Below are 288,358 nucleotides of genomic sequence, written 5' to 3' on the forward strand. Positions count from 1 at the left end.
GATCACAATTTAATGTCAGTAGTTAAATGTTGCCAGCTGCTTTTGTGTCTGTGCTAGAGTCACATTTTAAGGACAATATAACTATTTAAAACATAAATTACAATTATGCCTCTTTAGTCATCAAGAGTCAAAAGTGCCACAATTCAGTACATCAATAAGTTGCACAATAACTTTATATAATAAATCATTTAAATAAAACAAAAGAAATCACATGAATTAATTAAATATCAAAACAATTTAGAAACAAAGGTAGTTTAAAGTTTGTATACATTTTATGTCAAAAGCATGTATAATGGAAGTATTTATTTTATTCCATTGTACTATGAGGCAGCATATAGAAATTATATTTATCCGTTACCTTAACAACACTGCTGTCCAAGATTTTACTCATACGCCTCCATTGGAGCTATTTAAAGTGAACTGGAGTGGGGTCCAAATCAGATTCCGCATTGGGCCGGCTCTGTTTAGAGTAAACATTTTGCGCGCACACACTCAAGTGCCTGCAAGTTGATCCGTACAGCTCGAAGCTTTGCCTAGCAGGCTGAGCATTTCCGGTACTGAACCAACACACAGATCGCTTGTGCAGCACATTTGGCCTAATTTCCAGCAGGGTGTCTCTGAATCCTATCTGAGCAGAGGACACCACCAGTAGTTAATTAGATTGAGGGTATCGGATGCGAGAGCAAATGGGGGCATTGTCTCACGTGAAAGTTATTTGCCCCTCTCCCCATCTCACCCTTGCACACCTCTTTTAATAACCGTAAACGATTCGGTGTATGATAGTTAATAAAATGGAAATAGCTTTATGGTCCTGCATACATAATTCACCCTGAAGGGGAAGCAGTCTTCTGACATAGCTGCTCTCCTCACTTTGCTTTTCCACATTTTTGCTTTGGCCACACATGTTAGGTGTTGATAAAGATCTGAGTTGGCCCTGATGAATTGGAGGGATCTGTGGAGGAGTTCACATCTTATGATTCAGTTTAAAACGATAATTACTCAGTGGGTGGGTGGAAGAAGTCTTCAATAAACTCTTGGTCCTGCATGCTCTCAGCACAGCTTGCTAAAGTGAGTGGCTACCATTAGTACCTTTACTTGCTGTTTTGATTTGACTTGAAATATATCCTAATGCGGTTTCAGTTAATTGTGTACAGATGAAACTTACGGCTTCATAAAACATAAAATTTTATGCGCAGTGTTTCAGATCCTTTTTTTTTTTTTAACTGACTGCACATCTTGCTGGAGGTGCAAATGCCATAATCACAGACGGTGTAACAACGACCATTATTGGGAGCAAAGTCCAGTCAAGGACTTCAGTACTGATCAAACACCTAGATGGAAAACCTGATCCGATTCTTGGGATAGGATCCAGACATCCCCAGTCAGGACCTTCACTCTGACACTGTCAAGTTATGTGAAGTAATGAAATTCTTTGGATGATCTGAAAGCATTAACTTTAACTTATGAGTTGTCAAAAAAACTGTCAAAAAATACTCAGGTATTGTAACAGAATGCAAAAAAACAACAAAAAAAAAAAACAGCATTTGTTTTGATCACTCAGTTGTTTCAGAGCCATGATCTACACACCCTTGTGTGCCTTTTCATTTACTCTTCTGCCTCTTTTCACAGCATGTTTTTATACATTTTGGGCCGTACGCAGCTAAGATTTTTATAATCGCATTCAACCATGCCTTTTTTCTGTCTGCTTCAGCTAAACTATGCAGTTTCCGGGGGATAAACGTAATTTTATATATGGAGTTTTAAGGGTTCGTGAATGAGGTCCAACGGGAAAGGCAGGTGAAGTTAGGTTTTAATGAAGAAGGACTGTGAAAGTTTGGTCATGCATTTGGAACAGTTTTGTAAGCACAGAATCAGAACATATGCACACAAACACACTCTTTAGAGAAACGTGTAAAGACTATGATGCGGTGCAGTCTTTACATGTTCATGCAGACGCGGACGGCTGCGGAGGCGAACTCCGCGCCATCACTCCGGCCGTCACGGTAACGGCTGAACCAGGTTGAGTCTGTTGGGTCTCTGCTTGGGTTTGACTTTAATTTGTTGTCGCTTTTGATCAGAACAGGTAAAGTTGGACAAAATACAAAATAAAATAAAAAAAAAAGAACATTGATAATGATTTTTTTTTTTTTATGTTGACCTGTGTTCTTTATTTTAGAGTTTGTCATTTATTTTATCTGTTGAAGCACTGGAATCTCTATTATTGTTTAGACTTTGTAAAAAAAAAAATTATTTCAGATGTCGTATACCACTATGCCACTTAAATGTATTGTATTTTTATTTGTTGTTTTAGTTCTATTTCAATTTTATTCCAAGTACAGTTTGGGAAACTACATCATCAAGTGTTCCACAACAAACAAACAAACAAAAAAAAAGTAAACGGTTTATATACTTCTGAATTTCAAATAATTTTAAAAATGATAACATTATTTACATTTGGGACATGATTTTTTTTTTATATGATTCAAATTATTTGTTTTGGTCTGCTTTAACTTTTACTTTTGGCAGATGGATATTAAACATGATTCCATGATTTGACTGAAATCTAATGACTTATTTAATGAATGTAAAGTTTTGGGTGGTTCTGGTTGAGCTAAAAACAAAAAAAAAAAAACATCTGTGACTCCATGAAATCCCAGAGCCCAGTATCTTTGTGTCTCTATGGTTCTTTATCACTGATTCTGCAGCCACTGTTGTCCAGAAAAAGATTTTTTTTTATTCTTCACTTATGTTGCACAGTCGCCCAGACCACACTCCAAAGAGCTCATTTGTTATTTGATTTAAATTGCTCTGCAGAGCAACCCAACAGAGTAATGTGGTTCTACTAAAAATATAAAATGTTTTTCCAGAACCAATCCTCCGAGTTGTGATTTGTTTGTTGTTGTTGTTTTTCAACTTGTAAGACCTCCTGTAATTCAAAAGACACAAGATTGAAAACCTGGAGTGTCTTCAGTCCAACATCTGTTAGTCCTTGTCCTTTTTTGGGTGTGATTAAAAGTAATCACACCCATCAAATTAAAAAAGGGGGGGGAAAAAATCAAAGACCAACCAGTGTATTTCATTGGGAATTTATGAGATAAGCACAAAGTAGTATATTAAATTTGAAAAATGATACATGGTTTTTAATTTTTTATAACCGATTATGTAAAAAGTGCATATGTGCCTCCCAGAATCAACAATTTGCTGCAACTACAGCAGAAAATGTTTTGCATCTACAACATTAAATTTTTTGCCCACACTTCTTTGCTAAACAGCTCCATCTCATGTTCTGATCCGTCAATATTATTTTTCCACACATTCCCACTCTCAGTTGTATATGACTCATTCTAGCTCAGACTACATGGATGAATTATTCCACTGCAGCTGCAAAGTAATCTTGTGCTTTGAAATCTTCATTTAAAACCTTTGCCTTTTTCTACGAGAGAAATGAGGGGGTGGAGTAAATATAAATGTTGTAAGTTATATACTGACGAAAAAGTGTGAGTCATAAAATAAAATGACAAACATCTTTTTAAAAAAATAATAATAATAATATAAGAATGCAAATCAACAAAAACTCCCATAAATGAGAACATTTCTTCAAATTTTGTGGTGAAATACTTTAAAAAGCCTTAGCTTCACATTACCCATTGTAATCTTTAACCAATAAAGTGAACTACAGGTTTCACATATAAATCCCAGCATTTGTGCCCATTATATTTTCTGCTAGAGATCTTAAGTTTCTCTTCATCTGATGCTACATGGTTTGTCCAGCAGAGGGCATCAGAGCTTTACAATAAGGAACACCAACCAGTTTCCTCCTCGTGTTTTCTGACAGCTACTTCCGCAGCAGTCACAGGAAAAGGCCTGAGTCGATGTGTAATTAACCTCTTTTTTTAATGTAACACTCAATTGACTAATCAGATTCCTGCATATTCTCAATGGAACGAAGGGCACGAATCGGAGGAGTCGTATTTAAATTTAGCTGTTTTAAATCAAACACCACGACACCACCAGTCCAATCCAAACAAGAAGGCGCCAAGGGTTTTGACAAAATGCGTTGTGCTCGTATCGGGTCAAGTTTAAATGCGAGCTATCTTCTGTAGTTCGCCCACTATAACCTCTCCTGCAGCTCGTTCCATCATCTCCTGATGCATTAGTCCGCCGCTGCTTTGGGATGATCCATATACCGTCTAACTGCCTTTCTTAAGTTAAATCAGGGTAATCTTTTCTCACACTCACTTGCTCACGCACACACACACACACACGCTCCCTGATAGTGAGGAGCACGCTGGAGTGCAGTGATGGTGTCTGCAGCCCATCCACAGTCCTATTCTCCAGGGTCTTTATGATGCTAATGTACTTCCCGCTCTAATAAATCCCTGTAGAACTGCAAAGAGTAGATCTTATGGCTCACTCTGATCGCCACCTTTTCGCCCATCTTCCCTCCTCCAAAGACACACACACACACACACACACACACGCGTCGCTACAGAAATGCCTGCCTTGCACTTCTACTAACACTCGGTTGGCTGTTTAGCAGGAGGGAAAGAGGGGAAGGGTTGAGACAAATCAAACATGAAGGGGCAATTTAAGAAAAGTTGGCTCAGGAAAGCAGGCTCCGGCTTTGGCTGAGAGCGCCGGGATCCGAGAAAGAGAGGAGACTCTTTGAAGGAGGAGTAGTTACTCATGGCTTCCTTTTTCTATAAGGAAGGAGCCTCTTCTGAAGTGAAGCACCTCACCGCCCTAGAAAGGCACGAGGAAGAGGGAAACGATGAAATAAAGTTCAACAAGGAGTGAACAAGGTGCTTCATTCACAGCCCAAACCTCTAATGCAGGGAGGCAGAATGAAACTTTATCCTCCACTCTGACCAATACCTTCCTTTTCATCCTTCTTCTTCCTTCACCAACATGTCGCTCTCCAGCAGCCCCCTCCCTGCATTGCTGCTGGGCTTGGTGTGTGTGTGTGTGTGTGTGTGTGAGTCCTCTCTATATCTCCTGGGAGCAGTGTGTCACTCAGCTCGAAGCCCACGGAAGAGAGGTGAAAGAGGGCTGATTGAGCTAATTTAGCCCCTGGATGGGAGAGCAGGAAAGGCCTCACCCTCTGCTAATAGACAGACATCAAAATGGAGATGAGCAGGAAGAGAAAGGGGAGGGAGAGAGGGGCTATAAAACGGAGAAGACTTTTTGATGGATTTATATCTTTTTTTTTTTTTTTTTTTCTGTCCAAGGCGGCTTGAGGAGAAAACTTTTATGAACACAGAGTGACATTGTGAAGTTGGTAAAGGTTTATGCGAGGTGCCAGGAATTAAAACATGCTCATAATACTCATTGATCCGTCCCCCTCCATTAAGATGCCCTCAATCACGTTCTTTGGGTGTAATTCCTCCTGACTGGGGCCGGTGAACGTATATCCTCGGAGTGACACTCCGACTGCAGCGCGCGCCATAAATTGGACACACTTTTTGTAGCTTCCGTGAGACTTCACGGCCTTCGATCAAAAAGTGTTTAATTAAGATTGCGTCGCAGCTCTCAGCGGTTCACCTCAGAGATCCATAATTCAGTGACTCCACTGTTCGTCCTTAAGTTCAGGGAAATCTGTGAAAGTTGGCCACGCGTTTTATAGTTTTACGCAAAAGTATTCATGTCCTTTGAGGCTTGTTCTCACTTGGCCATTCACAAATTCCTGCGTATCGTATTGTGAGTTTATCTGATAGACAAGCATAAAACAGTAACTATTTGTGAAGTGAAGTTTTTCTAATGTTTTTTTTTTTTTTAAAGAATGTTCAAACTCTCTAAATCAACAAAGCCTCTGTCCCCGTAGTCACATCACCGAGTCTTTAGAGTTTGATCCAGTTTTGCTCTTTCCAAGACACCTGGCATTTGGATAGTTTTGATGGAGAGGGTTTTTCAAGTTTTGCCACATATTTACATATTTCCACTTGGATTAAGATTTAGATTTTACATAGACCAGCCTAAACTATAATTCTGTGATGCCTGAAGCAAAAAAGAAGTTCAGTTTTAATTCTGATTAGACCAAATCACTTTCTTCCATATGGACGGATTTGCAGAATGCCTGACAAACAACAGTCATCTACAGATTCTCCTACCTGAGCTGCAAGTCCCTGTTGCTCCTCCAGAGGTACCACAGGTTTCAAAGCTACCCTCTCTTGTGAACGCAATCATTGCCAGGCCATGAAGGGGGGCGCGAATACAGCATCTAAAACGTCCAAAGTGGTATTAATACTTTTTCCACCTTAAGTTTCCTCTCTTTTTACAGTCTTGGAGGGGGGGGGGGAGGTCACAAAACATACCGTAACACCTCCATCCATTTACACACATATGTTCCCTCTGACTTGGACTGAATAATGTGTCCACACGCCTCCTGTCCTTCTTCATTCCCACTTCCCCAGCCCCTCTTTATTCTGCCGCTCCTTTTTTGTCCATCTTCCTCTACATTTTTAATACTCTCCGCTGACTCCTCTCAACCCTTCGCGCCTCTGTTCCTGAAAGGGCGGGAAGGGGGGGGGGGGGGGGAGAGAGCCCAAATTGGCTGGAGAGATGAATAATGTCCCCACCATTAGCGCGGTGGCATGGACGGACCTGTCCGTTCATGTGTGCGGAGGAGAAGATGAGCTGCAGGAGAGGTTGGGTCCGGGGGGGGGGGGGCGAGGGTATTCATCATTCTTTCTAACTTTTGCAGAGGACGCGCGACAAAGAACACGAGGATGGGACTTTGCTGCATAGACTGGCTGTGTGTTAGTTAATTGAAGTAGTTTCAGTTTAAAAATGAAAGAGAAATTTTGTGAAAGCCACACAGAGAATTCATTAAAGCTTCACTTCTTTATTAAAGAAATCTAATTTCTTACCAAAATGAAACTTAGGTACGCTGGTCTTTTATTCTTCCCTGGATGCTTCTTCTTCTTCTTCTTCTTCTTCTTCTTCTTCTTCTTCTTCTTCTTCTTCTTCTTCTTCTTCTACATCACCAGTAGGGGGTGCTAGTGATCCACACACAGCTCAACACACGTCTTGGCGAGGAGACAAACGGGGCCTAGTAGCTGACACTTTCCCAGCGTTGAGAAATGAATATGTTGTTTGGTAATGCAGCGAATGTCATCGTCTGACAGAGAGAACATCTGTTGCAACCTTTGTGAAATTAAGACGTGGTGTCGTTCCTTAAATTCCAGCAGACGGCTGCCCGGGAACGTAATAGGCCAGCTTTTTGTTCTGCTCTCTGGATGATCAAAGACTGAACAAACATGTTTTCATTTAACACCTCTCGGAGTTGGTGCCTTGATTGAAGAGCTGGTAAATTAGGCTTATCATTATTAAGATAAATAATGCGTCTGACGCAGAAATTTGACACGTTTTGAAGGTTAACCACTCCATCGTTCTCCTCGGCAGCTCATGGTGGGAGGGGATCGGATGGGGTGGTGGGGGGCACTATGAAAGCGATGAATCCTGCTTTATGTCTTGATCACAGGTTGTTTCAGATTTTTATCTTGTGCATGATCTCACATCTCGTCCTTGATGTCCAAAGCGCCGTAAAGATTGTTAACTAGCTAATGGTCCGTCGCACAGGATTCATTCGGCTCTAAGCTGCTGCTGGGGGGGTTTATTTGTTCTTCCGCCGTGTTTGTTTCTCTGTTTTTCAACCCATCCAGCCATGCACTCATCCATTCATCCATCCATCTTGCAAATCCTCCCCTCGTTTAATTTGGTGTTGATGCGAGCTGAACTTCCCCTGTCTGGAGGTTGCAAAGATTTGACTTATTTCTACATTCTCTTCCTAAACGCAGCACAGATTATGCAGCCTACAGCTTTTTTTTTTTTATCACATGTCCCCCCCCCCCCTCTTCGAGCTCCTTTTCATGCTCATCCTCCCGTCTCCTGACTTTCAGAGACCTGAAGATAACGGCACGCCACATGACGCCATTGTCCTCTCTCCCTCGTTCTCGTAGGTGGAGATTTAAAGTTCTGTTTTAAAACTCCCACTGTTCCAATCCTACTTAACCCTCCCCCTCCGCCTCCAGCTCCTCTTGTCTCCCCCCTTCCTCCTGAGTATACCACCTAACCCCTCTGAACTTCAGTCAGAGTTACTGAAGACCCGGGGTACACTGGGGAGTCAGCTACACCACTGAGAGAGACACAGAGATAGACAGAGACTTAGCTGCCTGCTATTCTACCACTGCAGTAATAAGAAAAGTTTCTGTTCTTCCCTGTGTTACAGCGGGGAGATATAACCAGGGATCACTCACACTCTCACACGGGCACTTTTAAACACTCTCACGCAGAAAACTCAGTGGTGGGAAGACACAAAATGGAGGCACAACATGGACAAAGTTACAAAAAGACGCCTTTTGCACAAATTCACAAAGACAGAGGGAGCTAAAAGGCGACGGAGGAGAAGAAGAAACAAGTTTAGTCTGCAAATGGCTCTAGAAGCTGATTCGAATTAGAGGGCGATTTCCACAAAAGGTCAATGTATTCAGCTGATACCCTGAGAGGGAGGAAATTTAATACCCCCTTTTTGGTTGAATTAATTAATTATAATATTAGGCTAGCTCTGGGGGCCTTTTTCTTCAGTGATTAAGTGAGCACATATCTTTAAAAGACTGTGCTGGTCTCTGGGGCCCTGGGCTTCTGAACCTTTGGGGTGAAACAGTGGGAGATGTTTTAAACATGAGAAGGACAAAGAAACACAGACCAACCTGCTTCTCTCCGTGCCAAGACACGGCACGATCCTCGCGTACACCTTCGCTTGCACCTGTCTTTCTGTGGGGAGGAACTTTTCTGTCGTTCTTATGCCATCTCTCTCTCTCTCTCTCTCTCTCTCTCTCTCTCTCCCCTTGATGTTTGTTACTCTGGTCATCCCTAACCTGCACCCAGAGAAAGACTGGGACCAAAAAAACGGCCCTGGCATTTTTGGCCATCGCGGCCCACCATCATTGTTTATGTGATGTTTGAAGGTACGCCGCATACCAGAGGATATGTGTGCGCGTTGACTTGTAAAATTGTAAAAATTGATACGCTCACAGTGTCATAATTCCCAGCTTGGAGTGAAAGTGGGTGTAAAAGAAACACTATTAGAGATGTGACCATTTTGGCAAAACAACGTTTCACCAATATTATATGATGATAATCGATGTTACGTTTTAACACTTCTCTCTTTCACACACACACACACACGCACGATTGTTTTGCTATCTTTGTGGGGACTTTCCATTGACTTCCATTCATTTCTACTCATTTCTACAGCCTAAACCTTACCTTTACCCTTTTCCTAACCCTAACCATCACATACCTAACCCTAACCCTAACCAAAACTCAATTCATACCTTAGCCCTAACTCTGACCCCTGACCCAAAAACAGGGTTTCCCCTTGTGGGGACCAGGCTCAGGTCCCCACGAGGAGCGACTGGTCCCCACAACGTAGCATATGTCAGGAAAATCGTCCCCACAAGGTATTACAAACAAACGCACACGCACGCACGCACGCACGCACACACGCACACACACACACGTATAGCAAAAACACAATAGTTCTGTACTCAAATCACATTGAGCCTAGAGTTCAGTATTATGTCCCCAGATATTTAGTGAAGATGTGATTCATTATTTTTGATTTAATTGGTTTGATTCTTAACTGTTTGAACTGTTTTCTGACTTCCATGTTTATTATTTTACCGCTATTGGTAAATAATCTGAAGCCAGTTATAGACTTAAATTGTGGCTCCAACACAGAAACCTTTCAACAACCCTTATGGCCGTTCAGAACTTGAACCAAGTTGATATAATAATCAAATTCAAGCAATTTAGACATAACAACCCCACAATTCTTTGCAGGAAAGTGCACACATGATGAATTACGGCTAACTCAAAACAAAATCCTAATTTAATTTCTGTTTATGTTTGAAAAGTTATTTTTTTTATTTTTTTTTTTACCAGAAATACTGCATTTACTCTGGTTACATGTTTTACATTACACTTGATTTAAATATAAATACTTTTAAAAATATTACTTGCAACATTATTTTTCATGGTGTGTGCTTCCGTTGTGGCAGGCGGGTTTCAAAACAGACAGACACAACACTGAAAACTAAAATATACCAAGAAAAAAACCCCACACATTTCCTAAACACAAACAAACTCCCTAAAAGCATGGGCACATTAACAGTTAAATATATTTGTCTATCAGGAGAGCAAGTGCTCATTATGCAGAACGATTCCCCCTTTCAAGTGTTTAATTATTGATGTGCCCTACCTGTAGGCAGCATTTATACAGCACAGGTCACCAAGGTGAAGCAAAACTTGTACACACAGAAGCTAGTGATTATCTGCAATGCAATTATGATATATATGTATTATTTTTTTTCCTTTGGTGATCATTTTTGTGCTTTACATTATGTTGAAAGCTTTGCCTTTCATCTATACATTATATAGATGCTGAAAAGCACGGAAGGTGAAAAATGTCAACACGAGGACATATTTTGAAGTCCAAATGTGGTTCAGAAGATTTTTTTTTTCCAACCATGACTAAGCTTAACCATTGACCTTGTTCAAAGTTGGACATGTGGGCTCAAGCAAATCCAGTTTTCAAAGCTCTGTGATCAATAACGACAATGACCTGACATAAAAATACAGCCATAAATACCATTTTTATGGGCTAGACTTTTGTTTCATCAGTCTTATCAACGCATTGGTAACGTTAATTCAACATATTGTAACTTTGTGAAATTAAAGGAAAACCAACATATAAATAAGGTTTATTCATTGATTATCTGATGGCATCCTTCATGAGGATGTCATAAGAGGATGTGTAGCAATTTTATTTGTTTTGTATTGCATTAGTTCAGTTTAACCCTCACCAAATGTTGATAGTTCCGTAACACAGAGCCAACTCAAAGCTCTTTGCCACAGCTGCAGCTGCTTTAAGTGTTTTAATTGTTACTCTGACTGTAGATGTGGGAACGTTTGGATGAGTTGTCTTGTCTTTCCCACTTTGAAGAGTGGCTAAAAAGAAACTGGCCTTTGAATCGCGTTATACTCCGGGGAACCAGAAAGTCATTGCTATTTAAGTATTCTTTAAAACACACTGACCAATTTGAAGATGTCGATTTATTTCAGGGAAACTGCAGAAATATGGAAAATTAAATTAAATTAAATAAATAAATAAAAAAATGTACAATTTTCCGGTAGTGAAGGAGATTTCTCATGGACTAAATTAGATTTTTCAAATAAAACTTCAGTACGAGTTTCTGCCACTGCAATAAAATAGTAATTTATTTGAAGACTTACACATCTTTGTTGCAAATAGGATCTTATTATGTTTAGTAACTTATTCATATTTTCTTTTTTGCATGTAAAATAACTAACCGCACATCCTTGGTGGAAAAAAAAACAAAAAAAACAGCAATCTGAAATGAAGAATAAGTACTGACCACCATAACGACGAGGTCACCTGCTGTTAATCATGTCGCTTCTTCAGGGTGAGTGGCACATCTTTGACATCAAGTCTCAATCATGGTTACTCAACGACTCTTCCACTAATAATAATGGAGACAGAATGATAGTCAGTGACAGCATGAAGGTGATGACAGGGTGCAGGAGAGCATCGTGGGATGGTGCCGGTGGAGTAAATCGGGGTGTGTGTTTTGCAGAATAAACAGACAGATGTGGAATAAAGTGAGCGGCAGCATCCACCACTTTCTAATTGCACTGTGATCTAAAGCCGGCAAATGCTTGTGACAAACAGTATCCCTTTCTCAGCTTGCACATGTGCCGCTGTGCAAAACATACATGCACAAATTTATGCACATGCAACCACACACGCACCCACGCACACACACACACACACACGCACACACACACGCACACACGCACACGCACGCACACATCCGCAGGCATCCTGCCCCCACTGCCTGACCCCACTAAACATTCAGGTACAATTAATTATTCCTCCCTGATCTAACGAACGCTACTCACTGATTGGACACCCTCGGGGTGCAAGGGCACTATTTTAAAAACACTTTCTGGTCATGAATTTTAATCACTTCAAATGTATTGATAAATTATTAATTAAGTGACTTTAAGTGATGCCAGGTGGGCATAATTTCAGAAGGAGTAATAAAATGCTTTCGGGATTGGAAGTGCTGTGATGTGAAAGCAAGAGCTTGTTTTTTTTTTTTCCTCTAAAAGCAGCTGTTTGATTTAAAAAGGATACTCTCACAAAGTGTTCAACCGTTTACGTCACTTATTTGGTCAGGAAGAAAGGATGCATCATTTTGGAATAAAAGAAATAATAATGGGACTATTTTTTCATTCTTTAACTGCAGCTGCAGGGCCCCACGCATTCTGGTAATCTTCATCGAGAAACATTTTTAAAATGTCACCGAGAGCAATGAGTTGGGTTAGACTTAGAAATGCACCAATGTCTATCTTTTGTAAGTCTTTGGTTTGACATCATTTTTTATTTATCCTACAATGTAGGAAAAAAAAGTACTCCTTTCAAATTTTTTTTTTTTTTTTTTTTTTTCAAGCAGTGATTAATTGTTTATAAATGCAGAGCCAACGTGAAAATGTTTGTGAGAGCAGGCAGGGCGAAACTTAGCCTCAGTAATACTTTAACGCAATGACGTAAAAAATACTCTTGTATTTGATTTCTTTTAATAAAAATAGTCTAATTAGCAGAGCTAGTATTACTAAAACAGCATCTTCATCTGGATTCCCTAGAAAATGTAGACCTTCACCTTAATTCTGACATTTCCAAAACACTGCTAAAATGTCAGAATTAAGGTATGCTCCATGGTGAAGTCTTGCTCTCTCTTGCTCTCTCTCAGCCTGAATCTACAGCAGTCACCTCGACATGTCAGAGAAAGCCTTTTTCTTCATCGCTTTTTGCATCTCTTTACATTGTCTGAATCCATAATCAATAATCATGTCTAACAGATTACTATTTATGGTTCACTCACTGGTTGGATTTTTCTTTTTCAGTCACAGATCAGTTGGTCACTCACTGGACCAAACACGTTAAAAATGGCTAAATTTCAGTAATCAGACAATTTCTTTTTAGTAATTTTTTAATTAGAAAAACCTTCGTGTTGAAGTGATTTTGGGAAATATTTGCAATTTTTGCTCCTTTGTGATGTTTGAGGAGATTCGAGTCAAGTCTGTTTTATTATTATTATTTTTTTTAGCCTTAGTCATTTTTTTTTCAGCCATTATGTACAATAGCGACACATTTTTAAAAGGATATATATATATATATATATATATATATATATATATATATATATATATATATATATATATATATATATATATATATATTTTTTTTTTTTTTTTTAAATCAGTGAAGAATACAGCATGTTAAAGTGTGAGTTGTGGTGTGCCTACAGTGCTGCTGTCTGTTCTCCATGTTCTATAGGTTAACCTGCCGAACAAGACCCGAGCGAGAACAGCGCAAATTACAAATTACCTCCCTTATTAGGCCTGACCCCAAATTTCCTTTCATGAATATTCATCAGATTGGCCGCGCGGCACGCCAAGAAATGAATTTGCCCTCTTCTCAGAGTGGACTGTGAATAAAGAATGATTAATGGAATTCTGTGTGGTATGAATCCATCATTCCTGGGATAGAGGCTGGCTCAGTAATAAGGATCCAATTAGAGCCACAGTGGGTGGGACACTGCAGGAAGCGTGGCAAAGACAGAGCCAGTGACACCTTTTACTCTTATGCACATTCAAAACCCACTAACACACTTTCTCTTTGGGTTTTTCTTTTTTTTTTTTTTTTTTGTCTTTGAATATTTCATTACCGGAAAAATATAAAAAGTTTAAATTTCCTGCTCGCAAAGCTTACTTTGAAAGATTCTTCCTGTATTTGCAGAGGCCCCAGATGGTTTTGGAGCACATGCCTCTTCACCTTTTACATCGAGTGCGCCTCTCCTCTCCTCTCGGCGGGGTGGTTCACCTTTCCTGACTAATTTCATGTTTCGGTGCGTTCTCAGGCAGCTCATCCTGCTGCCAAATATTTGTGTTGGGAGAGCAGCTTAATCTGGAGCGAGGCCCACGGTTCTATATATACATGCTCCTGACATGGGGAAAAAAAAAAGAGAAAGAGCTTTCAGTAAACAACAGGGGCTTTTTAGTGAACTTGCGTATAAAACCTTGCAACAGTGTTCATGTCTCTTGAACTTTTCCACATTGTCTAACATTACAGCCACAATCCCCGACATGTTTGTTGGAATTTTCTTTGACACAGTTCATATAGCTGTGCAGTGAAAAGGATAATCTAAAAATGTGCTATGTATTTTCCTAATGTCCACTCAAGTTTTTAAGTTTTCTCATTGTCCATTTGATTTAAATCTGGACTTTAACTAGCAATTTGGGGTTAAATGCCTTGCCCAAGGGCACATCAACATGTGGCAGCTGGAACCAAACCTACAACCTTGCGATTGCAAGACGACTACTCTACCCACAGAGCCACACACCCGAGATGGCTAGACGGCTCATGGGGAAAAAAAGTAAGCAGGCCTCACAAATGGCAATATTCTATGCACTTCTGGAAATACAAAGAATATTTTACTTAGAATAGAAAAGTAGAGGAAGCAGTCATTGTCTTATCAACAGATTCACCCACTTGAGCCGTGGTTTGTTGCAGCTCCTCCAGGGCTACCGTGGGCCTCTTGCTTATTTGTCTGATTAATGTTCTCTGTGAGAGGCACAAGCGTACCGTCGTGTCTTGGTAAAGTGGAGTGTGATACTTTTCCAGAATCTCTTCCTTGTCTTTCTTGCATTTCATGTTTGTTCACCAATGTTGTCCAACAAACCTCTGAGGCTTTCATAGGAAAGCTGGATTTGACCATTTTTGTAGATGTTTAAAAGTATCCAGGTCTCCATATTTACTTTTGAAGGTGTAGCTGATGAGTGGAGAGACTCTTGGTTTATTCAGTCTTTTAAGAAATTACACCTGTAACCTCTCCTTAGTTTGGACCGTGAGCGAAGCATATAGTTCTGATAAGTCCATGCTAATTGAAAGGAGTGCATGTTTCACCCCTGCCCAATGAAAATCCCACATTCTGGCACATCTTTATTCCCCATTCATCTTTTACGCCCCTTTCCTCTCTTCTCTCCACATCTTTAATAAGCCGTTCCGTCCCTGTTCCTCGTCAACCAAAACTTTTTCGGATGAACTGCATCTCCCCGAGATTCTTCTCTGGCTGAGATGATTACATTTGATCCACGTCGCACCTTCCCTGGGAACAAATAGTTCACGTTTGCCATGTTTGGGAGGCGAGGAACGTTCCGCCGAAGGTAGACGGACACGGAGGTGTGCCAGCGTGGCCCCGGCTCAGCCTGTTCTTCGACTATGTTCTCGATAACACTTTCAGCTAATTACCGGCTGCTGCCTCTGAATGCGGCTTGAGTGCAGAGAGAGGCAATGAACCTGCCTGGTAGCTCAATGGAGAGCCAGCGAGAAGAAAGAGTGGGGACGTGGCTGTTGAAAGAAAGACAGATTAACATTTGTTCTTTTACATGCCTCCCTCTGCCACACATACAATAACTTTGCTTATACTAATTAACAATTAGCAAAGACTGGTTGGCTAATTGTGTTATTGCTCCTAATCAAGAGGCTAATTACCAGAATGTCAATTTAGATTTAATTACTAAGTGCTTTGTTAATTCCCACTGAGCATAAGTTACTCTCTCCCTCCGTCTCTCTGTGTCTCTTCTTCCTTTTTTTTTTTCCTCCTTCCCTTTCTCTCCTTGTTCCAGCTTGAACCCTGGGTTTATTCTGAGGTCCTCTGTTTTAGTGCTGGAAGGGGGTAAGTGGGTAAATACAAAGATAAATGAGGCAAGGTGTTTGAGCAGGGGGAACAAGAGGCAGGAGCATTAATGAGCCCTTTTTTTTTTTTTTTTTTTTTTTTTTTTTTTTACTTTTTTTTAACCACTGGGCCTCCAATTAGCCAAGTCTCTCCCACCAACATCACAGAAAGGAGAAATCCAGTTGGATCCATACAGCCAGAACCTTCAAGCCCGTTGCCCGAACACACAGCTGATATTGCACATTCAAAATGTGGAAAGAAAAGAAGGTGAATTGAAATGATAAAAAAATCAAAAACACTGTTCATGAAAAAAAAATAAATAAAATAAATCAATTGAGGTAGATTTTTTTTAGTTGAGTTACATGATTTCATGATGTCTTTTCAGATACTGTGAAATATGTCATATATTCCTACAGATGAAAGAATAATTCAAAAAGTGACTTTTATTATGTTTAATACTTTTAGCCACAGCGTAGCTAAAGGCAATCACACATTTTCCTTTGAAAAGACTTCATGAATCTGTGTTAGCAACTTTCAAAAGGTTCTTTTAAACGCCCACTGCACTGCGATGTCAACTTTAAATGACTGTGAATTAGCAGGCGCACTATTAATATATATTTTTTTATATAACATTTTGTTCATAACCAATTTAAAACATGAATAAAACAAGTCTTGGAAAAAAAAATCATTCTCCTTTTCTCTTTCCTGATAGGTCAGCATCACTTCAGTTGTAGTTATGCATTATTTTACTTTGCTTGTAGCATCCCCCAAGGACGAGGTTTAGGACATAAACTCCAAGACCTTAAAATATTTAAAACTTCTCGTCTTTATGCTGATGACACAAGTACCTTTTGCTCTAGTGAAGATTTGATGAATTTATTTTTATATCTGTTTTCTTTACTTGAAGTGAATAAACAAAGGATGTGGTCCACAAGAAATAGAATACACAAGATATTGAAGAAAATGTATTCTTAAAAAAGCCGATATAGATAGGATATTGAGATTTTCTAAAATTTCAAGCAGCACGATTGCTCTTCACAATAAAAATCTGGTAGTAATAAATTGTCTTTGTAGGATTTTCCCTTACTTTGTAAAGAAGAGAAATTCTAGTTTAAAATTTGCTTTTGCAGTTTTAAAAGCACTAATGTGCAGACTGCTACAATGGTTTACATTTTTCTGACTGTGAAGTTAAACTGTGATTATTGTAAATATGGAGCTGAAGTACGTCCAAACCTGAAGCGGTTCAAAAAGAGTTTGAAATAAAATATCTTCATAAAACACAAGTAAGTGGAATATGCTTAGAAGCCTGAATGTTTCTTACAGTAGTTGTCATTTTATGTTTACTCAGATTTAGTATCCTAGGAATCCATGCATAACATGGAGTCTAATAATTAATGGAGGTATGGTTTTGCACTTCACTTTTCTGAACTAAATCAATAAACTTGATGCAAACTTGTTCAAAAATTTTGTTGCATTTGTTTGGCTTCATTTTGTATTTTCCCTCTTCTTTTTTTTTAGAACTTTGATTACAAATATGAATTGCTTACATGTCTGAAATAAAGTAAATAATTAATAAAATCACAAAATTAATAAATCAATAATAAACACCTCCTCCTCTTTTCCACCCTAATGGCAAATATTCATTCTAATAATGTAATAATTACCTGGCTGTTGATGCAAAAATGTTTTTCTGCCATTAATGGAAACATCATAATTATAATAAAAGTCCATTTCTTGTACTAAACCTCTGCAGTTGTAAATATAATACTCTGTGCAACGGCTTGAAACTGGAAATGGCAACAAGACACACACACACACACACACACACACACACACACACACACACACACACACACAAAAAAAAAAACCATTCCAATGTTCACATATTTTTCAGCTCTTCCTTGAATGTTGCTGCCTCAAAACCAGCTCAATCGTTTTTGTTACAAAGAAGAGACAAATCAACATCATGTACAAGAAAGCACTCCATCATGCCCCCAACGTGACACTTCATTCATCCAGTCAAAATCGGTGTGATTGTTTTCCTCTCTCGGTCTCGGACAGTTTCAGTCGCTCAAGGAGAATAAAAACGTCTAAAGAGAAACTTTCGCTGCCATGTTGGCGGCTTGTCTCTTTATTTGTGCAGCTGTGTTGTTCAGCCACTGTTTGGTGCTGTTGTCTAGCTATTATTGCTCTCATAACCTGACCGATGCCTAGGATGGGGGTGAACACATCCGTGCGCGCGCGCACACCAGTACGCACGTGCACATCCCTGTCTCGGCAAAGAGCAAGCGCTTTCACTCTCCTTTCTAACTGCCTGGCTCCTCATACTCCTGCCAAAATACCATAAGACAGGGTATAATATATATAATTATCCCCACTTACATTAGCCATTATGCCAGTGGAGCATTGCCTGCAGAATGACACACGACCTGTCAAGACTTCATTCACGCCATTAATAAGCGTCATTAGTGTCTGCTTTGAATACCCCTCTTGCACACTGCAGTCATTTCAACATGTCATAGATTTTAATTTGAGGGTAAAAATAGCTGTGAGGATATTATGCACTCTCGCAGCCAGTCTTTGTGGTCTTCTGATGGGGAGGAAGTTCACAGTGTGACCTTGGATTTTCTCTTTATTGGAATTAGAACCATTACTGTTCTTTAGTGCTGCAGGGCAGCCACAAGCACAAGAGGCTGCAAAGCGTCGCGTTTTCCTCCTTTTGTGATGCCCATCAACAGCGTTTTAATAAAATCAGAATTTGAAACTATTATTTTGTCACAAATGTCATCAGGGGAATTGACCGGCATCTTGTGCAGGCTTGCACAAAGTGGGTTAACTGCCCCTCCCCCCCCACCCCAAATTATTCCTACAACAAAATGCATCACTGAGAAATGTTAGGCGCCTGTCGACTTTTTCGAAATTGCATGAGTCTGATAAAGGATGAGGATGTGATCTAACATTGAGCTTCAACCTCTCTTAATTGTATCCATCAATTTTATTTATTTATTTATTTATTTATTTTCAGAAAACGCAGAATGTTCTTTTAATTGTTGCAACACAGGGTTTCACATATCACACCCGCGCGCTGTTTATTACATCAGACACATAAAATTATTCAAACTACGTGGCAGTGTTCAGGTTTTGTCACAACAAAATCACAGGCTGTAATGCACTCTGTTGTTGTTTCATATGATAAACCAACACATGGAAAATAATTGAAGTGGAGGGAAACTCTAATCATATTCCAGGGGAACCAGTTGCCTTCAGACGTCACCAAATTTGGGACAAATAAAGTTCAACCTGTGATACTTTTGTTTTGCTATGAAGACATGTGTTCTGTGAAGGCCTCCTTGGTTTCAGCAAGCAAACAGCATCTTGAAAACCAAGGAACACTGCAGACAAATCAGGCATAGTCGTCAAAAAGCAAAAACCAGGGATATAAAAAAAAAAAAAAAAAAAAAAAAACATATATATATATATATATATATATATATATATATATATATATATATATATATATATATATATATATATATATATATATATATGTATATATATATATATATATATATATATATATTTCACACTCTGAGCAACTCACGGACCACTGTTCAGTTCAACATCCAAAGTGGAAAAAAAGTGTCATCAGCCAACCTACTAAGACATACTCATTCACCGATTTTAACCGGCTGAGTAAAATCACTACTGGCGCAAGAAAACTAAACCCATTTTAAGTAGAAAAGAAACTGATTACAGATACAGGACCTGTGTAGTAAATAAATGTTGTGGCATTTTACCAGAAACAGGAATGCAAAATGGCGTAATTAAATCCAGTTATGTCTGAAAAAAGTCTCAAGCGTCCTTAATAATTTGTATTTCCTACATTACGCTAATGCCGTCGCTTTTTCCTTATGCTAACTCTGCCGACGTCCGTAGATTCCTCGGGAGACTTAATTTTCAATGACTGTTTAACGCTGAACCATCTGCACTTAATTGAGAGTTGTCGAGTGCTTCATATAACATCTGAGCATGAATAACATTAGCAAAATGAAGGCCGGTTTTTAGTTCATGTTCTGTGTTAGATATGAGTAGGATCTGAAGAGCTGTTTAAATAGTGTCTGCACTCCACTCACTTGGCACTCTGCCACACTGATGTGATGGTCCAGGCACTTACTCTAACGAAACCTTGAGATGGGAAATCTCATGGCATCCACACTCAGTCTGACTTTTAACACTGTATTTCAGTTATTGACCAATTAGCAATTTTTTTTTTTGTTTTTAATCGATCCAACTCCTGCCAGCAGTCGCCGCAGGAGTTGGATCCCACTCACAGCGCCCCCCTCAGGTGCTTCAGCTCTCTCGAGCGAACATGCAACCCTTTAAGCTGTTGATAGCTCCTGGAAATGAGTAGGATTACATGGAGTTTAAAGTGATAGACATCACTCTTTTCATCCTGTTGCTTTAATCTCCCGGGGCAACCGTTCAGCTGTACAAAATGCCTGGGTGGACCAAGCACCACCTTTGAGGCGCAGCGCCTCCTTGGAGCTGCAGTTTTCAAGCCTTCGAGCTTTCGCCTCAAAGAGCAGCCCTCTCACGCGACTCCTCAAACCCCCACTCGGTTCCTTCTGACTAGCCAGCAGCAATTAGTAAACATCTGGTGGAACTGCGCATCTGGTCAGCTTATTATCAGCGAAACACTGGTAAAAACATTAAACACTGAAGAGATGTTGCCATGACACCCTGAAGGCAAAGTTTCAGAAAGAGCAGTTTTTCAAGAGACATGCAGATTTTCAATGGCATTACTAAAATTTCTTTTAAGACATATTTGATACATACAGCATTTTTATAACAACTAAAGGTGACATCGTTGCACTACGCCTGGAAAATACATAATACAACCTCTGCATGTATGTACACCTCCATTTTCTTGGTGGAGAACCATCTTAATTTTATCTTTAAGCTTAGTGCTGACCATTTTTATTATATAACGGATTGAGCGATGCAACACATCGGTCAAGTCAGCATCTGCATCCTAAGTCAATTGACATAGATGTATTTGTGGTCTAAGACGTCTCACGCGCACCTTTGCAACATTTCTTTTAAGAAACTACATTCTCTTGAGGAGACAATGTCAGATAGCAGAAAGCTTCGTCTCTTCCCCATGGCCTCTTTTCAGTACTGATTAGGTGAAAGCCACTCTGACTGTGTGCATGCGTGTGTGCGTGTGTGTGTGTGTGCGTGCGTGTGTGTGTGTGCACCCAAATTTGCAGTAATCTCAGTGTCTCAGGGTGTGTGTGCATTCTTTTGAAATGCGTCCCCGTGTGAACATACGGCACTTCAGCTCAGGAATAAGAGCCACGGGGGGAATCTCCCACAGGTACCGAACTTGACGAGTGAGCTTGTGCCTGTGTTTGCGTGAGACAGAGAGGGAAAGGCTGTCCCACAGGTACAGCCTGAGTGTGTGACTGTCCCACAGGTGCAGAGAGCGTTTGAGCCTCCTGACAGGCTCCGTCTTTGATCGTTTGGTGAGTCACTCCTTGTTTGCCTTCCCCGCATGCAGCTGCTGTAGGGGCTAATTAACCAATGAAAGGACTTAATCACTAGAGCCTGCTGTCAACTGTACACCTTAGCTCTCTTTCAGGGATCTTTGAAAGAGAAAGTTGGAGCGAGGGGGTTGAGGTAGATTTGTGGAAACTTAAAAGACATGTTTATTTCATTTATTTATTTATTTATTTATTTATTTATTTATTTATTTATTTATTTATTTTTGTTTTAAATTGGGTTCCATCTGTAATTTCAATGATCAGTGCTGCAATTAGCCACACTGTTTCTTTGATTCCCTTTGACAGCGAGAGTGAAGAAGGGGGATCAGACTGGTCATTAATACTGATCAGTGACCCATCACAGCTTTCTGCTGAAGAGGAAAGAGGACGAGCGAGGAAAGGGAGAGGGGAGAAGGGAGTTCAAGGATGGACGATTGACACTACCGCAACCTCTCCTCCATGTAAAGAGCCAATTAACGCCAAAAGAAGTCTCTCCTCATGTCTCAGGCGGCTCCGACACGGTGACCTCCCTCTGCTCCAGCCCGCCCCTCTGTTCTCTCACCCACCATCCCCAAACTGCCTCGCACAATTATTAAGGTCCCGTTCACGCTTTGTCATGTTGTAACAAGTTTCAATGTATTCCACTGGGATGTTGTGTTGCAGACCAAAACAATGTAATTCTGAAGTGGAGGTAAATTATTAACAGTTTGCCAAGATCTGAAACAATGTGGCATGCATTCCCCCCCCCTCCCAGCTTCTTTCAACAGAAAGAAAGGCCTAGGACAGCTGGACGTAGTCCATGGGAAGATAGATGTAGACATAGGTGAATCCTTTTATGTCCCTGATCTAGCATCTAATTCAAATAACTGAATATTTCCTCAACCCAAACTCTGCAGGAACCTTCTAGTGATGCAGTCATTTCAAATAGACGTGTCCAGAAACATCTAAAACATACAGGACACTGGATGTGTTAGAAAAGCTTCGGTCTACATGCCATTCAGAATTTCTGGCGAATGTTTGGAAGTGTTTTTGGGCGCTATCCATTCTGTCCTACTTAGTTTGAGCTGATTTTCTCAGAAGAAAGTTTCAATTAAGAATCTATATGTGCAAATACTTTGTGTTGAGCGATTTCATTTTCTATCACATGAATCTGAATAAAATGTTGTCATTGCAAAATGACAATGCGGAAAGCTTGGGTGGATAATGTAACAAGTATTATAAGTATAAAATGTATTTTCATAAAGACTCAATGTTTTCACATAAGGTTTTGTCAGTGGATTTCAATTACATATCGATTTGATGAAGGTAAACTTAACAGACACACTTATTTTTGTAAAAATAAGTTTGCTCTCAAACTCACAATTCTGCAGAACTTTGTGTTGCTGTATCACATAAAATCCCAATAAAATATTTTGAAGTGCGCCAGATCCAGAACACTTTTTAAACCCACTGCTTGGGGTTACAACTTCCCTATAGTTTTTCTTTTGCTTTGAAGCTTCATGGAGTTAGAGGGGGAAAAAAAGTCAACCTCACTACAGAAAACTTTCAATCTTTTTCACCCTGCTATTTCCTGATATTTATTATTTTGTCTTTCGTTAATAATTAAGGCAAATCGTACAACTGTTTCTCTGAATTCACTGCTCTGACTCCTGTCACGGAGACATTTGCCTTTCTCCATCAGTTGTTAACCACAGATGTTTTATATAAAAGTATGAAGGACAGCTATGGGATGCACTTCACTGCGTTACTCAAAATGTATTGAATGCATTTTTATCTAATAACACGCAATTTAACATCTTTAATGAAGTTTAACAAAATAAATACAACTAAATCCATCCATTGAAGCACCATGGTGGCTTTGGGAATTAAAGTCAATACACAGGACCTCATGACCTGGCCATGAAAATGAATGACAAATAAACGATGAAAGCCTCCAGCCCAAATAAAATTATGTGTAGATGTAGAGCTCTATTTTTTTCCATCTTTTTTTTTTTTTTTTTTAATCTTCATCCGTTTTTCAGTAAGATCAGGGACAAAAATGACAATGAATGATTCAAGCCAACTATATGTTGCAAAGAAAAAATATGTACATACTTGAAAGAAAATAGTAATTTCAATAGTTATTTAGGACCCAAACAAAAAAAAACCCATCACTATTAAGAGGACAAAAGGCTCACTAAAAAAAATAAACCTTGAAAATTTGCAGGCTGTACAGAGTCAAGCCATTGAAAACAGGTAGACAAAGACTGAGAGCCCACAAGCGTCTGAAAAGAGGCTTTGAATATAATCTGTTTCATGGAGACAGACTTCACGGCCTTGCAGAAAGCATAAATTATGCAGACTGCAGAGTTTAGGAAGACCGGGTGTCAGGCTGTGTCGGGGTCCGCTCAGTGATAAAATAAAATGAAATGAATTAAAATGACATAAAAATGGAGTGAAAAAAGTCACGCATTACGTGAAAATAAATTGTGAATTCTTCTTTTTCCTTGTACTGTAAAGGTTTCTTGTACACCAGCTATCAGTGATTCTTGAGAATAGGGACAAAACAGGTCCTATGGATAAAGCATGAAATTTGAATAAAATATACACAAAATATATTTTTTTCAAATATCTAACTAAACTAACCTGGGTCATGTGAGCACAACAATGTATATTTTTCTTTTTTTTGCTGAATATTTTTTTATTTTAAACATTGTAGTCGGTGGATGATGCCTGTAAAAGCCCTTGTCCAGGAGCAGAACTCAATACATTCTTATAGTTTAAAACAATTAAAGAAATACTAAAATTATATATTATGACAATTAAGTATAAGTAGTCATATAAATAATTATAAAAGTATCGATAAATTGAATTAAAAATAATTTTTAGATATTTTCCAACTCCGTTGAAATTTGTCCTTAGTTTTTGTCAACACCGTCAGAAATGAAAAGAATGTAAAAAAAATCAGGCATTATGGGCTCTTTGCACCTCAGCTTCCGCGTTCGGGGTAAAGCGGCTCGATTGTTTCCGATCCAATACAAATATCATTTACATTAGGTGCTTGCAGTGCTTGGCCAAGGTTTGTACATCGATCCGAAGCCCCAACAAGTCAGCTGGAGAAAGGTTTTAAGATGTTCGCCTCGTTATACATTCACTGACACGAAGGTGAGTTTTACTTAAACTTTGTGGCTAACATTAACGTTAGCTTATGCTAGTAGGCAATATTCTCGGACATTGTTCTTGTAAAATGTGCTATTTAAGTATCTAAACATTCTAATGGACAATGTATTTATCTTATTTTCAAGTATATTATGTGTGTTTATTGTCGTTAGTGTCACAGACTAACGGGGAGGTTACGGTTCGGACTTTTAGTTTCCGAAGCCTGACGAAGCACAACAAGCCTCATAGCTTGACAGTAGCGCAGCTCTGGTGTCAGAGATCTGGTTCAGCTGTTCAGGTTCAAAGTTGCTGCTTTTAGAAAAATATGACCGTGTTGCTTCATGTCTCCGTGTTATTTCGTTTTATTACCTTTGCATGTTTCTTGTGAAGAGCTCAGATAGGACGGTGTTTACAGCAGGATGTACAGGCGGATCAGTTGCTCGGCTGTCTGGCTCTGGTCTGCTCTCTCGTTCCCATAAACTCTTTCAGGCTGAATACAGAAGTGATTCCATGGAAATAACTCAGGGAGGCTCCTTTATTTACCATCCGTATCCCTGGTAGTTTTAGGCTGATCCGGAGTGAAGTGAAGGTTGCAAACTATGCTGTGCGGAGTTAGCTGGTAGCAACAAATATTTACAAGCCAACTTCTTAATTCAGGATCGCTTGGAAATTAACGAAAACTTAAAAGCCCATTATATTAGGAAGACAACAATGTTAATAGTATTGTTTTTTTGCATCTGAAATACGACATAGTCTTTTCTACCAGTCATGGTAACTCAAAGCGGAAAAAAGTGAGCCGCATTAGCTCCTGGAGATGTGACGTCAACGTCTTAGGTGCAAAGAGCCCATTGGGGGGCACCAGAACTTCTGAGGACCCCATGACGTTGTCTTTTCTCTTCCTTTGCTAGGAGGGCTAGTTAGCTCCGGTTAGCTTAAGTTATTCTTTAGTTTTTTCTTCTGTTTTATTCCTAAGTTGTTTGTCACAACCATGATTTGTCAACTCCATAACTAACAATTTACAAAACTTTGATGAAATTTTGCGAAATAAAAGCTTAATTTTGGTATAATGTAAAGATTTCATGGACCTGACGAGCTACAATATGGCCTCCTTCAGAATAACATCATATAAATTGAGGTAGTTTGGCATTTCGTCAACTCCGTCAGAGTTTTTCTGACTCTTTCAGTGAAATTGTTGTCAAATCTCACTTAATTGTGCAACTAATTCATTTTAATGTATTTTACATGAATTGCATTACTTCACATGTACCAAGTTTTTCATTTTACTCTCTAGTTTATCACCACCTTCAGTTCTGTGTCAACTCCGTCATGCACTGTCAACTCCATCAGATGGACTTTTTCTTGCTTTTTGTTTTAAATAATATTTATTTTATTTCTTGAGAAGCATTTGTCTGTAAATTGAGTAAAATATCACTAATGGGGTATTTTAAAAATCATTTTAGATTTATTTTTGTCAGATGGTGATGACAAAGTTTTGGGTCAGGTCGATTAAAAATGTAATTTTTTTTTAAAAATTCGCAACTGGGAGCCTGCACCTTAGCATCTTCATATTTTCTAAACATTATTTGTCATATTTGCATACATAAGGTTGAGAAATAATAAAAAAAAAATATGGGAAAATTAAAACCCATTTTGTCCCTATCTCAAGAATCACTGTGTGTTTGTAGTTAAATTGCCGCATTTGTCAACTTTAAAGGGGATGGAGATATGTTCCACTCAACAAAAAATAAATAAATAAAATTCTACAAAGTACAGACAAATTTGCTTCATAGTGTACCGTTACACTAATCAAACTGCAATTAAAAATTGATTCAAAACTTGGATTGTAATGCCATGCAATGGACAAAGGCGTCACCTTCACTCTCGACTGAATGTTTGGATTGGAAAGTGAATTGTCAGTAATATAAATGTTCACTTCGAAAGGTGGTTGAAAGGTCGTTCTGTCAGCTAAAACTGACTAAAGCCTGCTTTTCAGCGTCTTTGTTGAGATAAATTATCATCCATTGGACAGAAAAATAAAGACAAGGACCAACCTAAGATATCCATAAAAATAATGTTTGTTTTACACACATGAAAATTAACCCAAGTGATGCGTGTGAAGGTTACATGGGTTTTTCTTTGCTTTGGTAACTTTCAAAAAAGTGATTTCTGTCACTTTAATCCCATTTTTGGTTGAAAACTAACCACTAAAGCTCATTACATTGAATGGACGTAGGAATAGATGTAACAATTGTTGATTCAATACTTTGTTAGCAAAGCAGCTCTTATTGGTTCATGTTAACCATCACAAAGGGTGTCTGACATGCACCTTTGTGTCAAACCCAGGAAATGCGGAATCAGTTTTTTGATTCTTACACATTCAAGCCCATCGTCTTCCACCGCCGCCGTGTCGACCACACGGTCACCCAGCTCACTGCGAAGCTCAAACGTAAAGGGGAAGAGGAAATGGGTGGACCGAATTTGAGCAGAAAAGTACTGAGCCCATTTAGGAAGGCAGACAGATAAGAAGGAATAGAAGAGAGGACTAAGTGGGGTGCTAATAGACGGTGTGGGAAAGTGATGAGAAATGAGTTGCAGCCTAAATACCAGCCCCCCGTGTCCCCATCCAGCCCACCCTCTCCTATCGTTCTCTCCTTCAGGTCTCCTCTGAATATGAGTGACTGACAGCGATGTTAAACGCCATTTGACACCAAAGACAGAGGTGACCGTGTGAAGGTAGCCATCAGGCTCTCGAGGCCTCCGAGTGTACGTGCGCGCACGCGCCGCGTGCGTCGGGATGAGGATGTTTAATGAATTAGAGACATAGGTCCGATTAAAACGACTGGTAATTTCTCCGGGGAGATGAGAGCCCGGAGCAAAAATGAATCAAACGACTGCCGTGATGACTCATCAAGCGCCGCTCTGCCTCACCCTCGGGAAGAGACGAGGGAGCGCGGAGGAAGTGGACAGTGCTGGGCGCGGGAAGGGGGAGCCTCTGTGAGAAAAAAAAAAAAAAAAAAAACGAGGAAAGAGAGATTGAAAGAGTGCTATTAGCACTCATGAGGAAATATAGAAGGATACAGGTGACAAGATGATGGGGTGAGTGAGGTTGGGAAGGGGGGAGGGGGGGGAGGAGTGAAAGGAAAGGTCTCAAGCATCACTAGTTTCAATCTGTTCTCGCCATTCCCACCCGGATCTCTGGTCTCATTGCAGGTGACAGCAGCTTGCCTAAATTACCTCCCGCTGGCACACAAATTAAACAGGGCATATAGTGAGAGCGAGCGACAGAGAGGAAGAAAGGAGCAAAGAGAGAGAGAGAGAGAGAGGAGGCTTTATGAAAAGAGTGTCCGTGGTCACATTAATGCAATTCCTCTCTCGATCCCTCCGTTCCCTCAGCCCAGGCCTGGATAATGAGCTGGTGAACACTCTTCAGGCCGCCCCCTCCCCACTAGGCCCGTACCTGCTATGCACAATGGGCTCTGAATGCTATTTTTGGAGCCCCTCTTCTCATTTATTTCCTTGATTTGGTGATGATGATAATCATTGTGGCTTGAGGTGCCATATTCAAATTAACTGCCATTCCTCCAGTGCTATCAGTCCAGCTATCACCACGCCTGCAAAAGTGTCGCCCATTCCTCCCCCTGCCTCCCTCCTGCCTCTCCTGGAGGCAATAGAAAAACCAACCAAGCAGCGCTGGCTGATATGTTTCCTTGTTGAGCTTATTCAAATCAGGTGTTTGAAAACTAACCTTGTTTGCATTGTAATGCCGCACAGGCAGAGCATCCGCAATTGACAATTTCCTGATAGGGGCCTGTAAGAGGGGCCGGGTGATGCGGTGGGTGGGAGCGAGGGGGTCTGTGAATGTGAAATGAATTGGATTCCTGCCTGTAGTTATTCAGATCAGAGTGTAACACGATCGTTTACATGAGTGCCTCTGAATGGAGGTCTAACTAAATAAATTTAATTTGGAAGTGGTGTGTTTGGCAGATTGTGCCACTCACCGGGTTCTGCCGCAGATAAAGCAAGCAAGCAGTTTATTGCGCATAATAGGATGCAAGAGTCTTTACATAGACATGAATTCTATTTGGCCACAGGAGGAAGGCACAAAAGAAGGCAGCACTGAGAGAGAGAGAGAGCGAGAGAGATAGCTCCCATCCATCAGGCTGATAAAGAGATCTGTATGGGTGATTTTGTCTCCATGTCTGCGTGTGTTGTTGTGTGTGTTCAATGAAAAAGAAAAAAAAAAAAAAATTGTGCTGTCACTGTCACTTTGCACTTTTTTCCAGGAACAAAGAAACTAAAATGTTTCTGTGAGAGAAGACACCTCAGGGATGCCTGTCACTGCAGGAATTCTCCTCAGCTCAAAAACAGACATATAAAAGTGTGTGTGTGCGTGGGTGTGTGTGTGTGTGTGTGTGTGTGTGTGTGTGTGTGTGTGGGTGTGTGTGTGTGTGTGTGTAAGAGAGAGAGAGAGTGTGTATGTGTGCTGCTTCCTGTGTGTCTAACCTAGAGGTGGTTGAATCCTCGAGTAACTTAAAACTCTTTTTTTTTTTTCAGTATATCTTATGGTTTGTCAAAATATTTGTGTGAGCCATTTAATGTTTCAAGCAGGAAAAGTTTTAGAGAAGTAGAGCAGGAGTGATGCGGTGCTGCTGAGAAGTTCACATGATAATCAGTAATTATTTTTTGGGCTTTAAAGACACATTTGAATTGTTCATTTTTCAGGTTGGAAGCAGGATGTTAAAAAAAATAAAAATAACTTGACCGTTTCTTAAAATAAAGATTAGATGTAGAAGTTTGAATTTATTATGGATTTTCTCTCAACTAAACGGGTATAAAATTATGCAGGAGGGCTGAGATATTAGCACGGATATGAGCTTATATTTGAATAAAGGTCTATTAGCAAGTTGCAGAGAAAACTTCATGTGCAGGAGCAAGTGAAATGTTAACAAATGGAGCCCTGCAGGTCCACACAGGGGTAAAAACTACAAAAACATAAAAATAAGATTAGGAAACTGTACAGAGCAAAGGGCAAATTTACTATTTTTCTACAACATGAGAAAAATAGTACTGCATGGTTATTAAAATAACATACTCCAATTGAAAGAAATGTCCAGCCACGTAATGCAATTTAAAGAAAAATGTGCAAAATTCAGCATGTGGGTTTAAGAGACAACAACTGCACATTTACAAGAAATGAAAAAAGCTGTTCAAATAGCAGCTGGGATGGAAACACTTGTTGTGTTTGGGTTTTTCGTTAGCAGTAATGGCTATAAAGTCGGAACAGCCGCAGGAAGGATATTCGATAACACACTTTTGTGCACTTTGGATGCAGCAGTCTGTCACTGAAGGAGCTCTCTAGTTCTGCAACAGCTTCATGCATGGAGAGGAAGACAATGTCCATCGGTGATGTTGTTTTAGCCAGAGTGTGTTTATATCTCTTGCCACGTGAACTGGGTCAAGGCATCATCTTAGGACAGAGCTGGCTTTCCTATAGCTAAGCTGCTGCTCCAACAAGGAACACCGTAGAAGATGGCTGATGCAACCAAAGGGTCACAAAGGTCTTGATGTCAAAAGGCAACATCTCTGGATGTTCGACGGCTTCGGGGTGACGGGTCTGCGCCTGCGGATATCCAATATATTTAAATTACTGAAACCATTGCTAATTTAAAAAAACAAAAACAATATATATATATATATATATATATATAAGCTATGTTGTATGATGATTCTACGCTAGAATAAGAACAGCTTAAACAAGCTCTAAAACAACAGGACATTTGTGCCAGTGATGAGTGTACGTGAGCTTCTCACCAGCACTGTGTATTCAGGCTGTGACGCCTCAAATGTGACCATCTGTCTGCTTCGGTTGTGCAGCTGTGGATGATCTGGGCTGGTCTGAGCTAATGGCCGATGTGCTTTCTGGTCTGGCTGAGCTCTTAATTACACGATTGAACTTGTTAGAGCCTAATTAAAATGGTCAAACACAGAGCGGAGAGAAACAGAGAGAGCGGGCAGACTCAGGGTGGGGGAGATGGCACCACTCAATCCTGTCTGCCTCCCTCCTTTTTAAACTGTGTATTAAACTGTCAGGGCAAAAGGTCACTATCCCTAGGCTGTTTACTTGACCCTGGCTATTTAAATCAGGCCGTGAACTTTACTGTAATCAGCAGGCCTCCGTTTCAGGAACTCATTTAGTCTCTTAACTTCCAGTTGTACACATCAAGGTGATGGAGTGTGTCTCACTGGAGGAAATTCAGGGAGAGTTTGTGTTGATGAGGGATTTGAACACAAAACAAGACTACCAAAGAGCTAATGCAAGAACCTGAGGACAGAAAAATAAGTTTGTATCAGAAACTGAGGCACAAGAGGGTTGAGAACCATGGGGGGGGTGGGGGGGGTGCAGCAAGAGTCGAAGGACGAACAATGTTTTTGTTGTTCAGATAATAATCGCATACTTTTGGGTCAATTAACAATAAAGATCAATTGAAATCTCTCTTTTCTGTGATTTTTTAGCCTGCAGTAATGAGATAAATATTTATGAAGGCTGAAAGTCCCTCGCCTCTCTTACTTGTGTCAAATGCTTGGTGTGATCAAAGGCTCAGCCTAAAAAAGAAAGACACACACGACACACTTGAAAGCATCAAGGATTTCTTAGTATTGTTTTTCTGCTGTCCTACTGCTCAACGCAAAAAAAAAAATTAAATAAAATAAAAAAAAAATAAAAATACCCCCCACCTACACCACCACCTCCCGCTTCTCCACACCACCCTGGTTCTTTCCATGAGACTGGGAAAAAAAAAAAAATAAATAAAAAATCTCCAAGATAGGTTTGGGACCAGAACACTGTCGCTTTAAGATAACATATTCTATCTTCTACATCATAATTATCTCCTTAAGGTAGAAATATTAGCATATCCACCAATCTTATTATCTGAGAAATTGGCTCATTAAGTTGCCTGGCTCCCCTTGCGCCCACCTTGTTCTCCACTGTCCATACTCCATCGGCGAGGGAGGACGCTGCTTTGGGGCATGTTGACTGACAGGAGCCGCACGCCACTCGGAGCGGGGCTCTGCGGGGGACTGGCCTGGCCGGCACAAACTGATGGGGAGGCTCTTTAAAGTCCTGTGAGGGTGAAGAAGAAGAAGAAGAAGAAGGTAGAAGAAAGCATTGTCACTGCTGCTGAAGTCAGATGTTTTAACAAACTCTCCCACAAGACAAACAGGGTGCTAGAGAGAGAGAGAGAGAGAGAGATGTGCTAATTTAAAATGACCTGGTGTTGCCGTGATAATGGGATCTGATTGCAGACTTTTAGTAACTCTCCACGTGTTAGTTTACAGAAAACCAATCAACAGGGCAAGAAGAAAGTTGCTGAACATGGCTTGACCCTCTCGCTGCAACGTAGGATGCCTTTCTGGATCCGTTCGGGGATGGGCCTGAACTCTGGACAGAGACCGTGTTCAAAGACAAGTTCATGACGTTAAAGAGTAAAGCAGGCATTTGCTCCGTAATCAAAACGACTGGCTTTCTAAATTACATTTCTTGTGCCATTAGATATTAATGACATGCTGGAGAATCCCCCCTCGTCTCTAATCTGCAGGATTTAATCCTTAAAATGAAACCTGACATCCACGGAGGCTAATGAAATCATCCTTTTAAATCCAGGGAAATTTCCCCCCATAAGCCAGCGGCTTAAGAAAGCCACAGGCAGCATGGCAGACTGTGCGACGGACAACACAGCGCAGGATGAGTTCCAGCAGAGGACGAGGAGTGAGAGGAAGGATGGAGATAAAGCAACTTGTAAAAGACTTTTTCAAATGTTTGTCACATTGTAATCCCATTCTTCTGCATATACTGTTATGAATTACTAAGCGATACGTCAGTAAACATGGGGCATCGAAGGAAAATAAAACTTTGTTTTCCAAACGTTTTACAGGTTTTTACTGACTTTGTGTGTCCTCTGAAGCTTTTGGCCATACCTCTTGGCAGAAAAACTCAAGGTCTGTTATTTCTCTGAGAAGAAGTTATTGAGGAGAACTGCATGAGTTCTCTCAGTGCTCCAGCTTCGAAGGGAGAGCCTCAGTCAGTTAATGCATAGACGCTATATGCAACAGATAGTGTCAAGAAAAACTACAATGATTGGTTATAAAAAAAAATAGAAGGTGGGAGGAATCTATGATTTAGACTTGAACCACCCTTTGTGGAGAATCGAGCCTCACTCTGTCTCTGTTTCTGCCTCAGATCATTTTGTTATTATTTAAGAGTTTCCCGAGGAATCTTCTACATCCCATAATGTTTCTGTGTCAGATAATCGCATCAATAAAATTCCTGAAAATATAATCTATTTTCACCCTGACAGGTGTCAGAGTCCAAGACACTAAATACAAACACCAAAGGTTCTGCGTTCTTTTCCAACACTTTATAACTTTGTTAGTTTGTGCTGGTCTGTATGAAAAAACAAACAAAAAAGTTACACTGAAGTTTGTGATTCTAATGTGAACAATGAAAAACTCCAAAGACGTATGAATATTTTATTAAAAAAAAAAAAAGAAAAAAAGAAAGTAATTCTTCAGGTGCAGAAATATTAAAGAAATTGAAAGAACCAGAAAGGAAATGAGTGAGTTATGTGATTAAAGATGAAGCAATCTCTGCGACACCTCGCCAGAACAACAGGAGAGGGAAGAAGAAGAGGAAGAGGGGATCCCGCTCCCTTCCTCCCTCTCCCCCCTTGTCAGTCTCACTCTGTGAGGCTGTGTGGGATTGAGTTGTTAATTAGAATCGTGGCCGGGCCAAATGAATTCAGAACCTCTTCCTTCTGTAATGGTGCTGCAGACCCCAAGCTGTGGGCTTTAATTCTCCTCTCATCAGCCTGATGGAAAAATCACCTCACTGCCATTCAACTCAGCCACCCATTAACCAAGCCAAGAAAAGGTGACCGGCACAATGGGCAATTTTATTGTGTTTTTTCCCCTTTTATTTTATTTCTACCTTTTCTTTCTTTTTTTTTTTTGGATCCAGCACATATGCATATAAAATCATCCTGTTAAAAATATGCATGATTTAAAGGGGAAGGAAACGCAGATTTCTGAAAATGATTTGAGGCAAAAAGAGCAGGTTTAATGCCAAATAAAAACAACCAAGGCCTCCGTCCGCCTTACGATGCACATAGGCACCTCCTGTATGTGAGGCTAAGTGCCTAAATACCTATGAGAGTGCAGCTGCTTCGCTTAGTGTGTATTAACGGGCCACGTGTGAGGCTCCGGGGTCGAGTTGTGATATGCTTAACAGCCAATTTACAAAGGTCAGGTGAGTGGGATCAAATGGGTGGGAAGATCACACCTCACACTCCTAAATGAGAAACAATCCTCCCTCCAAAGGTCAGCCAGACACAACCAAGGATTAGAATAATAGAGCGGGCCTTCTGCTTCTCCTTTTTCACCTCACCTTCGGCTCCTCATCTCCCTCCTCACCACGGGGAGTCTTCAGAAAAAGACAATGAGACAGGTCGCCACATTTTTTTATATTTCCTCATTTCCTCCTTGATTTAATTCTCTTCCTGGTGAAACATGCTAACCCTGATTTGTCAGGTAAAAAAAAAAAAAAAGAACATTTCATAACAAAATAAAGTTCCCATGAATCAAAATCCCACCCTAATGTCAGCACAGAACTGAAAAAAGTGTCAAAATATTTTTTTTTATTTCTTAAATATTTGTAAATTACTTACAGAAATAAAATAATGCACATCCTTCTTATTAGAGACATATGTGAAATTGTATAATGATAATAATTATACAATGATATACTACTACTACTACTATTAATAATAGTTATTATTATTATTATTATTATTATTATTATTATTATTATTATTATTATTATTATTATTATTATTATTATTATTATTATCTTTTTAGCATTTCCCAGCATTGCCAGCTGAACTGTCTCACCGTGACGCAACAACAACAACAGGGGGCAGTGTTGGGTCATACTAAACACCCAGATCTGAGTCCACCTCTCTCGCTCTCTCTCTTTTCTCTCTCTCTCTCTCTCTGGCCAAAGTCCAGTCTCGCCACCTTTCAGGATTAATTACACTTTTTCAATTAATGTTCTAATGAGAGCTGCTGGTGCAGAAGTCTGATAAGGCAGTTAGGGAGTGAATGAGACACACACACACACACATGCACACGCACGCAGAAACCCACAGAAACACACCCCACACACAGTGAAAAAAGAGAGAAATATACAAACTACAATGATTTATAGGACATAACAGTGGCTGATGGAGTTGATACCGAGTGATTTGCGTTGATCAGGATGACGATTATGTCCTATACAAAATTTTACATGCAAACAAAATAAGACAAGACAAGAGAGAAAGAAGGTTCATTTTTATAAAAGTTGCAACCATAATTAAACACATCATTCTAGCTGTCAATAAACACTGAAAATATGTTTAATTTAAAGCTTTGAAATGTTTGAACAATAAATACATTTCAGGCACAGAAGAAACTCTTCAATAAAGCGTGAAGGATGAACCCATGTGCTTCTCACATGTACTTAGGACCTTGAATCTATCATAAAAGGCATCATTTATCTGGCCGTAACACCAATGGGCCTCACAAAAGAGATACAGAGACTGATGTACCTCTGCAGATACAGCAGATATCTGTACCTGTCTGCACAGTGAATAGAAACATCCACAAACAAGAGATTCAACAAAAATAAAGAAACTGCGCTCGGAAGTGCAACAAAACACCATGAGATCCAAACAAAAGTTGCAGATGCTATCTGTAACTTTTACAGATGGTGAAAGTCACAGATGGAAAACTCAAACTACACTATAATATCATGTGTTTCATGTTTCATAAAGCGAACACATCCTAAGAAAATCTCTGAATCATGTGTTCAACATCAACAGATGCAGTTGGAAAAAACCTCCAGACTTATTGGTGCTGTATTTGTAAAATGAACACATCTCTTGTTTCTAAGCATGATTTGTAAGACACATTTCACACGAAAGTAAGAAACAATCCTTTTTGCAAAATAAAATATCTTCACAAAAGAAATAATAATTCACCTTGTAATGCATCGTCATTTGTGACTGTACTCACCTGTATAGCTGTTCAAGATACTGTGTTTCTGTTTGACAGTGGCCTATATTTCGTTATATCGTGCTTCTGGTCATTCTTGTCTGCTCTGACATGAATTTGATTATGTTGTAATTCAGAAGGTGGGAAGTTTTGCTTTGCTAAAATGTCCTAATCTATCTAATAGCACATCAGTGGCTGAAGAAACAAAAACTCTTCACCAATCATTTCACAGGGACGTTTGCAAAGGTGCCAGGATAATTGTTTTAATGATATTTTGTGACATTGTCTTCGCTGTTTTAATTGTGTAATCAAGTATGAAAAAAATTTACAGAAGGAGCATTTCTCAGACCTTATACCCTAAGCAAACACGCACTAGATAAAATAATAAAAAAACAAATAAACAAGCACTACGCATCAAGTGTCTCACTTATCACTGGTAAAAGAGGTTGTGATTTTCAAGCCAAATCCACTGAGCCATTCTTTTCGCTGTGTTTCACAGAAATGCACATAGAGTCTGATGTGCCTGCTGGTGACTCAAAAAATTTCCATGAAAAAAAAAGAGAAAATGTATCAGTATCTAAATGAACTTTTCAGATGACAGTGGATGCTTTAATGAATGCAGATGTAAGATAATAATATTAAGTCTGTCAGATGCAATTAAAATGAACATTTCAGGAAAACTGAACCCAGAGATACACTTGTAATGGGGCTGGCGACTTGTCCAGGGCGTACCCCGCTTCTCGCCTGATGACCTCCAGCGCGCCCAGCAACCCTACAAGGACAAGCAGTTACAGACAAAGGATTTGACCTTTTCTGTGGACCAGGTCCAGATCGACAAGTTTGATCCAGATCCAGACCAAACAATGGGTACAAACTTTGCATTACCCCGTATGTGCTTCGTCCGAGTTTGTACATGCCAAACGTGTCAGTTTGGCTCACGCTTTGTCTGGTCAAAGCTCGGACTGTAAATTCTTCTTCTGGACATGCGTTGCCTAAAACACTAAATGAATAAAAAGCACAGCGTGTGTTGGGATGAGGATGCTCACTGAAATGACATGACCCCTCACAACTGGGTTTCCATAGCAATAAGCTCAACTGGTGCAGGAGGAGATCTGACACACACACACACACACACACACACACACACACACACACACACACACACACACACACACATATATATATAAATATATATATACACATGTGAACTTTGCCGGCACGCACCAGGGGACCTGTCAAGTATAAATTAGTGCGGTTGATGTGTCACAAGTTCCCCCCGAAGGTCATTAATTGGTCAGCGATTGGAGGTTGGCATGTCATTTATATGAAGATAATTTGCATGAGGCCGTCGACTTCTTTACCCTCAAAAAAAAAAAAAAAATCATTTACAGATTCTGTATGTCCAAACCCAGTACTAACTAGACCTCTTCCTTCTTGTTTTTCCAGACAGGAAGAGCAGCTCGAAAGGACACTCTTATGTTAATCAAGTGGTCAAAGTGTGATTAAGTCATTTTTTTTCAGCATCCCATACTTCAAGGTTAAATAGCTAAATCTTATTCAAAAATAATTAATTAGCTTGGAAATATTTTCATCAAAACCTAGACATGTGCAGAGTTTGGAAAGGCTTTATTTCCCTTCGCTGCTTCGTGGGACAATGCGATTTTTGAATTTGCATACACAATACACTTTATCTCTTTAAATTAAGCCACAGAGAGAGAGAGAGAGAGAGAGAGAGAGAGAGAGAGAGAGAGAGAGAGAGAGAGAGAGAGAGAGAGAGAGAGAGACGGAATAAGTACAATTTGAACGGGGCCAGAAATGAAAATCAATGGCGATCTAATGAATCTTAAAGGGGGGTCCATTGTTGAAGAGGCTGAACCATGTTGAAGGTTAAAGGGATGGAAGAAAAAGGAAAATCCCTGACTTTTTCGATGACATCCTTTTGAGGCTGTGGAGGCTGACAGTTCTGGAAGGACAAAGGAAAAAGATAATGCATGTGAGTGCGTTTCAGAAGGGGAGAAAAAAGAAAAGAGAGAGTAAATGAGGACACAGTGTGTGGAAATATAGTTTTAATGTGGAAAAACACTCTTACTAATCAGGGCAAACCATTCTACATTTTCAAAGATTATACAAATTAACAGTGTCTTGTCTGTGTATGCATTAGTCCTTATATGCATTCGTTAAGAGATTGCTAAATTAGAATACCATTCCCTCTCATGTACTTACACAGTCTCTACCAAAGGGAAATATGAAAGTACGAGTGCGAGATATTACTCCTCTCTGTACCGCTGCAACTTCACTCTCTCTCTCTCTCTCTCTCTCTCTCTCTCTCTGTCTCTCTCTCACACACACTCATTCACTCACTTTCTCTGTTTCATTTTCCCCCTCTCCTCTTCTTTGCTCTCTTCCCCCCTCTCCTCCGTCTCATTGCCCCATAACCGCAGAGAGATGAGTTCAAGCCACCATTAAAGCGTTAAAAATTTAAATATATATATAAAAAAATCCTAACGCTCTTTTTAATTAAAAAGGATCCTAATAATCCACATCATATTATACGTCGCAGATTCATCGGTCAATTTAATAACAGTGAGGCTTTTGGATCTTAATATCTCTGCTACCAGGTTTCCTTCATAACTGAGAGCCCGTGTTAATTACAGCAGAGCCTAATGGTGGGGAATATTCAGGGCCTCTCCATGTTTTGATAAATGGCTTTCCACTAAGATTTATTCCTAATTATCTCATTTGTCTTTCTCCATTACTTTTTATAGCTTAAATTTATGAAGTCATTAAGACGTTAGTGGGCCTGATAATGATTAGGAGAAGGAATTGTATGAAAGTGAATTATATGAAAATGATTATGGCTAAAGGAGTGTTTAAAATGAGGGCTGCGGAAGCCCAGACGTGTGCGAGAGAGAGTGTGTAAATGTGAGTGAATGCAAGCTACATGTCTTTGTTTGAAGGTGCCGCATGCCAAACCCATTCCACTCAATCTCAGAAAGCCCCCCTCTGCCCCCAACGCTCTCCCACCCACCCTGCCCAGGTGATGGCACCACCTTCCACCAGTGGAAATAAGCATGATAAAAACCTCTTTTGTCACTTTCCTCATCTTTCTGTGTCTCACCTGCCGTTTGCTGGCCCGCTTCATCTCATATCCCTGATCAATCTCCCAGCGCAGCGAGGCTGTGGGAAGGTAGCATAATGTTTTCTCCGAGTTGTGAGAGATGATGCTTCTGCACGCACAAAAGAAGTTTTTCTTCCACTGTCAGTTTAATTTCATTTGCCTCAGAAGATAATAAAACAGATAAATCCTGCAGCCCATGTCTAAGTTTGGAGTAGGATTATACCAAACATCAAAATCTCTCGCCGTCTGACGCTTCACTTTGCCCAAAACGCACGTGGCATGCGTGACGGATGCACGATGCTTTGCAAAAGTATTCACGTCCTTTCGACTTTTGCACAATTACCCCCGCTGCGACCACACACTGGAGTGTATTTTTAAATGAAATGTTTGATTCCGCTTGATTCTCATCTCCCTTCAGTGCTCTGTCTGGGCTTTCTGTCATTTAGCTCAATTTCTAAGGGTGGACATTTCGATCTGTGAACAGAAAGAGAAGCTTTGAACACTGACATCAATTTTAACGTAGCTTCCTTCACAGTTGAGCTGGTGTGTTACGTACGTCACAGCCAAACGTTTGTGATGGGGTAAAATTTAAAACCCCAACAGAATCAATGTCTGCAGCAAACAATCGTTTCTCAATAACTGAGGGTCCAGAGTCTACGTGCAAAGAGAAGAAGGGTGTTTTTTATTTACCACACTACACGTATATCATACTATGAAGTTTATGGTTGTAACATTACTCAATATGAAAAGGTCATAGGGTGGAGAATATGTTTTGCAACGCTTTCTAAGTCTGATCCTGAAACCTTTTCCAAACCAATATGGTGGCTTCTTCTGTTGTCACTCTGGCCTTTTCCTCATTTTTCAGCAGTCTGCTCTCACCACCCTGCGCAGCCTTTTTTTTTTTTTTTTCTTTCCAACCAGTCAGGCTGTGTGCCAGAGATCATAAGAGGCAGAGCAGGCCCCGGCTTAATGAATTAATTATTTGATTATTTAATCATCCAGATGAAGAGCGTCTTTAACACCGGTGTTAATTAGCCAACATCTGGGCCAGTCAGCGGGCCAGCCTCACAGAACTGGGGAGGCAGGCCAGCAAGCACACACTCCTATTTTCTGAGAGCCATCTACTATTATTTTAATAAGCTTTTAACAATGATGTTTATTTTTTCTTTAAACGGGTATAAAAATTCTTCATGACTGTTGAAGACCTAACTAACATTTCGTAGCTTTTTACCTTTTTTTTTTTTCTCATCACAAACACACAATTCTATGTATTTTACAAGTAGTTGATGTGGTAGACTCACATAAAGTCTTCTTACACATAAAACTCTGTGAAGTTTGTTGTTTCTTTGTACTCAACCTACTTTACTTTTGTACTGATAAATATAACTCAGAGCAGAAGCGTGTGGGCCATTCTCAAGCATTCTCAAAGCATCGTACGCGGGACTGTACGTTTGGTGTCGTAGTCCTTCTCAAAGGGGAACTTCTGCAAGTCTCAAGTCTTTCGAAGCGCCCAAAACGGTTTGAGAAGAATCGCTTCATTCATCTTCCTGTCAATTCTGGGCCAGCTTTCTTATATCTGTTTCCATGTCACCTTAGTTTTATAGAGGGCTAGCAGAGACACGCAGGTTCAACACATGTGTAGGACAATTTTCAGAGTTATTTTTGTAAATAAATAATACTACTGTACTCGTTTCACAATTACAGTACACATGGATTTCCATTGAAATAGGCAAAGTACCAGAGTAATTTGCAATAAAATATTCTAACATGATATCTTTTCTGTCCAAGAGATCAGATAAGCAAAAAAAAAAAAAAAAATTAAACATATATACATAAACACACAAAACACAAAATTAAAATTCTATTTACTGAAAATGTAAGAAAAGTAAAGACATGGTTCTTTTCAGAACCATGTCTTTACTCTTTAATAATATGACAAGATTAGGATAATTAATGTAAGTTCATAAGGAACCAATGTTTGAAAATCAGTTTTGCCAAATGCTGTGCATGATCTAGGAACTAGATAAAACCTTTTCTGAAGACTAGATGTAACCTCCTAGAATTGCATTTGAGCCAAGTGCATGTACTGTGGCAGCATGTCCATCAGTGCTTATTAATACAGATAAATAGGGAGAAGTGAAAATGATGTCCAACTGACTTACTCTTACAATTTCCAGTAGTGAGAGCCCAGGTTTTTTTTTATTTTATTTTTTTTTTACTTGAAACAAAGCATAGAACAGTACATTTTCTCAAGACAAGATGAATAAATTCATGTAAATTATATGATCATAGTTAGAAAAAAAGTCTTCTGGACTAATATGGTCTTGGCAACAAAAGAACAACATTGTTCTAACTGAAAATAAAATATCAACTTTGGTTTTAGCTTTTATTAATGCTGACATCAAAGTTGAAGTCATCACTAGGCCAGATGTGTTTCATTTCATCTTTTAGCATTAAGCAGAAGTGAAGGACAGCTGGATGTAGACTTTATGCCAAGATTATCTTTTAATACTAAAAAGAATAAGCTTCAAAATTCATAATACTTCCCGTAAACCGCCCTCATTACTGGCACGTATTCATTATATTTGCTTGCTTGCATCAATAACCAACCATTGTTATGCAAAACTCAGTCTTTCTGTGCATCCACTTCTTCTGCTGCTTGGACCGGCAGTGCCGATTCTCGCCATCGGGTGGAGCAGTGACTTTTCTTTTTCCTCTCACATTGCAGCAGCTTTGATTTCACTTGTTAACAAAGCTGCCTCACAGCTGTTCACAATAAAATCACAGATAATGCATGAAGGCGGTGTGCAATCGGGCAAATCTGAACAAAAACCGTAAAAGCTCCCTCATCACAACATGCCACTGACAATGCTCTTTATGGAAACGTGTCAAGTGTGCATTACTTTTCCCTCCTTTTTTTTTGAGCGAGTTGATCAAGTCTGGCTTGAGGTGGAAAGGTGCTGTGCACGCTGGAAAAAAAAAATCAAATGCAAAAGCAGGAATTGGGGGTGGGGGGAGGAAGATATTTGTGACTCTCAGCACTGATTAAGACCACTTCAGTGTGGCTGGTGCCACTTTACACCAGCGGGCAGGAGCCTTCTGTGAATGAAGCCGGGGCTCGAGAGGTGAGGGTGAGTACGGGGAGACTGGTGGAGGGGGAGTGGATGAGGGAGTCCCTTTAATTGCAATCATTTCGGCAACACTGCAGGGATCTACATGCCATGCATACAATTAGAGGGGAGCCGAGACAGCATGCTACTCGTGGATTATTCTCCTGCTTCCTTGTCACGACTAAAACTTCCAGACGAGCACAAAATATACACCGAAGAACCCATCAAATGGCTTTTTAATGCGCCGCTGTTTGCAAAAGGCGATCCGAATGGCTCCGCTGTGCGAGCTTATTGCTGGCAGCAGCGTCTTGATTTCTGTGTACATGTTTGCATGTATCCTTCCTGTGTTGCTGCTGAGGTTAATTGAGACACACAGCTCATCTCTGCCCTGATGGGGGTCAGAGCACAGAGGCAGATCTGCATCCCATTAATCTAACCCCAATTTATGCTTCCACACACTGTCAGCCACAGCTCTGTAGCCCCCTGAGCACTCCCACTCCCCCCCACCCCCGTTCCCCCCTCTGTTTCATGCACGCACAGTTGAAACCATTAATTTAGCCCCAATTTGTGTTCACCTCTGCAGCTGTGATGCATGGCAAACACTCGTGGACACACAACGCAACAATCCTCCAAACGCTTTCTAGTTTCTCACAACATTGGCGGCTCACGCAGAGCCGACAATCCTTAACGATCAGCACTTCTGCGTGTGGTTGCGGCGGCGAAGGAGGCAAAAAAAATCCTATCCATGTTCCCAGCAATAGTTTCTCACATCCATGTGGCCTCTATTATTCCTCACAAAACGCCACCCTGACAACCCCGAAGCAACTCGGAGAAGGAAAGGCAAATTAAGCAGCTTCACTCTAACACTGAGGGACCATTAAAGTCGAAACGCCTGATCTCCCTGGCTGGCTTTTCCTCTCCCTCGTTCCTCTCTCGTTTCTTCACTCTCCAGTTGGAAAGGTTAACCGTGAGAGGCTCTCAGAGACACTCCAGCAGACACACAAGTGATCTTCCCTTTAATTGGCTTTTCCACTCCCCTTCTTCTCTTCTGTTCTTCCTCGCAGGTCAGCGCCGTCCACTGCAGGGCCCGACAGGGAAAGCGCACACACACTCGTACACCAAGGTAGTCAGGCTGAACTGAGGACTTGATGTGCTAAGAAAGGCATGTGTGTGCGTGTGTATGCCTTTAAAACATCTCCATTCAGCCAGTCAATCTGTCGTTAGCGGAATAGAAGTTGAGGTGCTGTGTAATTGAGCTGTTTGGCTCTCGGGCCTCCATGATGTCCTCATCCACGAAGCAGACGACACCGTGGCTCTGCTCCTCTCTTTTCACACGGAGAGGGTGTTCAGAAAGTCCAGAGGACGGCCGCTGACAGGTGTGGAGTCATTATCAGCCACAGTCTGGTTTAGTTTTTATTTAACTGGAGATTCATGATTTCCAATTGGCTGTTTTTTTTTTTCAAAAGGTCCAGTAGCATCAGTAAGTAGAGATGTTCCCATATGAACACGTGATTTTAAATATCCGCCAGTACCAATATTTTTCAATCCAGAATGCTGTAGCTAAACATTTAGTGCTTCAGAAACTGTCAGCAAGGAGAACATAGTAGGCTTCAGAAGATATAGTAGCATTTCTACTTCAGTCAACTTATTCTTAGGTTTCTGTAAATGTTTTAGAGATGGTCTAAAAAGCCTCCACATCCATGGAAAAGCCTCCTTAAGAAGATTTCTGGATTAATAACCATTTTTGTGATTTTTTTTTTTTTTTTTTTAAGTATTAAGCAGAGTTGTCATTACTACTTGTAATAGTGATGGCAGCTTCTATGTGTAATTTATATATTGAATTATACTCATGTAAAAAAGTTTTTTGATAGTTTATTAACATTGCTTACAGTAACTGCTGCCCCTATATATGTAATTTATGGACTGATTTAAACTCTTGACAACATTAATTGATTAGCACAGATTTGTATTGGTTCAAGTATGGATTGGACCCAATCTCAGTACACACCACAGGAAAAGTTAAATTTTACTGAAAACAATTAAAATGTAAGAGATGATCGATAGCTTCTCAATGGGATCGTCTCTCAGGTCAGGCTCTGTGTTAATAAGTGACTGGCTGTGTAAACATAAGTTATGGAGCAAATAAGAAATGGTAAACTATGCAGCAGAGGTCGTTTCTACGGTGATCTTCAGGAATTTGAACCTCGACTGACTTGAATCCTCTGTAAAGTAACTGAAGTGGACAAGGGTGTTGGAAGGTGGATTGAACAACTCATTAATTTCCTTGCTTGAAAAGGCTCCCAAAATTTTTGGTTTTCATGATACCGTTTGTTCACCAATATTCTCTAACCAACCTCTGAGGCCTTCATTGTAGAGCTGGGTTTAGATTAAGGTTGAATTATACAGAGGTGACTTGAGAACATTTGGCTGAACTGAATTTATCCATGGGAATCAGAATAAAGATGTCCTTTTCAGACTTTTAAAAAAAATGTTTGACAACCATCTGCCATTTCCATCCCACTTCACTGTTATATATGTTGCGCTGGTGAATCATATAAAATCCCAACGATATAACAGTTTCCAGTTGTATTACAACAAAAAGAAAAACAATTGTTGGGTCAAAGATATGTGGCAATACACTGTATATAATTAGTTATTAGTTGACATGACTGGAATGGGTACTCCACACACCTTTTTAGTTGTTGATGCCTGTTTAGGACTTTTTCTGGGTCATTCTGACCTGCACCACTGTAACTTGGTCTCAGCCCTGCTGGGATCATATGTATCTCACTCAGTCTTCCAACGGAGACAAGGCCTGAACATCTGAACCTCTGAGTTGATGAGTCATGTGCCTCACACCATTATCAACCTAACAAAGGCCAGAATGTCACCAGCAGGCTGCAGCTATCTCAGAGTCCTATCTGTGTCTGTGGCAGGTGGGAATGAGGCTGTTCTCAGTTGCTTGGCCCTGCTCTGGTTCTCCTCAGGCTGGGCCTTTAGATAGGACGGTTTCTGCAGAGATGCGGGGGAAAAGAGGCAGCTCTGCAGACAGCTGGTAATGATGTCCTCTCACATACGGCGGCCTGCGGATAATGGCTGTGTCGAGGCCCCGGCGCACGGAGCGAGATGAAGCAGAATAGCGGGCAAAACAGAGTCCTAGGCGCTCTCTTCTGAATTGCCTTGTCTAGTCATCTTGCGCTGACTCCAGGCTGCTGGTGGGTAAGTCAGTGTAGCGTGCAGCTCATTTCACACTGTGATTCTCTTTTCTCCTATCTGGATCTGCTGGGTGCCAGACTGAGTTTAGGAGAACACAATTAAGTAATTTTTCCAGATGCGATGGGGAGTTATGGAGCTGGATAACTTTTCACTGTTCTGTGTCACGGAGCTGGAGCCATCGTCTGAAACAACAGCACTGATCCGAACACGATGCATTTTATCACCCTGAAGAGATGTCTGCGGTGACGTTTGTGAATTATACGTTCTGATGTCTCCCGTTTGGGACATTTTTTTTTTTTTACCTCAAGCATTTTTATGTTTAAAACTATAGATAGCTCTGGGACCAGAGTAGTGCTAAGAAATTGGCTGGTGGAAGGAATCGGGCAATTTTCAGCTTGATTGGAATTGATCAATGACTTATTCACTGGAAACTAAACTAAAACTAAAATCTGATCTTTTTATTACCACACCATATATAATCACTACCAGGTTTCATTAATAAAAACGTTCTCCGGTCTACTTGCTCATACATATGGAAGAAAAAGTAAAATGTGCTATTTTTGGTTTCAATGAGGTGTTTAAAAATGAAGTCAGAAGAAACAAAGAGATGTGAGAAGCTGTTCCAAAGGAAACTGTATTTTCTAAGACGTCTGTGATTTATTGAGACTGCCAGGAAACGAGAGCAAAAAACTTTTTGCAGATAACAGGAAGGCTTAATTGAGGTTTCCCTGTTCGGTCTTTTTGACCTTTCAACCTTCATTACAGAACATGTTGGATCTGAAAGTGTTGGAAGCCCTTTGCTAACCTCATTGTTAAGGTGAGATTGTTTTAGGAATACCAGCTACACTAACCCTACCGACCAAATGCATTCCAGCACACAGAGGATTTCCCTTTATACAGTCCTGCGGATGAAACAGTCCCAGGTAGAGGGATGCTGGTGCCTATCTCCAGCAAATGTGTCGGGCAAAAGGCAGGGTTCACCCTGGAGAGGTCATCAGTCTATCACTGGGCAACACAGACACACACCTAGGGAGAATTTAAAGAGGCCAATTAACCTGACAGTCATGTTTTTGGACTGTGGGAGGAAACCAGAGTACCTGGAGAGAACCCACACATGCACAGGGAGAACATGCAAACTCCATGCAGAAATGCCAGGAATTGAACCCAGAACCTTCTTACTGCAACACAACAGCTCTACCAACTGCACCACTGTGCAGCCCTAGTTGATGGACTTACAGAAATATGAACTCTGGAAACAAAGCTGTTAGGGAATGCAAATATCTTTATCTATCAGAATGGCTTTGTTAAATAGACTTAAGAGGGGTTGTACACAGTAGCACAATGTGTTTGTTTCTTTCCAAAACAATTCACCCCGAGTTGTTTTGTTCTCTTCCATAGACAACCACAATACATTGAATATTAATAAGATATAAAAATGTTCTAAAAGTACAGCTACTAATTCAAAGCATTGTGAGTATGTTACTATACCACCATAAAAAATAAAAAGGTTTGTATCTTGTATATTTCGCATTTTTCTTTTAAGCACAAATATAAATGTGTCGATGTGACGTTGTCACACTGGGATGTCGCATAACGGTCTCAATTAAAAGTGGTAGATCAAGATATTTACAACCTGCCTCGACCAAACCTTGTTTTTGGAATTCAACGGCCGTGTCCAACAGCTGCTTCTTCCAGGAAAACACTCCGACTTCCTCTGAAAAAGTCAACAGCTCCACAGTTTTTGCTCTAACGCTACTATCTGGCAAGGAACAACCGCACCTACTCAATGTGGGTGATTATCTGTCTGATAAAAAACATGTTTTATGTGGATGTTCCACATTTGCCATTCAAAGGGGAAAAAGAAAATTGTCAAGAAACGGATGAAAAAAGCAGTTTTTATAAATTATTATTTCTTTCGCATAAAGCACAGTGACCTGTGGTTCACAGAGCCTCCAATCAGGGAAATGTTGCAGTAAAAATGCACAGGTTCAATTTCATTTTACCTTTTTTTTTTTTTTTTTTTTTTTTTTTTTATGTGAATGAAACATGTGAACTCGCCTTTCAAAGAACACAGTTTGTGCTCGTTTTATGTCTCATGGAAACCTGTGATGTTCTGGGCTTTGACTGTGTTTGAAAGCTGCCCCTCTCCCTGAGGTGGACATGTGACAGCAGGTGGGCAACTGCACAGCAGCAAGAGGCGGTGAAAGGAAATGGGCTCTGAGGTTGTCATGGCAAAGAGCAAGCACCGTCACCCAAAACAGTGTCCAGAATTTTAACCCCCACCCCCTCCTGCGCTCCTCGCTTTGTCCGTACCGCCACCGCACCCACCTCCACCTTATTTTCACTACTTGTGGAGTAGCAGCTCCTGCGCTGAAGTCAGCTAGACCTGATCTTTCTGAGTTTCTAAAATCTGATCTGGCCACTTGGCTGTTTCTGAGTCGCCCCTTTTTTTTTTCTCAGCTATATAAGTTTGCAAACACAGTCCTAAGAAATGCATCTGCTGAAAAAGGAGGGGAAAATATCGTTTATTTGACAAGTCCGTCTTTTTCCTCTACGCTGACTGACAGTGAACCAACCCCCTAATCAGCGTGTGTGTTTCTGGAATTCATTTTCCTGTAAAAAAAAAAAAAAAAACACTGGACAGAAAGCTCTCATTCTCACACTGTAGTCTCCTTTTCTTTGTTTAGTCAAAAGTTAGAGTGCCAGCCCCTCCTTAAAACCCAAATAATTTTACAAACTGTGGAAAAACAAAGTTTTGTTGGCGGATTGCACCTTAATGGCTACGTTAGTTTTATTTTCTTCTTGTTTAATCTCTTTTCACCTGGCGGCCACGGCTCCTGTTCTGTGTTGACTGTTTAATATCACCGGCTGAACCCAGAGGTAGGTTAGACCTGATGTTGACTTGTTACCTTTGCAATTTCTCTGTGCGTACGTGTGTGTGTTTGATCATTTCTCACCTTGTAAGGCCATTTTTCTTTAGCAAATACTTATGTTGTGAGGACTCACTGCTCCTTAAGGGGCCCAAACCCTGCGCATGTCTAAGCGTGCGTGTGTGTGTGTGTGTTTGAGGACAAGGCTGTGGTCTGTGCTCCCTGTTTGCTTAAGGTGTCATGAGTCAGCTCAACTCCAAACCAGCAGCCTGTTTTTGTGTGGCCAGGTAAACTAGCTGACCTTTTAGCTAGCTTCTTCTCTGAAAATCACACATACGTGCACAAAGGTTAAAACTGCAGACTCATTTAGAAGCACATCAACAGTGGAGATTTCGTGAATTACTTTGCTCTACATCCAAAAAAAAAAAAAATATCAGCGTTCAACTCCCTGGTGTTTTCTTTGCTTAGATTTTGGCCAAACCTCAGTACAAACATCCTGATCCGATTCTGATCAAACGCCTTTCGGTCATCTCAGCTGTGTGCCGTCAGACAGTTACCCATCATGTGTCAATTCGCAAACGCGTAGGGATTATTTTATAGGTGCAGATGTGATAGAGGGCAAAATTACCGGAAAACAAGTTTTGATTAAATGCTAGTCTAATATTGTTGTTTTACCAAATTTACCTTGAACCTGTGGAGTCGGACAGAACCAGGGCCTCTCATTGAACCTAGAGCATACGTTCTAAACAGATTGTCTGAATGAATGTATGAAAAGTACATTCAAGACAGTGAGCTGAAAGACAATGAAATGCTGTGAAACCCCTGCGTGGTAACGTGTGTGTTTGTGTGTGTTCAGAGGTCTATATAAGATGCTGTGACCAGAGATCTGGACAAACTAAATTCTCTTTTTACTCATCTAAGCCTGTCTATTAGCATCTTCACTCCTATATAGCATGGAGGTCTATTATAAACAAACTGATCATACTTTCAAATCTTTCCAACAACACTCTGTTGAAGTGCTGGGCTAATTTTAGCACTATATGATTAGTAGAGGTTCATTCCGCTTGTAGCACATTACAGCGGATTTCCAGTTAATCATGTACAGGCAAAACATACAGAAACATTGTTGTGCTGCTTTATAAACTTAGTGCTTTGCTTTCAGTGTCATAAATCCGTGAGCCTCTCTTGGGAACTTGAAGGATGCACAATGGACCCCCAAGCGTTCGAGGGGGCCGTGACGTGAATAGCTTAAATCGACAAATCCTGACAATTACAATGGCTCAAACACTAAATATATCTCAGTGTGGATTCATGTTTACAATGGAAACCTTCTTAGCGCTGCAAAAGCTAACACTTACAGTCTTCCTTTGCTCCATTCGTGGTGTACAGTAAATTAGCATAAAGGGGGAAAAAATGCTGGTACTGGAATGGGGTTCTTTGCAAACGCCAGTCTATAGTGTGTCAAGTAGCATCGGTATATTTCATTATTTAATTTTTTTTTAGATATTGTCTCCGAAAAAAATTTTGAAAAATAATTTGACTCTGCTAATAATTTGGAGTCACATTGCGCAGAGAAGTCTGTGAATAGGTGAAATACCTAACCACAAATAAGTAGAAGTCAACTGTATGGGCGAAGTGAGCAGGGCAAGTCAAATGACGCAGAGAGACTGGGAGTCCTAGCAACTATTATAACTGAACTGAAAAATCCTTGTGATATTTGGTAAAACCCAGACTTGTTAGATCAACTAGACAATTTGCATTGTTTGTCATACAGTTCAGTGCAAAAAAATAGGCCATCATTTTTAAAGATTAGCTCACACAACCAGCATAAACCCAACAGGTATTGAAAGTTTGAACGTTTAATTCTGTCAATGACTCTGATACCAATTATCGAAAAAGCCATCGGTCAGGACATGATTAGACCAGGATATCCCAAATAATAGATTACATTTTTTTTTTTTTAATTTCTATTCATTTTTTTTTTCCTGTAGTCAAGAATTTTATTAGCCATGTGCTCAATCTCATGATCAGAAGAATGGGGGGAGGATGGGGCTGTTTGTTCAAAATCAGCTCAAGGGATTTGACTAAAAGCCAGGTGTTGCATAATCCGACCTAAACCGGTGGGGTGCCATGTCTCTCCCCCTTCCTCTCTTACATCGCCGTAGCTTTTTGGCACAGCTCATAACCCTATCTTTGTGGTAGATTTCTGTTTGCTTTTCATCTTATCTTTAATAGATTGATATTCACACAATCGGACACAGTTCTGCCGATTCTGATTATTTCGTTAAAGCACAACTGAAGTTTAATTGATCCGGTGAATACAAACCAACATCAGATTGCTCGTTTGAAAGCAAGCCCAGCGATTATCAGCAAATTCCATTTAGACACACCGAAGCAAACGGCAACCCAACTGTGCAGCGTCCTTCGTATTTGACCCATGTTGTGAATTTTCTTTTTTATAAACTTGTGCACTCACTGACGCATGTTCCCGTTTGGAACATGAGCAGGCTGCTTTTTCATAAATTGGTTTCGCTTTCCTAGAATATGTTAAGATAACTGACAGTTTGCTCCTTGTTTGTTAAATCCCACACGGCACAGATGTTTACAGTTGGTGTTCAGCCTTCCTGAAAATGAAGTTGTTTATACCTGACCATAAATGAACTTAGGTTCAGGAGTACAAGCGAGGGAGGCTAACAGTGAGATGTTGAAAGATTCACTAAACATATTTTTGCCCTCTCTTTCTGTTGGGAACAAGAAACCTGCTGGGTGTTTTTCAGACTTTATAATTGTAAAGAAGCAGCTTTTTGGTCAAGAAATGTTTGCTTTGTCTCTGTTTGTTTTTTGTTTTTTTTCTATTAAGGGTCTTGTGGTGTCTGAGAGCTGCGCTGCAGGTTAGTGGTCAGTTCTGCAGGGCACAGAGACACATAGTGTCTCAGAAAAGTATTCACACCCTTTCAGCTGTGTCACATTAATATTACATCTCAGCCACAGACCTTAAATCAGATTAGTGACCAAGTGTGAAACTGTAGCCCTAAAATAAATACAGAGGTAAATATGAAAGCAATATAAAAAAAACCCCAAAATGTTCACAGCCAGGATTGGCTCTTGAACAATGTCATGGATCCCACACATGTTTAAACTTGGATTTTGTGGCCGATTCTGTTCACAGAGATGAACGTTGGCAGCCGTATAGCACGGAAATCTAGACAAAACAAACAAGACTTCAGATGTTTTAGTAATGTAAATATGTATTTTTATAATATATATAAAAAATTGTTTCTGTTCTGGTATTGCTGCATTTTGTGCATTGTGTATATCTCTCAGTTAATTAAACACCACAGTGCTCCAAGATGGATGAAATGTTGCTAAAATTGAATTCAAATAACAAATTTAAGACGGTCTCACTCAAGCCATTTAGTTTCAAATAAAGAATGAAACTAATAAAGGCTCCCTCTTTTAAAAGTTTCTTTTTTTGGCTCAGACAACCTTTATTTTGAGAGTAGTTAGATACTAAAAAGGGTAATGAAAGAAATGCAGCTAAGGTCACCATGGCGGGAATCGAACCTACAACGTACACTTTTGAGAGTGCACTCTGGATCGTAGTTCAAGTTACGGACTTATTAATCTCACTTTATCCTCAAAAGTGTACACTTTTGGGAGTGCACTCTAAATTGGATAAACTTCATAAATTGAGTTTGAATGATCATAATATATTGAGTTCACTGTATATTGAGACATAGGATATGTTTCTTTAAGTTAAAGATTTGTAACTTTTAAGTTAATCGAACACAAAAAAGTAAGTTGTCATAACTAAAGCAAAAGAATTAAGTGAGACTAATGTAAATGAGTCACAAGATGATCTACAGCCCAAATACACTTTTTAGAGAGTTTCTGGGTGAACGTGAGAGAAAGTCGAGAAAATAATCACTTCTTATTTGTCCATTTAAAAAAATAAATAACTTAAAACGTCAGCTATGAGAGTTTTGTTGTTTTCATTAGACCAGGGGTAGATCATTAATCCAAAAACACAAGACTCACAACAGCAGCCAAACATAAGGAATACTTTGCACTAACTGAGAGCCAGAATTTATGCAGTGCTCATTGTGTTAGTGCCAGCACTGAGTATCTGGCATCTCCCACCCACACAGATGAAAGCCAACTTATAAGTGGCGATGTCTGCTCCAAGTGCACCTCCCCTGTCTGAAATAGGAGCTTTGCTCTCAGAGGGAGAGAGGAATGCCAGAGCTGTGATGGAGCTAATATGAGACTGTTTGCGCGTGTGCACGTGTGTGTGCGTGCGTGCGTGTGCGTGCGTGCGCATGGACGTCTTTGCTAACATGGCGGTCATTATGCATTCAGTTTGGACTTACTGTACATATCGCTGCCATCTTTCAATTTTCCCCTTTTTATTGTTCACTTTTTTTCCTCCGGTTCATGCTGAATTCAAAAACGGCTTGGGCAAAAAAAGCTTTTTAATCATCTGCACCTTATTTCTGCATAATGCTTTCAACTTTTCTTCAAACAGAGAGAGGATTGCTATGAAAGTCGTGATTGAAACTAAGCCGGGCCATTTTATCCGTGTGGAATTATATTTATTTATCTTGTTTACCTCCGTTCTTGAAGTTCGGCCCTTCTTTCCGCAGGTAATCTGCAACGCCGTGGTGCGGAAACAAATTTTGCGGGGATTCTATGAATTTAACTCTAAAACTACAACACAGATCCAGGGCTTTGACTAAGTTAACCTGGATATCGGAGTGTATTTTTGCTCTACGCAACTCCAGTGTGTGCCACGACTTTATGCAGAGTCTCTACTCAAAAACAGAACAGCCACAGACCATGTTGAAAGGTAAGAAAGGGAGCATAATTACAATGATTTAAAAACTTAGTTCACCTGATATTTTATATGATCTAACAATCACATGAGCTGAATGAAGACCACTTTCCCCACTGGAGGCTGTGACATATTTATAATCCAGTATTAAATGGCCTCCATCAGTTAAACAAAACAACCTAGTTTTGTTTCTCAACAACTTCAAGTTGGAAACAATTATTCAAGTACGTGGATTACAAAAGGTCTCCATTTCATTTTCACTGACCGACATTTTAGAAGGAGCACGACTTAGTTTGCTGATCTCATCTACTTGAAATTAAAATCCACCTGGAGTTGTTATGCTGTCTACTCTCAGAAAAAAAAAATATATAAAAAAACAGAACAGAATAAAACCTCTAGAGAAAGAAATACTGATATTTCAGCCGCACTTACAGGTATACATAGTCATGAAAGCAAATGACTTTACTATGTCTTGGAGCAAAATCTTTCATGTAATTCATCAGTGATTCATTATCTAAGGGATGCTCTCCCAGCAGTGGGGTCCAGCTCACTAGATTAATCAATCTGTCAAAGTCTCATAAAGAAGATGTATGGTCACCGTGCAGCAGTACAGAGATGAAGTTAGGGGGCGGGTTTGTGCCTGAACCGGATAGAGATGTTTGTACCAAGAGCATCACACCATCTGTCTGAGAAAAAAAAAAAAAATCCTCATTTAGCATCAGTCCTCCATGTGATTCACATGTTGTCGAAAGTTTTTTTTTGTTTTTTTCTTGTCCCTTCTTTCCCACTCTAACTAACGTCAAAACACAAATTAGATGGTTTGGGATCCGTTTCAAGTCACAAAGCAATGCTAACAGGAAGCTCGTCCCGACCAGAGTTCCTCCCACTCTCGCTGCTCAGGCTGAAACAGAAACGAATGTCTTTGTCCTGCCAGCTTTGTGTGTGTGTGTGTGTGTGCGCGCGTGCGCGTGTGTGTGTGTGTGTGTGTGTGTGGGGGTGTGTGTGTGTGTGTGTGTGTGTGTGTGTGTGTGTGTGTGTGTGTGTGTGTGTGAGAGCATATATATTCCATGGAAGCTGACGGACTTGCGGTTCCCTCAGTAGTTCTGTAGCGGCAGTAACTCGATACAGTACACACACATTTTTGTTGCTGATCCAAGCTTCCCTGCCTGCCACGATTTTTGGTTCGGTTCAACTTGTTAAACACCACAGAGGGCCGTTAAAGAGGAGAATGTGTAATTGGCATCTAATGAACACAGTGCGCTACGGTATTGAAGGAGACTGTTTAGATTTAAATGGTGTTGATTTCGTGCTGCGGATGTGTCTTATGTTTTAGCATTTTAATAAGCTCAGAAAATATTTCAGCTTCAGAATTAGCATTCCTCATGGGATCAGAAAAGCAGAGCAAAAAAAAAAAAAAAGTTATTTAAACCCTCTAATTACTACAATCTCCTCCGAAGTCTCTTCCCTTTGAATATTCACTCTCTCTTGATCAGCAAACCAAGACAATCACTCTGGATGAAAAAGCTGTTTTATTTTTGCCAGAACTTGTTTGAAAAAGTTTGATTAACTCACAAACTCGCCCGCTGCTGATTTACAGTCAGATGTGGCACTACAACATATTTCTGCTTTTTTCTGCTTTCCGGTCATTCATAGGAAATCTGTTGAACAAGTTAATATACAATTTCAAGCTAAAATGTTATTATATGTAGTATATTTAAAATGTAGATGTTTTATAATGTATGGCAATAAAAAGAGAATAGAATTGCATGCAGCTCCACAAAAAGTGCAACGTACAGTATATGCTTTATTTCTTACTTAAATGCAATGCAGTTTTATTGCACTGATTTAAGATTCAAGTTCAAAGAATGAGCTCGATCCTGTTCAAATCTCCACAACTCCTGTACCATGCTGAAATATATATATATATGTATTTTTTTTTTTCCCATATGCCTTTCCAGTATTGTTCATGCCTTTGTTTGGCAGTTTCGAGTGCTTCAGGTATGGGCATCTGGCTGTACTTCTTAGGTACTGATCTTTTCATTGCATCTTTTCATTGTCTTTTCCATGGTGGATATTGGGTCTCATGGTTGCTCTTATAGCCAAGCATCTCAAGGATCACTGATGCTGAGTTGTATATCAGTTCATTGGTTTCAGTTATGGTGTTGGTAGGGATTGTTCTCAATGCTGCATTCACATCTTCAATGAGACTTAAAGAACAGAGGAAAGCCATTGTGGTGGATGTAGCAATACCAAGTGACCACAACATCAGGAAAAAGGAGCATGAGAAACTGGAGAAATACCAGGGCCTCAGAGAGGAACTGGAGAAGGCCTGGAAGGTGAAGACCACAGTGGTGCCTGTGGTCATCGGGGCCCTCGGGGCAGTCACCCCCAAACTGGAGCAGTGGCTCAAACAGATCCCAGGAACAACATCAGACATCTCAGTCCAGAAATGTGCAGTTCTAGGCACAGCCAAGATACTGCGCAGAACCCTCAAGCTCCCAGGCCTCTGGTAGAGGACCCGAGCTCAGAGGATGAAAAAAGAGACCACCCACGGAGGGTGAGAAGGGAATTTGTTTTTATATATATATATATATATATATTTTACACATCTATATTTGTCTTCTGTTGCTGCACCAGTTTGCAGCAAATTCAGACAAAGTTGCATTTCTTCATTAGACCATTAGAAAGATCAGTCAACATGTCACAAGCAGGCAAAAATCGGATGTTGAAACGTTCAACCAGTCCTGTAATCATGGCAGCAATTAGAGGCACCAGTTACTTCGCTAACACAGCAGCACTAGAAAAAAGATTGTATGGTATCATATTTATCATATTATCGGTGCTGAGACAGAATTTGTATTATGAAAATAACAAACTAGGTTGTGAATTAGATGGAAATTTTAATTTCTTTTTTCCTGCTTATCTTAAAGAGCCACATGGCAAAGAAAATTGTGATCTCTGTGATATAGTTTCTCACTGGATTATTTTGTTTTATGATTATTAAGTTTTGAGCTTTGACAGAGACTCAGATCTGTGTGTCATGCCGAAAACTGCAAGTCAAGACAAGTTTACTCGTATAGCAGATTTCAACAACATGGCAGCTCAAAGCGCCTTGTTGCTAAAAAACACAATACAGACACCAGTTTTGGTCGAAACACAAAAACTCTTCATGAGGAAGAAAACTAGCCACATCGTATGTATGGAGAAACCTGATGTCGGGAGAATAATAATAATAAAAATACATTCTATTTGCATAGCGTAGTAAAATCACAAACAAAGCACTAAGTACGTCAGACAAAATCATTAAAGGAGAACACTTAAGTAGCACTTTAAAAGAATAGAATAAGCAAGCTGATTTAAGTTATGTATGTGTAAAAAGAAAAACTGAAAGGCATGTATCATTTGCCTTTCGCTTCAGATTTATGCACTGCTTTGTGCTGATTTATCACGTCACTTCCCATTGAAATACACAGGGGTTTATAATGATGAGGACACGTGTTCAAGGCTTACTTAAGAAGTTTTTATACTTATAGAAATGAACACGTTAGGTCACAAACATCTAAAAATCTTTACATTTTATTCTGTTATTGTCTTTTAGTCAAATCGATGTCAAATTAAGGCCATCCACAGCCAAACAGCCCATTACTTGCTCTTGCATTGTTCATCTGAACAACCATAGTTTTTTTTTTTTTTTTTTTTTTGCCTGTCTATTGGATTTGGGAAAGGTAGGCATTGATAGATTTCAAAGAAGAAATACAATTGCTCACTGTAAAATAGAGCCCATAACACCATCGAATAATAACCTTTACAGATGTTGCCGCACATGAAGGTTACATGGTTGTGGCTGCATACAATAATCACATCAGAAAAGTATCAGGCATATTGTATGAGTCCCCCTGTCTGTTGTGGCAATCCTTTGACCTGCTATTAATAATAAATCGAGCATTTCCTTCTTTAGGTGTCTCTCTCTGACTTCAGTGGAGGGAGGTTCAGCGGGAGCCAAGGGCGAGTGGCTTGTCATGTCAGGGGTATTAATTTATGATTTCCATCCCAGCTTCTGACCTCATCACCTCCATTAGAATGCAGTCTTTGTAATTTCATGGTTAATATTCAATAGCCACTTGTCCCCTGTGTCTGCTTTGTGCATGTGAAATGTGCAAAGGGAGGAGTGAAGCATTTTTGATTTGTTCAGCTTGTGTATGTGTTTGCATGTGTGCGTGTGTGTGTAAAAGGAAATTAGGGTTGACTGCAGAATGGATTTCTGCAAAACAGTTGCAGATGTCCAGAGATGTCCTCGGTGTCACTGCTCCCACTGAGCCGTTTTGAGTTGCCTCTCTGTCTGACCCGACTCATTTGAATCGCCTCCTGAATACACACTCGTCTCTCCTCTCTGCGCTCCCCTCACACATGTTAGGAACAGCAGTTGACCCCCCCCCTCTTATAGGCCCTCGCCTCGGGGCCAAACTCAGTGGCTCTCAGAAGTGAACTCAGCCCACGGCCTGCATGAAACAGAGGGTGGCCAGTGTCTCTCAGTCTGTGGATGACCCACAGCAGGCTTCACACACAGAACCGAGGCGGGGATTTGATGCAATGAGACGTACAGTAACTCCTCACAACAAGAGTAAAAGTCGAGGCTGAAGTGAAGAGAGGCGAGAACTAAACGACAAACATCACAGACATTGTCGCAAACACAGAGCCTGTCAAATTGTGTAGATATGACACAGATGTGTTTGTTAAAAAAAACATAATCTTTACATTTGGGTTTCCCCCCACCCCCAGGATAAATGTAATCAAAGAGAATATGCATCTGTAGTAAAACGATGAATATGTTTGAAGGCTTTGTGCTTTATGAGAGAACCATGTAAATCTTAAATGCAGTTGAAAATGTTTCAGTCCCAAGTTGAGGCCCCTCTTCTGATAATTTTTGCCAAACGGACCGGAAGACAAAAACTCGACCGCTGTGTTTTAATAAAACTTTGAGTCAGAATGGTCACCCAGAATTGACTCCTATACTTATCTTAAATTGATAAAATGTAAAAAGCCCAATCTTTAATAATTTGAGACAATTTTTTAGTGGACGAAGAAAACCCGTGTTAAGAAATAGTTTTATTTTTTTTTTCTTTGCACAAACCCTGAAGAGCCATGGCTAATGACGCCAACTATAATTTCTAAAGATACATGTAAATGGAGGTCAAAATAAATAAATAAATATATAAGAAATGAAGTAAAAGAATTGAAAGACGCATGTAGTTCACATTGTTTATTCAGATTTACACATAGATACCCTAATACAACTTCCAGGACAGTAAACAAAATGTAAACAAAATGACGTTATGATGAATTATACAGTCTAGAAAAAAAAAAAAAAAAAAAACTCAGGTGGGCGAAAAAAACAAAACAAAACAAAACAAAAACAAATGTTCAGATTCATTCAGAGCAGAAGCAGCCAGCCCTTTGAGTCCAACTTTTATTGCATAATCACATAATAAACTCACCAAAGACATTTTTAAAGAAAGCACTAATAATACTGAACATGGGCATTACAGAACTAAGCTTGTTCTATTCCAGTTTCTATTTAATAGACTTTATACAGGGAGTGTTATATATTAGGAGGAGGAATCCTTCAGGATAACCTGGATGTCTAGATTGTGTTCTCCATCACTAGACCAAGTTAAGAATTGTCTTCGTCACAAGGTTTGAATATAAAACCATACAAATCATAAGATATTGAGACAAGATATACATTTTTACCTATTGTTTTTGTTGTACTTTAATTGAAAATTGTATAATATTGCTTATTTTTACACTGTAAAACTCAGTTGTATCACTTGGCAAGTTTTATAAGGCCTTCTTAATAGGTAGTTTGTAGCACCTTATCTACACGTTGGGTGCAACTCCTGCTATACCGTCAACCTAACCAGTAATAGGACTCATAGTTTGGATATCGCTTACGTACAGTACCTTGCAAAAGTTTTCATACCTGCATTTTTTTCATATTGCCAACACAAATGTCAAGGTATTTTATTAGATTCTGTATGATAGAAAACATGAAATAGAGCAAAATTGAATTCAAATGATCATAATCCAAGGTAAGAAATTTTTTTTTGTTTACCTATTATTTTTGTTTTAATTGTGTTTATTATTTTCTTTAATACTGATATCAGGATGTTAGAATTATGCCTGCTGATATCCTCAGTGCCTAAAACTTAGGTCATCTGTTAGCTGTACATTCATTTCCATAATTGGCTCCGTTTAACTCCTTATTTCTTCTTGTTTGTTTTGTCGTTTTTGTTTTGCCTCCTGTATTTTCTTATGTTATTCACCCTAAGTTGTAACATTAATTATGGGGTTAGTTGTCTCGGGTTTCCTACTTAATTTGTATTCATACATGACTGCACACACAGCGGAAAGACTTAGCACAATGCTTCCCTGGTCTGGTGACAGAGAACAGTTCCCTATGAGAAGTACCATAATTATAATTTGCTCTTGGAATGGTTTGTAAATATATCTAACATGGCTAACACTTCTGTACATTTCATCTTTTGTAATGATTTGATCTACACAAATCATCCTAAAAAAAAATCCCGCTGTTTCCAGGTCACTCCAGGCTATTAAAATGAGTTTCAGGGGACACACATCCAGTTTGATTTATCATTTCAAGCATTACTTAAACTCCTCGGATTATATAAAAATAAAGCAGCAAATGCATTGCTGCTGTGATGCAATCAAGTCGAATACAACAATAGAGTATCTTTTATCAGTGTGAGATTTCAGCCCATAAAATAGGGCCTTATCAAACACATTAGTGTCGCACATTAGCCCTTCTATGTACAAGTAATTAAAAACCTGCAGAATAAAGTCCCAAAGGAGCAAAGGCAAAGGATTTCTCAAACAGTATTAAACCAGAGGGGAAAAAAAAAAAAGATTTCTATCAAGTCTCTTTAAAATGCACAACTGATCTAAGTGCAATCTTAAGAGGTATTGGTTTGAAAAGAAGGTAGGCGCTGCAGCACATGACTGTGCACGGCTTTTATCAAGACTGTACCATTCATGCTGTAAGCGTATGGATCTAACTTAGCATAATTTCATAGGATTTTCAGTGGAGGAATTAAATTAGACGCAGAGCTAAGTCTGCTTTACAGAGAGCCCAGCTAAAAACCGATAACGCAGAAATGTGATTTCCCCCCGCCCCTTTTTACATTAGATGAAAAAATGTAAATATCTTAACTAAAAATCTACCAAACAAGGATTAATTTGGATTTTGGTAAAGGCAAGGAACCTACTTGGGAATTCAGGCTTTAAGCTGATCCAGACCATTTAAGGCCATCACTTTCACATGGAAGAAATGATAAAAAAATTAAATGTATTAGAAAGCAGATGAGCTGGCATCCATTGAAAAAAAAAAAAGAAAAAAAAGTCCTTCGATAAGAAATGTAAAAGTAAACAAAGTTTGAAATGTTAAGTGGGGAGAGATCTTTGCATAAGAATGCTCTCCGTTCACAAAAGAATAGACAAACATGTTCATTGCTGATCATATCAACAATTTTTTTTCATTGATGTCCATTTATGAAGATTCCCATTTAGTTCCTATATTTAGCCTGATATAGGATGCATCCCCTGTAATTAAGCCAGGTAAGGAAAGCAGCACATTACCATCAGAGATTTGTGTGTCATATTGCAACAAGTAAAGATTTCAGCGTCCAGTTCAACGAGAACAAAAAAAAAAAAAAAAAAAACCTCAGAGGATGTGACATCTCCCTTTTAACAGGGTTTTCCAGAAAGGCCACAGTAACCAATCAAGACTTTACCCTTGCCAAGGACAGGAGGACCGGCTATGTTTCTACCGAGATCTGAGCGACCAGTTCCCCATTATTCCATTGCTCTTATCTGCAGAAACACTAAAATCCGGTTAAATGGAGCCATTTCCTCATTTGCCTTTAGAGGTCACTTTTCATGCTTGAAGAACTCCAGTAATTCAAACGGCGCTGGGGGTTTCATTGTAATAATAGCTGGTTCAGAGAAGCTACAGAGGCTCGGCCTGCACTCACAGATCAGTGCTGAAATTGTCTCTGCCCTGCACAGCCAACTGAGTGAGAACGAATCAATAGCTCAGACAAAGCGAGGAGGCCGTGTGATCAATAAAGGAAATAATTAGGTCACATATTTTTGCTTTATAAACCCTGTAGAACAAGTAGGACAGAGCTAGTTGCGCCCGCTGATAAGATTTTCAATCCCGATGCTCAGGGAACACCGAGCGAGCGTAGCGTCTGATCTTAGTTGCTCCTGGGCCTCGCTATCTATGTCTTGCGTAGCAGACGTCTACTTTGACCCCGACCGGCAGTGGCTGGATGCCTCAGGACGAGAAGCAAAGACTGCAGCATTCCATACAGATCTCTAAACAGTCTGCAGACTCGCAGCAGGCGTCAATGATGCCACAGTCCATGTCACAGGGCAGGTCACAGTCGCCGCACTCCTCCGATGCGCAGCAGCAGCAGAAACACGAGTCGTCGCCCGCGCAGGAGCCACAGGTGGCACAGTCCAGCACAATGTTGCAGAGGGTCAGGAACTCACAGAAGAGGCAGGCCAGGATACAGTGAACACAGCAGTCTGCATAGAAAGGGACAAGATGGATGCCTTTATTGGTCTTTCTGTGTCTTACATTATGAAATCATTTCATGCTTTAGGCCTATGTGCAAAAATCCTGCTAACATAAGAAAAGTGAAAAAAAAAAAATCTCTAACCTAAATACATTTTTATATTAAAACTGATATTTGAATCCTTCCTTAGGGCCTGGTTTCTTTAATGGCTTCCCATAATGTTGCATGTAGTTCTGCAGAACCTACAGAACGAACAGATCACTTTCCCAAAGTTAGATGTTACTTTCCTGAACTTTCCATATACTTTTTAGAGATACTTCCATTTTCCATGCAAAGCGAAAGATACTTGCTGCCTTCCCAAACTTACCAAGTATTTTCCCAGAATTTAAATATTACTTTCTTAAAATTGTTATCAAACATACTGGTTAAATTGGCCAGCCAGACCTTAAGGGATTTTACCTGCATTTCAATTCCAAGAAGTTTACAAGAATGCTTAGATATCAGAATGGACAAATTCACCAAAGTTTAATACTGTGGATGTTACTACAGAGGAGAGAAGGACTGAAATAAATGATGTTAATGTAGCATGAGATCTCAGTACTCCTAAAATTAGCTCTAATGTTTGATTTTGCTGCCTGATTGATTTCTTCTCACTCTCCTCAAACTCTCATTAGCAGCGATCTGCTTCTTAATCTGTTTCTCACCATCCTGTGCGTCTGTGGGAATCTGGGAGCTGTTACTCTTTGAACTGCTCTTGCTCCTCTTACTGCCCTGGGATGTGATGGAGGGGTTCGAGTGCAGTTTCTTGGTGTGTTTGGGTCCTGCAGAAGATGACGATGAGGTGGAGGAGCCTCCTCTCGGCAGCGAGCCCAGCTTGGGATGCCTGTGAGAGCCACCATTCCTGACGGGGTTGGACTGAAGGCCGGGCAGGTGTGCTGTGTGCGTGTGATGTGGACAGTGCGTCGTGTGTTCATGGCTCTTGACTCCGTTGCGTAGCAGGCCGCCGGGCTGCGACCGGCAAGGCTGGGTGTGATGGATGGGCGTGGATCTTGCTGCTGGTTGAGCTGTGGATCAACAAAAACACAGACATTTAGACCAAGAGAGATAATTAAACACTAGTTTGTGTTAGCGGCGTAGTCTTACAACTTTATTTACTCAAAATTCTATAAGTATAAACATATGTAAAAAAAATAAAAGATCCCCACATTGTGTAATTTTGCAGCTTTCTGCAAGGCAGGGACAACTTTAGAATCCCAGATTAATTTAGCACCACCAAGGTGGCAAACATCTCTCAGCAAAAACTAAATCAGCTGTGCTCATGGAAATGATACCTATAGGTTAGTCTTCTGCAGATACCTGCAGATACCGACGTTAATGTCAGTATATTGTGTATAATTACCAAATATACCGACAAAAAAGTACCTGATATGAATCTAAGCATGTCAATCTTTGCTCAATGCACTGTTCATTCTACCTCCCTGCACCACAGAGTGCTGCTTTTTAAAGGAGCCACGCAGAAAAGAGAGAAAATAAAGAACATTTGATAATCACTTGGAGACAGTTAACTCACGCAGGCATGCTTTGATTGGCTGCTGGTTGTGGTCATACAACAATCTAGTGTTATTTAAGATTCTTTCATTCAGCGTTTTCTAACTTTGCTCCAGATGTCTGGCACGCTGTAGGGCCTGTGTGTGTGTGTGTGTGTGTGTGTGCGTGCGTGTGTGTGCGTGTGTGTGTGCGTGTGTGTGTGTGTGTGTGCAGTTGGAAAGCTAGAAGAAGCAACCATTCTTCTCTCTCCAAAGTGTGTCAAAAGTCAGTACCTGGTGCTCTCTAATGCTATGTCTATTTTTGCTCTTTTCTTCTCAGTTATATATTCTTCCTCCTATGTGTGTTCATCTTCCCACCTTTTCTCTTCCTCCTCAGTCTTTTGCACAGTCGTCAAGCATTCCCAGCTCGCCAAGACACAAATTGCTAAACAATGAGAGATGCTGTGAGCATTTTTATTATATTCTTCTTTGTTGTGAAGTATTTCCAGTGGAATTTTGAGCTGTTGAGAAACTCATATTTCATGTTTCTGAGCTTGTGATGTTTGAAATGGTATCTGTATGCGCGTGGAGTATAAGGCAGGCAGGCAAGCAGACAGACAGACAGACAGACAGACAGACAGACAGACAGACAGACAGACAGACAGACAGACGCCGAGTCCGGATTGTCTCCAAACAGAGATTGAGGTTAAACCCACTCACATACAAATATATGCATGCAAGAACACGTGTGAACACACACTGCACATGAACACGCTGAAAGGAAGGGAGGAAAAAAAAAACACAAGGTCCCTTTGTTTGCAAGAGAGAAAATGAAGAAGAAAGATGGCTCCAGAAAAAGGGAGAAAAACTTGAAGGCTGTTGCTGCTTGTGCATTTTTGGGATCAGGATGATTCATGGGTGTGACTCACAAACACAATGATTCAGCAATGCGAGCCAGTTAAAAATAACAGCAAATAAAAAGCCAAGTGACTGTGGCATTAACATGATGAGGTCGGGCAACTGCAATGTGTTTCTGATAGCTGAGCGTTTGGCATGAACACGGTGATAAGAGTCAATGAGGGTCTTGCGACTTTCAGGACAACAGCTTTACGCACATGTCTGCAGATATTTTGAGCTACGAAGCGAGTGTGAGTGAGTCACTGTGTTTTAAAGGCAACACTGCCATCTTCACACTCTCCATCTCCAGCTGCTTTTCCTGTTTCTCCGATACCCTGTACTTACACACTTCCCTCCCCGGATCAGAGAATAGCTCTTTCTCTCCTTAGCTGAAATGAGTCATGACTGTCTCTGTCTGTCTTTATCTAATTGTCTCTTCCACAGTTTGTCTGCGTTGGCAGGAGAGCCTAACTGCAGACATGAGCTCTAAACCATGACAATTAGACAGAAAAAAAAGTGTTTTCTGCCAGCTATCAATTCTGAACAGATTTTGAATGCCAAGTATAATACTATGTTGTTTTCTCACAATTGTTTCTTAATACGGAAAAATATGTAGACGCAAGATCTTGACAGAATTTGCCTCACAGAAACAAGTTTCCCAACATTTGTGCAACATTTCAAACCCATTTCAAATGTTTCTAAAGTGCCTGTAATTTGTCCCAGATTTCTTACTACTGGATTTTATTGAGCTTCTGTTACAGAGTTTAACTGTTTCACCCAGCACTGATAAGCTCTGGAACAGAGTTAATAGGGCTGAGCTTTAACTTAGTATTGCTTTGAAAAAACAATTTCTCACACCTTTTGCTGTTATCCAGTGACTTAAGAACTTAAGGACAGTGTACATTAGACTTATTTTGTTTTGCCTTACTAATAAGAACAGTATTCAGTTTGAGTCAAAATCCAAAGGAGAGGATACACCTGTAAGTAGCAGATCTGCAGAGACTTTTCAGTCCAAGAAACATGAAAACTGTACAGCTTTGCTGTTAATATTTTTGTCACAACCTTTTTAGAAATGGGACAGATTGTAAATCTCTGACAGATGAAGAGTAGGCCTGTCATATTAATCAATAAATCAATTAATTGCATGATAAATTAAAACAAACTCAACTATTTCCATTGGCATAATTTATTGTTTATCTTTTTTTTTTTCTCTTCCTACCAAAAACTGGAACACAAAAGTCTTCAGTTTGGTGCTTTTGTCTCAGCCCTTTTTTTTGAAGGAAAATTTTGTTTACAAAGACTTCAAAATTTATTTTATTTGTTGTTTTGTTTATTTATTTTTCGATATATTTAAAATGTCTTCCAGTTCCTGTGTTAAATGTTCATTAAAATTTAAAGTTTACTAATCTTTTAGAATGTGCTCTTTCACTATTATTTTGTCATTACCATTATATAATTTAAAAGTGGTCTCAAAACAACAATATTATCAATTATTGGAATAACATCTCTCTAAAAAATTATCGTCCAGCAAAATTTGTCATCGTGATAAACCTAATGAAGGGTGAACAACAGGCTTATACTCTCTTTAGCAATCTGTTACCTAGCAACAGATGGAATTTATTAAATTATAGTGAATGCACCATATTAAGCACTAACATCGACACTCTTGATACAACTATTATATTTTAGTCATTCTGTCTTGAATAAATGTAATTTAACTCTACTGACAACATAGTCACTTTTGTCGTCTTAGCAACTAAGTCTGATATGTAATAATGTAAATATAATAACAGAAATAATAATATATAAAACATAATTAGGTATGCTCCTCCACAAAAAAAAAAGACAGCTGGCTTTTCTACTGTTGACATGTCTGGTAAAAACACAGCTGTGTACTGAACATCTGTCTCGTTTCATCTGACAGACATAGTTCAGCATTTTTGCGCTTGACACAATAATGTGGTATGTGACATAGAAAACAATCTGAAACAAATCAGGTTTTTCTTTTGTGGTTTTCACTTGGGGAAAAAAAAACATCAAAATTAGTCACAGAATAAATATGTGGCTTCATTCACTTTTTGTTTTATTTGACTCATTTGTTTTAGCTGAGCTTGATAAATGAAGGGGAACTCTGTGCAAATCCCGAAAGAAAAGGCCTTAAATTTGAATGAAAACATATGAAGGAGCAACTTAATGCCCAGGAGCTCTAATGACTAATCAACCAACCACTTCTTCCAAGCATGGCCCTGTAGACATTACTGCCTAAAAAGGTAGACTTTCCAGCATGAGTCTGTGTCTTGTTGCTTGGCAGACAACGTGAAAGGAGTTTAAACATGACAAATGGCAAATTCAGAAGAAGAAAGCCAGAGAAAAAGGAGGTGAACTAGTCAGCTTTGCAGAAACGGAAAACGGTGGACAAAAAGTCTCTGTGCTTGATTATAATCAAAAGCAACGTCACAGTCCTGCTAGACATCCTCAAAACAGCAGCTAGCAGAGCGCTCCGCTTTGATGACGAAGATAATAACAAACAGCTCCTCTCAGCGTGTGCCCTGATTTCCGGAAGAATCAAGATACCATAATTTAAGTTCTCACGCTCTGAAAATATGCTGTAAAAAAAAAAAAAACTAAAAAAAAACTCAAACTAAAAATATTTCACCATAAATGCTACTGTAATCCTGTCAGTAATTAATTACATGTGTCTCACTGTTTCCAGTCACGGTTGTGAGCAGTTAAGACATCTGTGAACACGAGTATCCTGCTGCGTCGGTGACGTCAAAGACAACACCGTGCTCATGACATCACCTGGCCAAAACGTTTTACTGTGTGTTCAACCCATATGTTAGTAAACCTCTCTGCACATTGTTCTCAGGCAGCTTGCCACGCACTCGGAGCCAGACACACGCCATCATCACTAGTTCTGCGCATCCACGGTTTGCATACACCCCCACCAACCCACACACAGGCTTTTGCAGATGTCAGCAGGCCGTGATCTCACAGCAAAGCCTGAGTCACAGTTTTTTATTGTTTTTTTTTTTTTTTATAACATTCACACACTCATTGCAAAGCCAAAATATTGTACAAACATTATTGATTTATTGCTTGAAAATGACACAGTCCACATTTAACATGCTCTCGTAGAACACACAAGTCACAGTGCACAGACAAAACAAAGCAAAAATAACAGGGATGTCGAGGAGATAGATGTGCACTTTTGCTGTCTGTGGAAGTGCACAGCTGGTGGCGACAAACTTGAAAGTGGAACTGGAATTGCTGTGAAGACACGTAGGTGGGCTAAATACAAGTCACGCTTGCATAACTTACCTTCCACTTCAAAATGATCAAGTTTCTTCCGAAAAGAGTTTAAAAGGATCAAGTCCCACCCACCAGATGAGAGAGGAAGTTTGGAAGAGCTCCTGGTTGGTGGCGTGTCTCCGAGCCTCGCTCCCGCTCCACTGATGATACTTTTTGTTTGCTAACCTCCCTCTTGTGTTGTTACGTCTGGGGATCATTGGCCAAGCCGAGGTTTTCCAGTTTTTGGTTGTAGGGTGAGTGATCCGGCGAGGCAGGGTGAGGGGAGCGGCCCGAATCCGACGGTCAACTGCTGGCTGGTTCGTGAATGCTCCCACACTTTTGTTTATTTTGCCACGATTCCCCAGTACCTCTATGTCCAGCCTCGGATTGAATAAAACCTTTTGTTTCATGTAAATTGGTCTGGACTCCTTATGTTGTGTGTCCTGTGCGGACCGTAACACGCGCATTATATGATAGTTGGATAACCTTTCCAGAAGAACACATGGAGCGGGTGGATTTCACTTATTTCACATTGGGAAACAAAATGACGCAGAGAAAAAGCATGAAAATGGGGGAAAAAAAAAAAGAAAAAAAAAAGAAAAAAATCTGGCTTTAAAGCGTTTAGCCAAGAATCTGAAGTGGAGACAAAGCGCTGATGGGACAGGTAGAGGCAGGAGAACCAGGGTAGACATTCACTCATCCACTTAATTCATAGAACGCTGTGTTCACCTACTTATCCATTTATCCACTTCCTGTCTGAAATGCTGGTTATTCAGTTAGCACAAACTAGCTATTATGATGTCACCTATAGTTGGCCTCGGTTTCAAAGAAAAGATCCCAGGCTCCAGCTCTCTAACACATACTCAGATGACAGCTTATGCAACCCCTTCCTCGCCCCTAAATTCCTCCTTTCAATCACCACTCACTCACTTAAATTATCTCTCTTCTTCTCTGTGCAAAGACGAGAAGGGAGGACGAATTCAGGCCACGGAGGAGGATTTACATTTTTTCACCGTGCTGTAGGGTTAGCGGCTAAGCATGAGAACAACTTTGTTCGATCTTTGAGGGTGTTATTATTGTGCAGTCTTGTCTTCTGAAGGGATAAATGACATAGCAGGACCAGGTTAAGAGTAAGGTTGAGAAGTCTTATTTGAAAATGAAGGCACGAAGAATAAATGCGGTGGAGTAAAGACACAACATGACGTGCGTAGCCTTTGGCTCAGGTTCAGAAATCCGACTGTGACTGCACATCAAAGCGAGGAAGACAGTTGCTGTCTCTCCACGACTGAGACAAAACCACAAGACTTGTAATTTGAGAAAGAAAAGCCAGTGATGGTGGTTGATGATATAAAGCGTTTAAAGAAAGCTTGGATTTTTGATGCCTCTCGTTAGTGAATGGAGAAAGGGAGATGAGGCTTCGTGGAGATCTGATGAAGAAGACTGAACGTATGTAAAATAAAATAATTAAATATGTTTCATTAAAAGTGGAAAATTTGGTTTGGCCAGGATAGACAGAAACTACTCTACAGAATAAAAAAGGAGAAACAAAACCTGGGATTCTTTAACAAATGCAAATAAGAAGTTATTCCAGAGCCTGCCGACATTTGGAGCAAGGTAAGAACACAGAGAGAAATGGCCAAGTACTTTTTTCTCCTTTTAGATCAAACAATGGGCAAACAGCAGGAATGTTCCCAAAGTCAATTTGCCTTGAATCAAACTTGCTCAGCAAACAGCCCCACCCTTAAAGAATATTAACCTTAAACTTTTCAACTTTTTCTGATTTTGCAAACCACTGGATCAGACTGGATGAAGAGTAAACCATTTCATTGCAGCGCTGGCTGTTGTTGTTGTTATTCTGCTGGAGGATACCTTTCAAGACACTATAATATCAACTGTATTTGCCTGTAGTGAAGAGAAGTATGTAACAAAATAAACAGGAAGCAGAGTGTTGGTTGCTTAATGAATGAGTGTGAGTCTGCTATTGTTTTTAAGAGTGCCTCCATCTTCCTGCATGCACTCCATAGCTGCAAAAAGAGTTGCAAAATATCCTGAGGCAGGAATTTTTCAGTGGCCTCTAATCCAGTTTGCTCATGAATGAATCCTGAAAAGGGCCCTGTGTAAATAAAGTTCTCAACAGAATGGGATTAATGGGAGGCAGAAGCCGGGGAAATATGCTCACTTAATTAGTCATCAGGACTTTGCTTTTTTCCCCCCCTTATTTCGTTATCTATAATCTGACTGACCAATACGTCCAGTAACCTTAAATGATTAGTAAAGTCTGGGAAATGCTGACACCCTAACTATCCATTTCCAAAAGAGAAAAGGCAGGAAGAAAGATCATTCAGAGGAAACTGGAAAAGTCAACAGTTCTGCACATAAACCTCAAAGCTCAGACCTGGGTGGAGATTTGGTCGTGTACAAAACATTAACTGTGTGTGTGTGAATACCTGACCTATTTCTTTGGGGTGTGCGACTGTATCAGTTAAAGGTCAGGATAATATGACTCATCTGAAGAGCCATCAGTAATGGAAACTGAACTGATCAGTCTCTCTCTCTCTCTGACCGTGTCTCAATGGGTGTGTGTGTGTGTGTGTGTGTGTGTGTGCGTGCGTGTGTGTGTGCGTGTGTGTGTGTGTGCGTGTGTGTGTGTGTGTGTGCTGATGAAGTTGCTCAGTTACTCACATGTAATGCTGTCGTTGGGTGTTGTGTTGCAACTACCTCCATCACCTTCGCCATCTAATAATCTTTTAGGGGTGCCATTCACCCTCAATATGAGGGGCTCAGTGTAGGTGTAGACCTCATCTGCAAAAACAAACACACAAACGGGTATATACAGTTAAGCATTTAAAATAAAAGAGGTTAATGCAGAAAATATCTATTTTAGATAGAGTGGGTTTGCATCCCTTTTTAGATTCCAAATTTTATTTCGTATTAAACATCCACAGGAAAGCTATTTCCATCATTTCCCATCTACCAGCACTTAATTAATTAGAAGAGAGTAGTTTTGCTGACTTCGACAAAGCCAGATTTTGTCTGTGTTGGAGAGTGCTCTGTCCTAAGCCTCCATCTGGAAGCAGTTAAATCCAACCCCTTGTGGCTGTTTAGGGGTCTATGTGAAAGCTTGTGAAATCTGTGTTGATCCATGTGTGTGTGTGTGTGTGTGCGTGTGTGTGTGTGTGTGTGTGTGTGTGTGTGTGTGTGTGTGTGTGTGTGCGTGTGCGTGAGTGTGTGTGTGTCTGTTTGAGTTGGGGAATAAATATATGTTCAAAATGTACACATAAGAGAACATCCACGTGATACACATTGCAGTAAATATTACAGGTTGTATGTGTTCAGAGACACCATACAGTCCACTAATGAAGACGGTTTTTTCAAACACACAGAGACAACACAGGGGCCTTCAAAGCGAGGCAGGCGCAGGCCTCTGAGAGGTGCAGACTCATTCCTGGGTAAATGGAAGCCAGCTGGGCTTGATAAATACACACAAACCGAGCCACGTCCTGTGCGTGGACTCAACACTTCCCGGCTATGTTTATTTACTCTATCCGCTCTCTCACTTCTCTATCTGTCCTCTCCTACATGTCCCCTGGCTTTTCCCCGTACTCTCAATTTCACATTCCTCTGCACATTTGAATTAATTCAATAGGCTGATAGACACTATTTTGGCAGAGCACATCATCTCTGAAGAGGCTGAGATGCACACATTTTCAAGAGGCCCTGTGAAGAACCTGAAGACTTGTGGCTATTTCACTTTTAGCCAACAGTCATTTATATTCTGGCTGTTGCCTGTCTCCAGCTGTCTATAGGCATCGTAGGAATATTGCAAGTCCATCACAGAGACGAACAGAACAAACAACCATGCACACAGTCGGACATAAGGGTAATGGAGTGAGAATCGATAAATTACCATGCATGTGTTTGGACGGTGGGGAAGAGAAAACGTATGCTGAAGGAGAACATGCAAACTCTAATGAGTTAAGGCCCCTGACTAAGATTCAAACCCAGAATTTTACTGCTGCAAGGCAACCGTGCTAACGACAACTTAAAATAGTAAAGTAATGTTGACTTTAGTCCATTTAAAACAGCCCAGTACATAAAACTGTTACAAAACCTGAAGTAAATTTCTACGTTGTGCATTTTGCCCAGTATCACTGTTGAAACTAAATATTAATGACGCCAGAGACTACCAGTGTTGCAACACAATCTGAGATCCATGTAACACAGACTGTGTTGTGAAACAGACCTGAGACGCAGTCTATTGTCAGTGTCTTGTGCAAACATGACACAGAGCAAAGGCGAGAACAAATCGTTACTTGAATGCCAATTCTTCCTATTTACACAAACAAGACAGCTGTGCTGGAATCCATGAACTTTAGCTGAGGGAAGTTTATTTTATTTTATTTTATTTTTTGCAAATTTGCAAAAGATAAGAGACCAAAAGCTAAACAAAATAAACAGACTTGCAAGGAACAACTGGCAGGTTATAGAAAGCATGTTTTTGTAATTATGTTTATACTTAAACATACTGTTAACTAACTAAAATAAGTATCGGCAAAAGAAAAATTATAACCGTATGGCTAAATATTGGTTACAAAAAATTCTAACAAAAAATGAAAAAGCTTTGACTATAATGAATATGTTCAATGCTGCATATAGTGTAAAAAACAACAAAATGCCAGATTAAAAATAAAAAAAATACTACCACATGTTGTTTTTAATTGAAATGTGGTTTTCTTAATTGCATCAGAAATTATTTTACAATACAAGAAAATTGTTTTTATAAACAATGACAACTACTTTGTTTGTTCTGAGCACTGTAATGTAATTTTTCCCACAAATTTAGCAGAAACAATAATGCGGTGAGAACAGTGCTTTTGTCTGTGAGACATTTAACAGAATTATGAGCAAATATTACTCATTTAGTAATGTTTTATTAGACTTTAAAGAGAATGCTAAGAATTGTTTTATTTTTCTAATATATGTGAACTTGATGTATTTGCTGTAACTTGCCATCATCAGCGTGTGAATGTGTCTGTGAATGGAAATGACTTATTTCATTGTAAAGCATCTTTCAGAATCCTTTGAGGATTGAAAAGTGCTATTAAAGACTGATGTAATTTCATTTCACACAAACATTTTGTCATTATGTTGCAGATCTTGTCTCTGACATGTGGACAGTGTTTTGTGATAACTAATGGATGCAAAAGAATAATTCTGATTTTTGAGCTATTAAAAACTTTTTATGTAGATTTGAAATGGAAAAAAAAATACAAGTGCTTGTTAGTTGATTTTCTTTCTTTCTTTCTTTTCAGTGCAACAGGAGGATGACAAAAAAAATTCCTAAAGTTTTTATAGCAAAGAACAACTATAAAAATGTTGGTAACACTTTATTTGAAGGGGGGTGAATAAGACTGTCATGACACTGTCATAAACATGTCATAAAACCTGTCATGAACATGAATAAGCCTTCATGAATATTTATGACTGTTGTCATAAAGCGTCATTCGGTAAATTATGACACTTTTAATACAAAGTTGACATGATTCAAAATATCTTTGTTATGACAACTTGACATTAACCAAGAAATCATTACTGATATAAATTTGTTATAAAAGAATTACTGATTGCACTTTAAAAATGAGGTATCTTTATGTTATTAAAGGTAAAGTTTAAACAGTAATGATTTCTTGGTTAATGTCAAGTTGTCATAACAAAGACATTTTGAATAATGTCAACTTTGTATTAAAACTGTCATAATTTACCGAAAGACGGTTTATGACAACAGTCATAAATATTCATGAAGACTTATTGATGTTCATGACAGGTGTTTATGACAGTGTCATGACAGTCTTATTCAACCCCCTTCAAATAAAGTGTTACCAAAATGTTCATATACAATCGTGAAAAAATTATGCCATGTATTTCTGTGCACAGCTTCTTTTTTTTTTTTTTTTTTTTTTTTTTTGTAAACATTTAAACCACAATTGTTGAGCCTGAGCACTTTACCACCAAAGCTGTGGTGCCGTTCAAGTTCCCCTTCAACCAGTTGCGTGCTGGCACCAACAACAAACCCACCAACCCACTCAACCTCTGGGCCGTTTCTGAGATCTGAAAACGATGAGACTAATCAAAATCAGACGGGAGCAATAGAGAACGGGTTGTGTGTTTATGTTTTAGGATGAACATGTGTGCTTGTTTGTGACCATGCACTGACGTCTCTTTGATGTGTAGCTGCAATACGGTGTATGTACGCGTGTCAGGAGCCTTAGAGGGGTGACTCAAAGGAACTGCAATCCTCCAAGTAAACAATTAACCATTAAAACAAAGGCATATGTATCCCACAGGGTATTGATTAGTTCAAACACACAGCATACACATTGACACTATTTAGATGAGAAGGCAAACGGTTTGACATATCCTGCAACAGCTGCAGGGGAGAAAATCCTGCTGCTTCTCAGATAAAATGGGCTTGTTTTTCAGAAAACCATTCAGACGTTTTTCTGTTTGTTTCCTTTCCCATTCCCCTTAAAACTCTTTCTACAGCTTTGAAAATTACTTTATAAAGCTTTTTTTTTTTTCCCATTCACATTTTGTTTAATAACACCCACACATGTCAATGTGTTTTGTAGGGGTTTAATGTCATAGCTCAGTAGAACCACCTTTGGCTGTGAATACATCTGCAAACGTTTTAGAGAACCTTTTAAATGAAGTCTAAAACAGTTTTGCCAATTCTTCACAAAATCTTTTTATTGTAGCATTTTGACTCAAAGTGGAAAATGCAAAATCATATCTTGAAAGCTAATATTGAAAAGAAATAAACTTGTGTTTTTAAATCTCTCTATAAATAAAAATGTTATAAGTGTGACATATATTTGTATTTAATCACCTCTAAATAAATGGTTTGAGGACCATCTGCATTTATAACTCCAAATGTTTGTGGTATTTCTGTGCTGGTGTACAGACTGACATTTTTGCCCGTTCGTCCTTTAATAGTTAAAGAATCTGTTAACATCAATTTTTTAAGTTTTGTCACAGATTAGACTGAGATCTAATATGAATTTAGGTCTGGTTTTATTACTTGGCCCTTCTAACACATGGATAAACTTTAAAACCTGCGATTCTTGTTTAAGGGTTGCTTTCCTCCTGGAAAGTGAATTTCTCCCATATCATTTAATGCTTTTCATTAAGGCCAAAAGTTCAATTTTAGTCTAATTACTACTGACTTACAGCTAATTTATTCTGAATCTGCAGCTTGCAGAGCCGAATGAACAGTGGTTCATAAAATGTTCAAAGCCTCATACATTGTTAAATAGACTAACTGATTCAATCTTTCCTGCTCACTAATGTTCTCTGACAAACTTCTGAGACTATCACAGACCAGTTGCAGTGAAACTGAAGTTAAACTAGACCCTATTTACTGATTAGGTGGCATTTTAAAAGAGCTGAAGCTGAATGCATTGTACATTTTTTTCATTTTTATTTGTAAAAAAAAAACATTTGAAAACCAAAATTGTACTGCTTTACGACGGTCTATCATGTAAAATCTCAATAAAATGCATTGAAATGTGGGGTTCTAATGTAACAAAACGTGCAAATATTCACGACACCTGAATAATCCTGGAGTGCAGGTAGAGAGAGGTGTCAACAGGAACCATATATATGGACTTTCTCAACACTTATAAAGAAGGAATTAGGCATACACAAATACACCACAGGTGGTAATTAAGTAAAAAAATTATTTTGTGGTGTGGGACTTTTCAGCTGGATTTGTTTAAACACTTTAGACCTAAACACAAAATCTTACATTGCCTGTATCAAGAGAGTGCCTCTGGGTTTTATTTGGGCCAAGTTGCACTTTATTGTATTTTTTATGCACAAGCTAACTCATTAAAAAAAATAAAAAATCTGAATATATGCACATCCACTGCTGCTAATTAGAGTTCTAATTTAGATATTTTAAGTATTTGAATAATTTATTTGAATTGAAGGTTTAGCCGCAGATCAACACGAATTATAAGATAAGATGCCACACTAACTCTGTGGCCGGCAGTAAACACTGAAACCAACTCAAACTATGTGCAACTACTAAGATCTTTATCAAGAAAAAAAATTATGAAACAAAAGGAACACCCAGCTAGAGAAGCGGTGTGGGCTCTTTCACTACCCGTCAGCAAATAATCATGCATACATAGACAAAGAAATGAAAAGAAAAAAGGGTGCAATTCTTAGGCTGCACTCTTGCCAAGAGCAAACAGAAGCATGTGCACACACACACACACACACACACACACACACACACACACACACACACACACACACACACACACACACACACACACACACACACACACACACACACACACAGAGTGCTGCATTGGAATATGTCCAGAATCAGAGATTACAGTGAGAGAAAGAAGACGTGTAAGCTCATTAAAGACAAAAAACTGTCTGCAGATGAACAGGCTTTTGGGTAATTTAACTGTGTGTCTTTGTCTCCTCTGGGCCATGAGAAAACACAGCCACTTACATGACAGCTATACACCACACAAGCACAGTAAAGAATAAGGAGCTATTTTAAGCTGTAATATTAATGTAGTGTTATAAGAAAGTGTTGGCAAAGACATTAGCAGCCAAAATAAATAAATGCAAATAAATAAATCAGATTAAACCAAAAGGAATCAATAGATTTAACTTCAAAATGGTTTCCACTTGTCATAATTTATCTTCATGTTAAAGTCTGTGCCAGATCTTACTCTCAGCAAGAACCTGGATGGTCCCTGCAGGGTCTCTGAGAGGTCTATCATTCTCCATCCTGCATAATGAGAAGTGCAAAGAGATCCCTACTGCAGCCCAGATTAGGGAAGCTGTGCACTTGTCGTTATGCAGGAAAGATTGAGAATTTCCTGAATCTCTGTGGTAAAATCATGGTGGCAGTATGTCTGAAGGAGGAACCTGGTAGCAGCAGGGGAGGCACATCCAACAGCATGCAGGCATTGCATGCATTGGTGTAATTTGCTCATCAGAGAATTTGAAGGAGGACTGGTCTCGTTCCAATCTAGCCACAACCACACTAGACTGGCACCACATCAAGTAAGTCATTGTGACGCCTCTGGCACTGAGACTGCAATTCCTATGGCATCCTAGAGTTGCTCTTGCTGCAACAAAAACTCACCATGCTTTACATATTTGCTTAAAGCATGGTGAGGGTAAAATTACTGTGTAGGATGAAATGATGAAAATACTGGTTATTCTTACTTCTCTGTGCCACAAAGCTTAAACAGGTGATTGAGGGACAGAAAATTATAAAATATTAAAAATACCTTGAGGAAAATTCTGCAGACTGTGTGGAAACCTTTAAATACAGTCATGATATCTGTAATAACAGCCATGTAGAATATCCAGAAAAGCACAACGGAGAAACCTGTGAATCGACAACTGAAAGGTCAATAGACTTACGCTTCTTTTAACTCTGAAAACAGGTCTCCAAAACTGCTGTAAAGTCGGATTGTTCTTGGAACGTCTGAAAACAATAGAACGCTCTTTAATTAGTGTGAATGGAGCCTTGCAGTCTGAGTAGTCTGTGCTTTATTTTCTTACCCTGATCAGGCAGATTTTATGTTTCGTGAATTCAGCTTGTGAAAGGTTAAACAGGGTTGCTTGCAGACTCATCCACTTTCCTGCTGTGTGCCTAAACACCTTCAAAGATCCTAAAACCTCTCATTTCCTGGTGAGATTTGTAATTCTTGAAGTAATGTCTCAATCTACCACTGGCCCTTCTACATGCTGGATATACCATCAGTAACTCCAAAGGAAGTTGAACCTCAGGCATGTAAATGAGATGCCTAATCTTGTGGCTTCTTTTCATGTGAAGAGGCAGCAGCCTAATTCTGAGCTCTCCTTCAGTTCCTATCTCACAGCCAAGCCGCCCTATTCAAACAAAGCTACTTTCAGCGATCCTCCTATACCCATATTTTTGGTCATCATCTAAGTCGTGTAACTTAAAGTGAATATTATAAGATCAACATAGTTGTTATTTTTACTTCAGATTTGTGTGAAGCTCTCAAGTTCAATCTTTCAAGAAAGAGGTTTACACATCCAGCTTTCCAAATGCAGAATTAAAATCTAACTATAAGCAAGAGGAACATTCCTACCACTACTGCAGACAATGTACTGTTGTTCAGATTTATATAAGTAAAAATAATATTTATTATTACTACTTCAAAAACCTCTAAAAGATAAAAGCTGAAATCATCTTGAAAGCCTGAAAATATATGGCAGGCCACACATGCATAGCTTTAATAATGTCAAATAATTTGATCATGTTTCTGACTAAGGGGCAGCCAATTTAATCAAGAAGATGTAGAGTCCTTTCTTGGCTGCACCACTTGGCAGATGTAAATGGGAGTGAGAAATAAAAAAATATATACTCTACATTTTTTATAAAATTTTCTTTAACCGCGTGGAATGTTAGCGTAAATGAAAAATACCAGACAGGAGATCTACAACAGGCATAAACATGAAATCTGATGTTCCAAGATAAGACATTTCTCTTATGTCTGAAAATGTTGTCTGTGCCAATCACAAAGGATAACCATCCCAGACCCCTAGATCTGTGAAAAAACATATTTGACTTTTAGCTGAGAACACAAACAGTTTTCACTTTGCTTATCGTTTTAGTCACCCAAATCTACACTACGAAAGTATCCTGACAAGCCCGGAAAGCACATGCAGACGGCTGCTGACTACAACTGTTATGTCTGTGTTGTATTTCATAACAGAGGTGTTGGATTAAAAGTGTGAAAAGTGAAAAAACAGATAATTTTCTTAGTTTATAGAGACACACTCGGAAGTGGAAGAAAACGAGACTGGACAGGCCACCAAAGCAGCTATTGCAAAAGCAAGACAAGGTTCTGAGCTCTTTTTTTTTTTGTAAGGTGGTAGAGGAAAATATAGTATGCTCATTTTTGTTGTTTAAATATGCAGTAAAAATTCCTCAAACTCTTCCTGGTTTATTTTGATCTCTGCAGGAAACCAAATTAGACACAAGGCTCAACAAACCTCAGGCATAAAAAAAGGGATGAGTGAGGAAACAGCCACATCCACACACTGAAGCAAAGAGCAGAAACATACAAGATACTGCAAATATATGCATAAATGGTTCAGTCATGTTAAGAATAAAGAGGACATATGCTTTAAAAATAATAATTTTAGCATGGTTGTCAATTTGCCCTTTGCACTAAAGAGTTTATTGAAACTAAACTGCTTTTTATGGTTACATTACAACGTAACTATAATAGAAACACTTAAATAAATACCTTCTCAACATAGGCATATTGGTTACATCAGTGGCAGGATAAATTACAAGGGTGGAGAAAGGCTGCTCCGAACCACCCACAATGCAGCTGTGTTATTTGAACATACAGTACAAGTAGTCATACTCTTACTTCATATAAACATACAAAAACCCCTTTAAATTGCTCAGGGTATGTGTTGCAGGAGAAAATCTGAAGCATGTCACAATAACATTTATATGTTATATGCATAAACATAAAGATTTTAGAGGTGATGATTTTTTTTTAACTTCAATTTTAGGGAATAAAAGCTCAAAAAAGTCAATAATACTTCCTCTCCTCCCCTCCACCTCCTTTAAATTTCTTGCATTTTTATTTATTTATTTATTTATTTATTTATTTATTTATTTATTTATTTATTACCAAAAACACTTAAAACACTTTTTAAATGCATGCTAAAGGAAATTATAATGAAGACTTTGTGAGAAATTGATACATCTGAATGAAATTCTGAAAGTTATCAGGGGCAGAGTATGTTAGATTGTGCATATAAGACTTTTTGTGGAAGAAGTATTTTATTGAAGTACATATAACTTGGATTCTTAGCTTTCCAATAATCTATAATATGCACATTAACCTAAAAAAGGTTTCACAAAAAAAAACCGTAACGTTGTTAAGTCCCTCCCACAAATGCAAGAAACACCATGGAAAATCAACCACATGCCACTGACATTGCTTTGCTTCAGTTAAACATCCCACAATCCTTTGCTATATCATTATCACTGCTCAAATAAATACCACAAGGCCAACCTCCTCCCCCAGTAAGATCACATACACAAAGAGCATCCAGATGTAAATAAACTATTGATTAATAATATCAGCTCTGTTTTACTTATGAGACAGATACTGATATATTTAAAAAAAAAAAGAGTAATGTCAACCGATACCATTGTTAATGTCAATATATTGTGCATTCCTACTCACAATTAAATAAAATCAGGTATTCTCAACGCCACCTATTTCTGCTCTGTTGTTGAATGAGTGCAGAGTTGATCATATTTGATTGCTACGTCCCAAAGTTATGACTTATGGATGTTTCAGAGTTTATCATGACAGGAGATGAAGTGCAGCTGATTCACAACGCGTCTCTGTCATGTGGGAGGTCGCCTAGTGGAAGTCCAAACTTTCTGACAACAATACAAATATCTTATCGTTGATCCAGTGCCAACTTTGTTACATCGGTTTTAAAGAGTGACAAAACAGTGATCCGAAGGGGTCTCTCTTTCTTTGTTTGACCTCTAACATCTTCAACCCGTGATAATGACCCTAATTAAGTCATAACTCTTATACTGGGAGCTCAAAGCTGTATTCATTAAAATTGTCATTTTTTATATAAATGACATTGTTTGATGAGTAAAACAGACATAAAAGAAAAGCCATTTAGAAAGAAAAGTTGAGACAGAAAGGGAAATAGAGAGAGAATGGTGGGATAATTATTGTTCATAAAAGAGACCAGAGGAGCTTAGCATGTGGTGAAAGGCTCCTGTTAAACACACATACTGCCTCGTTGTATCTTCCTGTTTAAGTGACAGCAACTCTCTCAACAAGCAAGAGCAGCACAAATCTATCAACACAGACACAACAAAATGTTGGTTCTGTACTAATGAAGAAGGAATTTCTTCTGTCTGGAAAATACTCCTATCTGGGAACCAGGAGGTATGCAACTTGCAAAGCATATTATAAACGCCTGCTTTATGCTAATGCTACTACCTCTGTGTCATAGCTCAAACTCATAGCAGAGACAAATTAACAATGGGTGTGAACATAAACAGTCACAGACAGATCACCTGCAAAAAGTGGATCTCAAATAAAGGCATAACAAATATTTGTGAAAAAAATGTCCCCAACCCTGTGTGTCAGAATGGCGTCAATTTGTTGCAACAAAAGCATCTGCTTTTTGATTTGTCTATTTCTTGGACTAACAATATGCCAAGCCTAAATATGAAGCCGTGAAATGAATCACGGATTTCCATAACATAATATCAAATTTTTGGATATTTTTATTCTAAGGAACACAACTCAACTGAAGAAAAACTTAACAAAGTTCAAACAGAGACAGAATTGACCTCGAGTCAGACTCTGACAGTCCCCAAAAAAGCAGACCTACAAAATATATAATTGGACTGATTTAATTATACATGCCTGTATATAAATCTGATTTATTTGTTTTGCAAAGTGCCTTAAGATGGCATCTGTTGTAAACTGGTACTACATAAAAGCCTGAATAGAATTTTATTGAGTCTAGACAGACGTTAATATATAACATAGTCAAAAATAGAATGACTAATTAAAGACTATTTATACTAATAAAACATAAAGTTAATAACTCTACACTAAAAATCATAATCTAATTAACTAGTCAAATCTGGAATGTAATATACAAAACTTTAATATATATATTCCTAAATATATCTTGTTCTTGTGAAACTACTATTGCTTATAGCCTAACATACACATCCCTTTTATACCCCTTTTTTATGTTGTAAGAAGGATTGCTTGAAATGTCAGATATGTTTGTGGCCTTGCTCACAGTTTGGTTTGGCTTCATCAATCTTTCCTTCACCTTGATTCACCTACTAACTGTGATCTACACACACATTGTGGAGGTAAAAGAATCTACACTTAACTCTGTCTTTGCTCGCTGAGGAGCACCCCCAGGTAAAAATAGCACAGAAAAGACAGCATGTTTGGGCACAATCCACATGTTTAATTACTGTAAAGGTCCTGAGGAATCATCATTGACTTTGATACCATACTTATGCTCATAGCGGTTAACCACAGTGCTGTGAAACAGAGATGTCAATGTGATGCGAAAATATTCTCTGCCCTAATCATGGCCGGCTGAGTCGTATGGTGCCTTTAAAAGGCAAACAAAAACAAATATGAAACACTATAAAATACATGCAGCAGCTATGAAAGATTTTTGCGGCAGGTTCCCGTGACAACAGGCCACTTAAATCTCTGCACACTACCCTGTCTGTAAACCACACCTATACTAATTACCTCATAAGACCTGCACCCTGATACACACTTAGTGCAGTTGTTTTCTCTGCAAAACTTGATTGAACTTGAACCATAATTGGCCAATCCTGGGTGAGTCATTCAGACACATAACAGCCCTGAGCTGAGTCCACATCGTCCTGTTCCCACCCCACCGTGTCAGTCATCCCTTAGCATGACAAAACTCACAAAGAGGGAAGGGTCACGGGTTCATTCTCTAACTCCCACGGGCCCCATTGTGGCATTTCAGTGTTCCACTGGGCTGAATTGGTCCTGACCCCACAGATCATCCAAGGCGGTATGTCACCTGAATACACAACTGTTGTGCCTGTCAGTGGTAATGCCTTGGACCTAATGAATCACCATTACTTCTAGGAAAAACACTGAATGTTTTTTTTTTTTTTTTGGTAGAAGCTACCAAAGTGTAGGATTTGTTTTTGGTTTTTTTTGTTTTGTTTTTTTTACATACAGAAGAAAACAAACTTCCACCTGTATACCCTTTCATAGAGGTGGATAAAAAGATTAACTTTAAATTATGTGGCTGGCTTGTAAAGAAAGCATTATACAAAACACACGGCTGCTTCGTGTATCCAACCATACAGAGATAAACTTCCTACCTCCACAGGCAGCAGCGTCATTGTGAGTCACATACACAAATACAAGACGACTAAAGAAGGACCTGCCCAATAAAGCGTCATGTTTCACCACTTGGTGTTGTTTTTTTTTCCAAAAATGTTGCTAAGCATGTTCACATCATGTCTATTGTCTTCAGAGGAATAAGAGGCATGAGCTGTGTCTGTGTACAAAAAGCTGATATGTGATTATTTTTATTCTTGAAATAAACTTAATGTTGTTTTCATTATTTTTGCATTCTATTTTATTTTGCTGACACTACAACAAATTAGAGAAGTTTTTTTTCCTTATGTGTTTCTGCTTGTTCTCTTTTTTTTTTTTTTTTAAAAAAGCCTAGTCTCTGCTTTCTGTTCCTTTTTAAGCATTCATATTAATGAATGAATGCTTATGAAGGCTTGATCAAACATGCAAGCGCACCTCAGTGCAGATTGACAAGAAAATTATCATTCAAATTCCTGTAAAAAATATTTAACCCATAGCATAAATAGATTCCTTTGACACAGAGTGAAGTATTTCAAGTATTTATGTCAGTTAATCTTCAATATTATGGCTCAGAGCTAATAAAATTAATCTTTGTGAAGATAGGATAATACATGCGACCAGTTAAAATTTTATGTATATGACAGAAATAGTATATTATGACAATTGTATGGCATAAAATCATGGGGAGGATTGTAAAACACAAAAGGTCAAGAAGCTTCTTGTCCACAGAGGAAAGTAGAGAGGAAAAAAAGTTGCACAAGTAATATGAATAACCACAGCGATGAGAGGATGTTTCCAGGACATGGGCAGCAACTCATAAGACACATCAGTGTCTTGTCTGGTTTGCCTGGACTGCTGGGCCAAAATCCTCTTTTTGAGATGAAAGTCTGGTTTTTATTTCAGGCAGGGCGCCTGCTGGTGTCCAGTTTGTTTCCTCAAATCAAAAGTCACCAGAATGTCTACCAAACACTGTCAGGGAACATAACACTTCACTTTTCTGCCAAGTTTCACAGAGATGCTGAATTCCTGTTCTAGTGGGGAATTGGGATCCCCAACACTGCCTGAAGTACCTACTTTAATGGCAATGGTATCACAGAGAGCAACAGGTCAGGAAACTCACCTGAAATGAGTTTGCTGAACAAATTAGTAGGAAAATGAGACACAAGAGATAACAATGCAGACAAACTGGAGGCCACAATGAAAAAAACATGGGGTTCCTTAACCCATCAACAGAGGTGCAGGCCTATCACCTCCACGCAACGCTCCATTGATGTAGTAATTTAAGCAAAAGAAACTTTGACCAAAGATTGAGTGCCAATATTGTACAGTAAAGGGGCATGCATTGCAGTAGGCAAACATTTCTTTGTTCAAGATCAGTTATTTATTGGTCTTGTGCAATCTTCACATTTTCTGAAATAGTGAATTTTGATTCTCTTTAAATGTGTTGCAATGAATTAATAGAAATACTTTTTTTTTTAAAATATATCTCTCTGTATGACATGAATTAGTTTCATTTTTTTAACTACCGAAATAGGTTATGCTTTCTTCATAATATCCAAATTAATGGACATGCGCCATTAATTGTCGAATTTCTATGGGATATTTTGTCTCTTACCTTCACCAGGAAAGGGGGCTGGACTTGTAGAGCTGTTCTCACTCTCTGTGCGTGAACTTGGTGCTGGCAGGTCAGGGTTTTCATTATCAGGTTGCTCTGCGGAGGTGGTAGTGGCACTCCTCTCCTCATCCATGGGCGTGGGCCTGCTGTTCAGGGAGGAGGTGAATGAGCCTGAAGCAACAATACCGTATGAACAAATGGGTTACATGACCTCTTTGAATCAAAAATCAAAAATGCAACATCTGAACATGACGTCAGTATGAGCAATGGCCACGAAGATGGATATGCAATCAGCTCTTTTGAAATAAGTAACCAGCTGTAATGTTTTCATCTTTCTGCCATTCATCTTAAGGCATACAGTCTGACGTCTGCTGCAAACGCTCACAGGGCATGTTTTCTTGCCAGGTAATTTCCTCAGTTTTAATATATTTTCATAACTTTTTTCAGTTGATCTAAACAAATTTGTATTCATTCTAATCAAATTGTACCAAATCTATCGAATAAACATTAGCTGGAAGATGGCAGCAATGCACAACCACAACTTGCCCAAAAATAACTCTCTGAAACCCTTGAAGGCATAAGGAAACACGATGACACTACATGTTCTGACAGTAAATAGTTTTTGGCTGCATATGAGAGGAATTCTATAGATATTTCAAAATAGTCTGCAACAATTGAAAAGTAAATCTAGTGTAGTAAAACTACTGAACACTGAGACAAACCCATTTATTTAAAAACCTTTTTACAAGTATGACGTAACTGCAGAAGTCTTTCAAGAAGACCCAAGTAGGTTTTCAGTGAATATTATAGAGTTTAGTGCTCAAAATACATTTTTCAGTATTACACAACATTGTATATTACCTCAAAAGAATATATATTTTGAATACACAAAATACTTCAATTTCTGTTATGAGGTTACTACATATACTAAATTTTACAAATAAAATAAGGATATCATTTCCTTCCTGCTGTGCTGAATAAAATGTTCTAAAGAAATGTCCATTAAAATATGCTAATAAAAATATATAGTAGCTTCACATTAAACTCATTAACTTTCACATTAACTTTAATGAATGAGTTTTGTTTACAGTTGTCCGATTTAGTTTTAAATCTAAGAATTTTGGATTCTGAACTGGATGATGACATCTAGTTTATATTCTGTAAAAGGTTGAGACTAATATAAATAATATTAGTCTATTAGTTTAACTCATAAACCTTTCACTTTCTAGTCCAATCGGTGGCGGAGAATCATATAGCAATTTGTTAGCTGTTAATAACAAAGAGGTGCAACCACTGCAATTAACTTGACTAACAAATTAGTAAATTAGCAAAACACCTAAGTACCCTATCAATTTACCTTGCGGATACATTAAAACAAGAGAACTTTCAGTGTTCCGCTTAAAGATACATTTCGCCTGGTTCCTCGTAAATGTGTTTTGTTCGCCAGTTTTTGCAGGCCTCGGGCAAAATACGAGACAGCTCTGTAGTTCTGCCTCACGTGCAGCCAAGGAACGGGCTCGCGCCCCACCAGTCAAATCAGCTCAGCTGGGCAGCTGTTTGCGCGCTCCCGTGGCAACAACGCTGCACTCACTGCCCTACGAAAAGTTTTGACAATACACAGCGAAGTTCAGGGAAATAAACGTTCAAAAAGAAGACATTCATTAGAGCCACGTTCGCAAATATACGGCCACAAAAGCCCGCGACAGGCTTGGCCATAAACTTCTGAAATAGCGAAACGTTTGTAAAAGTTAAGGCGAAAAAGAAAAATCTTCGTACGACGTGCCAAATTTAAACACGTTCCGTGAGAAGCTGCAAGCGCGTTAAACTATTATATTCGGGGAAAATGTAGCCTACAGGGCCTACAGTCTCAAAATGTGGCAGATATTTTGTTTACCTTGATTGCATGTCTGTGCTCTGATTAAAAGCGAGTGTCTGCATGCTGAGGCCGAACTCAGCTTTAGTTTTTCTTACTTTTATCTTCACAAAAGCACGAGGGGGGGAAAAAACACAGCCTTACCTTCTCACTGTCTGCGACACTTAAGCAACCAAAATGTTTATTTATTGGTCTAATTCATCTCATCTCCTTCGCTGGACCTCGAGCTCCGCTGGAGTCCTCTTTCTCTCCAAACTTGGGTTTCTTCGCGGTGTCAGAAACTCTTCTCGGTTCATACAGGTGATATAAGCACCAAAACACAGAGCATTTTCTTCAGCACAGATAGTCTTCTCTCCGCCTCCAAAGCGCCTGGCTTCGGCTCGCCCCGTCCTCCAGCAAACCAGATGTGGGGAAGTTTGACTCCGCAGAAACCTTTGTTTTCAGGTTTGCTCGACCACTGCTGAGAAAGTCCAGCTCCTCCTGGAGAAAATAGCTAAGCTAATTATAACCTCAAGCCGAGGTGTGTATCCTCTTTTCTGTTATTTCGCCCCTCTCACACCCACTGTGTCAGCCTTTGACTTGTGCTGCTGCTGTTGCTGCTGCTGCTCCTGCTTTTGGACAGGAAACTACAGTCAGCAGTGATTGTGCTTCCTCCAGGCAATAAAGTAGTTGGGTTGAACTGTACTGTCATATAATTACTCCTTTAACACGAACCAGACAGAGCACTAACACAGACAAGCTTTCATTACAAATTTGAAGTCCAGAAGCCGCATGTTTTGTCATTAATAATGAACAGTTTAGTCTCCAGTAGTAATGCTGTCAACAATGTATAAGCGTTTATTATCAGCATAGTAAACATTCTTACATTCTTACGCCATAGAAAATATTCTAACACACATACAAGAAAATTATCATGATCTCCTTTTTTTTGTCTGAGATAAATTGTACAAATGTTATCCGCTGTAATTTAAATGTTTATTATGGGAATGCTGCTGTTTTTTGTTTTTCATACCCTTATGTTCTGCCAAAAATAGTTTCACTTTAAAAGCAAACAGTAGGCAACCGCTTTTTTTTGTTTTGTTTTGTTTTGTTTTTTAAAACAGCATTGAACATGTTGGAGCAGGCGTCCATCAACAGAAAAAAAGTCAATATTTCTTAGAAATAATAACAATGATAAAAGAAAACAGTCATCACAAACTTGCTTGTGATAACAAGCCCAGGTAAAGATGTATAAAAATACTTAAAATGCATTCAGCTTTGACTGCAGCAGCATAATCCATTCCTGAGAAATGTCAACAAAAAAAATGCATCCTGCTTTAATACTTATTAAATAAACACCATGTTCAAAATATTGATATCCCTTTAAAATGCACCTAATTGAAGATTTTATCTTGTCACGCACTTTACTGTTGTAAGCAAATCAGTTTCTTGGAACTTTTATATGGTGATCCATCACTTTCAGTTTCCCTCCTACATACTTGACATGAAACGGTCATTTCTTTTGGTCACTGGCCACTAAACTGGAGCACTCATATTGCTACAAGGGGAAGTGATCATGGTGGTAAAACAGATCTTTAAAGCTTACTCGGGCATGCAGCGAAGAGCGGCATCTTGGGATCACCAAGTCTCCGTGGCAAACATTAGATGCTTTCTCACTTTTATGTTCAACCGCTGTCTCATTTCTTTTGTTGTTCTGTTGTCAGCAACATAGACATGGTCAAGCCTGCTTAACTCTACTGAGACTTTAACTGGAATAATGTGCTTTGTTCAGATTAGACTAACCTTGGTTTGTCTAGCAACAGACACAAGGGTTTGAGATGAAACAAAAGACAAATTCATGTATTGCCCACTCTTCATTATGGTGAATCTGTGGTGCTGTGGGCCTGCTCCTTAGCCAGAGGTAGTGGAGACCAAAACGTGCATGGCATCACAAGCAATAGGAAATGCCAGGACATTTTAATATGTCTTTTTTTTTTAAGCTAAGCACAGAGAAAACTGTTCAAAGATAAACTTCCTTTCTGTTTCTCAATCCACCCTTTTTTTTAGGGGTGATTCAGGGGAGACTCAACTGAGAAACAGCAAGATGCTAGAAGGGCTGAACTGAGTCCTGCTCTCCTTCCTAAAGGTCTTCTGACCGGACTGCGTGAAAACTCATGCTCAGACAGTAAAGATGCCCGAAATGTCCACACACAGAGAAAGCAAGGAGGACACAAGAAGAAACTTTATTGTGAGTAAAAGTGTAAAGCAAAACTTGACACGCATCCTCAAGCCTCTACAAAAGGCTACTTAACAATTCGGTCTGTTTGTCTGTGCTTTTAAGAAGTACAAGATCTAGTGGTGAGAAAACGAGCATGAGAAAGAGCGTGTGCAGAGAGACTTGAGGGTAAAATGTGGTTCCAATCATTCACAAAGATGCTTTTGTTCTGCAGCTGGGCCCCGCTGCTCTGACTGTCTGTGTCTCTCTTCTCGACAATCCTGCCACACAACGACGCCTTCTTGTGTGGCAGGAAATGCCGGTGTGAGGATTTGCTTGGTGAAGAATACATGGGCTTACCTGTCAGACACTTAACAGCTGTCAGTGTGTTAAATATTTAGAAATAAAAAAAATAATAATAAAAAAAATGACACAACCACCATAAACCCAGTACAGATCAGATCAGATTTTATTCAGGATATTGTTAACACTATCACTTTTTCTTGCAGAGTCTCCAGCTTTTCCAAACGGTGTTTTTATTGCACAGATTTCACCCAGTTGCACAAGCTCTGATCAAAGCCATTAATGTTCAGTCGCCTGATGTCATCGTGCTGTCAGGGGCTGTGAGTGCACTTACAATTACGGTGAAAAGAAAAGTACACCCCCTTTTGCATTCTAAATGTTGGTGTGTACTTAGATTTCCACACACTTTTCACTGGAATGGGTGCTGTGCTTTGAGACTAGAGTCCAGCAATGTTAGAGTCTGTAAAGATCAGATCCTTTATAGTTATTCATACCACTGCAAATTAGCCAAGTCTGTGGGAAAAGTTTCCTAATTACACTGATAAATCGGGAACAGCTGTTTTCACCAACTCAACAGGTGAAAACTGAAGCTCTGTGCTATTGGTTAGTGGCAAGCCATAGCTAAAACAAACAAACAAACAAACAAAAAAAGGTGCAGTGAGCACATTGTATACTCACTACTCAGGGGGGGGGGTTAAAAGGGCATTTCTCAGTGTCTTTAAGTTCCTGTGGTCAGAATGCAAATATTATTACAAAGAAACAGGACGTTCCGTGTTTTAGGACTCACCACAATATTCTATTACTGTTTCCAATGTTAGTATTATATTCAAATTGTATGTGGCACACCACTACAAAGCAATGTACAATTGAGAATTGAAAGAAAAAAAATGTTATGGATAAAAATCTAAAGGAAAGATTAGCCTACAGGCTGCCTAAACTATTATATTGTTGATCTGGCTGCATATTTGTCTTTACTGACCTGCTGGGAGGTAAACTACTGTCCCAAATCATTTGCAAACTAACTGCTCTAAATGTGGCTCTCATCATTTTCTCGTCGTTGCTGACCAGCTTTTCTGACGGAAGATGTTTGTTCTGATATATTAGATTATATTTGTTCACTGATATTGTCTAACAAATCTACGAGGCCTTAAAATAACACACAGGTGGATCCAGTCAGGTGACTTCTGGAGGAAATTATTTGCATTGGAATCAGAGTAAAAGGAGGCTGAATATAAGTGCCTGACACACATTTTGATTTACATTTAGAAAAAAATCCACATCTAATCTATAAGTTTCTCCTTCCTGGTGATCAGGAAGGAGAACATGACAATTTGTGACTCTAACTTGGCAAAATGGTCATAATATGTTTTCAATGCACTGTGTGTACATTTACTCATAGATACTAACATAATCATATTTATTTATTGAAATGTACCTGCATACAAGCATTTTGGACCAAAGCTGCATTTGCATGATCCATACAAAAGACATCAAAGAGCATGTTTTAATTTTTCCGGTTTTTTTGAAAAGACGTCGTTGCAAAGTGTAAGCTAATGTATTCTTATTAAATTTGTGTAAAAAGACTTAAGCCATAGGGTGAGTCAGTTATTATTTTGAGTTTACAAAATAAACTTAAAATAATACATCGCAGGTTTAGACAGAAAATGAGTCATAAAGTACATTTAAACCAACAGTAACTTTGACTGTCTTCAGTTCTTGCGTACATCTTCGGTAGGATCCCAAAGTAGTAACTAAATGGACTATTGCTGCCACTTGATATATTCATCCAACCTCAATTACTATCATATTATCTTATGAATCCACAGTTGTTTCTCTACATGTCAAAAGTGCCTCCAAATGCCTAGTTTTTCCTCACTGCTGACACTGGCAAAATAAAAAAATCCAAATGCTCAGTTGGGCACACATATGTGAAACCAAACTGAGACTAATATATGAAGGTTTGGATAAAAAAAAATATAAAAAAAAACAAAAAAGAAGAAGAAAAAAACGGTGGAGTAAGTAGATCCATGCAGATGTGCATGCAGACAGCGGCAGATACACAAATCTGTTGTGTTGTTTTCGGTGAGTCAGTGCACTGTTTGGAGGGTGGCCCACCGCTTGAACCACAAACACGGAGGCAAAGAAGGGGAGAGGGACGACAAAGTGAGCGCACCAGCGAGAGACAGAGGGAGATGTGAGCATGGCTCCCAGTGAATTTACTTTATGACTCATAGGGTCTGCCTGGACCTCAGTGCTCTGCATGCTGTTGGGACTTGCAGCCGTTCACACCCTCTGCTCACACCCGATCACACAAACATGCATATTGATTTAGCATGGCGAGTTCATACACAAGGGCAGAGGCGTGCAGATCTACTTTCCCACAAACAAATCTGCAGACATCCGGACCTGCTGCTCACTCTATCCCGATGAGCGCTAAGAAAACCGCTCGGGCCCAAACGCCTCATCTCCAAGCCAAAAATAACCTCTTTGTCTGTTGCTCTGCACCTCGGCTCACCTTGCACAACTACGTTGTGCTACTTTTCTGCACAGTATTCATCTTGTGCAAATGTGCCTGAAAATGTACATATGTGTGACGGTGCCTGCATGCTTGCAGCTATATAATAGGCTTAGGAACAAGGGGTTGGGGAGGGGGAGACTCTACCAAAACCAAATGTCACAGGGATTTAAATGTCGGGAATGAGATTCTTCCCAGTGGAATTACAGCGAAGTTCACTAACAGCACAAGATTAAACAAAGTTTCAGCTTTCAAAAAGGAAAAAAAAAATTAAACATTCAAGAGACTTTTTCTCCCTGAAGCAACACATCCACGAAGCATTGCAGAGGTTTAAAGACAAGCTGTAGGGCATGCAGCACACCTGCACAAGAGGTAAGGAGGTAGAAGGAAACATAAGCAACTGGAACCTTCTCGTTCACCTGCACGCATAAAACTATGTTGGCTCTACAGAATGCTCATGTACCTGTTTTCACATTTTCCCACATTGTACAAGTAGCTCACTTAATCCTGGGTCTGTACTCTCTGGCCCTCCCTGTTGGCCGAATCATGACAGTGGAGTCCAGGAATGTTTGTTGCTGGGTTTATGTTTGTTGGATGCTGCTTGTGTTTTCTGGGTTGTTTACTCCTCCTGGTGGCCACTCACTGTATCACAGCACACTGACCCCGTAATATGCCCCCGCTGATTAAGCAGAACTGGCACAAGTATCGTCTTAAATCTAAAAGCTGGGGATCTGTGCTAAAACACCAACATGGCTAGACCCTTTTAAAAAATAATTTATTTATCACATAGCTTTTGAATTTAAGTCCTTATTTTGCAAGAAGTGACTCGAGTCTGATGCCACAAAAGTTAATGTCTGGACATTTTCGATCCATTTGCCGCTCTATTTAGAAGTAACGCAAATTGCATAGTGAACAATGAAACTTTGTAAGTATAGTTTATTTTCTTTCAGCTGTAGCTGTGCCTACTCTTTACAGGCCAACTCACAAGTTTGCCATTACAGTCATATTAATTGTGGGCTTTTACGCATTTGTTATTTTTTGAAAAGTGTACTGATTACACAACCTACAACCTGCTGTATTTTCTTTTTCTTCCAAAGCAGAAATACAAAATCATTGCAGATTTTCTCGAATCCACACAGGTTCAAAATTATATACTCATAAAATGACTTCTTCCCAGAGGACTTCAATATTTCACCACTCTTTCAGTCTGAGCTGTATACACCTATTCTTTTAGTTTTAACGCATCTGGGAAAGAAACATCTTTTCCATTATTAGGGTGTATGTATTTATTTGAGCTTGTATGTTTGTGATTCTGTGTGCATTAACAAAATGCACAATGAATTGTCCAACATATGCCTGTTTTAAAAACAACTGAATCATTAAAGGCAAAAATACAAGTAAGATGTTCGCAGTAGGTTGCATCTTCACAATATGTTGTGTTACTTTATAAAGGTATAGATATAGATAACTTCAAACTAGAACTAAAACCGTGAGAGCAACAAGAGGAGGAATGAAGACGCAGCCTAGGACAGTGTAATAAGTATTTTATTGCATTTTATAATGCCATTGTCAATAATTAGTACAGATTACATGCAACTAGACCTACTGTACAGTTTTTTATTGTCTGCATGGACAGACACAAGAAGATTCAGGTTACAAATACACAGATATATGTGTGTGTGTTTTTATACAGCATGAAGGAAAGGGCAGTGACTGGCATTACATGGCTACCCCGGGGGGAGGAGGGTCAGAGGGCCGGGCTCGTCATCTGTCTGTCTAAAGCAACCGCCCTGGTCCCTGTTTCCGCCTCTTCCTCGGGTCACTCTTTCAAACAAGTAACATAACAAAAACCAAAGGAATAAAGAGAGGTAAACAGGTAAACTCAACTAAGAATCAATAAAGAGAGTCACTGCTGTAAATGTACACACATTCCTAAGGTTTAACCAGAGGATCGTTAAAGTGGTAGTTCCATCAAAATCTGGCTGTCTATATAATAATACCATCAGGCAAAAGCTCCGCTTTGAGAGTCCCTTTCCCCTCCCATAATGCCTCAGAACTGTCCAATCACTCATCAGGATTTGCTCTCGCTAGGTCCTCTGAGTCAGACGCAAGCCAAAGGGACGTAGACTGCTCCCCACAACACGGTTACACGAATGGATGAGGGGGGAAACTGCTGTAGGTGAGGGTGGTAAGTGGCGTAGATGGAGAGTTTTGGAAGTAGCTCTGGTTTTTTTTTTGTTTGTTTGTTTTTTTTCTTTTTCTTTTTTTGGTTGGTTAAAAGTTGTGACATTGGTTTTGGTTGCAGTTTGGTTACAGTTCAGGAGTTTGGACTAAAGCAATGTTGGCTCACAATGCCTTTGGTAGTCAGAGCTGCATCTCAAAGAGCCACTCCACATTTTGGTTTTGAGATTAAGCAAAAGGAGGAGTATCAAAAACAACAACAACAAATAATAATAATAATAATAATAATATCAATGCAACAGTGTCAGTCATTAATCTGTCTCTGTTGAACTTGGAAATAAAGTTTGCAGCGAGTCGCCACCTGTTTGGTTTCTGACTCGGCCCCTTGGCGCCTGCAGATGATTGACAGCTCTGCGGGTCGGAGTTCGGCACAGGAATGACGGAGGGGGGGGGGTCACAGGCTTAGAGGGAGGTGTCACAGGGAGCAAGGACACGCATTGGCACCTGAAAGGACCAACAGCAACACTTTTCTATGGCTCCACAGTTTTTTTGTGTGTTAAAGCAAGAGAGGGGCTACATATTCTTTCATTTTTTTCCTCTTTCTCTTTTTCTTTTCAGAGGTTTTGGTCCTGTCTTTGAGAAAAAAAAGTCCATCTGAGGTATCAATACACAATGAAGAACCTTTTTAGTTTGTTTTCCTTTTGTTTTTTTTTCCTTAAAAATGCATAAATGCAATACAGAGACAAAAAAGTATCAAAATAGATCTAGCTAAGATAAATATACAAACAGGTGTTTCCTAAACCACTGATCTAAATTCAATTCTTTTCTTTTTTTTTTTTTTGATAATACACTTTAAAAAAAAATGCGTTCCAGACGTTTTATGAAGAACTGAAAAATGGAAACAACAACAACAAAAAAAAAAAGTTTAAACCGAGATACCTGCAGCACTTAATGTGATAAATACATATATTCAGCATTAGCGGTACAGTATAGAAATCCAGGTTGAAAGCTTTACAACAGTTCAACAGGTGCAGAAAAAAAAGGAAAAAAAAAAGGCAAAGGAGAAGCATGGGAGAGACGAACCAAGCATTAATATACAAGAATGCATCATGTTATGCCAAGCTAACAAAAAGCAGTGTTGCACGGCTGACCTGTGAACAATCTACAGCTTTACAAAACAGCTTCGTTTACAGGTGTACCTTAAAGCACGACTTGGGAATCGTCTACGTTCTGGATGCAAGGAGTTCCTCCTGGTTTGGATCTGGCTGTTAGTGGTGACGTTTAGAGATTCAATGACCTCTTGAGTGTTGAGCAGCTCTTAGGATATCTGGATGTTTTTGAGCCTTTGTTTGAGCCAGTTTTGGTGCGCACCTGTGTGTGCGTGCGTTAGTGTGTGTTGTTTTGTAGCCCATTACCACCTGTGACAATGAGAGGAAGCCGCTAACAACCAGCGTATCAGGAGATATTCAACTAAGAAGCTTTTCCTTTATAAACCTCAGTGATAAATCGGGTGTGGAGAAGAAAATAACGCAGTTGGCAAGCACTTCTCAACGCTTTTTGAGATGCAGCGAGTGCTTCAGATATGGTTAACGGAGAGGTAGTCATTCTTAACTATATAAAAAGTGAAACAGCATTACTTTTTTTTTTAGATGGGACGATGGGAAAGGGAGTCACCGGCTATTGTTGATTTCCTTTGTGTATGGAGCTGCACAATTATCAAACTGCAGTTGTTATCACGATCACAACAGATGCTATGTTTGCTAGGCTATAACATTTCCCGTGGCATGCATTCAAACACTCTGCTTATTAATGAGCTTTAATCAGCTGGCTGAACTTTCATCGTTTTCAATGACCACAATCGGTAAGAGTGACTGGAACATTGTGACGGTGGAAAAGGAAAAAGAATAGCAAGGGAAAACGTGTTTCAGTTGCAATTAACGTCGCCATCACAATATTCAACAACAATATCACAACCGGATGTCTCCTAATATCAGGCAACCCTTTTTGTAAAGTATGTGTAACAACAGTTTTGGCATTCTTAGTATTATCGTTGAGGAAGAGTAAAGAGCAAGTGTTAAAGAGAGTTCAGATTCCCACTGGCTATCTGTCGAACAGTTTTGAAAAGGAGGTAGTAATATTTTTTGGTTATTTTATCTCTTTTCAACATCTCTGCCTGCCAGGTATGTGTTTTGCACTCAGTCTCTTTTGCAACAGGAAACAGTCCTGTTTTAAACTCAAAGTCATTGGAAATATTATTTTGAAAAAAAACAAAACAAAACAAAAAAAAAAAAACATCTTAAGTTCAGTTCAAAAATAAAATACCCCGAAAATCACCGAAGACAATAACTGTATCCCTTGGTTGTTTCCACTTTACATTAAATGTTCCCTCTTTGCAACACATATTCAGAATAGTTTCTCTTTGTCCAAAGATGTGACTTTTTGAAGCCTGACACAGTACACTTCCTCCTCTTGTGGAGGAGGTTCCTGTTGAGAGAGGTTTTTTTTTTTTTGTCTTTTCTCGATTGCATACCTTCTGATATTTAAAACAAAACTCAGAGAAAGTCTTTTGTTTGGGTCTGCTCAAACGTCGTAGTAGTACTGAAACTTAAAATGGGTCAGAATAGAGGCAGGGTTTCGTCTATAAGTGCTTTTTACTTTCTCCTCTCTGCATTGTGTCTTTCAGAGGAACTGTGCAAGGTTCGTTTTTAATTCATATTTGGCCTCATACCTAATTGAAGTAATTCTGAAAATGTACCTAAAATCCCAGCTTGCTTTGCACACTTTGGTTTCTGGAATGAAGAGCACTGTAAGTCTAAGAGTTTTAGGACAACACTCGTGTGAATGTCATTACAGGAACGAAAAATGCCATGGTTACTTGGCTTTTGGCCCGTTTTCTGAAGGAAAAAAAAATAAAAATAAAAAAACAAGGGCAAAATAAAGGACAGGGTTTTTGGTTTTCTACTTATTTCTTTGGTTACCTGTAACAAAAAATAAAACGGGAACATGATAAGAAGATATTAGATTAAAAATAAATGCTTAAATTTGGTATGTAACTGTAGAGAAAAGTTACGCTTCGATGCCTACAAGAAACAATAATAATAATAATAATAATAAAAAAAAATAAAAAATCTAGCGTGCTATTTTCTTGAACACAAACGCACACAGTGAATCGCAGATAACTTCTACACAGTAACAATTACAACCATAGAGCTTTGAATTGAGGCTGAGCAGAGTTGCCACATTTGGTGTCCCACAGAAGGAATATCTCCCCTTTACTTCTTCTTAATCAATTTGGACACAGCTCTGGGCAGAACCTTTGTGGGATGAGGTATTCTCTGACTGCAGTAATATATATATTTATATATATATTTATGTTTTTTTTAAAGCATTACAGACACATCTTAAGTAAATACACAACTTAAAAAAAAGAAGAAAAAACAGAAAAGATTGAGTTAAAATAAAAGCAAAGTTTGGCGGTTAACGGTAACTTTTAAGTGCTATTTCCAATTTTCTCTCCTGCTTCATTTGGGATACAAAGGCTGTTGAGGGGCAGGACAGTTGGGACAATACTGTGTTTCTTTCTTTTTTTCTTTAAATGGTGACTCATTATTTTGCCAATACATATTTGGAATGGCGTGAACAACCAGAGCAAATCAAACAACTTAGAAAAATGAAAAACAAAAACAAAAAAAACAAAACAAACAAACAGACGTACATCCTTAGAAGAGCAGAAATCCACAATGGGAATATTGATCATCAAACGTAAACAATAAAAAGTAAAAAGGAAATGACAAAAGCTACCACACATCTTTCTTTTTTCTTATTTCTCAAAATCACAGACAGTTTTTTTTCTTCTTTTTTTTTAGTCACAAAGTTTCTGTAGACACTTCCTCCCTCCTCTCTCGCTGCTTCCCGTCATTTCTTCTTCCTCTCCAAAGTGTTCCATGCTCATCTGCATACAGAGGACAAAAGAAGAAGAAGAAGAAGAAGAAGAAGAGGAGCACCTATTCCTGCAGTCTTCGGGGTGGGAGGGCAGGGGAATGGCGTGGGCTGTAGTAATGTTCGGAAAAACGTCTTCTTTTCTTTAATGTAGAAGTAAATAATAGTAAAAAAACAAACAAACAAACAAAACAAAACGTCCCTTAGTGACCGTCGCACTGGTGTTTTGAGGCCTAGACAGAGAGCAGGGCCATGCCGTCGTTCTTCTTCTTCTCTCTCCCTCATCTCAAAGGCCATTGGTTTTGTCTCAATCAAATCAAAGTGTATGAAAAAGCAAGTATCTGACTCCAACGGGGGGAAGAAGAGGCGTCCTGCCCCCAGCGACCTCTCCAAATCTATATACACATGATCCTATGTGTTTGTGTACGTCTTGTTCTTTCCAAACACACATCAGTGTTTCTTCTCAACTGAGACCACAGAGAGAAAAGCACCTATGCCAGGTGGTGGTATGAGGAGAGAGAGCGTGTGTCAATGCCTCTTGGGATCTTTTTTATTTTTTTGTCCACCCGCCTCCCCCCTTCCACGCCCTCTGAGACATGTTCTTTTGTTGTTGTTGTTTTTTTTCCCGCCGAGACGTGGGACATGGTTTGACAGGTAAACAAGTATGCGTGTGTACGTGTGTGAGCGTGCGTGCGTGCGTGCACAGGTTTTGCGAGAGTGTGTATGAGTAAAGTGGTGTTACACCTCTGAGCCAAGTGTTGTAAAAGCAACACCCGGAGGTAAAGCAGTGCTCCACAGTCAGGTTTTTGCGACTGAAAGTATACAAAAGTCATCTAAACCCTGTTTTTTTTTTCTTTTGTTGTTGTTGTTTTTTGTTTTTTTTGAGTTCCTCAATGTCATTCTCTGTTGTTCAAACTTTCTTTAAAACAAACTTAAAAAATAAAAACATTCTCTTTTTTTCCCCACTCCCTCTCTTTTCTCTTAAGTGTACGGATGCCGTTTCTCCTCTTCATGCTGATGAGAGGGCCGTAGGACTGATCTGAGAGAAGTCCCGGCCCGTTGATCCATTGGTCAGGCGCGTCCTACTCCAGCTCCTCGGTGGGAAGATCTTCCTCCAGATCGCGTTCGTCGCTTGGCAGTGGCAGGCTGTGTGTGACGCCGGCCAGGAGGGATACTGGTCGGCTGTCCTCTTCCACCTCAGTCGGCTCCTCCTTCACGTGAACCGGGTGGCTGCGCGGCGGAGAACAGAGCCGTCAGTGAGGTGATGCGATGCAAAACACTTCGTACAGCTTCAAAATCACTGGTAGTTCATTTGTGCTGTACCCAGTTTATCAAAGGGCGCTTTACGGAAAACATCAACATGTCTAAAGTAAATTCATTTGCAGTGCTTTTACAAAAGTAACATCTGTTGCACTTTTAACCTTTGTTGTTGGGTTAGAATCACAAAGTTGAGTTGCATTTCGTTGGGTTTTATGTGAGGAAGAAAAATGATGGATAAAATCCTCTGATTTTATGATGACGTGGTAGTATTAGTTTTAACGTATGCTTGCATGCAATCCACCAGTTTCCTTTAAGGCATGTCTTAAACTTCTCCTGGTCTGTCTGCTGTGTTCCTCGGTCTTCATGATGCTCTTTGCTCACACATGTTCACTGAATTTTTTTTTTTTAGAACTATCAGGATAAAGGAAGATGGATACATATAAGATAACACACCTATCTGGTCAGTTTTACTTTTTAAACTCATTTTTATTTTTTATATTTGGTTTATTTGCGATGCGCTACTTTTCCAAGTACATTAGCAAAGTACTCTGTATACTTTGCACTTATATTGTGTTTCATTGCAATCAGTGTTGAGTTCAAACTCACATACACATATCTCATTTTCAACTCATTCATTCATTTTCTATTCAGTGCATTTAAATTGAGTTAAATCAATTCAGAAGATTTGGAATTGCCAAAAACAAAAAAAAGCATGTGATGACAAGACTTCAAATTTCCCATTTTAAATGTGAACCTCAGAGGAATAATCATTTACACCTCTATTTTTATTTTTAGATTGTTTTATCCATTTTTTTTTTTCTTGCTCAAATGTTTTTCTAATCACCTTAAGGTGACACTCCAACCCCACCTTTTCCACGTGCACAAGTCACGCCATGATTGACAGATGCTAAACCGGCTGTCGTAACTCATGAATGAATGAAAACTTTTCCGTGCATCCCTGAAAAATTGCGACACAAAGTCATGCCCTGTGATGTGCGTGTACGCGTCTGCTCTGGTTCATACCTGTACTGCTGAGGGCTGAGCGTGGGGCTGCAGCTGCCGTTGCTGTTGACCTGCTCCACGGTGGAGCTGACATCGTCGTGGCCCACGTGCAGCATGTTGAGGCTGGCTGCAGACGGAGGGGTCACCAGAGGGGAGCTGTTCAGCAGGGACAAACTGCTCTCTGCCAGAGCCGCCTGCACACACAGACAGACAGATTTAAGTCGTGCTTGATTGAACCATAAGTTTAACAGACAGAAATGCATCTAAAGCCTAACTTAACTGAATAATGAAAGTCACAAGGAATGCAAAAGTGTTTCATTTTTAGAAATCGTCCACAATCAGAGCTCATTTTTATCTAAAGGCCACGGCGAACGTCATTTCAAACCACTAGGGGGCACTTATATACAGTACTTCCAGCTGAAAGAGTTGTTCCCGTAGGTCCCTGTCAAGAAGTGAGTGTGTGTGTGTGTGTGTGTGTGTGTGTGTGTGTGTGTGTGCGCGCGCGCGATCACACAAAAGTCTCAACAGGAATGCTACGAGAAACGGAGCCACAACCTCAGCTTAGACGCAAACATAAGTGCAACATCTGTGTCTGCAGAAGGCAACAACAACAGAGCCAACAAGAGCAGCTTTGGTCCTCATTCTGCAGACTCGCATCCAGACGCTGGATCAGACAGGTTGGACGCCGGCTGAGAGGCTCACACCACCTCCCCTTCTCATGCAGAAAAGGGAAAAAAAAAAAAAAGAAAGACAAAAGGAATTCTCACTGGCTCAGAGGTGGGTTTTCTGGGGCAGGCAATAATTTTATGCAGTAACCTTAATTGACAACTACTTGACGCTATAAATCATCCCAGTCTCTAAAGTGCATTCGGTGCCTACACCAAGGTGAGGTGATCGAGATGTGTGTGCCGGTTGGAGGTTGGGAGCGTTGCGAGATGGGGCAAGAGAATGGAAAGCTGATGTGGGGGTGGAGGCAGCCGACCTGAGCGGAGTTAGGGAATCGGCTAATTATAAGAGGGAATTGATGTTGGTGTCCTTGATTCAGAGTTTTTATACATTTATCACATCAAAGTTCCTGTGAATTTGTCAAACATTCTGGATATGAGCGTAGAAAACCTTTTCCTTACTGGGTTTGGTCATCTGTACGTAAAAAAAAAAAAAAAAAAAAAATCATCAAGCAAGACAACGCTCAAATTCTGGTTCCGAAGAGTGATAAAGGGATTTTGAGTGGAAGACCATCACAAAGTAGCGAAGGAGGAGCAAAAGTTTGTGGTATGAATATTGTTGAACAGCACTATAAGAGGGCTCAAAAGTGATACATTTACCTGTGGGGTCTATGTCAGTAGTGCAAAAACCAAAACAATGAGTATGAAAAAATCCACATTGGTCTCTGATGAAAAGGTAAAAGCTATTTAAATCGATGTGAAATGCCCATAGTTTTCAGGAAGCTTAATTTTTCATGTTCTGGATATTAGAAAAAGGACTAAAGTGTGGAGACCTAAATCTTTTTTACACACCAAGTATTTTTTCATACCTATGAAGACTTTGAAAAACAATAAAAGTTAATATCTTAATTTTTAAGACCGCCGTCAGACATTCCGAGAATGTTGATTATTAACTAAAGGAAAAGAGCCACAAGTGAATGCAAAGCGTTACCTGGTAGCTAGCGTTTAGGGATCCGAAACCCAGGCCTGAAATCATGTTTTTCACCAGAGTGGGACTTCTGCACAGAGCCAGAGACAGAAAAGGGCGGGGGAGAAAGGGGGAACGACGTTAAAGCACAGATTGTGCACACATGTGAAAAGATGTCACCTCAATCAAACACTGTGACAAACCTCCAAAATCCTCCACAGACAGAAACATTGGCGGAGTGTAAACAGCTGCTCGAAACAGACATGTGAAAGTGTCTGATATCTGGCGTGCAGGTGTGTGTGTGTGTGTGTGCGTAATTATCCCCGATGGTTGCGGGGAACATCTGTTTACACACGCTAACAAGGTTTTTCTCCCTCCTTGCATCTCACGCCGGTGCTTACAAATGGTGTCGACAAACAAGAAGAAAAAAGAAAAAAAAAAAAACACGTACGGCGCACGCACATCACAAAGCCAGAAGCCTCCTTGCCTCACTTTTGCTCTAGGTAATTTGTGAGTTGGCTTCTGGGTAACATTAGCAGCTCTATTTTAGGCAATCATGGTGCCAACACCCATAGCCTCAAAGTCTCGTCAGCAGCGGCCGGCTTTCGCACTCACCCGGTCATCTTTGGTGGTCTCCTCTTTTGGTATTCGACTTCGTCCACGGTCCACACGGCCCCCTTCACGTTCTCCACGCGAACGAAGCACTTGTGCAGACTTAGGTTGTGGCGCACAGCGTTCTGGAAAAAAAAAAATTGGAAACAAGACAAAACTTTTTACTTTTTTCACCCATCACTGTGCAGTGCAGGTTTTCCTGTAGCTTCCCGAACAGAGCCCGGTATGAAACGAGCGTTTTCTAGAAGCGTTATTTTATCTGGGATTGTTTCTAATCACTCATCATCAGCACACACACACACACACACGCACACACACACACACACACACACACACACACCCAGACACCCAAGCAGGCAGGCACACCGCTATCTTCGTCTCAGCCCCCCAGGGACAGGCCTCCCTTTTCATCTGCTATTTGTAGTTTGTTCATGCCCAATTTCATTACCAATTTTAATTCGTCTATAATTAAATCCTGCATATTCTCTCTGACACGCTGTTCTAAGCCGAGAGGGAGGGACAGGCCAGGCGTGCATCACTCTTTGCCGTAATTACACACACACACACACACACGGGCATACACAGAGAGCGGCTCGCACGCACACGCATAATTACACACAGCCATAATCAGAGGAGGAACCCTCGGCCCCCCCACCCCCCACCACCTCCTCCACGCACACTTCCCCTCAACACCCCCACCCCCCGAGCCGTGATGCTAAGTTTTGTAAATGAGTCTGACCCCAATCTCCGCCTGCCACCCTGACAGTGCAAACACACACACACGCGCACACAACAGCACAAACACACACCAGACACCGGTGCTATTGCACCGTTATTTGCATTCGTCTCCGTGATGAAAGCCTAATTCTCCCAGTTAAAACATTAGCAGTCATTTACAGTGGGTCACAGCACATGTGCCACTCATCTCCACTCCCTTCTGGGCTGAGAGGCGGGGGGTGTGTGTGGGGGGTGTAGGGGGGGATGGCAAGAGGGGCAACAACAGGAGGCAGGAATTTTAGAGGAAAGCTTGAACAACACACAAGAAAAAATGGAACTGGGTTCATTTGTTTCAGGGTTGTTGATCTTAATTACCACAAGCGAGTGACCAGCACAGGAAGTTGGTGATTTGATTGGACTGTGGGATGGACAACGAACAGCACGTGTGTGCAGGTAGAATTAGACATTTATAAAAGGAATGTACAGGTGAGCAAACACCTATGCAAATTTAAGTCAAGCCTGCGTCGATTCTATACGCTTAATAAACTTTCACACTATTCCAAACACAACTTTCCAGAGATTTCAGTCAATTATACCTATTTCAAAATATGAAATACTAAAGTTCACAATGATTTCTTGCAGACTATTTCTACAGAGGGTGGGCTTTAAATGTGGAACCCGGAGAAACATGGAAGAATGAGACAGAAAGAGAGAAATGACAAAGGGACAGAAGAAAGGACACAAAGAAGGAAGAAGACAGGAAAGTAGGAATGAAGAATAGAAAAGGGGAATGGCAATAGGAAGAATAGAACAGAAGAACACAACACAGGAAGGAATAAAGTGCTGCAATTATTGGCAACACTAACAATTCCTACAAAATTAATACAGGTGTTTATTTCCATTTTTAATTTTTGAGTTAACCAGAATATCAATCAATTCTTAATGCACTGAAAAACTGGAGCAGCAAGAGAGCACACAATTCAAGTAAGGCACATGTGTGTTGACGTACCCACAACTAATGTTGACCATATATGCACAGTCATCCATACAGACAGACAGACAGACAAGGAAGAAGATAGGAAATAATCTTTGTCCTTCATAATAATTTTGTGTGGTTCTTTATATCATTACTTTCCAAATATCTCATCTTTGTACACAAGTGGTACTTTGGCAAAACACCTGAGGCTCTTATTTCCTTAAAAACATAAGCTCTACTCCTAAGATCAACTTTAACTGGCTATAATAAGAGTTGAAAGTCTGGTCTCATTTAAGCCCGTCTTCACCCCCCTTCCCTCTCTCTCATCTTTTCCTCGTTTCTGTCCCTCTCCGTCTCCGATTGGCGACTTCCACCGCCTGACACCATCGCTCTGCTCATGAAATATAACGACTTATTAAAGGACATACATCTCTGAGGCCCCATTTGACTCATTGGGCTGCTACATAAATACATAAAGCCATGCCGGGACTATATTTAAAGGTCCTCCAGACGGATGGAGGAGGAAACAGAGCCCGGGCATTAATAGTTAAAATTCATAAAAGTCAGATGACGGGGTAAAGATATTCCTGGAACCTTGGTCTCTTCCCCTCTGCTGCAGCCCTCCTTCCACCGTCCTCCTCATCCCGTCTATGTCAGAGCCAGTTTAAGAAGGCTGCTGTCTTCGCCTCTTATGTTACTCGTCTAGTGTTTGTGTTACATATGAGGTTAAAGGGAAGAAAGTTCAGCGTGGTCACAAACATTGTGTTCGTAGTCCACGACACACTTCTCTGTCCTTAGGTGTGGTAGGTGACTAGTGGAGTTTTACTGTCCAAAGAAGGGCATTGAAAAATTATTTATACCTTTAACTCTTTTTTTTATTTTTGCACAAGCTTGAATGTAACTTATATATATTTTTTTTCTTTAAAACATGAGCAGAGAAGCATTTTGGGGAATGTCTCTACTGATTTTGACATTTTACTATGTGGAGACTTAAATTTTTACCTTGGATCTTTCCAAAAAAGCTAAAAAAAAAAAGGAAAAAAAAAAAAGGTCTTGCTATGGATTTTAGGTTTGGACTTTGACTAAGCCATTCTGACACTAAGTCATCAAAGCTTTGGCTGTGTGTTTAAGATCGTTGCTCTACTAAAAGGTGAACCTCTGCTATAGTCTGTGGAGCTTTTTTTTTTTGCAGTTCTTAATCCAGCACTGTTTTTAGCTTTGTACAACTTCCCATTAACTGACCAGCTTCCCTATCACTGCTGGAGAAAAGCATCGTGATTCTGCCACCACTGTTTCATCCTGAGAATAGTGGGGATTATAAATCAGTTCAATAATTAGCAACAATTAGTGAAATTTTAAGACAACTGGTTGAAATGAATTTCATTCAGGGCTGAAAAAGGGGCTGAATAAATTTTAAAGAAGAACGCTTTCCCTCCTCTTTCACATTTATTCGCCACTTCTCGGCCTGTCACATGATAGTTCAGGGGTTGTAAATACTCTTTCCACTGTGTACGCTGCCGAGGCAAGTTTGGGTCTGAAAGTGAGAAATATTCACAAGCGCAGACCATAATTGCTTTTCAGCGATCCCATTTTAATCAGCCGTGTTGAACGCCACAATTTATTTTTTTGTCAAAATATTACTGCAAAGAAAGCCGCAACCCAAACCTACTGTTACTAAGTGTAGCTCTGCTAATCTACCGCATCATTTAAACAACTTCAAAACAGTTTGGCATTGTGTGATTTACTTTTTCCATCAATAAATACTCCGTTTTAGAGAACAAATTGCTCAACTCCAAGATGATAATAGAAAAGATTACGAATGCACATAAAAAATAAACTCAACTTTTTTATTTAGGGAATGTGAGATGAGATAAAAAAAAAAAAACACTATTCATATGACGGCCTTACCTTCCACGTGGCAGTATTTCTCCTGAAATATGCAAACTTTCGTGTAAACCAGTTGTAGATCTCATTTAGAGTCAGCTGTCTGTCTGGGGACTCCAGGATGGCCTGGAGAAAGATGGAAAGATGTGGGACATCAGAGGAGGACGCCGACAGAGGGATTGTGGGGCAGATAAGTGGGCGATGCTTACATGACGTATAAGAGAGGCGTAGGTAAACGGAGGCCTGACATCAGCGTTCTTGTAGAACTCACAGTTTTGAGCGAGCTCTGAAGAGGAAACAAGCAAGACAACAAACTGGATCAGCCAAGAGATGATAGACACTTTTAACACAAAGAGTTTAAGGGTTTTGTTTAAGAAATAGTACAAAATAGTTAGAAAATTAAACAAAACATTACCTCCCAAAACAATAAGAGATTTCTGAGGCACAAAAACAAAACGCCACAGGAAAGAGGTTCGTTATTGGAGTCTACCTGAGGCAATAGGGGTGCAGTACTTGTCAGAGTTGCGCCGACGTATGGGGCCAACTGGGTGCGTGTGGGAGTGGGAGTGTGTGTGCAGGCTGGAAGAGCTGATGACGGAGGGTCCCTGGCGCAGTGGCGTGATTGGGGTGGCGGCTGAGGTGGGAGGGTGGGGTAGACCCTCTGGGTAGGCCTCGCTGTCCCTCTTTAACAGGGAGCCGCTGGAAGCCAGGTTCAGCTGGAAAGGGACGAGAGACCGAGAGAATGTGTTGGGTTCACATTTAGAAGGGAGAGTTCCTTCTTTTCCCACCATAATCACAAAAACAACACTGAGCTGTGAAGTTCTTTCAGCACAGAAAAGTTACTTCATGGAGCCAAATGTCTGATTACAACTACAAGCTTCTGAATGTGATGAACTAAGATAAAGTATCACTTCATTTAAAATAAAGAAGGGAAATCATACACGGCTTTCAAACTCTTTGTGGAGTCTGCAAATCCGGTAAGAATAACGCTATTCCATTCAAGAGGGAGAATTACCTTTCCAGCAAGATGCGTAAATGGAGAAAAACATTCCCACTGTGAAACACGGTGGCAGCATCATGCTGTGGGAATGCTTTTCTTCAGCAGGGCAGCAAAAGATGCTTCACTTCTACAATGATTTTTTTTATATGCACTATGTGTGGCAGAAAACGAACACACACATCATCCTGAAAACATCGCCATGGTAAGCATGGCGGTGGCAATGTTACGTTTCAAGATGCCTTGACAAAACTGATAATATCTCATCGTGTGTGGAAATTTAAAGCAGTTTTTTTTTTATTAAATCCTTTTGCCTTTTCAAAACACATCGCCTGTCGGTCACGATGGAAGCTTGTCCACATTTAATTCTTCACTTAGTTCCCTTTATCTTCCTTTGTTAAAATGCAGAAATGATGCAAATCCTGAGAAAAGCAGGAGTCCTCAATGTTTCAAATGAATCCATCTATTCTAATAACTTCATCGAATGCAAGCTCAGATTAAAAAAGGGGGCCTCAAGCACTTCCTGGAAATTTGGGGCCCTATCAACGGCAGCAAGGATTTGTACTCTCTGAACATGCTCGTGTATTCATACCTACATATTCACACACCCGCACACACACGCACACACACACACACACACACACATAGCACAGGCTGCAATTAACCCCGAGCTTACAAAAACAAAACCACATGACAGTATGTTTGTAGGAAGGGGAACATACACATGCACTTTGCGGTGGCGCAGCCTTCACGGACCAATTCGGCCCAATTAGGCAGAGCCTGAGACACACACACAGACACACACGGAACCAGTACTCCCAGTCTGGGAGAGGCGTTGCAGGGCTTCTAGTTTAGAACTAATTAAAACCACTGAGTGTGTGAGTGTGTGTGTGTGTGTGTGTGTGTGTGTGTGTGTGTGTGTGTGTGTGTGTGTGTGTGTGTGTGTTGTCTAGATTTATGTAAAATGTGTGAATCACCTCCTATTTCCTCTGACCCCTTCTCCGTACCATTTAAGCTGACTGGAGGGGGGCGGGGCTGTTTAACAGGTACTTCATTAAAGCTGCAACCCCGGCTCATCACCACAGCAACAGTCGAACACTGTTAATTGAGGCCAAGCTTTGTTTCCATTCCTGACGCTCCTCCTCTGCCCCTCCTCCTCCAATCCCTGACCCCGAGGCCCGTCTCCAGTGGTGACAGAACACGCCTCCTTCCTGATTTCCCATTAGATGATAATGGCAGCTGATCCCCTTGTGATCAACACATCATCCAGTCGCACGGTCACACGTGCGCACACACGTCGCCACTCAGCCGCGCTCGTTTATATTCTCGAATTAAGACACTCTGGCTCTAATTGACAATTAATTTCAACATCTTCATATTTTAATAAGACTCCTCGTCAATCTGAATAATGAAATATTCATTAGATTCCTAATAACAGCCTCGCCAACCAACTGCAGTGGATGCACTTTAACGCGCGCAAGAAAGCCGTGCAAAATCCGTCTCGTATTTGGCAGCATTCGGTCGACTTGCAGCGAAAGAGTCGCTTGGAGAAATTGCATCCCAACTTCCATACGGTTTAAACGACTAAAACAAACTCAAAGGGTAAGACCCCATTTGTGGATCCAGAGAAATGTAAGGGCATAATTTCCACAGGAATATACTTTCAGGTGATAAAATAGACTATTAAAAACAGATGAAAAATGGAGTGAAAGGCAGGACAAAAGGCTTTTTATGATTTAGAAATGCCACATTAACCCTCACTGAACAATAGGGGGCATAGCCACCAAGCAAGAGAGGCACAGACGAATCGTCAAGTCCCATCCAGGGGAAGCGAATGCGTTTGCGTTGTAATCTGGACCGTGGGGTGTCGGCGTGTACTCACAGGTTGGTTGAAAGGTTTTGGCTCTGAGGGGCGCATGTGCAGGTGGGTCATCATGGCCTGAAGTCGCTCGCTCTCCTTCGCCAGCTGCAAGACGCAATCGGAAAAAAAAATAAATAAATACATGTCATCTCATTTCATTATCCTCAGATTGATTTAATGCGGTGTTGACACAGAATTACAAATACAATTACACCTCAGGCAAAGTGGCGAACATGAGAGCGAGGCGCCTCAGCAACCCGCAGCTCTCTCTCTCTCTCACACGCTTCCCTCCGGCCCCCGAAAACACGCTCGCCCCCCGTTTGACTTTGTTAACGGCTGTATAATGGGGGGTACCGCTGCAGCCTGTGGAGATGCCGAGGCCTCTTTCTGTGTACGCCGTTTAATTTTAATTTTTTATTTTTTTAAGGTCACAAAGTACAATAAGGAACAAACGACACCCGCGACTTCCTCCCACGCTTCGGAGATGTGCGTCGCTGTCTGAATATGAGAAACTTAAACAAAATGCCCGTCCTGTGTCTGGATGTGCTCTGTGTGTGGCGTGGGAGCGGCGGGCGTCCTGCGGACGGCCGCGGGATGAGGCGGCATGTCAAGGAGTGAGAGAGGGAGGGACGGCTGTCCTGATGTGATGTGACACCAGCTGCCTCTCTGTCACTTTGCGTTCCCTGGCTGTGGCTTCAGGGGCTCGGCTAAACGATGTTTACCACTGCTGCAAACACAAAAGCTGACCATAAAACTGGACAGCCCACACACACATACACATGCACGCGGACACACACCCACACACACCCACGCACGCACGCACGCATGCAGGCACACTCAGTTGTGCACAAAAGCCTTCAAACTGGTGTTAACTTTTTGTAGAGCTTTAAATGTAATGTTTTTGCATGATAAAGTTGAGCCGAGCTCAGCTCTTTCTAGATCTATTCTTCTATGAAAAGCAGGAAATAAGCTCTTACATGAAGGCAGATATGCTTGAAAAATATTTACCTTTATACTAAAAGCACAAACAGTAGTTTTCTTCACGGAAAGGCGTGGCAATATTTCTCCTCAAATGTCAAGTTTGGTGACTTGCTGCTCGGTTCAGGCTGTTACTTTGAGTCTGCAGAGACCCGTTATTCATCCGGTAGGTTTTTTTTTTCTCTCTCATAGCTTTGAATCTAATTAGATAAACTGAAGGCTTTCTCCTTCAACTTCAAGAAAGATTTTTTTGAGCAATAGTATTTGCAATTTGCTCCTGGCGTTGGTGTGTAGGAGCCTGTTTGCCGACATGGAGTGAGCCCAGGCCCCGCAGAGATGAACATAATGCTTTCTGTCTTTGCTAAGTCCTGCTCATTAGCCATTGCACAGGATTGAGTATCTGAAGAAAACAGCACAGATGTTGTCACTCTGTTGTTGTTTCTGAGCGACAATTTTGCAAGTTGGCATGTTTAGACAGAGCCTGGGTTTTATCAAGCACCAATTTCAACCTTGAAGTGCATTAAAGCCGCTCGCACTTAAAAACAGTCTAAATGGATCACTTTCAATTTGCTTTTTGGCTGGAAAAGCAGGGAAAATATGTAAATGAGAGCAACTTTACAGCTCGTGTAAACAGGAGAGAATTAAACAGACGTAAGCAAGCTGTCATGATGCTCTGGGGGTCTGTGTTTCTTTAATGCGTCCTTGTGTTTAGTTGTAGCTCCATTGGCTCTTGTGTTTCCCTGCGACTGTTTTGATCACTCATTTTCCCCTCGGTTCCTCTTGGAACATATTTTAGCCGTTCTCCCTCTTATAATTTAAGACTCATTTGGGTGACTCTATCTCCTGCCTCAGTCTAAATCCTATGCGAGCTAACTGCTGCATGTCACTGTGAACTATATGTTTTTGTTTATTTCATAATAAAAATAATTTATGGAAAAAACTGAATGGGATCCCGTTCAGAGTGAAGCTGTGCATTTCGTTCAGAGTGTTTGTGCGATGAATGACGTACAAATATCAATTCAGTCTTTGCGAGCGCTGGATTCGGAACCGGTCGTAGTTAGGAATGAACTAGCACAACACTGACGAGACACACACGCACACGCACACACACACACACACACCTTCAGCTATGCGACTCCTGCATTCAGGAAACTGCAACAGTGTTTTCCACTTTGCCACTCTTCAGAGAACGGTATCGTTTTGATCTTTTCTTTTTTTCTCTGGAGCATTATTCGGATATTTTTTCTGAGTGCTTGCACACGTGAATCGCTAAGAAAATCTCCTCGTGGCCCAGGCCTCCACGTCTTGCTTGTGTCTTTTCCCTGCCCTCCTCCCCCTCTGGTGCTGGTGACCAGAGAAGCTTTATAATTGGAGCGGCGATGGCAGCTTCCCTGCTGACTGCTCCTTTTAAATTACAAGCTCCGCTGCTCTCCATAAACTCTGCCCCGCCAAAGACAAGTTTCTGCCACTGACAGGCTAGAACAGTCTTCACGACATTGTTTGTGAGCGTATGAAAATTAGGCCTCTATGCGTCAGTGATGGGATGTTATGTTAGTGTTGTGTGTGTGGGGGACCCACCTGTATCTCCAGTTGCTGAACCACCTGCATCTGGACTCTGCACTGAGCAGTGCTGCGGTCATCTAGGGCGTGCTCGTTGTTCAAGTGCCTGAAGGTAGACAGAGAGAGAGAAAGAGACAGAGAGAGAGAAGGAGAGGATAAATATAACAACTGAGTTTTTCCTGCAAATATAAAACCACCGCTTAAGACTTTTAAGTCCAGAGGATTATTGTCGTATCGGTTCAGGTCTCATGAATGAAGCAGGAAGTAATCTCAGGTGCTTCGATTTTATTTAGACTGAGTTATGAGCTGCTTCAGCGCTGTAAAAATAAATCCTAATCTCAGAGGTTCATTTTGTCTAGCGACGGACGCAGCAGCTGTGCTGTGTGTCTGTCTGAGTGTGTGTGTGTGTGTGTGTGTACTTCATTGGGGCCACGATCCAAGACAACCACCTGGATATGAGCTCATATGTTATCTCACACAGCCTTATCTTAAGGCTCTCTGTTAGCAAAACTTCTCTTATTAACGCTGCTGTGTCTTCAGTGTTCGTCGGCGTGTGGAAATGGTGTCGCTGTTTGCTTCCTCGAATCTGGGAGGAATTGGGACCTCCTGATCTTTCCCAGTATGCTCCTCCCAGTCTTCCTTCTGTCATCGCCAAGGTTATTCACAGGTTGCCGCAGCCTCGGCGGGGAGCGTTGGTACGCAGCGCCTTGCGAACGTATTCATACGACCTGAACTTTTCCACATTTTGTCACGTCATAAGCATATGTTTCAATACATTTTTAGCGATAGGCCAGCACAAAGTAGTGTGCAGTTGAAGAGGAAAGAAAAGTTTACATTGTACATAAAGTGCAGCGGGTTTATGAATTTGCGTTAAATAATGTTTATCCTATTGACTTTAAAACAGCTCAAGCTCAGGAAGTTTTTAGATGATGGACTGATCTCTTTAGAGGTTGGGAACTCTACTTGGCCTTCATGAAACTGTTTTTTCACCTCTGTCCACTAACAAATCGCTGTTGACTTCTGAAAACTAAGGAGTCCGCCTGCCTCACTTTTCAGATATTCTCAGAAAAAAAACATTGAAAACCCAAGTTAAATTTTTCTTATGTTTCATAAAAACCGGTTTGTGTTACGGTTTGTGGTTGTGATCTGTGTAAATACAAATCCAAGTGATTTGAATAGTTTCTCACAGTTCTCAGTGTTATTTGTGTGGGGTTTTTTTTAACAACACTTTTGTTTTACTCGTGTTTGTGTTTGAGGTGCGTGCCATATTTCTTTGATCAGCGTATTAGTAAAAAAAACTTTTAACGTGTGTAACAGATGGTAATATGGGTGTGTGTGTGTGTGTGTGTGTGTGTGTGTGTGTGTGTGTGTGTGTGTGAGAACGTCTGAGAAAGTAAGAAGTTTTCCAACACGAGGCAAAGACTCGAGATGAAACAAAAACAATGATGTCATGGCACGACTAATCTAGGCAGATAGATGGCTCAACACAAGTGCATGATAATAATAACAAAAACATGAGCTCACCCCCGTCTCTCTTTCTCGAACCCCCTTCCCCAACCCCTCGGTGAAGCTCTGCCTCTTCGTCACTCACACTTCTGCCCACTCTCCCCCTCCCCCCTCCCTCCCGTAACTCCCCAAAATGCCTATGATTCACACATATTCCAGCTAACTTTGCCCCTTCCCATTCCCTCTCTCTCTCTCTCTCTCTTTCTGTTTCTCTATAGCCGGGTCATAAACAGTAGCAGTTTTTTGCTTCTTTTTCTTTTTTTTTTTCTTTTTTTTTTTTTTAAGTTTGTCCCGACAAAGAGGCTCTGTTTACTCCTCTGAGTGCTGGCAGACAAGCCTTTAACCCACATTACACCCAGCTTTGGCGACCACAGCCAGAGTATTATACCAGAGGACAGGGAAGAGGAGGAGGAGGAGGAGGAGGAGGAGTAGGAGGATGGTGGGCAGAGAAAAGAGAATAGAAGAGAAGAAAGACCCGAAACAGTGGAGCGTCTCCCTCCTCTGTTCTTCCGCTCTACCCTTTTCGCCTCCTGGGGCGATGACTAAGGCTTGCTGGGAGGGAGGGAGCTGTTGGACTGACGGCATTATCTGTCACTGCCTCTGGTTTTTCTTTTTTTTTTCTTCCATCTCTCTTCTTACACACACACACACACGCACACATGCATGCTCTTTCACTTTAGCGACTGCTCTCCTTCCATCTGCCCCCGGGCTACGTGAAATGAGACACCAAACAACAGCTTTCCTCTCCAAACTTTCCCAGCCTGCAAGCAAGCTTTGATCCGACTGTCCAATGCCATTGGCGTCACCCCGCACACCCCTGTGATTGTGTGTATGAATACTCATTTCATCACTCTTGCTTATTAATATTTTCACTGTTCAAACAACTACAAACCCCAAGTTGGTAATGAGTGTAAGTTTGTGTAGGGCTTCATTAAGGGGCTTGTTAGGCCTTTCGTTAGAAGCCTCTGTGCCAAGGGGGGAAGTCCAGTGCACCAACGAGGAGGAGAGGAGGAGGAGGAGGAGGTGCAATATATCTCCAAATGTGAAAATGACATGGCGGACGAGAAAAAAACAGAAAGATTCCATCTTTGGAAAATTTGTTTAAAAACACAGCTAAAATAAATAAATAAATGAATATGGCAGTCTGTTGAAAATACTCAAAAAATCTTTAGAAAACAAAGAACCTATACACATGACAAGCAACGTTGTGTACCGTTGTGTTTGTGCCTGTCTGTGTGCGTGTATGTGTGTGTGTGTGTGTGCGTGCGTGTGTGTGTGTGGATACATGTACGTGCCTCAGAGCAAATGTGATGCAACAGATTGAAAAAGATGAGCAAAAGAAAATCAGGAAAATGCAGAACTCCACAGAGATTTCTATGACTGACGTGCACCATTTACTAGGGTGAAGTTTTAACTTAAACACAGATTTTGGCTACCAGGAGAGAAGTGAAGTTACTGCAAGCTTTACAAACGGCAAGTGTGAACTTTCGTGATTCGCACCGAAAGGACTTTAGTCAAAAATCAACAAAATTAAGATAAAAAGTTGTATGCATTTGAAAATAAATTGCATATAGTCCCGGAACCGAATTCAATTTAACTCTTCGTCTTACTTTTTAAACCTATTTTGTAAATTAAACCAGGATGTAAGATTCCAAATCATTTTTTTTATGTGAGAGCTTCAAATTGTAATTTTTTCATTTGAAAACTAAGCTGTATGACCTATTTATTTATTTATTTTTTACAAAGGCCCCAGACAGTAACATCTATTATGATTAATTTCAGGTTGATATTCTTGGTATTATTGCTATGGTCCACAAGCATAGCAGATAACATAGAGGCACAATTATCATACTGTTTACCATTATGTTTTTTTTTTTTTTAATTTATGAAAAATTACAGTTAATGGTAACAGCTCTGCATGGTAATTTTTGTAAATTTCATATGCTACCACTGCTGTCAGTAACAACAATTTGTACTTTTCTGTTCCGCTGTAGGTTTTATGAGAGCAGTAATAAATGTTAATAACTTTAAAAAAAATATTATCAAATGCAATTATTGTGTATTCTTTAGCAATGCAGTTGTACTTCATATAAACTGAGGTCTAAAGTAATCCATTTTAAAAAAAAGGTTCAGAGTGCAATCTGCAATCTTTACCAAATAAGAGAGTGCAGTGGATTTTTTTTTTAAATGTCATCACTTTTATTATTATTGCAAGAAATACCATAGCACATTGCCCATCCCTCATAGATAAATGATTAAAATAGTTTGATTTTTTTTTCAACAGGAAATACATTACTGTTTTGATAACCTTTAGGTGAAAATTAATATAAATTGATTTGTGATCTTTGTTATCATAGTTAATATATTTTTTAGAAATAGTAAAACAGCAGCAATCTCATTCAATAATAATAAAAAAAATCCTACTAATCTGCAATGTCATAATTTCTTTTCAGAATTGAGTTTCCACATTTTCCAGTCACTTTTAGGTGTTTATACAAAAAGCTTACAATTAAGTTATGTGAGACACGGTCAGGCCTTAAATATGACCTTTGCAAAAAAATTTAAAAAAAATCACAGGATAGATGGATGGATGGTCATGCAAGTTATTTTCTTGTGACTCACTTGATGAACTGTCCCATGTCCTCACACAGTGCTTCACAGCCTGGCCACTTACACTCTCCATGACCGTAGAGGGGGTGGGAGCTGCTGAGCTCCTCATGACTGCAGACAAACACATGAAACGAGACGTCAGCAACAGATGTTGCATCTCGTGCATAATCTCCACACACCAATTGAGGTCAGACACAATTGTATAAGACATATCGAAACATTATTTTTAGTCACTTTATTAAACACATGCATGCAATATGTGAACGCAACAGCAGCGTGCATTGGTGCAGCCATCTGAGTGTGGTTAGCTGTGATTAGTTGGTGCAGATCTTCGAGCCAAGTGCAAGGGAAGGAGGACAGACCGAAGTGGGGGTTAGTTACAGAAGCCAGGCATAAAATAAGGGAATTGGTCCAACAACCTCAGAGGCGCATTCTGAAGTCCATGACCTATCCCCCTGCCTTTGGTGTGTGTTTTGCACGTGTGTTTGTATATTAGTGTTGGTGTGTCTTCTACTGTTTCAGGAGCTGACACGGAGCCGGCACAGGACCAACCAGCCATGACTGATTGGTGGTGGTTGCTGTCATTTGCTGGTTGCTCTTTTGTGGTGAGTCTGTGTGTGTGTGTGTGTGTGTGTGTGTGTGTGTGTGTGCGTGTGTGCGTGTCAAACTTTATGAGCACATATGTGCGCGCGTGTGTGTGTGCTTCCAAGCGAGTGCGACGATGAAAGACCAGGCCAGGTTTGGTTTGGACAAATGCAATAACTGTGTGTTTGTGCATGTGTGCGCGGCAGGTCCGGTAGCAGATGTGGTTCAGACCTGGAGCAGTGCCTCCGACGGCTGTCTCCACATTTATTTACATGACTTTGGAAGTGTGTATGTGTGTGTGCGTGTGTGTATACGTGTGTGCTTTGTGCAAATGAGTAGGTGTGTATGATGACTGGGATGGGGATTCTCCCAAATCAACATCAGAAGGATGTCTAACAAAAACCATTTGTCTCGCAGATGGAAACATGTCTCCCGGCCTCACTTTCTCCCTCTTCCCGATCAGATGTGCAGTCTGGAGAGCAACGGCAGTGTGTTTGTGGGAGAGTGTCTCTGCGCTGGCTGTGCTTGAGTCAGCTCAGAAGCAGCTCAGACAGCAGACGTGACAAACTGCTGCTAACCACATTGTCCTCCACATCAACCGTACATTAGCTTAGCAGGCTAGCACAGCAGTGCTACCCTCTTTGTGATTCTGCCTCACCGCAGCTGCAGTACGACATCATGCTTGTTCTTCAACTCTGACCTCACTTCCAGACAGAGATGTTCACAAGTCCAAGTCCAGTCTCTCAGTTCAATAAGGGAAAATGTTGGAGTCCAGTTACATTTTTTGAGAGGACAGTCCCAATAGAGTCTCAAACTTCTGAGGGGGAAATCCATTTTTATCCTTCCAGAGGCAGGTTGCCATCAACTCTCAAACGTCTGATGGGTAAGTCCAAGCCAAGCCTGACGTCTCAGAGAGTGAGTTCCAAGTCAGATCTCGACTCTGTGGGATGCGAGTCTAAATCTAATGTCGAGGCTTTAACAGGGTGGTTGGAGTGAGATCTCAAGTCTTTAAGAGGAAGGTCTAAGTTAAGTTTCAGGTCTTTCACAAAATGTCCAAATCATTTCTCCAAGTCAAAATTGTCAACTTCTTAGTATCGACCGCTATCCTACTGTACATAGTGCACTAGTTGGGGTTTGGAGCTCTTCTTGTCCTCTTTCTGAGTATTTATTATTAATATTATTAGTAAAACAATTGCTAATAATATTAACAATAATATTACTACTACTAATAATAAATCAAACAGTCAATTTCACAAGTTAATATGCACCCGTTAGAGCTGCTCTCACAGACTTACAAACTGTGATTTGCAGGTTTGTCTTCATTCCAGATTTCATGAGCTAAAAATTATTCATGAAAATCAACTCCCAACCTCCAAGTCTAGGTCAAGTCTCAAGTCTAAGCCTTAAATGGCCATATTTTCTTTCTAAACATGAGGGCCAATGTTTCCTCTTAAACCGGTGTGCTAAAGTTAACCCTTCAGGTCTTTCTATTCTAGGGCTACGCGCTCTGCGTATGCGTGTGTGTGTGTGTGTGTGTGTGTGTGTGTGTGTGCGTGTGTGTGTGTGTGTGTGTGTATTTGATGGCTACTCACTGGCTGCTGGGAGGCTGGCTGCCTTTGGAGTAAAGGGGAACGTGGTCATCTCCGCTGTCTGCCTTGGTGAAGGAGGATATCCACTCAAACAGTCGGGCTCTTAAAGATGAAGACAAGCCCGTGAGTGGCCAACACAGCCACGCAGTGCGTGTGATACAAAGACACCTGGCGCATGCATCTCTAATATCGCCCTGACAACATTGTTTGCTGGACTAAACCAGCTTCATAAACCTCTCCAGAAGAATAGGGCAACATACTCTTCTTAATGGCGTATATATATGTATATATGTGATACTCATGTAGTTCTGAAAGCTTAGCTGCAAGTAAAATACCCGCAAAAGAGAAAGTAGGATAGTTTGAATGAAAAATAGAGAAAAAGTTGAAGCGCGGAGCAAAGACGAACAATGAAAGCGTGCTTTATTGAAGAAACCATCTCGAGCTCTCCTTACCTGTCTCTCTTTGGGGTGTGGTTTTGTCCGTTGGGCAGGCTGTGCAGTGGAATGTGAGCACTGGCAGCTTTGGGGAAGGCTGAGGTAGAATTAGAACTGTTGGTGCTCAAGTCCAGGCCCTCGGCCTGTTTAAGGGCGTCCTCAGCGCTCGGCACTCCAGACACCTCCTTCCACAGTTGCTGGAGGTCTGACGGACACATTGCTGTAAAAAAAAAAAGGGGGGGGGGTTCACACAGTCAGCTCAGCAAATGGTCAAATCTAACTTACCAAATGATTTTACAGGCGAATATGATGACGGACGTGGTGAAGTTAATGCCAGAGCAGCTGAAAGATAATCAGACTCACGCAGAGGGATTGTAAATAAACTAGTGTCACCGATTGTGTAGCTGCAGCTGATTATCCCAGAACCACAAAGTCCCCCATTCTACCGAATAAGCTGAAAAATAACACAGTCTAGAGAGGTTGATTTAAATGTCCTGTTGGGCACTAGCAAGTGGTCTCCATTGTTCCTGTTATAAACTAATGGCTCTTCTTTCCTGACTCATTCAGAGACGCAGTTTTACCAATGTGAGAAGTACAGAGTGAAGGTGGGAGTTTCCCATAAGGACTTCATCAGCGCCACTGTTTGTGCAAAAAAAAAAAAAAAAAAATGCAAGTGCACACACTGAGCTCCTTCTGCTTGCAGCATTATTATTTCTGGTCCAATTTGACAGTGAAGGAGAGACGGCTGAAAATGCCACAGCCTTCTCCAGCGTATTTTAGCATGCACTTACTCACATATAATACACATCTGCACATACACATTCAAGGACCTCGCAGCAATCCAAATATTATGTCTGCTTTGTCTGCATTCTTCTAAGGCCTCCGCCAAAACAAAAGTTCTCACTCTGGAAAAATGAAGTGGTGTAAGTGCGCAGACAGATTTTTGTGTGTGTGTGTGTGTGTGTGTGCGTGTGTGTGTGTGTGTGTATTTGCACGCACACGTGCGTGTACGCGTGTGTGTGTGCAGGAATTATCCGGGAAGAAACCAAACCAATCTGTGGAGACGATCAGAGAGTGAAAGTGTAAAGTGGTTCAAGATTGTTATGTTAGGAAGCCTGAACCACGGGAGTATGTTCAATTAAAAATAAATATGCCCGTTTGGAGAAAACAGATGGAAGGTAGTCTAGTGCCAAGTGTAAAATAAACAACGCATGTGAGGATAGATTTGCAATCAAAAAATCATAACTTTCTCCAACAATAACTGACGGGACCAAATTTGAAAAGATGGGAGTATTCCTGCTAACCCATAGGAGGGGGCTTGCAAAAGTATCCATACCCTTTGAACTTTTTATCAAATTACAACCGCAAATTCCTAAAGTACTTTTACTTTTAGGTTTGACTGGGATTTTGTGTGACAGACCAATTCAAAGTAATGCACAGTAATGAAAGGGCAGGAAATGTTTCGCAACTTTCTACAAATAAAAACCTGAAATGTGTGTCACCCGTTCATATTCATATGCTGCAAGTACAGTGTTTTTAGGGATGTCTTCCAAATTCATCTAGAAAGGGATTTTTCTTAACCAGTACTCTGAAAATAGCTCCTGCTCACTCTGACTGGACGAAAACCCATCTGTGGAAATCTATTTTCAATTCTCAGTTGGACTTTGACTGGGCCATTTTCACACATAAATTTGCCTTGATCTAAACCATCCCATTGCTGTCTGTGTGTTTATGGTTGCCCCCGCAGCATCGGCTGTGTTTTCCATCAGGACTGCCCTGTTCTTAGCTACATCTTCTCATCTGCCCTAAATAGTTTCTCTGTCACTGTGGAAGAAAAGCAGAGAAAACTCCTCAGTAACTCCAGAGTTACTGTCACTCTCTTGACTGCACCTGTGAAAAGCAGACAGAAGTCCAACTAAACCTGTCAGTTTAGGTAAACAGTCGCATTTTGGTAGGTTTGTCGGTCTGCCATCCTAGATCCATTTTGCAGATGACGGACTAAATACCGTTGATCTCCGAAGATTGTGACTACGTTTTAATCCTAAACCTACATTAAACTTCTACACGACTTCCTTCCTGAGCGCTCCGCTGTGTCCCTTTGTCTTCATGATGTCACTTATTCTTTACTGTTCTCTAACAAAACCTCTGATGCTTTCGCAGAACAACTGGAGTCATGGCCTAATTATGCTCAAACGTATGTGTGAATTGTTCAGATGTCATCCTTGTTGGACAGGAACTATGTCCAACAAGAAACTATTTCCAAAACTGTAACCTGTAAAGAAAAGCTACATGGACTTAAACTGTATAAAGTTCAACTCTTGGATGCTTTTCACAGGATCTCGTTTAAATAGAAACACAGAGAGAACTGACAGGCTCTATTGATTCTCAGAAAAGATACAAAGCAAGACTCTCTCTGCCCCCCCTCCCCCACATAACTAGAACCTGCAACTAAAACGTCTGAATTCTTGAACATAAACTCATTGTTTCCAATTATTTTTATAAGTTTAGTAGTGATCTAACGTCTAACTCGCAAAGTCATAGAAGTAAACACAGGCCTTAGTTGGACCCCCTCATGGGACCCCGTACGACCTATTCACAGAACACAACAGCTTTTTGAGGCAGGGCGGCAGTGTGTGTGTGTGTGTGTGTGTCTGTGTGTTTATCCGTGAGTGTTTGCGTGTTTGTGTGGCATGGCTGGTCAGAGGAATGCTCTGGCTCACGCCTGGCTGAGCTGTCACAATGGACCAGCTCTTTCACACTGCAGGGAAATTCCAGTCTTATGCAGAGAGGGAGAGCAAAGAAAGAGAAGGAGACGCCGAGGCCAAATGTTTGCAACTGTCTGAAAAATTGTTCTCTGCTAACACAACTGTGTCCTCAAAGTCTTATCCACCTAGTCAGGTTTTTTTTTTTTTTTTCCCCTCCACTACGAATAAATCCACTTGCCCTCCGGGAGACCTTTGGATTGGAAATCAACGTTTCCGAACCTTTGAAAATTTAGTAGAGTTTAACCTTGTTACGCATGCGTGTGTGTGCGCGCGTGTTGCTGTGAGTGACTCCATGCTAGTCTGCATGAGGGGGGAAAAAGTGAAAGATCAAAAACAGAGGGAAGGAAATGGGTCTGTTTGGTCAACTCAGTCAGCGCTTTAGCAATGTTACGGCCACTTTAGAGCCCCTAAGGCATTCTCTGCGAGTGAGATAGTGCTCAAAAGTATGTGTGAAACATTGCCGCGCAAGTGCGTACACAATAGTGGGCAAACACACACACACATGTTCGCCGAGGGCGGGCCAGCAGCAGTCAACATTTATCGCTCTGAAACTCTGCTGAGAAGCTAAAGGAACTGTGGGAGAAGTTACACGTAGGAGAAAAAAAATTCTGTGGGCACAGGAATAGCAGAAAGATGATTTTTCTTGTGCCTGGATAATCTCAAGTACAAACACACGCATGCACACATCTCTAAGCAGGGGAGGCTTAGCGGCATATTTTGCCTATTATCTAAATGACTACTTTCCACAAACCTACCAATCATGTTTTCTTTTATCTTTTATAGGCTGATTAACTTAACAGGCTTCACAGGCAGCGCTGGGCACAGGCCCTGTGCGTGTGTTTGGCTAGGCTCGTGTTTGTCAGGATGTGTCCTGTTTCAGGTTCTGTTTGGGAATGCCTGTGTGTGCACGTACCTTGCTGAAGAGACTGCATGGCGGCGGTGGGCTGCAGCGGAACCAGGCCCTGTCTCTGGAGGTTGAGGATGTGCTGCTGCTGGAGCTGCTGCATCTGGATCAGCTGCTGCTGGAAGGCCAGCTGCTTACTGCCAAGCTGCTGTTCGACATGGAGGAGAAACGGAGGTCAGGCGAGGCAGGCCGTGCTTCCAAATTGCTCGCAGCGCCTGGCGAAAGCGTTAATAACCTTTCATCCTTTTTATGTTTTGTCGTTTTTGGCTCGCTTAAGTGTAAAAGGCCACCCCCGAAATTAAACTTTGTGGAACTACCTTTCGCTGCGATGGTACATGCAGGACGTTGGGACTTTGTCTCTGCCGGATGTGCATATCCACATGCTGTAACTTGATCAGATTGTAAGCAATTTTCTAATCTTGCCACAAATCTTCAATAAGATTTAGTTCTGGACTTTGGGTCATTCTGACCAGCAGCTCCTTCAGAATTACTCCGACTCTATTGGCTGCTTATAAGTTATATTCTTCCTGGCCCACCTGCCATTTTTATCAATAGATTTTCTGACGATTGATTAGAACAATGCTTTATGGGATGTTCGAAACTATGGATACTGTTTTGTAACCTCACTCTTACTGACCTTTTTTCGTGGGATTGCTTGGTGTTAATGGTATTCACTAATATTCTCTAACAACCTTCTGATGGATTAATCCAAAACACACCTGTATATATCGACTTTATATAACACAAAACTGAACTTGGTTTACTAATTCGATGACTTCTGCGACTGGTTAATGCATCAGATTAAAATGGGCTGAATACATAGGTCAGCCACACTTTTCAGATTAGCAAATATTTTTCATTTATCGTTTTTCTTCATTGTTAAAGTTATACAATACATCGCATCAATCTATAACATAAAATGCCAATAAAACGAGCTGAGATTTCCGGTTGTTATGTGAGTAAAGGTGACAATGTGATTTGGGAGTACTTCTTTAAAATCAATGCAAACATTTTTTTGCAGGTAAACGATAAAGTGGGAAATAATATTCTACATCAGGAAACAAAAAAACAAAACAAAAAAAAACCCGACAAGTCCCACCTCCCTCTTGCCCTCTTTTTCCCAAGCTGACCCTGCACAAGCAAAACCCCTGAGAGAGGTGTACTTTATCTCCCACAGATAACTGGCGGGGCTGAAAAATAAATAAATGCAACTTCTCATTGTGTGTGAAACAGAGTGGCAGCCCAGAACTCTTTGAACAGAGAGGAACTCTCAGGAAGGGCAAATAGGTCATTTCCTCTCAGACTTGGTGCCTGGGGAGGAAAAGTATGGTGGAGGTGTGTTTATGTGTGTCTGTGGGCGAGCTGGAGGTGGGAGGACGACAACCAGCAGCACCATATTCTTTGCATGGATAATTTAATGTCATAAAGGAAACTGCGCAGTTTGATTTGTTGCACATCTGCAGCTTGTTTCAAAGCCAATCTGGGAAATGCTTCCTGCATGTCGACTCCTCTCGCCACAAGCTCGAATGGTTTTGTTTGCAGAGGTGGAATTAAAATAATCTTGTAAAATCCTTGTTAACACAGTGAAACTCGTTCAAGATCCTTTCATTTCGTAACTTATTGCTTCTGATGTTATCATTTAAAGGTAAGCTGATCAATGGTTCTCTGGGTTTTTAATTTATATCAAACATTTTTTTCAGTCATTTTCTATTAACTAAGTCTGTGTGTCATGGCCACGTTTTTTTTTTGTTTGTTTTTTTTTCCCCTGAGTCGGCATTTAAAACAAAGAGCACAAGAGGAAAAAGGAAGCGTCGCCGTTCAAGTTCTTAAAGTAATTAGATGTAGGACAGAAGCGGAATCTGAGAAACACACAATCCACCATTAGTAAATATACCCTGTATATGTTTGTTCAGACGAGGACTTGTTTGGTCACCTGCAGAAATCCAAGTCATTTTCCAGGAACAGCACGAATCAAAATCAGTGCTTTAGAAGTCGGAACTGATTTTAAAAGCAAATTCAGATGACCAAACAACTACATCCCGGGCTCTTTTGCTGGTTACCCCATTAAATGTAGCATAAAGTAAGTTGGAAACAGTCACCTCTTGCAGATGCGAGATGTGTAAAAGTCGTTGTCACGCTGAGACAATTCAATAACTCTGAGCTGATTTACCAGACCCTTCTTGGTTGAAATAAACTGTTGATCAGAAAGTCCAAGCAGATCGTATCCGTTTCATTCCGACATTTCTCTCTCTCCAAGGCCCCTGGCCCTCCCTTTCAAACTTGTCTGTCCATTTTCTCCATCCACCCCCCTTCCTCTCCCCCTCCTCTGCCTCTCATTGTCTCCTGAGATATGGCTACGGTTCTTTAAAACACACACACACACTGAGAGAGAGTGTGTGTGTGTGCCTGTGCTCTGTTTACATTAGCTGTGGCTGAGTGGCCAAAGCTAGCGCAGTAACAGGCTGTCAATGTGATTTATGAGCACATCACACACTGTCTGAGCCTGCCAGTCACACAGAAGCATACATGTACACGCACACACACACGCACACACGCACACACACACACGCAGGCAACTGTAGGCGGCCAATCCAAAGACACACACACGCACACACACACACTCACACACGCAAGCACGCATCTTTTTTGTGATGGTCAGAGTCACTTCATTAAGCTGACTCCTGACCAGTCCCAAATGCTCCGGCAACACACAGAACAGCGACTCAGCACGCACATACATCGCTTTTCTTTCAATGCATCACTTCCACAAAGCCTTGAACGTGAAAAAGGAATTGCTGCTCAAAGCGAAAAGGGCAAAAAGTCACAGGCACTGATGTACAAACACTTCCAAAAGTTAGGAGGGAGAACTTTTTTTTTCCCTCTTGCTCCTTCCTCCATATATTTTTGCTCTAGTAGTTTTATATTATTTTCTGGTCACTTAAAGTCACAAAACTCACTTAAGTTTGAAAGAGAAAAAAACCCCCACAGAAATGAAAAGCAAATGTTTTTACAGCATCTACAGTGTTTTATTGCTATACATGCCAGCTATTAATTGATTATCGATGCACTGTATGTCAGCAGGTCAGGGCTGCTGGAGAGAGCCATGGTCACATCAGCTACTTGCAGCTCTGGAGGGAGGCATATTCCCCCAGGTGTGTGTGTGTGCGTGTGTGTGTTTGGCCAGTGAACCATCACGCATCAAGCCTCCCCTCTGTCTGCGTGTACGTGTGGCTGTGTGACCAGTGTTTGCACTTGTCTCATTGTTGCAGGACAAGCAACCTGAAAACTGGGACAGCGGAGGAGCACAGGGGGGAGAACGGAAAAGCAATTCAGACACTCGCTCAACATGCGAGTCGACCACAACTGGTTTGCTTTGGTCACGGCTGAGTCGGTTGCCCGCTGTCAGCGAGGAGCATGTGGGCTGAAGTGGCGGGGTGGGGGCTCTGCCCACTGGGAGAGGAGGAGGACAAATCCAAGGATGTGTCTCCCTGCGCATTTCACAGAAATGTCTCGCAAGCTCTTCCTCGTGAAGTGATTCCCCTGCACCGTTTCTTCTTAATATTGGCATCTTGACATATGAATTGAACATATGAGCAAAACTTCTTTTACCTGACCACAGTTATTATGTCAAATATGTCTACGTGATCCATATTCTACTACATGTGATCCTCATTGATCACAGTAATAATTCAATCTGAAAGAGCTTGTGTATTTTTGCATATTGCACCTGTGTGTATTGTGTTTTTTGCCTTTTTTTTCTGCAACTGAAAAGCTCTACCCTGATCCTGCTGCCATTTTTCTTGAATAAGCCCTAATTTTTTATTTTATTTTATTGTTTGCATCTGTAATCTAGAATTTTTTGGTAGGAAACCTGCGACATTATACATGATTTCTAAAATGGAGGCCCCAAAGGGTCACTTTTAAGTGTATTTAAGTTTTAGACAACCCAAGGTTTTAGAGACAGGTCAGTGATTGCAACGCCCACAGTATTTATTTGTATTTATCTTGGTAAAAGTCCAAAGTCCCATCCACAGCTTTGGGACAATCGTATGACATACGCATGGAAGCAGGTGCTTTTATCCAATGGGACCAGAATACAAGTCCTTGGCCTATGTGGTAGACAGTGGCCATTTTCACATCTTTTTAAACACTTTTATTAATACAAAACTACTGTGTTTGCAAAATGTTCATTGTAGTGATACAAAGGGAACGCCGCAGGTAAAAAAATAGCAAGCCACAATTATACACATTTATGACTAACATTTTGCATCGTTAATATGTCACTTTTGTTGGAGTTACCTACTGGCCTGACTTTAGGCAGGAAGCTCTCATCCACAACAAGCTTATGTAATTAAATTCGGGATAAACGTTGTTTCAATGTAATTTCTGTAGCACCTTTCGAGAGAACAGCTAGATATTGTACTGTAGCTGAAAAGGCTCTGTCACCTTTAGCTTCTATGCAAGTTGTAGGGAGAGAACCGGCCACGCAGATTAGTTGGCGATCAATTGACAACCAAAAGCACTTTCAAATAGCTGCTTCTTCTTGGACCCTTCTTCCAGAGGTAGTATCTAATATTTTGAATTAGAAGCACATGGACGTGGAGCGGACTTCTTTTCGACCTTGAGGCGTTAGCCTGGGGATTCAGACTTGTGTGAGCCCCACAATAACATTAAAACACGAGCACCATACTGTATCTGACCTAAATTCCATACATTAGACTCTTGTCATCTCTTTTTTTTCTTCTTCTTGGCACTCTCACATGTCGGCCACTTTACTGCATTTAAGAGCACTTCTGCACTTCAGAGTGCGCTTGAACTGAGCGAGAGTGTACGCGGCTAAGTTCACCTCTTTTGCCGCCTGCTTCCCGGCTTGCTGCTGCTGCTGCTGCTGTTGCTGCTGCTGCTGCTGCTGCTGCTGCTGTTGCTGCTGAGTCAGAAGCTGGAGATGCAGCTGCTCCTGCTGCTTCTTGTAGTACTCCTGTAACTATGGACAGGTGCAGGGTGGGGGGAGGCGGGTTAAGGAGGAAGAGGGCAGAGGGGTGGAGAAATATGAGGTGAGCGAGTCACAACACAAACTGCAGAAGCCTCAACAATGCCACCAGTACTGAAACGATCCTTCACAGTCAGACAATGTAACCTAAACAGGAGCCTCAAATGGCACAGATGCTTTCAATTCCAGCGCTCTCAGTTGAGGCCACAGCGTATTGTTGTGGCGGTGTGTGGTTTATTGACAAACCATGCGCAACAAGCGAACGCAGACCTGGGAGAAGCTGCTGAGGTACATTGTGCAGCTGTTGGAGTGTGTCAGTGTGATCGTGCATGTCAAGGCAAAGTCCTCCCCCCCCCCCTTATTATTCTCAGAGATCAAGCTCTGAATTGCAGGAGATGATTGCAGCACAATGCAGGCCGGCAGACAGGGAGCGGGCCAGAAACGCTGGCAAGCTTGTTAGGATAAATGGGGAGAACACAGAGCAGTCGTTTGGAAATATACTCATACCAGCTAAAACTTTTCACATCCCATTACAACCAAAACCTCATTGGTATTTATTGGTAACTTTCAGTCTCTCCATGGCTTTTGCCTTGTCCTTGTTCTTCGTGATGCTGTTTGTTGGCTTATCTTCTCTAACAAACCTCAGAGGCCTTCAGAGAGCAGCTGGATTTACCCTGACATACGAGACAGCTACTTTTTCTTTTAAAGCTGTGAGTCTTTTGTCACAGCAAGAAGTTTGTAGATCAACATTCTTTATTTTCACATAACTGTCGTCCCTTCGTCTGATAAAAACGACATGAGTGGATTTAACACACATACACACTCTGAAACACAAACACACACGGACAGCGTACTCTGACTGGTCGCAGCTTGTCTGTTTGTTTGGGTTAGTAATCATTAATTTACCCAGGAAGCTCCATTAAGATTACAATCTTCGGCTGAGGAGAGAGGGAAAACTCACTGACCACAGACTTGCGTCTCAGTCTGTGTGAGTGCGCGCGCGTTCTGAGTAGAGCAGGAGGAGGGAAGGTCGTTCTCCCGGGAACAGCTTGTACATGTGTCCATCTGCAGTTTGTCTTTGTTTCATGGTGCATCAAATGTTCAAAGAGGCTTTTCAGCAGAGAATGACTTCACAGCGCAGCAGTTGCTTCGGTCTCTCATTTGTCTGACCTTACGGTGAGCAGACTACACACTGCTACCCATCCATGCCATACATACCCGCTACCATGCAACGCTTTTTTTCTTTTACAAACAAGGCTGTTTCACATTATCCAGTTTCTCTTTTGCATAATTTACAGCTTTACCCCTGCGACATTCTTCTTTTTTTTCCCCCTCTCTTTTTTTGTGCTTAATTCATTTTAAATGCAGGAGTCATTCCTTCTTGCTGCTCTTTCTTTTACTTTCCATCTGTCTTTCCTCTCTTTTATCACTCCTTAGGCAGAGTTAATCTCTCTTTTCTGCGTCACTAGCCCTGATCGCCTCCTAATCACACAGACAAATGCATATGCAAGCGCACACACTCACCGGCTAGCAGGCACGCACGCACGCGCACGCACACACACGCACAAGCACACTCACCCTCGGCTGCTGAGTGGTGAGTTGAAGGAATAATTAAGTGATAATTACGGTCTTTTAATGATTTGATTCAGTGGCTCTGTACATTAAGTGTATGTGTAAGAGAGGCACTCACCTCTCCAGCCTATTACCATGACCTTGACTTTAGAGAAAAACACAATGAACGAAATGCAAAGCAGCCATAGCATAAGTAAAGGTTTGAGCAAACTTAAAGGTTAACGCACAAACTCGCATCCACAAATCAGCGCCCGTGCAAACACACATCTGCTTTGTAGCAATGGGCTGTAAAACTTACTTACACACTCTCACACAGGGCACTATTGCCATGGGGATATGAAATTTAATGCTTCAGTGACTGATGTGTTGGTTGATTTGTCCTGTGTGTTCATATATGTGTGCGTGCATGTGTGTGTGTGTGTGTGGGGGGGTAAAAGTGCCTGATTTGCAGATATACACTAAGTGCGTGGCCCATACTGTGGTTAATTAAGTGGGAGAGCAAAGTTAAACTCGATGGTTTTTATTAGCGTTGCAGTGAGTGAGAGTGCATTATCAACCCCTTTTCATTGCGTCTTCTTTTTCCTTGTTACAGAAAATGAAAAAAAAAAAAAAAACAGAAAAGGACCAGCGAGGAGGATCTCTGTCATTCTGCATGTCTGTTCCCAGAAAGCCGATGCATTTTTTTTTCACGTTTCCATTGTGATACACGTTGTCAGATCTTCCCACCACAATTTACAGTTGCCTAAAGCAACCACTTCCTATTAAATCTACAGACTACGCTCCAGTTTTCTAGTCTACCCCTACAACATGCAATTACTCCTGTGTCTCCAAACTGTTAAGAGGCAAATTCACACCCTTTACAGGCCGGCATGTGCGCTTTGCTCGTGCAGGTTGGCAGGGATGTGTTGGTGTGGCTAAGTATTTGACAAATCTGCTACAGCTGAAGGGTGTTTATTGAGTAATGTCGACATGGCAACCCCTAATATCAAGGGGCCAGGAATCAGCATGACACACACTCCTGATTCAGTATGACTCATGTTTTGTTGCTCAAAAGCAACAAAACATGAGGTTAAGTACATGCATATTTGCAGGCACATTCTCTAAAAGATAATCTTAATGATTGGTTCAAATCAATATGTTCCTCATCTGCAAAAAAAATAAAAAATCCCCAAAGGGGTTTACATTTTTTTATGGATTTTTAATAATGTTTAATTTTAAAAATGTAAAAAAAAAAAATTTCCAGACTTAACTTTTCCAAATATAAAATATTATTGTTCATGATGAACAGTTGGCAAGATTGAATAAACACAGAAACTCAAAGCAAAGGAGGAAGTAAGGAAATATATAGAAGGAGTGAAAGAAGAACAAGTGGAGGAAAGGAAAGAAGAAATGACAAGTGGAAAGAAGAACCCAAAAAGAAAGAGAAACAGAAACACAAGAAAGAAGAAAAGGAAGGACGCATGGAAAGAAAAAGTAGACAAAAGGTATAAAAAAAGAAAGCGAGGAGGAAAGGGAGGAAAGACACAAGGTAGGTAGAAAGGAAAGAATAAAGAAATTACATAAGGAAGGGAGGAGGAATGGAAGGAAGGGAAGAAGGAAAGGAAGGGACCACAAATAATATAGAAAGGAAAGATGGAAGGAAGGATGCAAAGAAATAAAAAAAAACACAAGAAAGACAGAAAAAAAACAATGAAAGATTTTGACAATGACACAAAAACTATTAAAATACTCAAAACATAAAAACAAATCACAAATATCCCGTATACGAATTTTAATAAGAGGGAATGAAAATGATCGACGTGGTTCTGCTAAAGCTGCTCTCAGCTAATAAATCTTTACGAATGTTCTGCAGGTCAAACCACAAATGAGCAGCACAGTGCACATTTCTGTGTCACCAAATCTGAGCTAAACCAAAAAGCACTGAAGAAAGAGAAAGCATGTAGTTTTTACCTGCTGTAGCATGAGAGCCTGTTGCTGCTGCAGCAGGGCCTGGAGCTGAGGGGGGGAAAGGATCTGTTGCATCTGCTGAGGAGTGATCATCTGTGGGCTCATCATGGCCATGGACACGGGAACCTGAAGACAAAACAGGAAAAGAAGACGGCACACGTTAAAAGCGTCCTAACACACCTTAATGTTGTCATGTAAAACAAGAGCAACTTAATCAGTCAACAGATGAAGCTTTGTGCGAAGAGACCCAGTGGACAGAAAAAAAAGAAAAAAAAAAAGAAAAAAACCTTGAACATGACTGTGCCCGCAAAGTGAATGCTCAAGTTAAAATAAACAGCCTGCAGTACAAGCTGGTTATGCTGTAGGCTGGCACAGACAGGTAAGTCAGGGTGTGTGTGTGTGTGTGTTTGTCTCCTGTTCTCTGTTGTCACTCACTGCGAAGAAAAAAAAAAACAAACGGGCAGCATCAGATGAAGACAAATAGAGAGACGCGCTAAAACACACCCGTGCTGTTGACATTTTCCGGCACATGGCTGGCACTGTTAAAAACCGTCAATTTCCGTGGCAGCAGCCGGAGATGGGATGACGGATATGCAATCTACCAGTAAAACATAAAATCTTATCTGCTTTTATAAACACATGATTACAGACTGCCGTCGATTCTCTCCCAATCACGGCCGGGCCTGGCTGGGAGGAAGAACGAACAACAAAGTTGGGTATCTGATGAGATGTTCATCTCATCAGATAAAGCTGCAGGCGGCCTAAAGAAGCAGAAAGCGAGGGAGAGACGGTACATAGTTGTCATTTTTGCAGATGTGTTTTGAAAACCTTCCTTAATGCTCTTGCATTGTACACGGAAAATGCACAGAGATGCTAATCTGATTACAAAACACTGCAACTCTGGGGACCGGCTTGCCGTGTAAATCTGAAACCGAGAGAGTGCAAATGCACACACAAACAGAGGAGAAAACACCACAGCAGCAGTTCTGCTGACAAGGCATTTTTGTATTTAATAACTGCTGGAACAACACCAGTTAAAAGAAAATATAAATAATAAGGGGGGATAAAAAGACATGGCGTGAACATATTTACGGAGATGGTTTTGAAAGCTGATATTTTTGAAGATCTAAAGTGATTCTCTCACCGTCTGAACATCGGTAAGCTTCCTGTTTTATTGATGAATACTTGAAAAGGAAAAAAAAAAAACAGTTATCAATCTTTTCAATGAGCTGTCTGTATGCATGTGTGTGCGAGATAAAAACAAAAACAGTTTTACAGAAGAGTTGTCCGGCTCCTCACCACCTGAATGGATGGTGTGGAGAAAGCGAGAGAGGCAGGGAGAGAGGTGAGCTGTCACTGGTAGATTAAATCTACGAAGAACAGGTTTGACTCCGTAAACAAGATAGGCTATAAATACTCGCTATCTGTTACCAGCTGCTCCTCCGTCTTCCTGTTCCACACACTGATAGAGGGATGGGGAAATATTACAACATACCAGTGGCTAGCCAGGTTGGTGGTAAACAGTACCTGTACTGAGAAAGGTGTGCCATACTTTTTCCAGTTTTCGGATAATAGGGTGAACTTAGACCTGATTTAAACTTCTGACCAGTCTAACGTGTCTCGGTCTCCAGAGTTCTGTCTGAGATGAAATTGCACAAATACATGAACTCCAATTACTTATTTTGTGACTTGTAATGGCAAAGAGTTATAATGAGTTTTATTCAGGCACATCACAATAGAGATGACTATATACAAACGGATTGCAGTGAACTGCAAATAATCGATTATTTGCAGCTTAACCTATTTTTTCAGGTTTTTCTGTGGAATGCAACTGCAAATTATTCATGGAAAGCCATCTAGTTGCAGAATCCTTCTTGGTGCATAACTAAAATATTTGAAAGAAGATGCACCATGGGAAGCTGGAATACTTGAAAGCAGTGCTACTTGACATGGATTGGCATTTACTTTTCTTGCTGCTTATTGTCTGTACCCCAAAAAGCAAAAATAAGAAAGCCTGTCGATATTAGCTTCTGCTAAGACAATCTCCATTGTACATATTAATGTATACTAATGTATATTTGGTGTGTGAACGATGAAAATATTCCTTTATGAGTGTTTCTAGACACTCAAAGTTCTTGGGTATTCGTGGATTTTAACCCCGCCGATAGCGGGTTTCCGCTGTACATGCTTTGCAGATATTTATATATCATTACAAAAATAAAATACTTTGAAGTGGCAACTTGACAAAATGTGCAAAAGTCAGAGGGGCTCTGACTCTGTTTACAAGCGACTGTACTGTATGATTGTGCAGAAGAGCAAGAGTTTGTGTTTGAGGAGTGGATGTAAAGCGGGGTGAGTCAGACGACCCTTTGGCGTCGTGGCAGTTGGTAAGGAAATAGGCGAGGGAGATGGGGGGGAGGGTGGATGAGAGGTAGTGGAGGGTCGGGGGGGGATCAGCGAGTAAGATGGGGGTGGTGATGGGTGCCGCCTGGCGTCATGCCAGCTTGCCCCCGCCGCCGGGCCTTGTCAGTCTAGGCTGCCAAATGAAAAGCTGTAATTAATTGCTCTTGTGCATCCCATTCTTCCTCACCGACTACTCATACATTCTATTTTATACACACCGCCATTGACATTTTCAAGTCACAGGCGTAATAATTACTGGAGTTATAGCACCTTTCTGTGTGCTGGATTACACTGCGATGCCGGAACCGCATGTGCGGGCCTCCGTGCGTGTGTGCGTGTGTGTGTGTGTGTGTGTGTGTGGTAGGCTGAATGTTGAGTAGTTAAGGTTTGACGCCATTAATTGCCCCTATAATCTAATATCACAAAGCGTTGTGATTATGGGGCATGCGTTGCCACCGCCATACGACACCGCCAGCCTCAGAGCCCCGTCGCAAAACAAAAGCCTCGCCATTAGCGATTTGACGGGCCAGGACAAAAGCGCCTCACAATGCAGAATTATATTTTCATTCGGCTTTGTCTCTCCTGGTGAATGATTTCTCCCCTTTCATTGGACTGTGAATAGGGAGAGTCTGAAAAGCCGGGTGATTTGAAGTCAGCCATTTATTAAATGCATTTAATTTTTTTCTCCCCCCGCTGTCGTCCATTTTTTTTTTTTTTTTCATGTTGCATGTTAATTTAAAAGAGAGAGATGCGTGGTAGATTAGTGGGAAGAGGGAGGCGAGGTGGCGGGGAGGGGGGGGGGGAGGTGGTTGCGAGCAGGGATAGGACAGGAAAGACAAGGACGTAGCGAGGAAGGAGGAAGTATTGAGAAATAATGGTTGGAAGATAAGGCAAGTGTTTGAGCTGTCAAGCAGAAATAACCGAGAAGGTTTCTAGAAAGAGCAGAATGGAGACGAGAGTCTCAACAGGCATCCGCATGCTGACACACAGGTGAGACGTCACAATCCCCTGGTCTTACTGCATCTTATTTAGTCCAATCACTAGTAACAGAAAAAAGTAAAAGAGTAAAAAGTCACTTATATCATTAACAATGCAAGAAAAAGTCACAAGCAGTCGAACGGTGCACACATGCACACAGGCAGACTCACACTTCAGAGGGGTCAGTAGCTGACAGAGGTTAACCCCTGCCATGGATGGAGGGAGCTGCGAGAAAAAGGAGGGAGGAGAAGAGAAAGCAGGAGACAGCCCTGTCGTTTACAGAGAGCGGAGGAGTAATTAGAGGGGTTGTTTGAAGAGGGAGTTTAACTGATTAACAAAGGCAGGGAGAGGGAGCCGGGGAGAGCCCAGGAAGATGGGAAGGAGGAGGAAGAGAAAGGCATGAAGTCCCAGAGGAGAGAAGAGAGAGAAATCGGGGGAATGTAACTTGCATTTCAATGAGGCCTCATCCCTCTCTCCTCTCCTCCCTTGATGACTTTTCATCGTAGCTGGGAGGGAAGCCTTTTGCCACTCAGGAGAGAGAAGAGGGATTGCTGTCTGATATCAAACCAGCCAGCAAACACGACAAACAGGCCAAAATGTCTGCATAATCACTGAAAATTAACAAAGAGCTCTGCACCTGCCAGTAAACACTGATTAGGGTCGTTTCTATATGAATGACGATGAAAAAAAAAAAAAAAAACACTTTTTAGGGGCGTAGGGTTTATTAATCCACCAACATCTAATTAGCATTAAAAAGCAGGTAAATTGCAGCAGGTTACTTTTTTTTTTATTTCCTCAAATTATGACCAATCGGAGTGAGACGTAGCAATGATTCCAGCTGAACAAAAACTAAACAGATGTTGGTTCATCCCTGTAATATGCAACACGTACGAGAGAGCGGGTGACTGGAGGAGGTCTCAGTCTGAAGCCTTTCTGCCCACCAGACGCCACGTTCTTTCACAAACGCAAAGGAGCTCTATCAAAGCAATATTAATGTTTCGAAGGGCCCCACCCCAGAGTCCTGACCTGAATCTTACCGAGAAAGATAAATATTAGGGTGAAGGCAATGTGATGGAGCTCATCATCAAAAATAAATAAGCAAAATTCCTGAAGAAATACGCTAAACGCTTCTTGGAAAAATAATTTCATTGATTACCGAGAATAGTACAAATACTTTTCTCATATATTTTTTTAAGTAAGAAAAGATCAAATTTAGATCAAAAATATATTATTTATTTAGAAAAAAGGGGAGCTGAGGAAAAAAATTATTATTTTTTTTTTACTGTAAGTTTGCTCTACGTTTGCGCTCTACGTGCATATGTTCTTGCAACCACTCGATCAGGGGGTGATCAACATCTTGAGGATTGGAATAGGCCATTCCTATCGTAGGTGATGCATATACATAAATGTAACTTTCTTGGAAGGATGACAGCCTCATAAATTCACTTCTTCAGGTAATTGCTCCACAGCAAGAAGCCAGTATCGTGTGTGTGTGTGTGTGCGTGTGTGTGTGTGTGTGTGTGCGTGTGTGTGTGTGTGTGCGTGTGTGTGTGTGTGCGTGTGTGCGTGTGTGTGTGGGCAGAGAATGGTGAGAAGAGAGGAAGCTATAATCAGAATCTAAACAGGCTCTCGGTTTAAATGATGCAGCCTCTGCCTCTGGGGTCTGTGGGGACACACAGGAGAGAGAAATAATTGAAAAAATGACAAGGAGGGAGCGGGAGGAAGAGAGAGGCTGACACGGTCCTCCTCCTCACCCCCTACCTTGGAAGGAGCAAACCCCAGCACTGTTTATCCTTGTCACTAAGCATTACCACCTCACACTGGAAGTGACTGACTTCCCAACAACCTTACTGTCATAGACACACTAAAACACATGCACACACAACTTCGAGTGCATCAAGACAGGTTTGTTTACTGAAGAGACGGGGTGCGGGAGGCGGGGGGCGGGGGGTAGCGTCAACTTCACCTAAAGGCAGCAAACATATCAAAGCTTTTTTTTTTTTTTCCTTGTTTTTTTTTCTTGTTTTGGTAAAAAAATCTGACAGCTTATCAGCAGAAAGCGAGTAAAAGGCTGCACAGATGTGCCATCTGTTTGGCGTATCGCACGCTGACTCAGTGTGTGCTTGCAGTGTGCGGCTCTTTGACGTGTAAATGATCCTTTTCTCGGTTGAGGATTTGTTTGTTCGAGAGCTATCATCGCTATCGGCGCCTTCGTCTGCGTCCCTGCAGGTAAACAGGCTGTCCGTGCTCATCACGCAGAGAAATAAAAGCGGAGAAGACGGGATTAAGAGGGGAAAACGGAGAGAGGCCAACGAGAAAAAAGAAGAAAAAAAAAACATTCAAGTGAAAACTAGACAGCGGAGGAGTTTCCATTGTGCTTTAGAGGGGGTGTTTGGAGCTCCAGGCAAAAGGTAAAAAAAAAAAAAAAAAAAAAAAAAGGGCCCCATTGTGTGCAATAAGCACCCTTCCTCTTGCTAATCTGAAGCAGGGCCAGGGGCCACATCACTCCCGGGGAAACTGATGAACGAAGGCAGGTGAGGTTGCTGATAATATGGGGATCCTACAGCGTCAGTTCCCAAATCTTTTTTATGCTGAGTCATGTTTCTGTCTGAGGCGATGAACATCTGAGCAGCAAATAAAACCATCGCATTGTGTTATTAGGTATTTGAGGAACATAATAATAAATTGACTATGATGAATGTACAAAAAAGGCTTGTCAGCTATTTATTAGTAATTTACTCATACTTGGCAAAACTCTGCAAAGACGGGTTGTACCAGGCTCCTAAGTACAACAGTGAACCAGGGGGTCAGCTTGGACTTTGACTCTGATATATATATATATATATATATATATATATATATATATATATATATATATATATATATATATATATATATATACACACACATACACACACATGGCAAGAAACACAGCTCTTTCCGACAGGGCGACGGATAAGGAAAAAGAACAGGAAAAAAAAACTTCGGAGGGGACGGTGAAAGGCCAGCAAGTTCAAGTGGATAATCCCCCCTCCCCTGCTCATCCTCCTCCTCCTCTTCTTCCTCCTCCTCCTCCGCTGCCTCCCTCCATCTAACGCCCCAGTGCTTCAGAATAAAAATGACAACACGTTTTCAGAGCCCGTGGACCTGCACACAGCCAGGGCACTTCATTGGGAAGTGTGAGGCCGTTATTGACCATATTTCATTACTGATTTCACTCATGTTTCAAATCTCAAAATAAGACTTTCACGCTCGAGTGGCCAGACCCAAACCTTTCCTCTCCAGCCTGTCTGTCCAGCCCTCAGTCCGGAGCCGAACCCAATTCACAGGGGACTCAGCCTCCTCCCATGCACCCTTCACAAACTGTCAGGATCCCATACTACACTCCCAACACACGCAGCAGCAGCAGCAGCAGCAGCAACGGCTCCCTCCACATCAAATCAGAGAAACTGCCAGCTAAGCACTTTCATTAAGCGGACAAAAGGAGAGCTTTGGGAAAAATACTCTGAAAGGAAATAAAAAAAATAAAAAATAAAAAAACCAGAACAAGAGCATGAACTGTTTTAGTCCCATGGACTCTGGAGAACTACAAACTTCTTCCTCCACATTGCTTTATTGATCACTCAGAAGGTTTTGAACTCTGCCACTCTATATCTAAACTGAGCGAAACTTTGTTTTCACTCAGTTTCGCTAACGAAACTGAGTGAAAACAAATCTGAAAATTTAGCTCGCAGATTAATATTCGTTTGAAAAAATAAAAAAAATACTTGCATTTTAAGAAAGGCAGGACTTTGTTTCCTCCCTCCGTGTGCCTTCTCCTCTCCCTCCGTCCCATTGGGCTGGTGTAAGCCCTCTCCAGAGAGCAGGGAGCCAAGCTAATTAACATAAGCCTAATGAGCCTTTTAATTTTTTTTTTCTAATTAAACGAGCTCCTCAATAATACATGAAAACAGGACACCGCGCTATTCAATTACTGACGTATGGGCCACGGCCAAGCGCGTGCCTTAATCTCTATGTGTGCACGCCAAGTGCCAGCTTGTTAAGTGTGCCAAGCATGTGTCTGCCAAGTGGCGCATATGTGTCGGCTTGCGAGAGTGTGTCTATTGTGGGGAATATGTGACAGGTCGTACATATCATGCTGGGTAATCCACAAAATGCCCCTCTGCCAGCCAGCCATGAGCCCACGAATTCTCTCAGCAGCAATCATGCCACACGCAGTCAGGGCAACCGTGGTCAATTATAGCCAACATCGGGGACAAACATGAATCTAAAGTGTGAAATTGTCTAAGTTCTGCAGAGGGATGTCTCTTTGTGGACTCGTAAACAAAATGAAGAGGAGGAATCATACTGCTTCAGCGCTTTCCTGTGTTTAACTTAGAAGAGAGTAAATACAGGCAATGCCAACTACTTCTTGAGAATTTCTTACTTTTTTTTTTTATTTTTTTTTTAATCGCTCTTCTTACCACCCTTACAAATATTGCTTTGAGCTTCTTCACAACTTTACCCCGTGTCCCTCGGTCTTCATGATGCTGTTTGTTCACAAATAATCGCTAACGATCCTCCGAGGCATCCGCAGTACAGCCGCTTCCGAAAAACAAGTTATTTTTAGTAAATGTGGCAGGAATTCGTCAGGACACAACGTTATTTTTCTGCAAGTGATCGTCTACCTTTTGTGCGACTGTCGAATTTCTCCTGAACATCACCTGTGATAATAAAAGACACACACACAGACTCGCACATGTGTGCGCTCGCAAAGTAGACTGATACCATCTCTCGCAGTCAGCCAAACCTTCTCTGAGCAACCAATCATATAGAAGATACAATCTCAGAGTTTCTTTTGCTCTGCGCTCAGATCCTCCCCTCTATTATGAAAAAAAGAAAAGAAATATGATTTCGGAGAGTGGTGGGGGGTTGAGGGTGGGCAGGCAGTAGTAGGCGGGTGCCTGTCAGCGCAGATGGAGGTTTCTCCGGAGAAGTCGAGACACGAAAAAAAGAAAGTCTTCCTGCTCGCCCTGTCTGTCTCTCCCGTTTTCCCTCAGAGAGAAGGAGAAAAAAAAAAAATCTAATTATCGAGCTCCTAAAGATCTCATTATTGGCTGAGGCTCATTTGCATGTGTGAGAGCCGCGCAGCGGGAGCCAACCTGGGGACGGCCATTTTGAACCAGATGTGTGCCGCTATGCGGTGGCTTACTGTCACCTTAAGAAGTGACCACATTAAATGTCCGCTTCACTCGAACTTATGCTCACTCGCCGCTTTTTCTGTTGCAATGCAATTTAAATGTGATCATTGGTCCTGAAATGGCAGTAATTAACAATGTGTCTACCTTTTAGCAGCGAGGTTTACATTGTAGTCTGATAATTGCCTGACTGTGACTTTCATCTCTACACAAATTTTTGATCAGTAAACAAACCGGTCTTCTGTGAAAATATGTCAACGAAGAAGCCCAAAAGTTGCAAAGAAACTTTATATAGAGGGACGATGGCTTGTTCCCTCAGGCTACCACAACAGGGAGTTATCAAGCTGAAGGTACCGCAGCAAAACCGCTGTATTTTATCATTTTAAATAATTCTTGTCCATCTGTTATAGTACTTTTTATATATTAAAAAAATGCAGTCTAAAAAAAAAAAACTAAAACAAAGTTTAGGTTAGGTTAGACTTACCTTACAGGGAATCCACAAAGGGACAGCTGATATGCTAACCATGCTAACTGTGCTAAATGCTACTGAGGGTGCTAAGTACAGCTTAAAATGCCATCTCTGTAATCATTTTGTTGTTGTTTTGCAATCATGAAACCCTAAAATTGGGAAAATTGTGTATAACTGCAGAGCTGTGCAATCCTGACTGCTCACTCTCATACAAAAAGTTAATTGCGGACCAATCGAGTCACAAAAACTGTTCATGGCTCATCATAGCTGCAATAAACAAATTACGGATTTAATAAACTAACATATAAGAGTTAATCTGAGTTATTGACATTAAATTGTCCACAAAATCTTTGATTTGTTGTTGTAACTGGCACATATCATACAACAACCCACTTAATTAGCCACTAAATATAACATCGCACCTGGGGATAATGCTGACCTTTGACCTTTTCCATGAACTTTCTTTCTGAAGGATGAAATCCAGGCCCAGAGCCTGGTAAGGCTTTTAAATTGTTATATTTTAAAACTACAGGTGCAAAGGAACTCATTTAAAACCATTTCAATGTGCCCAAGAGAAACACAAAACAAACATCAAAGTCACTTAAAAACACTCGGTGAATTTGCATTTGTGTTTGGATTTCTGCACTGTAAGGGTCCAGTCGCAAACACACACTCACTTGCATGTAGATCCAACTGTGTCTGTGTGTTTATGTTGGTAGGATGCGAGCTGACAGCTCAGACAACAGAGACGTTGCATGAATGCCCTGCGAGTGCAGGGAGGCTCTGCAGGTCAGACAGCAACAAACAGGACAAACAAGACAGAGACGGAGAGAGTGGAGGCGGCGTGGAGCTGCATCTGTACGTGTGTGTGTGTGTGTGCGCGTGTGTGTGTGTGTGTGTGTGGGAGAAACGAGGACGAGGGGGAAGGTTGAACTTCTTTCATGTAGAAGACGTGCCTATGAAGCAGGTCAACCAAATGCATGTTTGACCTGCATTCAGTCCTATTTGTGTGTAAATGCTTCCGCGTTGACACATCACAGTTCTTTCCAAGATCTAATCTTAAGAGGAACTGTTCACAGCAGGGGGCATCCTTATTCTATTGGTGATTTATTGTATGATTACTTTTTTTGGTAATTAAAGACGATGTCATAAAGCAAGTTTTAAAAGCTATTTAACAGTAACAATGAGGAATATTTTATCCAGTGTACAACCGATTTAAGGACCAGTTCTGATTCACGATGAACTGGTGAAACCCAGATTTTAATCATGCTTCATGTTAAACATGTTTGTCAGTAGGAAGTACTATGATGTGATGATTCTGCTGTAATGCAACAGCCCGACTGCCCAACACACCTATTGCCCCACTCTCTTTATGCGAAGTCCAGTTAAAAAAGGAAGGAAAACAAACTCCCCATTCTGCATGCAATCGTTCAACTGTAAAAGTTTAAAGAAAAACAAATTTGGTATACACTGCAGAGCTTGTGTCCCGCTCACTATTAAAACCTGCTCAAGTGTATTTCAGTAGGGATCCTGCACTCCGGCTAACCTCACTTTCTCTTCTTTCTGTGGTATTCAGCTCTGAAAACAACTCGCTACCCAGAAACTACAAAGGCCTCATTCAGTCAAACTAACACACATGCACAGACACACACAGAGAGAGAGAGAGAGAGAGAGAGAGAGAGAGAGAGTGGGATAAAGATACATGGAGGCAGCGTAAGAAAGGAAAAAAAACAAGAGAACATGGTCCTGTATTAATCTGTGAAAGTGACATGAAAAGGTTGGTTGAAAAACGACGATGCAGCTGCCAATAAACGTGTCCCTGAAGGGGACGGAGCAACCCTCGGGATGCTCGTCCATGTGTGTGAGCTCAGACCTGCACGGGGCTCTGCTTGACCTCGTTGCTGCCAGGGGAGTTGAGACCAGAGGCCTGCTGGAGGAGGAACTGTCTGGCTGCCTGGAGTGCCTACAGGAGACAGGAAAAAGGAAAAATGAGAATCATGCACGCAGTTCCTTTAACAAATATATGTTTCTTCACAGGAAGGAGGTCCCCCATGCGCTGCTTTACATTAGCATAATGTGAAGCGACTATATTAAAACTTTGCAAAAATAATTAGTTCTTACTCTTTTACATTTTCTGCTATTAGAACCACAAACTTTCACTGTATCTTAACAAACCAAAATTCAATAGAGCATAAGCTTTAATTTTTTTTAACAAATGCAAATTGGACAAAAAAAAAGAAAAAAGTGCGTTTGGATCCAGGCCCAATGTGTGATACTTTGTAGAAACACTTTTCTCTGGTGTCCCTGGTGTCCATTTCTAAGCCTTTTGCAGCTTCTAGCTGGTTTTTCTATAGATCCATCCATTTTCCCATTAACACTAACCAGCGTTGTTGACACTGATGGTTGTCCTGTCAAGTGGACGGTCACGTAGTGATTCTGCAGTTGTCCCCTACTATGTATTCTCACCTTCAGATCATGGACGGACCATCGCTCTGTGAGACTTCAAAACTTGTGATATTGTTTTATAACTTAACTTTGTTTTAAACTTCTCCAGAACTTTATCTGTGACCTGTCCGTTGTATTTCTATGATGCTACTTAATGGTCTCGAATGATCCTTGGAGCCCTTCGTAGAACATCGATTAAACTAAGATTAAATTGCACACAGGTGGGCTCTACTAATTTTGTCATTTCTAAGTAGAGTTGTTCAAACTTTCATTTAGGGGTGTCAGAGCAAAAGGGTTCAAATAAAAATGCATGCCGGATTTTGTAGATTTTTCTTTTGTTGTGAAAGAAATGTTTTCTTTGCACTTTACAGTCATATGCTAGTTTGTGCAGATCTAAACACATAAAAAACAAAATGAATTCCGAGGTTAGAACTCAATGTTAAAAAGCATAAGTACTTTTGTGAGTCATAGTGAGTAAATATGTCTGTCTGACTTGCTTTAGAGTGCGACTATGAGGCTGCCTGTGTCTAAATGTATTACCTTTAAAATCTCCTGATTCCCAACTGCCTTGCTCTTTGTTTCTCTACCCATCCTCCCTGGTTTACTCCACTTTCCACAACCCTTTTCCTCTCCCTTGCTCCCTTCTCAGAGGCCAGAGCAAACTGGCTTCTTCACATCCTCCGAGACAGAAGTGTGTCACTCCGTTTCCATGCACGCGCCCTGAACTGTGTTTGTGTGTTGTCACAGTGATGCAAGGAACTGCTTGCCCTGATGAGACCCGAAAGAGCCGTGACTAACCACCACCCACCTCTCTTCGTTCTTCCTCCTCCTTTTCCTGCTTCCCCCCCCCCCTCCGTCTGCCCTGCAGTCCTGTCCATCTACACACCAGTGACACCATCACTCACCGGCTCCATTTCCAGCCCTTCACTCTGCCCCTGGGTGTTGCCAATTCATCCCCACCAATACTGCAAACTAAGCCATTTCTCCTACTTTCTAAGCACATCCTTTTCTCTCCCCAGCCGCTGTATTTTGTGCCTTTCCTGTCTCCATTGTGACAACTCCGCCTCGCAGCGTTAAAGAGTTAACTTCTCCAGCATTAGCACCAAAAGAGAAAGTAGCTTTTAATTTTATTTTTTTTTTTTTTTGACTGGAATGTTTAACCAGCCCCGAAAACAAAATAAGAAAACACCCAGTTCATAACACAAGAGCTGCCTTGCACGTACAGTAAGCGCACACACGGACATGCAAGCGCAACCTCATGACGGAGGGTTAGCGAGGGGAGACAGCAGGATGCACATTTGCTTCCTCTGACTCAAAAGGGAAAGGTTCCTTAGTAAATATTGATTTATGAAAGTCCCTGTGTGTGTGTATGCATGTGTGTGTGCGTGCGTGTCTGTGCAAATTAACGGCCAGATTGAGGGACAGTCTATACAAAAGCTCTTACTCAACCACTCAGTAGAAGAAATCTGCCTCATTTCAAAACTATAGGGAACAGTAACAAAATGCAACACAGATTGTACAGCACGGCTTATTGAACAAGTGGTCGAATTAGAAACTCGGGTACATTAAGTAATGTTTAACTAGAAAACAAAGCATAAGGAGAGATTAGACTGTCAGGAAAAAGTTAGAGAGAGAGAGAGAAAGAGAGAGAGAGAGACAGAGAGAGAGAGAGAGACGTTCTCTGTGCAGCCAGAGTGATGAAAACCATCTGTAGCGAACACACTTGCTACTTTCGCCGAGACCTTAATTAAAACACACACATGGACGTGCCGCTACTCTCTCCCATACACACACATGAATTTTAACACTTTACCAAAAAAATAAAAAAATAAAAAAATCCCAGGAACACTACCCCTCCCTTTTACTGGTTTGACCTCAGCATTAAATCAGGCACAAACATACGCACACGTACACACAGACAAACACAACCGCCCAGTTTGTTGGCATGTGGTGTGAATTACTCCTCGAACACCCTGTCTGCCCGAGAGCCAGTCTGCGTGTGTGTGCGTGCGTGTGTGTGTGTGTGTGTGTGTGCGTGCGTGTGCGTGTGTGAATGAGTGTATGTTGGCAGGAGTTGAGTAGGCCTGTCTGGCAACAATAAGGGACAATTCCACCCAAATTACCACCCTGATTACCACTATATTAAAGAGCCATTTATGGCTTTCATAAACGCTACGACCAAGCAGAGGTGATGCCTGTCTCCTCTCCTGTGCCTGTATCAATGAATGTGTGTGTGTGTGTGCATATATATATATATATATATATATATATATATATATATATATATATATATATATACATATATATATATATATATATATATATATGTATTTAAAAGGCAAGAATTGCAACAAAAAAGAGGAATGTGCTTTTCTACCTATTTCTTTAAAATAAGTCCATTGCTGATTTAAACAAGTATGGCTTAGCTTAGTAGGAAGCTGTTCAAATTTACTGGAGTAAAGATTGGATTTTAAAGGTCTGTTTTACAAGATCAACAAAGAGTAAAAGTATTGGAAGGATGAAGTTTCTGTTAAGACTGGAAACCTGATTCTTGCATTTACTGGCAGAATACCCACCGACTTTGTACTTAGCATCGCTCAAGTTGGCAAACCTGTCTCAAAACCTTCCTTAAAAATGCCAAGATTATCTCATAAATTTGCAATAATTCACTTTATAACACTCACTCAGAGCTGCTCTACTCCAGAAAACAAAAACAAAATCCAGAATGAATGCTATTCTACTGAGGGGTAACAAGTCTGCATGGGATTCTCCTTATTTCAACCCTGCAACTTTGTATGTTTGCAGTTTTGGTCTATGTACAGACCAATTTTCAATTTGTGTATGTGAAGCATGTGCTTTGTGTCCTCAAACAATTTCTGATTAAAGTAATTAAAAAAAAAACTCCTCCTAATCTACCAAAAGAGAATATGATTTTATGACTCTAATAAATAATACCTACCTACAAAGGGTTGCGAAATATTTTGGTTTCATCCTGGGTGTAAAATCGGAGTACAAATTGACCTGGAGACACTCTGATAGTAAACCAATGCCAAAATAATTCTTATCAAAATTAAGTCGTTTTCGACAAGAGTAACCTGGACTCAGCTTGTGTCAGCTTGACTTTTTCAGTAGAAATAACATGAAACTATTATTATTATTATTATTATAAATACTGGATATGACGGCATGTGCATTAAGCTCAACACCCAGCATATGTACGTTTAAATGGTTTGTGAGCTGACAATTTTGGGGGAAATGACCTGAACGATTTGAAAGCACTGGAAACCGTGAATGGCTCACTGCTGGTTTGCTGCGTTTAGTTTGAGACAAGCAAGAAAACCATAATTAAAAGAGAAAAGAGAGGTCAATGTTGGACTAAATTAGCCAGCTGCTTAAATTTGTAGGTAAAACCCCAAAATAGGAGAAATATTGCAGTGTTGCTTCACAGGAACCCGCACATATAAGCTCATTTGAACAGAGCCATATTTATCAGTATGTAATCAGTGTTAAACTGAATTATCAACAGTTGAATCATATCCCAAGTTTTAATGTTTAACAACAAAAGAAAAAGAAATACTGGGTTGGTGAACACATCTATAATCTCATGAGAGCACACCTACACACACACACACACACACACACGCACACACACGCAGATAAAAAACACCAGCAAAGACATCCACTCATGTCTACTTTGTCAAGAAGCACTTCTCTACTTTGACCCCTCTCTTTCATTTCTACTCTTCATATTCACTCCTTGGCTTTTTCTCCATAGAACCTCCACCCACCCACACACAGCAACACACACACACACAAACACATACGCACACGCACGCACACACACACACACACACACCTACACGCACTCTCACACCAGCTCCTTCAAGACTCCCCCGCTAAACTCCCCTTTCCCCTTGTGGCATTCTTGGGGGCGCACTGCACCTTTAAAGAAAATATGAGGGAGGCCTAAGAGGGAGGCCCAACAACAGAGTCTTTGTGCTGCCGCGATGCACACATACACACACACGCACACGCACACACACACACACACACACACTCACACACACATATGCACCCATCAGCGGTGTCAGACAGGTTTTATTAGAGTGAGAGAGGGAGGGAAGGAGGAGGAGGAAGGGGAAGGAGGGGTGAGGAGGTCACCGCTCAGCTTGGAGGCCTGAGAGCACAGTGTGAGCGCGCCGGTGAGTGTGAGTGTTTCGGTGCGGTGTGTGAGTTCTTCTGACTTGTCATCGCGCCCCTCTGTAAATCATCGCCTCTGACACAGCCTTTAATAACAGTGCATTTTTTAATTCAACAGGGTCAAACATGCACATACATCCATGTCCACGCACACACACACACACACACACGCACCCTCACCCTCACAGTTATGGCTACTTTCTCCTCTTAGCAGGATTCCGAAAAAAAAAAAAAGGCTGACGACTTTGTTTCTTTGAAAAGAGAGAAGGTTGGTGGGCAGGTTTGAAAATCTATTAAAAATAACATGGCAGGAATTTTTGCCTCACTAAACCTGTGCGACGATTTCGCAGCGTAGGTGTCAGCGTGCCTTTGCAAAAATGCATCTGTGGAAGAAATCTCAACATGCTCTGTTGAATATGACTCAGATTTGTTATTATAAGGTGAATCTCAAATAAGAACAAAAAAAAAAGAAAAAAAAGAAAAGGGAAACAGGCCTCCTCAGTTTGAGCATGTGTGAGTGTACCTGGCTCAGGTTGCCAAAGCAAACAGGTCTCCCTGTGTGTGATGAATCTGGCCTGTAATCCACCCAGTGTGTTCGGGTGACACAGTGCAAGAGAACGCAGAAATAAGCAAAGCGATCCAAACAGGAGACCGTGGAAGGGGGAGACAGAGAGAGAGAAAGAGACAGGTGGGTACCATATGTTGGAGTAATCCGTCAGCACTGACTGAGGTCCATTGTTGACGGGCGAAACGAAACAAACCCGTCTCCCCCCTTTTGCCCTCTTCTCCTCAACCCCCAACCCCCCTAGATAAACAGCCCTCAGGGCAGACAGTGGGCTGTCCTTGAGGGAGAAGGAGGAAGACGAGGGGAGGGAGCTGGGAAGGCCAAGGGGGGAGGCAGGTGGTATCAGATTTCTCTGCTTTTAGGTTGAGAAGGGGAAAAAAAAAACACAAGCATGTGAGTGGATGAGAGAGGAACTCATTGTTTCATCTGTCCACCAAGGAGAAAAACCAGACTCCGAGGCCACGGATCTCCGCAACGCCAAACAGATATCCCCTGGCAGATAGACAACAGTTTAGTCTGGTGCAAGCTAAACAGTGAAGGAAGGAAGGCTGGCTTGTAGAGCTGCTCTCCTCTGTTCCTCTCTGTGCTTTCTAAAACGGCACAGAGCGACAGATAGAAAGTGCTAAACAGACTCGGGGGTGGGGGGCAGACGCAGCAAAGAGCTCGTCACACCCAGCTGCTTCTCTACAGGTCTGCGTGCTTTTTGATTTTGGATCAGTGGGAGAGACCGGGTTCAAAGAGCAGCAGTGGATCTTCTTTTTCTCCCCCATATCCGTCTTCCTATATCTCCGTCCTGAAGTGTTGTCACTGAAGCTGAAAGCCAGGATAAAGCTTTGGCATTGTTGCCATCCCCACGGGTGATCCCAATGAGCTCTTGTATCCATTTGTACTGCTCCTCTTGACTTTGGCACCAAAAAAAAAAAACACCTTCAAACTCCACTAACCCCTTTACCTACTTTAATTTCTTCTTTTTTTTTTTGCTATTGTTTTATTCTTTAAGGATCTACAAGTCTTTTTATTTTAGCTCCAAAACTCCCTTATCTGTGATTGCTTCCTCTTTTTTAGGTTCTTGTGATCACAGAGAAGCTAAAATGAGACTGAGATGCAATGTAATCTACACAGAATGTTAATTTTCTAATGAGATGATCACGCAAATTAAACAGCACTGATAACTCACACTGCTTAAGACAGGTATTCATACCCACAAACTCTTACAGTACTGCTCAGGTTCACCCTTAGCTTTAGAAATGACCTTGGCCTTCATCAGAATAGATGCAACAGTAGGTACATCTGCTCAAATGCTTGTTAAAATAAACAGCAAATCAGTGGTAAAGATGTCTTTTTGAAGTCCAAATTGAATAGAATGGGGAGGAAGTGAGACTCAATGGCTTGTTTCTACTGAGTGGCACGGCATGGGTCAGTATGGACTCTCGCTGGACAGAGGGGCTGAAACCCAAACACCTAACGTGGTGTCAGAGTAGCGAAACGACAAACATAACACACTGCTGTCTCACGCTTGTTGCGAGCTGCTTGCTTGTGTTGTGTGATGCCAGTAACTCCACCCCAACTGCACCAGTTTTCTGTGAACCTACAGCCGAAGGGGGCCAGGGAGTGGTGCGGTACCGGTCGGATGCACGGGCAGCTCTTACAATGGAAACAGATAAAAAAAAAAAAAAAAAAAGCACCCCGAACCGCAAGTACGTGAACTGTACCGCTCAATGAAAACAAAGCATTAGTGTTTGTGAAAATGGCATGACTGTCAGAGTCAGACAGGCCGGTCCTGAATGACTTGTCTTCTCAGGTGGAGGAAAACCAGAATGAGCAGACTCTCAGTTTGACAGAGCAATATTTGAAAAAGAGAAACTATCAAATGAGAGGCAAAAGTAGCTTAAATAACCACTTGTTACCACATGCTGAACCGTCAAACACGATGGACCACAACATTAGAGCAGAAGCAGTGAGTGCTACTCCTGTCAGAAAGGAACAGGCTACCAATGTTGTCAAAAGAAACAGTTCAAATGGCAGGAATACAGCATCCAACCACGGAAACACAAAAGTCCATCTTACTGTATATCAGTGTTTCAGGCTGCTTGTAGTGTCGTAATAATGTGGAAGACATTTTCTTGGCACAATTAACCTGGTCCTTACAAGGTGTGCCTAATAATATGCCCAATGAGTGAGTGCATTTCACAACTAAATGAGAGAGTCATTTAAGAAGCCATTAGAGGTCACAGATTCCTTTGATGTTTAAAAGCATGAAAGATCTTTGGCAGAGTCTGAACAAGGACATAGCTCTACTTTCTATGAATGTTTAGAAAGTTTGGCCAGGATAATAAAACAAACCTTATTAGACTACAACACAATGCAGCTATGGAAAATAGAATAAAATAGTGTATAAATGAAAGAAAATGATTACATTGATATGTCATTGCTAGTATGACACTGTATGAAAAATCTACAAGTTTGCATCAACCCCACAAACAAAATCAAAAACTTTTACACATTATGTGAAATTACAAAACACACAATTGAGGGATTCTTGTATGACTGATGTATAGAATAGAAGCTACAATGTGTTTCCTGTCCTGGGGTCGCTCTAACTCAAAAGGTTTTGCTGACTTCTGATCACTTCAATTGGAAAAATGTTCCCCGTTTTCAAAATTTTGGCTAAAAATTGTAATTCCAGTTGGTAGATTAACAGGAGAGCAACGAATTTAACCTCCAGATCTACAACCAATTAGCTACGAGAAGACATCTGACCGAGCCATTGAGACATTCGACTATGACAGAAGCACTTTTGCAATTCAGGTCCATTTGGACCAGGAAGAAATGCCCTTTTCAGGAAACAGTAGCTGAATGATTTATAATTTAAGTGCAATTGTTTAATTTCATTGTTTATAAGTAGCTACTGGAGAAAGCCAGTGGTTTTTGTCACTGCAGAGAGAAAAGCTGGATGTTTGATGGCACAATGTGGGATTTCTGTTCAGCTTGTTTGGAATATTAACTAAACCAAACGAAAATGAAAAGCAAATAAAGACCTGATTATTATCGTTTTAAATATTGATGGGTAAAAATAGATAATGACTGGATGTTTTTGGCCCCATCAGTCAAAACGACAGAAAACCAAAAAAAAAAAGTCTAGTCCAAACCTCTGCCTCTTAGCCAGCCACCACAGAAAAATAAAACAGATCTTTTTTTGTTTGAGTCCATCTATACACCTGTTTTGTCTCTGTGCCTTTTTATATAATGTACAGCTCACAATAAATTTCTCAGACATTTTTTTTTCTCTTTATTTCTCGTGCCCCAAACGCTCCCCGCTCATCTCTAAAAATCTGTTGCCCATACCCTCATTCGTCACGGTAAATTCACAGAGCAGATATGGCTTCGACAGACGCCTAAAATAGATTGTCCAGGCTTACAAATGGAAGCCAAGCCTAGTGAATGCAGCTGTCGGCCTTATGAAGAGAACCTCTCTTTCCTTTATTGGTCCCAAAAGGATTCCTATGGATAATCTCCAACGGTGGCTAATGTCTAGCTAGCGGTGAAGGGATAGACGTTGCAATTGCATGTGAAACGATAATAGCTTGTAGGCCTTAAAACTATTTAAATCATCCAATATAATTTTTGCGCAAACTCTAAAAGCAATGCGAAAGATTTAAAGTCTCATATTTCTTAGAATACTGTCGGGTTCATTTACATAAACAGCAGATTTTCTCCCAGAAACATTGCCACGGCTAATTAAATTTTGTTTATAGCTCTCACTACAAGAACTACCGATACATTTGCAGTGTTTTTCATTCGGTCATGAAGGAATTTGTTTAAAGTTGATTCAACAGCGAGAGAATGGAAGAAAGGGAATGGCATATACATTTACAAAAGATCAAGAGTTTCCAAGAGGTAGAGGAAACAGGGCAACTTATACCAAATCCTTTCTAAAGCCTGTCAATTTCATGGTGGGCTACAAATAAACTATTCTCTGCCATAACTTTACCCCTTTAGTTTAAACTCTTCCTCCTGTGTGCCCTCTTGTCTTCTTGTTCTAATCAGGTCTCTTCAGCTTTCCCTAAGCCAGTTGTCCTGTCATTTTTTTTCACCCATAGGAACCAGTTGTCCACCAAAATAACTGACCTTAAGACGCACTAAATGCCTCAATCTATCTAGGACGCCACAGTCTTGGATACCTTGGAAACCCTTCGCCAGCAGCAATCCCTTTCAGCTATTTAATGTAATGTTTCCGCAATATAAAGGCATCGTTTGAGACGCTGAGGTTTTAAAGCGGCTGCAGCAAACTTCTCTGGGCCCAGACTGACCATTAAAGAGAGGAAAGAACGCCTTCAAGAGCCAATCCAATAAAAACTCGCAAAACTCCAAAAGAACTTCAAAATATGCTGTAATGTTTGAAAACCCTGGCTGGTTTTGAATTTTTTTTTTTTATGCATAAGTTTTTTTTTTTTTTCACTAAAGGGGACCTGCTCTAAGCTCCAGGGATGGTGCCATTTTCCAGATGGTTCTCAGCTCAGAACAGTTTAGTGAAATTCGAAAACCCCACCTCCTGCCTCCCGACACTCATCTAACGTTTCTATTGATTCACAGGGGTATATGCAAAGTCGTAAAAACGAGCTGACTGAATGCTCTGGACTGCTTTATGTCATGACACAATTCATCATCACCATACGCACACATGGAAAAAAATCCGCAGCCTTCTAAAGAGATGCTTACAGCTTGTTTTTCTGACAAGTAAAGGCGGAAAAGGAATCAAGAAATGTACAATTAAAGGTAATGATGAGGTGAGCATGGTTAGAAATAGAGAGGAAATCCCTAACTCCCTCTTTACTGTAGGCCTCATCTCAGTCCAGGCGGCTAATTGATGGCAAATAGCTCTACAGCAGTTCCCCTACACACACACACACACACACACACACACACGCACACACACACACACACGCGCGCACGCACGCACACACACGTCATACGTTATACACACATATGCAGTTTCCCTGCGGTTTTCAACACAGCTCGTTTGGCAGGAGAGGAAGGTCTTACTCCAGACAGACCAAGCCCAAAGAGGAAAACACACACACAGACAGACGGACACGGTGTAATATTTAGCATCATTTCGTGTGCCGTAGGACAGTTAAGTAGCTTGAGAAGACCCTTTTTTAGGTGTTAGATCTTGCTTGGGTGACCTCCCGAATTTAAGCTGTTGCTTCTGCTCGACCCGACCGACGTGCAAGTGGATACTTTTTGTAGGGCCAGTTTGTGATGAGGACGGCACTAGCCTGGCAACCAGGCCTCACATATGGAAACTGTTTAACTCTTATTATTAATAACCCACCAAAAAAAGAAAAAAAAAAAAAAGGGGGGGGGGAGCCAACTAATAACACATGCAAGACACTGCCAAGACTTTGGCTCGGAGACAGAAGGAAAACACATACATACACAAACAGAGACTGTCTGCAACGTGCACATGAAGACAAATGTGGACACCCAGACACCTATTGGCTGAACAGGAAGGAAAAAAAAAAAGAAAGCTAAGTGATCGGCCTTTAACTGTATTACCCTGGCTGCCCGCTTCAATGCAAATAAAACTCTTTCATGTTTCTTGGTTCAGAGAGTTTCTACACCTGGTTGTGGCTGAAGGGGGATGGAGATAGACACACCCTCACACCCAGAACTTACCGCCCACACACACACACACACACACACACACACACGGAGACACGCACGCACACACACGCACGCACGCACACACACAAACACCGGAAATGGGCAGGCACAACAAAGCCTGGTTGCTGTACAAGTTTAAACTTCTAAAAGTGCACAATCTTCAACTTCCCCAAATAAGAAACAGGGGTGGAGTATAAACAAGGGAAAGGGGAAGTGTGCGCTGGACTATATGATTTTGTAAGCGACTGTGTTCATCCAGATGTAAAGAGAAACTTCTGTTTCAAAATAGGAAAAATCTGATGTGACTTTCTTTCCTTATTTTTATTTTTTCAAAAGTGTTCAGCTAAATTAGATTAAGTTTCATTTTGTCGACTGCCAGACAGTAGGAGTACATAACAGTTCTGCTCATAATAATTAAACTTTTTATTAGAAACAAAATGTCATTAACCACAACAATACTAAACACATTTTGTGGCAAGTGCAACTTTCCTTCATCGCAATTTGTTCTCATTAATTTAAATTGAGGTAAATGATGAACGGTGTTTTCATCAAATCGTTTTCTACCTCGGCCTGTTTGTATTTTTAATCATCACTTATTATAAATAAATACAACAAACAAAACTCATTTTTTATTCATATTATAGATGTTAACGGTAAATACAAATGGAGTTTCACTGAACTCTTTAGTTTTCTTTCTGCTTTATTTATATATTTTTTTTACTTTTAATGTTTTTGTAAATCTTAACAGGGTAACAAATTACACCTTCTCTACCAGATGAAGGAAAAAGGCCCCCATGCTCTTGTCCTGAGCTCAAGAAGAAGGCAAACAAGAGAAAGAGAAGAGCTACATTCCTCTCCTCCTCCCTGTTGACTCTAATCTCTCCTTTAAAATGGCTCACACAAAGGGCCAGCAGAGACTAGCTAATTAGCAACACTTTAGGCCTCTGCAGCTTTTGTAGGTTCGGTGTGTAAATGTGTGAGTTCATTGTGTGCATCCTGGGCTCTCAACTGTTTCCAGGGTAACTGCTTGCTTCGTGGCCTCAGAGGCGTCGCATTTTTTGTCTTTCAGGATTTCGCCTGTTCCCCTCGTTGCGTCCATATCTTTTCTGTGAGTCTGGAGTTGGGAAACAAAGGGTGTGGGGCTTAAGAAAAAAAAAAAAAAAGATCACTGCTTCACTGAAGAGTTTCAGTCAGGTTTTAGAGATTATCGTCGCACCTAAACAGCATTAGTGAAACTCACTGAAGATGTTTCTGTTACCTCAGATGATGAATGGACTTGTAGTATTCTTGTCCTGCAAGATCTCAATGCTGCATTTGATAAAGTTGAAGGCAATATTCTTACAGAGGCTTCAGCATGGTTTAGGGATTAAGACAACGGCACTAAATTGAGATTATAATCGTTGGACATATACCCGTTTCTTTATGTCAACACATTTTTCTCGCTCGCGTCAGTTAATTACAGAGTGCCACAGGGTCCAGGGCTTGGGCCAGTTCTTTTTGTCATATATAATGCTTTATCTTGGTAAAGCTGTCACATGACCTGTGATATGTTTCTATTGTTTATTGTTTGGTTAATAATGCTCCAATATGTTAATAAATCAAGCCTGATGAATTCCGTCATTTTGTCCTCAGCCTCATGTTGTCCCATCTTTTCACAACCCAAATTTAAAAAATTTATTGTACCCGAGAGATGCAGAAAAATTGATGAAAACAACTAGGTATTTCCTCCTCTTAACATAAAGTCCTGCCTCCTCACTGTCACCACACACCCTCTCTCAATACTTCAAAGTCAATGATTTCATGCCACCAACGTCTTTCGTTTTGGGATAAACTAATTGAGAGAATTCATAGCATTACACTTAATGTTGAAAAGGAAACGTGTCACTTGTGAACATGTCAATTTAAAGGAGTTACGACTGCTTGTTCTAGAGGAAAGCAGTAGAAATTGCGCTGTACCTCCTGCCTCATTCTCAAACATCTGAGAGCCAAATGTCAACAAATGAACTTTTTAAACTCTGAATACAGAAACCATTCATCGGGAGAGTCCATCTCGAACCATGAATAAGTATCTGTGTGTGTGTGTGTGTGTGTGTGTGTGTGTGTGTGTGTGTGTGTGTGTGTGTGTGTGTGTGTGTGTGTGTGTGTGGCATTCATCATCTCAACATCTTAACCTGGCCTACAGTGAAACTGTTTTCACACATTCCCATGGTAACCAAACCAAACCTAACACTTCAGGTGCCCAGGTGTGTGTACGTAATCCAGTCTCCGCAGCAGACACTGGACAAACATGCACAGGTGGACACACACACAAAGCTCCTTCCTCTGCTGCCATCTGTCTGTGTTTGTGCTTGAGCCTCTTGGACTAGCAGGAGGCTACCGACCATGACTGTGTCCATGCCGGCTGATCTGATCCAGTGGACCGTTTCCTCCGTCTGCGGCCCGGTACCTCAGCAGCGTTCTTTCCTTAGAGCACTTCATAAACCGATAAACCTAATTATCAAGTAGCTTTTGAACTTCATCTCAAGTAAACATAAAAACTATGTCAAGTCACTAGTATTTCCAGAATCGCGTCAAACTGTAACTGGCCATTCTTATGCAAAAAAAAAAACAAAAAACAAAAGAAAACAAAATAAAACAGTTTATTAAGATTATAGCGCAAAGAAACACAAAAGCCAAATACATGAAAGGACAGCGATAGTGTGAACAAAAATCTGCTCTCCAACTCTCAGCTGTCATTCAGTGGGGTGGTTGGAAAAAGCAGTAAAAATGTTTTACGGGTGCTCATAAATCCGATATCTCAGCATCACAGAATTAGGTCTCAATGTGCGAAAAAAAGAAGAAGAAAAGAAAAAAAAGGTCACTGAATGAGAAATGTGGAGAAGACGGAACCATGTGAAAGTCATTAAACAGATTTTTTTTTTTTTTTAATGTAGGTGTTTGTGGTGCGGAGCTGTGTGCATGTTTACACTGCTAAAAGGCAAACAACTTTAAAAGCCATTGGGCAGAAAACAACAAAATCTGTAATAGTTTATCTTAATTAACATGCTACTCTTTGGTTTGATATTCATTTAGAAATTGTCAGGGGGAAAAAAAAAACAAACAAAGCAAACAAACAAAACTAAAACTAAGAGCTGCTGGACTCCTTCCGGAAGTTGACCTTCTATATGTGTCTTTGTATCTCTGTGGTCAGAGCGGTGGGTGTTCTGCGATGCTAGGCAACCTCGACTGCCCTCCTCTTTCTCAGCACGACCTCCTGTGACCTGTGCACTCCGCTGACCCGACACATACAGAGGAAAAACCGGTCCAGACAGAGAGGAAAGCTTTTAGGAGGTGACAGGACTCAGAAAGGAGGCCCAGCACTGATTTACTGGTCAGAACAAGTGACAGAGGGACAAGCGGGCGGACACATGCAAAGACGCATTTGACACAGATATTAGTAGAGCTAGAAACTCAGATCATCGGTCCAAACAAAATGGATCCGTTTTATATTTCCACCTATTCCTTTCTACAGTCATTTCAGAACCGCAAACAATGTAGCTGAACCATTTCGTTGTGGTTACAGATCTTTATAAATTGTAGAAGGAAACTATCCTAAAATTCCTGAAATTTCACATACAGCTTAAATCAATAAAGTTTCTTTTTTATTTAAATCAATTTTAAGTGTATGTTTTACTGTCTGCGTGGCCAATTACGTTCTGAAAACGAGACGTTATTCCCTAAATAAATGAAGATCATCATACTATTAAGAAAAAAAAAATTGCTTGATTGTTTCTAATGTGTTTTCATGTTGATTTGGACTTTTTTTTTAACCACTGCAGAGCAGTTTGAGTAAACTGTACTTGAATAAAAACAAACGTCGATTAATTTATTGACGCAGGCGGACAGGTGTGGAACATAACCTCTAACACAGATGAGTTAAATGTAAAGCCTTATTTGTTAAAACGAATTCAAACATGTTTCTTTATTATTTTTGATTCCCCTTCCTTCCAAAACACCCCTTCAGCCTTCCTGTCCTTTGCCCCCGTGACCTGAAATTGAACTCTGTGCCGAGCCGGAGGTCAGACGAGATATAACCATTCCAGCCAGCGACCAAAATTCACTTCCCATAATTTACCCAAGTTAAGGAATCACACACACACACACTCACACTCGCGTCCCAACACGTCCCCACCTCCATCCATACAGGCACCAATTATTGAGTCTGGCCAATCTAACAGGAAGCCATACGTTATCTGAATCATGCAGCATCCCTCAAAATCCGTTGGCGCACTCGCGCGCACGCACACTCTTACGCGCAGCAGTCCAGTCCCACAAATCTGTCCGCAAAGCTCTACAAATGTGCGCACACAGGGAGAGCAGCTATCTTTCATCAGTGTTTGTGTATATCTGAGATCTGTATCGGTTCCTCCTGATCTCCAGTCATCACTGCGGCTCCTTAATTACACCCTTCATTAACCCACATCAGCTCTCTGCATGTGTGTAACAGCCAGCCTGCCTGCCTGCCTGCGTGTTTCTGTACGGAGAAACAAAGGTTCCTGGTATTTGTGTGGACACATGAAAGAAGCAGCAAGGAATGAGAGGAGAAAAAAAAAACAAAAAACTAGAACATGACAAATGGGAGAGGGTATCGAAGCTCCAAACCAATTTCTAAAACTGCCTTTTTCACAACCAATGTTCCTTTTAAGCCCCTGGGGGAAAGGGATACCACTGCTACAGTCTCCCTCTCACTTTCTATTTAGATGGGAAAGGAGAGAAAAAGACTCTTTGGCTGGTTTAGTCCGCCGAAGACTGGCACTCCCCAGAGAAAATGGGCAACATCACTTGTCTCTTCTCTGATAACCCCCCACCGCCCCTACCCCACACCGCCCGCCCCCAGCACCTTTCTTTTTTTCCGCCACCACCCCTCAACACCAATGGCCACAATTGAAACTGCTTTATTACAGACAGCCATTAATTGATGGCGAGGGAAAACATGGAGACAGAGGGAAGTGGCAACGTTTAGTCTCTGAAAGGGGGAGCAGGGCGGGGGGGGCAAATAGGTATGAGAGACTTAAACACACGAGGAGAATTGAAGACACCTGGTTCTCGTCAGAGCACCCTTCGCCCAGCCACACACACACGCGCGCACACACACACACACACACACACACACACACACACACACGTTGAGGTCTGTTAGGATTTATCCTGCTTACATTTCTCCTCTGCTATGCATCATTTCACGTCCACACCCGGCACCTCAACAAAGTGCCCTGCGCTCTCTGCTGCTGCTGCACTCTCACTTTTCCACTTCTTCCTCTTCTACTACTGCTCCTCTGCTCATTGTCTTCCCAGCCTCCCGCCCACCACCCCCACCCGCTTACGCACACTCCTCGATGATGGGGCAAACCTAGTCATACCCCCTCACACCCCCCTCTCTCTTTTTGCTTTCTTCCTTCCCCCTGTCTTCCTCCTTTTCTGCTCAGTTCGTTCTGGGGAGGCAGACAGGCCACATTCCACAGGGAGGCCCAGGCGCCCTTTTCTGACACGTCTCAGCTTTACACCCCTCCCTCATCCCTCTGTTTCTTCTTTCCAGCCCACAAATGCCCCCCGATCCCCATGCTGCCTCTTCACTTGTCCTTTTACCTTCATTTTCTCTGAATGAGGGCTCACGCCAAGTCAGACCGGATGAAAAATTTGTAAGCATGAGTCTTGATAACAACTTCCAATTATGATTTAAGTCTAAGATAATTTCTGGTCTAAAACCATTCCAGTGTAGTTCTGTATGTGTGGTCGAGGTTGTGATCCTGCTGAAAAGTGAACTTCTACCCCAGTGTCAAGTGTTTTGCGGGTTCAAACAGGATGTCACCATAGCATGATGCTGATGCTGCCACTTCTATCTATCTATCTATCTATCTATCTATCTATCTATCTATCTATCTATCTATCTATGCTGGCTGTGATTTCTCTCAGGTTCCCAGGGGCCTTGAGGTAAAGACAGTTTTATGTTCTGACAACATGGCACTGTCTGCAGTTCTGTGTGTCGGTGTGCACACTAAAAAAAAAAAAACAAGCGTCTTTTCCGCTCCAGTGCCCACCGGCATGGTGTTTAAGCACAAACTGTGGTTTTTCCGCACTGCACCTTCTGAGACTGAAATATAAAATATTTTGTCTATACGTGAAGCAAAAAGAGGAAGTTCTCCATGTATTTATTTTTCAGTATTTAAAATAAAAAAAAATTAGACACAAATTGGAGAGATAATGTTTTGGTTTGTAATCGTTTCATGTTAAACCTCTTTCATGGAAACCGAAACATCTTCTTTTCTTCATATTTAAATGTCAAACATGAGACGTTTTTATTATTTTTTTTTTTATTGTAGTCTACACAATGAAATTACAAGTGGACAAGAACTGAAGCAGTAGGAATCGGTTTTTCATTTCAAAACGCTTGTTTTCGTTACGCGGACCTTAAGCCTCTCGCGTTGATTGATCCCTTTTTTTGTAAAACATAAAACAGGTTTTATAAAGTCCCGTCATATCATAAATTTGTTCCGTCTTAAAACAAAGACAGATTTTGTCATCTCTTAATGCGGTTTCAGTGCTTTAGTGCTTACATTTAAATTGAAAGTTTGACTTATTTGATCGTCATCCAAAGAAGAAAATGAGAGATTAATTAAAAAGTCAGCTGGTTGTTCTCCAGAGCAATCCCATCTGTGCTCTTAACTTGCAGGGAGGAAGACAGTTTGACAGGGACACCTGTAATAGCCTTGTAGAAATAAAACAGCACAGACAGGCAATTCCAATGATTATACCATGATCGCAGAAAACCCATCCGACACCAAGAATCACTACGATGTACGTAGATATGAAGAAGCGGTCAGATATGTTGTAAAAGCTCACCACAGGAAACCCTTCAGACGGGCTGGTACAAACAGAAATGAGGATCTATGGCAACCAACTGTGTGTGGATGTAACATTTCGTGAACCGAGTGCTGGAATCTGGAGGAAAGGTTGTGCTTGTCTTTTGTGGTTTACAGAAAATAGAAGGAAAAATAAGTAAAGTTAGAGAGGGGAAGAGAAAAAGATGGAAAGTGAGAGGGAGCGATGTTCGTGGTCGGTAACCCGCTCAAAAGAGGAAATACCAGGTGCACACACACACACACACACACACACACACACACACACAGGTGCAAAAACACAGAGGCCGTAGACGAGCATAAAGACCTGCTTTGTATCAACTAAATGTTTGGTGTTAATCTGTGTGCATTTGTGCATATGTATGTGTGTTCTGGAGCTTGCTGAGAAAGCAGGGTGAGGATTCAGTCACGGGGAGAAAGAGGAGGGAGGAAGAGGGACGAGAGTGAAGGGCTTCAAGTGTTCTTCACTCACCTAAGGCTCCGCCATAATAATTAGAGGGAGTAATTTTAGCTTGGAGGAAACCATATATATATTTTTTTCCTCTTCTCTGCGTTTTCTTAACCGAAGACAACGCAGACGGGTTTTAACGAGCCCAGAACACACTCTGACTCTTTGTAGCGAGCAGATACTAAAGTCTGACAAAATATCCGAATAAACTATCACTTTATGCAGTACTAGAACTTGTTCTGCACATGCTAATGATTTTTTTTCTTTTTTTGATCAAGAAACGGTGGAAACGTTTAAGTTGAGTTCCAAAAGACGACTTTATATGTGGCTCTTGTTGCTTTGTGTGCTAAACAGTTTTGCCACCACAACTGCAGCGGCAAATATTTGACGTTTCTTTAACATTTGGAGAGATCTACTTTGACTATTCAATGCGCTAATAGAACTTAAAAAAGTGAAGGCGTGGTTTAAAAAAATAAATAAAATAGGTGACTGAAACCGTTTGCGATGCGATTGTTGATATGACTGCCAACTACAAGCCTGTCAGAGAAACTTCAATGATGTCTTAAAATTTTTATTTTCTCATCTCCATGTACATACATTTTTAAACATTTTCCATGATGGGCGTCTAAAGTCATCTCCTCTGACATATAAGAAAGGCAGAAAAGTGACACGTTCCAGAGTGAATGTCTCACTTTTCTTAAATAAATTGTAAGCAAATCCGAAAATATGCTTCATCTTTTGAACGCCACATTGTTAAGCAAATCAACAAGAACGAGCAGGTTTCCATCCATGTTTTGGACAAATGACAAATATGCATTTCTGTTGATGAGACACTTTGTGAAAGTACCATTTGTGTTGGCGTGTGTTTGCGTGTGTGTGTGTGTGTGTCTGTGGGATGTGCGCAAGTGATTTGTGTAATGGCCCAGATCCTTCAGGAAAGCAGTCAGCAGACAGTTATTTGTGTTTTAATGAAGGAATCGGAAACATGGAAAAAAAAAAAAAAAAAGAATGCAAAGTTTGATCCAAGATATTCCGGGAAAAGTTTTGACACAATGGACAGTGTGAGTCTGAGTCGGCACATAAATGTTTGTGCAAGCAAGAGTCGGTCTGACACGCAGGAGAAAAAACAGTATTAATTTCTGATGCTTCAAGCTGACGAGTTAAACACAAACAAACACCACTTCATGAATCAGTGGAGGGGGAAAAAAAAAATAAAAAATAGCAGACAGAGCTGACTCCCACAACTTGTGACACACAAGTTTACACTTCTTGAGCATCAAAGTGTCTTTGGAGTGTTTGGGTCAGGCAGAGATGTTGAGCTGGCTCTTTTCACATTTTGAGACGTTTCCTTCTGTTTCCATGAAATAATATATCAACGGGAATCTTGTGTGCGTGCATTTTTATGGTGGACAGAGTCCCAGTGGAATTAGTTGGCACATTGAGAGTGGGAGGTTATTAAAGAACTGACGAGCAAAGCTGTGGAAGCTGTTCGCTATTCGCACAGGAGGGACTGACAGTGAAAAGAGGCTGGCCATCTAAATGTCGTCACATCTGTATATGACATCACAGCCTGGTGAGTAGAAGGCATGGGACGGTTTACGCTATGGCAAGGTATTAAAAAAGTTATGGTTTTTAAGAACATTGATGAATTTTGCATTTTACTGTCCGTGCGATTTAAAGCCAGTGTTTTCTTCTGCTATATTTGAAGTTACAAAGTAGTGCAGCGCTGGCTGTCCCCCACCTGAGTAAGTGTTTCATTTTTCTGACACATCTTACAATTAGAAAAATATTTAATTAATTAGTTGATGCCTGTCATAAAGTTTGAGAATAAAAAAAAAAATACAAACGTTTTTGTTTTTTTTTTTGAAGTAAAATGATAGGAATCGATCTTCATCTGTCCCCTAAATTTGAATGTTTTGTGGCATTACTGTCTCTTATTTTACAGTGAACGTGGAGGGAAGTGTAAGATATGCAGTGATGAACCCAAAACTGCGAGTTGAGGACAGTCGGATCAAGAACTATAACTTCATCGCATGATCCGCCTCTTCAACCACCTGAACAAAACAGCATCCTTCTTGCCATGGCTTTTGCTTTTTTGTGCATAGACAAGCTTCTTTTTTTGCTAAGTCACTGAACGAGACAGAGAGCAGGCACCAGCGGACGTGTGCAGTAGGATGTACCTACAGTGCTGACAGAAAATGCCAAATTCCCATAACGTCATCCGACTTGTCCATGATACATTAACATGTGTGCCAAGCACAGGATGGGTGAAGTAATCTGTAAATATAGAAATGAGCTGGTTCCAGATTCCTACAAGAGCCGAGCAGCAAAACTGGATTTTTTTTTTCTTCTTCTTTGCTTTAAAAAGCCCTTAAAAGCTACATTTAACCGGCGATTATTCTGGATTTTTGTTGTAGCCTTTGTATGAAAATAAAATACAAAAACATATATCAAATATATTATTTTACTCACAGTGGAAGCGATTACTGTTTTACTGTTTCAAGTAAAAGCACTTAGATAATATGAGCATTTTTTGTTGTTGTTGTTGTTGTTGCCGTTTTAAATTCTTGTGTAATTGTTGTATGCCAGGACACCATGAAAAAGTACAGCACTTTACTCAAGGTTATTACAACAGTAGATAAACGTGCTCAGGCCTGTTGTGTACAAATTGTTCTGTACAATTTGCTGTGCATAAACATGTTGCACAAGTTACTGATGTTGTAAAACAAAAAAAACAAAAAAAAAGAAAGTCTTCCTCTGTATGCATCTCATATGAACTGGAGGACACACAGGGGCCAATAAGCTCACACACACACACACACACACATACCTGTTGCTGCTGCAGGTGCAGTAAGTCGACCGGACTGATCTCCCCATTGGTGTCTCCATTGGACCCACCCTCTCTGCCTCCCCCTCCATCAGATTGGCTGCTTAGGCTGCTGACTCCATTTTGGTTGGACGGTGTTGTTCGAATGGTCTCAGAGGCTGATTCCACCATCATCACTGGCACCTACATGGAAAGACATGAAAGGAGGAAGATCAGACTCAAGTGATCACAACAGATTCAGTAAAATGCTTATCTGACTAAAAACAAGCATAACAGGAAGATTGACAGATATACAGCATGGGACTGTGTGTGTTTACCTAATATTTAAAAAAAAAAGACTTTTGGGGATTAACTTTTCACACACAATACAAAAAAAAACACCTTTGACAGAAACTTTTTTTTTTTTTGTACTCGTGTGAATGTGGGCTCCGACACTCATGGATTAAGATCAGATGAGCAGCAAAATTTAAACTGACAAGGCTCTTAATACTCCACTATACAGTTAAATAACACACACATTTCTCCAATAATCAGATATGGCATGTGTGCGCCGTGTGCAAGCCGGGATCAGGCTGGTCTTTGAGACAGATCTGTTTGATGCACCTTCAGAGGGGCCTCCCTAATTAGAGCGTGTTCCCTGCACAAAAACCTGACAAAACGAGCCGTTCCTGGATGTGTTGTTGTTTTTTTTTTTTTTTTTTTGAGAAACAACGCCTCGCAAACACACAGGAGCATTTGCCATCGTTAGGAGCCAAAGCGTGGGAGAGCGGAGACGTACGCACACAGAGCGCACACACGCACACTCACAGCAAAACAAAACAAACCTTCACACAAGAACGCAGGGGCTGTGAGCTCCTAATGACGGCCTCTGTCTCGTCTTTCTGCCTCATCCAGTTTTGGAAATTAGCGCACACAAGTGCACACTTTTAAAGGGGGAAAGTTCGGCTGCTTTTATTCCAGCTACCTGGAGTGGGTACACAAAACGCCATCGAGGCATTCTACCCGCCTCCTGTGTTGCGACTGTGTGTGATTTTTCAGAGGCGTACAAGCCATGCCTTCTGGGGAAACAATAAAAGCCATTTCATGAGAGGATCTAACTTTTCTTTTCCTCTGAGGCAGGAGCAGGTGAACTTGTGTGTATGTGTGTGTGCATATATATATATATATATATTTTTTTTTTTCTGTGAGACTGACAGCGGGTGCGGGTGTGAGAGATTGCTGGTGGCTTTGTTAATGGAATGCTGCCAGATGCTTGCAGACGGACAGGGACCTGAGCATATTACTGAGTGTGGGATACAAGCATGTGCAGGCAGATGGGCTGGTGGGTGTGCTTGTTAAACGGGCCACTCTTTCAAAGGACAAAAACACATTTTTCTTGCTGAGGTGGCGTCCTGCTAAGTCGATAGCTGTATTATTTTCCTAAACTTTTCACATTACCTGATGATCTGTTCTGCTGACTGTTGTCATGAGGACGTTTCACAACAATTTGCAACGTGCTTTATTTGAAAGTACTAGTCACGGCAATGATTTGAAATTTTAACAACGCATCTGTGACAAAACAAATGTTGCTTTGTGGTTTTTTTTTTTTTTTTTATTGAACAAGTCTTGCCCGGATGAAAGTTAAATCTCAGCGTCTCTAAAACAGAATTGTTGCTAATCAAAAATATTTCCAGTACTAGATACTAAGCCTTTAAGCTTTGTATCTATTGGTTGAATATAATGATGTGGTCAACAGTCGTCTATACCTAAGCTTCATCTACTCCATGTTATTTAGTTTGACTTTCTAAACTGAATCTTAAGACGCTACACTTGCTGATTCGAGATCCAAAGTAAGGAGGCTAATTCCAACCTTTGGGAACTACTGATTTAAGCCAAAGAAGAAAAAAAATCCAACAGAAGAAAGCTAAAAGGAAGCTGTTGAAAATATTTAAACAAAGTCAGAAAGGAAGTTTGGATGACCTCCAAGTTTTTGGCAATAAGAAAGTTTATTAAATCTAATGTGTTACTCTGCCAGCCAGTGAATTTTGCTCAGCTGAACCAAAACCTGACAGTTTCCAATAGTTCAAACCTTCATCCAGTAAAGGCAGCACCACCTGACAAATGACTAATCTAGTGGTGAAGCATAAGATTTGCTATGAATGTCTCTAATTCTTAATGATTAAACACGATGGTGGTGTGCGACGCCCTTTTAGGTGTTTGCTATTACAGCTAAAAGGGCGTAATAGCAATTATGGTTGCTACACTGCTAATAAGGAAACTTCCCTTGGCGGCAACCCAGCGTATTTGTGCCAGAACCAGAGATGGCGTTCTTGAACCACTGCCTCCACAACGTCCTTAAACATCAGCTTGACGATGTGCGCCGTCACATGGATGCCGCAAAGCCAGCTAACCTTTACACAAGTGTGCTTTTGTGTGACTGTCTCGGTTGGCAGCTCGGAGGCGGAGTAGCTACATCCTTACTCCAGCCACCTGTGACGCCTCAGTCCTTTCAGAAAATCCACAGAGATGGCAAAAACAAAAAAACAACAAAAAAAATATGGCTGGGTTCTGACTTCAAAGCCTCTTTCGCAACATGGTTTTGTAGTAAACACACAACTACGAACTTCCTCAACCACCATGATTTGGTTCACTTGAAATCGCACAATGTGATCACAGGCAAAGTGAGCATGTAGATCATGTAGCTGAGATTGTGGAATCAAATTGGCATCGGCTTACAAATTGTGGCCTCCACCTGCGAAGGATTTTCCCCAAGGCTCTGTGCTGTTTTTTTTTTACACTCTTCACTGTTCAAATGCAACGCTTTAAATCCAAGCAAAGTTGTTAAGCACTATCCTTGGCACGTTATCGTCTTGATCAAATTCTGCTGATCAAAGCGCTTGAACACTGGAAGATAATACGCTGCATCTGTTTAGTCTCAACCAGCACACTAAAAAGCAGCTGTTGCTGTCTTTCCCGTCTAAAATGTCACACTTATTTAGCAATCTCATATTAAACCTCCTTGTTCACAGTGATAACAGGTTTAGTACTCCCTCCGGACATGGACCAGGGGGAAGGGGGTAATATTGGTGGGGCAATTTTAACCCTCCATTCCTGGTCCCTTCAGTTGATCCAGAGGTGTGATAAATGTGTGTAGATCACAAAACAAAAAAACTAATTTCTGAAAGAGGCCTGAGTGTGTTGGGGAAAATGCTGTTGGTATTCCCGGTATCGGTACTTCTGAGAATCCAGGACTGAGAAGTGAAGTGTTATTGCGACATTTAAGGTTAGTCACTTCAACGTTGGACCTCACTCCTCTTGCTACTCGCCTCCAACCCATCCACTTCCTCTTCCCTCCAGACCTCTCATGGGTCAAATTACTCCCCGAGGCAATATTATGAAACGAGGCATAGTGCTGAGTGATCAGCACATCTTGCCACACAGTCCACTGACTTTGCACTGCAGTAGAAACTCCTCACATCATCACACATTTCACCGAGCATGAATCACCAGGCTGCTATCTAGCCTACGCTAAATCGAGCCGTCCTGTAATGTACTGTACACCCATCTGCTTCTTACTCTTCGTCATTGACCTTATTAGCGGCGAAGACGAGGCCGATAAAGAGACGGAGCTCACAGGTGGACAAGGACCTAATGGGAAAGCGGGGTTTGTGCACGGCTCACGCCCTGCTTTCGCACCCAGTCACTGTGGGGCTACGCTCGTCTAAAGGGTGTGTACTTTGTCATATCCTGTAATGGGTGTATATAAGCTGGTGTAATGGAGGTCGGGAAAAAGGCAGGGGCATAAATCTACCCTGAAGTCTTTGATTAGGGTTATGATACACACATACACACACACAGAGACGGCTTTAAGTGTTTCTGGCAGTGAAGAGGAGCTACCCGTGCAGAGGCCTGCCTCAACCCGCCGTCACTCTTTCTGCATGTCTTTTTCTCGCACTTTCAATCTCCCCACATGCTAAAACCCCCCTCTCTCTCTCTCCCTCTCTCTCTTTTGAGCTGAACCCCTGACCTGAGAGTGTGTGTGGAGAGACATTCCCACTACCCCGAGGGGACTGAGCGAGGGAGGGGCACAGATCAGAGAGATAAAGAATGTTTGGAGGAGAGGGAAATAAAAGGCCTTTTTTGCCTTTTAATTGGGATAGCGAAGACAAGAAGCGAAATGGGACTCAACATGTTTCTGATGACTCTGGCATATGCATGCTTGTGTATGCATGTGTGTGTGTGTGTGTGTTTGTCCAGGAGGGCTGACATCTACCTTTGTACTGTAATGGATTAGCTCACAGCAAGCACAGAGTGCATGTGTTTATATGTGCATCTGTCGTGATTGATGAGCGGGAGAGGAATTAGGATGAGTCCTGTTAAGACACGCTGCTTGTTCAGAAGTTCCCGAAAATTTTAGCACTATTAATAATCAGAACTCATCGCTCCCGCTTCTTCCCACTGCTGCTCGCCCTGGGTGTTTAGAGTTCAAACAAGCCAAGCCAAATGCCTAGTGAGCCAGCTCACCGTTGCAGACTCTCTGGCTTTGTCCGAGGGATTGGCCCTGTCAGATTCCTCTTGGTCACCGCTTGTCAGCCATGGAAAGCCAGACCAGATTTACTTTTTTTGGGTGCGCAAGAGGGGGGAGGGAGCGAGTTGTATACAGCTTGTATTTATGTGTGCATCTGTGTTTACAGCAGCTTAGCAAGATAATAAGTCTTTATCATGTTATGCCTCATGTGGGAATATTTGCAGCAGTCCCAGAACGCCTGTTCTGTTTCCTCCGCCTTGCATCAGCTCACAGGAACGCTGCTTATTAGGCAAAGAACTGAGAGAATAAGACTGGGAGGGAGGGCACGCATAGGAGGGGTAGAGGGTGGAAGGGTACAGGAAAAAAAAAAAAATGTCTGTGCCAGTATCTACACTCTATCATCCATTGACTTTAATCTGACTATTGAATTATCTTTCCTGCACTCTGTTTGCTGACTTTCTCCCCTCTGGTTACGGTAGCTGGTTCAACCCTGGAAAACATTAAAGTCTTCAAACCTAAAATAGAATCCACATAGGTTATTCCTATCATCTTTGATAGTTCAATCAATATTTGTGAACAAGAGAGAAAGACTCTCCTGGAGACGGCATATCAGAGAGCTGGGAGCCAAACCCGTTTTGTAATCAGGCAGCAGAATCCTGAGGAGCCTCTGTTGACTTGTGAATTTATAAAGTATTTGGTTTACTCTTCGAGTGACGGAAGTTTTCTCCAGCTTTAGGGACCCTGGACGAATGTGTTGCCGTCCTTCATCCCTTTGCTGCACAGTACCAGAAAACTGTCTGTAATCAGAATCCTATATTTAGACATATTTGGCAACATTCTGTGGACCAGAACAACCCAAACAGCCATGGTGTGTACACACATAGCCCTCTTGTTAATATGAGGCCATTTTAAAACTGCAGCTACAAAGGAACACGATCCTTATCAGTTGACTGGCGTTTCAACCCAACCAGGTATATCATAACCAGGTATAGTCGCACTATAGGGTTTTCATGTTTTGTCCAATCTGAAAATGTGTTTGAAAAATGCTAAAAAAGGTAGCAGTCTTTTGTTCTGCAACAAATAAATTATACAGATCACTTTATTATGACTGCAATCAGCGCTGCCGCTCCCCCGAATCCTGCTGTAAACTTCTGGGGAAAACTAGGTTTGCACACTTTTCTTGTGCTTACAAGAAAGACTAGATTTGGCAATATCCTCCAGTTGTGAAAACATGGACGGTGGGCGTGGAAACAAACTAAAGGAGCACAACTGATCACTCTTTGTATAGAGAGGCTGCTTTCAAACTGCATTTAGTGAGCTAAAACTTGAATGCCTGTTACACAGTGAACTGCCGGTCAATAACCTGAAAAGATAACCCCACTATTTATCTATCCGGATAATATCAGATTGTTGTATTTGTCTTATTGTACAGCAGTTGTTGTTGTTGTTGTTTTTTTCAGTTTTAAATGCAAACAATTATATAACATTAAAGATTGTATCTTAAAATGTTTATTGTTAACAATGTGATATAGTGCAATTTGTTTGTTTTAGTCCAAATTACAAGAAATTAACCAAAAGCTATATGTGAATTTATTAAAGATTTTATCAACCCCGACTTGATGGGGATTTATTTCATTATGAATAGCATTCACAATTAAAATGCATCCCTGTAGTATGCGTCTCTGAGTCCAGAAAAACTCCCTATTTAGTATCAGACAGGCAGCATTAGGATTTGTAAAAAGTGTCAAAGTATTAGGGGCTCCGCTTTTTATTTATGCTTTTGACAGGAACATGAGCTTTGACATGAAGACGAATTGTAATTTAGCAAACACAAGTTACACACCCATATTCTCACACTGCAGCTCTTCAAATCTGGCATGCTACCTAAACCATGACGTTGGCCCTGAGGGTGTATGATTAAACCCCAAACCCAGGATAAAACCCCAGCGACCAAATTTGGGCTCTTATGTCGCCATCAATCTTGTTTTACGTTTACATATAAGACAAACAAGAAAAACAGAGGAAAAAATAGAAATGTCTTGAACAGTGACTTGCATTGTGGCATAGAAAACAATAAATACGTTAGTTATTCTCATTCACATATCCACGCAAGCTAACCATTTGAACTAGGGGATTCCTATGCCTAAAAAGACAAGTTGAAAGGATTTGCTTAAAACACACAACCACATAATTTTCCCTATATTTTCCAATAAACAGCTATAAGCATTCAGTGCAATAACCAACATATACTGCTTAATCTGTTCTGTCTGGGGGGATGCTAAAAAGGTGTGGTATTTTTGAGATTCAACGCAATGATTAATAGAAGGCCAGAGGATGGCAAAAACATTTAATCAAAACCGATACACCAAAATATGACAGACAAGTTTGCAGCAGAAAACCAGACCAGACAAGTCAGGTAAACTTTCACACAGAGCTAAAGTCAGCTGCTAACAGCACTCCCTCAGGCCTCTTTGGCTTCAAGCCATCGCTAGCATGTTGGCTAACAGCATCTAGCTAATGCTAGGTGTCTACGGGTGCCCTGGCCCGACTCCAGCGCTAACAGGTGAACTCCGTTATTCTAGACAGATAGTTAGCTGAGAGCCCGTATCTACAACAGACTGCCTGGAAGGTTATAAAGAGCGTTGACAACCTAGAAGGAGAATATAGTGGCAATAGCCTCCAGGTACGACCTTGAGTGTGCTGTGCAGCTGCCTATAAAGGTTTTCTGTTGGTGAGTGGAGAGAAAGAAGGGGTTGATTGTGATGATCTCTTTTCTCAGGCAAACAAAGGTTTGTTTGTTTGTTTGTTTGTTTTGTTATTTTTCTATGACTGTCTGCCACATGACAATTTGACTTAACTGGAAAAATGAGTTTTATCACAGAAATGTTATTGTGACTACAGAGTCAGGATGAGGACAGCCTACATCACTCAGTGACACCCTCAACAAGGACAGTAAAGAAATAAACTGCTTATCTACTAAAGAAACTGGATGTTCAGAGAATCCCATTTCCACCAATGTTAATGGGAAGTTGAGTGGAAGGATAAACTGGATGGAAAAAGATAGAAAATCAACATAGCAAAAGGCTGCAGTCTTGAAGTGATTGTGAAGCAAAGCCCATTTAAGAGCTTAGGTTGTGACGTTTTCACTGTCAGTGATGATTTGAAGAGTCGTGTCACCTGCTGCTGTTGGTCCATTGTGTTAAATAAAGTCCCGGGTTTAATCATTTGTGCTGGATTGGCCAGTGAACATCTGTTATCAAAAGCACAGGGGATCTATGGAGTGCTTGCACGAGAAGATGAGTCACTTAAATCAACAATGCAGAAAGCTGCTATTAAAGCAGCCTGGGCTTCCTTAATGCCTCAGCAGGGCCACAGGTTCATTTCCTCCTATATTAAACTGTATAGTTTGTATTAAATCTTATTTTGGTTTCACTTGATAGTAACATTCTACTTTTCTGAGAAGCTAAGTGGCGGCAGATTTAGGCAGCCGGCTAAATGTGCCAATGGGTTGTTATTAGTTGTAACCCTACATCTGATCTATACTATAATACTATAAGCTTAAATTAACTTTTCTGCGATATTCTAACTCTTATTGATGTACAGTACAATACCATATTTGTACCTTCTCCCCCTCCTCCTAGGCATGCATCTTTGTTTGCTCTTGCATGTGTGAACTGTGAGCCTGCTTCGGCCGCCTGCACCTCTTTGAAGACAAAGTCCCTGTTTACAGAGCCCATAAAGATTAGCCTCCCTCAGTCAGGTGGGTTCTGGAGCCATAGGTAAACACACAATGCATTCCGCACCGGTGAGATCGCTCCGTATGTGTATGTGTGTGTGTGTGGGTGTGTGTGCGTGTGCGTGTGTGTATATGACCGGGGCAAACATCCACTTCTGCCTTCACCCTGACCGTTACTTCAGAGTGCAGTAAGTGATTTACCAGCTCGCAGACTGCCGTCTGTTCGAAAAATGCTGGAGACAGACACAAAGATACACACAAATATTTGTAGAGGGAGCGGACTTCATGCGCACCTCATTTATCTGGAAATCGAGCGTTGTACATTCTTAAAGAGGTAAAGCACGCGTGTGTGACTCACATTTGCGAGTTGGAAATTAACCTGCGCTCACAGGGGTGGAAAAAAACCCCAAGAAAACCCTGTTTTCACCTTAATTTCTCAGCTAGCAGAGACAAGAGGTCGGCTGCGGCGTCGAATATCGCTAAGGCCGTATTTAACATGGCAGTACAGAGGTGAGGAGGAATGCAGGGCAAGAAGTGGAAGAGCCGTTTAAAAAGGCAATGTGCCTTTATTTGGATCTAAAACCAGCTAGAGCGCCGCAGAGCAATTAGCAGCTGAATCCTATGAGAGCTCTTTATTAGAATGACCTTCACTGCGAGGGTAGGTGGGGGCCAGGGAGTGGGGAAGAAACACAGGAAGAGGATGGAAAATTTGGAGGAAAACATAAGAAAAAAAGTCATTGGGGAAACGTATGCATGACATGAAGGTAAAATAGATGAATAAACCTTGGAGCTTGGTCAAAATTCATCATAATAAAAAATAATCAAAATTCTGACAGTATGATTTCATCAAGTATCACAGTTTCCTGGTTGGAAGGAAACTATGAGCAGGATTTTTTTTTTTTTATCTAAATGTAACACTTTTTCCCACTGCTTTTAAATTTAGGAGTAAATTTATAGCACTTATTTTTGATTTTTCTATGGTCTTTTTACAAAAACGTAAGTAGTTAGCCTGGGTATCTGCTGTTGTAGGGCCCACAGTCAGCTGATAAACAGAAATGCTGTTTGTAGATGATGATATTTTTCTGTGACCGGAAATGTTTCAAAACAGCTGAAGTAAGAAAAAAGTATAGTAGTGCCACTTCAGCGACTTGACTGGTTATGCACAAGATGGCGGAGAAAGCGACACTATTCAATGTTTCACGATGCCAAAGAAAACTCCAGTTACTCCGTGATAATAGTATGATTGAAAAAAATGTAAAGCTTTGAAATCAAAGTCATAGTAACATTGCTAACATATGTTTATTCTTCCTATTCTCCGCTAAAATGTTGCTCTATCGCGGCCTAAATGATTTGTAAGTCTTTTTACTTCTTACGGGAGGAATAGAGCTCCATATCTATGCAGGTACATGTGAGAAAAAGGACTCCGTCCGCCTAATATTTAACAAGGAAGTGATCTACTGCTAAATCAGATTTTCTACTATTGTCATTGAGAACATCGCCCAGTTTTTACATTTAATTAAATGGGATAAAAACCGAGGAAGAAATAGATAAAATAAGAAATGTATTATATGAAATGGTAAATGTGCCAACGGTTGCCTTTAGCAGAGAAATAATTTCATTTATGATCAAAATTTGCATTACAAGGCAGATGAAATGATTTAATAATACCTGGAAAATGGGCAACAGCAACTTTCAATAATAAAGAGCGACAATGGGTTTAAAAATAGTGCTTTTAAAAAAATAAATAAATATCAAAGTGGACATGATATAATTTTATACATCGGCTTTCAAGTCGGGCACTTCGCATTTCCTAGTTAATTAATAGATTGGATCAGAGCGAGTTTAATCAAATATAATTGAATAAGTCCACAGTAAAAAAAAAAAAAAAAACAGGCCAGACTTTAAAGGAGACATGCAGAGAGAATGATAGCATGTCCAGTTCTCAAATTAATTGAATTTTAGTACTTTTGAACTTGGTCCAAGCTGTTGCAGAGGTAATTAATTCGTATCCTATCCAAAAGTGCTAAAACAAGATGATATCCCTAGGCATTATGTAGGGATGAGCACGGAAACAAAGTTTTTTTTTTCTTTTTTTTTGAGAGGGGGTAGAGGGGGGACAATGTAATAAAAATAAACACTGGTGTCTGCCAATGACAGCCCCTATAATATATTGCAGATTGTTGTTAGTTTTATGTTCTTTTCACCCTTTTTCTCCTTTTGTCTTACAGGCCACAACTAAAAACATTAATAATTTCTCAGGCAGTTCTCATTGTATTAAAAAATGTCTCCTTTATAATTTATCAGAGAAAGAAAAATCTTTGTTATAGTGACAAGCGTGCTAATTAATAGAAGTAGAAGGAACATTGAGAGAGTTCATACTAATTTGGAACATGCTAATATTAATAGAATAATTTATGGTGTAGTATAAATAAATTACAAGGGTAATGCGTTTGAAAAAGGGATGCCTTCAGTTCAATTTAGGAAAAAGAGAGTGAAAAAAATTGTCTGGCTCTTGGACAGGGGCATTAATAAGAGAGCTATTTCACCAGAGCAGAAAAAGGAAGAGACAAACTAAACATGCGCCGTTCACTTTTAAAATGCATCAATATTTCAGTCTCTTAATGAAAATTGGATGAAGAACACTTGTATTTTCCCGCCTTGTTATTTTCATTTGGAGTTAAAGGACTTGTTTAGTGGTGAATTTGTGCGGAATCTGGAGAAGGGTGCTGCATATTTAATTCTTTTTCTTTCTTTTTTTTTTTTTTTGTTTTTTTCAGTCTTTAAAGAAGCTATCCTCTTTGGCTTTATGTAAACTAAAAGCTGCGAGCTAGGCAGGCTTCAAGACAGGCGGGTAAAACAAAAAGGGAGAGAGAAGTGGACTGGGTCATTACCGTCCTTATTACTCCTCATTAAAACACACCCATCACAGAACAGAGACATTTTCTGCGCACGTGTCCAAATGCGTGCGCGTGCACGTCCCTGGTGTCCCTGATGCGCACGTGTGCGTCCCCGTGCAGAAGTGACAAAAAAAAAGAGAGAGAGAGAGAGAGAGAACAATATAATTGGAGAAATGTACGCAGTAATAATAGGTATTCACAAAATGATAATTCATATTAAACAGAGTGCACAAAGTCAGCCTCATTTGCATGTTTTAGATTATATGCATTTCAAAAGTAATTTCCGCAGGGCATATGAATGACATTAATTCCCGAGCGGGTTCTGCTATAGACCTCAAACTATCAAACACTCAAACATTTAACAGATGAAAAAAAAGAGGGAGCCGGTGCCTCGGCAAGGGGAGATTTCAAGGTTAAAGTATCTGAATGTTAATTTTAAACTTCTGTCTTGTTTTGTTTAAAGTCGCTCCACAGCCAAACTAAGAGTTCCGTAACTCAAAAATGTTTTGTTTTTTCTTCTTCTTCCTCTCGTTATTTCTCAGCCGTACCAGTCCGAGAGGGACACCTTCGCCTCCCAATCAGCCACCGTTTCCTCGCTCACACAGCACTCAGGTTCGTCTGGCCTGACGCACGCTGTGAGTCATGTGAACGCTCCACTCCAGAAGCAGACTGGCCCAGTCCAGCAGAGAGAAGGAGAAGAACAGTAGTCCAACGTTAGGTAACATTAGGCTGAGGGGAGAGAGGGAGAGCCGAGGAAAACAATGTGGTGACAGAGAGACAGAGGGATCCCTCTCCTCGTCCTTTTTTGTTCGGTGAAAGCGAGCTCGGGGCAGGAAGCGGGCTTGATGAGTGTGATTCCAACGGAAAACTCGAATTCCACAGACAACATTCTTTTCTCATTAGGGAATCTGGATCGCAGACGCTCTCGAGCGCTGGTGTATCAGACGGAGACGATGTGTGCCGTTATCCACCTGCTAGCTTGACAAGGACTTGGCAAAGGTGCAGATAATGTAGCCGGAGAAAAGAGGGAAGGAAAGAGCAAGAAGAAAGGGGGCCCGGCATGTCTGCGTCTTGTTTGTGGTTTGTCTTCATCTGCAAACAGAGCTGCTGCCGCTGTGAGCGAGTTAACATGTCATTATCTCATTACGAATTGATGGCTTCAGAGCATGGGATTCGAGCTGTTTTGTTTGTGAGCGCTCGGTGACTGATGCTAAGCAAACACAACAACCACAAAACATACAGGCGCCGGAAGATGAGAAGAAAACTCCAGCAAACATACACACCCACACTGTTTAATAGTATCTCTCTGAACGTACTCTAATTTAAAAAGAAGGACCTGAGCCAGATGAGCGTTTGTCCTTCTTCAGCTTTTCTATAATCACTCTTATTGGAGTGACTGTCAACCCTTTACGTTTCACTCGAGAGTGAAAAATGCTGTATGAACATTTAAATATTTGCAAAGGAACTGTCTGATAAATGAAATCAGGTCATTTTCTTTTGCCTCATTCTTGGTTCCAGAGACTGTTCAGAAACTCCAAAATCCAATCGGCTATGAGGCGAGAAGCTTCAGAGGTAACCATTTCCAGTATCAGATGTTAAAAATAAATCCAGAGTTGTAAGAATCCTTGTGCAAGGAAACCGAAACTGTTTTTGCTTCTTTCAGGCTGCGAGAGAGAGAGAGGAAGGCTTTCAGCAAGTAACAGGAAGGTTGAACGGAGTAGCGCAAAGTTGCTCTGTTTTATCCTTTTGAGTTTTCAACCTGCGTATGAACAGGAACAGCACTGGGTCTGGAAATCTTGGCAGCCCATTGGACATGTCAAAATTAGGCAAGGATCTACATTCTATAGGGGAAACACTGAATGATGTTTTAGTAATTCTAGCCAAAACGATTGTTATAGGAAGTTAAGGCCAGTTTAAAATGTCAAAAGCATCATGATTTTTTTTTTTTTTTAAAACACGAGTAAAACTCTGTTTCACAGCGACTCCTCTCTAGCAGCACTTCTACGGCCACGTAACTCTAAGCTGGTTTTTATCTTTAATTTATTCAATCCAAATTCAAGAAACTAAGAGTGTATATGGGAGAACACCTAGAGAAAAAAAAACTCATTTTGGGGGGCCAGGGAGACATATTTGTTTCTCTCACATGATAAATTCCTTGTTTCTTTTTTTTTTTCTTACCCCTTTTTCATTTCTTTCCCAGCCAGTCTTAACAGATCTGTTCATCTGAGAAAGATGACAGCAGAAAGAAAAGAGGATTAAATCCTAAAGACGCACGGACCAATTTACTGTGCCACAGGGCAGCTGTGGGGCGCGAGTATCGAACAGGGTCTGTCTGTCTTAACGAAATGACCATCAGGGTGCAGCGCTCTCCGCTGGTCCACTCTGCCTTATCGATGCTGCGCCGCTCTGTCCATTCAGCAGCAAAGAGCCTTCCTATGGCTGCAGCTCGGCTCCGGATCAATGTCACGAGGAAATGCAGGCAAACTGCTGCTAAACAGACCGGCCCCTGCCTGGAAGGCTCACGTTGCTTCCAGCTCCCCCCGGTTCAGATCGTTCCTCTAATGGAGGCCTCCGCTGGGGCCCCCGAGGGCCCCCTAACCACCGAAAACAGGCCCCTAAGGATTCACTCCCTCCTCCTCTTCCTTTTTTTGTTATCTCCTCATCCCTCAATCGTTTTCCGTCCACAAAGCGATATCGATCTCATCCTGTTTAATCAGAAGTGTTGACTTGTGCTCGCACAGCTTCACTGCGAAAGCCGAATCTGCGTATTTTAGCCACTTACTGCAAAAGTCAAGCCTGACTATTTGGGGTAGCAAAATAAAATAAAAAAAAAAAGAAAATTAAAAAAATACAGAGTGGAAAAATCCCTCTCTTTCTCAATCCCAATAAACACCGCTGGGACCCCTCATTACACGGATCTTGACTAATCATTCTGCCGCATTTGTCTTCTGTAATAACGTTGAAAATAGAAAGGGATGAAAAAAAGGGGAGCGATGGAAAGAACCTGCATATTTGTCATTTCCGATTGTTTACCTTTTTCACGGCAAATTGATTTTTACATCTCCTGTTACTGGAAGCTGTGCGGGCCCGGCTGCCAGGCCCGTCTGACTCTGGCCTCGGCTGCCAAACCCATCCAAAGGGCTTTATGACCTGGCTCTCTGGAGGACTTTTAAGGCTTTCAACTCACAAGTCATTTCAGCGATACAATACTGCTTTTGTCCTGACCACCTTTGTTGTTTTCTTTCTCTCTCTGCTGACTCCCACTCTTTCTTTCTTTTCCCTCACTTTTCATCTCCTTGTTACCAAATCATTTTCCACCGGCTGAGGGGCTGGCCATGCAGACCTGGACCTACTTCTCTTGTCTATTCCTGTTTGTTTACAGAAGCCGGGTCCGTTCCGTCATGACAGGTTAACTCTCGATCCGAAAACCCGGAGTGAAGGAAATCCAACGAGCTAAATCCCCCAGATGACATTTTGAGGGCTGCTGTGGAGCGAGACCAGCTGAAGCTGCTAAGGGCCACTGTGGTGGCTGGGTGGTGCACTGTGGTCGGGATCTTCCTGGACTCTGGCAGGACTGAGGTTTCCCTACAGAGACCTCCAGTGAGCCAGGCAGCAGGCCTGAGCTAAACTGAGGCCAGAGCCAAGAATAGTCCCGAGTACAGAGGGCAGACCTAGCGGTGTGTTTGCCTGGTAAAACCCAAACAAACAACCTGAATTGGAGGCCTTGAGTGAGGTTCAGGCCAGATGCGAAAGAACAGCAGAAATCCACACAACATACGCAAACACCGCCGTGCGATACAACAGCGGCCGAAATAGACCTGCGGAGACAGATCTGAACCGAACCTTGCACACGCAGAACTGAGTCATGCCACCGTGCCTCGGCAGAGCGCACTTTTGTGAACCTCTGCCCGACGCATGGGCCTCTCTCTCTGGGTGTGTTTGGTGTACGTGTCCTGCTTGTGCTAACTGAGGTTCCTCAAGATCCCTTCCATATTCACACTAATGAGAGAAAACGGCCAGCAAACCTCTGCTGTAATTACTCCCTAAGGAGCAAGGCTTCAGCGTGGCCACGGTACATGAATAAATACACACTTTGCACACACGCGCACACACACACACACACACACTAAAAATATACAGTGTGATGAAACATTGGAGACAGCGAGAGGCTGACATTTAAGTGTGTTTGTATGTTGCGCACAGGAACACGTGTGTATATTACTAGGAGTGAGATCATGTCATTATAGGAAATTTAAGGGCATCTGCTAATTAGGAGCGGGTCACACAGGTAATTGCGTGTATGCGAAATAAAATGTACACAAACAAATATTACCACCCTTCTGCTCACAATTAGACTCGTCTTAAGTCTGCCTTTGTGGATGCAAATCTCAATTTTCAAGGTTTTCTGTCCATTTTGTGAAAAGATAAAAAAAACAATGTATGTAGTGAAGATTTTCATATTGATTTCAAGCTGTACATAGATAATCTGCAAAAATAGTAGACGGAGAGATGGGTGGAAAAAAGACGTATTACTTCAAGACTATTTCCCAACTTATTATCTAAATCTATCCATACATCCATTGTCTATGCCTGCTTAAGGTTACAGGGGACAATACACATCTCAAGAGATTATTGGGCAAAATGAGCGGACTCCCTTTGTTGGATTTCAGATTCTATTTGGTTTTTTTTTTTTCCATATTTATCCTCTGGAAAAAACTCAAAAAAACAAATTTCATGCTTTCTAGTCTTCACGGGAACACTGTAAAAATGCTGACGCCGTTTCGTATGAGTTCGGCGCGTGCATCAATTCAAATCCCGAGGAGACAATTGAACCGGCAACTTTTTGAAATCTCCATTCTTGCCAAAGATTCTGATTGCTGACTCTTCGTATTCCGTAAAGCCACAGAGCGATGTGCAGCAGCTACACGGCTCTGCTTCAGCTAATGCAAGGCGTCATAGCTACGCACCGTATTTGCTTATAGTCATGCACCGCAGCAGTGACACACACACACACAACAAAATCAAACAATCCTTCTTGCCGTCTGAGAGCGAATTGTTCAGAAAGTCTCGGAGGCACACACACACACACACACACACACACACACACACACACACACACACGCACACACACACACACACACACACACACAATTGGACGCAGACGCACACAAAAAAAACCCTGCCCTGTGTTTGTGGTGGCGACTCACAGCTGGTAACATCTGGATGTGTTTTAGCAGTGTTTACATTTCCAAAATGCTGAAAAACTAAAAACGAGAGACTGAACTCTGAAAAACACTGCAGGTGCCAGAGGACTCATAAAAAACGGAGCAAGTCCAAAAATGAAGATTGTTTAAAATCTATCAGTGGAGTTAGATCACTCACATACAAACACGTTCACACACGCACACGCGCACACGCCCACACACACACAGATGTGCTTATTAGTGTTGGCCAACTGTAGTTATTGCCATAATCCAAGTCCAACAATAACTGACATCTGGTGCACTAACTGGCAGACTTGCAGCCCCTCCATCTCGGTTTTGTCCCTTTGAGCTTTCCTTACTGGAGTTGCTCAAATGAAAACTAGTGTTCACCAGCTGACAACCAGTCTTACGCACTCACCGCCACACACCACAAAGCAATTTCCTCCGACACACAAACACACACGCGCACGCTCCAAACAGCTGCATTTCCATTTTGCTTCCCCTAAATGACGAAAACACAAAAATAGTTGGACTTCATTCAGTCTAATCAAAGCTGACATCGGGAACAGCGCTGGGAGATGACGTCAACAATTAGGCTTCACGCACACACACACACACACACACACACACACACCTACACACACAGAGGGAGAAAGTAAAGTGGGAGAGTCTATAGGATGTAATTTTAGTGATTGGGTGTAATTTACCGGTGCAAGTTGAAACCAGACAGGGCAACCTGAGTGATCCCTGGCACAATGAGCTACCAAACACACACAGGCGCCCCGTTAAGGTATAAAGGTACAATGGATATGACACACCAATGTTAGAATGCAAGGTTTTGCTATGTTAAAAAAAAGAAAAAATAGAAAAGAGTTATACCGTGCAATTAAACTGGAAACCAAACTGAAATCTTTTAGCTAGAAGAATAAAACATAATAAACTGAAACATACTTTTTAAGCCACTTCTGATCTGATGGGCTCTTAGAACTATTCATAAATGACCCCCTAACACCTTCGCTGAGCCTCCAGTTCCAGTTTAAGGAAAACTGCCCCACAGCATAATGCTGCCATCACCGACGCTCACCGTCGGTACGCTGCTCTTTTGGTTGCCTTTTGGAATTTGGCCACGCAGTTCAACCTTGTTTCTTCCTGCGATGCCCCACAACCAAGACTTATAAGGAAAAGAGGGAATTGGTGTGAAATTTACTACACAGCTCGACATTCCTGCAGCTCCTTTAATAATAGTGAAGGCCTCTTTGAGGAACTCCCTGACCCGTTTTCCTCTTCATCAGTTTTGGAAGAACATCCAGTTCTTTGTAATGTCACTGTTGCACCATATTTCTCCTTTTGATGGTGACTGTCCTCACTGTGTTCCATGGTTTATCTAATGCCTAGGAAATTCCTCCTTTTGAAAATGAGATCCCTCAGATACTCTCTGGACCGTTTCTTTCGCTGCGAGATGCGACTAAGAAATGTCGGGAAAAGCCGACAAGAACAGCAGAGCTTTTCTTGGGGTTAATCAGAGGTCACCTATAAGAGGGGGTGTTCACTTAAGCTTCCACATCACTTCAGATTTTCGTCGTTATTTTTTCTCCCTAAAAAAGTTTTGGTTTGCTTTTGAGTCTAGTTGTGCAGGTTACAGGTCACAGTACAGGTGGAAAAGGATTCTGGAAGGATTTATGGAGGTCAGATTTCGTTCCTAACTCAAATTGGGTATTTTAACAGGTGTGTAGAAATGTTATACTAACTTTATGCTCATCTGATAGTTGGTAACTTTGTTCTTAAATGGCAAAAAAATAAAATAAAATAGGAAGGCCTCTGGAATTTGAAATGTCTCAAAACAAAAATGTGCTTGAAATTAAGAGAAATTCAAACACGTCCCACAGAAAAGTGTCCGTGGGATCGTTCTAATCCGCATAGGTATGCTCCGTTCCCATGGCCCACCATAACCTCACCTCACACACACACACACACACACACACACACACAGACACACACACGCACACGCACACACACACACACACACGCATTCATGCAAACGGAGGAGCTTATTAAAAGAACCTCGTGGCACATGGAGGTTTCTGATGGATTTAACATCAAGACTGATTGTTAACTTTTAGGACTCAAAAGACTTGGAGAGAGTGCTGAGAAAAACAGAGCTCTTAGCCAGACGCACGGATCACATGACAACCGGGTCGCCGCCACCGCCGCCGCTCCAGCAGCAGCAGCAGCAGCAGCAAGGATCCCTGGGAAAAAAAAAAAAAAAAAAAAGGCACAGCGCCATCGCTTAGATCATAGAGACTCAACCGCCAAGCTGCAATGACGCTCTGCAGATATATCATATTTAGGTATGAGTACACCATTCATGTGCAGAGTGGATTTTGCTGTGAATATGCACATCACAGTCAAGTGTTAAAGGAGAAGAAGAAGGAAAAAAAGATAATCACCGTGAAATAAATTAAACCTATTAAGAGGAACGTATGCTCAAGGTGACAGAAGAAATTAATTTGGCTCAACTATTGAGACCCATACCTCCACCCCACTATAGGATTTCTACCAAACTAATTACCACGCTCCACTTTCAGAAATAATAAGGAAAGTGCTTAATAGGTTAGGATTCACCCCTGCATTCATATGTCCATTTAACATCGCTGCTTTTATGCCCACACACTCCTGCTTTAATGCAATTTCACATTCGCGATTTAAAATAGAGGAAAGAATTATATTTCAAGAGGTGCCGGGATTAGAATGCAAAAGCAGTGATATTAAAACACTCGCTGGTTCTCCTTCTGAGCGTGTGTGCCGAGGCTTTCCGAGAAACTAAAGCTGAGGTAGAGACGTTAAATGTTTGGAGGGGTCGGAGGGGGGCAGGGGGGGGGGCACAGCTAATCGCAACAGAGGAATAGAATCGTCGATCTCTGATTAGTCGCCTCTCCTTGTATCTTAATGTTTCCCTTCCTCTGTTTAATGCGTGCTAGAAGTTAAATTTTTAAACAGCGCGCAGATACAAAAAGACCCCCAAGTGTGCGCTGCTTCACCACCGTCAGAAGTCTGTGTATCCAGTCAGCAATTCCCTCCAATTATAACGACTTCCTAATGCAACTATTGTTTCATCTCAAACATTTTGAAAAATTAAAATGACCCTTTTTTTCTGTCTCTATTCTCCCCCCGTGTTAACACAGAATTAGCATTTCTACCTGCCCTCCCAAGGCTACGCAGACAGTCAAAAAAGGCCTGTTTTGTTCATTAGCGGCGCGGCAAAAGTTATGCAAAAGGCAAAATGAATAAATAACTTGAGCAAGCTGTTTCAAAAGGTCTATTAAGAGTATGTTTTCATATGAATTTAAATGCAATTAACATTAATTTTGCATTCGTGAGGATCTGAATCAAAATTCGACTTTTTTCCCCCTTTAGGAAAAACCTTTGCGGAGCTCCGTGCCACAGAGCAACAGGGCTGAGTGTCCCTGTTATTTTGTTGTCGTTTGAAATCCAACAGAGAGAGAAGAGGAGTCGGTGTCCCGCTGGGGCCTGAAGGGATTACTGCTCTGTATGTCACTTCTCGAGAGTGCAGCATGTATCACAATAATCACAGACAGAACTAGCGTGAAAATGGCAGATGTCAAGGTGCAACAGCTTAACTTCTCACACAAGAAACGTACAGCGATTGTGGAGAAGAGTTTATTATTTAAAGCTTTACATCCTCAATTAATAAGTAATTGTCAGAAAATCCAGAATGTCTTTATTTTGAGGCCCTACTTAATACTTTTGGACACAAGATAATTATTAAGCCATTGACTTCTCTTCACTTTTTAGTATCGTCATTCATACATTAGTTTTTTTTGGTAACACTTTATTTGAAGGGGGGTGAATAAGACTGTCATGACACTTTCATAAACATGACATAACACCTGTCATGAACATGAATAAGCCTTCATGAATATTTATGACTGTTGTCATAAAGCGTCATTCGGTAAATTATGACACTTTTAATACAAAGTTGAGATTATTCAAAATGTCTTTGTTATGACAACTTGACATTAACCAAGAAATCATTACTGTTTAAACTTTACCTTTAAAAACATAAAGTTACCTGATTTTTAAAGTTCAATCAGTAATACTTTTATAACAGATTTATATCATTTTTAAAACTGTATTAAAACTTTTCTTTTTTTTTATTTTACAGCGTAAAAATGCCTTACCATTTTCATTATTAGTATTTTGCTTGAATTCTAAATCTAATTTCAAAGTCCCAAACAAACCCTTGATTAGCCAACCCTCCATTTGGGTCCCAACCCCGGCTTTGAAAACCACTGCTTCAAACTGGTCACATCAATCTGTATTTATAACAGAAAAACTTTGAATAAAAGTGAGTTTGTTTTTTGTTTTTTTGCTATGTTGAACTATTACTGCCAAATGTCAATGCTTTTTGAGCAATGCATGCTCAATAAAAATGAGGAAAAGTTGTAATGGCTTACTGCCAGAGATGTCAAAATATCCTTTATTCATTTGTTGCTCATTTGCCTGAATGGTCAGTTCTTCCACGGTTTAGTACAAACAGATGGGGCCTTCTCCTGCTCTTTTTTTCCAGTTTGTGTCTTTTTGACTGTGGCTTCTTGGCCTCTGCAGCAACATCAGCACAGCAACTATTAAAACAGCATGTGGCCTACATCGCAGACACACACACACACACACACACACTAAAGACAGCTGGTACTGTTTCCTGAACTTTTAACCTCTTTCAACAAAAAAAAAAAGAAAAGAAAATCTAGAGTATTAAGGAATGGCTAAATAAATTGCACAATATGTATCAAGATAAAACTTATCAAAGGTAGATAACAGAATTGAACCATGTTAGGATACCATCTATCTCCAGTTTTTTTTTTAGTTTTTTCTTTTTAGGAAATTAGTGATTAGAGAAATAATATACCTGGCTACAGGTTGGGTTGTAAGATCCTGCTCTAATAATTCTCAGGAAATTTATCTGCTTTTCAATATGTGTGTGTGTGTGTGGGGGGGGGGGGGCTTGGTTGAATTAGATATACACAATTGGACACAGCTTGTGGCCAACCCACCACCTTAGCCATGACTTTTAATATGCAGAGATATTCATCGCTTAGATTTATGCCTGATTTTTACACACACACACGTCGAAACTTGCACGCAGCAACAGCGGCGCGTTACAAAAACACGCTGTCACTCGGTGATCTGTATCTGGACAAGTCAAACTGCGATAAAGTCACTCTACAACTACAGCAATCGATGGAAGTAATTTATTTACCTCGCCAGGCAATTTCTGTTCTGTCTTTGCTGAGAAAGTGTAGAGAGAGAGAGAAGGAGAGAGAGAGAGAGAAAGGGAAGGAGAAGGAAGGAAGATTTGGCACGCATGTTTGAATGGTGTGTAAATTAATTTAGCAGCAGTCCGATCCAGAGCCATGCATAAGTCTATAAAACAAGGGGAGGTTAAAGCAGCTCACATCATGCTCACACACATCAGGCAAAGGTCCAACGCCAAAACCCCTTCTTCCACAGAGAGAGAGAGACAAGATGTGAAACGTCATCTCTGTTCCATTAATGTGATGTGTGCTCCCTAGATGCCACTAAAAAAGGGGAAAAAAAGAACAGTTAAATAGTTCTTTCTCCTCTTTTTTTTTTTGCCCCCACCTTCTTTGCTTTCTCTCCCATTCAAAAGCAGCAGTCGCCGGGAGAGAGGCCTGTCCATGGTCCTTGACTCTAACTCGGTGAAATAAAAAGCACTTAACTAAGCCTCAGTGATCGATACGAACGCCACTGCGGGCTGGTTTTCACTCACACACGTACACAGACGCACACACACACACACACACACACACACACACACACACACACACACACACACACACACTTATCCCACCTCCTCAGATGCTCATGCATATGCATGTCCATTGTGATTTATGCATCCTGGTGGGGGTGTGAGCCTATCTAAGAGCAAGGCCAGCACACGGGTCAGCTCATTTGTAAATCAGTTGCCTATTTATGGATCTATAAGTGTTTGCGTGTATGTGTGTGTGCACATCTGTGGATGTTTGTGACAATAGATCTGTGTGTATGCACCTGCTGGCCTGAGGTCGTCAGCGGCAATAGGCTCATAATCACCACAATGTCTTCATTCATTAAATTTATCGAAGGCAGCTTTTGGCCTCGCCGTGTGTAAATCATGCAAGTCCTCCACGAGTTAAAGCACATATTCACTCCGCTGCTTCGTTAAGGTATTCACGCCTTTTGGACTTTTCACACTTTTGCACAAGTAGAAACTGATTTTATTTTTTATTTTTTTTCTTTCCAAAATATCTCAAGCTCAGTCAGATTGAACGGAGAACGTCGGTGAACGTACATTTTCAAGACTTCCTTCCTACAGTTGTGCAGGAGAGCATCACTGTAGCACGATGCTGCTGGGGATGATTAAGTCAGAGTCTGTCGCAGTACTGAGTTTTCTGCCATGCGTCGTGTACGAAAGTTGAACTTAGGTCTCATCTGAGCAGGGCACCTTCCTTCCACATGTTTGCCATGTCTTTTGAATTGACCGTGGCAAACTGCCAACAGGACTTTTAACGGCATTATTTCAACTATCAACTATTAAGGCCATTTTTGTGGAGTGGATGACTAAAAGCACTTGTGTTGACAAGCACACCAACTTGAACTGAGGATCTATGTAGCTCCTCGCTTTCGGTGGACAGCGGTGAGCTCCGTGAGTGATAAACATCTCAACTATTTTACCCATGACCGCTTTGTTTCTTGGTCTTCTTGATGAATTTTCGCTCACTGATGTTTTCTAACAAACCCCTGAGGCTTTCACGGGTGGACTCTGAAGGCAAGTGTTTCCACTGGATTTAATCTGTCAGAGTAAAAGGTGCTGAACAATTTTTACTTCATCCTTTCACGTCTCCACTCTCTGCTAATTTGCGTCAGTTCATCCCACAAAACTCCAATGAAATCCGTTGCAGTTTGAAGCTGCAATGCGACAAAGTATGGAAGGGCTCGAGAGGTATGAATATTTCTCGACGACTTCTTGTGTTTGTAATGTCACGCCCAGTGAGTCTGCCGACTTCTGTCGGCCTGCACCCTGACCCGGCTCGTTCGCAGCAGGAACTCACCCAGCTTCGTGACCTCCCGGAGAACGCCGAGGAAAGGACGCCAGAAAAACACCTTCCATCAGAGAGGCTGTCTCCTAATGGGATCCCTATGGTCTCTCCTGGCCTACACGTCTAGGACTGTGGGTAAAAATAGGACAAGATCTACTACTGAAAAGGTGACGGGGGTTAAATATGCTTTAATTTGTGGCAAAATATGAGAACATAGCCTTCTTTGCACAAAGGGTGGAAAAAAGTGTGCGCGGTCTTTTGTAGAAATTCTGTGGTTTTGCTCCACCCTCCTCCCCACCTCCTCTGAACAACAGATTTTGGACTAATAGGGCAGCTGCTTGTCCCTCCTCCTCTTAAACCCTTCCACCCCGTCTCCCTTAAAAAAAAAAAAAAAAAATCTGAAGAGAGCCTGTTGTTTTCGACTTGTTTTTGAAATAGGCACGGATGGAAAAGTTTAAACTCTTGGGATGCACTTGTTGTTTCTTGTTCTCTCGTTGATTATTTCATGGAATAAATGTAAAAGAGAGACAAATAGAAAAGAAATAAAAGCAACTGTGTAGTTTGTTCCTCTGTTTCCTTTACTATCTGGATGCCCTGCCCTTAATTTCACCTCCAGAAACTTTTGAAAAGGGTGGTAAGATGGGGGCTGCTGGTAACTTTCAGGGTGGTGCACCAAAACCCAAAGCCATAATATAATTTTAGTGGCACTTTTTTTTTTCACAATACCACTGCATACAGGAGGATGGGGGAAGGAAATTGAAAAGTGCTATGTAAAAGAGGCCAAAAAAAAATAAAAATAACAATTTCTCCTCTCTCTTTGCCATTTTGTAGCAGATATTTTGCACAGAGAATGTGTGAATTTGTACCGGTCAGGGGCAAATTCCTAACCATTTTGTTTTATATTAATTACCTGTAATCTACCCACTGTCTAATGTAAGAAAATGTGATTTTATAATGCCTATAAAAAATATTTACAATATCATTTATTGTCAGCACAATGATGCTGTCTGGAGATGCTGTGGATTGATCCGAGATCTTAATCGCTTATAATTCATTGGATTCATCATTTTCAGCAAATAATAAACAATTAGGGACAAAATAATCAACAGGCTTTGTTACAACACTAACATAGACTGATAAGTGATGGCACATATACATGAGTTAATAATAGTTACAGGTAAAACATTGAATTAGGAAGTCATGATATGGCAATGCAAGGTCGAAAATGGGAACACGAATTGGCCTGGAGCCAAAATGTGGCGTATGGATAAGTAACAAATGACAACATGAATGTTGAAATGTATTCAAACACACCTTCTCTTCTAATAAATTCATATTGGTAGCAAATTATCAAGAAAGGGCACTGAACTTTCAACTTCAAATCCCATTCTCTCCATGAGTCACCACAAAAAAAAAGGATGTGGAGACATCTTTTTTTTTTTGTCACCACTGTAGATACGTCTTACAAACAAACCCTGGATTTAACGCTGATAAAGTTGCAAATATGATACACTGACAACAGTTTACATTCTCTGCTAAACATATTATATCAGATTATATATAAAAAAAAAATATATATATATATATATATATATATATATATTGCAAGTGGGTGTAAACCAAACAACAAAAAAATCACACACAAAAAGCATTAGAAAAAAACATTGCGAGCTGTTGCAGCAGAAAGAAAACCTGCTGCCAGAGGAAACAATATCAGGATAAAACCCCTCAAACGCACACAGTCAATCCCTGGCGGCATGTGTAAGTGAGCTCATGAAGATGTTTCAATGGAGTGTAAACCGCGCCGCGGAGTATGTGTCCAACCACGTAAGACGGTGGGAGATGACCTCTTTGTGTGTCTGCAAGTGTGACTTTGTGCGTGTGTTTGTGTGAACATATGTAACCGGAGCCAAACTGTAAGCCATATGCCACTTTGGTGCTGGTGCCAGCCACCCCCGTTTTCCCCCGAACCTCCACATACACAAATGTTAACACGCACACACGCACACACACGTATGCCCTCTCATAAACACGCTTGGATGTACCCACGCAAGCGTCGCTGTATGAAAAAGCAAGCCCCTCCACTTCATTAGGAAAGTAAACACAAGTGCTGTCTGAAGTGGCTAATTAGAGACTAATTACTCCCTGCTCGTTACTAATGCAAATTAGATTATGCTGCTTAACTTCCTCGTGTCCACAACGCTGCTGTTAATTGAGGCCTTTTGAAATTAAATTACCCGCTAATTAGCATATCAAAACCATTAATTCTGAGTAAGGAGGGGGGCTGGGGGGCGGGGAGAAAAAAAAAAAAAAAAAAAACAACAACAAATGCCAAGTTTTGCTAATGAGTTTTGCTAATTGAATATGTGTGGGGTTGGTGCCAGGAATACCTATTCAGCTGATCAGCGAGGCTTGTGTGCGAGCATGCGTGCGCGTGTGCGTGCAAGCAGCCAGAGAAGAAACTCCATGCATCATAAGAGCAGCATATAATTAAAGGAACCATTCCATCTCTCCAAATGCTTTGTCAATATTTCCCTCTGAAGGCCAGACTCCACTGATGTTCAGCACACAGGGAGCAGGGGATACAGCGAGATGGGATGGATATTCATCTCATGAGATGCTAAAGAGCCACTGGATGTGGAGTGTGTGTGTGGGTGTGTGTGTCTGTTCTGGTAGTATGTGAGCATGGTTAGCGTTTGTCCAGGCTGTAAGCTGCCTTTGAAGTAAAGAACTCTATCTCCATCCAGCTCCGTCTCCGCCCCCCCTCACCCCCACCTCTCACTCTCTTTAACTGGCCCTTCCTCACCTCCGCTGCAATCCATGTCCAATTAAAGAAGCAAACACACACACTCATGTGCATGCGAGTAACCGGATCTTACTTTCATTCAGGGATAAATCTGTTTTTTTTTTTTTTTGTTTTTTTTTTCCTGCCTTCTCCTCTCAGAGAACTGAACAGGTGATTTTTGGATTAGGAGTGGTGAGAATATTTAGAATCGGCGCTAGCTGCTCATCAAAAAGACACACACAGAGACCAGGGACAATTTTGGCTCTTTAATCTGCTGCAATCTAAAGATCTTAGCCAACCGTTCCACGTGAAGCCAAATGAAATGGTAAAAAAAAAGAAAAAAAAAAAAAGAAAAAAAAAAGCTTATTTTCCCCCCCTAAATATCAATTCAAATGTAGCATGTGAAAAAAAAAAATAGAAGTCAGATTCAGGTTACTTCCTACACAAATCTCGTCATCTTACAGTCTGGAACTGCTCATTTCATTATCTCTATGATGACAGATGGGGGGGAAAATATAGCGGGGGAAATGGTAAAATTGAGAGGTAGCTATACAAAAAAAATTAAATCACCATGATAATTAGATGTAAAGATATTATAATTCCTTTAACGGGATGCATAGAAACTGCTGCTTGACAGTATTTGCCCTAATTGCTGGAATTATCATATTAACTAGTTACCATTTGGGTAAGTTGATTAAAAAAATTGATTATTCGTCTATTTCTTTTAGGAGTTTCTTAATCAAAATCTAACATCCTTGAAAAATTAATTTGAAGCCGTTTCTTATCAGTTAATTAAATCGGGTGGGAAGTCTTTTTTTTTTTTTTTTTTTCCAGCGCGCCATGATTAGAACGGTCCTGTTCTTTTCTGTTCAGACACCATGACGTTAGAGGGGCAACTTTTCACTGTCTCATCAAACATTCACGACCACAAGAATAGGACTTCTTTGAAGGGGCCCGCTGTCTTTTTTTTTTTTATTCTTTTTTTTTTTTTCCGTCCAAACCTCTGCCTTTCTGATATATTGTGCTACACCCAATAGATCTTTCTTTCTCGTTAACACATTCTCATTAACGTACGTTGAAAGCACACGAGGAGGGGAGGAGGGAGAGAGGAGAGGAAAGGAGAGCAACACCAGAGAGTGGAGAAAGAGAGAGAAAGAGAGAGAGGGGGAAAAAAACGAATCAATGGCAAAGATAAAGTCAAAGAGACGACTGAATACACCGGCAAATTTTAGTAAGAAAACTAAATAATAGGAAGAAAACACAAGCACCCACTTGCAACGTTGCCTGGGTGACAGCCTTGGGGCGGCCTGAGTTGAGACTAAATAAAAACGAGCCTGGAGCTAAAACAAGACCTGCCGTTTCTGCAGGAACTGAACGTCTGTGTAAACATGTTCTCTTTTTTCATAATTTATTTGTCCATTTGAGCGTTTTGCGAAACTTTCAGAACCAAAAAGGTGGCAAAAAAAAAAAAAAAAAAAAAAAGTTACACCCCTGGAAGAAATGTTGGATTTTCTTAAGCTATAAAATCATATCAAGATTTATTCACCGATGTGTAAATAACAAAAGCCGTGGTTTCAAACTGGAAACATTTTATATCATAATAGGAAATTTTTCCAATTATATAAAAGCAAAGTGACTAGAGTTTTATGGAGCATAGAGTAATGAAATGCTGCCTCTGTTTCACTTGCTGCTGTGCAACTGGAGGAAAGAAAGGCAGCAACTACAATATTACAATTAACAAAAAATTGCTATACATAATTTACTCTATAAAGAGCTGAGAGCTAAAAGATGTAAAACTCTCAATAAGAGGGTTTCCTTAAAGATAAATGCTACATTTAGCAGGTGTTTATACAAAATGTTCACAAACTTTTTCATAAAACTATTAACGTATAGATAATAAAGCTGGTAGATATGAAAAAAAACTATCACAATAAAAAAAAATCTATTGATATCGATATAGCTTATGATATAAATCCTTCCTTATTTTTGCCAATATTTAACGTTCTCTGGTATTATTCAGTGAGATCAGAAGAGATCAATTGGTTGTTTTTTATTTCAAAGATCTATTTTTGATTCTTCAATATGTTATTGAACATCACACAACTGCTTTGGATAAATAAAAGAGGCGTATTTCAAAATAAAACCTTTGAGCATTACAGGACAACAGAACAAAAACTGACATATTCTTTTGTTGATGTCAAATAAATGAAGGCATTGAAATGTAAGTTCTCAAAATCTCTCCTTTGATTAATTATATTAATTTAAAATTGCTGTTCTTAAGAATAAACAATAGGAAATATAAAAAGACAAAATAAGCAAAACCAAGGAAATGGGGGCTGGCGGGAACAATATACTGTAATAATATAATCTTGATCTGAAAAAGAAAATATTTTCTTATCCTCAGTGCAAACTTCACCAACTTTGAAAGATAAAAATGTTAAAAATTGAGATAAACATCTTCATTTCTCAGAAAAAAAATCTAATTCCAATTATGGGAGCACTTAGTGCTGCCAATCTGTCGGATAGTAACGCTGTACAGGCATTTTTCTTTTTGTAGCACATAGCACTCGCTCTCATCTAGGACCAGAACGTTTTACATTGGCAGGTGCCACAGGTTTGGGTGGTAAAACAAATCAGTGGTATTCCCCAAATTGGTCGGAGCATGCGCCCGACACAATTTTCAGTACACACTTTGGTTTTGGTCCGACTTTAAATAGCCTAAATACCTCAGCACAACTGAGCTATTTGGGTCCTTCTTGTCAACAATGTCCTACATCTTCTCTTCCTTTGGGACACTACATTTTTTTTCAGTCATTTCCAACCTGTTAGCTGAGGAAGCTCCAGCTGGGTGCGGCGATGGCGCCGGGTTACGGTGCGCGACTCATGTATGGAGGCCCGAGTCCTCGACGCAATCAACACACGTTCGAGTTCCGGCCTGGTGACCTTTGCCACATGCCTTGTCCCTCCCTCACAGCCTGCTTGCCTATCACAGATCACAGTCAGATAAAGGTCGCTAGAGCCAAAAACAACTTAAAACGAATAAAAAAGCTATAGATGCACAAAAAAGATACTGTGTTGTCAACCAAACTTTGTGTGATCAAACACGGAGCAATTAATACTACTATTGGATTTTCATTGATTTGGTATATTGTCCATAGAGAGAAAAAAATAATAAATTGTGATATATATTGCTATCATTTGATTGCCAAACTCTAATTAACATAAATAATATTAGAAAAAAAATATTATTTTTAAAAGGTGTTGGAATAATTTCTGCTTCTTTGTTTTAATATTAAGAAATACTGGTAAAGCCCTGAGTCCTGACTGGAGTCTATTAGAAAATCTACAAACGGTGCTGAAGATTAGGATGATGGGAAGGAAGCCAAACAACCTTAAAGAGTTCATCATCAAAAATAAAATACCAGTGAAACAAATACAAATAACTTGTCAGCAATTATGTCAAAGATTTTTACTTTAAATGTTGGAATGGGTAATGATAAATATTTTTAACATACCATTTCTATTAAACTGTAAATATAAACCAATTAAAAAAAAAAAACACTCTTGGTTTATTATGTTTTTTAATGTTTCTTGAGATCATTTTAAAATCCACATCTTCCAGGGGTATAAATAATTTTGATCTTAGCTGTATGTTTAAAAAAAACCAAATAAATAAATAACACACACACGCTAATTTCACTCAAAGATTGTCACGTAGTACGAAACTCACACGAGCTCATGTCTGGTGACATCACAAAATGTCTGTAGAAAAACTAGTTTTCTATTTCTGGAAAGAGACTAATTACATAGCTCTGCCCCCGGGAAAGAGAAGCCCCTCCTGAAGGAGAGAGAGAGAGAGAGAGAGAGAGAGAGAGAGAGAGAGAGAAACATTTGAGGCATAGCGTCCAGTCACCGTTGGCATTGGTGGATTATAAGTCTCTCTCTGCTTCAGCATGCAGCGGAGCAGAACAGAACTGAGATGGCGCACTCCGCTCATCTGTCCATCCCAGACTCCTTGGGGAGCAATGGGAGGATTGGAAGGAGAAGGGGCTGGGAGGGTCAAAGGGAGAATCAGTGAGTGAGGGGGGGTGGGGCGAGAGTCGTGCTGCAAGTCTCGCTGATTGGATAATGAATTGAATGATTATCAGAGCCTGGCTTGTAAAAGTTGCGCAGAAATCTCAGTTCATCAGCCAACCAGCCCCGCGCCCTCATCAACCAATCAAACCCCCAGCTGGGAGGCAGCGGTGGGACGGGGGCGTCAGGAGGAGGGTGGGGGAGGGGGGCGCTCCGTTCGAGTTTCTCAATTTTTCTTTCCATCTGCTTCTCTCGCTCATATTTTTCTCTCTGGTTTTCTCTTGCAGCGCAACGCTGTGTCTGCTGCTGCGTCCCTCGTCTCTCTCTGTGGGAGACAGAGAATTCTCAAGGCCACAATTACCGCACAGAACTATCAATTTCCCCTTCAATTAACCCTGTGGGAAGAGAGGGGGACGAGGAAGAGGAAGGGGAGCGAGCGGAGAAAGGGGCTAAGAAAAAAATGTCAAATTTGTGATGAAGAAGATCCGGCCCTGCTCTCTGTTCACTCTCCCTCCGGGGCACTGTCATGTGTTTCAGCTGAGAGGGGAGAGAATTACAGTCCCTTTAGGATGAACTTGACCCTACCATCAGAGGTCAAACAAGTTACAATACAGTGCAGGCACCCCCCCCCCCTTTTGTCATTACCTGCAAATAGGCTCAGCCTGTGTTCCTTTAATGCACGACTGTACGTCAATAGTAAGCACTCTAAAGGGCAGCGTAGATCTGTGGGACGCTGAAGGAAGAGAAAGTAGCAAAGCGAAAGAGAAGGGAGATGGAAAAATGACACACACACAAAAAGACGGAGACTTCAGTCAGGAGTTGTGTTTCTTAGATCAGTGACTTAGGGCCAGTGCCCTGGTGCAACGGACAACTGCGATGGCATGCCTGCTGTCTTACGCACTGCTTACTCTTTTTTTTTTTTTGCATTCTCACTTCCCTTTTCCACCCACTCACTGAGCAAACCAACCCCCCCGCCCCACCCTCCCACCCGCACCACCACCCTGCTACAAGGGAGCCGCTCAGAACCAAACCCAGCCAGCCGTCAGTGAGGTTTTCGCAGGCAAACTTCGCATAAAGCCCCCCAGAAGCCGTACACATGCCTGACACCACAAAGCATGCCGGGGGTTTCATTGCCACTCACCCTCCCCTCCTGCCTCCGTCCTGTCCTCGTTTCGTTTCTTTTCTTCTTTTTTTTTTTTGTACTTTAGTCCTTGGTTCCTCCCCTGGTCCCCTCCCTCGTTTATGCTAACAACTTTCCGAGGCTAATGCACGGTCCCCGACTGACCTTTAGACAATGGAAACCTGCCGCAGCAGAAGTTGCCGATTAGAGCTACAGGTTGCACACTGCAGCTCTGACCTTCAGTGAGCAAATGAGCATTTTTGTCATCGGCTTATCTAATAACCCAGTAACCACCTTCAAAAAAGCAGTAGATTACGAAGAAATGTTTCCATTATTTGTCCCCAGAACGTTTGTTGTTTGTCATAGCGTCAGATCTTCAGCTGCAAAATTGATTAGAGGTCCACAAAAGTTTCTCTGGCATACCATTTGCATGTTTAAAACTCAAAAGCCCGTTTTTAAAATGATGACAGAGAACATACCGGGGAGACGGAGCTTTTTTTATCCAGCTTCATGGAGCAGAAGAGAACAGCGCTTCCCCATCCCCCACCTGTTGACACCCACTGCTAGGCAGCTGGCTTAAAAAATGGCCACTGCCCTTTCCTTCTGCGTACAGAAAAGATTGTGTCTCATTTTGGAAATATTTCCAGTCATGAAAAGCACCAATGGCCATCGTGTATAAGGTAAAGTAGCAAAACCCATCACTGCTTATTTATTTTTCTGAGTAAGACAAAATAGTAAGATAAAAGACATGTGGTCCAGGGACAAGCAGGTGTCTCACTCTGTAGCATAAAGCATATTTCAATCATTCTAAAATGTTCAAAAAGTTATTTGTAGCTTATCGAAATTACAATTAGAGCTTCCTGCTTGAGACAGATTTATAGAAAATGCAAGTAAAAATGTTGAAATGAACAAATCAATTTAAATCTGTATGAAAATCTAAACTCTGTTTTTTTCTGGGGGTTTTTGTAATTTTAATCCACGAGGTTGTTTTTTTGTCGTTGTTGCTGATTTTATTTTTCCTTATATCAAAATATTTACTTTTCATTCTCCTAACCCTAACCCACCACAAACCAACACCTTGGTTTGATTTAATCCAATTCACCATTTAATCTGGCTGAAACATGGCCTAAGCAGAAGAAGCAACTGTTGGAGGTGAGACCATACAAAGATCTTGGATGCAAAGAAGATTGTAGAGGGAACACAAAACTCGCGAAAGATGAGAAGACGAGGGGGGAAAAAAACAAAAAATAAACAACAAGAAGACGAGTGGGTAGTAAAAAGTGCAACACAATAAGAAGGAGAGAAAAGGGAAGCCGCAAGTGTGGAGTCCTTCACACTGAGTGACTATTGGAACTCCAACAGGGAAAAAAAAAAAGGTTTTTCTGTTCAACCCCAGAGCAGGACTGAAGGAAACTCTGCAGGCTGGTGGGAGGCAGGCGGCGTATACAAGCCTTATTAATGCTGCAAACACTTATCTTAAAATACTGAAACCGAAACAAAAATGAGACCAAAAGAACAAACAGAAAATATATGTAAATTTCCAGCTCATATAATTGCACATGTAAAAATCAGCTTACGAAAGAAGCTAAATTGTGTCTTTCTTGTGTGTGGCTTTGTAGATATAGAGGGGGAAAGTGAAAGAACAGAAAAAAAAACATAATTATATTTGTTTCAGTTACGTAAAAACAATTATAATAGAATTAAAAAAAAAAAAAAAAAAAAAAAAAAGGAAAACTTGATGGCCAAGAAACCTAAACTGTACATGAACAACATGATATGCCTTTTCCCCTATTTTACACGGTTTCCTTTTTGGGTTTTAGTTGCACTTCTTTGCCCAACAATATCCTGCCAGCAAACAGTTAACGCTGCTTCACAGGCCAGCAGTCAGGCCAGCGCAAACACACCCACCTCCTCGCTCGCCCCCTTCCCTTTCCCCAGGAACATGAGAGCTGGCTCTAATTCACAGGCTGGTAAAGCTGTGGTGGACAGCAGTCTTGATCTGGCAGGATTAGGCTACTTTTATTTCCCCGAGAGCCACAGGGGTGGGGAGGGAGGAGTGGTGGAAGGAGGCGCTCAAATCCTTCTACAAATGTCAGACAACGACCGGTGACCGGGAGGCTCCGCAGATACATGCACTCTGCGCGCGCCCGCACGAAAGCTCGCATACTCATGAAGAAGAAAAAAAAAAAAAAAGAAAAGAGAAAGGGGAGTGCAGCATCCAAAGAAGAGACCCATCACTCTCTGTCTCATCAGGTGGTGGAACCAACGACGTGGGAGCAAAGAAGGCAGCGAGCAAAGGAGGAGCGGGAGGAGTGTTGTGGAGGCAGGAGGGAGGTGTCGGGTGGGGGATACACAATTATTCAGATAACAGCTGGGAATAATCTAGTGGCAGATGTCTCTTGGTCAACAATGCCCACCGCACACACGAGTGCGTGCCTGTGTGCGTGCGCACACACTCGGAGTCTCAATGCTCGCCGATAAACCAGCATGAGCTGCTGCTACTCTGCCCACACTGCTGCCTCAGCCTGCCTGCCTGCCTGGAAAACTTTATCTTTTGTTTTGATTTGGAGAAATTCAATCGCAAAGAAAAATAACACTCGTGCTTTCTGATTGGCTTCTGGTTACCTCTGATGTTGGTCTAAAGAGACATAACTTAGGGGACTGAGTTCAAGGAAGGAATAATGAAGGATGGTTGGTCACTGTTGGATGCAAAAAATGGGCTATTTTGATCTTAAAAGGTTATGGCTTCAAAACTAAAACAAAAAAGAGAAGTCAGAGAAAAAGACAGAGACCCCCCAGCATACTACAGGAGTTGAACATCTCTGTAGCCATGTTCTCTCTGTCATTTAGTTCCACATTTTAGCAGTGTACGACCGTCGAAAGTAAAACTTTCCTAATGGAAATGGTGGTGCAAGTTAGCCTTCCTGGTGGAAATTTTAGCTTTCCCCCATTTTATAGCAGTTCACATGTCCAACTGTTTCTGCAGGAACTGGATATCTGTGGAGCCACGTTCTCTTTCCCTTCATACAATCACGCATTTTGCCATAGCTGAGAGAAACGGCAGATTTCCCCTTGATTTTCTTTCAAGTGAAAGTTTTAGCCATAAATTTCACAAATAAGGGACAAAGGTTCAAAAGAGTTTCGGTTTTTACAAGATTCAGTTTACATCATACTGTTCCAGTGGTTAAAAATATGGTTAATGAGATCCCAGAAAGTTTTCTACAGTTTTTATGGAGCTCAAAGTAGCTCAATGAAGCCCCACCACTACCTGGTTCTGCCCACTGCTGGTCAGCTGGCTTGAGGAAGAGAGCAACATTTTTCCCTCGTTTGCAAGGAAGTCAAAGTCAAACTTGGAAATGTTTCTGACTCTGAAAAGCACAGCCAGCTGAGTTAATAAAGCACAAATCATCACTCTTATGAAGGTATTCTGCTGAATACACACATACACAATTACCATAAGGCTACATTGAACAACATAGTATCTACGCATTCAGTCCAGTGCACCTGGAAGCAACCTATCTGTGGCGGCTGTAGCTCCCGATCACACCAACAAAAGCCATTACATCTGAACCTTATTGGGCAAAGCCACCAGTCACTTCTTGTTAGGGGCAAAAGCAGACTAAAAACAGCAAGAAAACGAAGACCAGAGGTCTAAGAAACACAAACCATTTTGTCTTTACTGTTTTCCAATTCACCCACTCAAAGTATTTTAGTTTCGAGAAAGTGCTTTTTTACCCCAACTCTCCTCTCGCCGTAAGTGAATAAATCTTCAAGATGTTATGTAGCTGTGGATGGAAGGAAGGAAGGGGGCGGCCCAGGCGAGTGGCGCTCCGGAGCTCTGTCAATCCGTCAACCCCGGCAGCCCATTGTGATGTGGTTTAACACTGGCTAACAGCTCGTCCTGTCAGGGGGATGGATCATCCTGCGGCGCCTCACATGCTAATAGCTTAAGTAGGCATCCCATGTCCCCTGGAACTAATACCACAAATACTAATACCATAAAAGAGCAGTGCTCCAGCCTCACTTTCGCCTGTGTTAGCCAGCATCTCGATACTTTGCGGATTAGAAAACATAATGAGATGCATTTAAATGGTTATTACCTCTCCTCAGTACAGGAAGGCAAGAAACAGGGGGGAAACGCAGCATGGCTAATTTCCTATCATCGTATGTTAATCTACGCTCTACCCAGTCGAAGGAATCCAAATAGTCGGGTGTAATAGAAGTTATCGAAAAACACCAAAAACATAAATCTGCTCAACCTTTTTGGAGCTGAACTTCAGGAATCAAACATGCGGACTGATGAGAGGAGAAATCTGCATCTGAATTCATGAGATACTGCACACTCTTGGACGAGTCTCTTAATTGTCCCTCCATCACGTCCACCCCGGAGATTTCTAACACACAAACGAGCGCTCAAGAGCCGTGCGTTGCCTCTCCACTCGATCGGCCGTTTCGTGATATCTGCGCGACGCGCGGGCGCTGGGCGCGCCGCGCTCGCAGTGTCGCGCCTCGCAGCTGTCACCAAACACTTCCTTCACAGCCATCCCTTCAATGCACATTAAAGCGAAGCTGCAGAAAGTTTGAGCACATTGTTGTTCAGATGGGGAGGCTCTCCGCCGCTGCGCTCGATTGACGGCTGCCCTGTCAGTTTGTCGCGGGGCTTTAGAAAACACCAACGGCTCTCTGATGAAGTGCTTACAAAAGGTCAAAGGGTGGCGGGGAGTGGGAGGGGGCGGTGGAGGGAGGCTGACTGGGGGGAGTAACTGAGAGAGGGAGGCGAGGGAGAAAAGGAAAGGAAGACGGGACAGACTGAAGGAAAATCCATAACACAAATATAGCTGTCAGAAGCAATGCAGAGTTAGCGGGGGGACACAATGAACGATGAGAGCTTTTCGGGAAGATGCTCCGCTTGAACACAACAGGCGTCCTCTCAGCTTTATTCTTCACTCCCCAGCCCACATTGACCATCTTGAGTGCTCTACCCGATCTCCGCCAATGACCTCTTGATCTGCCATGACTCTGAAATCAAACTGCGCTCCGACTGCCTCACTTCACACTCCGTTCTCAGTCCTCCAGACTCCACAGTCCCCCACCAACCACTCCCCCCCGCCCTCCCCTCTCTTTCCTTCCAGCTCTAACTCTCAGGTGCCAAGCGGCACTCCGGAGAGGCTGATCTAATGCTTCCTCGGCCACGACAACCCAGGCATGGAACTCTCACACAGTTGTTTCCTTCACGTCGGGCAGGTTTTCCCCCTTATATTTTCTATCTGCCTGTAACCCCAAGCCAACCCCTCCACACCCATAGGAAACGGTCTCTTCCGCTCTGAGCTATTGGGTCACTTCTTCCCACATCCATCAGCTGGTAATGGGGCTGAGCTCTGATAAAGTCAGTGAAATGCCTGCATTACTGAAAAATGAAGAAGAAGAAAAAAACTCTGGAAATGTCTCATCTTAGATGTGGAGATGTGTCAGTGACCATCGGCTATAAAATACTGTCAAGTTGCAATAACTGCTCCAAATAAGTGGAGATGATTCAGTCACCTTTCCTGGCTGATACCAATTTAATTTTTTTTTAATGTCAATTAAGATTTTTTTTTTTTTTCCATAGGATTGTGATACCGAATGAGATAAATCTGACAGGGGTAATAGTTTTGAAACCCACAGACTATTAAGAAATAAATTAAAAGTTTGCAGGTTTTTTTATTAAACTCAGAAAATGTATCACAAAATAGGGGGATGAGTTTTAGTTCTGATTGAAGGGGGGGAAAAAAACACTAAATAGTTTTTGGATTTCCTGATTAGCGACCAGAGTCAATCTAGGGAAGATTGGTTCAATTTGATCCCTGACCGATAGATCAGAGCGTCTTTACATCATATTATTATAAAATAAAAAAAATAAAAAACACTTAAAGAATTTTTTCCCCCCGTCTGCTGCACACAGCAACTCTACGGTATGGCACCGCCGCATGACCCGCCGCGAGAAAACACATCTAATCTTGGGAAAAAAAAAAAAAAAAAAAACGTGTGGGATTTATTATGAGACAGACACACACGTTTTCGGCCCCTCAGCTTCTCCTAAATAACGGGTTCAATTAGAACCACATGTATAATCAGGCCTCAGTTTGAAGCAACGCGACGGCAGCCAGTCACTCACAAAGCAATCCAAACTTCTAAACAATCATTGTTTTTTTTATCCCCACTTGGAATTCATAAAGAAATATAGAATCGCATTTATGTTGCATTTGATGAGATTTTAAGTCAATACAAATGGGGAAAAAAAAAAAAAAAAAAGCCACACGTCTTTCTTATAGTTCATTAGCCTCAGGACCAACATTTAAAATTCCAGTCTAGGAACATTTTCAGTTTGGCTTTTTCCTCCAAACCCAAAATGAATGGATACGAAGATATTAAGCGTTTCAGCTTTTTGAACATGCGAGTGTTCCAGCAGGAGTAAATCTATCACGGGTCAAACCCTACACGTATATAGCTGCTGCGGTATATTCACGCTCTTCAACATCACTTTGGAGCAAAAAGCCCACTCAGACTTGTGGGTTTGGGATGACGGCAGAGGGTTTTAATGAAGAGAGCATCAGAGATGCAGAGACAGACAGCGCTGGGCTGTCGATGCGCTTTCAACGCGCAGGACATTTAAAAACCTCAAACGCTGTCCATTTTCACTCAAGCAGGACAGGTAGATTGAGGAGGAGAGAAAAAAAAAAGCATTACACACACACATACACACACACGCACGCATGCATACACACCGAGATGCATACACTGTTCCACATGTACCTTCACATGTACTCATGCTGGAGGTAAGGACTCTGTGAGTGAGTTTATGGAATAATACAATCACGTCGGTGGCTTTTAATCCTATTGAAGGGGTTTTAGAGCGCATGAGATTCATTATTATTGCCTGTCTCTCTAGACAGTTTTCCTACACGGCTCCAGTCACACCCCACTGTGCACGCACTACTATTCCACATACTCCAGGACCATTATAAAAAATAAAATATAAAAGAGACAGAGAGAGAGAGAGAGAGAAATCGTCATTTAAGCAATGTGCAATCGCAGAAACAGTCATGTGAATCTGATGGGAATCTGGAGAAGAGGAGAAATCCAAATACGAAGTGATATAAAACAGGACGTACAAAAGACACACAAGCTGCTGAGGAGAGGGGGAAAAAAAATAAAGCAAAGAGGGGAAAGTGTTGAAGCAAGTCAGATGGAAATATGTTGGAAATGCAGACAATGGCCGACAGCAGGCAGGGAGAGTCGGTGTGTCTCAGACACCTTCAGCTCCTTCCACTTTTACACTTTTCCCTTTCAAATAACTACTTGGCGTGTCGGAAATGCAACACCTCACGCTACAGCCACTTCACTATGACTTCATCCTGTTCATGTTGCTGCTTTTACACTGGAAATGGAAAGCTCCTTCTTCAGCAGATCAGTAATTATCATCAGTCAGCTTATTGCAAACATAAATATACAGAGAACATAAATAAAGTCCTTTTTGTAAGAAGTAAAAAAAAAAGAAGACTTTTTTAAATTGAGACAAAACTGCAGCCTGGTAAGAAAATAATCAAAAGCTGTGGAGTTCACATATTTCAAAAATAATAATTAAAAAAAGACAATAAAAAGTGTTCTTTCCATTTAATATATTTACTGGATCTGCTTCAAATTTTGAGAGAGCATTTGTGTAATTATTCTCGACTGTGGAGGATGTATTTATATTTTTTCAAGCACCAAATTAATTTAACTATTAAGCTGCCCAATTCTTCACAACTGTGCTGAAAAACAGAAAATCAAACAAACTAATGTTGTGTGTGTGAGTGAAAAATGTCAATTTTAAAAACAGTTTTAAAAATAGCAGCAAGAGTGAAAGAAGGCCAAAAACTGAAAAAAGAACTCTGCGCAGATTTTTTTTTTTTTTCACGCAAAACAAAAACTTGATGGATTAAACTCTGGTAAGTTTTTGTTGTTGTTGTATTTGTTTTGTTTTTTTTTTTGTTTGTTTGTTTTTTTTAATAAATGAAGTGCGCACCTGGGGCTTTGCGCCACCGCAAAAAAGGAAAGAACTGCCTGCCTGTTTGACTCCAGAACTGTGGCAAGGTCATAAAATATGATGAAGAGCCTTTTTTTTTTTTTCATTCCCGCTGGATCTTCTATTAAACCGCAATTAAAAGTGTGTCATCACGTCGCGAAAAATGCCGCCACAGAGAACAAGGAGGTTGGCGATGGTGGTGGCGAGGCTGGGAAGGGGGTGTAGTGAAGGGGGGCGGGGATGGTGGGGGGGGGGGGGGCTCGGAAGGGGGGAGGGAGGGGGCACAACAGCGCAGAGAGGACACAGTAAATAAAATTAATTATGCCAAATGCCCCCGCGCCCATCAATCACAGGGCAATAATGCCCGTGTCAGGGTGTTGCACTCACACGGCCTGTATGCTTTTCTGTGACTGACAGACAACTAACAGCAATTAATTGTCATTTCATTTCTATCCACTTTTTTTTTTTTTATGTGCAGCTGTCACGCAGGGATCTGCTGCCTGGTTTTATTTCAGAATTTGTATTTCAATGAGATAAAAAGAAACTTTTCTTCGTTAACTTAATGTTGCTGCTTTTCATTTGAACAAAAAAAAGAAGAACGTCACTGCAACATCAGTTTTAATGCAGATACGTCTTTTTCTTCTTCTCTTTTCTTTTTGTGAAATGAATTCGTCAGAGGTGGTGGAGGCCTATACTTTGAGGCAAAACTTGCAGAGATTGGGATTTAGTGTCCACACTGAGACAAAGACTAATCTGGAGCAGCATCAAATCTGACAATGCACTGTCCATTTTATGCGTTTCATTTTTTTTTTCTTTATTATTAAAGTTACTATCATTTATATAGTCGAGCTCATTGAGCTTCGGTTTATTACACAAGGGCAAATCCTGCATGAAGCCCTGAATATTTGCAATTTATATTAATACTATTTTATAACTTTTCCTGCGTCAAACCTCTAAAATCCGAGATTTTTGTTGCCGTTGTTCGTTTATATTTTTTGTTTGTTTCTTTTTGTTGCTGTTGGGTTTTTTTAATGTCCAATCCAACAGATCATAAAAACGAAATAGAAATGAAGGAAGCAGCACGGACACATCAAACCTCGGTGAGGTCTCACAGAGCGACTCTAGTTTCAAAAGTCAGAATCTTTTGAAAAGAAAGTATTGTTCCCCCAAACCTATTGACCATGTCAGCTCAAAAAGCTTTTTTTTTTTTCCCCCTCCCTCCTCAAGACAAGAGCCCTTTTATCTCCAGGCAGGGAATCTAACTCCTTTTCTATAATTTTAATCGTCGTAGTTTAATTATTAGCTTAATAAAAAAAAAAAACTTAAAAACGAAAAACGCGTTTATGGCATTTGTGTGAAACAAATGCCACAAAATCACTAAAGCTTCGAGTAATTTTAACACAACTGTTAGGAGATCTTTTTTTTTTTTTTAAGTTGCCTTCCTCAAATTAGATCCCGACATTTTAGTTGCTTCTATGACAAAGAGAAAAGTTTTTGTTGTCTCTGAAGGGAAAAGGTTCAGGCAGATGGTGGCCACGAAACATCGCGTTAATAAATGTTCTTATTTTCTTTTTAAGAAAAAAAAAAAGACTCTATAGCGATGAAGTAAGAGATTTCAAAACAAATCTTAACAAATCGTTTCTTATCTTTATAAAAGTAGCAAACAGAGGGGACAAAATACTGCGATAATCTTTCTGCGAATGAAAACAGATCACAACAAGTGGCTCAAAGAAAAGGGATTTTTAAAGTTTCGGGTGAGAAACAGTGAAAGTTGGAATGAAGCTGTGACAAAAAAAAAAGGGGAAACATGACAAAACAGGAAAACATGATCGTGTCCCATGTGCTACATTTTCTCTAATAGTTCAACTGTACGAATAAACTTCATAAACAGAGAATGTGTGGGGGGGGGGGGGAAGTTGTGTATCAGAGTTTCAATGGAAGCGCGGAAAGAAAGAAAGGAGGAAGGAAGGAAGGAAAGGATAGCGAAAAAGTAAAAGTGCAGAGATAATGCATCAACCTGTTCTCTGGGTTTCTGAAGAAGTCAACTTTCACGCCAGCGGTTGGACCATGTGGACAGCCCGCTTCTGCTCCTCAGACCCCGGCGCGTCCACACTCTTTCTTCACGGCGACAAACAAGGGGGGGGCGCACAAGCCGACGGGACGCGAAAAAATTAAAAAATATATACATAAAATGTGAAGGGGGGGAGGGAAAAAAAACAATAGAGAGGAAAAGAGAGCGAGAGACAGAGAAATCTAGGGTCTTAAGACCATTACTTCTTTAAGCGGAGAAAAAGCGTGCTCGTTAAGTCCCTTTTCCTATTCCCCCCTTTTGTGTGCGTCCTCTCTCCTCGGAGTGGCCCCTCTGGAGTGAAGTCGGAACAATACTGCCGCTAAAAACTCTGGCACTGAGCGCAAGTTGCAGCGGGAGAAACAACGCGCCTTTCTTTCGTCTTCTTCACTTGCTGCACCTTCTTCCGCCGGCTTTCTTCTCGAAGAAGCCCGATCAGCGCGTAAAACCTCCCCTCTGGTCTGCACTTTTTGGCATCCTGTCTTGTTGCTCGCTTGTTCGCTTGGAAATCAGGGTTGAATCACTTGGGCTGAGCGTGTGTGTGTGTGTGTGTGTGTGTGTGTGTGACGGGGAGACAGTTTGCTGCGCTACCGTAATGCCTGTAAAGCACGTGCGCAAAGTCGTGGCGCACATCGTTTGAGGAAAGCTGGCTCTCTGTCGCTCTCCTATTGTGTGTGTGTGTGTGTGTGTGTGTGTGTGCGTGTGTGTGTGTGTGTAGATGAGGGGAAGGCACTGATCTTTTGACCTGCTTTGCATCCTTGCTGAGTTGTGCTATTGTGGAGGCAGAGAGCAACAGATGTTGGCCTGCACGAATTATGAGCCCAGAAACCGCCAGAAACAAAGCACAGTCAAGCCAATCAGCTCTGCTGCTCGGGATTTGCTCAACCTTTTAAAAGTCTCAAACAGTTATTAATAAAAATAAATAAATAAATAAACAAAAAAACTATATGCTATGTTTGGGGGCCCACTTCTAACCTGTGGGTGGGTAGATCCCCAAAGGGCCCCATCAGTAACTATATTAGTTGCTGAGAGCAGGGTCATTACCCCTATTCAGTATTCTAAAAATATTTTTCATATTACATTCAAAATTATTTCTATTGCCTGCCGGTAACAATATTTAATACAAGTAATTCATAAATGTCCTTTGACAGAAAACTTTTCACACGCTGAATTTGACTGCACTGCCATTAATTGTGAATATGTGTAACTGAACTTTAGTCTACTGTTATGCTTTGATTGCATCGATTGGCTTCACCCTGTGTTTCTTGATATGAATGAGGCACCATATTTTGTCAACTGGAGCTTTATAGACAAACTGAATTAAGCTGAGACCTGACAAACTGGCTACTGGCTGTTTTAAAAGTTGCTAAACATCTTCATTGAGTTAACATGTCCACTTGCGTTTAACTTTAATGGAGGAATGATTTTTTTTTAAGTGAATAAAACAGTAAACAAGAACACAATGTCAAATGTTTACAAACTATGAGTTAATTCAAACCTTTTCCCAAAAAATAAACCAAAAAACACTCTGTGGTACAGTTAGTTAGTCTTTTCTTTATTGCATTATTATAATTGTAATATTAGATGTAGTCCAGCTGACTGAGCCAGCATGTGCTTTGTTAACAGCCAGAGAACGCTTGTCTCCGGTTCCTTTTTTGAAAAGGAACCATTGACTTCAACACTGACATCTGTGAGAATCAATCCAGTAGTCTGGAGAACTTATTGGTGTCCAAAATGTGTATTTATGACAATCTGAAATAACAAATACTGCATATCAACTGATATTTACACATTACATTGATGTAATTATGATATTATTCATGCCTGTTCAGCATGTTGCTAAGACTTGTTAAAACTTTGCATTTTACACCAGTGTCTCTACTTAGCATGAGGAAACCGCACTAGTGAGGTCCTGGTCTGAGTTAAGCCCACCAGCAACCACAGTGTTGCTGACCATCCTGTTGTGCAGATCTTATTTCCCAGCTGCATTTAACACATAATCTCTCACTTTACATTATTTATCAAAATACAAGGACAACTTGGCCACACTGTAGAGCAGGGGTGTCAAACTCGTCAAACTCCAGTCCTCAAGGGCCGCTGTCCTGCAGGTTTTAGATGTGCCACAGGTACAAAACACCTGAATCAAATGGCTTAATTGCCTCCTCCTTGTGTAGATAAGTTCTCCAGAGCCTTGCTAATGACCTAATTATTCTTTTCAGGTGTGGTGCAGCAGAGGCACATCTAAAAGTTGCAGGGCAGCGGGCCTCCAGGACTGGAGTATGACACCTATGTAGTTATTTTACCAGCTTTATTCAGTTTTTGTGTGTGTGCGTGTGTGTGTGTGCCAGCTAAGTGGTAAAAAATGCTGACCTATATAATAAAATCCATTAAAAATGAAAGTTGGACCTAATGGTTTCAGACTGCTCAGGCTCTGCTGGTAGGAAGAAACGGACTGAAATCATTCCTCAAAAACATAATTCTGGAAATCCACAGTAGATCACAATTGCACTTAAATGTGGGTGTTTAAAAAAAATCTTTTTTTTTTTTAACCTGACATTTGTCTTTCTTAATTCATTTGGAAAACATGTAAACAAGTCAATTTAGTCAATGCTTACCCTAAACTCATGCCTTCTTTGAAGCACCTTTTTACCCACCTATTGCAGTCAGTCTTCTATGGAAGCTGTGACAAAAGTATGCCACATCTTCAATTAGTGATATTTACCGACTGGAAAAAGACCTCGACTTGAAGGACCTTGAAAGAGTCGGTTTGGTTCTCTGTGAAGGCATATCATGTTCACGGCGACTCCACTGAGTTTCTGGCAGGTTCAGCTCTGAACGTTCTGCTGTAAAACTTTCATTTTCTTCCGCCGAAGCCATCGTTGTGTTAGTTCGGAAGCATGCTTGGACTCGACGTAATAATAAAAACTTAAATCTCTCTTTACCTGCAGAGAAAACATGTTTTACACTCAACATAAAAGTAATCCCGGGGCATAGTGCTGCCACTACCATGTTGCAATGTGAGCAAAAGTAACGCGAATGAGCAAATCTCAGGGAAATCCTTTTAAGGGCAGCTAGACATTATTTCAGGTTAATGAGATTCACATGAATATTCATGTGTGTAAAGAGACTGAATGCTGTAATTAAATCAAAATTCAGTAAATTGTTTAAGTTTGTGAAGAAACATGCAAAGAGGTTTTTGTAGGAATGTTTTCTTGTTAAAATAAAAAATAAAAACAAGTTTTTATCTCTCAGTCGAGGCTTCGTATAATCATACTCTCCAAATCAAAGGTGGAAAAAGTACTGAAATCATTTATCATGATCTCATTAAAAAAAAATAAAAAAATCAAAATAACCTGGAGTTGTAACATTGGTCATGTGACGATCCACTGTGACGTTCAAACTGAGTTTTTTTTTTTTTTTTTTAAGGATCCCCAGGTCAGCAGTGAGCTTATAAGCACTTGCAAAGTTTGCTTATAACTAAAACCACTCTTAGCTTTGGCACATTTATTGAGAAATAACTTTTAGTTTTAATGCTGAATAACATTGATTTATTCTAGAAAGATTTATGCCAACGTAAGAAATGCTCAATTGCACAAATAAAATATAAAATTTAAGTGGATCTTCCCTCCCCCCTTTTCTTGTGATGCACCTGCTTTGGTTTGGACAGTTATATAGTGATTAGATACATTTTTACTGCCTGCCTACCTCAGTCCGTCCTTTATGTATTTTGGAAGCTGGACAACTCCTTTTGCTAAATTATCACGGCGCCGTTTCTCGCCTCCACATTCATTTACTAATTGACACCACATCAGTGTGAAGATTACTGATGAATCTTGGAAATTACATCATACCTGTCGCTGCAAAATGAAAGGAAAAACGAACCATAAATCCAAAGAAGATCCTGGGAAAAAAAAAAAATTATATATATATATATATATATATATATATATATATATATATTTGCTCAGGCCATGAAATGAGAATTTGCCCTCCTGTCTTTCCTCTATTTAAAGCATTTAGTTTTAGAAGATGATGGCAATCCACCGCAGCGCCACCCAACAATGAGCCGTAAATCACGACACGTTCATTAGTGTGATCAATATCGTTGAGAAAAAGTAAAAGAAAAAGAAAAAAAAAAGTGTGTCTGTGTGTGCAAATGTTTGGGTGTGAATATGTGAGAGCTCCTTTACTCCTTACTTACTTACCTCGCTGCTGTCTTTCCCTGTGAGCCCGACAGATTTTGCCGGCGGGGACTTTGTCGTACGTCTCCGGTAGGTCTCTGCAGAATTGATGGGTGTTAATGTGGGAAACTGAGGAGCGACGCTTTTCAAAGTGGTTCTTCTCAGGATGGAGCACTTTATAAGTGTTATCTGGGAGGGAAAAAAAAGCAAACTGTATATTAAAAAGGTAACTTACAGGTGTGCACAAAACCTAAAAAAAAAAGAAGAAAAAAAAGTATTTAATATAATTTCAGTGTATTTCAGGTTTGGATGTCTTTGGAAAAAAGTAAAGAGTGCGGAAAATATTTTTTATTTTCCGTGACTTTATTCCTCATCCTCATGTCTAAATATTGTGTCTTTCCTTCCTTTGCTGCTAATGCTTCCTTCCTTTCTTTACTTCCTTCCTTGACTGTGCACTTACTTCTTACCCGTCTTGTGTCCCTTTTTCCCGTTTGTCCTTTTATCCTTAAGTCCCTCCTCCAATTCTTTCCATCATACTTTCTTCCATTCTCTTCTGTGGGCACTGTGTTTGTCCTACCTTTGTTTTCTTGGTCTTTCTCCCTTGTGTTGTTCTTTTGTTTGTCATCTGCTCCGTTCTTCATTTGATGTGTTTTTTCCATCCATTGTGTCTTTCCTCCCTTGCGTCATCCTTCTCTCATTGTTTTGTGACTTTTCTTTTTTCCTTCCTTGAAAATGTCTATTCTTATTTGTGACCTTCTCTCTCCTTCTCTTTCCTTACTGTTTTTCTTACATTGCAGTGTCTATCCCTCCTTCCTTTGATTCTGTTCTCCATTCCCTTCCTTTTTTCCTTGTGACCTACCACCCCTCTATCCTTCATCTCCTTCCTCTCATGCGTTCTCCCCACCTTATTTTCTTTTGTTCTTTTGTCTTTCTTTCCTTGTGCGCTTACTCCCTTCCTCCCAGATTTTTTCAGGTCCCTTTTTTTTTTTTTTAAACCTGCCCACTATAGAATCATCCAGCATAAATTCATGGTGAACATTAGTATTTTATATTTTACAGTGACCGTAAAAGTCAGAGCACTCTGGAGGGCCGAGTCTGGAAAAGTTTGGAAATTTTATGTGAAAAATGTGTAGGAACCCTGTAGCTTGTTAAGCTGCAACAGAGCAACCAAGTCATTCTTGTGCTTTTTGTTCTGAGACATATTAAATCATTCATGTTTGCCTGCAAACCCAAGATTTGTTTCTCGTTGTTGATTAATTGTTTTCTCTTTTTTTTCTTTTTTACCTTTTTCTGGTTGTTATAAACAGGGTGTAACAGTGTACTGGTGTCTCTGATATGACCAAATGGGAAGCTAGTAGTTTAAAAAAAAAAAAAAAAAGAACGTTACAGAGCATTTGAATGTAATGTCCTCCTCCTTGTTCATTTCTGGTGAAAGAAGGAGAACACAGTGTGGCCCTCTAACCTATCCTCCATTCCATTTAGGAGCCCTTCTTTCCCTGTTAATCAGGGGGAATAATTATCAAAGTGGACAGGTAATTAAATTAAAACATAAGTGGCTACATGAGCCGGGTTGGCTGTACTACAAGGTTTTTCCGGGCTTAATTAAAGAGAAATATGGGAGTGCTCGCCCACAGTGTCGCAGAGCTGGTATAAACGAGGAAAAAAAAACCTTCTCGTCACCAACTCCAATAACTCATTCCTGATCTGCTCGACGCAGGGCTTCAGTAAAGAGCCGGTGGGAGTTTGCTGGTTCCGTCAGACCCGAAACGCTGCTGTTTACTTCCAGAAGAAAACAAAAGCCCGCGCGGTAGCGAGCACGAGTTGACGGAGAGCAGGATGTGTGTGTGTGGTGCCGAAGCGAAAGAAGGAAGAAAAAAAGAAAGCGAGCTTTTGCCGCCATCTGGGAATAATGTCGTAAAATAAAGCTACAATAAAATAAAACTTACAGCTGTTGATGTTTACAAACAAGGCCCACAAAATCCCCACAGTGCCTCAAGAGTCAAGTCCAACACACACACACACATACACACACACATGCATGCAGCTATACAAATAAACAAAGTCAGTGTGGGAATGCTTCACACAGCAGAAATTATCCAAATATTCACAAACACACTCAGATGTCCCCACACCCAGTTTACTGCACACATGAGTGTGCGTGTTTACAAATAGGGACAAAGTGGGAAGACGGAGCACACAAACACACCACTGTTGGTCCTGTGGTTGTGCAAAGAGAACAGCGCACTGTGGTTTGAAGTAAAACAAGAAAAACAACAAAACGTGATCTGGGTACAAATGTTTGCGCTGCTACAGAAGATTCCCCCGCAAGCAAAAGTCCCACTTTTAGTTCACAGTAGTGTTTTGCAAGAACGCCCGTCAGCCTCGCAACTGCATTTCTTGTCATGTCACAACAGCAAAAGTTAGGAACAACGTAGAGTAATCCCTGATCGTAGGAGCGGCACGGTTTTCTATATGTTCCACGAACGAAAATCACACAAACGTTTTTGCGTGATCTGCATTAGGTCTGTGTATGTTTGATGCAGTGCAACTTCTTCCTTTGGCACGGTTTTGACCTTTTGTCTTTACACATTGGTTCAAGGTCGGCCATCTTAGCCAGACAGCAGTTTTGAAGTCTTGCTATTCTCAACTGGACTTGCGTGTCACGACTCGACTGGGCCCCATTTTCAGACATGACTCTGCTGCAGCTCTGGCTGAATCTTTGGGTCAAACATGAACCTCTTTGCCTATCTCCAGTCTTTCGGACCGTTTCATAGTTTTCTTCTTCTTCTTCTTCGTCTTTATGCACTGCCCCGAATCTTCATCGGGTCCGATCGACTTCCCTTTCCCAGCCGAGGAAAGCATCCCCACTGTACGACGGTGTCACCTTCATGGTTCACTATGGGGAAACATGCCATCTTTAATCTCACGTGTCCGACTCCTGGCTTTCCTTCAAAAGCTGGGAGTCCGGTTCGCTTCCGGAAAGCCGTGATTTGTGGATTACGCAACTAGCAGCTGTCTTGTCAACAGATTTTCCCACCTGCCTCCTTCCTTCCTCGATCAATTGAAATGCGTGTTTGTAAGGTGTCTAAGATGTGGAAAACAGGTCTGAATGCTTTTGCTGTGATCCGCGGCTTCCATTCAGACGTTAACATCTGTATAATTGTCTGAGTACGTATCGCCGGTCGTCCGACAGCCAATCGGCACATGTTTTCCATTAGCCTCTCATAAACATGTTTACTGTCCCAGCTGCTCCGCGTCAAGACACCGCACACACAAACACACACTCACGCACTGAAATGAAAACACACTTAGAGAATGTGTTTATCAGGACTCGCTGCTCACTGTGGCTTTTTGCTGGGAGAGAATAGTCAGGGAGACCCAGCCAAGCTATTTTAACACACAATTCTTCGCAGCAGGGCCCGCTTCAACGGGCTCGTGACCCGGTAAGTCTACTGTCCGGCCAGCTGGCGTGTGACCGGACACACGCCGTCTGACTGGTGTGTCTACCTGTCAGGTAACCAAAACAGCTGTCTAACAGGTAGCTGCTTGGGACTGAATACTCAAAAACAACAAAAAAATCAAAGAGGCGTAGGTATAAATGAGAGGATTTTTTTCTTTAAACATTAATAAAACTCATCTCATTGAAAGTAAACTGTCAAAAATATGGTCTCTACTTTAAGAAGAAAAAAAAAAAAGCAGTGTGTTCATGGCTTGAGGATTAACCGTTCAAGTGGCTGTTGACTCAAAGATGAAGAAGGATTACGACTGTAATTTCTTTTAACTTTCTTACTGAAAGTCGGTTTCCACGTTGCTATTTTAAGTTTAAGCGCAAGTCGTTCATAATTAACCATGGTTTTGTTGTAGCTTTTTTTTTTTTTACTTTACTTAAGAGTTCACTTTGGAGATTTGTGACATGATGAAACCGAATAATAAGTGAGGGAAACCAAGTAAACAAAGAACATTTGCATCTTTACATTTGCTTGGTAGGAAAGAGATTAAAATCTTTCTTGAACCGCTTTGTCCTGTTAAAAGGATTCATGCTGAAAATGCATAGAATTTGCCTTCAGTATTTTCCATGTCTGGAAATGCACAGAAAAAAAAAAAAAAAAGAAAAAAAACTGATCAGAGAATGGAAAAATATTTGTAATTACAAACTTTATTCTCTCACACATTGTTTAGAGGTTGTCCCTTCCTGCTATGCGTCATTATTTTCCTTGAGTTCTTATTTTCTTCTATCCCTCCTTCGATTGTCGTGTCATCCCTTCTTTCCTCCCTTCCTTCCTTCCTTCCTTCCTTCTTTCCTTCTCTTCCTTCATTAGTTGTGTCCCAGCTGCCATCACTTTCTTGTTTTTACAAAATAACATATTTATAGCCTTATCTATATCCAAATGTGTTTGTTTTAGAGGTTTGCAAAAGAGAAAAGATTAATCATATATTTTCTGTTTAGATTTTGAGATTTTAAAGTCAAAACACCCCGATTTTAAAAGTAAGACACACGTAACGTCAAGCACACAGAATCATGCGCCACGGATTACACCGCGTCATAATTTCTTCAGAATAAAGCCAAACGGAAAAGTCTATGAAACCTTAAGTATTCCACAAACACCTGAGATTTGTATGGAAAACCAAATATCTTAAACATAACACGCTCATAACATACGCAAGGGATGGTTCTGTGTGGATGCATTTTGCAGACCAACAGGGATTATGTAAATAACTGCATCTGCAATCAGGTAGCAGAATAAATGGTGTCATCACAACAAGATAATAGAATCGTTATCAGGCAGTCAAGGCGAAAGTCACGAGAGGATCGTTTGACGTGGTCTGCAGCACCTAAAATCAGGGTTAGTAAAATGTTTTACTGAAACTTATAGTAGGTTGTGACAAAATGTAATAAAAAATATGATGCATTTGTTTGCATAAAACAGAATTATATATATATATATATATATATATATATATATATATATATATATATATATATATATATATATATATAAAAAAGTATAAGTTGCGTAACAAGGCCTTCATGATGCCCCATTAGGCTTTAGGAACTACAAAACTAAACCGGCAGCTGACACAACTGTGGCAGCATTAAGACATCTCTGCTTATGTGTAAATTAATTACAAAACCTTTCGGGGGAAAATCCCCCCAAATCCCGTCCTTTCCCCACTCACCTGCCAGACATAGAGGCCCACTGTCAAACGGAAGCACACGGATATTGAGCCCCCACCTCCTCCCAACCACACACACACACACACGCACACACACACACACACACACACACACACACACACACACACGCACACACACGCATATTTGCAAAGACTTCCATCCACTCCCTCGTGCGATCTTGTATCAAAGCAAACAAATGACATGCTGTCTTCTCTTCTTTCTCCCCCCACTGTCTTTTTTGATGTGCGGTTGTGTAAAATGACACGGCGTATCTCTCCAGCTGACATTATCACTCGCCAGCGCGCTCACATCTTCCGGCCGCACGCCTTTCCCACAGGACTGGCTACAGCAGGGGTCTTTGTCTGTGAAAGCATCCACACCCCCTCCCCACCCACACACACACATTCAGGCACACACACACTGGAAAAAAAAAATGATGTAGAAAAGCCTCCATGGTTTTACCTTTGCATTGTGTGCTGTCAGGACTGGTTTAAGCAATGACAAAGAGGTGATGTATGGAGTGATGCAGAGGAGGGATAGCAAAGACTTGGTGTTTTTTTTTTTTTTGGGGAAGGGGGGGTGGAGGGGTTGCATGTGTGTTTCTAATGATGTGATGTTCTGCTGCCCAGATTTCTGATGCAGCAGACAGAGTTGTAACCCAGAGAGCTCTGTCACATTAGTGTGACCGTCAGTGTGCAGTTGACAAATTTAACAAGCCGCATGCAATAACCAGCTCAAGACCAGATCGGCAGATAAAGAGACTGAAGCGTTTGTTTCACAGAAACATACCTGCAATAAGACAGAGATGCAGTGCTTTGCAAAAAAAAAAAATTCAGTTCCCCTCAACATGTTTATGCTTTGAAAAGCTACAACCACAAACTTTAATGTATTTTATGGATTTTTATGTGATGGGTTGGCAACTTTTTTTTTTTTTTTTCCCCACTAACACAAATCTGAAAAGTGTGGCCTGTGTTTATACCCAGCCTTCCTGAGTAAATATTTAGTAGACTTGTTGTCATTCTCATTTTCAGGCATTTGCTTTTGGTTATTTGTGTTGTGTCTTTCTTTCCTCTGTTCGTTGCTCCAGTTTCTCTCTGACCTGCTCCTCATCTGTTGTACGTCTCTCTCTGCATTTTTGTCCAAAACATATGACAAAGTCTTTCAGGGTATGACTTCATCGGCTTTTCGCACTTACAAACTAAACTTCTTGCCAATTCTCTGCAAAGTAGCTCGACCTAAGTCATATCGGAAGGACTTTGACTGGGCCATTGTGACATGACTTTAAACAGTTTTTGCTTTAGCCATATGTTTTGCATTATTGTCCAGCAGAGGTGACTCTGACAATAATTTACTTTTTTTTTAAACAGTGCTTTACATACTAATCAAAAAGTCTAATTTCAGTCTCTAACTAGACAACTTCTCCCCTTCTAAATGCATTTTCTCTCCAAGGCCTTTCTTCTTGTCACTCTTCCATAAAGGCCTGACTTAAGAAGAGAATGACTAATAGTAATAACTAATAGATATTTACAGTTTGGGGTATTGGTCTGATTGATTTATCCCTGCTTTAAGCCCCTGCACAACCTTACCTTTGGCCTTCCTCCTTTGCTCCTTGGTCTTCATGGGGATTTTTGTTCTGTAACAAAACTAATTCCTTCACACAACAGCTGTTTTCACACTAGGAATAGGCATTTTTTTAATCACGATTTTTTATTTTTTCATTATAGTGAAATTGTTGATTTATTATAGTTAAAAATTCCAATTCACGATGGAAACCCTGAAAAACAAATCTTGTGTGACTGTTTTATAATGACGTCAGAGCAACCTATTGCCATGGAACGTGTCTGTAAATAAAAGCTGGTTCTGAAACATTTTAGCTTATCAAATAAGGCTTAAAAACTACTAACGTACACTTTGGCATCCTTTTTATTGTTTGTTTTCTTGTCATCGTGTTAATTACCATGAAATCAGGATAAATTTTAAAGTCATATTGCCCACCTCTAAATACCACTAGGACATGTCACACGGCTGGACAGTACTCCCCAAGCAGGTCGCCTTTGAGGGAAATTTGTTGCGCTGGATGTCTGTATAAAAGAGACAAACAAAGAGACATGCCACACTTTTGGCATTTTGATTTGTCAAAACTTTTCAAAAACCATAATTTTGTTTCCATTTCCAAGTGATCCGCTTCTTTAAAATTGGTTTACCAAACATAAATTAAACCGTTTTTGGACATGAAACTTCCCCTCAGGTTATAGAACATAACTTCCACAGCATGTTACATTTTTGACTCTGAATGAACACACACACATACGCGCGCACGCACGCACGCACGCACGCACGCACGCACGCACGCACGCAGGCAGGCAGGCAGGCGCACACACACACACACACACACACACATTTCCTTCACATATTTCAAATAAACCACCTCTTCTACCCCCACAACCATTCAGGAGGAAATCTTTTTTAATCTTTTATTTCTTGTTCTGTTGTCTGCAAAAGGACACTTTAAACAAGTTCATTCATGTGGGTTGAATAAGAAAAAAAAAAAAAACACACAGACACATCACACACTGATTTAATGTCCTGCGGCTTCATAACCTTGGACGTTTAACACCATTCAGGGCAACTTGTTTTTCATATACAATTTGATGTGGAATTCGTTTTAGCTGGTTATTGACATTTATGCAATCTGTTTGTGCATATAAGCTGTTACTGTGGAGGGTTTAATGATTTGTTTTGACCTACACATGTTGACTTCCAAGTCTATTCACATGCTTTCCTTTGCCTTCACTCGCCTGCTTAAAGCCAGCAGTTTTACCAACAACTGTTTATGAATACTCTTTGTGAGTGTCAGACAGAGGGGGAAAAAAAAGAAAAGATAATCTTTTAGAGGAATGTCCTTGTTATTTGCTCTATGTAGGCGCAGAATAATAATAAGCACAGCAAATAAGCTTGTCTCCAGCCAACTATTTTCTATGATCTAGTTCAGGGTCGTGGGGTGGTGGGGGGTGGGAGCAGAGGGGTCTCCCAGCTGTCAATGGGCATAAGTGAGGACACAATCTGGACAGGTTGCCAATCCATGAAGAGGAGGAATCCGTGCACTTAAGCAGCCATATTCAGTTTTGAATCCCTATTTGCATCTTCCTGGACTGTATGCTGTTACAGTGCTGACCACATTTTTTTGGTTCTTCTGGTAAAGGATGTGAAAAAAGGCCAAAAAATGACTTCAATCAAACTTGTATGCTTAACTTTTTTTTTTAGTGTAGGACATAATTCTTTCCTTTTATTTAAAAATCAAGTGTCAGTTATTTATAACCCTTAAAATTAAATTAAAACGATTTTTTAAGTTAAGCATTTAATTTACGCTCTCCCTTTTTAACGTGAATCAGTTTTTACACGCTTTCATTTAATAACATCCTGTTTCCCTGTGGAGTAAATATAGGACGACACAGAGGCCTGTTTCTTTTAGTCACTGCAAGAGGAGCCATATTTATTTTTGCTAACAAGCACAATGAGCCAGCTAAGATTGCTTTTATTGGGGGAGGTGGGGGGGGGTCACCAAGTCTCCATGACAACCATTAGACACTAACTACTGTACAAGCAAACAGGCTGTTTGGAAAAACAAAGCTTTAATTTCCCCACCACCACAAACGTCCAAAGTTGGCTAAACTCTTGCTGGGTTTTCAGATGAAAACTTTAGTGAAGGAAGATTCCCTTCACACTTAAGTCAAACAGTGGTTAAAGTATTTCAATCATAAACCTGATGCTGCTTGAAGAAGCACGATCGGTTCTCACTCATACATATCATGTAAACATGTGGGACTTTTAGGACAACATACGTGCTGCAGGATTGATAACTGAATAAAAAAACTACACGTCAAACTACTGACAAACAAATCTATTTTAATGGGGTTTTTTGTTCTTTTAATATCTTTTTATATAATAATAATAATAATAGTGCTCTAAGAAAAATATATTATATGGATAAAAAAAAAAATGTTATGTCGGTTTGGCATGAAACAGGAGGAACGTGTGAAAAAGAATCCCTTCTTAAGCATGGTGCAGGATCCGGGACTTTTTTTAGAGTGCCTTTTAAATAAAAGTGGTTCATCAAACACAAAATCAACCTTCAATCGTATATATATGTGGCCATCACAGTCCCCGGAACTAAATTCTTTAGAAATCCTGTAGGATGGGCTGATGAGAACATAAAAAAGGATGCAAGTCTTTACAATCTACAGAAATGTTGCGTAGTCATATATGTTGACAAAATCATCTCTTATTCACAAGAAATAGCTGCTCAACCAATTAAAAGGAGCAGTACCAGTTGTGCAAACTTAAATTTTGTGTCACTTTTGTTGTCTCACTTTCCCACCCCCACCCCACAATTTAAGCTAATTTCTTTTCTAAACTTTTCAGCACCAGGTTGTGTTACCACAATGAAAGATAAGTTTATTCTAAGGCTCAAGGCGGATCATCGTCAGGAGTGCAAAGAAATGTGGTCAACAAGGTATGTCTAAATGAAAAAAAATAAAATAAAAAATTCAGGATACATTTATTTACAAAAGCTGAAACCAAATAAAAACCAGGTTTTTAATCAATGAAGTCAGGTTGCTTTCAGTTACAAAAGTAAAACATTTTACAAAATACAATGTGCAGTTTATATATTCACAAGTGAGGGAAGACAGTAAGGACTGCCAGAGGTCATCCAATTGCTCCAGTGTGCCTTGTCCTGTCAAATGCTCATGTGAGCCCATCTTGAGAGAATTTCAATAATTATCCGAAAGGACTTTTTGTCTTGGGCCACATTCTTCTAAATGTATCTCTCGGGTTCTAATTCCCTTCCACAATACATCCGGCTCGGTCTTCTCATCACGCCATTTGTCCCTTTTCTATTTCCCCCGTGTTTGATTCTGACAAATACGCGGATTATCGACCAGGGGGATTTTTAAATATATGGCTAATGTGAGCTTTCATGCCTGTGCTTTAATCTGCTGAGTATTTAAAACCAATCTTAAGGACGAGGGAGAAAACGCAGAGGTCAGGCCTTTCCCCCCCACACCCCACCCCCTTCAATTGCCTGGCACCAGAGAAAGGGAGAAGGAGCCGAGATGGAGAGCAGGAGCTGAAGCAAAAATGTAAGCGAAGACAGAGAAGTGAGAGAAAGACAATGATTTCCCAGCTATTTGAATTCGAGCAAGGATTAACTGTGAAATCGCAGGTATCAAACCTCATCTGGCAGCACGGCTAAAGAATAGTCCTTCAAAGGAAGGGAAAAAAAAAAAAAGTTGGTCTCCTCACGAAGGTTGTGCGAGCGTGTCAAAGAAAGACTGATTTAAGGCTCTTTCTCTGCTTTTTCACTTTTCATGTGCTGGCCTCTCAGAAAAATTGGACTTAGGGAAAGAAGTGTCCCTCGCTTGCTTTTTTTAACAAGACAATGACACATTACAGTGAGGGATGAAAGCTCCATCATGTGTCCATGTCCGTCCAGTTCCTCTGCTGTCAAATCGTCATCCTCTCATTTACAATTCAAACGCCTTCAACTCCTTATTACTGTCATTCGTCCACCATTCCTTTCATCTTTCTTCTTGTTTCTGCTCCTCTCTTGTCCACAAGTACTTGTCTCCTGCACTCTCAGGTCCTTATTCTCTCAATCTTGTCATTTTGCGCGCACGCGCGTGTGTGTGCGTGTGTGTGTGTGTGTGTGTGTGTGCGTGTGTGTGTGTGTGTTTCGGGCAGATGTGGCCTTTGGCAGTTTAAGGAGCCCTGTGTGTATCTGGTGTATGAGGCTAAAGAGAGCGGCATTTCTTCTACAGCTTTAAACTCCATCAACCAACATTCAGACCTTCATTTTATGACTGTAATATGAGGTACTTAACATACTGCAGCCATAAAGTGCAACAGATGCGGGGTCAAACAACTTCAACACACAGTCAAGCTTGCATACAATGTCTTTCAAAAGTATTCATATACTTGGAACTTTTACACATTTTCGTGTTGCTACAATCCTAAAACTTTGCATGGAGTTGATTGGGATTTTATGTAAACCTGCAACAGAAAGTTATTTTGTTCCTGAAGTGGAAAGAAAATGAAACATGCTTTTAAAATGTGTTTTCTAAATAGAAATCTAAAACGTGTTTTATGCATTTGTGTTCACCCCCTGTTACTACGATCTCCCTCCCCCCATTGTACTTCCAACGCAGGAACCAAGGGCTAATCTGACAAAAAAAAAAAAATGAAGGTAAAAGCACTCCCTGAAAATGACCCTGGTGGTGAGGCTTAAACTGAAGGTGGAGATTCAAGGTGGGAAGATTCTCCCCCACATTTCGATTCAGTCATGACCCCTCTTTATGATCTTCTGTAGTTCATATTGTCTGTTGTAAGTTGCATTAGAGAAATTCTGCATTATTGTTTGCAAACAGAACATTTAAACCCAGGCATGAACGCTGAATCAGAGTTTGCATTTAAGTACATTGATTAAATTCGGCAACCTTTGTGGAAATATTAATTTTAGGGGAGCATGAACCTCTCCTTTCAGCATCCCGACAGAGAAAGTAGCCTCATCAACGCCTTTCCTAACAGTCTTTAACTATTATAGTTAGAATGTTGCTCAGCATTTACTCTCTGATAAAGAAATTAAAACATCAACAACCATCCTGCAATTTTGATCCTCAATTTGTTTGTGTGTGTGTGTGTGTGTGCGCACGCACACACACACACAGCAGCAGTACTTTCAGCAGCAGACATGTCTTGTAGGCTCTAATTATTAAAGACCTCTTAATTATTTGAAACATCTTTCCAGTTAGAAGTGATTTTAACTCATTCTCATAGCTTAACCTCTATGAAATTTTCACAAACCATGTCTTTAGAAAGCGGGCTGCATTTCCAATTCAACCTCTCCTTTTTTTCCCCTTTTCTTTCCAGCAGTCGTGATCGGCGCAGTTGATTTAAAAATCCACTACGGAAACAAATTCCCACACAGTTTGGAGTTACTTTTAAACTATAACTTCTATGAAACAATCTGATATTAATTACTGTTGCTTCGGTCAATGAATGAATGAATGAATGAATGAATGAATGAATGAATGGATGGATGGATATGGATGGATGGATGGATGGATGGATGGATGGATGGATGGATGGATGGATGGATGGATGGATGGATGGATGGATGGATGGATGGATGGATGGATGGATGACTTTGGCAACTTGAAGGTAAAAGTCAAGAGAAGGAATTGAAAAAAAGCCATAAGAATACAGAAAATGAGGACGACAAAGGTTTCAAAGGTTTCTTTTTCCAGCAAGAAAATGATGCTAACAATACAACCAGCTTTAAAAATTAAATAGTTAAGATCAATAGAAACACATATAAAATGGCATTCTATTGTTCATCTTTCATTGCAGTAATTATGTAATACTTTTGTTGGTCCATCACATAAAATACATTGAAAAAGCACTGGGCACTTTGTAACGAGAAAAAAAAAAAAAAAAAAGGTCAGCAGTTATGAATACTTTCCCAAAGTAGTGTATGCTCTGCAGAAGCAGCTGGTGAACTTGAGCGGGATCTATCTGAAGTATAAGTTGAATAAAGTTTTTATGGTACAGAATAATGTTTCTAACCCAGTATTGTTAAGTAGGCCAGGGCTGATATCATCTGATACACTTGTTTGCTTGCCAGCCATACAATCACAGCCTTTCCCTGCTGAGGAAGCATTCAAACTGCTATTTGAACATCAATGCAGCATGCAAATAACATCCACCACCCCTTTTAACATCAGATAAGATAACCCACAACGTGCCGTCTGCCAGCGCAGAGATGTGTTCCGCATCCTAAGGCTACACTGCTGTTGCAAAACATCATAAATGAACCTTCTCAGCAACTTTCTTTGTGAAAAAAGAGGCAAAAAAAAGGAAGTTAGTGAGAATGGTGTGTGTTGATGTGTAAAAAAAAAAAAAAAAAAAAAGGCTGTAAAAACGGCTTGCTCTGAAGAGAGAGAGAGAGAGAGAGGAAGATTGAGACAGGAATTGAGAGAGGAGCGAGGAGCTTCTTTAATTTGGAAAGTTTGATGTGAGTGACGCACATCTGGCCCCTCCAAGACGATAGATTTTGCTGTGTACGCAATAGTAAAAGTAATCCCTCCTCCCTCTCTCTCCCCATCCATCATATCCCATCCTTCTGCATCCCCAATCACTTACATCAGCTGCACTCAAATCACCATATGCAACAACTAGTTTTTCCTCCCTCACATTCTTACATCCTCTCTGCCAGAGACCATTCAGTGTTTTATGAGCCAGAGTCACAACTCTCTGGATTTGAAGGTAATACCACACAACCACTGTCAGTGCATCTGGAAGGCAAACACCTCAACATGACATGCGCATTGGTTTGCACGCCACATGTGAGAGGATGTCTTTCATGTTCAAAGACGAGACATATAAACAGCTATTTTTCATCTCGTTTTGCCAAAACATTGTTCAGGTTCGCTAGATGTTAAGATCTTAAAACTTGCTCCCTGAAGTTTGAAGAACTTACATCTATTGATATTAACCCCGTCACTACAAGCATAGTGATGTTTTTAAACTATATTTAAATTTCAAAGTACACTACAGTGGGACCGCAGTTTTCACAGGATTCAGAACCACAGCTGCCCCACCAAAAACCCCCACAAACGCCTAAGAGTCTCTTCCAAGAAAATTGTTTGTTTAAATAGTTCAAATAACAAATATACCTTAATATGCACTAATAAATACAGTGAAAAGCATCTTACCATGACCATGAAAGCTAATATCTACCGTCTTCTTTATCTCCACTCTTGGTTGTACAGCCAATCAGTGCCAAGGAAAACGAACGTCCCTCTTGGATTGAATGCTTTGCAAACGCCAACCAATGGCTCGTTGGGCTTATATTTACATATTTCAGCTTCCCAAGCCGCAATTTCTTTCAAATATCTTAAATATGCTCTACAAAAAAATCTGTGAGTAGCCAAATTTTCCGTGAATAATTTGGAGTAGCGTTCCACAGACGATCTGTGAACCGGCGGCAGAGCTGAACTGAACCGCGTAGTTAACTATTAGAAGACTGTGCTGCTTCTATGGCATGCTCAGACTTATGGAAATGTATTCTACTGAAGCATCAGCTTTGTTTATTTGGCATGTAGGGTAATTAATGACAAAATGCACCATACCTGAATGTATTGACACCATTTAAGTGTTGTGAAAAGTGCCGTTTTCACCATACACTTGAAACCTCCTGCATCCCTCCGACTCCAGGGCTGCAGAGCTCACCACTAAAGTAAATTACGAGCCATCAGTGTGCCTCTCTTTCAATCTACAGATGCGTGGCCTCGAAGTCCATGTCCATTTGACACTGTGGCTGCACTGATGGATTTGTAAACATTAGGACCAACACCTCGGCTCACACACGCACACACGCGCACAATTTCTCCCTTTTGCTTTCGTCCAGCTCCGAGCCCGTGTCCAGATGATTATGGGGTCACAAAGCGTCCTCTGACTCCATCAGCACAAAGGTAATCCAGAGAAGAATCTCCGGGCCTTTTTTCTGCCTTCTTACTCAAACATAATTCTCCCAATTTGGCATTTTGACATCATCTCTAGTCCACCAGCCCAAGTTGTCTCTTTCCCAACCTGGTCGAAGCGTAGCCACAATAACTTTATTTTCCCTCCCTTCGCTCCAACAGACACCATTCAACCCTTACCTCTCTATTCTTTTTTTAATGTGTTTTTTTTTTTTGTCCTCTACAGCCTTTCTCTTCTTCTCCCCCCCCCCCCCCTGACTTCCAAGGTCAGACAGGACAAACAATGCCACTGGTGTCTGTCTGAGCACATCTCGCTACCCACCGCCGCTGCCGCTGTTGCCTTGGCAACGCACTAACCATTAATTTTCAATTAAAGCAGACAAAGAGAAGACAGCTCAGGGTCCATGGAAGGTGTCAAGAAGCAGTATTAATATACGACAAGTGAGCATAATTGTGTGTCCATTTTCCTCAGCTCTCATCTATGCTATCAGTGAAATGTGAAAGCAGCAGATAATTTGGGGGTGTGGAGATGCCGGACACTGTTTTTCTTTTAACCAAGACGCCTCTTGATGTATCACTCTGAGAAATATAGCATTCATCATTACCTTTATGAATATTTCTGTCAGGGATGTTATTATTTTCATTAACACTTTATCAAGAAAAAAAAAAAAAGAAGAAAAAACTAGATGCTATTTCACTCAGACTCCAAATCCTGACATCTGCGCACACACACACACACACACACCCCCACACACACACACACACACACACGCACGCACACACACACACACACACACACACACACACACCTGTAAGCTGCATGGAGTGCAAGGACATGCTGCTGACTGCACTCCGTAGGTTGTTATTTGATTTCCATTAGCCGGCCATTACAATGACACCTCTAACTCATGCAAATGCACAAGCGCCTCTTCATCCCTTTGTCTGGTGCTGCAGAAGCAAAAGTATACACATTAAAGCAAAGGTGTGGGATCACTCAAAAACACACAATAAAGTGCACGCACACACGCGCACACACACCAGGGTCAATGCGAATGGACTTTACACAGTGTGGAGCCTTGGAAAGAATAAAAACATGCAGGACAATGAGACGCTTTTCACTCTAAAATATCTGAAAATATTTTAATGCTAATAAAGTGAGCTGGGTGGTGGCCGAGCGTTACTCCTACGCCAGGCGCCACCAGTGGGTCACAGTTTTTATTTGGCGATTTGGCGATTATCTGTCTTTAGAACACCACGCAACCTACCCAAAGTGAGCATGAAGCGCCGTCCTTTCTGGCGACAAATGGAAGCTGAATTCAAAACATTAAAAGTTGAATTACTAGGGACTCTGATTCAAGCCTTTTTAAATGCTTGGCATGAGGGTTCTAACTACACTCAAATCCCATAACCTGTTCATGACCTGCCTGTGATTTTAAGCCAGTCACAATAACAGTGTCAGCTGTGTGTGTTTATCCTTTGCACTGCCTATTTCATCTCATTTCGTGTGCCCAGCTTCCATGATAGAGTTCTAGGCCATGTACAGTATTTTTTTTTTTTAATCTAATCAATCTGGATTTCTACCAGCAATCTAAGTGGTTTTCATCCTCCAAGAACATAATAACAAGAGGTACTGAACTGGCTGCTGCAGATTGACTGACATCTTCTACATGTCTGCTCAGACGTCTACAGAGGCACCTATGGGGGCAGGAGAGAATTGTAAAACTGCAGCTGAAAATAACGTCATTAAATATTAAGTGAGAAAATGCTAATAAAATGCAGTTTAACTGAAATAACTACAATTAAAATTACAAAGTTTTCAAGCACAAACATTAATCAGACATTTTAGAATCAGACTAGTGCTTAATGTCTGCACTTGCTCAATCATAAATGACTTGGAGCAGAGCCTTCACAAATGAAATCCTGACTCTGGATATCGCAGCAATTACATTATTGCGAGAATCGCTGGTTCGAGCGAAGAGTACAGTAGGCCAAATGGTGATTTGAGTCTGTATTTATATTCAGGTTGACAGAAGTTTTTAGTTTAAGTGCCTGGATAAGTATCAGAGTGAGTTTATATCAATACTTTCACTGACATGGGAGAAGAGAAAATTCATAGAAATGGAGACCAGAAGTTTTCAGGCCTAAGTAAGAACAACAGCACCCAACATCAAACAAGACAAAGGCAATGAGAGCTCAGACTTTTGGCACCTATACATCACTCAAACCTCAACAGTCAGACTGCTTTCCACCAAAAATATGTAAATAAAGGGAACGTAGGTTAAATTTAGCCAGTGGTAGGTTGAACCTAAACCTCGTTTTGGCTCATTGTGGTATGGTACCCCCCCCTTAACCCCCGTAAAATAATTTTTGCCTGATGGAACAACATTTTCTGTCTCAGCTCGAATGATGTGCCCATCGAAACACACGTAATAAACGCAAAGAAATCCTTTTTTCTGCCAAATATTTAATTTCCTGCACGTTTTCATCTTAATTTATTTCTATTCTTTCATATCAAAAATAGCTCAAATCCACCACCGTTCTCTCCAAGTCAGACCTCTCTTTCATCTCTGCCTCCTCTCTCCGTCTGTGTTGAGTGTGCCCCTTAAATCACGCAGCCCCTAAACTGCCCTATAAAAGATGGCAGGTTCTCCCCTGACTCTCCCTCCTTTTCTCCCCTCTGTCTCCACACATTACTGCTTTAATTAAGGTAATTACTTTCAGAGTAGAACTAATCGGATCCTCTTCTCTCCTGGCGTACACTCGTGTGCACACGCGCGCATGTAAGCATACAATTTATTCGTGCGCACTCTTTTTCTCAGCACCATAAATGACGCATATGCATCCCTGTAACCAGCCACATCTGTGTAAAATAAACCTTTCGACTTGCTTGTTTGGATGGAAGATCATTTGGATCTTCCATCCAAATGAGGAGCCTTGCAGAAAATATTAAGGTCTCTTGAATGTTTGATGTTACAAACAGAAATTGTGAAGTGGCACAAAAAAAAAAAAGTAAATACATCTCCCCAATGATCAACAGACCTGTTTTCAACAAAAACACATGTGCACATGAGGGAATGATACTTCTACTTGTAGCCATGATTTCAACCTAAACACTTTGTTAAGGCTTATACCAAGAAAAACTACAAAACTACATATCCATACAAAAAGTAGATTTACAAGTAAAAAAAATAAATAAAAATAAAGAAATAAATCTATGGTCCACAAAATATCTTTAAGTCATGTAAAAATGCCGTGAATCATAAACTTAAAGTCCAAGACGGCATCATTTGAGTTTGTGAGACACCTTCATTTCATGCTTACTTCAGATGTAATTTTCCCATTATTTCTTAACGCCATACCCTGTGTTTTCTAGTTTTTGGTGTGTGAATTAAATTAAGGGAATAGTTGTAAAGTAGAAAAAAAAAAAAAAAGAAGTATGAGACAGCCGCAAACGTACTGGAACATGACCAGTCATCTGAACTGACAGGCCAGCTGAATGGTGGGTTGACTGAAGAAGCAGCCAAGAGAGTCATGGTAACTCTGTAGGATCTGCAGCAATTCAGGACTCAGGTGAAAGAATCCACTCGTAAAACAACTACCACTGAAATCAGAAGTTTACATATACCAAATAAAAAACAGATTTTTTTCACCATCTAATGTTAAGCCAAACCAAACTTCCGTTTTTTTAAGCTCAGTTAGAATAATCAAAATTATTTATATTTGCTAAATGCCAGAAAACTTATCAAGAACATTTTTCAGAGATTATCTTTCAGAGATTAGTTTTTTTTTTTTTTTTGTAACTTTCTACAAATTCATAAGTTTACGTACAAAATAATTTAAACAATGAGGAAAAGCCCAGACGACGATGTCATGGCTTTGGAAACATCTGATTAGTTAATTGAGATATTTGAGTTAATTGGAGGCACATCCATGGATGTATTTTAAGGTCACACCTGATACACACTCCTTTCTTGTTTGACATGATTGGAAGTCTAGAGAAATCAGCAGAGACATCAGGGAAGAGAACTGTGAAGCTCTTGAGTCTGGTTCATCCTTGGGAACCATTTCCAGATGCTTGAAGGTGCCGCATTCATCAGTTATATGCGTGCATATGATAAAATACACCATAGGGTCATGCACTTATACTGTTAAGAACATGATGGCAATGCCCAATCAACATACTGCTGAAGAAGGAGGCGAGTTCTGTGTCCCTGAAATGAATGGATGTTGCTCCAAAATGTGCAGACCGACATGAGAACAAAAGCCAAAGGCCTTGTAAAAACAGCTAAAACATTCAAACGTGGTTTCCACAGACTGATAGAAATCACTATATTAATTACTTATTCACTCACACTCAGGTGACCAAGCATACTCTTCTGGAGACAGTTTGCACCATTAGGTTTTATTTCAGAGCATTCAAGTAAAGGGGTCTAAATACAAATGAACACTTGTCATGGATTACATTTCCCTTCCACCTTTCAAATGTGAACTACAGAATACACAATGCTTTTTGTTTGTCTGTCAGCGTATCAGTGAAATACACTGAAGTTTGCTGTTGCAATCCAGCACTTTTGCAAGGCAGAGCAAATCAGTTGATCTTTTGCCGAAATAACAAACATAAACCTTTTCCAAATAAGCAATTCCCGTACAAAATATGATACTGACTGCATCCTGAAAAGAACACTCTCCTCTTTGTTTCTTTTGGGACACTGGAGACACCCGTTGCTTCACAATTCTTGCAGCGTTTGTAATTTTCAGGTGTAGGGATTTTTTTAAATCTATTTATATATTTTATGTAATGTTTTGCTTCAGCATGTGAAAACAGCTGGGAGGACCGTCACACTGACAGAAAAATAAATACTTAAGTCCGCAGCTCATTCTAATAAACATTCTAAGAGAAAATTTAGCACACTGCGATTGTGTCACACGCACAAGCACACGCACACACACACACACACACACACACACACACACACACAAACGTTGGCTGACAACTGGTGTTTTGACAGCTTTATTATAGGGAGACAGAAGTCAGCAGTGGCTTGAATTTGTTTCCTCTTGCAGTGTGGAATGTTTGTTAAAATTACAGACTTAACAACAGACTTTTGAAATGTTGTTTTAACTATCAGAAGTCTTTATCTGGGAGAGAGATTGTCCAGGACCAATGCTGATAACCTAAGAGACTGCTGAGGACTTTCAAATACTCTCACAGTGCAACAGATCGTCGCGCGTCTGATTTTAAATGCAGAAGGTATTGAGAGTCTGAGGGAAGGGAAAGGCAGCTGCTAAGAGTCTGAGCACATATTTTGCTTGCATAGCTTTGTGTACCTGAAATGTTTTTTTTTGCTCAAGGCAAAATTTTGCTTTGACCGGCGAGAGAGAAAACAAACACGGAGTTGTTCAATTTGATTCAGCCGGATCTGATGCACAACCAGTCTAACCCGGGGGACAAGAGTCTCCTCTCCTTCCACCTCCTCCCCCCTCTCTCCACTTCTCCCAAAGGCACCTTCACTCATAATGAGAGCAGGAATGCAGGTGTAGCTCCAACTCAGGGAGGGGGCTGGGAGGTGGAGGTTCAATTAACACCCTGCAGATTAATAAAGAGTAATAAGGTGTGCTGAATTTATGTGTGTGCGCGCATCTGACTTTTTTTTTTTTTTTTAACATCTTTCTTGTGCATGTGTGTTACACGTGAGGTGTAAAGGCCTCAGCATGATGGGGAGAGGAGAATAAAGGCAGCTGACCAGGCAGTGGTGTATCCCTCAGAGCTAAACACTGATTGGAAGTTTGACAAAAGGCTATGAATTGGTCAAAAAATAAAAAATAAAAAATGAAGAGATGGTGATATATATATATTTTTTTACCAAAAAAAAAAATACAAGTACAAAAAAATGTTGACATCCGGTGGTAAAAGGTTACACTGAATTGTATTTAGGGTGTTCATTGCTAGGTGGTTTGAATAAAAATACATGCCAGACTTTTCAGGTTTGTGTCAACATGAAATGATCTTCTACCACGCCCGATCATTTTCTAACTGCGATTTTATGTCATGAGTCAAAAGCAAATACATACTTGTAAAATTGAAGACAAAATATATATATTGTCCCCAGCATTTTACAGATAAAAACCTAAAAAATGTGACATGCATTATATGAACTTAGTGTCATACAAATACAGCTGTTCAATGTTGGAGAGCATTAGTGACAATTAGCGTCACGAAGATCAACAAAGCAGACTGATCAGAGATCAAGCTGAGTACAAGTTTAAGGAGTATTCAGATTATGAAACAATATCCGAACATCTAAGACATCTGGGAGACGTCTCACTCTTTGATCCATAATCTTTAAGAGTGTATTCATTGGCTGCACTGCAAATGTGAAGAGGTTAAACGGTTGTGAATATTTTATCAAGGGACTCTATGGCAATATTTCTGAATATTAAAAATATTCTGAACACTACAAATGAACATCTGCTACGGCAGTTTACCATTTGCGATTAGTCAGACGTTTAAATCAAGTAGTATGAGCTGAAAGTGCTAAATAAACTTTTGATTTTAACAGAAAGTCAATAAACACAATGAGCTGTGTGCAGGACCCAGATATTGCTTGGAAACAAGGAAACAAGGCTATTCTCTTCAAATCTTGCTGCTATGCTAAGTAAAAACAAACAAAAAAAACAAGATTGTTCAAGTTAAAACTGTACCAAGTCAAATAATAGACCTCAATGCAATTTATTTCGAGCAAAGTGACAACAATTTTCAGATGAGAATAAAAAGATGGATTAAGAGAGTATTTCTATCCCCTTATGAATGTCAAAATTACTGTAAAAAGTCCTCAGAGAGAAGTTGTCTCTCTATAATTTGGGTGTACCGTCTTCTCAAGTTTCAGTTTACTTGTTTTGTTTGTTTTGTGACTCGCTGTTGCATTTCCCATGGTGCTACATGGCGTCTGAATAAACAGACTTACAAATACACACGTACACGCCCTGATGCCTTTCACAAAACAATGTTGCCTTCATACATTTGACTCTCATGAGTCGAACCAGTTTCTTTTTAATGCAACTTAATAGTTTCTACTACCCCCACCCCTTTTCTCTGTCTACACTGCACCTACTGTACAACTTGATGAAGCGGCATTACGAAGAGTCCCTCCTTTTGAAGAGAAAAATAGTTTTGGATGCCTTTCGTGTGAAATAAGAATTTTTTTCTAAGCTCAATTGTCCTGTAGTAGTGTCACTCACAAGTACATCGAGTCGTAGTTGCAAAGCTAGAAAACCAGTATAATTTGCTAACTGCACTAAAAGCTGATATCATGTTTATCTTGTCTCTATTCAAAGTAGTAACGCAGCAAGCTCGCAAAATCCGTTGCACTGAAGTATCAGAGGTGCAAATGAGCATGTTTTTACAACTTTCACTATGTTTTACACGCCCAGTTGCCATATTATAACTGCACACTGGCTTGGCTGACAGTCTTTTAGGTTTTTGTTCCAACTTCCTAATACAAATAGAACAAGCTGTTATTTCCTCACTGCATATTGTACCAGGTGCTAAGTCTTCTAAACCTAATCTTTGTCTTTCTTTCTTAGAGGATTTAGGATTTGTAAGTATAAGAAAGTTGAAAAGAAACGTTGTAAAGACTAGGAATCAAGTTTCATTACATGCTCTAAGGGTGAGGAGTCATGTCTAGTGCAAGACTCGAAACTGGGTTTTCAAAGGTCAGCGCAATTTTAGAAAAGATGTCACCATTTATCTAGCATAGTTAGTTTTATGTTGGTTGTGAAGCTGATGAACAGAACAATGAGCATTTAGCTGGACAAGTGCCTAAGAAAAGAGAAGCAAAGCAGCTGAAAAAACAAAATATTATATGTCCTTATGTAAAGCAGAAAAACATAAAAGCAACATGTTTTTCCTGCTATTGGTCTGAACAGACAAAAAAAAAAAACACTAAAAAGGTTAGGACCCAAGGAGGATAAGGGAATATGAACAAATTAATAACTTTAAAGAGATTGTTTTTATATTTTTACATGGAAGGCCTCACTCAAGAAGTGTTGTGTGTTTCAATATTTATCAGTGTCATAACGCAGCTTGTAAGGTCATGACAAAAAAAAGAAGTCAATTTTAAGGTAGATTTGTCTGATTTTACTAAATTACCGCAAGTTTTAAACCAGGAAAAAAAGCAAAAAGTATGGCAGGATTCCAACCCAAATTAAGTCAAAAGAGAACCAAGGCAACAACCAATGCAATACCTAACTAGACATAATCAAAACAACAAACCCAACAACAATACCATAACTGCTCACTATGGAGGAAGCAAGAGACAACCGAGAGTCTGATGAGTCAACCACAACCCAATTTCACCACCAAATCTCATAACAAGCCATGCAAATGCTTCACTCATCTTACTGAGGGTTTGAAAACCGAAAGCAAAACCATCACTGAATAACTGCATCTGATTAATTCTGAAATTCAACATCAAGGTCGTCAGTTGATCTTACAAATGAAAACTGAAGACGGCATTGCAGAAAAGTAACACACCTGGTCAAGACGGAGCATGACATTGTGAATTCCTCTCCGTTAATCTCAGGATATATCAACCATTCAGAGCACGAGCGCAACAAAAGGTGGCAAATTAGTTGATGTTCCACCCTTGGTTAAACCGAAGAAAAACTGGTTTTTCAAAACCCTGGCACACATGATAAGATGGGAAACTTTGCAAGTGCAGATTAATAAAAAATTATTATTATTTTTTAAAATGGACACCGTTTGCTTTCATAATAAATAATACAGTACCTTTCATGAAAGTTTAAGTGGTAAATATTTACACTCACAAGTCTCAACGCTCCTAACCCCAGGTGCAAATTCTTTAAGGTTTCTCATATTTCCAAAAATAAATTAAAAAAAAAAGATAGACACATTTTCTCCCCCTCCCCGCCCTCACTTAGTTTCCAAAAACCTTCACTAAATTTCTAAATTCCCATGATAAGAAAAGTACTCGGGGTTAGATTTATGGCTTAAAGCCACTGGCTGTCAGGACACAGTCTTTACAGGATTTTCATAACCCAAGATTGTGTTTGTTGTGTTTGCAACCGCACAGTTTGTACAGGGCACATTCATTCATTGTTAACCAGGATTGCCAAGAGGCTGGAAACCTTTTGTCTGAACCACGTAGCAAACTCCGACTATCTCAAGCATGCAGAATAAATATTTATATTATCAAAAGCTGGATGTCAGGTATGTTGTTATTGGTAGATGAGAAGGTATTTGTTGTATTTACTGTGTGTGTCTGGACGTGAGTTTTTTTTTTTTTTTGGTGAGCGTTTGTGAAAGTGTGTGGCTCAGTGAAACGACACACAGCGTACATGCCTTCAGATCTTAAAGACAGATAACATTTGACGTGTGGGGTGTGTGCGTGAGAATGGCTTGCCTGTGTATGGCTTTGCCATGTTTTGACCTTGATTTATGATGCACTGTGTTCTTTTTGCTTCACTGTACCATGCCGTGAATGTTTAGGGGGGGGTGAAAAGGACGCTTTTAGGCACCCTGCGGCTTGTACTCGGATCTGAAGACAAACTCCCGGGCCCCTGGGACAAGCAGCTGCAGGAATGATTGAGTGACACACAGATACGCCCTGTACATTTTAGGAGAGAGGAATGCATCAAAGAGTCGTCCAAATGTTAACAAATATAATATAATTAATGAACAAGACAATTTGGCCATAGGATAAAAGAGGATGAAGCAGAACTGCAGCATGGAAATGTAGTTTACTGCTAGTAACTGACCTGTAAGTAAGAACAAAGTGAACGATAATAAAAGAGAGACAGATATTTGGAAAGTTTCTCATTTCTTTAAATCAAAGTCAGAAATCATTAGTTTTTTCCTTAAAAAAAAAAAGTTTTCTACCTAAGAAATTTAACACAATTGAGGTAAAGCCTGACTTTGATATTGAACACTTCAAGATATGAGTTGAACAAAAAAAAGAAAACCTGAATTTCTCAAACTAAGAAATTTAAACAAAAGAAGACATTAAAAATGTGTATTACCAGCTACGTGTAAATTCTTGACCTCCACACATTCAGAAAGCACATATACCTTATTCACAAGTCAACAATGAGTCCAAGATCTCTAAATTCATCAGTAACTAAATAAAAATCCTACATAAAAATCTGGCATTCCACTCTGGGTTTCTTTTCAGCTTACTTCCTTTTTGCATCTGTGTGACTTCACTGCTGTTATTTGGAGCACATGGTTCTCCATTTCCCACAGTTTAAGAAAGTGCACTGCTACAGTGAAATAAGATTCTGCGGTAACAGCTACACATGCATCACATGTCTGAACTATCCCACCTCTGGTTGACAATGGCAGGCAAGATCAAACATACCTGCTGCTACAGGGGGAGCTGTGTAATGTGGTTTGTCATGTCTGTGGTGTTTCAAACGTCTCACTCTAGTTTTACTCATTCTGTAACAGTGTGGCTCTTGTCCAAGGCACAGTCATTCCCCTTAGTGCGGAGGAGGATGCACTTAGAACCTCTAGATTGAAGATTTCACAGTTTCTTCTTTATGCGATTTACACAAATAGAGAATGTCACCATGATACAATGTGCATACTTCCATTTTTCTGCATTCTTCAAGTTTAGATATTTTTAAATTGATTCATAATCTCGTAGATCCACAAATATCCCACATCTTGATGCTGCCACCACCATGTTCTGATACAGAGAAGGTTGTTTAGGGTTATGTGTAGTGTTGTTGTTCATAGCATTGACTGATGAGATTCAAAAACTCAAATGTTGGCCTCACCTGACCAGCGATGCTTCGTCCATGCGTTGCTGGGTTTCCTACATGGCGTGTAGCAAACTGCCACTGGCTTTTTTTTTTTTTTTTTTTTAAAAGTGGTCATATTTGTGGAGTACTCGACTAATATTAGCAATCAAAATCTCCCAGTACAGTCTCAATATGTGTGATGCAAAAACAGACTTGTCAATAGTCTCCAGCCTCTGATATAATTTCTGTTGCTTTTCCAGAGTTATCACAGTCCTACTGTCTGCTTCTCTGTGACATGCTTACCTTGAACAGCCTGCCAAGTCTGAGATGATGATTGCAATCTTTATCTTTTTGGACTACTTATTGGAAAGCCTGGGACATAGTTTTATAGCTCTGATTCGAATTAGTTTAAGAGCTGCTTTAGGCTTTTTGAGAACAGCTTTCCTTACCTGCTGGGTAGCCTTACCTTAGTCTTTATGTTAGCCATTCACCAATGTGGAAAAACCTCTGAGGGGTGTGAAATGCAAACCAACTGAACGATCTATAGATGCAAATTTGGATATTGTGTGATTTTCTTTCACTTTGACTTTGTGCTGCCTTTTGTTGGTCAGCAGAATAAAATCACAATACGATCCATTAAACTTTATAGTTGTAACTTGTCCAATTGGGGGAAAGGGTGTTTGGTGAAGTACTCTATGTGTTTATAGTTGGGAAAATGCTGCTGTTTCTTCACAGTAAAAAATAAAAAATAAAAAACAGAAAAGTTAATTCAAAAGGACCACAGAGCCATTGTTGATCTGTTAAACATTAGAAAAGAACTGAGCAGAATGTGATTCAAGCAGCATATTAGCATGTGGCCACAAATCATTGCTGTAACCTCTGGGATTGTCTAGTACCGTCAGCAAATTCCAAAAACTGAACTGAACAATAAATAACTGGCACAATTCACTCCTTTCAATATGAGGAGCATAGATTCATTAAGAAGCAGACCTACTGATAATCAGGCAACTATAACACAAAATGACTAATGACTGAGTGATGAAATGCCATTGCTTTAACGGATTGATGAGGCTATAAATGTCACGTATCTCATGTTTGACATGGGATTTTTTTTGTTTTTTTTTGTACAGATGTGTTGGCAAAGTGATGTTGAAATTATAAACTACTTGAAAAATGGCAGTTCCTGATCCCAAATGCAAGAGTTGAAACTGACAGCAAAAGAGTTGACAAATGGAAGTTCATTTGTAGTTATCCCAAACATATTTGGGGTGTTTTTATCACCCTCATTAAATTATTGATATGATTAACATCATTCATTGGTCTAATATGCAAATTGGCTGATGTCATTTAGTGATGTCCAGCAAATTTAGTACAACCTTTAGGCATTTTCTCTTATTTCAGTGAACTAACCCTTAGCAGCCTAATGTCACAATTGCTTTTGTAGACTAAGAATCTGACTAAATTGTTGATTTTCAAAGCAATCATTCACCGCTATCCACACTGGGACACATTCTTAAAGTGAGGGTATTTTGCAAAATCACTGAGTTTTAGATTGTGTTATGATGTTATTCCCCCATCAAAAATATACCTGGAGTTCTATGATTCTTTCGTACCCGTTTGAGAAATCTGTGAATGTCTTGTGGCAGCCATTCAGGAGTGCCTTATAGCTCTTCATATAAAGCACCGCCTATTTAACCAAAGCTCCTCCTCCAGTCCCCAGCCTCACAGGTCAGCGTCCCCCACGCTAATCCTCTAGACTAGCGGCAGCAGCAATTAGCAAACACCTGGTAAAACTGAGCTTATCATACAAACTGCTTCTCAGTTCATTGTGCGTAAAGGTTGTAGACGACATAATAGAGACCAGTGGTTATGATAATGTGCAGAAGGTAGAGTGTCAGAAAGAGTAGGGGCTTCTTATGGAGACAAAGATCAATTCCAATGTGTCAGATTGCAAATTTCTTTGAAGTTATTTTTGATATATACATCAATTTTATAACAACTGAAGGTAATATAATTGCATAGTATCGCCCCTTTAACACAACAGTTGCACCAAAGCCTTGTGAGAAATCGTTTGTCCTTCTTTCTTCTGAAAAATCATTGGACCAGCACATCATTGCAAGTATGTACAAGGACATTTATGTTTCCAAATGTTTTTTTGTTGTTGTTGTTGTTTTTCAAATACCAACATGAAAAACATGCCAAAGCCTTAAGTTAGAGATTAAAAAAAACATCCTATTAAGACAGGGAAAATAGTAGAAAGAAAAAGTGAAAAGAAGCTGTGATAGTAAAGACGACAAAGCTCAGTAAGCCAGTGCGTGCAGGGAAGAGAATCAATCAGTCTTCAAGGGCCTGTTGATTAGACATTCTACAACCTTCTCCATCTTCGTTAGGCTTTAATTAATTCATAATACTGAAACAAATTACCTTTGCATGGATGAAAATTACACCTAAATATGGCGTGGCAGTTTGGCATTTGGTGATTAAATTATCTCTGGAGATACTTGGAGTTTGATAGAGCAGTGTTGTGGTGATGGAGTCCTGTAGCATTATTAAGCATGGAATAACAATACCTTTTCCATATGAAAAGCCATTTGTAATAGGAGCAAGAGAAGAGTCTGTTCACAGGACAGAAGAGTCCACAGTTTGTTTTTTATGCAAACTGCTGTCTTAAAACTTGTGACCTTTAACTAAGACCTGTGTTGATTGTGCTTTTTGGTGACTGGCCTTCGTCCTGTTGTGTGCAACTTTGTGAGACTAAAAATAGAGTGGCATATACAGCGTTTAATCCATTTTCTTCTGGAGACAGCCTTATCGTACAAAGAGGACAGATAGTGCCCCATCAAACTTATAATGTATTTTTATCAAACCCTCCTCAAGCACACACTGATGTGAAAAAAAACCCCTCAACAGACAATGAAATATAGTAATAATGAAAACATCCACAATAGAATGCTTTCTCATGCAATACAATAAAATAGCACCTGAGCCTGAAAGAAAGCAGGAGAGCTCGGTTTTGAAAAGCTGATAACGGAGTTAAAGAACAGAGTGGCCAGGCGTCTTTTCATCTCATTTTTATAGGTTACAGATTAAGGTAAGCAGAAAGCCGCACATTCTTATCTTTGTCTGAGCTCTCTGTTGCTCCTTGAGTTGGGGCTTAGATGAAGAAATGCAACGGTGCTTGTATAAAGCTTGCTATTCCTCTTTACTAGTTTTGGATGCCAGATAGGACCTAGTGTAGATGTAGTCCAATGAATATCATATTTTTGATGCAAAAATGTTCATTTTCTTTACTTTCCCTTTCTTCTTTTTCTTCCTTTCTTTCTTCCTTCCTTAATTGACTTGTCATACAAGTGTTGTTTCAATAGTAGCTACTGAAATGTTGACTACAAGCAAAACTCCCAATTTAAATTTCTGGTACGCTCCCCTGCAAGAGTCTGCCTAATAGCATTTGGCTTCCCAATTTTATTTTATTTTTTAAAAAGCACAAAAGCAAGTTTTGTAATTAACCTTCCATTAAAAAGGAGCTAAACACATACTGACAAAGAATAACACAATCAGAAGATTGGTCAAATAACTCCTTCCACATTTTGTACATTTGCAGTTTTTGTGCACGCATCGGTTTCAACCCACCAGTAAAACGTTTCATACACATTTTGGCAATCGAGGATTAAAATGTGTAATCTGTAATCTACTCTCCTTATGTCCAGCCACACCAGAACTCCTGGCAAAGTCAGAAATGCCTGGGTTAAGGAGAAGAAGAACTGAAATGCTCAGCTATCCAAAGTCCTCTTCTAAGATGAAAGCAACGTTTGTCCAGAGGAAGAGTGGGGAGGCACAGAATCCACATTGCGTCAAGTCCAGGGTGAAGTCACTGTGTTACCAGATGACATGGCACCCCAAACCATCACTGAGTGTGTGTTTCCACACTCAGTGATGATTTGGGGTGCCATGTCATCTGTTGTTGTCGGTCCACTGTGTTTTCCAAAGTTCACAGTCAACGCAGTCATCTATCAGGAAATTTTAGAGTACTTCAAGCTTTATTCTGCTAACAAGCTTCATGGAGATGCTAATTTCATTTTCCAGCAAGATCTGGCACCTACCAACACTGTGAAAGGTCCCAAAGGCCGGTTCAATAACTATAGTGGTACAGTGTTGGACTGGCCAGCAACCTGGCCTGACCTGAATGTCGTCGAGAATCTATGGAGTATTGTCAATGTCAAGAGGAAGATCAGGAATCCCAGACCCAATTAGGCAGATGACCAAAAGGTCATTAATAAAGCAACCTGGGCTTCCATTTCACTTCAGCACTCACCTCCGTGCCATACTGCGTTGGCAATTCATGCAAAAGAAGCCCCAACCAAGTATTGAGTACACAGAAAAACATACTTTTCAGAGGCCTGACATTTCTGTTTAAAATGCATCAATCTCATGTAATACTCATATTTTCTGAAACACTGAAAATTGTGTTTTCATTACCTGTGGGGCATAATCATCAATATTCCAAGAAATAAAGGCTTTCAATGAGCAACAAATAACATTAAGCCTTCATATTGTAATTGTTGATCTTTGAGTACCAAATTAAGGTATTCAAGTCAAATCATTAAAAAGAAAGGAAAAAGTGAATGTAAGCTAAGATTATTAATTTTTGATGCTAAAATCATCAAAAACATAGATTATTACAGTTATATTAGTGGCCTTTACTGACACACGTGTGGAGCATGAGAGAAATGGGAAGGTCCCAGCAGCTTGCCAAGTGATAACAAACGCACCTGCTACTGGCAATAGCAAAAGTAAGTGACAGTAAATGATCATCTGAAGTGATAATTGGCTCATGTCATGCAAATATACTGCTAGAGCTGGGATGTTAACTAAATCCTCCAAACGGTAATTTTCAACCAACAATTATTTTTATGTTTGAGTACCAAATGTAGGATACCAATGTCAAATGTCAAAAAAACAGAAAAGCATTTTGTAAACCTTGAGGCAAAACTCACAAAGCTATTCATGTCGCAGGCTGTGTGTGTGCAAAATGTACAAAAAGGAAGGAGTGTAAATAGAACCTCCTGCTCTGACGGATTTTACTTTGCGAACATTCAAGAGAGATACAACTATGGGAAATATCGAGATGCATTTCAGTTCATGACAACCTAAGCAAACAGCATGAGAATGTCAAAATCTGCAGTTTTTGCATGTGAAGTGCAACCTGTTAAATTTCATGGTAATGGAGAAAGTGCATGATTGTTGCAAAGGGTAGAATTGATGCTCATTTCCTTTGACGTGCAAATGGCTCCTCTAAATAGATACTTTCTATAAACAGTCTGAAAGAACTCAGTACACTTTGAAGTTTCATAAATGTTTTTTTTTTCCTTCTATGAATGACTTTGTTAACGGAATGAATGATTCCAATGCTTTTTTTTTTTTTTTTGCAATTTGCTCTGGTCTACATCATGCATAGGTTTAGAAACACAGTTTCAGTCTGACCCCCCCACCACTCCTAACACGCCTATACTGGACCTGGAGTTTGAAGGAAGCAGGACCTTAATGCCAAAATCGGTACAAAACGCTCACATCCACGGGACTTGATGCTCGTTTTGCATCTGTCCATAATGTGTATTGTCCGCTTTTTTATATCAGGTGCAGAAATTAAGCATTGCAATGTAAAACTTGTAAACGCTGAGCAAAGTACCTGGCGTCTTGAGTTTGCCACCAACTTATTTTTTTATTTACAGGACTTCAGTAAATTGTTTAGACTCTTTGGCAGCATTTGCTGAACTTGGTTGTTTTTAAATTAAGTCTTCATTACTTTAGGCATTGAAATTATGGAATAATTAAAGCAATAAAATATTTAGTGAAAACAAAAACCGCCCAGGGCAACGAAAATACTTTGGTACTTATTAGTGAACAGATTTATTTTCAAGACCCAGAAGTTAAAGCAATCGGTGCAGATCTCACAGCAACCTATAAACATAAGGGAAAATGCCGTTTGCACAAATACTACGTGCACGGAAACGTACTGTATATATGTTTGCCGGTGCTGGTTTGTTCACAGCATCTTGTTTGTTCTCGTTCTCTTTTGCTCTCACTAAAGGCACAGTACAGAAAAAAAAACAAAAACCTCCTCCGCAGGCAGCAGGAGCTGCCGTGTCAATTATCCTGCCCTGAACCTGCGCTCTCCTCTCTTTTCTCCCTCTTTCCTCTCAGCTTCCCATCCTCCTCAGCTCCTCTAGTAGGGCCTCTCTCAGGATGATGAGAGGACATGCTCTCCTCTGATGGCAACGCAGCACAGCTCACAATGCTCTGTGTCAGGGCAAGATTAAGACAGGGCAGAGAGAAAAACATTCCTATCAGACGTGGAGGGCTCCGCGTGTGTAAGCGCGCGCGTGTGTGTGTGTACTGACAGGTATTAGAGCACGAGGTATTGTTGCCTGCTCAAAGGGAACATGCCAAACACAGAGGTGAGATACTAATAAACACAGAAGCCTCTTTACTACAAAGTGAGCATGCATGCACAGCATGAGCAGAGAAAGTGAGGGAATGCAAGAAAAAAAAAAGATATCGAAAGAGGAGGGGCCGGGGGGAGAAACAGAAAGAGAGAGAGAGAGAGAGAGAGAGAGAGAGAGACGTATAAACTGTCAACAATGTCACGGAAAATGGCCCTCAAATTAAGCTGAGCGTGTGGTTCTACAAGGGACTCAGGGAAATTGCCTTTTATCGCTTCCCAAACAATGGGCTGTCTGACAGCACAGGGTATGATAACACACACATGGATACACACACACACATCTGACAGTGCTATTCCCAATAACTCAGCCAGTCACTATTTACATTATACCTCCAGGAGCCTCCCTCTCTCCAGCGCCCTCCCCTCCGTCTACTCCAGAGACTTTTACTGTCCCCGGCAGCTGCGCGCTTTCATGTGGTTAATATCATGCAAAATAGCAGCTTCTTATTTTTCCTGCTGGAACCTCCACCCGCCCCCTCGGCATCCCTCCTTTAATGGGGGCTAAGCGCTGTAAGCTGGCTGAGCTCGGCGGCCGCTCATACACACACCGCCGCGGTTATCTCCCCTCTCTGTTTATCATTGTTATTATTATTATTAATGCCGTGCCGTAACTGCCGAGCAGCGGACAGAGAGATGAAGGGAGAAGGGAGGAGGAAGAGACAGGGCGGCGGAGGGTGAAAGTGCTCCTGTGATGTGATGCTTGTTAAATAAACTGCTATTTATCGCTATGACAGAGAGATTATTTACAAACGCACACTGCTATGTCACTGTCTGCGTTCTCGCTCTCTTCCCCCTCTGCCTCGGCGTCCTCGGTTTGATGCGCCCCGAACGCCCGGCTGGACGGAGGATTATGACGAGGGACGGCGTAATGAAGCGCTTCTGCGCTGTATAATATAAGGATGATAGAGGGCCTGTGAGATGTTGCGGTATCTGAAGGGATTTGTAATGCACTGAAGTTGGGGATAATGAGGGAAATGCTCATCACAGCCAAAAGCTAGTGTAAACTGTAATCTCACACATCCACCATTATTCTGAAGGAAACTTCTAGAAGCAGCCCTCTTTATTTCTCAATTAAACTGTGCTCCCTAGTAAGCTGTATGTGTTTTATTCTCATCTTATAACAATCTCGAATAAAACCACAAAGGTGTTACAATATTTGTACAAAGTTTATACAAGAAAGCTGCGGACCATGTCCCTGTCTAAATACGTATTTGACATCATCAGTTGGTAAAGGGTGACAAAGTCTATTTGTAAGGCAATGGTTCTCTAAAAAAAATAATATCACAAAAAAGAAAGATTGAGCAGTGGCGACTCTTCTGAGGAACAATCAGCCAAGCCAGATTGCTGTAAGAGTGCATCAACTACTCATCCAGAAGGCCTCACCTGTTTCAGCTAAGGTGAAACAGTTAAGTGTCTTTCTTATTCAAAACTAAGAAAAACACTGAGAAATTGAGGTTTGTTTATGAGTGTTGAGTTATGAGTTACGACCGCAGCCCCACAGACTCTGAAAGGACCCCGCTCCTCCAGAAATCTCCTTGGTTTTTAAGAAATGCCCAAGTAAGGCTTGTGTCTGGGCAAAGGTAAATTTAAAATTTAGTTCAGATACAACAGTTTAAGTATTGTTTTTATTGTGTAGTTCATTGTATTTTTGGATTGTTGATGCTTTCAACTATTCCAAACGAAGCAGGCCGTAGAACTAGCTGGAGCTGAGGCTATCAGTGACTTAAACTTCACTCCAAAGAGCGGTTTGGTCAATGATAGTCCGGTAACATGAGCTTATCTGTTTATGGGTATTTTTTTCCTTTAATCTCTTCTCACTAAGCTATATAAAACAGTCTGTTGCCCTAGCATAATGCCAAGCTAAAGATAAAAGGTAGATGCTATTGAAGCTAGAGGTTGCCCCAGGGCTCGTGGCTTTTCTTTATTTGTGCGCCAGCTGTAGCAAACCACTGGCATCGTGGTCACGCAAGCACTTTTATGGGTACATCAACATAGATTAAAATTCAAGTCAAGAAGTTAAACCTAAATGATATAGATTTGTTACATCCCCAGAGTGCTAAATTAAATAAGTATTTATTTAAATGTCCATGACTGTGGCTTACAAAACGTGTTGACTGAAAAGTATGTCCGTGTACTGTACGTGTTGAACGCTGTGGCATGGAGGAAATCAGTCATAGCCTCTGCTGAGGTGTCAGGGAAGCCAGGTTGCTTAAATAGTGGTTTTCAACTCGTCTGAATTATTGGAGCTGGTCTCATTCGTCTAAGTTTTACCAATGTGGTAGATGTTCCCTGCTGAAAAATAAAATCATCATCTCCATAATACTTGTCAACAGAGGGAAAAAGGAAGTACTCTAAAACTTCCTGGTAGGCAGCTGCACTGACTTTGGACTTGATAAAACACAATGCAGCAACATCAGTAGCACACACTGGACCACCTGGGCAAGGGTTTTGTTCGTCTCTAATCTTCCTCCAAACTCTGGGACCTTGATCTTTGGACAGGTTGGTAGCAGTCTTTTTCCCCCTAAATCTTGGTAAGATGATTCTGTTTTGGGTTTTGAAGCACTTACTCCAGTTACAAGGCATTTCTTATGAAACAGTGAATCTCTCAAAAGGTCTTTAATGAACCCTGCTTCAAAATTATTCCAAGTTACTTGTGCATCTTTTCCCTACCACACTTTTCCCTTCTACTCAACTTTTCAATATTATGATTGGTAATAGTACTATTTTAACAATCTGCTACTTTAGCAATGACCCTATGAGTCATTGCTAAAGTCAGTGACTGTGTAATAGACAACTACCCCGTCAGCACTCCTTACACGTTTCTTTATCAGTGTCTTAGTTGGATATAAAACAGAAATTTTCTGAGAAACTGAAGTATTTAGGTATAATACATAATCATCAACGTAAAAGATAATAGTTGCTTTTCTGTTGTACGTAAATGCAGCCTAGTAAAAACAAGCCCATTGTCCTACGCAATGTGATTCATACAGAGGGCCTGGGCTCTCGGTCATTGATAAACATTTGCTTCCTGCGTGGACTCTGTTGAAGTTTTAAATTTTACCCAATCGCTAACGTTTGCTCGTGATGTATGTAATGATGTTAGCCGGAAATTGCCTGTGATGTAAACAACCATCCTCCACTGCGAAGAGAGAATAGCCAATCTGAACGAGGCGGCTGTTGATGTTAATTAAATATTTGGAAGCGTGACCAATACGGACTGAATGGCTTTGCTCACTTCCTCCACGCACATTGCTAAAACTACAGGTAGACTACAATTCTAAAACAGTGCACAGAATCAACATCATCGTTCACAATGATGTGAACGATGAAGTTGACCAATCAGATGCTTCTGACAGCTGATTGATCCGGTAGAATTTCTACCAGAGAGAATCCAAGCAAATGGGAGAAAGCCCAGACTGTGCTGTAAGCGAGAATTTTTTCAAGTGGAGTTGCACAAGGAGGCAATGGCAATTAGAATATGTTCTGTGTTTTTGAATGGTAGGAATTGAATGGTATGGGGACTATTTTTTAAAAATTGCTGAATGCATGAGACTCATTTCTGTGTGGCCTCCTGGGCCAAACATTACTGAAGTGATGAACAGTAAACCTAAATAGATTTTAAACAAGTTTTTGTCTTGTGACCTGAAGAGCATGTCATGGCAGTGGGCTTATTTATAATATGATTTCATAAATTGTTCACATAGCTGACAGCTTGTGAACCAACATTGAAACTATTAGACAGTTGAGATGAAAGGAGATCTGAACATTACTTTGATGATTCTCCATAAAAAATGGTTTTATAGTCTTACACATATTACTGGGGTTTTATAAACTTAACTGAGGGTGTATTTACAGTATTAAAAAAAAAAAATCCTAAAGCAGAGCAGAGTACACTCTTCCGCTGCTTCACTCCCCTTTCTCCTCCCGCACTGCTTCCTTCCCTCCATTTCTGCAGTGCATTAAAGACCTGCGAGTTAACAGACCTAACGTAGCATTAGCATATTCGGCTTTTGCCTGTACGACACTCTATTCTTCCTATCTTTGCCACTCGCTGCGCATAAACCTCACTAATGCTATCTCTGCCATTCACAGCGGACAGGGCCCCGCTAACGATGCTAATTAGCAACTGAACACAATGCTTGCTTCATCTCCCCTCCCACCTGTCAGGAGTACACGCGGTACAGCCTCACAAAAAAAAAAAAAACAGTGAAAAATAACTTTCCTCTCCTCGTTTCCTCCTCCTCTACCAACCACAGTTCTTTTGCGAAGCACCTTTTTATGTTTTGTTTAGCTTTGCGATGAAAACTCAAGGAGAAACTTTGCAGCATGCACCGATGTGTGTGGGAGAGAGAATTGGTGCAAATCCGTTATAAGAAAATAGGGAGTACGGAGTGCTGGGTGTTGCAGCAGCATACAGTGAAGAACTGGTAAATGACAGAAGTTGAGAACATAAAAAGGTGCCTCACGTGAGACGTATAATACACAGGTTAGAGAGAGTCTGGTGACTAAGGAAACCCCACACCGGTCTCCCTGCAACCATCTTTACACTGCTGTCAACACCTTAAGGGCATTCCTTAGTTCACCTCCTAAATGAAAAGAGTGAATGTAGTCTTTCTGATGCTAAATAGAGTGGTGTGTTTGTACTCCCCAGAGGATGCAGAATCCAACTTCATCAATTCAGCCAGCTGCCCACACACGCAAGTGCTTGTTGAGTGTATCTGCGTGGGTTAATGTGTGTGAGCGCGCGCGTGTGTGTGTGTTGAATGTATTGTTTAAGTGGTAGTTAGAATGCTGCTGCAAAAGCCGCTCTCTAAAATGGTACTCATATTCTGAAGGGCCCACAGGGTTTTAGTGGCGCTTGCTAACGAGGCATTCATACTGATCCATTACAGAGTGCCAAACATGCACACACAACGGAAGATTTACAGCATACATATGCATATATAGCCTTGAACGTATATATATATATATATATATATATATATATATATATATATATATATATATATATATATATATATATATACACATTTGTTTTTAATATTTTAATTTATTCAGCTTTACCTGTATAATTATTGTAAAAAAAAAAACTACAATGGTGTTCACGCAATGTGTTTACCTGTGAGAGTTAGCTCATTTGTGGTGGAACTTTAAAGAAGCTCCTAATGTCTGTGGGGGGGGGGGGGGGACTATCAGAAGGGACAATGACGCTAATCCAGCTTTAAAGTACAAAACGTGATGCTGAAAAATTGTTTTGTTCCTTTCATCCCAAGGTCAGGCACTTTGAGCACAAACAACGGCCGCAGCCTCACTGCAAACTCATAAAGTAGCAAGGCACATGAATTCATCTACAGCGGAGTGTGTGTAACACTGTGCTCTTTGTATCTCTGCGTCTCTCCCGCTGTCCTTTTAAGACATTGATTTCTCCTCATGACAGACTGAAGGCTCTAAAAATGGACAAAGATGGAGTGATGAATGGCTGCTGTCCTCAAGAGGGATGCTTGTTTTCTTGTCTCTCCTTGATGAGGTCACAGAGAAGACTCTGGGTCACAGGTCATGGAGCCATATAGACCGACATAAAAAAAATAAAAAAAAACACAAAATAACCTCACTTTACTCTGTTCAATAGGTCCACGGCTGCAATTACCTATAAATTGTTCCCATTAACCATGTCAACCTTCATATAAACTCACTTTGCAAAGAAATCTGTCGTAAATATAAGCACGAATATTGTAGAGAAAATAAACAGATACAGACATTACATGCCTGCGGGTTTAGTATAGCAATATTTAATAAAATCTGCTCAGTTTTCCGTAATAAAGCGCTGTTTGACGGTGACATGTGTTGCACGCCGTGTAACCTGGAAATCCCCACGTACGAGCGTATGTGAATGCGTTTGTGTGTGTGCATCCAGGAGCCAAGGGGTCAGCGAGCAAGGGGCCAGGGAATGCTCAGGGATCTCAAAACCAAATTCCAGCTAGACAAAGCGCCGTCTGTACAGTCTGCAGCATAAAGGGTGGAGGGATGCTCCGATAGGTGAAAACGTTGTCCTCTCATTCTGGTCTTCTTAAATTCCCTCTGTTGTTGCAGAAATAAAGTTTAACCCTTTCTTGTTTCTGTAAAGTGGAATCCATTAGTTTGCCAGTAGCAAAATTGTCAGTGTTGGGGCAGCGAGGTGTTTACGAGGTGATACGTTGCATGTGGAAGCATGTGTTTCTAACGTCTTGTGTAAATTATATTGGTGTGTGCGTGCGTGCGTGTGTGTGTGTGTGTGTGGTCAAGTTATTATGTCTGACTGTGGAACGTAGAGGTCAGGAGGGGCTGACCTTCCCTGAGGCCTCAATCCGGTGCAAAAAGGGGAGGAGAGGAATAGAAGCATCATGGGAAACTGAGAGCAAGCTGTTTTTTTTTTTCCTGCAGTAAGAAAGCGGTTTTCAAAATTATCCATATGCTTTGAATGCTTTGACATTTTTCAACGCATTTTACTGGGACGTTATAAGATATAACAACATAATGAAGCACCATAATTCTCTTTAATGAATAATTGTCAGGTGACAGGAGAGTATGAGGATTCCATTTGCAAATTGCCAACAATTTCACCCATTTGCTGTTATACCCCTCACTAAACCTGTTGACATGGCAACTACCCCAAAAGTGGCCAGGAAAAAACCCGCTGTTTAAAAAAAGTATGTTCTGTTTAAGGTGTACCACAAAACCATGTGGAGCACACAGCAAATTTGGATGAATGGTCAGGTGGGAGCAAAAACACTACGCGTAGTCAAATATTAACACTGCATGCCACACTGAAAAGTGACACACAGTGGTGGCTGCAACCATAAAAATCTTGTAAATATCCCGTATTACGGCGACATTACGGAGCACGGTGGGAAAAGGGATAAAAAAAGGTAGTTTCCCGGCCAAAACGGGAGACTTGACAGTTATGCTAACTTCATCAAATTGCGGTTCCACAAACTTTTGAAACTGGTAAAAAAAACATTACTTTCCTTCCACGTCCCAAGGATGCACCACTTTAAAGTTTTTTCAGAAAGTAAAACATTTCAGCACCGGATCTTAAGTTTTAAATAGCACATGAAAACTAAAATAAAACACCTCACACAAACGTGCAGCAGTCACATACTGTGCTATGTGGATACACCTGCACTTTGTTTCCTTTGTCACTGTTATTTGATGCCTTCGTTCTCTTGGACCTTTACCTTTTTTTTTTTTTTCTGTGCTCTTTGCTCCTCCAAACCGTCCTTCAGACTAAACAAACGCCACTTGGCTGGGAACGGCTCTGGATCCAGATGCAGTTCCTCTCTTTCCGTTACTCGCTCATCCTTCAGTAACCACCTCCCACCCCCACAACCACACACATCTAACCCTCTTGATTGACCTTTGACCCAGCACCTTTCCACCTTCTCTGTCTGAGTGCAGACACACCTCTCTTCGCTCTCATTCAGTAAAACCCATTCAGTTCCTCAGTTCTGAGAAAGTTGAGAGCTGTCTGTTGCTCTTCTTCTCTGGTCAGTGTGTTATTTCTCTAGGGAGCCGGTGGTCACTGCATCATTTTGATACCTCAGATTTGTTACAGAACAAGTAGAACAGAAGCCACCACAATGGATCGGAGTGTGGTGGATCAACGGTTGAACACAGGCAGGCAAACGTCTCCCATCGATCTGTATTTAATTATTGAAGCTAATATTTTAGGAAATAACGGAAAACCACTGCAACTGCAGTTTGCTGCATCCTAAATGCACTAATTTGGGATATTGTGTGTTGTTCCTCCCAAATCCTGTCCACAAACGCAATACATCGTTTCAGACTTATGCTTTTCTTTCCACAGTCTTTCATTTTTCTATAGTCTTCTTTTGCACAAACATAAAGTATGCAAATTCATACACATATTACATTAATCCAAATGTAAAACTCATTTAAAGATGCTTAACGAAAGTGCTGCAGAGTTCTGAAACGGATCAAACCAACAAATACGCACACAGATTAAAATTAGTGTAACAAAATATAAAATAGCATAGAGTAAAATGTAATACAATGAGTGTAGTTCAATAAAAATACAAGCAACAGCATGTCAAATGTCACATAGTCTTACTACACTTTAAATCTGCCATTTTTTTCCGTCTTACATCAGCTGAGTTTTTTAGGCAAACACAACTACAACAGAGATGTCTGGCAATATTGCGCATTATCTTGTTTGGTAAAAATGGCTCATCAGCAAGAAGCCTTCATACGACTTAAAAACAAACACCATCAGGTTTGACGTGAGAGAAAACTCATCTTTTACCGAACATGAGAGACCTTCTCACACGGCGAAGGACCAAACGAGACATATGAAGAAACACTCATGTTTAGACGAACATTTAAGCTACCTCTTGATATTAGGTCATTACAGCTGAGAGCCTTTATGAAAAAAAAAGCCAATAATAGACAAACTACTAGTCCAAAATGTGGCTCCCTGGTTTATTTCTTTCAACTTGCCAAAGGGCTAAAGTCAAATATTAGTACAACTGCATCTCCACTTCCCTGGAGCTTAAAGAGAGCCACCTGAAAATTCAGGGCCACCCTTCTGACCTTTTTCCTCTTAGGTCTGGAGTTTTTTCCTCCTTAACCGCCGCTTGAATTCATCTGCAGAAATGTGCGTGTGTATGTGAATGTATGTGCGGAAAGATCTCCAGTGATTCGTTGAACCCCGCAGCCAGTCTCATTTCAGCACTTTTCTAAACATCACCTCTCAGAGCTCATTCCCGGGATAAAAGACAACATGGAAAGAAAAACAGGACAGCAGCAGAAAAAGAAGGAAATGTTATTTAAAAGGTACCAGACCACAGCATTTTCCACTGATATTATATACTCCCCATCCACTCCAAAATATATATGGGCCATGGTCCAAGAATGTGAAAATAAAACACACAGACTCAACATCTGGAGCAACCTGAACAAAACCTTCATTTAATCTGCACTGAATACAGCATTCTGCCGTTCCACCTCTGGCCTGTCTCACTAACCCACACAGAGTCACATACGGTATATTCAGATCCACGTCGACTTCAACAAGACTGCAAGTAATTACATGAATATGAATCTCAAAGCTGTCTGTACAAACACGGCTGCCTGAGTGCACGGGACAGCTGAAGGATGTTTGCAACACGGAGTCATGAGGTTTCCCTTAATGGCATTTTTGGTTTCGTAATGCCAAAAAGTGCATTTCCTACAGGAAAGTAAAGCTGTAACAGAAAAAGAAACCCAATACAAAAAAAAGCAATCGGGCACAATGGGAGCCCAACAAACACAACTTTCCAGAGAGAGGAGGATTTTCTCTTGTAACATTAGCGAGGAAGAATTCTAATGGGTGGGAAGATAACAATCTTTCCAGCAGTATCAAACGCACAGATGCACAAACAAACATTGAGGCACACTTGGAGGGAACCTGAGAGATGACAGAGCGAGAGCCTGAGAGTCTGCTCCCAGAGATAGAACTGTCAAGCCAGGTTTACAAGCACAAAGATGTATGTGTATGCGTGCACAATATGTGTGTGCGTGTGTGTGTGTGTGTGTGTGTGTGTGACGTACACGCTGGCGTGTTTCATCTTTGTAAAGGATCAGATAACCTGTAACCTGCAACCTCAATCCAAGCTCGAGAAGTGATGGCAGAAGACACCGACATCAAAACGGAACATCACTGACAGCTGTTTATATGCACCACAGGCGTCCTATCAGGGACACCCTCTCTGACTCTTTTTTTTTTTCCACACACAAACACACACGGACGCACACGCGCGCGCGCGCATGCCTGTGCAGAATTATAGTGTGAATATCAATAACCCTGGACCCACACCATGAAAAACAAGTTACAGCGAATGAAAGCTGACATCTTGAGCAGCACCTGTAAGACACATTGAGTAACCACATTTGTGCCAACACAGGGTGATGTATTGGTGTCCAGAGATGTCTCTCGTGCAATTTTAAAATCCATTCTTCCATTTTACACTCGTTTGTTGAGGTTTCAAGTTTCCTCTAAATCTGTCTGTACGGTTTGATCGAGAAAGCGGTTTCTCCTGTTTGGTCTTTAAAAGTGAATCCCACTCCCTATAATACACACGTGTCAGCTGCAATACAGTTGATAGACTGGGCTATGGTCTATAATCTCTGGATGTTTATTTTAGTTTTCATAATAAATGCAGTGTGGAGATGTTTCTCTAATGACAAGGGAAAACTGTTTCCAAAGTAAATGTTTTTGCATGGAGGCTTTACAGCTGTATATTTGAATTAGATACGGTGTGATGTGCAAAACATTACATCACATACTTTCACCTTTTACTCCCTCGAAACATCATGATTTATAAGCAATTTTATAAAAATGAGAAGAAATAAAGTTGAATTTTTCCTAAGATGTTTTAGAGTATCTTGGGACTTAAAGCATATCAAAAATCTGTCCTACTCAGACAAATCAATGCTTTTGATAAAAGTAGTCAAAGGTCAACCTCACGAATATGTTCTTGGCCTACATCAACAAAAAGCATCTAGAGCGTGTTAAATGTGACAACTGGCACATGTTAAATGACAAACCGCACCACACAGATCCTGAAGTTGCAGTTCTCATGCAATATAACTTGGCTTTGCTTGTTTAGTGCAAACCAGAGTCTGGAAGTCCTTCAACACCTGCCAAAATGAAGACCGCCCCAGGAAACGAGCTGTGGTCAATTTACCTGCAACGACTTGTACACTTATTGCCATCCCTCCGAGTCGATCCTTTTTGTAACTTTCTATTGAAAAGAATCAACATTTCTGAGTAAATTATCGAAGGCTGACATATACAGTCTGGGTTGAGACAGCAGACTGATAACAGTCAGCATTGAGGGAAATGCACATCTGGAGCAAAGCTGTTTTATTAATTAATGTTGCCTTTAACAGACGGGAAGACTGTTCAGTTGTGAGTCTCTGTAACGTGTCTCCAAAGGTCCTTGCCTTAACTTTCGGAATTAATGCCAGATCTGCATCTTAGGAGTCTGGTGTCAGGAAAACACTTCAAGGAAGGATCATTCAAAGCTTACAAAATCTTTAAATGTAGATGAAATCAACCTGGAAAGATGTATAAGGCCAGAGCAGGGACCTTGAGTGGTAGCTAATTAAATTCCTAACCATGTTAGTGACTAAAATGAGGAAAAACAAAAGATGACAAGGTTTGCTTTTCTGCAGATGTGCACCAACATCTTTTTCTTTTGTATGTAAATGTAGTAGCGAAACCTCAGTACAACACACACACACACACACACACACACACACACCTCTAAAGCAATCCCATTTGGTTTCACCAACACACTCTTTCTGCTCCTCACCTTTTCATCCTCTACTCCTGCTATATATTTATTTCAAGTATGAGCTTAACCATCTCATTGTCTCCCGTCCACTTTTTCTCCTGCTTCAGTTAATTCATAAACAATGTCATGATTGAATATTATTAATTCACATCAGCTCTCCCTGATGACTCATTACAACCCTTCAGACAGAGGGAACAGGAAACAGGTATACACACACAATATGAGACTCGAGCACAAACTAAAAGTTCACTTTAGACACAAATTTCCTTTTACTTCCTTTTGTCAAAGTCTGACATTGAGTCCCAGACAGACACAAACACATGTGGGTTCACGCATTATTACTGCTACTTTGAACCAGCTCTGGTCGGGTGTTGGTGCGAGGTCAGTGGCACAGTAAAACACAGAAATGGAGAACAAACTAAAGCAGAAAGCTTTTTTTTTTTTTTAAAGGCCTAAACGTAACAGATTGATTTTCAGTGTCACCTTCTCAGTGTCTGAAAATGTGTGTTTATTGTGTCAGTGTGTCTGCAAGACGTTCTTCTGTAGAGTATGACGGAGACATCTCGACAGTCAAGATATAGTTAGAAAGTTGTGGTCATGGAATGAGAAGCATGTGATTAAGCCATATAATAAATATGAGAGACTTCCCATTAAATCAGAAGATCTCTAAGAACATATTATGTTGCAAAGGCAGTAGAAAACTGAAAAAGATTCAATTAAAAAAAAAATCACCTTCATTGAAACTGTCTTTGTTTAATATATTCGCTTCACCTAATGCAAAGAATCTGAAGCTATTCTCATTTTCCCCCCTGTAAAATCCTTAACATATTATTTTATTATATGAGCATTTAAAAGGAGAATGTCACACAGTTAAATGGTCATACACACAATCACTGTTTAACATCAGCCAATTAGTGGGAAACAGAGTTGAACACTTTGCAAACTGTGAGGTGTGTGTCAATCGATAAGAGGTTAAACCCAGGGTTCAAATATAAACAGCTGGATAAGTCACAGTCAATACCTTCTATCCCCTGGCCACTGGTCAATACTTCCACAGCAAAGAAAACAGAGACACACACTAGGTATATGTGTTCCTGTTCCACAATAAGGTTTTTTTACTGAATATGCTCATCAGTTCGTACGCAGACAATGTACCGAGTTAAAAACGTAAAGTTGTGTGACAGACAGCTCAACTTGTGAGGAAAAGAAATGCCTTTGTTTGTCGACAGTAAAAAAAACAATGAGAACACAATAAAAGAAAATATTAGACATCATAGCAACATGCAGTTGTCATAGCTGTACAGGGAACAGTGTGGCTAAAATGCTCGCTTAAAAAAAACCGTCTTAAGTTGCTTTTTAAATGTATCAATGGAGTCCAGCAATAGTCATAGTGTGGGAGTTCAATCCATAACCTTGGTCCAACAACCTCCTAAAGCGAATGTGAGGAACCATAAGTAGTTTCTGCTCTGAAGATCTCGGACTACAAGAACAATTGTCAGGGTTTAATGCTACGCTGGTAGTGCGTTGTAATCTGTGCCTGCAAATCACTAAAGCTAAAGCAGCAGCGCTCCTGTAGGACAATGACACTTCCAGGGTCAGTAAATATAACTTACGTAAACAACCTGATTCATTGGAAAGGGACACAACTAATGTCCAGGTAAAGTAAAAAGGCTTCAGGATAAAAATATTTTGCATTTATATTTTTTAAAAAAGGGTCCAATGCTATATAATTCATAGCAGTGAATTCAACTTTTAAGTTTTACTTTTTTGATGCAGATTTCTTTTTTCGTAGCAAGCCAAGAACCAAAGACTTACATTCTGTTGTACAAAGTTCTAAAGAGGAGAATATTATTCTTGTCTGCACATACACGTTGATGCACGGTGTGTGTTCACCTCAGTGCTAAGCCATAGAGGAGATGGACTCCATATGCATAGTGTTTTCACAGCCCTGAAGGAAATCATGACCATAGCAGAAAACCCACGACTTATTTCAATAAGGCCTCATTTGTCTGTGCCCCTGTGTGTATGTGTGTGTGTGTGTGTGTGTGTGTGTGTGTGTGTGTGTGTGTGTGTGTGTGTGTGTGTGTGTGTGTGTGTGTATGTGCATGAGTCTGTGAGAGACAGAGAGGAAGAGACCATGGTGTGTGTGGGCATGTGCACTATTTGTGTAAGTCTGTGTGTGTTCCTTGAGTAATATTTTGTTTCTATGCTGGCATGCAAAAAGTGTATCACACCCACTTTCCAACAACCAGCACAAAATGAGGATATACATTTCTTCCCCTTTGCATACAAGGACGTTAGAGGTGTGCGCACAAGTTCTCAGTTTTTTTTTTTTTATATAGATATGCTAGATATATGACCTCTCTCAAAATCAGTTATCTTTAAAAAATAATAATAATTCTGAATCTCCTGATCCAATAGGCCTTAGATAAGGTTTCAGTTATTTATCACAAATTTTGAAGCAGATTAGGGATTATGAGCAAAACAGAGCAAATGTTTTAATTTGGTTTTGCAGGTGTTCTTTTGGTTACATCCAACAGACCATTACGTATCTCAAATGCACTTTACTGACATATTAAGATGTGTGGTTTCATGTGAATAATAACGCACCATAATCTTGCTAAGCATATGACATTGTTTATTTATTTTTTTTATTTGCATTGCAGCAGAAAGGAAAAATACATGCTATACATTTGGCACTGATGTAGAGTTTATAGAAATCCTATGAAATTGTTGACCCGAAAATATTGGTACTTCATTCCTTGTAATACAATGCAAACAAACAGAATGTAGTGATAAGATCAACTCAACTCGAAAAGAGAGCCATCACTGTAGCAAACAACAATGACACAGTTCACTCTGATAAATGACATATCAGAATGCACAAAATATATAATAACTGCTGGAACATGAGGTTTTCAGTGTTTTTCAGATCTTCATAGCCAACATACATAAGATGCGTGCGACAGCCAATGCCTCGTGTGTTCAAATTGTCCTCATACGTCTCGGTTATCGAAGAGCAGCATCGTGGGAGAGCGTCGCCCTTAAGTTCTCAGCATAGACACGCATCTATGACCATTAGCACCGAGACACAAATTCAGAGTGGATTTGTTGATAGCTTCGGATGAAAGCTCCGGTGGGGCTTTATCATTGTGATTAAGTAGGGAACCAGCAGCTATCACTAATGGCAAGCTCACAAATACTGTGAAACCAGAGCCTGGCTAATCTTGTACAGCAGCAGTTTAAGCAGGGCACACGGCTCCATTAGTCCAGGAGCATCATAAGCCGTATTAATGTGCGTTTCCTCTGCAGTCGTCTTTGTGCCTATTTGCCTATTTTTTGAGGAAAGTGGAGCTATGGGGAGGACAGCTTTTGAGGGATGTGAGAAAGGTTAATACGGACAGATTTGGGGTTGAGCAAATTAAACAAATGGGACATAAATTTAGGATGTACATCCACTCCAGCCATTTCGGAGAGACGAGTTGAAAATGTGGCAGAGCTGCAATTTATGAACTAGACAGAGTGCCATCAGAGAGAGTGGTGGTGATTACCTAAAGCGGCACAAGTTTGGGACATAGTTGGTCTTTATGATGGAATCAATAACCATTCATGCTCGGCTGCTTGGGAAGCGGCAGCTTTTCCTCTGACGCATACAGATCGATACAGACGATTATCACAGGTAACCTTTCCCTTTCTCACTGTGATCCTTAGACCACCAAACATTTAGTTCAATATTCTCTGATAACCAGCTTTACATTAAGGCACTTAGAGCCAAGGAAGACGTTTCCAGATTCCAACTAAATGTTTTTAATTAGAGAATGTGGCCAGAACGTGTTGACAGAAAGATTTATAAATAATTTATCACCAACACCAATCTCATTACGAATGCCATCAAAATTGATTTGGGCTTCCCTTTTGTGCACTCTCACGGTGTTTTCCTTTTATTAACTCCTAATTATCCAGCATGCTACCATTAGCATTGATGGAAGCAACAAATGCCGTAAATTTCTATCAGTTTTTGAACTGTGTGTTATTTTGCGTTTTTTTTTTTTTTTTGCCTGATGATGCCCTTTTTGCCCCAGGTTGAGTCTATGTCTAAGGTCAATCTCTCTTTCTCATTAGTTCTGACCCCGTGCAACCTACTCTCATCTGTGGTGACACGCAGGTCGAAGCAAACACGCTAATTACGGGGAATCGGAGGTGGGAAGTGTCAGTGTTTATAGGCTAGAATGAGGCAAACAATAATTTTAAAAAAATGATAAACAGAAACGCACGACACCGGGTCATAATTCAGCTTTTCTCCACCAAATACTGCTGAATCCTGCAATACAGCAGGTCATCCGGTAGTAGAAACCATGGCTGCCTAACAAATAACACACATTGAAATACAAACACCAGAGTCCAAATAGATGCAGTGTTTGTGTGTTCATTGTGTTTTATTTATATATTTTATGTGACAGGCAGATTTTTCTTTAGAAATACAAATCTGAAAAATGTGGTGTGTGTTTGTATTCACCTGTTTTTACTCTGGCACTCCTAAATAGAATGGAGTACAAGCACATACATTCTAGGTGTCACCTAATTGGTAAGTACAGTCCATCTATGTGTAATCTAATCAGTTTACTCTGTGCTCCAAAGGCCTCAGAGTCTGGCTAGAGAGCATTTGTGCATAAAAAACCATAGTCCTAAGAAAGTCATAGGAAATCCAGAATCCTTTTTGGCAAAGACTATTATGGGGAACACAACATGCAACAAAGGTCAGAAGATTGAAATGTAACTTCGTAGCCTTCACCAAAATGCTATATGTGGTGGAAAACTGCATTGCCCTGAACACAAAATCACAGTGGTGAAAATGGCGGTGGCATGATCATGATCTGGGGATTCTTTTCTTCACCTGCCACAGAAAAGGTGAGTTGGTGGGAAGATGGATAGAGCTGAATACAGGGTAACCCCAAAAGAAATCGGCTAAAGAATGCAGCAGGATTTAGAAGGAGGTTCGTCTTTCAGTAGGACAACTAACCTAAATGTCTAGATAGAACTACAATAGGGCGGAGTGAGTCAAAGTATATTTGTGTATTACAAACAATCAGCAACACCCATCAGTTTCTAGATATACAAAAGACTTGCGGATGCAATTGCAGCAAAAGATTGTTTTAGAAAGCACAGATATGGTGGTAGGTGGTTCAATACAAACATTTTGAAAATGTTGCCACATGTAAACAAAACGTCAAAACCACATATCATTTTCCTTCCACTTCACAATTGCACACTTTTTTGTGTTGGGCACACAATCCCAGTGAAATACACTGAAGTTTTTTGTTTGTAACATGAGAAAATATAAAAGCTCATTACACATTATTGGATCTGAACTGCTGTACATGCAAACACTGTCTAACAGACAAATGTAAGACGTTCTCGTTCTCTTAATCGCAGCAGCATCTACTTCATACCGATTCAAAACTTGTACAAAAACACAACCCAGTGCACACAGGCAACATGTAACATATCTACCCAATTCAGAATACCCTAAAAACAAACAGAAAACAATTTCAGGGATATGTTTTTTTTCCTCACAGGAAGATCAGACAGTGTCCATAAAACACTGGTCAGAATGAGTTATATGGGGGAAGGAGGGGAAAAAACAACAGCTGTGGGCCCTGCTCTCTGCTTCAAACTCTGATGGATACACATGTAGGATGTTTGTGCACAAAGATGTGGGCATTTATTCTCCAGCAAGGTTCCTAAATCCCTCGTGGCAGCATGTTCTGGAGCAGAAACGGGAGGGAGGAAGTAATGGTGAACAACAGAATTGTTTTTGTCCATTCAAAATGTGTAAGAAGCGATGTATATTCCTCTTTTTGCAGCCAGCCATATGCTTTAAAGCATATGGCTGGCTGCAAAAAGAGGAAAATAGGTAAGGAGACGTAAGGAAGATGGAGAGGGGCTAAGATAACGAACCATTAAACTTGGCACTGCTGTCCAAAATCCTGAGGAGAGAGAGATAGAGCATCTTTAAACACTGTCATTTGACTTTGAACAAAGTGACTTTTGAAGTGAAAGAAGCCGTTTCCCCCTTTTCTCTTTTTTTTTCCTTCTCTTTTTTCCCCTTCCCTCCACATTTTAATGCTCCCTGCTCTATCATGTAAATCCCCATTCAAATTAGTTGGGCATTAGAGCCCTCAGCAGTAATGTCAGAGAGACTGAATGAGATGGGGGACTTAAGCACCTAACGAACAATGAAATTCCCAAGCCTTGGGACAGGACAATTAAGAAGCAGGCTTAGCCAATGATGAAAATTTATTGCTATCTAATACATATTTCTATTTTCTGAACACTAACCAATTTGAATGTGATTAAGGGGGGTGGGGCGCTTCATTAAAGAGACGCTGGCTCTCAGAGGTCGCTGGGAGAGGAGCCTTTTGATGTTAAATTACAAATACGGACAAGAAAGACTCTGCCATTGTCTTTTTTGGGGCTCAAGTATTGTTTTCTGTGGTTCCCCTTAAACGGGTTGGTTAACCCCTTGCTGGCCAGGAGAGATGCTAATATGATGAGCCTGAGGGAGTAAGGAGAAGGAGAAACCGGAATGGAGAGGGCTTTTAGTGGGATAATAGACGAAAATAAACATCTTGTCATTTTATTCCTACATGTGTTTATGTTCTTTGTTTGTTTTGTTTTTCTACATATGTCATGAATCTGATGGCTGTTTAAGAAGGAAAAGCACATAAAGAATGGAGCCAGCTAAACATTGCCAGATTTTTGTGGACAGCTGCTTAATAACATTGAGTGAAACTAAGAGTTACCCAGATGTCCTTCACTTTAACACTTCAAATTTAACTAAGCATATCTTGTGGATCCCATAAGATGTACAGTGGCATACTTGTGAAGTGGATGGACAAGAAAGCATGGCTTTTTGCCAGTTATTGCAAATAAAAATCCATAAGTTGTGACGTGGCTTTGTAGTCGGTCGTCTTTATCTTAATACCCACAAATTCCCCAATGTAGCTGCCTCTAAATAACCTGCTTAGTAAATATTATGCATCTGTGTGTTTTAGAATGTCAATACAAATACAGTTGTTCGGTTTAGTCCTCAGAGTTTCCTTAAAGAACATCAGTGAAAGAAAAAAAAAAAACATCTCCTGGATACCAAAGGACACAGCAGGCAGCTCAAAAATTAAGCTTTCTGTTCAATCGTTAATTCAAAAATTGAATGAGGATGACACAACTGGAAGTCTGCCATGACGGGGCCATGTGAACTGATCAGAAAGCAGCCCAGAGAACCATGGTAACTCTGCAGGAGCTGCAGAGATTCAACAAATGAATGCAGGTGAATCTACTCCACACCCGACCCTAATGCACGCATAGAAAGAGGACACCTGTGATCGAACAAAATCAACCATAGCTGTCCCCGGTGCTTAATTTAAGAGTCCTCATTTAAGTCTTTCTAAAGGACTTAAATAAGAAGCTTCATTTAAGTTTTCCACAAGCCATGTGGAAAATACAACAAAATTTTATTTATTTTACATAATGCTAATTATATGACTGCATGAAAAAACACTATTTGGCAGAACAGCAACACCGCACAACCCCGTGAAAGACTTGAAAATTGAGGTTCGCAGGCATTCTCCATTCAATCTTACTGAGGCGCTGAGCTATTTGCAAATACAAATGGACACAATAGTCACTGCGCAGACAGTTAAAAAGCTGGCAGAGACTTGAAGTTAGTTTCTTTCTTTTTTTTCTTTTGCTATTTGAAGCTAGTTCTACAAAGCGTGATCTCTAGAGGCTGAAAACACAACTGAAAAGACTTTTACTTTGTGTTGGTCTCTCAAAAAAATGCATCAAAGTTTGTGGCTGTGACATGGCAAAATGTGGCAATGTTTAATGGTTAGTATTACTTTTACACAGTACTGTATCTATCAAAACAGGTGTTTTTTTTTTGTTTGTTTTTTTGTTTTTTATCGTTTTTCATCCTACCGATCCAACACCTGCAAGATTATTCACACTGCACCTCCATCAAAATCCAACCAGTCGGGTCATGGTGGTCGACCCATGCTCCGAAACAAGCATGAGAGAAATAGCACAATCAGAAAGTACCATCATCCATGTCAAAAATATTTTGGAGCAGACGTGAGGATCCTAGAAGGAATTCTCTGGAGAAAGAGAACAATGCTTTTTTTTTTTTTTTGTTATTGAGCCAACCAGCTCAAAGGAAAGAGCCATAATTTGGGTCAGAGATGAAAACAGCAAGCAGTGCATATATCTTATCCCCCTGCAACACATACCGGGGCTAGATTAATTTGAGTTAATAGATGCATTCTCAGGCCCAGTTTGGAAGGGATAAAGGACAATTTCATTAACTTTCTTTATATTTAATGTTCAATTAGTTGCGGGTATAACAGAACCATAATCAGATGGAAATATGGGCAGGAATTAATGCCCTGGCAGGAAGAAGAAAGACCAGGGGATTGGTATGCACCCAGTGCGAGCTCACTGTTAATGTGCGTTTCTGTATGAGGCCCAGAGTTGTGTGTCTTGAGAATGCATTACCCAACGCTCAGCGTGTGTAGAATTACAGCACAAAGGTATTAAAGCTCATAAATATATCTGCTTTTCACAGAGATTACATGAAATATTTACATAAATACACAAATATGCGCACTTGTGTTGGGTAGTAAATGCCAGCGGGGAAGGAGAACGAAGGAGGTTTGTGACAGTATAAAGAGAAAAATGAACAGCATGGAAAATAGAAAAATCAAACGCTTTATTGTGTGGGTGAGGCACGCTTTTATCATTCTGATAGGCAGCATTTTGTGTCGAGTGTGTGCGTCTGTGTCTGTGACTGATGCGGCGTGTTGTGTTGCGTGTCACGCTGAGTGATAGGATTACTCATTTTCCCCTTAGCAGAACACAAATCACTCTTTTATCCGCCATCATTGAATCTTTCCAGGGTTAAGTGTTTATGTTCACAGCTTCTTACAGTGCTGCGTGTCTGTGGGTGTTTGGCTCCTTTTTGCATATTTTGTTTGCGTGCTCAGCAGAATGTTCTTTCAGAAGAAAAAAAAAAAAAAGAGTAAAGGCAAAACTAAGTGACAGTGACAAATTGTGACATCTCGTCTCACTTTCCCGCAGAACGGAGTGAAGATCTCTATTAATTGCTCACGCCGCACACAGACACAAAACAACCTGAGATGCTGAAACTAAAAGAATATGAAATACTGCATTATACACTGCCAGACAGAATTACTGGCACCGCAGCAGTCTTGTGCAAAAAGTCTTGAAAAATATTGAAACAGGAAGTTTTTGAAAAAAGAAAATGGGGCATGGTTTGAAAACAATCGTCTTCCCTTGAATTTTAACAAAAAAAAGGGATGATTGTAGATTAGGGTTAGGGTCAAACTATTTCCATCAAAGGAGAAGAAGTGGAAGTGGTTCAGGAGTAGAAATACCTCGGAGTTCATTTGGACAACAGGCAGGACAGGAGACGCAGTGTCTTTTATTTTATTGTTTATTTGATAAGGACAGATACAAGAAATATAGCAAGACAATCTGATCCCTGCATCACCATCTGACGCTTTGCATTGCATTCAAGGTTTGGATGCAGTGGATTGGCCAAGTAAGTCCACTCTCTAAAGTTCTCCACTCTCTGTCATTAATCTAGTCCAAAGGCCACGTTAAGCTTGGAGGTCTGCAGCTTTCAGCTCTACAAATAGTTGGTGACCTCTGTGCACTACGGACCTCAGCACCTGCTGATCAATCAATCAATCAAAGTTTATTTGTATATCACATTTCAGCAGCAAGGCATTTCAAGGTGCTTTACATAATTAAAAAACATAATAAAAACAGCATGTGACATTGAATAAAAAGTAAGAGAGAGAGATTTTGGAAAAAAAAAAAAAAAAAGAGAAAAAGATTTAAAAAAAAAAAATAAAAACACACTTTTGTTACGGAATTTAAGCGCCTGTCGTCGCCGGACTCCGCTGTCCGTTTAACACGTTGTGTTATCCAGGCCCCGTCGTCTAACAGGACAAGGTCTCCAACCTTGCAGCAACAGGCTCCGTCCACCTATCACGCGAATTTTTGCACTAGCACTGATCTCGCTTGGTGGTTTTACATGCCCTACCACTTTGTGGCTGAGTTGCTCTATCGTTCCCAATCACTTCCACGTTACTGTACTAATGTAATAAGTGAATTTAGTGGTGAGGAAATTTCACTGCTGGACTTATTGCATAGGTGGCCTTCTACCAAAGAACCATGCTGGAATTTACTGAGCTTCTGAGAGAAACCCTTTTTTTTTTTTTTTTTTCCGTTTTATAGCAAAAGCGTCTGCGTGCCTACAGTAGACGCTACATTCATGGCTGCCGATGTGCTTGGCAGAGCTGAATACAAAGACTTCAACATGTGTATAAGTCACTACTTTTGACATTTTATACATTTTAATAAAACTAACCGACCTTGGCATGTTGCAGTTGAGACTGGGCACCATTTCTTAAAAGTTATTAGTAACTTTTCTTATAAAGACACCTTTGACTTGTGAGTAATTGTTGAGGGTCTTTAATGGAAAAATAGGGTCATAAATGCTGCTGCACTTTATTCAGACCCAGAGAAACAACAGAAAAAGTGATTTAAGATTAAAAAATTAAATATTCGTCAGTCAAAAAGATTTAGTGGATAAGGCCCCTAGTAAGTCATGGTTACCTATGATTCTTTTGTTGTTTGTCCTGTTAGATTTGCAACTTGTAAATGCTCCATCTCTTTACCAAAGAACAGCAGCGAAGATTAAAATCTTCGGCAGCTTTTGTCTGCCAGAGAAGCAGAAGTCTGTATTAAAAGGACACCGTGCGAAGAAATCTACCCAGTTCTTTTGATTTCATTTCATTCATTTCATTTATTTTAGAACCCTTTCACTGTTTGCAACTCTGACAGTGACGTGTGTGGGGTGACTTATCAAAGGGAACAACAGAAAGTGAGACCGAGACGCCAAAAAAAACCATAACCGCAAAATGCTAAATGTGTATATACAGCGCGCTTTACTTCAGAATTAATTAAATCTAAATAGAAAAACATTTCTGATAACAGTATTTGTATTTCATAAGTTTTTCATCCCCCTGCCACAATAAACTAGTTATATAGCTTCACATAATCGCTAGTTTTAGTCATTTACAAACGCAGTGGCCTCTCTGTGTGTGTGTGTGTGTGTGTGTGTGTGTGTGTGTTGGACTTAGTGTTTGTGGGCTCCGTCTGAGCAAATTCCTGCACTGCTTTCAAACAATTTCACGCTCTAATTTCAAAGCCCTGCTGCTTTAAAGATTACAGCGGGAAAACTGAGGAAATTCTGATCATTTGGCTAAGATCCCTTCTGAGTTCATTAGCTGCCCACGTTAATTAAAAACAAACAGGATAAATTCACCACAAATGGATTTTTTCGGTGGAATCTTGCCAGCGATCCAATAACAGCGGGAGAGGAAATATATAATTTCAATTACAGTGTAAGCTGTCTAAAGCTGGGGTCAGATTTAACCCCTCTCCGCTGAACTTCAGGGCTTCCAAGGCTGTGTCTTAGCGAGGCCATTGAGGGACTTGAACACAGACGATTACTGAGGTAATTTGGCTGAAAGCCCACTTGAATTGGCCCGGACCCTCGATAATATCAGCTCCACAATTAACCAACAAAAACAGATAACCTCCAAATCTCTGCAAGCCATTGCAGCTATAATAGCTCGCAAATCCTGCTCGGCACCCGCTCGCACGCTCGCTCGTAGACAACAGGCAAAAACTGCACGCAGACTTGTTTGTGCACGGGCAGATACGGCGCGGAGCAACACACTCGCAAAGTCACACAAAAATGCTCAAACAGCCCCAAATACACTGCAGGGATTTCTGTCCAATTAACATGCATGCAAACCAATTTAGAGCCCAACAAGATGTTTTTGTCTGACTGCTCCAGGGCAATTTAGCACTTCTGTTTCCACACAAGTCTGCCACTGGGGGAGGAGGAGGTGGAGTGAAGAGGGGTTAGAAAAGTGGAATGGATTTCTTGATTAAAACTGGCCTTTCCCCCCCCCTCTCTTTGCGTACAGACGCGCAGGGCTGCGGCTACGCACACGCAGCAAACATGCAGCGAATCCATATGGCCTAATACAGAGGCAGCATCATTGTTAATTTCCTTTGTTAGCCGTCTGCTCTCCCGGCCAATTTAATTTGTGGTGGTGTTTTTAGTGAGCGGTGGGCAGGAATTGAATTAACAGACGTTTGTTCAGCAGCACATTCCTTCTGTCTCTGCCTTGCTGTGTGCGTGTGTGTGTGTGTGTGTGTGTCACTTTTACATACTGTTCAATAATTGGACTTAGATTACTGTTGATGCGAATGCATGATCACACCAAAGCCTCGCCGCAGCAGAAGTGTGAGGGGAAATTGTACCTGTCAGTCACACCTGACTTATCTCTTTGCAACACGCTAAAGAGGGGAATGTGCAAAAAAGCATTCGGGAAAAACAACAAGCAGCTTCAGTCAGCTTTACTGTAGATCCTGTTTTCCATTTTAGTCACTGTCTGAAATACTACGTCTCATCCAAATTAGGCAGTCACAGTTTAAACACAGCTCAATATGTTTAGACATATTATTCCTTTAGTTTCAATTTGTTTTAAGAAGAACGGGAGACTTGAAGTGTGGAGTAATGCCCCAGCTTCCCCAATCTGTTGTTGCCAGTCTGCTGTGTTTGACGACTGACGGACAAAAAATAAAAAATAAAAAATCTCCAGAACTTTTTTTTTTTCTTTTTGCTTTGTCATTATACATGAAATCCCAAAGACTATTAGCTGGATAACATCGGAGTTTGATACAAATTCTAGCTGCAAGAGTCAGCATGCCTTTCAGCTGTCCAAGCAGCTTGCTGCAGATTTCTGAAATGAATGAAATAACTTGTTAACTTCTTGCTCCCCTTTCACCAAGTATTGCTGCTAGCTGTCAGTAAGCTGCATACTATGTCTGAGGGGAAGGGAATTCTCTTTCTCTCTTGGTTGAAAAAGAGAAAACAGCTGTTTGGAAACCTTTCCGGTGCTAAAAAGTGCAAAAAAAATGTTATTGGATACAGTAAGAGTTCCACCTATTTTTTTTTTCAAAGTAATGCTCTTTTGACCCAAGGGCCAAAGTAAAATTTAAAGTAAGAGTCTCCTTCCTCAACTTGTTGCTGTAGGCTGGCAGTAAGCAGTGAATAATTGCTGGGGAACCGAAAGATAAGACATAGTAAGATAAGACACTTCAATAATTTAGGTGATGTAAAATTCAGACAAAGTAGCAATAATACTTCCATATTAGTTTTTTTTATTATTATTATTATTATTATTAAAATAAATTAAATCATGTTTACATTTCTCTTCTTTTGTTGATGTTTTTGTGATTTGAATTGTGAAACTAGGGTATTTTTGCACAAGGTTATCATAGCATCAGAATCTGATACCAGTCCATGCCCTTTCTCAATGTGTCAGACACACAAACCAATTCAAACCTGACGAACAAGAATCACTTCAAGTTGATTGCTTCATAGCAGATGAGACGCTAAATATAAGACGCAAGACAAAACAGGCAAGAGCGAGGACTTCATAAACAAATAAAACAAATATGTTATTTAAATGGGCCACCTTCACGGCTCTTTCTTCCTCGGCGTTTCATAACGTAATTAAACCTATAGTCGCTTTCAATTAGCTATCTTTCTTCGCTGTGTGTGCCTTTATGCAAAAATTAATTAGTCAATTAGACAATTAACATGTGAGCGGGCCTTTGTGTTAACGAGGCTTTTACAAGCTGTGGCAACCCTGCAGTAATGACAGACTGGCAATAGATGCCATGGGACTGTTTCACAGCAGACGGATCCCACATAACCGGGCTGCGTTGCGGAGGCACACTCTCAGTCACGGATGTCAGATTTTAGCTTGGCTCACATTCACTTTCTTCCGTTTTCCATCACTGCATCATATTCAGAACTACTGTTTACTAAATCTCTAAAACACAACCTCTTAATGAGCGATGTGACAATAGATGAAACTAAACAACAAATTGAGTGTCTTCATTGCAGGGGCAAATCTGACAGTTTCAAAGAGAGGACGTGCAATTACAAACGAATTGCCAACCAGCGCATTTTCAGTTGAGGAAACCAAACAGTGTCATCAGCAATTATTATTATTAGTTGGATTTTATAACCATGCCTCTCTGCTTATAAACAGTTTTTATATCCGCTGGGAAAGCTTTAGATTTGATTTAAAAAGAAAAAAACAAAAAAAAACGAACAACCACTAAGAACCAGGAGAAGTCACTTCCACTTTGACAGCTGTCAGGATTGCAGCCCTTAAAGTCTGTGACATCCTTCACCTCAGAATGGGGTGAAGGATTACGTTAGAAATGGAGCTAAAGTGGAGCAGATGAGTACAGAAAAATAAAAATAAAAAATGGAAGAACTTTTGAGTTATATGTTAAAAATTTTGCGTTCAAAGTTATCAAACTGAGTCTTTAAGCCTGTCTTATGCTTGACATCTCAATTTTTTATAGGAGCACTTGAAACGCTCTTGATTTGCAATAGTCTTCTTCTAAATGACAGGTGTCACTGGTGGGTACAACACAGCTCCATGCAGCTTGAATATCAGTAGAGACGGAAGATTGATATATATATAAATATATATAACGCGGTACTGCTCAAATAAATATTTCATCAGTATTTATTCACAAAACAAAAATACTTTGCGGTAGATTTGTGTCTGTTTGTTTGTGTTCTTGGTTTAATGTCCAAATATTAGATTTTAGAATTAGAAAACTGATGAAAATTGAAACCATGAAACAATAAAAAAAAAAAAAAAAAGCAACAGCAATTGTTTTCCAAAGCAGATATAAATTTAAAATGCACTTATAACACGCCACTCCAAATCAGGAAGAAAAAACCCCAATATATTGATGATGATAATGTAGCTAATGGAATCACAGTGTCTAAAACCACACGATGTCTGCTGCTGTAAAGAAAAAAGTTTTGTTAATTAAAAAGACCTAATTGAAATGTGTCAGATGAAAGAGTGGACGCTTTTCAGTAATACAGTAAAAACGACTCGCTTTGCCAATAAGTAGTGACATCCTTGAAAGCAAGATTTCTCTTTAGTTACCAAAAACAATCTCTCTATTTCCGAGGGAGGACAACACAGCACAGTTCATGCTAAAGTAGGGTCAGCTAGCAATGGCGGTGACTCGGGAGTCATCAAGCAAACCACAAAGTGTCATTTATAGGCAAAGTAAAAATTAAGAAAAGGTGTCGTTTCATTAAGCTTTCTTCTTTTTTACGTTCCCTCTTCCTTTGCATTTTCTGTAATAAATCAATACAATAACCATGCTCTTATTATGAGAGAATCCAACCGATCCTCTTATTATCTGCTGTAGCACCACCTGGTAATTTCTTAGTGTCTGAGCCAAGTAATGGATTGTCCGTGTATGCAGGAATGCACAGTGGGATTTTTCAAGGCCCAAAACTGATGTAAACTTAAAGAGTTAGAGTTGTGGTACAAACTGTGTGGTCTAACAACATTTTTGACAGCTGTTATGCCTTTAAACCGTCTTGAGCAAAACATAAACTTACATTTGCAGGAAACTGAGACTTTCAGCTACCATTTACTCGTTTTACACAACCACTGTGGGCTGTTCTGCTGAAAGACTTTTTGGGACGAAAGGGAAATCTGTGAAACAATGCTGCTCATAACTGGAGTAAAAAATTGAACTTCCATCTACGTGCTGGCTAGATTTTAGCTATTAGGCAAATATTTTTTTTTGCTTCTAGGTCTCATTTACCACGGGTGGTAGACTGGTCACGCCAAAGAACACCTAAATCCCAATCTAGTAAGCCAATGTGTGAAGTCTCTAAGCTACTGCTATCAGACCACATTTCTTTTGTGATGTAAAATATTAATCTTATGAACTCAATTTTAGGTTGGAGACTTAGCTTTCATGATTTTCTTCCAGGGTGTACACCGCCTCTTGCCCATTGAGCGTTGGAGATAGGCACCCGTCACCGTGACCCTGCACAGACAAGAGGATATAGACAATGGATGGATGGATTTTCTTCCATGTGCGATTTTCCTTAATGTGCGCAACATATGTGATGTTATGACTTTTCAGTAACTTTCGAGGGAATTCTTAGTTGCCTTGTGTTTACTTTTTCATTCTTCTTTCATTCTTTGTTGTACTTTTTCTTTTTTTTTTCTCAATGTTGGACATGGAAATTCAATGTAACCCAAGACACAATTGTGAAATGAGTTTCAAAATTATGGAATGTGTCCTTTAGGTGTTTGGAACATAAATGTGGGGCCAAGATACCGTAATTAGTCAGACATAATTGCTACAACCAATAGAACCTAGAAATCAGAACCATAACCTTAAAAAAAAAAAAAAAACCTTTTTTTGTAAATCACATAAACTTTCTTTAGGCACTTTTAAAAAAGACGCAGCCTTCCCTGACTTTGTAAACAGATTTAGCTTTTCCTGACTTGAGTAATACCTGGACCACACATACACACACTTTCATTAACTCTGCAAACCCTGAACTCATGCTTCACACAGCAGATGGACTTGCTTGCTTATTTTACTTCAGTTTGGTGATTAGATGTCTTTCACTGGATGAATCAAGTATGTTGGGACTGGCCTGGAGTCAAGCCAGAAGTCCCTGTAGACTTCTAATGTTGCCTCTCTGAGGCCCTGCACTGCACACTGTTCCCGCTAAAAGCGCCGGCCCATCCTCTATTAGGCCCAGACCACAAATCACAGCAGTTTATTTTTACTGTGCATTGTACACAGACACACATCTCCCTCATGAGTCACATAATATGCGTGCCCTTTCTTTTTTCACCCAGACACCGAGGGAGGAAAAAAAAGAAAAAAAAAAGGAAAACAGTGGAGCTGCATCGAGCCTCGTCTGTTCTGTGTCTGTGTATAAATACGGCTCAGAGACAGCAGTAATGGCTCCTGCCTCAAATAAACAGAGAACAGAGAATGCTCCCATCCCTGTTTCTCCCTGACCTAAATCACGGCTGGACAGACACCCCATTTCCTCACGTTGGATGTTTTTAAGAAGGCCAGCGCGCCGCTACGAGATCCGTCTGCGTACAGCTGCGTGCTTGAGAATAAAAGGCAGAAAGACAGAGGGAGACAGACCTGGTTTTGATGTATTCCACATGTTGCTTGCTATCCAGACACAACAACTCCTCAGCATTAGGAAGAGGCCACGAATGAAAAACAAGAGACAAGGAGACGTTTCTGCTGGCGAGTAGAGAAGGTTATCGTAGGGGTGACCTCATGGGGCGGAGGTGGAGGGAAGATAAAAAAAACCAAAACAAAACATGCTTTTGGGAGAGGAAGAAAAACGGAAAGGTATGCACTGCTTACAGTTTCCATCTACCGAGGTAGAGGATATATTACGATTGGGGAGGTCACAAAAAAGGAAGAAAAATGAGGTCAGTTAGGGTTCATGGTAAGTAGCCATTTGATCGCCAAAGAAACCAAAAAGGACCTGTCATATCAGGGGTTTGCTCACACAAACCGACACCCATAAATGCTAACATGCACATTACACTGCTAGCAGCAATCCGACGGTCAGCGAAGAGTGCCCGCCTCCTTGTGAACGTTTATTTTCCTGTTCTGTCAATCTAAACAATCCCTTAAAAGGGTATGCTGATGTTTATGGGCCTTCACAGAACGAATGCTGCCTTTCTGACCTGCACGTTCAATCACATGCGCACACGCGCACACACACACACACACACACACACACACACACACACACACACACACACACACACACACACACATACACATACACATACACATACACACACACACACACACACACACACACACACACACACACATTGTAGTAGGCACTGATAAGCATGCCAATATACACACTCTGCAGGAGAAAAAGAAGCAAGTGCTTGTAATGTAGACAGAGTACAGCAGAGGAAGGGACCAGAGTCAAACTTAATGCCACTGACATAACAAACACTCATCCTGCTCTTTCACACATCCTGTTTGGGATGCAAGGTTTTATTAACACACACAAGTATGCTGACCAGACAGGTTACTCCTGTCAAATTTCGGAGTAACGAGATAAATGAGAAAATGCAGAGGACTTCTTCTTCTTCTTCCATGAGGAAACAGACAAAGGCAAGAAGGCTGTATATGTGCGTGTGTGTGTGTGTGTGTTTGCCTTTTTTAAGGCTTGTTAAAAACTTGCCTGCTCTGCTTGGGCTCGAAAGCCACTCAGACAAGCTGTGTTTTAGTGTAAACACACACAGTGGTTTTTCCCCTTACATGGCAATGCACTGCCAAACTGTGTTTGTGTGTGTCTTTGTGTGTTGAAGATGGATGATTATGCTCATTATTAACCTGCACAAGTGAGATTTGTGTTTGTGTGTCCCTGCGCGCGCATGTGCGTGTGGACTGCATAGTGCTTTATTTATTGATTCTGACAGTGTGCCACATCCCACTGAATACAGGGCCATGCAAAAAGTGTCCACATCCCTCGAGTCTTCACAAACTTTCTAACGATACAACTTTTAAACTTTACAGTGTTTTAAGGCACAATTATTTCACTGACCATCAGAATGTAGCACACTATTTTGAACTGAAATGAAAATTATGATGTTTGAATTTTATGTTAAAAGTAAAATCTATTCCATTTTCATTTTATCAGAATACATTCTTCTTCTTCTTCTTCATGTTTACTGTGTCCCATGCACATCTTTTGGATATTTTTAAACAAGACTTGTAGCTTTCTTTTAACAATGCATTTGTTCTAGCACAAAGACCAGATTTGTGGAACGCCTGACTCGTAGTTATCCTCTCTACAGTTCATCATACATGACCTCTGGATATCAGCAGCTCCTCCAGAGTTACCACATGTTTCTCTCATTGTTGGTCTGTCTGTGAAGCAGTAGGTTTGGAGTTGTGTTATGCTGTCTCCATGTTCGATGAACAACTGAACAACGCTCTTTGAGATGTCCAAAACCTGGGACATTGTCTCATAAGCTTCAGACGTTTTAACTAATTTATCATGTAATTCTCAAAAGTGTGTTCCTCCATCCTTCTGGTTCTTTGCTCTGAAATGTTCTAGAAAAAAAAAAAATCCTTCATTGAACAAATGCATGTGTGTTGAGCTTAATTTACATAGATGTGCTCTTCAGTTGGGGGTCTTGAAGCAAAAGGATCTGCACACCATACTTCTAAAAGATTAATAAAATCCATGAATTATTCTCCTTCCACTTAGCAACTAAGCACTGCTTTGTTGCTGGTTTATGACATGAAAAACTTAATAAAAAATCTTCCGTGACATAATGTAAAAAAAGCATGAGGGGCGTAAATACTACTGCAAGGTGCGGCGGCTGTCAACTTTTAAACAAACACAGCAGTTAGCTCTTTGTGTTTAGAGCTTATCATACCTAAAACATTAATCTTGCACGAAGAGGAGAGAGGAATGGAGTGGAGTGATTTAGAACGGCAAAGTTATCTTGTCATCTTTGCTCAAATAATTTTGTAACTGCTTGAAAACAAGAGCAGGATTCTTTTTTGATTGCTCAGACACTTTCCTGTTAGCTCAACAGATTTATCTTTGGATGCATGTGGCAAAAGGAAAAGTTAAAGTGCTTTAATAGCCTTAAGGTGGTGCAGTTTCCTATCTGAGGATAATAGTCACTATTGTAACTTCAGGAAGTCCTGAATCAGTAGTGTGAATGGTTGAAGGGAGTGTTTTGGGAGTCCCTATAATGAAGCCCGGTCCATCTGTTCCTCACACACACACACACACACACACACACACCCACATACACACATGTAAATCCTCGCACTTAAGTTGGCCAACTTTAAAAGCTCTCAGGGTACAAAGCGTTGCGATTATGAGCGGCTGGCCATGAAAAATTAACAGGTTTATCACTTCCCTCTTCCCATCTTTTCCTCCCTCTCCTCTGAGTATTTCTGTTCTTTCCTTTACGGTAGTTACTCTTCGTGCGGGTTCCCATCCCCCTGCTCTGTCCATCTCCATTCGTTCCTACCTTCATCTCAGCTATACTTTTCCAATTTTCTTTCAGTGTGTCCCACTGAGCCCAGGGGAGAACTGGGAGAGAATGGAGCTGTGATTAAGTTGATACATTTCAGATAATAAAGCGGAATGGCTATCATTCCCTTCTCTCCCTTACACTCAGGACCGACTCAGGCCCCAACCCCATCCCACATGGCCTTTTTCTCTGTGCTGTGGGCAGTTTGGACACTGATAGACGAACCGTATGCGAGGACAATGGATAGGGACGGCGCAAGGAAGAGAGAGAATAGCTGAGATATGGACAGTTTCGTTTTCTTCTCTGTGCCTGATATGTATTTAAACAGGACAGTTTCGCTTGGTGACGGCACACATTGTGAAGGCAGAAGCAGATATGTTCAAGTTCTGCTATCGCTGAGACGCTCCGTTCTATTGGCTTTTAGGTTCTTTGCCCTCAGTGCTTTTTTTTTTTTTTTTTTGGCCTACTTAACATTGTCTCTTTTCATACACAACTTGTTCATCTATACTTTGCTTGTTGAATGTCCTGAAGATAAGTTGCTCAACTTTGTTCAAATTTATTGCATCATTTAAATGTTTTCTTTTTCCATAACTTTTTTTTTTTTTTCCCAGTAGACTCACCTGCCATTAGGTTAAGGCCAATTTCCGGTCTCCGGGATGTCTGTATAAATAAATAAATCACGCAAAATTTGGAAAACCTGAATGTAATTAGTAATCAATGACCCTGCAACATTCTGAGTACTTGGCAATGCCTTTTTCTTGCTGCTTTTCCTACTACAATGATGATGCTTCTTCACAATCTGCAGATTTTTAAAAAAGTGTTTCCAACTAACTGATGTGTCAAGACTCTCGTTTCAACTACATTTTGTGGAGTATGTTTCTTTAAGAAAAATATTTTACATCCACTTAATTACTGTGACAGATATTGGTAACATTCTTATGTTTCTTTACGCAAGTTTTGATTTGTGATGTTCTGACAAGCTATGTGTTACTTCACTAACATTCAAAGCAGAAGTCAAAGTCAGCTTTTCCAGAGGAATTTTCATCTTGTATTGGTCAAACTTAAAAGGTCGGTTTCTGAAGAAGCCGACAGCCAATCTGAGGATGACCGAACACACTAAAAAACATTGTACAACACCCGGTTGTGTTAGAGACCAGCTTGGAAACGGCATCTTCTAAGCTTCAGGTTCACTTTACCACAGAAATGCAACAGTCTGATTCTGGACCGGCATAAGGTTTTCCCTCATTAGTTTTAAATTAGCAGTTCTGCTGTGTTTAGTTGGAGAGCATTTCTTTTTTTTTTTTACTCTCTGATAAACATTTCCCTCCAACTTAATTAAGGCAACAAAAATCCATATTATGTATAATAATTTATTTCAAGCTTCTAGGTGACAGATGGAACTTTTTTATATAGAGAAAAGTTGGATCTCAATGTTTATTTCACTTTGTTGCTTGTCTTTTAGATTCCATGTGTCATCATGTTGCTTTGCATTTTACTTTTGTTTGCTTTCTTACTCAATGAAGAAAACAAGTGTAGTATTGGTAGCGCAATTCCTAATAGCTTAATACTTGATTCTGTTGGCTAGCTCAATAACAGGTTTCAGATGCTTCCAGAACAATGAAAACTTATGGGCCTTTATCTTAAAACAAAAGGACCCCAAAGGTCCAGGATTGCATAAAATATAAATCGTAAATTGTGCCCAGTCACTCCATCTGACATTTATTGTAATTTCAGTCAGAAGTCTTAATAATCTCTTTTATGTTCACTCTCACTGATTCTTAATATTAATGTGCTCATCTTACTGTCCATATGGGTAAAGAGTCATAAATATTGAGCTGATAGGACTTTAACAGCACCAGAGCTGGCCTTGACGCTGTCCCATAAAGGCACACAGACACACACACACTAAAGAGTCCAGTAAAAACAGTCCGGGGGGAAACGGACAGTCGAGTGCTCTTCTGCCAACGGAACACTTTGTTCCTCCAGAACGTAAACATGCTGATTTATCTCAACAGCTCTCTTCAAACACCGCTGCCTCTCTTCCTCCCCTTCTCTGCCGCTCTCCTCTTCAACCTCTCTTTCTCTTCAGCTCGGTGCCCCGCTGCACCCCGCTGCCCTCCGCTCATTGGGAGCTTGTGATGTCTGTGTCAACGCTCGCTGACCTCACCTCTTACTTGTTTTCTCTCGCTTTCTGTCTCATGAAAAGAAAAATTGTAAAAAAAAAAAAAAAGAAAAGAAAAGAAAATCTAAAACGAAGAGCTTTCCCTCTCAAACAATCCACCGTACGTGTCCCGGCAGGAGAAAGGAGGCACAGTTTTGGTGTAGAAATGACAAACTAAACCCGTCAAACTCAGACAGACCACTCTCTTTACACAGATATTTTCCCCTTGCTGCCCTTTCGTTTTCCTCCACTATTGCCTTTTACAGTTGCGTTAAATACATGCCACCTTACCCTCTTTTTTTCCCCAGCCTTTTTTTTTTCCTAAGGACAGAAGCTTGATGGCTTCGGCTGATTTGGACGTAGCCGTCAGACTGACAGTTGACATTCTCTTTTTTAAAAAAAAACCTGTCCTGTCCCTTTATTTTCCTCGCTCTCCTCAGATTGCCAGACTATTGTCAGACATAGTTCGGAGGGGGAGCAGGGACGAAGGGCTGGGGACAGATAGCTGCTTTCAAAGTCTTTTGATTGTGTGATTTCAGGGGTAAGTTAAGAAAATGCTTAAATACCGAATATTTTTCAGACATACCAAAAGAGGCAAAGGCAACCAGCAGAAGCACTAACATTTAGAGATTATTTGCTTTGTTTGATGTGTTAATAGTTATTTTTAACTCTGCTGGGAGCTGTGAAAAATGAAAGAAATAAAAGTAAAAGGAATGACAGCTCAGCTAGAGCTCTAAACCTGTTTAGAAGACTAACCTTTTCCTAGACCTGCAGCTTTTCCTCTGCACAACTTCACTTCTAACTTCTCTGCTCCTCTTTTTGTCTCTTTTTTTCCCCTCCAACTAATGATGCCAATATTGCAATTGAGTTTATCCATGTGGAAAAACAATACAAGCCAGAAAAAAAAAAAAAAAAGTAATGTCTTGTATTTTACAAGTTACATGTAGAACGAATGCTTCGGTTTTATCTTTTGAAATGGCAATTGTATTTGCACCAAAACAAAAAAAAAAACTTCCAAAAAAAAAAAAAAAAAAAGACATCTGAGCAGCGACGGAAAGGAGTGCCATTGCATTTTAGCTCATCCAGGGCTCCGTTGCAGGTTGTTTATTATTGTTTGTAGGATTTATGCTGGAGAATCACTCAGAAATCAGCTGGTGACTGAGAATGTCACATTTGTCCTCCCAGGTACTCTCCAGTTAGAAACTCAAAATTTAAATCTTGCACTTTTATTATATCTCATACAACACTAAGCGCTACCAGGTTGCACTGACAGAAATGCTTCTACTGTATACTTTGAAGTTGTTAATGGATTAAAAGGACTTGCATTTGGCTGCTCTCGGTATAAGTGCTGGAATTTTGTATTTATAATGACATCAATTCAGGTTTAGGAGAGGGAGAGAGAGCTCAAGATTTTCAGCAAACAGCAGGAAGCCTAAACAGAGTAATGAGAAGCTGTTCTATGTTAGAAGGTTAATCAGCAATGTGATGCACCGGGACCAGTTCAAAAATTTCAGCTCCATAATAACTTTAGTTGTTTTATATCTGCTTGAAAAAAGTGATTACTCACTCACACACATGATGTGTTGTCAGCTCTGCTCTTAATATAAACTATTACAGAAATCCAGGAAGGTTAGAAAAAAAAAAAAAATCAAAGCTGTTTTTATATCTCCTTGCATTTGAGTTAATGAAGAGTAATTAAAATCCTTTAAATTTGATATTGGCAGCTTAACGCATTATGAAAGGTGGAGATCTGGACTTTTTTGTTTATGGGACTATAAGACTAATTTCACCTGTATTTATTTTCTTAAACAGAAATAAATAAAAAAATGAGTCAATGTAAACTCCTGTTGATTTTATTCATGGATGTTACAGCGATTGAAAATAACAGCTGACACTATAAGCTGTACTGTATCTTTTAAGTAATGCCATAATAAAAACAAACGGGATACATTTAACTTTAAAATCAACTCAGAAAAGACCCCTCTAAATGTTATATCTATATTTACATTCTGCACAAAGTAGATTTGTTTTGTAAATAAAGGGAAAGCACTTAAAAAAAATAAAAGATTTGAGTTGCTAGAAGACAGTTCTAAGAGATCAAAATATTGTCATATTCTGTACCAGAAAAATGAGAGTTGCAGAAAAGAACGGCTCAGTTAGGAATTTGTTTTAAACCCTCTAATGTTGATTCCTTTTTCCTGCTCTGTTCGAGTTTGTGAAGAGAACAACGAACAAGTCACCAGGTGATCTCACCGCAAATAGCAAGGAAACCAAACATGAGCTTAAATTCATAGATGTGCCGTAAATTCCCGAACCCATATGGACTGCCAAAAATTGTACCGAGTTGCCAAGTTGTACTTAAACGTCATGTCAGCTCCTAAAGTCCAACTCTTGAGGAAAATCATATGGAGTTTAAACAATGGTTTAAACTCTGTTTACTACCAAATTTGACATGAGGAGGGAGCACATCGCTTTAAATTGAGATAAATTGACATTTTGAGCTACACAGGTGCAAAAAATCTACATGATTGTCTGACACCGTTCGAATGTCGGATGACGTTGTTTTGCTTTCTTAGTGAAGTAAAATCGACGTGCACTATTGTGCATTGGATGCCAATTATGTTACTGCACAAAGAAATGTGAAAATACTTTAAGTTTTAACTTGTTGTATAAAACAAATTAAAGGTTATGTCCAATTTTTAAACCAGCAGAGGAAACAAAACGTTTGTCCTCCCTTTATTGAGTGGCATTGTGCCTTGACTGAAAGGTACATAAAGTAACATTGAAGGTGTTAATGTTTTTTTGTTTTTGTTTGAAGCAACACAATATTTTTTTATAAATAATGTTTGCAAAGAATTGATTTGCATTACAGCTAAGAAAAGTCTGAAAGTATTACCACCTTCTGCAGAAGCAACAAGGGAAATAATGTTTAGCCCCATTTTTATTGAGCAGACTCAGTAATATTTGATTGCACTGATAATAATTATTAATTATTAGTAGTAGTATTAGTATTATTATTATTATTACTACAACCAAAAGAGTCAGTACTTGGAACAAAAAAGTTGCTTTTTACCTGTCACGACCAAGGTCAAAATTATGCATTTTTTTTTTAAAGTCCTTTTTTCCACTTCTTTGTCACTTTTTTTTCATTTGGTTGAAACTAATCATTGATGATTTAACAGAGGGTAACTACATGTACAAGACGAATTGGTAGAAAAATATAATTTGAAAAATAAAATAGTTTAAAGGGAGGAAACCACTCCTCAGTCCCTTTTTTTTTTATTAAAGAAACATCTCTCAACCCCTCAATCCTGCTTTCCTTTCTCTGCCACTCATCCGTCTTTGTGATGTGTTTAAGCCAATCCCATAATAAAGGATGCGGTCATACATATTCATGATAGAAATCTAGTAATTAGTAAACCCCCCTCATGCACATACATACACACGAATGCTCAGAGAAAGGCTTCATGCATATGTATGTTCTTAGCAAACAAAGGCAGCTTGCAGCGCGGGGCATTCTCTATTAACACACACATCCACATATGATGGCACAGATAGCAGACCTGCCACTCACTCACACATGCACATGTGCAAACCCGTCCATCTGCATGTGCGCACACATTAAGAAGTGGTAGGGTTGGGATGGGAGGGCTTTTCCTCCCACATGAATAGAGAAGCTATAATTTCCCCTAGTTTGGGAAGGAAAAAAAAAAAAACCCTGCTCAGATCAGTGCTGACTCCTAACTCCTCACCTATTCACTGCCTGAGACACACAACATGAACACACACTGACAGCACTGCATCACTGTTGCATCATATCTAACAAAAGACAGGGAGGCATGTTAAGAATCCATCCCTGGTGGGATGCTGCCTCTTTAACTCCCATCACTGGCAAACACAATAACTCCCTCCCTGAATGTTATCTCTCACCGAACAAAAATCGCCTGAATGCAAGGGAGAATTGGAACAAAAAGTGTAAAAGGGTTGCATCATGTGAAGTGTGTCTTCTCCTTTGAACCTGAAGGGTTGGTGGATTTGTGGAAAGGAGGTTTTATGCCATCTGACATCCCGAGCCTTCCAGTAGATAAGTTTTGTTCGGTGTTTTGCTGATTTGGATGATAGAGGAGTGAGTTAGGGTGGAGAATACAGAAATATGTTTTGTCGGAACTGAAGAGAAACCGGCGTTTGAATTATGCATTCTGAAATTTCATCATCCAAAAAAAAAAAAAATAAATAAAAAATTCAGTAAGACGGAAGATTTCTAGCACTCTTCACCGAAAATGATTTAACTTTTCCAACTTATATTTTGCTAATAAAGCTTCATTAAGCCACAGCTCATTGTAATCACAAATTCATAAGTGAGCAAACGGATTAACGTATATTACTAATTTGAGAATTAGTAAGTTACGGGGGCATGCAGGTTCATTTTTGAGGATGTTGTGTGAACCATACCGGGTCAAAATGAAACATGGAGGCTTACAGATAAATATGCAACCCAACCCATTAGAAATTAGCATGTTTCTGTTGTACAAATTTACATTTGGTCAATATTTTTCATCCGAAATATAGGGCTAATTAATATTAGTTTGTTTGCTGACACAGACCTGGTCAGTCGGGGTTTTTCAAAACCTTTAATCCTGATATATCCAGGGCTTTTTATCATAGCCGTCCTTCTATAAAAAGGTTCCTTCTCCAGAGGCAGCGGCAAATTTCAGTAATGACTGAAGCCGTCAGTTTTGTGGATGGCAAAATGGTGCTCCAAAAGTTTCCAGAGAGCTGAAACTTGGCCAAAAACACAGACCTAATCTGGTTGTGGAATAAAAGCAAACAAAAAACCCTGACCTTAAAAATGTGTGGACTGCGCTTAAAAGCCACGTCTGTGCTAGAAAACTGAACCGTTGAAATTAACTCCACGAAGTGTCAGATTCCCTCCCAGATTTATGACAAAAGCGGACAATGTTTGCAAAAAGTTTCTTTATGACATATTAGGAACATTTAACCAAACATTACTGGAGACGTATGGTTATCACGGTTATCAGATTTTTTTTTTCTTTTGGTGCATTGTAGGTAAGCCACAATAAAAAAAAAATAAATTAATTGAATTTCCAATAAACCATTAAGAACCCAGAATTAACATGAGATTCATGCCCATGATGAATGCATGTTAACTTAAGATGAGCCCCGCGCACAGATGTGAATACAATGAGAACAAAAGGAGCATACCTTAATAAGGTTTCAAAACACCCACCACATTATGTGCATCATATTGTGCATTATAATGCCTCTATTTTTTCCTCAGTGCTCTGCTGCTGCTGCTCTAAAGTATCTGAGGTAGAATCACAAAATTGTAGCTGATATTAAAAAGAGATGATCTGACCTTGAGCTCTGCAGAAAAAAAAAGAGTCATGCATAACATTGTGGGTCTCATTATTACTTTCCCCCCACCTTCAATTAATAATTCTTATCACGCTGTTCATAAAGCTCATAGCAGGTTCACCACAGGCCTGGACTCGTATGCTTTCTTTTCCGTCTGCAATGTCCCTGCGCAAACTATGAGAGAAACTAATAAATATATCCTGAACTTTTAGTTGGAGAAACATAATTTTCCTATCAAAATCACAGAGAGAATTTTTTTTCTCCGTCATGATTTAAACTCCTAGTGAGGAAATGTTGCAATTTGAATCCCAATTCTTCAATAACTTAGGACAATCTGATATAATCCAGACCATAACATTCTGGCAATTAATTTGCTACCAAACACAGAACATGATATGATAATAATTAATACTATTAATAATATTTTTTCACACAGATGTACATCTCAAAAAAATTTGAATTTTTCACTCATTTCAGAGAGTGAAACTCAGATCCATTACACAGAGTGAAAATTTCCAAGCCCTATAGTTTTAGTTTTTGACTGTGGGTCACAAATAATGAAATGCAAAACTTCCATGTCTCAGACAATTAAAATATTACATAAGAACAACAAAAAAGAATGTCAGGCTTTTTAAAACTGTTTATATCTAGGTGCTTTTATGCATGTATAGGAGGTCGATTAGTGTTTCTGCTGAGGTGTAGTGGAAACCCCCCGTCACCCCCGCTACTTCACGCCATCTGAAAAACATTGTGTTTTTCGCTAAAGCTTTTGCTCCAAGATGAGCAAAAATTGGTGTATTTTGTATTGAAATTGGTGTATTTCTCTAAACCGCAATGGAAACAATTTTTCCGCATCACAGGAGTCACGCCAGTTTGCATGAAAGCAGCGACATTCGCCGGCCTCCTTGGATAACGCGCATCTGGCTCCAGCAGAGGTCTCACAGCATCGCACAGCTCATCAAAAGTTGAGTTTGTCACTCGAAAGCGTTGAATCCACAGCGCATCTGTAAAAATCGCCGTCTACAGTTTCACCGAAACGACCCAGCAAAAGGCGCTTGTAGCTCCACGGCCTAACTAAGATGAGGAAGTCCTCTCTGACAGATGATGATGATGATGATGAGAGCTAGTGCTGTGGCTGAAACACAAATATATTTCATTAAAGTGTTTACATCCGTCGCTGCCCTGTTTTTAATGAGTTCTTGTGTGAACAAATTATTCAGATGTGATTTTATTTGCATCTTATTGAACGGAAAGACAATTGTGTTTTCTCTACATTAGCAGAATATGCAAAAATTATGCACACATTCGTCTTTGTCGCTTGGATATTTCAGTTCAGTAGTCTTTCCAATGATTGATTAGCATACTGTTTTAGACAGACCATTTAGATGCTCTGGAAACCTCTGAATGTGTTGAATATGGTGTGACACCATCGGTTTCAAGTATTCAACTTTTTCACAATATTCTTATTTTCTGAGACTTGTTATTGTCTGTAAGAAACAATTGTTAAAATTACAAGAAATAAAGGCCTGGAAATTGTCAATCTATATGTAAAAAATATATGTAGGAGTTTAACTTGTTGAGAAGATTCACCAAAAATATTTGAATTTTTTCACAATACTCAATTATTTTTATAGATGCGCCTCTACCCGTCAATATTTTTCCCATAGTGACTAAAGCAAATGTTCAGTTTGACATTTTAACTAAATAAGTAAATCTTTAAGGTTCATCAAATGAGTTAAATGTCGAACATCAGATGTTTCACAGCCATTCTGTTCTTACCGTCGATGGGTCAGAACCGAAATAACTCCAAAGATACAACAGCTACAACAGTCACAGCACACGCAGATGTCAAGGACGACGGTGGATGAAGTCAAACGGTTATCTTCCTTTGTTTCATATTTGAGTGCAGACTAATCAGATTTTCTGCTTTCGCTTTGCAAAGTCTGCCGAAAATGACGATCACACTCAGCAAGATTCTATAGTTTCATTTTTGGTTCAAATATTTGTTTCCTTTCCGTCTAAAGATTAGACATCCGTGTTCATTCATTCTGAATTGACCCTATTCAGGTTACAAACTGTGGTCATCGTCTTTCAATTTGAAGCTTTTAGGAAGAGTTTTATTCAGTTGAACCGCGACAAAGCTGAAGTTTTAATAATTATAATAGTAATATTACTGACCTCTTTAGAGAAAGAACCAGAACGTAGATTTCATATTAATGTAAAAATCATCACATATGCTGGATTCTAGTTTAAGTTTTTTATTGAGACTGTGAGAATGTTCCCAAGAAGATATTTTAACTCCTTTGTCTCCGTTTTGCCATTTGGAGGTTTTATGTTTGGCTTTTGGTAATCAAGATTATTTAGTCCTAATTTATTTAACACTATTTTATTTGTAATTTTGTTGCACTTTGATTTTAATCTGATTCTTCAAAGTTTTATTATACTTAATTATTTTTTTAACTCCTCCAATTAGTGAGCCTGTTTGAATTAGAGGTATTAGTGTCCATATTCCTCCAGTTGTTCTATTTAGTTATTTCTGTACTAAATAGTTTTGTTCCATATTTCATGATCAGCCTTCTTTTTCTTTTTGTTGTTTTTCAACCTCTGTTTTATATTGGTTATAAAGCACTTTGTGTGGCTCTCATTATGCTGCTCTGCATTGTTGATTGATGACAAAGCTGCCAATGTTCCCAAATGTCGACTGGGACGATATCTTAAATTTTAATAATATTCTGTGCTGCCTGATTTTTGCCCACCACAGGTACTGATGGATCCTTGCAAAATAAAACTCAAAGAGCATCACAACAGTAATGCCAATCTGCCAAATACAGTGGCAGATTCTACCTCTATATTAGGAACAATAGGACAAACTCTGACCTGCTAAAATCTAAACGTCATTTTTTATAGAATTGAACAGACAATAAAATCTGAGCTTGACGGGGATCACTTCATTTAATGGAGCCATGGTCACAGAGGAGAAAAAAAGTTGGCAGCAGTTGGTATCTGAAAGAAATCTTCACAATAAATTTAGAAAAAAAATATTTTAAACTAATGATAATAGTCACTTTCAGGGCAAAGAAAGTGCAGCTGTAACTGATTAGAAACTCAGCAGCGATCCGACACCTGAGATCTTTGTGACATTTGTACTTTGTCTTTGTACTTGCGTGAGTTCTGATGTTTGGTAAAAAAAAAAAAAAATGTTTTTTTAAAACCAAGTCTGAGGGTGTGTTTGGTTGTCTGTGAAGGTGTACTCTGCTCCACTTCAGCTATAACATTTTAACCCTCTAACCATTGTCTACATGCAATGTAGGATTATGGTTGATCTAAATGTTTTGGCATTACTCCACAAGTGCTGTGAAGACACATAAAATTACCAAAGTATAGTATAATGAGTTCCATTAAAACTCCAACGTGCCTTAGTCTAGTGTCATGTTTCAAAAGAAAAGTTTGTTTTTCAGTCAGAATTAGCTTCACCTAAAGGTTAAATGCATTGTGTGATGCAAATAACACACATGGGCCCTTTACCAAGGCCTGAAAAGTAGCTGGATTAGATTCCTGATACCTGTGGGTATTTGCTCAAGGTTTGCTCAGCACAGGCGGCTCGTCTGTTTACATCTTCTTTAATCTTTTTCTTGTTCCGGCTTTGATTTCCGTCTCTTTTGAGTTCACTATGGTTCTCCTCCAGAAGAAAACACAATGGCATTGCTCTGCACTTACTCTAGTTCTGGGAGGGTGTTTAAAGAAGCTAGTCATGGTCACATCAATATAAACAACCACTGGACTTTGTCGGTTCGTGTCCTTGGCATGTTATTTGAACGGATCACATGACACTGTTGTCAAAGCTACCTTTCATACAGTTCTCACGCAATTTCATTTATTTTATGAGTGACCTTTATTTATTAGTAGTTGGACAGGACTTTTGTGTATTTCTCAAAACTGCCATGGAAACTATTGATTCACATCATGCCAGTTTTTATACAGCAACAACATGCTTGCACTAGCCTCATAGGACAACGCGCAGTTGGCTCCACCAGAGGTCTCACAGCATCACACAGTTCATCAAAAGTTGAGTTTGACATTGGAATAAGTTGAATCCATGGCACTCATGTGAAATTGCCAACTACAATGTCCCCAAAATGACAAATATATACGTAGCCTCTCCAAAGTATGATGGTTAATTTCACTAAGACTCTGGATCTCAAATTTGCTTTAATGAGTGCTTTAACGTTTATTTTAATTTATTTTACAGAATACCAGAGCTGCTCATTGTGCTTTTTTCTGTCTTCTCCACTTAACCTCAATGCCAGAGCTTCTCTTTCACAGCTTGACAGACAGTCAGTCTGAAAAGCTCATAGCTTTCTCCCGTATTCTAGTACCCATCTTTTGCACATTCTGGAGGTTTGGGCCCTTCTCTCTAATCTCTATGCTAGGCCAGAGTAGGTGTGGTTAAGTTGTTACCCTGGCATTAAGCCAGCCTGGTAATCTTTCAAATTCTCTAAGGATCAAGCCATGTAGATTCTGCAACCAGCCTATTCCGCTTTATTGTAGCCAGGATATACGATGTCCTTTCAAAATCTTAAGACTAAGATAACCAGAATTAATACTAAGTGTATTTTTCAAATAACAATTTAATGTCTTAAGGGATGAAACTATCCAAACCAACCGCAAAAAAGTATTTGCTCCCCAAGCTTAACTGCTTGTCCCACCCTTGGCTGGAATAAATATCAAGCATTTGTTTTATATGGCAATAAGTCTTCTTTAAATCTGGCAAACAACATCTTTGAAAAGTTATTTTAATTCAACACATTGGAAGGTTTTTAGAAAGAAGGGCATGTTCAGGTCAAGGCCGGCCCTATAGCTGCTATGGTGTGTGCCTCGGGAGAGATTTTAATTCGTCTTCGCTCTAATATTTGATAGAAATGATTTTGATGATGGCATTTTAAAAAAAAAATGCATTGTTAGTTGCTCTCAACTGGTTATTGTGTTGTCCTTTTTAATCATATAAAGCTCTTTGAACTGCCTGGCTGCTGAAATGACTTGACTACATATTGATTAGCGCCGTTTTTGGCTAGTTAGCTGCTACCGTACAATATCAAATTAGGAAGTCAGTTATTTAGCAGAGTGTAGCACCAAGTCAAAAGTCAATTTCATCACATTAGTCTTACTGTTCCTCCGTCTCTGTCACATTTTTCCCACTCGTATTCTTTCCTCTTTTGCGTCTTTGGGCACCAGACAATTTGGGATGTTTTGATAAGATGCTTTCCAAGGTCAGTCCATTAAAAAGATCACCCCATTTCTCCCCCCCAGAGCAAGACTGCGAACAACACTGGAGCTCTGAGGGCAGGAGGGGCACACGGGTATAAGAAAGCTAAGAAAATATCATTATTACTAGATGTAATATTTTATATTCTTTGCAATGCAGCTAAGTTAACAGGTTGCGCAACTTCCAAAAATCATTTGTCTGTGTCCTCCATATTAATTTAGTTTTTATTATGTTAAATGAGTTAAATGTAAATTTCTTATGTCAAAATTCTTTAAAGGCTTACATAACGGCATTTCTTCCCAGGTTTCAGCGCCTGTGTTTTTCTAAACCCAAGGCAGATGCCTTTAAATTTTTTTTATTTCAAATTAGCTCGAATTTGTTTACAGTCCTGACATTCATCTTTCACTGTTGCAGTTTGGTGCAATATGAGAAAATGAAACACATTTTTAAAGGCTTTCTGACAGAAAGCTCATGCACAAAGTCAGATAGCAGGAGAGCAAGAGGTGAGGAATGAGGATACAGAATGCAGCAAGAAAACTTTTTTTTTTTACATCATTTTCTAGCTTCTTTTTCCAGGTTAAGAGTGTTAATGCCTTTGGTTCTCAAGGCATTAAAGCTCTTGCACTGAAGGAATTAATTTAATTATTAAGCCCATGGTTACTTGACAGTAAGAGACTGGCAGATCATACAATAGACCTGGATATTTCTCTGGAAGCCAAGAATAAATCTATATTAAAAATTATGACCAATTTGCTTCCTTATTATTAAAATTAATCAAATTTACAAGGCATATTTAAACAGTAACATGTTTTAGAGCTAATTAAAACTCAGAGTGGCCTAATTAGGGAAGTAATTTATTATAACAGCGTTGTTTTATAAAAACTCACTTTTTGACTCACCTGCCAGGTGAAAAAGAACCTACTTGCAAAAGACAAAAGCTACAAATTTACTTTTTTATAATTGCAGAAAGGAGAAGGTAGCAGAGAGTGGAAAAGGCAGAATAAGTAGGTCAGAAGAACTGCAGTGCAGCACACAAGAGACAAATGGATTATTTCCTCACTTTGTAAATGGGGAAAAAAAGACAGGTAGCTGATGAACGAATTACAGAAAATTAATTGAAACATCTTGCAAAGACTTGGTATGCCTGTTTTTTTAAACTATAGGCCTAATATTATAGAATGTGGAGCTAAATTCAGAACAAAAAAAACAAAAAAACGCTCCCAACTGATTCCTCCAAAGCCTGCCTGTCACTCTTAATGCTTTGTTTCCACAGTTAAACACAATGTGGATAAACTCTTTCAACTTTCACCATTTTCATTCCCTCACTCTGAAGGTCATATAACCTGTGCTCCTCAGGAGAGACATTATAAACCATAAAATGTTAAAAGGTTTTGGGTCAGGAGGTTTTGCCAAAGCACTTATTATGTCATGTGTTCAGGTAGCAACAGTCCAACGAAACTGTTAGAACAGCTGAGAAGGCTCCCTGTCCTTATTATCACATTGTACTTTCACTCACAAACACACACTCACACGCACACAAACACAGAGACATAGCCCCTCTGGGGAGACACATCTGAAGTTGCAACAGGTCTGGCATAAAGGGCTATTTTGTGCGTGTCAATCAAAAAGACGGTGAAAGCCTATGAGCATGTGGAGAAAATGAGAGGTTTGCCACAAAGAAGCATTCAGGCCCCTAAAATAATACAGCTGAATATCCATTCAAAAGATTTTTTTAGCAGATAGAAATCCTAGTGACGAATAAACTTTCTAACAGTCGAGAGGCATTTAGGTTAGACAGAAGACAGAAAAGAGTAAAAACTAAGAGTAGGTGCAGAGTTCAATGTTCAGGTATTTTCTTGGTTTCCTGCACGTTGGTGCACCTGCAGCCTCTGCTGGCTGCATCCAACACAAAACACATTTCCCATTTTATATGTTGGGTAAATTTTTTAAAGGGTCTTAAAAGCCCATTTCTCACACCACGCATACAATGACAGACCCCCGCTGCTCCGAGTTTGTGGTTAGTGAAGTAAATAAAGCCGGAAGAAGCAATGGGTAGGAAAGAGAGAGAAAGAGAAAAAAAAAGAAAAAAAAAAAGATGTGAGGGCAAGGAAAAGGAGGAGGAGCAGGAAATGAACTAAACTCTGGTAAACTGCACCTGCAGGGATCTCCTCCTGTGTATAATGAGAGTGCTTAATGAGCACACACTGCTTAACGCTGCTGTGCTTCTATGCTGTGTGTGTATGCGTGTGTCCGTGAGTGTGTGTATGCGTGTGTCCGTGAGTGTGTGTGTGTGTGTGTGTGTGTGTGTGTGTGTGTGTGTGTGTGTGTGTGTGTGTGAATGTGTGCGTGTGTGCATGCACGCGAGTGAGTGTGGTAATTGAAAAGAGACCGGGTCTTCATTCCAGCCCCCAGCGCCCACACAGGGAAAATAACTCATGAATGCGTTTTGCATGCCAGTTAGTTATTCCTGTTGTTCGAGCGGCGCTCTTTAGTTTGCGATGATGAGTGTGCTCATTCACAAAACGAAGAATAATGTTTAAGTGGGCTAATGAAAACTGGAAATATGAGTAGTTAAAACATATTAGCTTATCTACAGTGCCTCGCAAAGTATTTATATTCCTTCTACCTTTTCTCACTTTGTCACAAACTTCAATAAGTGTTACATTGGGATCCTAGGTGACAGAACACAAGCTGGCACAATAACTGAGTGGATGGGTGGAGGACGGACTTCAAGACCGTTTAAAAATTAAAATATGAAACGTGTGGCGTATGTTGTATGCAGTCCCTTTTACTCTGAAACCTCTAAATAAAATGCAGTGTGATCTATTAACAGGTAGTAGAAAGAATAGTTCAACGGTATCAGTATAAATGTGACTGTTCCGTTTGGAAAATAACTTCAAAGCTCTAAACAAGTAGACATCCTCCTAAACTGACCGGCCGGGGAAGAAGAACATCAAACACAGAAGGAGCCCAGAGGAGCTGGAGAGATCCGGAGATTAGGTGAGAGAATCTGTAGAGAGGACAACCTTTGGTCGTGTATTTCACAAATCTGGCTATTACAAAAGTGCAGACAGTTTTAAAACATGGAATAACGCCCTCTGGTCAGATAAGATAGGAACAAAGTAAAACGTTTTAGTGAACCCGTCAGATATTATTTGCAGTGGTAACACACAGTCTGCCCAGTGAAATATGGTGGTAGCACCATCATGCTGTGGGAAAAAGGATCTTTACCAGGATGAGGGAAACTGGTCAGAGTTGTTGGGGGGGAAGCGTTAGCCGAGATACATTCCTAAGCAAAATGGTCAAACATTTCAGTCAGTACATGTGTAAATGTGAAATGTGGCACAGACATTACCCAAAGGAGGCAAAAGGTGTTTCTACAAAGTTTTAACTCATGGCAACTGAATACAATTGCACACCACATGCTTTTCAGATTTTTATTTAAAAAGGGAAAATTGAAAACCATATAAAATTTTTGTTCCACTTCACAATTATGTTTCACTCTGAGTTGAGTCTGCCTGAAAGACATTGAAATTTGCAGCGACATTATGGCAAACTGTGAAAAATTCTGGGAATTTAATGCCTTTTGTAAGAAACTGTTAATGCAGGTTGAATATAGCAGCAAAGGTCTAAGTAAGCCAGTTGATCCACATGAAAGAAACCTGCATGCCGAGACAATTTTAACGGATCCATAATACAGCTTCCATGTATATTAAAGAAGAAACTATAATATACACTGTCCCATGTTTTTTTTTTGTCATGGGACAAAAAAAAGCATAAGGGAGAAGTGGCAGAAAAAGAAGATAAATAATTAGAGGTAATGAGTTGTTTATTGTGTGGAAGAGACCAGTATGTTAAAAAAAAAAAAAAAAAAAAAAAAAGTAGCAGCGACAGAGAGACAAATAGCCAAAGCAGCAAAGCGAGCAGGAGAGAAGAGGTGGTGGGAAAGATGAGCAATTTATCAAATTCTTTTGCTAGAGGAGAGACTAATTAATTTGTTTCTGTGATTGCTTTTCCAGTCAGTGCACGCTCTCACACACACACTCATGCACATCCCACTGTCACCTAACTGACAGATCCTTGCGCACACAGACAAAAAAAAAAAAAAAAGGAAAATCTCTTTCTTCATTTGTAGTCTCGTAATATTTAGGGCGCCAACAAGATCACATACTTCACACATGCATCTTTTGGCCTTTTAGTCGTCTTCTGTGAATGTGTGCGTTTTCATGCCAAATTTAACTGCTTATTAATCCTCCTCGTCTTTGTGTCACTTCTTGTGCTGCAGACAGTTGTTAATTAAATTGTATTTAGGTGGTTTTCACCGTGATTCATGACAAAAAGCGCAGCCAGTCAAAACAAAAGCTTGAGGTGTTCCTTTGCACACAAAAAAGGAAAAAAAAAAATCTGCAGAGGCGGAAAAAGAGCGAGGAGGAAGGAGACTGTTAGACTGATGTATTTGGTTGGTTCTTTGCTACAGCATGAAGTTAATATCTGCTAATGAGTTAAGACACAGAATTAGCCATTTGGCATTGATCAAATAAACATAAAAATGGACCCAAGCGGCCAGGATCTGGAACACAGACTATAATATAAGCATTGCAGATGTTTTGTTTTGGCGTTTCCTCAAATTTAACTATTCTTAAATTGTGTTTTATAGAATAATTGAGCAACAGAGAACTTATCAGCCCACGCCATTGTTTTATATTTTAAACAAGATTATTAAAGCTGCAGTATGCAACTTTTATTTTATTTTATTTTTTTTTAAATAAAAGTTGTTTTTTTTTACATATTTTTTTAAACTGTTATGTCTTCACAGCATAATATGAAACAGATAAGCTGTGAAAAGTTCAGTCTCATCCACTATTCCCAGTGCTGCTATTGCCGCCTGCAGAAATGCACCGCTCCCGGTCAAAAACAACCAATCAGAGCCAGGAGGAAGGTCTTTTTCTGCCATCATTGGTGACCTTGCCAATGAGCCTTAGATTTTCTGGCAGACTTTACCATCATGAAGAAGCTGTCATACAGCAGAGAGCAAGGAGGAAGGCGGGAGCGGGTTGTGAGCAGCACATATACAAGCATGGTTTTCACAGGTTACCTGTTTCATGACACGGCACAGTGACATTTTTAACAAATATGTAAAAAAAAAAAAAAAAAAAAGGGAAAAAAAAGTGTTTTATAGTAGTTATATGTTTTGACTTTAGTTTAGCCCAACTAGCTAGCCAACATCTACACTTTTATTCACAATGAAGTTTTTTTTTTTCTATCTGTTTCCTAAACTGCTCGATCAGCACTTTTGCTGATAAATAAAGACTGCTTGTCATTTAACAAGTCTGGGCAAACTTGAAAA

At 40.4% G+C, this 288,358-nt stretch overlaps 2 protein-coding genes across 5 annotated transcripts; both read right to left on the minus strand.

Annotated features, from left to right (window-relative positions):
• Positions 1-57,983: 57,983 nt before the first annotated feature.
• mdfi (MyoD family inhibitor) lies at positions 57,984-86,186 on the minus strand. Of its 2 annotated transcripts, none has more exons than XM_015013656.2 (5): positions 85,648-86,186; positions 83,631-83,776; positions 69,732-69,851; positions 62,040-62,399; positions 57,984-61,345 (listed from the first exon to the last, which is right to left on the minus strand). In XM_015013656.2, the coding sequence occupies exons 2-5, from the start codon at positions 83,761-83,763 to the stop codon at positions 61,092-61,094; spliced, it is 867 nt and encodes a 288-aa protein (XP_014869142.1). In that variant the 5' UTR covers positions 83,764-83,776; positions 85,648-86,186; the 3' UTR covers positions 57,984-61,091. The 2 variants fall into 2 exon arrangements, with proteins under 2 accessions (XP_014869142.1, XP_014869133.1); XM_015013647.2 differs by having other exon boundaries at positions 83,631-83,801; positions 85,648-86,184.
• Positions 86,187-92,042: 5,856 nt separating this feature from the next.
• On the minus strand, positions 92,043-203,212 carry foxp4 (forkhead box P4). 3 transcript variants are annotated; one of them, XM_015013617.2, is made up of 18 exons: positions 202,594-203,212; positions 161,095-161,274; positions 139,917-140,006; positions 129,020-129,142; positions 125,354-125,491; positions 120,517-120,652; positions 116,857-117,058; positions 116,408-116,506; positions 114,243-114,341; positions 110,133-110,220; positions 107,598-107,681; positions 105,209-105,434; positions 104,928-105,004; positions 104,743-104,844; positions 101,145-101,266; positions 100,554-100,620; positions 98,919-99,091; positions 92,043-97,865 (listed from the first exon to the last, which is right to left on the minus strand). In XM_015013617.2, the coding sequence occupies exons 2-18, from the start codon at positions 161,263-161,265 to the stop codon at positions 97,718-97,720; spliced, it is 2,145 nt and encodes a 714-aa protein (XP_014869103.2). In that variant the 5' UTR covers positions 161,266-161,274; positions 202,594-203,212; the 3' UTR covers positions 92,043-97,717. The 3 variants fall into 3 exon arrangements, with proteins under 3 accessions (XP_014869103.2, XP_014869093.2, XP_014869112.2); XM_015013607.2 differs by having other exon boundaries at positions 120,517-120,655; XM_015013626.2 differs by lacking the exon at positions 116,408-116,506 and having other exon boundaries at positions 120,517-120,655.
• Positions 203,213-288,358: the final 85,146 nt, after the last annotated feature.

Source organism: Poecilia mexicana, unplaced genomic scaffold (assembly GCF_051168715.1).
Source record: "Poecilia mexicana isolate PSO_F unplaced genomic scaffold, ASM5116871v1 scaffold_5, whole genome shotgun sequence".
Lineage (NCBI taxonomy): Eukaryota > Metazoa > Chordata > Actinopteri > Cyprinodontiformes > Poeciliidae > Poecilia > Poecilia mexicana.

Bases quoted from the DNA above. Each gene is read 5' to 3' on its own strand.
- foxp4 (XM_015013607.2), bottom strand. From the start codon at position 161,265: ATGATGGTGGAATCAGCCTCTGAGACCATTCGAACAACACCGTCCAAC. The intron at 140,007-161,094 runs GTATGTGTGTGT...TGTCTCCTGTAG, and splicing joins TGCACCTGCAGCAGCAACAG to GCACTCCAGGCAGCCAGACA. The intron at 104,845-104,927 runs GTAAGCATCGCC...ATCTTTCTCCAG, and splicing joins ACGCCTCTCTTATACGTCAT to GCCATCCTGGAGTCCCCAGA.
- mdfi (XM_015013656.2), bottom strand. From the start codon at position 83,763: ATGGATGAGGAGAGGAGTGCCACTACCACCTCCGCAGAGCAACCTGAT. The intron at 69,852-83,630 runs GTAAGAGACAAA...TTGTTTTTGCAG, and splicing joins AGCCCCCTTTCCTGGTGAAG to ATGAGGTCTACACCTACACT. The intron at 61,346-62,039 runs GTGAGAAACAGA...CTTTCTATGCAG, and splicing joins TCCCACAGACGCACAGGATG to ACTGCTGTGTTCACTGTATC.